This window comes from Peromyscus eremicus, chromosome 13 (genome assembly GCF_949786415.1).
Source record: "Peromyscus eremicus chromosome 13, PerEre_H2_v1, whole genome shotgun sequence".
Classification (NCBI taxonomy): domain Eukaryota; kingdom Metazoa; phylum Chordata; class Mammalia; order Rodentia; family Cricetidae; genus Peromyscus; species Peromyscus eremicus.
Window position 1 is genome coordinate 26,478,866 of NC_081429.1, and position 272,447 is coordinate 26,751,312.

Genomic DNA, 272,447 nt, shown 5'->3' on the forward strand with positions numbered 1-272,447 from the left:
TACTTATGTGTAAGTGTGTTTGTTCAGATTTGTGCACATGAGTGTGGTAACTGAGGAAGCAAGTCATGAGGGTGTCAGGCCCCTGGAGCTGGAGTTACAGGCCACTGGGAGCCTCGAGATGTGGGTGCTAGGAGCCATGCTCAGGTTCTCTGCTCTTAATCATGGGGCCAACTCTCCAGCCCCAACTTTTTTAAGTGTGTGTGTGTGTGTGTGTGTGTGTGTGTGTGTGTGTGTGTGTAGAGCTACTCAGGTTATATGCCATTTTACGCCAGGGTCTTGAGCACTCAAAGATTTTAGCAACCACAAGGGTAGCGGAAGCAACCCCCAAGACCACAAGAGACAACTATATTTAATCAGCAACAAATGATGCTTCTCAGTAGATACACTTTATTCTGAGCACCAGTTGTATGCTAGTCTTTTTGTTTGGTTGGTTTGGTTTGGGGGATTGAGTCTGACTCTGAAGCTCAGGTCGTCTTTGAACTCACAACTTCAGCTTCTACCACTGGAGTTATAGGTTCGTGGCGCCACACCTGGCTATCATGCGGTCATGGTAAGTATTGTGAAAAACCTACTGGTTTCCATGAGGAAGCCCAAACTGCCATGGTCTTGTCTTCACGAGGGCTTCCAGGCAGTCCCTGTGCTCTGAAGGGAGTGAGTACCCTGTGCACACAGTCAACTAGCAAGCCAGTGTTTACCACTCAAGCTTCTCCAGACAGACGCCCTGAACACTTGGCATAGGACTTCTCCAAGAAGACTCAGCACTCAACAGGTTACCAAGGGCCAGCTTCCTTTCTCTTTCAGTCAGACAAGAGGATGATGCCACAAACTCGGGAGCCAAAGGACCTTCACAGGAAACAGCTTTGTATGGAGGGAGGGTTTAAGCACAGTAAGAAACAAAGCAATTAGGCAGGTCATCGGCAGAGGCAATAACATAATATAGTGGGCAGAATACTGCAAGTTTGGATTCTGGCACTCTCTGTCAATGACCCTGAGCACTCCAAGCCGTTTGCTGTAACAGCATGATGGAATTCGAATTTCTCTTGAGTTTAACATGCAAGTACCCCATAGTCACCTGCACCTTTGATTGGTGTGATCAGTTTACCCAAAGCAAAAAGCTAGAATGAGTTTTCTTTTGTAGTAGTGAGTGAGGTTGGGCCTCATACATGGGAAGCAAGCACGCCACCAGTTGTATCCCCAGCCCTAAAAAATCAAACATGAAACAGCTTTACAAAACCCATTCTTGCCTGAGAGTTCCACTCAGTGGCAGAACACTTCCATGGCAGGCCCAAGGCCCTGGGTTCCACCCATAGCACCCCCCCAAAAAATTCTTTTAAATCAATTTCTTCATCTACTTATCATCTACGGTCATGACACAAGATGCTTGTCATTTATCTCAGAAGAGGGGACAGGACCACTGCATTCATGAACTCCCAACAGCAGCTGTGGTTGCCTGCACAAGATCTGCCCAAGTTCAAGCCAGTCAACATTCCAGCATTGAGTAGGAAGAGGTGGATGAACCCCACCCCTAGCTGAGGAACTATTGACAGCTGGTGGCTTCTGGGAGGAGAGTCAGTTTTCTCTAAGGGTGTGGTCCCTGTAGGATGAAAGATCCAAGAATATATGGGCAGCCCAAACTGGACTTGGTGGGTCATTTTTTAAAAAGAGGGTATCAAGCAGTGGTGTGCATGCCTTTAATCCCAGCATTCAGGAAGGAGAGGCAGGCAGATTTCTGAGTTTGAGGCCAGCCTAGTCTACAGAGTGATTTCTGGGACAGCCAGGGATACATGGAGAAACCCTGTCTCAAAATAAGTAAGGAGAGAGAGAGAGAGAGAGAGAGAGAGAGAGAGAGAGAGAGAGAGAGAGAGAGAGAGAGAGGAAGGAAGGAAGGAAGGAAGGAAGGAAGGAAGGAAGGAAGGAAGGAAGGAAGGAGCCAGGTGGTGGTGTTGCACGCTGTTAATCCCAGCACTTGGCAGAGGCAGGTGGATCTCAGCGAGTTCCAGGCCAGCCTGTTCTACAAAGTGTGTTCCAGGACAACTAGGGCTATTAGACAGAGAAAATTGTCTCAAAAGAAGAAAAATCCCTAAATAAATAAAAGGAAATGAGGTACTCATCGGGTTGTGGTTGGGAACACTTCTGTGGAAGCAGAGAGCCTGCCAGACCTCTTCCGGAAAGCCCAGACATTCAGTGGAAGAGGATTACTCCGGCAACAACAGGCTGGTACATCCCATCCCATCTCATCCCATCCCAGTCATCAGAACCTGGGACATTTAACAAGATGGGATTGATTTGTATGTAGGATGTGGTTAAGAGTCACATGCTCCTGGGCTCCCAGATCTCGTTCTTTGTGCTTACTAGAACTCAGTATTTTTTTTTTTTTTTTTTTTTTGGCCTGAGTTTCTTGGTCTCCATGAAGGTGTCGTTTCTGATTCTTTGCTCTGCTTGTCTGACGATGGGAAGACAAGCCCTTGAAGACTGCACAGCAAAGAAGAAACTTTAAAAGATGTATTGGGGTGTGTGCCCTCATGTGATTTACACTGTCACCTGGGAAATGCAAGCCACGAGAAGTTACAAAGAGGAAAAAGTATGTGTCGCTCATGCAGTGGGGTCAGCATCCTGCTCAAGTACGTCGTCGTCACTGACTCTGCAGAGTGACTTGGGAAAAACAAGTGTTTCCTTCCTCAGTGTTCCTCCTCTCTATGTGGGGATTCACGACCATGCGCCAACCCAGAGTGAACGGCAATGCAGGGTCACCACATCAGACACTGGAGCATATTGCTGACAAGGTCTGGGGACTTTAACATTCTTTGTGTGGGTGTGTCAGCCAAGGCTGCCGCCAGCCATCTCTCCAAACAAGAGGTGTGAAGAGCGTGTACATACTCATCATCCGCCCCAGTGTGAGAGTCGTGAACAGGATGCTGGCAGTAGAGGGTTAGCCCGGCCAGTACAGTGTTTACTGTGCAAGCACAAGGACCTGAGTTCAGGTCCCCGGGACCCGCACAAAAACCGGGGCCCAGTGGCACGTGCCTATAGTGTCAGCTTTGGGGCTTACTGGCCAGCCAGGCTAGCTGACTCCCTGAGCTTAAGGTTCACTGAGAGACTCTGCCTCAAAAACTAAGGAGACTACACGTGTGCACACGCCTTTAAACCCAGCACTCAGGAGGCAGAGGCAGGCAAATTTCTGTAAGTTCAAGTCTAACCTGGTCTACATAGGGTTATATAATGAGACCCTGTCTCAAATAAATAAGATGGGGAATAATTGATTGAGAAAGACACCTAATAATGACCTCTGGCCACCATGCACACATGTATACTCAAGAACACACACACACACACACACACACACACACACACACACACACACACGGGAGTGAGGGGAGAAAGAGAGAAAGGCTAGGCTCTTGACGCTTTCCCCAAGGAATGCTCAACTTATGGAGACTTTAAACTCCATATTGCAAAGGAATTTGATTTGAGTGATTTAATGAGCTGTTTGGGAGGATTAATAATAACTCTTTGTAAATAAACTCAGAACACTGTGCTATTCAATAGTAAATATCTTTTTTTCCTCAAAAAAGGAAATTAGTTATTAATTTCACGGCCTCCCTCCACCCCATGTTTCCTTGGCCTAGGAAAGCTACCTGTATATACCACATGTTACACGTGAGATTCCGTTTCTGGTTTCGTTCAGTTTGGTGTTTGGGTGTTTCGAGACAGGGCTACGTAGCTCATGCTGGCCTCAAACTTGAGCATTCTTCTGCCTTCTGGTTCTGGTTCTGGCCCTGTGGCTTTTTGAGTTGTTTCCGAGAGCCGATGGATCATTGTATTGAGAGCTTGGGCAGTAACATCATCATACATGTGAGGCACATCAAACTATGTTGGAGTCATCATCGCTTATTTATAGAATGGCCTTGACTGTTCTAGAAGAAACAAAGTGTTCTAAGTAGCCATAATGTGTTCAGTGACTATGGAATAAATCATTATATTTTAGCAGAGTCTTGTCACTGCTCAGAATAGCATGTCATGTTCATGTGCAAATTAACTCTTTCTAGTGTTTCAGACTGTGCAATGCTAAACAGTGTGTTTTGTGTTACTTATCTATGAAGTTTCTGGCCACCCTGAATTGGCAAATATTGGACATCTGTGCCTAGAAGACGTGCAGGCTTAGGTTCTGATATGGGTATTTCATCCACGACATACAGCACAGTCTTCTTGTGCTTGACACAGAATTGATGGAGAAAAATAAAGTCAAGTGTAATAGAAAATAATTTTACATGCTTCATTTTGTTGCCAAAGCCCAAATAAATTTTATGCAAAAAAATGCACAAAAGTGAAAAAAAAAAGTGACTCCAAATTTACTAAGGAGAGCACTTACTCTGTGCAAGACCCCCCACCACCACCCCTACCACCCCCACCCCCATCCCCTGCTCTGCACATACCTCCCAGCAGAGGACCTAGGATGCAGTGAGTGTTCTTCTTAAGCTACAAATAAATTTTACTGAGTAATGAAGTTCACAAGTAGAAAACCTGTAAGTAATAAGGAATAATCATACTTCAATGAAAGAGAGGGAACACACGAAAATGTAACAGTTTGTGACTGTGGAAACGTTTGCTTAGGGGCTGGATGCAGCTCAGGGGTAGAGTGCTTGCCTAGCGTGCAGGGGACCCTGGGTTCTATTGGTGCCCCACTTGAAAATATCCGTTTAGACAGAATGTGAAGGATGTTTTGTGCATTGGATGTTGCACCAGGCAACATGATGCTGGAAAACAAAACAAACAAACAAACAAACAAACAGATCTGGTTCCCTCTTCCCTTGATCGACATGGTCCCCTAACCAGAAGATGATAGAACAGTAAAAACCAAACTACACAGGTTCTGTTGGAGAAATGGAGAGCAAGGCACTGAGAAAAGTGGAGTGTTGATTAGGAAAGACTAGAGTGGGGCAAAGTTGAGTTATTTGCTCTTCCGTTTGGTCCTGTTTTTAATCAGTCATAATGTCCAGAGTGAATGCAGAAGAAGAAACAATGAATGGGACCATATACATCTAATAAGTGTATTAGGGCTTTGCCCATATTGGGTCAACTCTCCCACTGATACCCAGAGCCCAAACACGTGTGTTTTGTTTCTGTTCATTTGTTTTGAGATAGGATCTTGCTATGTATCCCATGCTGGACTATAAAACATTTTTTTTAAAGATTTATTTTTTTGTTTACAATGTATATGCTTGTGTCTGAAGAGTATATGCCACACGTGTACAAGAGCCCAAAGAAGCCGGAAAAGGTGTCAGATGCCGTGGGGCAGGAGTTACAGTCAAGTGTAAGTGGCTGAGCCCTCTGGAGTGACAGACAGAAAGCACTCTTAACCACTGAGTCATCGTTCCAGCTCCCATGCCGTCTTGACTTTTCAATCTTCCTGCTTTCACCTCCTGAATGCTGGAATTACAGGCTCATGCCACCGTGCAAGCTCCCACATTTTTAGTGCACTAGACCAGCTATGTTGAAATGCATGGTCTTTAAGGAGCCAGGAAGAACAAAAGGACGCAAGCCGGCTAGGTAGGATTGAATAGCTCATGAGCCTGAGAAAAGTGTGCACCAATGACAGTATTAAATGTCTTCACAAAGGGGTGTAGCTAGCTCCCTGGCAAGCACTTATCCAGAACTGATCTGGGTTTGCTCCCTACCACTGTGAGGTCGGTTGGAAAGGTGGGGGCTGAGGTCACTGGCAAGGTTGTCAGGGACAACACTCTGTTTTACCCCCTTAAGACAGATAGGATAACCAGAGACCTGATTTGCCTGTGTGAGTCTGAGGCTGCTTCTGCTGCATATCAGTTAACACTGTTAATTATTTGTAGTGTCTCTTTTGATCTTTAAAAGTGCCTGGGCTCTGAGAATAAATTATATGGTCATTCGAAGAGAACTGAAATGAACTGAAAGTCACATGATGTTTGTTCAACACTTGTCTCTTTAAAGGTTAAAACATCCTTACATGTCAGTGCAAACAGTGAAATCAGAAATCAGGAGAGAGTTGGATTTGACGTCATCTCTGTTTTCAAGAGTTCTCCTGTGCTCTTACTGCCTGGTTCATCTTGAGAACTTTTGGTATTTATATTATTTAAAAAAAAGAGTAGAATAGGTATGGTGGCACTCACTTGTGACTGCAGTCCTTAGAAAACCGAGGCACGATGGTGGGTTCAAGGCCAGCCTGGCCTTCATTGTAAGAAAGACCTTATCTCAAACAAACATATACAAGACATCAACTCAGACGGGCTTGTTTACTCGATTCTTCGTGGTGCTGGATATTTGCATGGGTTTTCCTTGGCTGCTTTTTCAGACTGAATCAGATTACAAATAAATACTCAGAGACATCTCATTCTACCACACTTTAAACTCCTCAGAAAATATACCCGGCAATGGGGCACTGTGCTCCTCTTCGGTGTCTGGGCTGGCTGTGGCGCCACTGGCCTCTCAGGACACTTTGTGTCACAAGAAGACTAAGTCAACAAAAGCATTTCTCTAAGCACATAAGAGTCTCTAATTGCTATTGACGGGTGGGAAACAGGAGGTGAGACCGTCATTTCATATTCAGGCACCATGGAGGGTCAAGGAAGAAAGCACCCTGGTTTACTATTACACCCTCACATCTCCCTCTAACTTTGCAAAACATAAAAACAGAGTGTTTGATTTCTCAACTATTCTGAGGTCACACTCTCTAAAGGGCTGTTTGGGGGCACAGTGGTGCCTCAGTTCTTGGGAGAAATAGGGGGAGCATTAGAGCAGGGGGTTCAGAACATGGCCCAGATGGTCCGATCCTGAAAGAACTGTTCAGTCTGCTATTGGGAATTTGAACAGATAAAACGGGCTGGAACATGGCTCAGTGGTTAAGAGCACTTACTGCTCCTGCCGAGGACCCAGGGTTTGGTTTCTCAGCACCTACATGGTAGCTTACAACTGCCTCCAGTTGCAGGAGATCCAGTGCCCTATTCTTGCCTTGAAGGCTCCTACATACTTGATGCACATAAACTTATGTAAGAAAACACACAGATAAATAAATAAAAAGGATTTTTTAAAGTAGATAAAATAGATATTTATGGACAGTGTCCTCTCTTTCTGATCCCCTAAATAGCTTGGATCTTAGTATGTAGGTCAGGTTGGGCTCTGACTTACCATTCTCCTGTCTGTCTCTCAAGTGTGCTGGGATGACAGAGGTGTGCCATCACAGCTGAACTGTGTCCTCCTCCCTCCTGCTTACCACAGAGGATCAAGTCCACAGCTCTGCACAGCTAAACAAGCAGTCTTACACTGAGTTGCATCTATGGTGTCCCAGATTATGCTTTTCCTAAGTGTAATTAATGTTCTCAATAAAAAAAAAAAAAAAGGTATAAATCAAGCCCAGTTGTGGTGGTGTCACACACCTTTAATCTCAGCACTCGAGAGGCAAAGGCTGGCAGATCTCTGTGAGTTCAAGGCCAGCCTGGTCTACAGAGCAAGCTCCAGAACAACCAAGGCTATACAGACAAACCCTGTCTCGAATTAATTAAGTAACTGATAAAAAATAAGTACAAATCCACCTGGACCTAGATCAGAGGTACAGCCTTTGCAAGAACCTGCGTTGCATCCCCAGCCACACACACACACACACACACACACACACACACACACACACACACATAGTGCATATTCACAAACATTCAGTTTGACAAATCCTCAGAAAGAGGACTGAGCCCTATAAACATCAATGACCAAGAGACAGAGCATGAGCACCTCCAGGGTGTTGTGGCTCCTCCTGCTGTCATTACCCATAAAGTCATAGCTATGCCAGGCATGGTGGCCCACACCTTTAGTCCCAGTTCTTGGGAGGCGAAGGCAGGCAGATCTATGAGTTTGAGGGCAGCCTGGTCTATAGAGTGAGTTCCAGGACCGCCAGAGATGTTATAGAGAAACCTTGTCTCAAAACAAACAAACAAACAAACAAAAAGTCATATCTGTCCTGACCTCCAACATACTGATTACTTCTTTTTCTTTTCCCTATTCATGTGTGTGTGTGTGCGCACACCTGTGGTATGTGTGTGTGTATATGTAGGCATGTTTGCATGTGTATAGGTGTGCATGGAGGTAGATCTGTTTATGTGTAGTGCCCCAAGGTTGATGTTGGGAATCATTCTGAACATCTTCTACCTTGTTCACTGAGGCAGGGTCCTGAAATTCAACCTAGAGCTCTCATGGCACCAGTTTATATGACCTTGCAAGCAGTAACTCTCACAACACAATGCAAGGCTTCCAAGGTCCCCACAAGAGAAGTGATAGCCAGCTTCATTGGCAACCCAAAAGGGGAGTGAATAGAGGAGATGGGGTCAGATAAGGCCTGGAATAAGTCAGAAAGGGAATTTATGTGCTCAAAATATTTTCTTTTAAGTGGTTAGGTTAAAAGTTACAAGTTTATCATAAATGTGCTCAAACTACAATCTTACAGGTAAAGAGTATATAAGTCACTAAAATGCAACTGACTCTCTATTCCTATGTTTGTTAGTTAAGCAGTGGTGCTCGTGGCTGCGGCCATGCTGATGGAGGAGAGTGCTGGAGGAGTCATGAGCCATGGTTACCTTTCTAGAGCTTTATTGGAGAGAAAGGGAGGGAAGGAGGGAGAGAGGGAGGGAGGGAGGGAGGGAGGGAGAGAGAGAGAGAGAGAGAGATGGACCACACGGAGGGGGGAGAATATGGAAGGAGAGAGTGAGGAAAGAGAGAGAGGGCACAGAGAGCATGCCGGCTTTTTAGGCTGGGATGTCATCACAGGCTAGTGACGTAATTAAGGACATAATCCTTACAATGTTGGCATATATTGGTGGGGAGGGGGTAACTCTGCTCAGAGCTAGGAAACCTGCCTCATGGCTACACTGCACCTGGTATGCAAAAAAACCTTTTGTTCTGAGTCAATTGCTCTGGAATGCTGTTTGGACTGTAAGACAAAGGAGGGTCTGAACTTCATTTGCAAAAGAAACAAAGCTATGCACCTAAGTTTCCCTGTCTCCTTAAGGGTGTTTACCTTAATTCAGGAGACTTAATTCAGGTCTGAAATGCTTTGTCTTGTCTGCCTTTAGGCTTTGGATGCTAGAGAACTATATCAGATAAAACATATTGTTAGAAGTTCTTTGGGGAAGGTATGAGAGCACACAAGAAATTCATAGCAGGAAACAGCTGATATATTAAAAGCCGAATAATACCAAATATTCCTTGAGGTTTGGGTTCCTCTGGAAGAATTCCTTGATTTTTTTCCAGGGATAGCTTTATCATATTCAGCTAAATTCCTAACACATATTCCTGCAGATCTGAGCAGGCCTAGCCCATTCCATGTCACACATCGTCTTAGCTGCTGTTTTACTGCTGTGAAGAGATGTTCACCAAGGGAACTCTACAAATGGGAGCACTTAATTGGGGGCTTGCTTACATTTTAGAGGGCTAGTCCATGACTCTCATGGTGGGAAGCAGATAGGCCTGGTGCTGGAGCCATAGCTTAGATTTATATCCTGACCCCCAGGAAACAGACAGACAGAGAGAGATACTGGGCCTGGCATGGGCTTTTAAAACCTCAAAGCCTACTCCCAATGACACATCTCCTCCAACAAGGCCACACCCACTAAACCTTCCCAAACAATTCCACTAAGTGGGTATCAAGCCTTCAAACATACGAGACTACGGGGACTATTCTCATCCAAACCAGTACACATATGGGGCCAAAGTCAGCAAAGTGCAAGAGAAACAGACTGGCACCCTGACCCCTCACTGGGACTGGGCTGGCCCTGACAAGCTCTGGCTTCCATGTAGTGGGTAGCCATTCCAGCTTTGATCTGGAAGTTCCAACCCCCATTGAGACTTCAGCAACTGTCATGCCTACAAGGCGTGGCCAAGGGAGGCGCCTGGGGACCCGAGATCTGGATCAGCGAGTGCTCTCTCCATTCCAGGACCCTGGATGGTGGAGGTGGACCAAGCAGAGCTCCAGAGAACACCGCTGGACTGCGATACACCTTCCCCAGACCCCGCGACCTACCTATCCCTTAATTTGTAAGTTACGCCATTAAATAAATCTCCTTTTAACTACGTGGAGTGGCCTTAATAACTTCACCAATACTTCCAGGACTACCTCTCCAGGTCCTAGTGATGGGCCAATAGCCCCTTCCCTTACTGTGAGAAACTGTGTGCCCTATATTCATGTACTGGCATCCCCTCCTCAGTGAGGAGGCCCTTCAAAGAGCTGAATCCAGAGGCCTCACCCTAGAGGTGAGGGAGATGGTTCTGAGTGTATGTAACTTCTCACTGGAAGCAGTTAGGGATGAGGTAGGCCTGAAAAGCCCTCCAAAACTGAATCTTCTGAGACAGCGTCTTAAAACACAAGAATTGATCAGTGGCAAAGATTTTGAAGGATGAGGAGTTAGCTAGGTGAATTAGGCACAATTATGGGACAGGAGAAAAGAGGTTTTGCTGATTGGTTCTGAGAGGCAAGCTCCCTCAACACCTCTCTAGCTTCCGCCCTAGTCCAGGTTCCCTACAATATCCTCTGAGAATCAGGCCCACCAATATGCCCCCAATACACAATACACTCCAAGGATTAAGGTCTCAGGAAGCAGATGGACAGCTACAGAGGTCAGAAAAATTCAGACAAAGGGGAAGTCAAGTACATTTTTAAATGAGTGAAATTCAGGATGAACAGTGTGAGCTGTAGATATGTCTCCGTCGTAAGAGTGCTTGCCCAGAATGTGTAAGGGCTTGATTCAATTCCCAGTACTGAAAAAAAAAAGAATCAAACAACCTACAAACTAACAACAACAACAACAACAACAACAAAACCAAGAATCAGCAAGGCACTAGCAAGAGCCACCTGCCAGTGGTTAGTGTTAACAAACAAAAGGAAAACTCCCGTTTCCCAGAGACGTATTCGCCAGTAGTCTCTCTTTAAGGACAGACTCACTATTAATAATCTCACTAGTTTAAATGATACTTTAAAATTTTAGAGGACTAGCATGGTTGCTTACTTCTATAGCTCTCACACGCAGGAAGTGGAAGCAGGAGGATTTCTTCGAGTTTGCACTAGCCCGAACTACAAAGTAAGACCCTAACTCAACAACCAAACAAAAATTAAAAATGGCCAGGTATGGTGGCACTCACCTTGAATCCCTTGAGTCCCTCCTTGAATCCCAGCACTCGGGAGGCACAGGCAAGCAGATCACTGTGTTTGAAGCCAGGCTGGTCCACAAAGCAAGTTCCAGGCTGGCCAGAGCTACACAGTGAGACCCTGGAGAGAGAGAGAGAGAGAGAGAGAGAGAGAGAGAGAGAGAGAGAGAGAGAGAGAGAGAGAGAGACAGAGAGAGAGACAGAGAGAGAAAGACAGAGACAGAGAGACAGAGACAGACAGAGAGACAGAGAGAGAGAAAGAGACAGAGACAGACATTCATTAATAGGAGGTCTTCACAAGAACTGTTCTCAATAAGAGTGGTGTCCCCCAATTTATTCTCTACTCCCTTCCCCAGAGGTCCCAGAAGTGGGAAGATAGAAAATGTATTCTTAGACCAGGCATAGTGGTGCATGCCTTTAGTCCCAGAATTTGGGAGACAGAAGCAGGTCGATCTCTGACTTCAAGCCCAGACTAATCTACAGAGCAAGCCCCAGGACAGCCAAGCTACACAGAGAAACCCTGTGAAAGAAAAGAAAGAAAGAAAGAAAAAGAAAGGAAGGAGAGGAAAGGAAGAAAGAAGAGAAGAAAAAGGAAATGTATTCTCTCCTCCCTTAATTCTTTCTTGGTAAATAATGTTAACCTCCTAAGAAGTGAAAGAGAATGTGCACAGCTGGGCGTGTTGGAGTATGGCTTTAGTTCTAGAACTCCGGAGATGGGGCAGGACTGAGACCCTGGGTCCTAGTTTGGGTTCTGTTGCTGTGATGAACACCACGACAAAAGCTATTGGGGAGAAGAGGATTTAATTCGATGGAGCTAGGTCAGGAACCTGGAGGCCGGCAGTGAGGAGGCAGAGACCATAGTGCTGTTTAACAGCTTGTTCCCTGTCTTAGTTAGGGTTGTGTGAAGAGACACCATGACCACAGCAACTCTTAGACAGGAAAACACTTAACTGGGGCTGGCTTACAGTTTCAGAGGTTTAGTCCATGATCATCGTGGTAGGAAACATGGTGGCATGCAGGCAGGCATGGTGCTGGAGGAGCTGAGAATTCTACATCTTGATCTTCAGGCAACAAGTGGTCTGAGACACTGGGCATGGCTTAAGCACATGAGACCTCAAAGCTCACCCCAACAGCAACACACTTCCTCCAATGAGGCCACACCTCCTAATATGCCACTCCCTTTGGGGGCCATTTTTGTTCATATTACCACATTCCCTATGGTTTACTCAACTACCTTTCTTATATAGCCCAGGGCCAAATGCCCCACCCCCTGGGGAGCACTGCACAGTGAACTGGGTCCTTCTACAATTGGCAATCAAGAAAATACCCTGCAGACATATCCATAGGCCTGTCTGATGGAGGAAATTGCTCAATTGAGGTTCCTTCTTCTTAAGTGTCTCTAATTAGAACACCATGCCCATTAAAAAAAAGGGGGGGGGAGAGTGCAATCATCTAAACACTATTTATCTAGTCTTCTTACTAAGAACATGGTGGAGCCATCTAATACACTTAAGCTGGAGGACACTGGCTCTCTAAAACAATGTACTTCTACACGTGTGAAGAATTCATTTGAGTGTGAATTGCCTTATAACGAGAAGCTAAAGGTGTATCCGAATGCAGATGACCACGGTCAGTCTATACTGAATGTATTTCATCCTGCAAGAGTAGCACAGGCATAAACACCTGACCCAGCAGGTTGAATTTTTCAAAACACTGTTTGCTATTAACTCTTAAGAAACACACACTGGGACTACACAAGCAACCATTTGGCAAAGGATGGAGGAAGGCACAGAACCAAGCTATTAATTTCCTGGGCTACCGGTACCCCACAGGCTGCTACATTCCCTTAAGTAAGGCCACTGCTATCACTTTTAGCCAGGCATGGTGGTATATGCTGGTAATTCCGGCACAAGGGGCAGAGTGGGGGTGAGCACACCAAGTCTGAGGCCAGCCTGGCCTACATAAAATTACAGTGCAGGCAGGACTACACAGGACTATATACTCAGTACACACACACACACACACACACACACACACACACACACACACAAAACTATATACTCAGTACACACACACACACACACACACACACGACTATATACTCAGTACACACACACACACACACACACACAGGATTATATACTCAGTACACACACACATACACACACACAGGACTATATACTCAGTACACACACAAAACACACACACACACAGGACTATATACTCAGTACACACACACACACACACACACACACAGAGGACTATATACTCAGTACACACACACACACAGGACTATATACTCAGTACACACACACACACACGCACACACACAGGACTATATACTCAGTACACACACACACACAGGACTATATACTCAGTACACACACACACACACACACACACACACACACAGGACTATATACTCAGTACACACACACACACACACACACTCACACACACTTTAGGGCAATGGAATGGAATGACAACACACATGCTTAGCATATGTGGGATTCTAGGTAGGTTCAATCTTCAACATGAAAAAATGAACAAGACAGGACTGATTAGCTAACAAACTGATTTTTATCATATAGCATACAGACAACATATTCACATAAAATGCAATAGATTCATTTTTAGAAATATTTTGGCTTTTAGAGATAGCTCAGCAGTTAAGAGCATGGGCTGCTCTTCCAGAGGATCCAGGTTTGATTCCCAACATCTACAAGGCAGCTCACAACCATCTGTAACTCCACTTCCAGGGGATTCCAACACCCTCCACAGGCAGTGTATGCCCATGGTGCATGTGGGAGACCTGCTCCCACTTTTACCCCAGGGTACTCTTGAGGAGGGAGAAGTGAGAGACATTTAGATAGAAATATAGAGGGAAGAGAGGCAGATAGAAACACAAGATAGCTCAGGAGGGCCTGGATCCTTATCCACCGGCCCCTTCTGTCTCTTCTAAAGGGCTTTTTAAAGGAATGCCAAGGGGCAGGGCAAAAGATCTCCCCTTGCTAAATCAAAGCATACCGCACATCCAAGTGCAGACCCACGCACGTGGTCAAGCAATCCTCTAATGCGGCTCTTCTGGGCAAAGCAAGCTCAGATCTCACTAGGAAACTTTTGTGGGCCTCCACAGGTGCACAGATACGCATGCAGACAAAAACATCCACACATAAAATTAAAATTTTAAAAATATTTTCACTTATGTATGGATGCTGTATGTACCCATTTGTGTGGGTGCCCGGGGAGGCCAGAGAATATTTCTGGAGCTGGAGTTACAGGTACTTGTGAAAGGCTGAGGGAGCCAAACTCTAACCTCTCAGCCATCTGCCCAGCCCCTTGAATTACTCTTTCTGTTACAGCTTTGGGAGAAACAGCCTCCCTGCCTCCGCTAGTTCCTCAGTCTCACAGGATGATGGCCTCTCTTCCCCAGCTGTTCCCTCCTTCTGCCTCTGTGGTGGCTCCGTCTTTTGCACAGCTGTGTCCGATCATTACAGCAGTCTCCTGGAATCACTCGGCACAGGCTGCCTCACTCACCCAGAAATAGGGTCTTTGTGAACATTCATAGAGGCACGGCTTGCATGTGTGCATCCCTGATGTAAAATCACTGCCCATTCGTTGATTCCATTTCACTGTGACAAACAAGATTAAAGATGGCGACTTGCAGTTCCTGCCTTGGCACAGGAAGTATAACGCCCTGACTTCATAGTGCCAGTGTATCCAACAACTCCACACAAAAATACAGGACTCTCCTGCTTTCTTCAGCAACATTACTTTCAAGGATACAAACGTTAGAGCCAAATCTAAGACTTCCTGAAATTTTAACTTTGCGTAGGTTAAAACCAGCTGCTGAAATCTCTGTAACCGAACAAGAGCAAGAGAAATCAGCATCTGCATTTTGGCATTCAGGGTAACACACTTCCTCTGTCCACTGTACTGCTGTCTTGTGCACACATCACCAAGCACTTCATTCCTATCTTGAAGTTTCTCACGATGGGTGAACGAATGTAAACAACATTGAACACTCTTGGGTATTGAAAGCTTCTCTGTTTACAAGAATATGGAGAGCAGTTTCTGGGTCTTCATTTACCACCTCAGAATCTATTTCATCAGGATGGAGTACAGCATTCAAACTGTTTTGTGTTTTTGTTTTGAGACAGTCTATGTAGTTCTGGCTGTACCGGACCTCACTTCATAGACTAGGCTGGCCTTGAACTCACAAGTGCTGGGATCCAAGATGTGCACCACCACACCCAGCCTCTGCGCTGTCTTCACTTGTGGTCAGTGGTCCAGCTAGCACTGTGAAGAACTTTCTCTTGAAAGTTGCTTGTTGGCTTGCTCCTTCGCTTCCTCCTGCGAGCCTTGTTCTCGAAGGATTATCATTTCGTGTGCTTTTATCTGTCATCCCTTCCTCCACTGCAGTGTTCAGATTCTTAACATTTACACTTGTCTTACCACTCTGATTATCTACAACTGGGAGAGACAAATCAAGGGAAGGATTCACAAACCCAGGAGACAGTCCTGTATTCACCACACCATTTACAGGTTTGCCACCCAAAACCATATTGGGTCTTCTTTACTTCATTTAATTGTTCAGTACAATCACCAAATGCTTTAATAATTCCTTTATTCACTCTTTTTGTGTTCTGCTCTCATCCCATCCAGTAAGCAGTGAGTTAGCTTCTGGCTGGTTACTAGCCTTTAAGCCCTGCCACTTTTTTACAGACCCAAGAGCTCTCTAGGCATCAGTTTCCCTTCTGGTCTCTTGGATCTCATTAAGAAACCGAATCAGGACTAAAGTAAGTGGGCCTGGAGGCTCAAGGTTTACTTCTGAAGGTTCTGTGAGTGCCAAATCAGGTCGGCTGTATTTTCACAATCATTCCAGACACTTTCAAGTCTTTTAGTAGTTCTTAATCACTGGTATTTGTGACAAATTCTGCACAACTTCGTTGAGGACACATGTATTTCCCAAATGACTGAGTCCTCACAGTTACCTGGGATTTTCATGGAGGATTTTCTTTAACCATGCTTTCCTTTTTTCTCCTGCTCCTTTTTCCTCCTTTCCTAATTCTTTATTTTCAAGTTCTATGTGTCTATTACTTTTCTCTTCTGCTTCCTCCTCATATTTCTCTCTCTCTTTTGCTGTCCATCTTCTAGTCTTGGCAAATATTCCATTCCACATTCACCAAAGCTTTTTTTCAAATTCCTTTGCTCCAACCCCTTTCTAAGAGTCTAAAGAGTCAGAGAATCCTCTACTAGAGGATTGCTGTGTGGGGACTTTACAGATTGCTTACCAATACAAAATGACAATTTGCAGAAAGGGTGCAAGTAACTGCCTCCTTTGGTTGGCCTGAAGCTGGCCATCAGCTCTCATTCCTCCTCATGGCAGAGAGCAACGCCAAGGTTAATTTTTAAAACATTTCCAGATCTTCTAAGACAGGGTCTCACATAGCCTTGAACTTGGCTGTGTATCCAAGGATGGCCTTGGATCTTGATCTTCTGGCTTTCAACTCCCAAGTATTAGGATTATAGGTAGGAGTGCTCCTCCACAGCCAGGAAGCCAGTCTTCACTGTAACTACTTCTACTATTGTTATCTTGTTTCTTTTTTCAACAATGCAAATATTGAGCCAACAATACAGAAGAGTTGTGTCAATACTTCTAAGATAGCTTATACAGAACTTTGAATTTCAATTAAGGATAACACTAATTTGGGAGGAGAAATGATTGTTTATTAACCTTGCTGCATAATCAGAAAGGATTAAAAACACACACATTTCCTGGGACTGAAAACTGTACCAAAAGTATTCCTTACAAAATAACGTCACAGATCAAAAGTCTTGCACTTACAGAGACATACATAGTGTATGTTAATAGACAGTTGAAATGTTTATACAACAGCTTCCTAACAAACTCTTATTGCATTCTCGTATGTTTTTAACTTCTTAAAAATAGTAGTAAAAAATTAGAAAATAATGTAAATGTAGAATTAAAGCTGAGGCTATAGTTCTAGTTATTAATAAATTCAGACAATACTTATAAAAATCAATGCCGCTGCATATCTTACTTATGTACAGGATACACTCTTTAGGCTATCCTATCATCATCAATTTATTTTTCCATGTATTTGAACATTCAAATTTCCAGACACCTGTGCTTTCTCCATTTTAATGCAAAATTCAACTTTCCACACATATTTACAATTAAATATCTAGCTCTAGAACTTTCCATACACAAAAGACAAAACGTGTTTGTTAAATAAGTTCACAAAAGAGCAATAAAAAAGGTTGCTTTGAAGAAACAGTTCTGACATAGTCATGATTATGCTGAGAAACAGGAGGTTTATCTGTCTTCAGTGCCAGCTTGACCATCACAGGTTAAGAGTGTACATCTGTAAGCCAACCAACAAAAGACACAATGACTGGAATCATTCCAGTAAATCTGTATTGCCCAATGAGATTCTGCAACTGAACAGCTGCTTCCAGGCCCATCTGGAGAAACAGTAAATTCTTGCCAGGATTCTTGCACTGTCTTCAGTTTGGTACGTCACCTTTTGGTCTTCTGAAAGAGATAAAGAAGAAGGCACTCTTAGTGAGCCCGGTGGTCTTTATTCCCTACCGCCTCTCATACATTGCTTCAGTTACAATCCTGATTGAAGCAGAAAAACAAAACCATGATTTATATACCTGTGACTTCCTTTCCTAAATTCCCCGATCACTTCAGAATAATTAAATATCACACGGAACTATGCTCTAACTCTGATCCTTAGTATAAACAATACAATCTTTAATTATTTAGTAATCATACATATCTCATATGCACACAAAAATCAGTAATTAGTGTATGTCATGTCTGTAGTATGCATGAACAACTTGAATTAATTCTCGGAGCACTCTAACCTGAGATAAAAACTACAGACTGTTTACTCCCTCACTGCTGCTCAGAGAGCTGGCTGGGGATGCAGGTGAGTACAGAAGGCTTGCCTAGTGTGTGAGGCCACGGCCTCGGTGCCCAACAGCCTCAGCTGTTCTCGGACTGCCCCATCTCTCACTCTCCTTCCCTTCACGTTAATGCAGCAATGAATGCCGTGAATGCCTTGGTACAGATGTGTTGTTATGCAATACAACTAAATACCAAATTTTCCAATGACAGTACCTCCAAACAAAGAGAAACATTTTAAAGAAACTGCTAACTTATGATTACAAAAGCATCTACATTTCTGTATTTTATTTAGTGTGTGTGGATGTACATGCCTGAGTCACATGTGTGTATCACATGCACACAGGATTGCAGAGATCAGGAGAAGTGTCTAATCCCTTGTAACTGGAGTTACAGACAATGGTGAGCTATCATGTTGTGTTGGGAACTGAACCCAGATCCTCTGCAAGAGCAACTGCTCTTGACCACCAAGCCATTTGCTGAATGAAACCCTATCTCTTAAGTATAAACTAAGACTCATGCTCTTTCACATTAATACCCCTGAAACCCAGACAGCCCTCAAATACCATGGTTAAGGTACAGTTGTGTAATGTTTCACAGAATAAACAGTGTTTCTTCTAGCCAGTGACACACTGGGGCTGATGAAACATGATATGGGATTTCTGTTAAGAGCTAGCTTAAGCCGGGCGGTGGTGGCGCATGCCTTTAATCGCAGCACTCGGGAGGCAGAGCCAGGTGGATCTCTGTGAGTTCGAGGCCAGCCTGGTCTACAGAGTGAGTTCCAGAAAAGGCGCAAAGCTACACAGAGAAACCCTGTCTCGAAAAAAACCAAAAAAAAAAAAAAAAAAAAAGCTAGCTTAACAAGTAAACAAGTAAAAAATTACAAGCACATAGATATGTATTTATTATTGTTCATTTTATGGATGAAATCTGACATTTCAATACTGTTAAGGATACTTTGGGCCAGCAGGTAACATGACAAGTAACTTGAGTGTCATCCCCAGGGCACACACACTGGAAGATGGCTGAGCCTCTGCAAACTAGCCTCCGACTTCCCCAAGCAGACCATGGAGTCCAAGCTAAAACTAATTTAAAATACACAGCTTCAAACACTCTCACACTGACAAAAACTGAGAGGAGGGCAGGCTGAGAGTGGGATGAGGAGTCCCTAAGGAGTCATTCAAACAAATTTTCCTTTTGTCTAACACAAAGGCTGCAAAGGGAGGAGCTTCCACCCACACCTTTTACTCTGACACCACCAAGTCAGACAAGGACGGCTACTTTTTACATGTGTTTATGGATTAAAGACCACACTGACATTTACATTCCTCCCTTGATATTACGTAAGAGCATCACGATGCCTCTTTGCATCTTCCATCAGACACTGTGCTGGGTGCTCAACAGATCTGTGCTCTTTCATTCATTCCAGGAAATTACTTTATCCATGATACATTTTCTTCCTTCAGGGTTCCTAGTTGTCTGAATTAGTTTTCAGTGTCTCCCAACTCTTCATGGTTTCCCTGCTTGTCACTGGAGTTCTTAGACGCAATTCCTGTCTCCTAATTTGTCATCTTTTTTTTTTTCCTTCTTCTTCTTGGTTTTTTAAGACAGGGTTTCTCTGTGTACTCTGTGAACTCACTCTGTAGACCAGGCTGGCCTAGAACTCATGGAGATCCACCTGCCTCTGCCTCCAGAGTGCTGAGATTAAAGCCACGCTCCACCACCACCCAGCGTGTTCCTGAGTTTTAATAACGGCTGTGCTGCTAGTTCTTTTTCCTCTCCTGTTGCTGACTCCTCTCACATGACGACTCTGGATTGTATTGTTACATTTAAGAAAGGGATTGTTGCTGGCTTAGATTTCTTCTGCTGGTATAGAAACAGGACTGTTTCCCCACTGAGTGTCTTCGGAGTGAGAACTGGAAGCGACATAGGGCCAAGCAGGGTCATGAGGCTGCAGGCTTTGCTTCCATTCTGGCTGAAGAGTCAGTTCCCAACAGATGGTTTCTAGGAGAAACACCAGACAGGGTTCTCTGTGCTCACACAGCAACCGCACCAAGGCTTCCCCATCATTATCTAACTGTGGTGGCACGGCAGTGCCTAGGCATGGAGCCAGAACCAAGTACTCCTTATCTAACTGTGGTGGCACGGCAGTGCCTAGGCATGGAGCCAGAACCAACTACTCCTTATCTAACTGTGGTGGCACGGCAGTGCCTAGGCATGGAGCCAGAACCAAGTACTCCGGTGTCACTAGTGCACAGCTGCTGCCCCCTCTCTTCTCAGCCTGCTCCCATTACCCCTTGTGGCTGGGATGACCTTTAGAGGGCTCTCTCTATTAGGCTGTTTCCCATTTCTAAAATATTTCCTGACCCCTTGGCCTCTAGAATATTCCACCCTTGCCTCTCATCGTATTAGTCAGGAAACTTTACTTGAATTTAGGCAGTATAAAGACAGTTTCAGGCATAGAAAGGCTCCATTATTTTTTGGCACATTTTTTTTTTTTTTTTTTTTGGTTTTTCGAGACAGGGTTTCTCTGTGTAGCTTTGTGCCTTTCCTGGAACTCACTTGGTAGCCCAGGCTGGCCTCGAACTCACAGAGATCCGCCCGGCTCTGCCTCCCGAGTGCTGGGATTAAAGGCATGCGCCACCACCTCCCGGCTATTGGCACATTTTTTCCCTAAGGAAGTTATGACAGAAAGACTCAGAACCAAGGCATTCAACCTAAGAGCAGTCTGCCCAAGATACAGCCAAGGAAGCCCACAAGTACCAGCACTAGCTTGGAAGGAGGAGGATGCGATCAAGACGTAATGGTAAAAGAAACAAGAAATGCAACTAAAAGCCAGAAAAATTAGCAGCAGGAAGCAGTCCAAATAACTAATAGAATAAAATTTAGGAAGATTTTCAGAATGACAGAATACAGAAGACATTTCCATCTGATGTTTGGAACATTGACTAGTAACCTATGTATAGGTCATGACATTAGGATCATGTAGCTGACAAATTTGCCTAGTTCTATCTAAAGCTGTTAAAAGAGTCCATGTTATTTTATTTTTTAGATTTAGTTATTTTATGTGTATGAGTGTCTTGCCTGCATGGATGTATGTGTCCCTACATGCATGTACGGTGTCTGTGGAGGTCAGAAGACATCGGATCTCCTGGAACTGGGGTTACAGAATGCTGTGAGCTGCCATGTGAGTGCTGGGAACCAAACATGGGTCCTTTATAAGAACAACAAGTGCTTTTAACTGCTGGGCCATCTCTTCAGCCCCAGAAGTCCATTAAAAAGAAAAAAGAGGGAGGGACTGGAGAGTTGGCGCCATGGTTAAAAGCATGTGTTGTTATTTGCAGAGGACCTGGGTTTGGTTCCCAGTACCCCATGGTGGCTCACAACCATCTGTAACTCTAATTCCAAGGAATCTGATTTCCTCTCTGGTTATCTGAGGGTGACCAGGCAAACCTGGTGCACATACATGTGTGCAGGCAAAACACGTATACACACAAAAAAATAAATAAAACTTTAAAAAATGGAGGCAACAATAGGATGATACTTAGAGGCCACCTCTCAGGGATGAAAAAGATGCACAAGCTTATTACTGTAAGCTCTTTGGATACCTTTACTGTCCAACGCAGAAGCTATACTTGCAATGTTAATAGTTCTAATTGAGATTAAGTATCGTGTGAATTTCAAAGACCTTGCATGAAAACAAAATGTAAATAACTCATTAATAATTTTAACACTGAATCCAGGCATGGTGGTGCATGTCTTTAATCCCAGCACTTATGGGGCAGAGGCGGGCAGATCTCTGTGAGTTTGAAGACAGAATGGTCTACAGAGTGAGTTACACGACAGCCTGTTCTACATAGTGAGACCCTATCTCAAAAATTAAACTTTTTCCACATTGTTTACATGTGTAAACAATATTTTGGATATTTACGTGGCTTATGCTACATAGTACACTGTGAGTCTAAACCTTTAACTTTTATGCATGCATGACTTTGAAGGTAATACACTACCATCATAACTACAACCACTAACAACAACTAAAATAATTTTAAACCTTATCTCTTCCAGATTACTATAAAATCTTTCTGTGGGGGGCGGGGACTGAGATAGGGGTGTTTCACTTAGTAGTATTCCAGACTGGCCTCAATCTTCAGATTCTCCCACCTCATCCTCCTGAATACTAAGACTGAAGACAAATACCATTAACGTAAGCTTCCAGGATGGTGCCAACTTGGCTGTACCCTAGGGAAAACGATGGAAGCAGTCACTCAGCTTTCATCACATTCAGTTCATCCAAAAGATAGATCCCTCAGCTGAGAAAAGATGACTCCAAGTATCATTAGAACCAAACACTGTGTCTGAGGAAGAGTTAATATAATAGCACGTGTCTTACTACTTTCTGGGTTGCTAAGACTGAACAGTGAATTCAGGTGTGGCAATGTGATCTTTTCATTGTGAATCTTCCCAGTTAACTTTTTACCTTGTCATCTAGTACCACCGACTATTACTTCCCATATCCATTACTTTCTTAAGAGTGGTGAAGTCACTTTGTCTTTATGAAATTTGTATACCTTATCCTTAGGAAAGAACTTTGGCCAAGTATCTTTTCTTCCAATGCAGTATCACGTGCTCTTTCCTCTGTAATCATACCAACCCTGCGTGGATGACTCCTTCCCCTGCTCACTTTCTGCTTTAGTGCCTTTTCCTGACCACTGTCTTGTTTTATCTCTATGTTCTACCAGCTTACCATTTTCTCTCCTTTTACACAGCAAAGCTGACTTTGCAAATGATCCTTCTTTTGCAGAGGACTGAGGAACATGACAGGGGTAGGAGCCTGGTCAGTTTACTTACGGAGCAGCAACAGCACAACTAAATAGTCAAAGATTTGCTGAATATGCAGCAGGTAGAGAGCATAGGACACCAATTCCAAAGACCACAAGTCTCAGGGAATTTAGGGTTGATATGAGAATGTTACTCAAATCTTTATATAAAAATTCACTGCCACCCTATTCTTCGGTGGGGCAGTGTCCTGGCTAGTTTTCTGTCAACTTGACACAAGCCAGTCATCTGATAGGAAAGAACCTCAATTGAGAACATGCCTCCATAATATCCAGGTGTAGGTCATTTTCTTAACTAGTTATTGATGCGGGAGGGCCCGGCCCATTGTGGGTGGGGCCAACTCTGGGCTGGTAGTCCTGGGTTCGATAAGAAAGCATGCTGAGTAAGTTGAGGAGCAAGTGAGCAATCAGCACTCCTCCTTGGTCTCTGCATCAGCTCCTGCTTCCAGGTTCCTTCCTGCTTGAGCTCCCGCCCTCACTGATTTTGATGATGAACTGTTATTATGGAACTGTGAGTGAAATAAACCCTTTCCTCTCCAATTTGCTTTTGGTCATGGTATTTCACCACAGCAACATTAACCCAAAGACAGGCAGCTTTCTAAATCTAATTAAAAGAGGATAGCTCTTACTACCAAGTAAGGTTGCCAAAGGCTCTGTTGGGTTTTTGATGAATTACTAAGTATTTGATTGACCAAATCAAACATAAAACTTTAAAAGTAACTTAATTTACAAATGATTATGCATATTACTATTTAGAAAACTGGTGATTTCATTATTAGAGTTCAGTATGCTGAAACTTATGCCAAAACATAAAAGCAACTTCATTCTATAGTGACTTTTAATAGCAGAAAAACAATTAACACTTCCAAGCAGTAAATTACCACTAAGAAAATTAGATTTCCTAAGAGAACATAATGATTCTGTGACTTCATAATACAGAAGCACCACATGTTCTGCCCTACCGATACTGGATCAAAACCAGGAGGGAGCTCACACACACCAGGCAAGCAGTCTACTACTCAGTTATCATCCCACACATGCTTTTGTTTTAAAAATGCTCATTCTACCTCAGGAGATTTAGAAATAAAGCTATAATGACTTTAAAGTACAATGACACAGATCTTTCGCAAACTAACCAATGATAATTGGGTCACAATATGCTCACCTATTTTGTCTAGTAGATTCTCTTCTCATTCTTTTAGCAGGAATTGGACACTCTGTCAACTCAATCTTTGCTGAGTGACAAAATGAGTCATTGCACTTCCGTGTAGGAGTCATACCTGTGAAGAAAATGTAAAAGAATGGAACAAAAAGCAAATATAAACTTGTGAAAAGGAACTAACAATACCAAGAATCCTGACTACTTGGGCTGATTAGTTTTTGTCAACAGACATCAACTAGAGCCATCTGGGATGAGGGAACCATAACTGGGGAATTGCCTCCATCAGAATGGCCTGCAGATATGTCTGTGGGGCACTGTCTTCATGTGGGAGGGCCCAGCCCACTGTGGGTGGTGTCACCTCTAGGCAGGCAGTCCTATGTTATATAAGGAAGTAAGCTAAACTTGCCATGGGAAACAAGATGGTAGGTGGTGTTTCTCCATGGCCTCTCCTGCCCTGGCTCCCTGGATAACCGACTGTAAGTTGACACAAACCCTTTTCTTCTCAATTTGCCCTTGGTCAGGTGTTTATCACAGCAATAGAAACCTTAACTAAGACACTAGTCTCCTGGAAAGAGAACAGTTTTAAGCACTTATCAGACAGCCTGGCAGTTAAGAAATCAGTTCATTTGCATTCTCTTTTTACAGTTCGACTCCTCATTTATTGTCAAACAAAAAGTTAACAGAAAGTAAATATATACCGAGTTTTTGCTCTATTAGTTTCAGACTTTTTTCCTGTTCATCAAGTTCTTGCTTTTTCTTCTTCATGTCAGGAGTGTGAAGGTACTGTAACTGACTAGTCAAGTCCTTGTTCACAGAACTCAGCTTGCACACAGCAGTGCGGTACTGTTGAATAAGATCTGCAAAGAAGTCAATGTCAAAGAAGCTAAGGTCATACCAAATCCAAGTTTTAGAAAAAAGAATTACCATCACTGAGTAACCTATGAGGAATGCCTTTTAAAGTCATGAATCACTCAATGAAAACGAACAAGTACAGTTGAGACAATACATGACAGTTACATTTTAATTTTCTTTGACTGAATTTATTTCTGTCAGGAAGGAATTTTCAATTACCACCTTTCACTCTTTCTTTTATTTTCATTCTTTGCAGTTCTAGGGATAGAACTCAGGGCCTCGCACACATTAGACAAATGTCACACCTAGTATTTTCTATCTGAAAGTGCTTGGACATTCTCACATCCTCTGACAAAGTGTTCCACATTACTCAACACAGATAGTCAGAGAAGAGGTGAAACACAAGAGCACTAAAGACTGTACCGTCAGAAAAGCACTATTTCCCTGATTTGTAATAAAACATCGAATCAACTCTAACTGCAGAGACGCCACTCCTCACGCACTTTCTTAGTACATAAGAGTTCTTTTTGTATGTGTAACTTTCGCCAGGCAGTGGTAGCACACGCTTTTAATCTCATCCCACACTCTGAAGGCAGAGAGAGGCAGGTAGATCTCTGTGAGTTCCAGGACAGCCAGGGTTACACAGTGAAAGCCTGTCTTGAAAAATAAAAAATAAAAAAATAAAAATTACCCCCCCCCCCACAGCCCCAAGTGAAAGACACCCACAGGCAGCCTGATACCTTGAGGCACCAGAAGGGCACCATTACAATGAGCAAATCTATGGTGGAGAAATGGGAGAGAAGCGGAGTGGTTCATGTTCTGTGGAGACAGGTGGAACTGAAGGAGTGGAGGTGCTGAGGAACGGTGACATTCAGGCCTGGGCTGTTGCCAAGGGCCATGTCGGGTCCATGGCCCAGGTCTGTGTTGATGTCCATGGCTTCTGTTTCCACAGAAGGCTGTGCAGATGCTCAGGGTCTGAACAGCCACCTGAGACCATGTTGGTGTCTGAGAGCCATGCTGCTACCAGGGCCATACTCATCTGGGTAGCCTGCACTGCCACGGTGACATCTAGGCCCAAGCTGCTGCTGAGGGCCATGTCTGGACTTGTGGTAATGCCTCAGCTGGGGTCTGTGTTGATATTTGTGACCCCTTTACCATTAGGGGCCATGTGAAATCCGAGGGCCATGCTGAGCTGGCGCTGCCTTTTGTTGGCCCTGGGAGATCTGGCCCTGGCTCTCACTGGCTGCTGCAATGGGAGATCTGGCCCCACCCCTCACATGGGAGGTCTGATCCTGATGGCATAGGCACAGGAGAGCTGGCTCTGACCAATCAGCTACTGCCCAGGCCCACATCCAGTGCTTTGAATTGGCCTACCCCAATATCTACCTATGACCTGCTGGCTGGAATGTGCATGAAAGAACTGGTCCCATGGAACCATAGCTGCAAGATCTCCATGACTTGAAGCAACAGCAGCGTATCTGAGTTTTGGTGAGGGTCCAGTATTGATGGTGTACCAGAAACCAGAGGCCTTGAACCAAACCAATGACTCATTATAATGAACATTTACAAGTAAAGCCGTTTGGACAAAAGCGTATAATGTGTGACACACCACAGTTCCCAATGACACTAAGATGAGTGATATGATGGAGAGATAGCAAAGTCAGAGGACTGTTTAATTTTTTGCTTTGTTTTTCTTTGGGGGAGGGGCACCGAAAGAGTGAAAGGCAGATGTGAATGGACTGGGAGGTAGGAGGGACTGGGGTACCTGGTGTGGGATTCACAGGGAATCACTAAAAAAATGTTTAAAAAATGAGACACATGTTACAATAAAACACCAATTAAAGCCTTTAAAAACATGATTGGTACTTGTCCTTTCATATGTTCTGCATGCATATAAATATATACATACACACAGTTAAAGAATTTTTAAATCAACGCAGTATGTTATTAACCTTACATATATGAGTAGAGCACATCTTTAATAAATATAATTTTTTCTTCTCAAAGGTCCACAGAGATGGCCATACTATGAGAGTGATCTCCATATAGTAAATTTCTAAGAATTCCGTAAATAGAGCACCTCTGTGTTTTTAAAGTTTTGTAAGTCATTCTGTATGCTGACGCCACTGCCATAAAATGCAGTCTCACAGATTGAGGTTAGTTAATAAAGCTGTTTTGTTAATCCACTGTCTCTGATTGTTTTCTATCAGTTTCCTCAGATGTTCACTTATTTTTTAAATTGCAGATTTTAAATTTTAATTTAATTGTATTATCCTGGGTTACAGAAAGTTGTTTTCATACAAATATAGACTACATTGGAAATATCCTGCTCTATCCCCTGCTATACTTTTTTCCACCTGTCTCCCTCCCTTAAGTTCCTTTGGTTCCTCATGGACTCTTTCGTTTCTACTTTCTCGTTATCTATACCCATATGATCTATGTGGCTGTATCTAAGTCTACAACTCACAAAAGAGAGGAAACAGTATTATTTTCTATGACAGACTGATTCGCTTCATTGTCTCCAGTTGACTCTATTTTCCTGCAAATGACATGACCCATTCTTCTCCACTGTGCGAGTGAACCACATTTCATCCATTTATTTCTTTGGTCAATGGACACGTAGTTTGGCTCCATAACTTGGCTACTGTGAAAAGTGCTACAATGGCAGGCAACTGTCTTTTATATGCTAATGAAGTCTTTCGAATAAATCTCCAGGAGGAGTGTTGGGTCATATGGTAAGTCTATTTTTCCTTTTTTCATTTTTCCTGACTGAGATGGATCTTAATGTAATTTTTAGTTACATTTCAGAATAATTTTTGTATATATCATTGACATAATAAGCAGATGTATAACTCTTCTATGATTTTTTTCAACTGCTGTTTTTAAAACTGTCAAGGCTAAAGTAGTATCTCAAAACTGGATGCTATCCCAGTTTAATAGCTGAATAAATAATGGTCTATTTGCACAATGAAATACTATTCTGAAATGAAAATAAATCACAGCTACTGACATACACAACACAGAATGAATAAAAGCAGATACAAGGTGTGTATTCTAAGATTCTATTTACATATAAAGTACAAAAACAGGCAAAAGTAACCTATGCTAAGTAAAGAAAGTCATGTCATGTGGGGACTTGAAGAGAAAATGAGCAGTTTTCTGTAGAGCTGATAATAGTCTACTCATTTTAATTGTGTGTGGTGATTCAGATTAAACACATCAGTCAGGTGCTCTACCACTGAATCACATCCCCAAGCCTTATTTTTCATTCTTATAAGTATGCTGTTCTTTTACTAAAACTTACCATTTCCATGTTTGCAAAATGTGTATTTTTCTATGTTTGGATTATACATTACTACAAGAACAAAAATGTAGCCTGGGGTAGTGCCTCATCCTGTAATCCCAACACTTGGGAGATTAAGGCAGAAGAATTACCATAAAATCTAGGCAAGCCTGGGCTACATGATGAGTGTCAAGCCAGCTGAGGGCAACAGAATAAAAATGGCCTCAACCAAACCAAACCAAACCAAACCAAACCAAACCAAACCAAACCAAACCAGCAAAATACACAATGGAGTATCAATCAATGTTACCAGGAAAGGAAACTCAACCATTTCCTATAGTGGATAAGCCCTGCCCTCATGTTAAGTGAACAGACATTAAAAGGTTATCTAGAACAGTCAATTTCACAGAGAATTCCAAGTAGAATGATGACAGCCAGGGGAAGGGATGGGAAGATGCTAAATTTCGGTCCTGCAAACTTGTAGTTTGAGAGACAGATTGTATAGCATGTTAAAGTATTTAATGCTATAAATTGTGCAGTGAAAACAGTTAAGATGGGAAATGTTATGATACCTGTAAAAAAGGCTAAAAGTCAGAAATTACTGTGTCGTAAAATTAGATAGTCAAGCACATTATAACTTCATAAAATAAAAGCAGGACTACATAGGGTGATGACATGCAGGGACTTCCTGCTGAGTATATATGCACTTCAGAGCAGACACAGATGATAATACATTGGCTGACTTGAAGGAGGGGCAACTGGGAGACAAGAGAATAGAAGTGGCGGAAGGGTCCATATCATATACTTTAAGAAAAAAATATGTTTTGGGATAGGGTTTTGTTATTTGACCCAAGCTAGTCTCAAATTCATAGGCTCAAGTGAGCTTTCCTGCCTCAGCCTCCTAAGTAGTCAGCGCAGGCACATGCTACCACGGCTGGCTCAAAAACTCTTCACTATGGACTGAGACAAAAACAAATGGTTATCTGATAAATGTAATTCAATGAGGCAGAATATTCTTGAATACACAGTAAAAAAGACACAAGTAAGTACTCTAGTTACTCCCTAGACTATTGCTCTCTTGTAATAAATAATTCAATAAAGGAAGGAAGAAGGGAGCACATTTCAACTACTTGACATAAGGTAGATTGTTTTCTAAGAACAAACAAGTTTTATATTGGTTACTGGTTAATTTGTGACATTACACTCTGACAACATAAGCCCTTAAAGAGAATGTTAAAATCAAATTAAAAATTGCATTTAGATAAACATTCAGCTGGGACTGTAGCTCAGTGGTAGAATATGGTGAAATTTTATTTGTGCTGAAATGTGATTTTATTTGTATGTTAATAAATAAAGCTGCCTGGGGATCAGAGCTAATAGCAAGCCATTTAGCAGAAGTCTGGCAGTGGTAGCACACGCCCTTGATCCGATCACATGGCAGGCAGAGTCTGTGTGTTCAAGGACATAGCCAGTTTGGAGACACACGCCTTTAATCTCAATACCAGGTCATGTGGTTGGGTTTACAACCAATGAGAAGGCAGAACAGAAAGTCAATAAAAATACAAACACACAGGAAGTAGGTCTCTTTCTCAGGGGAAGGATGGCAGCGGGTGGTAAGAAGATGGTCTCAGCTTTTGGCTACTGCTCTGTGATCTCTGGGCTTTTAACTCTGCATTTGGCTCTGTGTTTCTTATTTAATAAGACTGTTTACAATTACAGCTACAGTAGAATGCTTGCTCAGCATACCTATGACCCCCCCCCCCCAGGTTCAACCCTCCTGCACTGAAACAAAACAAAACAAAAAGACAAATAACAAGGACTCCTCAAGAGATAATTTTATCATCGAAAAAAAAAAAAAAAAGAAAAAAGAAAAAAAAAAGGTATCTTCTGGAGCTGGGGTTGTGACCTGGTGGGCAGAGTGCTTGCCTAGCATGCAGGAGTCCTCAGTTCAGTCCCCAACACCACAGATACTGGGTGTACAGTGATAAATGCCGACAATCTCAGGACTGAGGGGTGGAGGCAAGAGGGTCAACACACTCAAGGCCATGCTCGAGTATATGGTGAATTCCTGCCAGCCTGAGATACATAGACTGTCTTGAAACAATGACAAATACACAAACTAGACCAAACCAGTCCACATTTAGCTTACCTATTTCTTTCCCCAAGATCACACACTGCTTTGGTACTGGAGCTCCGAAGACCATTCCCCGAAGTTTGTCCATTGGAGGAGCTTTATTCTGAAGCCCCCCAAACTTTCCATTACTTCTGATACGATCTCCATCTCTAGTCAGTAATGTGGGACAGTGTGTGATTTTAACAACCTATTGAAGGTAAACAGAGGAAGAAACTGACTCCGTGGTAATGCATGCCTTTGATTCCAGTACTCAGGAGGCAGAGGTACATAGGTCTCAATAAGTTTGAGGCCAGCCTGGTCTACATAGTGAGTTCCAGGACAGTAGGGCTCTGTAGAGAGACAATGCCTCCAAAACAAACAAACAAAAACCCAATAAATAAGCAAGCAAGTAAAGAAGTAAGTGACACAACTGGGGTAGTGTCTTCACAAAAATAATAAGCTAATGGTGTCTAATAAATAAAAAATAAATAATAAATACACCGGGGGAAAGTCCACAGACAAGTAGAGAATCCGATTAGTTTTCAAATACTAGCTTAAACTACAATGGTGAGAAAGGGGTCAAGGATTAAATTCCCCCAATTAGTGAGAATAAAAATATCTCACTGGATGCGGCATTTCCTGATCTCTAAGAGTGTCTTCAGTAATTCTTCTTATAAACATTTAACCTCGCAAAATGATCACAAGTATGTACACTCAAATAGTCTTATGAAATACTAACATGTCTCAGTAAGTTACATAAATTGCAGCACATCCACACAATGAAATAGAATACACACATTAAAAAGTGATGGGGGGGCTGGGGAGATGCAGCAGCGGGTAAGAACTTTTTACCATACGAGCATAACATCCACATAAAACAGCTAATGGGGTTGTACTCACAACCCCTGCTGCTGAGGTGGGAGGCTGTGGAAACAGGATAATCAATGGGATTTGCTGATCAGCCAGCCTACCCCCTGGTCCCACCCCCCAAAAACAAGTTCCAGGTCCAATGAGACCCTGTCTCTAGAGAAAAGCTGAACAGTAATTACAGCACTATATCTAATATCTTCCTCTGGCCTGTGCACTGGAATGTACACACCCCACCCTCAAGTGTGACTGAATAGTACTGTAATTTACCACATTACAAATATCTAACATTAAAGCTTAAGTAGTATTTGGATTATATAAATAAAATATTTACATAAATTATATAGAATTTATAGAAGTAAAATTACATCTTAAAAAAAAATATAATTCCAGAGGCACTTCATATACGCCTTTCCAGAAAACTGGCAGTTTTATTTATTTTTGTCTCTATTAATTAATTAATTGAACATGGTATTAAAAAAAGCCTAAAATGCAACAAAATGACTAAAGTAATCACTTATTTCTGTTTTGTTTTGGTGTGTAGTTTTACCATGCGTCCAAACTGGTCTTAAGTTCACACTCCTCTGCTGAGGGCTAGGACTACAGACATATGCTATCATGCTTGGTTTAGTTGAAAAAAATCTTGTACTAATGAAGAATTTGCAGATTTAAAATTACTTGCTGTGGTTGTTTAAAAGAAAATGTCCCCCAAAGGGAGTGGCACTATTAGGAGGTGTAGCGTTGTTAGAGTAGGTGTGGTCTTGTTGGAGGAAGTGTGTCACTGTGGGAGTGGGCTTTGAGGGCTCATATATGCTCAAGCCACTCCCAGTGTCAGAGACCATTTCCTGTTGCCTGCAAGATGTAGGACTCTCAGCTACCTCTCAAGCATCATGCCTGCCTGCATGCTGCCATGTTCTGCCATGATGGTAATGGACTAAACCTCTGAACCGTAAGCCAGCTCCAATTAAATGTTTTCCACTTGCAGTGGTCATGGTGTCTCTTCACAGCAATAGAAACTCTAACTAAGACAATTGGTTTTGTAAAAGAAATAATTATCATTTATTCTTGTTTTTTATTTGGATTTATATGCTTTCTAAAGGTAAAATATAAAAGGTAGAAACTGGAGTGGGGGGCTGTAGAGATGGCTAAGCTTTGTGAAGAGCACTGGCTGTTCTTCCATAGAATCCAGGTTCAATTCTCAGGACCCACATGGCAGCTCTAGTCCCACGGGATCTAATACCCCATTCTGGACTACTCTGGGATCGGGCATGAAAGTGGTGCACAGAGAAACATGCAGGCAAAACATCCATCACACAAAACAGACAGACAGACAATAATGGGGGCTGGGGAGATGGCTCAGTCAGCAAAGTATGGCTACAATGGAACTCAAGTTGGGGTTCCCAAGACTAGTCTAAGAGGCCAGGCACAGAGGCACACATCTGTAATGACAGCATGAGGACGGCAGAGGTGGGCTGTTGGGACTTTCTGGTCAGCTCTGAAACAACTGAGGAAGATATCTGTCAACATCTGTCCTCCATATACACATGCACACATGTGCACATACATAGAAATACCACCCATTTATCAATGCTCAGGCAGTTTTAAGGATTTATCATCACATTCAGTAACAAACACCTAGCTTATTATGCCCCTCTTAGAGGATTAACAATATGGGAGGGGACAGTTATAAGCTTATCGGGCTTTCTTTTGTAACAATTGGAAAATACCACTGTCTTTTTTTTATTCAATTTTCATGATCCTACCTCACTGTACTATTAGCAACAAACATACAGTCAGGAGCTCAAGTTCTAAGAGTGAACAAGTTTACTGAACAAAAATGGAGATTACTTATAACTGCTGGAGAGACAGAAAAGGAGTAAAATCAATAACGAGTTGAAATGTTAGTATAAATACCACGAAAAATTTTAAAAAAGAAAAATAACAAAGCTACTGAAATTTAACAGTTACTAAGATATTGATAAATTACATATAATATAAATATAATAATACATTATAAATTATAAATGACTTAGTCAAATAAAATTTGGTAGAGCCAGGAAATGGTGGCGCATGTCTTTATTCCCAGCACTTCGGAGCAGGGGGAGGCAGATCTCTGAGTTCGAGGCCAGCCTGGTCTACAAAGTGAATTCCAGGACAGCCAGGGCTACACAGAAAAACGCTGTCTCAAAAAACAAACAAACAAAAAACCCTAATTAAGACAAAAGCCTAGGAACCCCAAAAGATGTTTGTTAGGTAACAATTCAAAACACATCCAACTCCCTCCTCCAGAGATGTGAAGTGCTTTGTGAGCACAGCTGCCTACAAAGGTGCTGCTAAGTGTGTTTTCTCAAAGTCATTAGGCTAAAGCCCATCATGCACTTGGCTCTATAATCTAGTGGTTCCTAACTTGTGGGTCATGATCCCCACTGGTCACATATCAGATATTTATATTATGATTCATAACAGTAGCAAAATTGCAGCTATAAAGAGGCAACTAAATAATTTTATGGTTGGGGTCCCCACAACCTGAGGAACTGTATGTATTACAGAGCTGCAGAATTAGGAAGGTTGGGAGCCACTGCTCTAACTTGATGATGTGGTCTTTAGATAAGAAACACTATTTTTGAGCTAGGTTTGTTTCACGGTACATCCTTGGCTGGCCTAGAACTCACTATGTTGCCCAAAAGATGAATGAATAAAAAAATCTGGTACATACATAAGATGGCATGCTATTTAGCTCTTAAAAAAAAAAAAAGGAAAGCACAAAATTTGCAGAAAAATGAGTATGCTTAAAAAGAATGCAAAATATTAAGCAAGGTCATCCAATCAAAGAAAAAAAAAAAAAACAAAACACTCACATGTTCTCCCTTATATGTGTATCCTTAGCCTACAATGTATAAACAAATGAACATATGGGTCTAAGAACAGCATGTATAAGGGAAAAGAAAGGGTAATGTGCATAAAAATGAAACTAATCGTGAAAGTATAAAATCCAAAACTAAGCTCCAAAGCTTGGGAGCGCTGTTCTGCGAGTTCACTGAGATGCACAGACTTGAGTCTGGGCAAAGGCTTGCTTAAGTGGCTATGTTAATCTAGTTGTGTGATTTTTTTTTTTTTAAATTTCCCAATTCTTTACAATAAAATGATTAAAAAAAATAAATGAAGTACATACCTCTCTTCTATAATGATTGGCTGCATCTAGATTATCCAAAATAATGGTGTCTCCTAACAGCATACCAAAAACTAAAAACATCAAAATATATAGAATTAAATATTGATGAAAGTAGTATTTATAAGAATGTAATTTTTCATAGTTAACATTTTATAAATTTATATCACAAATGTAACAGTTGAACAAAATGAAGTCATTACAATGTCTTTTACCTGTTTCACAATGTTCAATATTGTCTGGGAATGTTAACAAATCTCGGGCAAAGACTGGATCTCCAAAAGGTTTAAAATGTAATTTACCATTTCGGTAATGAGGTAGAGGTCTAAATTAAAAAAAACAAAACAACAAGAAAGTACTAAACAAAGCATACATAACTATTTAAATTCAAAAAATACACTAAGAAAAACATAATGAATACATGTACATTATGTGACACATGTGACCCACCTACCCCAAATAATATTCCTAAACGACCATGTATTCTCTTTAGAAATGAAGATTTGCCATATAAAGTATCTGCTTCAGTGTCTCTCTTGAGAATCCAGCAAACAGCACGTGCTATGTACTATAGTCCTATTCTTACATGTTTCTCTCACTCTCTTATACTTGTGTTGAAATCTATGTGCACACTTTTAATCTCAGCACTTGGGAGCCAGAGACAGAAGGATTTATAGAAAGTTCCAGGACAGCCTGGGATACACAGAGAGACTCTATCTCAAACAAACAAAACAACAACAAAAAGAAGTGAAATAAGAAAAAGAAGTGAACTACATCTTCTCCAGAGGGAATGTAGGGTTACTAAACAGAAATAGAGCCAACATTCTAGAGTAAACTTTAATCCTGCACATCAATTCATGCTTGCCTATATCAGGTTTTAATATTTTTATAATTTTAAGAATTTAATACATGCAACATATTTTTATCACATTCACCTCTTACCACTTCCTCTAACTCCTCCCAGATCCATCTCCCTGCCTACCTCCTCTTTTTTAAATAATTCACCAAGTCTGATCTGCGCTGCCCATATACTCATGAGTGTGGGACTATCCACTGAGCATGGTCAACTTACCAGGGGCCATACCCTTAAAGAAAACTGACTGTTCCTTCTCAGGTGCCATTAATAGTCAATAGGTCCTCAGCTAGGGGTGGATGCTCGCGAGCCCCTTCCTCCTCCATGCTAGAATGCTGACTGGCTTGATCTTGATCTTGTGTAGTTCTTGCGTATAAGCACAATGGTCCTCAGGTGTGTGTGTGTAGACCAGAGGAAAAGGTCGAGCAGCTTCCTCAATTATTCTTCATTTTATTTTTTGAGCAGATCTATTTATTGAACCTGGAACTCAATGATTTGGCTAGACTATCTAACCAACGAACTACAGGGATCCTCCTGCCTCTGTCTCCTGAGCAATGGGATCATAGATGTGGGTGCCACACCTGGTTTCCAGGGGGTGCTGGGAGTCGGAACTCCGTTCTTTAGGGTAGTGCGATGAGCATTTTATTGACTGAGCTATTGTCTCTCCAGCATTTGCCCCACTGGGTCTTCAGCAATTACTAAGACAGAGGAGGCTTTCCTCAACAGAAAAGTTTTCTCATAACAAGTATCACCTTTAGGGTTGGAGAGAGAACTCAGTCAGTAAAGTATATGCAGTTTAAGTATGACAACCTTGGTATGGCGCCATGAATTAATAATCCCAGTATTGTGGGGTGTGGCAACAGTTGGATCTCTGGAGCTCACTGGTTAGCCAATCTAGCAGAATCTTTGAGCCCCAAAGCCAGTGAAACTGTCTCACAAACAAGGTGAATGATTCCTGGTCCACCTCTGGCCTACATACATATACATGCACACACATGTGCATGTGTACTTGCATACACCTGAAAACACCAAGTATTACCCTTATCAACACAGTTCTTTTGATGTGTTGATTTCCTATGCTGTCTAAAATGAGTATCAATTTAACAGGAGTGTGGTAGGTAATGGCTTGTAATGGGTGTGAGTTAGGATGGGAAGGGAAAGTAGAAACTCAAAATAAAAGTCTGTTATGTCAATAAAATCACATCATTTAAATCCACAGTCTTACTGAGAAGGTAGTTTAACTTGTATTCAGCATGTGTGAGGCCCTAGGTTTGACCCCAAGCACTGCAAAACAACAAAGTAGACAATGAATATTACTTTCTTTTTTTTTTCCTAACCTTTTCCAATCTGGAAGAGTTTTCCTATAAATAGAATCAAGAGGCAACACCTGCTGACGACCTTGAGTTTCATCATAGATAGAGCGTGCAGCATCAGTGGTCAGGGTGACCACACAATCCATGTCACTTGCCAGATGCCAAGAGATAACCATTGCAGCTCGATCATCTTCAATTTGTGCGAGATGTGCGATCTGAAGCCATTTTAATAAAAACATACAGAAATTAAAAAACAAAAACAAAAAACATAGTTTTTGAAAGTCTTACCATTAGAGAGCAACAACAAAAAAGAACCCCATCTGAAGCATGACTAAAAGAAACATCAGCCAAGTGTGTTGGCATCCACCGTAATCCCAGCAACTGGCAGGCTGAGACAGGAGGATTCTAAAGGTTAAGACTAATTCAAGCTACACAGAAAGAAAAACAAAACAAATACAAACATAAATAGAAAGAAAAACAAAGCTGTAGACATTTACACTGACTAGAATCCATTAAACTGTCTATTCTGTTAAAATTTTAGAAAAATTTTCTATATATTAACCAACAGTAAATTTGCAAAATAAGCAAATAATGACGCAAAATTTGTCAGCTAATTAAATATACACTTATTTCACATTTCAATGTCTATAATAGGGAAGATCTTGGTAATCACAAAGTACACTTAAAGATATGCAATACAAAGTTTCAAGATTCATTAAGCATATTATTTAAAATACCTTTCTAAGAATTGTTGCTTTATTAGGAATTAGAATAAATCATTTTCTTACTTACAAATACTTGCCTGTGGTCACAAGCATTCCTGCTACTATTGGGATACTACGGCCACTTCTAAAACCTCTGCATTGTGTTGGTATAAATCAGGCCTACCATTTATTCTCATAGAAACAAGGCTTTTATTTCACTACAGACACATCATAGTATCTACCCTAGTTTTCTAATTTACAAGGTATTAATGGGAAAAAAGTAAGAAAATAGACATGCTGCCTGGGGGTAGCTCAGTAGCAGAGTGCTGTCTAGTGCATGAACAGCCCCAATTCAGTCCTCAGAATTGGGTTCAGAGGGAGGACAGACATATTTTAAACAAAGTAAGGTAACAAGAATGTACTATTTCTTAAAAAGCTTAAATCACAAACCTTTCCCAAAACATCTCCACTGCGTTTAGTGTAGTTTGGAAGAGTACATGATCTTCTGGGCTTTTTTTTAAGTTCATTTTGTTCTGTTATCTTTTTTTCCAAAAGTGCTTCAATGTGAGGTATCTGTAATTAAAGAAAATTTATCTACAAGGTCAATTGTTTTTTATAACAGGCAGCCCAGGATAGAGAAAAACCAGTAATTTGGAGTACTTGAGAAAGTCGTTTTTTTTCTTCTTTGTGTGTGTGTGTGTGTGTGTTTGAGTGTTTGAGACGGGGTTTCTCTATGTATCTCTGGCTGTCCAGAAATTCGCTCTACAGGCCAGGCTGGCCTCAAACTCACAGAGATCTGCCTGCTTCTGTTTCCCAAGTGCTAGGATTAAAGGTGTGAGCCACCACTGCCCAGCTAAAAAGTTATTAAAATAGGCACTATTTTATAAGCAACAAAACTATAGTTAATAGTGATGGAAAACTCCTATCATACGCCCATTAAATATTTATCAGGGATACTGGGTCACAAACTGAAGACCATGTCATGGTAGGAAAGTACTCGATCACTAAGCTATCCTCTCAAGGATAGAAAGCTTTTTTTGAGGAGGAAAAGGGGCAATGTTGACATTTATGTTAGACTCTTACACATCCTAACCTCACACTCACACCTAGCTGTCCATTCAATGATGTTCTATAATCTTAACTATGAAATATACTGCCTAGCCAGATCTAGTGGTTTCCACATGTAACCCCAGCATTCACAAGATTGGGGGGAGAAAGAGTTTGAACCTAGTGTGAACCACATAGAAAGACTGACTACCAAAAAGAAAAAAAAAAAAAAAAATAAAAAAAAAAATAAAAATAAACAGACTATGTAGTTGTCTTCTCTCTCAAACTGAATCACACACAGAAGACAATAAGCTAAGAAGTCCTCTATACTATTTTGCATTACCTAGTAACACTGTGGGGCTGAAGAGATGCCTCAGCAGTTAAGAGCATTTACTATTCCTGCAGAGGATCAGGGTTCAATTTACAGAACCCATATGGTGGCTCACAACCAGTTCAAGGCCCCAGTTCCAGGTGATCCAGTCTACATGCAGGCAAAACAGTCATATGCATGACATAATAAATCAATCAATCAAACATATGGAGTGTATGTATTATGTATATGCACCATGGTACACATGTAGAGGTTAGAGGACAAACGTTTGCTCCCAAGTCTTAAGTCTGATTCGCCAAATCCACATGAAGATGGAAGGAGAGAACATATTCCACCAAGTTGTCCTCTAACTTCCATGTGTAAAACATGGTGGTACAAGTACGGACTGAACAAGCATGACAGATGTATGCACTGCACAACACACACACACACACCCCATAAAGTTAAAGACAACAGTGTCTATAGAATTCCTAACAAAACAAGTAGTTAAATTTAATGAAAAAATTTAATGTACACTTGGAAGTTTTACCTGTTGTGTTGTAGGAATATCAATATTGTGTGATTTTAGTTCATTTCTCAGCTGGACTTCTTTTAATTTTGCTTCTTCAACTTGGCCTAAAATTTAAAAGAAAAATTCTTTTTTTTTTTAAAAGATTTAATTTAATTTTATTTTATGTACATTGGTGTTTCATCCACACTCATGTCTCTGTGAGTGTCAGATCCCCTGGAACTATAGTTACAGAGAGTTGTGAGCAGGCATGTGGGAGCTGGGAATTGAAACCAGGTCATTTGGAAAAGCAGCCAGTGAGTGCTCTTAACTGCTAAGCCATTGGTCCAGTGTCTCTGTCTCTCTCTCTCCCCCCCCTTTATTAAATAAGTCCTTAAAATATAGCTTTTGAAAAAAAAAGTTTACAACTACTTTTTCCTTTTAAAGTTTAATATTAAAATGAAAACTGACAACTGATCCCTGCCAAGTTAAGCTATAAATCTCAAGATTCAATGACACATAAAAAGAGAAAGAAAATTAATGCATTGGGAGATACTATGGTATCATACTGCAAACTCCTATGACTTTGGTTGTTATTTAATCTTGATCCCACACATGGATACATGAGCTACATAACCGAAGATATGCCTTCGGAGTCAATTTAAGAATCTATAAACACTCTATACAAATGACACAAGTGGTTATGAGCACTGGGTTCAATTCCCAGCACTCACATGGCAGCTCACAACTGCCTGTAACCCCAGTTCCATGGGATCTGTACACCCTCTGCGGGCAAGAGGCACAGACATATACGGAGGCCAAACACCTATACACGTAAAAATAAAAACCTTTGGCCAGGTAGGTGGTGGCGCACGTCTTTAATCCCAGCACTCGGGAGGCAGAGGCAGGCAGATCTCTGTGAGTTTTAAGGCTAGCCTACTCTACAAAGTGAGTTCCAGGACTTCCTGGGCTACATAGAGAAACCCTGTCTCAGGGAGGGGGGTGGGCATAAAACAAAACAAAACAAAAAGTATAAAACTAACACAAGTTAAAACCCACAGTAAAAACATCTGACAAATGAAAAAAGGTAACAGTGCACAATTCAAAAAATGGCTTATTATATAAAAATCATTGTAAAAGACAGCAAACATTTTCTGGACTAACTCATGAATAAATTCGGTATTTCATTTTTAGTGCTTGTGAACCCATGATTAAAACTAAAAATTAAATTACTTATCATTCCTCCAGTGACATCTTTTGCCAGAAGCTAGAGCTAGATAAGTTAGTTATCAATGTTGTCAAAAAAGCCTTAAATTTTCCACAGGTCCACATTTCTAGAGGAAAACTTGCAATTTTTATAATCTGTCAGCCTGCCACAAGCTTAATTAAAATAAGGACACTTTGTGTTAAAAACTGCCAAGTGACAATGAACCAGCTGTCCTTACCACCCTTCTGTAGTACTTACCATTTTACTTCTGTTTGAAGGAAAGACAAATGGTCTCTACCCCCGCCTCACCTGCTCAAAGCCTAATGTTTCATTATCTTTGAATACAGGGTGACTTACATTTCATTTCATCAACAAGCTGCTTGTTGGCATCAAAGAGACTTCTATACATAATGATGGACTTCGATAACTGGTCCTTTTCCTTCGTAAGTGCTGCCATTTGTTGCTGCTTTTTAACATCTAAGGAAAAAATTTCAGATAATTTAAACAGCATAGAAACTGACTTTACCAATGTCATATGCCATAATATTATGCATATGGAAAGCAAAACAAGGTTATCTGAAGAACTATTAACAACAGAGTTTAATAACCTATTTCCCTAAGACTTACCATCATAAAACATAAATGGCAGGCTATATGGCTCTAATGTTCTTGATAAAGTTGACAGCCGAGGCTCAAAGATAATAAAATATTCAGTACTATCCCTTCCAGGACTGTTTTCTGCCAGCACTAGAGTCTGTAAGGGAAAAGGGAATGAGAAAAACAAGATTTAAAAAAAGAGACATTCCAATGTTACATATGTTGTCATGTGGCTACCAAACAAGCAGGAAAATCTGAACACGAACAACACTGGCTGATTCTTCAGATTTACCAAACCATCAACAACACCACCCAAGATATAAACACTTTTTACCACTGATATTACTGGAGAGCCAAATGATGTAATGAGTACAACTAAGCAAAAAATCACATGTAACGGGAAATTCTAAGAAAAAGCTCTATTTCCCATCACTCTGTCTATATCAGTGGCCACTTCTATCTTGACCTGCAGAATTATTTTCATCCAAACCTTTAGGCTGAAGCAGGGTAAAATAGTTAATGGAGTGACAGATATAAAAACAATCACAAAGAAATACTCAAAGCACAAAGCTGAGTTTAGGTTACAGTGGTTACCATGGGAGACCAGTCCCAGGTGACAGAACAAGAGGCCCCTGAAAATGCTTCAAGACTTGTTTTTACACTTTTCTATTTCTTCTTCAATTCACAAAAAGTATATCTGAGCTTAAGATCAAAACATAATTAGCGACTGATGCAATTATAAACATTTTAATTCAACTGTATTTTCAGTTCTGTAGAAAAAGACCTTAAGTTCTTTGTTCTTCAGAATATACTACAATTTAAAAAAAAAACAACCCTAAACTGATAGAATACTATAGAGCATAAAACATAAAATTATAAACAACACTTAGAATTCTTTTTCTTAAAAATTAGAGAACATTAAGTTATGAATAAGTCAATTCTCAGTTCCACTCAGATTTTAAAACTATCAGCAATATATAAACAGGAATGTAAGTACATATAAAAATAGTTTCTAAAAGTAACATAAACCTTAACTTGTCTGCTTAAACTTGATTTGTTAATAGCAACTCATAAAATGTTACTGATGTAAAATGTTTATGAATAATACAGATAAACCATACTATAGCACTCAGTCTTTGGGTGGTGAACACTTGGCTTGAAATTTTAACAATTACTAGGAAATAGGAAGAAAGTATATCACTGATTGTTTCCTTGCAAATTTGTTTTCTAGGGTAAGAAATATAGCTAGTTAAAAATTTATTTACTAGATATCAAATATTCCTTAAAAAGGGGAAAGAGGCTGTATCAGATAGTTACCTTTTCATTAGCAATGTATAAAAACACCAATCCCCCTGGTGAGGGTGAGCATTTCACTCTATTTTTGCTTTAACTAGCTTCTTGAGCATTACCAAGATCATCTTTTTTTGTTTTTAATGGCCATTTATTCAAAATTATCAAAAAATTATTCATTTCCTTTACTCATTTATTTTTATCCTAGAACGCCTTTTAAAATAGATTTTGCAGTTTGTCAGGTTTCAAAAACATGTTCAATGAATTAATCTAACATATGTATAGCCATATATAGGATAAAACACTTTTATTAACCATTAAACTTTTTCTATTGTAGAATTAGTTAGCGAAGTATTTTGATACCCATGATCTAGTGCCAAAAATTATCAACATACTGCTACTTTTTAATTCTGTTTTTATCAACACAATGTTACTTCTTTTAACTGTTTATGATATGCTTCAAAGCTTAATTTTTAATGTAGTTAAATATATTATATGAATGGGAATTTGACATATGAGATGGACACATACATACAGGAATGAAAATGAGACTGTTTCAGAAGATTTCAGATCACACAGGCTAATAATGTAGACTATACAAATGATACAACTAGTGAACTTGATAAATTACAATGTCAGATTATCATTTAAAACAAAGCATATGTGAAACATTTACAAACAAATATTAGCTGTATTCTGGTCAGTATATATTCTTGAAAATGATGGCCTGGGAATATATAGCTCAGAAGGAAAGGATGGAGACATGATGTTCAATTCCTTAGCACCTAGCCACCAAAATAAGTCTGAAACAAATATAAACTAACAGTCTTCCTCTCATCCACTCAGCACTGGACATGTGGAAGCCAAGGAAGACAAGACTTTTCTATTCATTCAGAGGAACAGGAAGGACCTCTGGTGGCGAGGAAAAATCCAGACCCATGAAGTTTAGATTTTAAATGCAGCTTTGGGAAATAGCTAAGTCTCTGTCCTAACCAGGCAGAACAATTTCAAATGCACATGGGGGAGGAAGAGGGAGGCACAAGGAAAACGAGGCTTGGTGTGCTGTTCCAACTCCAGCTCACTCTGCATGTTAAACAAGCTTACCTTCTTTAAAAAAAAAAAGTGTGTGTGACTTTCCTAACTTAATTTTATTGCGGTGCAGGAGAAATGCACCTATTCTCCTTTATAACAAGAACAACTATGAAGAGCTGACAACAGTGACAACGGACCCTGGTCCTCAATAGACAGAGATGAAAAGAAGCAGCATGGTACAAAACAGACCGAGAACAGCAGCCACTGTCCAGGCCTCCTACACGGTGATGCCAACTCTGTAGACTTCCATATTACAAGTGCAGATCTTTACATAAAAAATATACACTTTTAAATGTTAGTAACATTTCAATTAATGAAAATGTTTTGGTCAGTCACTGCCTAACAGACCAACAAGTCTTTAGGATAGATACAGCTGGAAGACTCCCAATTTACAAGCCTAAAGTACTGAAACAATTTAATATTTGAAATGGGTTATATACAAGGGTAGGCAACAAAAAATAAAAGGCACTATTGGCACTTATTGGTATACACTGAACTACTTAATAAAAACCCTAAAAAAATTAATGAATTGGAAAAAGGATCAAAATAAAAGATTTTTTTGTCTGCTTAAAGATTTAAGAAAAAATTTAAAATGATTTTTGATTATATGTAGGTAGGTGTGTGTGCCTGCATGTGGGTATGTGCACTTGAGTGCAGATGCCTACAGAGGATAGAGGCACTGGATCCTTTGGAGCTAGAGTTTAGGTATTGTGACCTGGGAACATAACTCCAGTCCTCTGGAAGACCAGTAAGCACTCTTAACTGCTGGGCCATCTCTCCATGCCTAAATCAAAGATTAAAAAAAAAAAAAAAGAAAAGAAAAGAAAAAGATATAAAAAAATAATACTGGAGCATTGTGATTGTATGGGCCACCAACACACACACACACACACACACACACACACACACACACACACACACACACACACCTAGAAATACTAAAAACTAACACTGTCCAATATTTAAAAAAGAATATTGCTGGGAACCAAAGCCAGGGCCTTGTACTTGAGTACTCTAACAAAGAGCTACAACCCCAGCCATCCGCAGCCCACTTTAAATTTAATTTTGATAAAGAATGTCAATACATTGCTCGAGGATGGCCTTAACCTCAGTCTGTATCACAAGCAAACCTAACCCTCCTGCTTCAGCAGCCTGACCTCTGCCAGGGTTACAAGCCTACATCACCATGTCCACAAAAATAAATTGTAAATGTGATTAGAATTTTAAAAGAACTTTTCATATCCAATGTTGCAAGTAAGAAGTACTTGGTGTGGTGGCACATTCTTGTAATCCCAGTACTCAGCAGGAAGACATGAAGTTAAGGCCATCCTGGAAAACACTCCTTCCCTGCCCCCCATAGTACATATAGTTTTGGTAGAAATCTAAATAAAAATACTTGCAATCACAATAAAATATTTAAAACATGTATTATTTTATGGCCAGTCACTTAAATCAATAAATAAATCAGTATCTATTTATGTCTACCTACCAACCAACCATTCTAAATCAACACACAGAAGAAAGCTGATAGAAACATTTCTCATAAGAAAATAAACCTTGGAAAGAAAATAAATTTGTACCTAGGACTGATGAAAATACGTGTAGTCACTTCATTAATGACATAGGCTTTTATTTAACAAAGGAGAAATATATCAAAAATAAGCTAAACAAGATAGAAGATTCTTGCAAAAGCTTGGTCCTATTATATTTGCAAAATTCAGTACCCTCAAAAAATGAATATCCTCCATCACATACTGAAAGCTCTATACCACACTAATGTGCATAATGTAACTAGATGATTTTGCACTATAGGGCCAATCACTGTTATTTCTGTAGGTTAACAATATAACAATTACTTATAGAGGTTTTTTTTTTTAAAAAAAAAATCTTTATTAATTAATTAGTTTGTTTGTTTGTTTATTATGTGTGGTGTTCTGCCTGTGTATATGTCTGCAGGCCACAAGAGAGCACCATATCTCATTACAGATGGTTGTGAGCCACCATGTGGTTGCTGGGAATTGAACTCAGGACCTCTGGAAGAGCAGCCAGTGCTCCTAACCTCTCAGCCATCTCTCCAGCTCCTTATAGAGGTTTTTTTTATATTGCATTTTTTTCCCCCCGAGACAGGGTTTCTCTGTGTAGCTTTGTGCCTTTTTCCTGGAACTCACTTGGTAGCCCAGGCTGGCCTCGAACTCACAGAGATCCGCCTGGCTCTGCCTCCCAAGTGCTGGGATTAAAGGTGTGCGCCACCACAGCCCGGCTTTTATATTGCATTTTTAAAGATATAAAACAAACTATTTTCATTTTAGAAAAATAACAATGATAGGCTAGTAATTTATTAAACTTTTATCTCACCTTTATTTTATTGTTTCTGTCTGTATAATAGTAGTTACTTTACAACATAATACAAACATTATATTGTCACTAAAGTTGAAAAATCAGCACAATAAGAAAAAGCTATCTGTCACCCTACATGGAAGAAGATCTGAGTAATGATGGTTCTGGGTCCAATTTGTAATAGCAAAATCACAAATATCTCACTGATTTTTAGATTTACTGCACCAAACATAAAACATGAGGACATCTTCCTTGGTATATATACAAAATACAGGTGGCATGGATGTTGGAAAAAATCTAAGAAACTTACTGTGATTTCAGCAGAACCATTCACAAAGGGAAATTCAAGTGTCCTAACTTTCCCGATGAAGAGTGGAGTATCAGTGTCCTCCTCATTAAAACCTTTAATGGTAGCTACTACAGTGCCAACCAAATTCATTCCAGTATGATTACCATAATTATCCTTAAAATACACAATGAAAAATAACTAATTAGAAGACAGACAACTTAGAGAAGAGCATGTATAAATCAGAAACAAGACATATTCTCTATTCATTGATAGCTCAATACAAAAAATGTTTATAAATATTTAACTCTTTTATTCAAGGTTTTCTTGTAGGTTTAAACTGAATTATTGATATTACTCTATAATAGCCATTCTGAGCCTGAATATAAAAGCCAATTACTCTTGTTAAACTCTGTAGTTTGAAGAAGACATAGACATTACCGTAATACTGAGATGTAGGTCTTTGACCAAGGTCCTGCTGGCAATTAAGCGAACGTTAGAAACAGCTGGAGTAGCTGGTTGGATGTCAGGAACCAACTTCATAGGTTCATCTGGCAGAACATCAATTATAACCTTAAAAACAAAAGCAACATTCATATTAACAATGCATTCTTAGGAATACTATTTCAGAGGAAGAGAAAAGGACAATATATATTAAATAAAAAGTTATCCTCAAAAATTTCCATTAATTTCTTAAAAATAAGTTTATTTTATCCTAATTATTCTGAAAAGAAAAATCTTATTATAAAAATCCTTGCTTAACCAGTTTCACTTGCAATGGTTTCAGTTAACTGTCATCAACCATTGCTCTGAAAATATTAAATGGAAAATTTTAGAAATAATTATTTTATAAGATATCATAGCTTACTTTGGTATATTATTAATAATTTGATTTTATTATTGTTGCTAATCTCTCAGTGTGTCTACTTTAGCAAACTTGATCATAAGAAAGCATAAACGGGAGAAAACAGAGTTTAGTAGCTTGTGGTTTCAGAGACACACTGGGGTCTTGAAATGCCTCCCCTGAATAGGGAAGTGACTTTTGCATTTATATTTTGCGTCCAATAATTAATTCACTTTAAAACCAAATACTTCATTTATAAAGTGAGTAAATACCATGGTACATAAAAAACAAAGAATACAAACCTGTTCGCTGTTGAGCATATTTGTTTTATCGATCATAAAATCAAACTGGATACAGTATGTCCCAACTTTGTTAGGGATTGTTTTTTCCCTAAAAATAAAGAGGTAAGAACAATAATTTTTTAACAAAGAGTAAATGAGTTCAAAGCACTAACATTTGTTTCCTTTCATAACAAGCAAATGAATAAGAGAATTTCTAATACTGTACATGCTTTCATTCACTTAATATTTATTTTAGGTTTAATTATTATACCTATATGAGTGTTTTCCATCATGTTTGTATATACACCGTGTGTGCCGGAAGAAGTCAATAAAGTGTCAGATCCCCTGGACCTTGGGATCTGGAGTTACAGATGGTTGAGGGCTAGGAACCGAACTCATGTCCTCCAGAAGAGCAACAAGCACTCTCAACTGCTGGGTCATCACACCAAGCCAGTATTTCCTGTACACATGCTTAATCCTAGGACCTCCTACCTGTGCATTTGTTCACGAGATCCAGAACAAAGGTTCTAGATACAGTGAAAGTAAAAATAACAGGAATATAAAGATATGAGAGAGGGCTGGAGAGGTGGCTCAGTGGTTAAGAGCACTGACTGCTCTTCCAGAGGACCCCAGTTCAATTCCCAGCACCTACATGGCAGCTAACAACTGTCTGTAACTCCATCTGACCTCCTCATACAGACATATATGCAGGCAAAACACCAATGTACATAAAATGAGAATAAATAAATTATTAAAAAAAAGATATGAGAGTAAACACAAAAACCATGATGGATTATGTGTCCTTTGGATTTTGCTTCATTTCTACATTATCAATTCCCAACTAACAGTTTTATAATTTTAAAGTTATATGCCACCTTACTAACCTTCCATGTGACTTTCTTTTCAGGCAGTATTTTTAATGCCTAACTTTACATATTCAATCCACTTATTGTGACTTATTATCAATAAGAAATTCAGTGCCTGTTTAGATATACTTAGTCTATCTGAACCATATTCAACCATAATGAAAATAGGGAAGTTACAGTAAAAATCAAACAGCATTGCCAACAAAAGGCCGAAAACCAAAAACAACCAACAAACAAAACCAAAAACCCTCCAAAGGGCCAAAAAACCCAAACCAAAACCAAAAAAGAAAACCAAAAACTTTCCCTGAAGAAAACAGCTATGTCAACAAGTTGCTTACAGATGTTTACAAGCGAACAGCTAAAAGGATAAAGTAGGATGTGTGGTGGTATTGTGTTCCCCAAAATATTGTGTACCCTAATAAACTTATCTGGGGTCAGAGAACAGAAAAGCCACTAGATACTTAGGATAGGCAGTGGTAGCACATGCCTTTAATCCTAGCATTCCAGAGGCAGAAATCCATGTGTTCAAGGATACAGCCAAGCATAGTGACTCATGCCTTTAATCCCAGAAAGTGAGCCTTTAATCCCAGGGAGTGGTGGTAGAAAGCAGAAAGGTATATAAGGCGTGAGGATCAGAAACTAGAAGCTTTTAGCTGGTTAAGCTTCAGGCTCTCGAGCAGCAGTTCGGCTGAGAGCCATTGGGATGAGAACACAGAAGCTTCCAGTCTGAGGAAACAAGACCAGCTGAGAAGTTGGCCAGGTGAGGTTAGCTGTGGCTTGTTCTGTCTCTCTGATCTTCCAGTGTTCACCCCAATACCTGGTCCGGGTTCGATCTTATTAATAAGAACTTTAAGATCCATGCTACAAGGATGGGATTCCTAAGCACCGAGTTTCACTCTTAAGACTGCATTCCTCCTGGGAGCCAGTTCTAGAGCACAGGTAAACCTAAGGCAGATGGATTCCCAAGGGATGTACAACCCAGCTTGAAATCCTCTTCATCTCTGACAAGAGAAGCAAATGTAAACCTTCTCTGGGCAAAGACTGTTATTCTTAACAGACTACCATCTCCATAGATATTAATGTCTAAAAATTAAACAAAATAACAAAAAAAAAACCCTAAAAATAATCCGAGTACGTGAGAAACAAAGGAACTAGATTGAAAATGAACAAAAACCAAAGACACCCAAGGAACCTAAGGGAACTCTAGACAGAGTTCTGTTTTTCATGCTGAAAACAGAAAAAAGATTTAAAAAACTGACACAGTAGACCTTTAAAAATGACTAAATACACAGAAGAGGTGACACACACCTGTAATCCTAGCCTGACAGAGAATGAACAAGAACTGGAGGCCAGAGTCAGGCAGTGGTGGCGCACGCCTTTAATCCCAGCACTTGGGAGGCAGAGGCAGGAGGATCTCTGAGTTGAGTCTAGCCTGGTCTACAGAGAAACCCTGTCTCAAAAAGCAATAAACAAACAAATAAAATAAATAGAAACACACACACACACACACACACACACACACACACACACACACACACACACACAGAGGAAATGTCAGTTGACCATGACTGTAGTCCCAGCGACTGAGGGGGTGGAAACAGGTGGATCACTTGAGTCAAGAAGCTTGAGCCCAACCTGGACAAAATAGACCTTTCAAATATCAAGCGCTGAAGAGTGAAATTTAAGTACTAGAACTAAAAATGCTGATCAGAAATTGTTAATCCAAAGACAGTCTTCACAGCAAATTAAGCTCTACCAGAGAATTAGCTAACTGAAAATAGCTGAAAGTGCTGGGCGTAGTGGCATATACCTTTAATTCCAGCACTCAGGAGGGCAGAGGCAGGCAGATCTCTGTAAATTCCAGGACAGGTCTACAAAGCAAGTTCCAGGACAGCCAGGACTACACAGTGAAACCTGTTTCAAACAAAACAAAACAAAACAAAAAAACCAAACACCAAAAACCAGAAAACAAACCAAACACCTAAAAGTATGTAGCTAGCATTAGAAGAGAGACAAGAATGGCGGACAGATAAAAGAAGGCACTATATGTGAGGAATGCCAACAAAGCTGGGCCCGGGCTCCATGTCTCCAAGGGAAGACTTTGGAGGCCGAGGCCAATCTGGGTAACACAGACTGTTACATTCCAATAAACTGCCAGAACAGAAACTAGTTACTGAAATATCCTTCAAGTATGAAGGTAAGTAAAGACATAGATTATTAAAAATGACAAGATAATGTATCACCACTAGAAAAATCATCAGAATTTTCTACTGTCAAAGAGTTGAGTTCAAGACTAACAGGAGATACCTGGGCATAGTGGCTCACACCTGTAATCTCAGCACTTGAGAGGTGGAAACAGGAGGTTTGCTCTGAGGATAAGGCCAGCTCAGTCTCCATAGTTTCCGTTAACAACTGTCTTCCCAATAAAAAGATACATTCATGGTGCTACAATTTTTAACTGACAAAATCATTTATATACTTACAATGTAAAACATTATAAAAAAGATTAATAGGAAAGATAAATCTAAATGGTCATTGCTGGTATACAAATTAATAGTAACAGTGCCTTAAATGCACAACAAAAAGGAATGTAAACTGGAAGAAGAAAATTATAATACATATCCTGGAATCTGCATTTCTCAGGAAGACAGAAAATACGAACACTATACACATTAGAATAGGAAGCATGTATATTGTAATCTCTTAGGAAATCACTCAGAAAAGAACAAGAATCTGTAACTACAAATTCACATGTATGAGTTTTTGTTTGTTTTTTAAGACAGAGTCTCACTGTGTAGCCCTGACAAGTCTGGGAACTCACTATGTAGCACAGGCTGTCCTTGAACTCACTAAGATCTGCCTCTACCTCCCAACAGCTGGGATTAAAATCAAGTATCACACCTGGTTTTATAACTACTAACAGAATGACAATTACAGACAACACATCGAAGTGATAAAGCAAGAAATGAGAAAGGAGCAAAAAACAATAGGATTGGGCCAGCGAGATGGCTTAGCAGGTAAAGATGCTTCTATGAGGGCTAAAAGCTGCGACAAAGAAGTAAAAATATGAAAAGATTAGTGAAAAGAAGATGTCCCCTTCTGTTGAAGTTTTGAGTAAGGGGCTTTCTGCAGAATTTACCATGAACTTAAATGACTGTTGTGGGCTGCACTTTGAGGAAGTTCCAGATTACATGTATGAGGCAGCTATTCCACATCTTTTTCAGGACCCTGAACCATCAATACGACTACACTTTTTGATTGGACCCTGTTAAAGCACAGCAGGCAGCCTCTTCCAGTGAGGAGGGTGAGCAGGCCCAGCTCCCACGGGTTTCTAGGCATGAACTGGGGAAGAGAAGCAGCAGAGCAGATGACTGGAACATTTGTTTCTCCCCAAACCAGACATTTTAGTTCATATGCACTAGCCAGTGGTTGTCAACAGCCATTTACTTGGTGTAAAGAACTGAATTTCAGTGTAAACTGGCCCTGGGCAGCATTGCTGATGCTGGCCCCGAGCTGTAGCCTCTGTAATTGTGAATATTAAAATGAAGTAGTGAAACATGGTGTCCGGCTTTCTATTGCATTTTTTTTCAAGTGGAAAAGTTAACTAAATGGTTGATACACGAATTGTGCATATGCCAATTTTTTGTTAAAACCTTTTATTTTGAACTATACTCCTTTGAGATGTCATTTCAGAAGAACGACATGAACAGTCTTTAGTCACATTTGTGATGGCTGTAATAAATGTTCAATAAATGAAATAAATAGGGTTTTTCACCCTGGACTTTGCAAGTTGTTAACTTAAAAAATTCTTTAAGAAGCTGGCTTCTTGCTTGAAAGCCAGATGATATGGTAGCAACCAAAGATTCTAGTGTTTGAGTATTTCAAAGACTCTACCTGTTTACCTGTGCTAGAAATAACAGCATCTAAAGCGAAGGCTTAAGAAAAAAAACATAGCGACTACTAGATTATCCTTAGGACTCTGCAATAACTTTATAATGTTCTTGTTATTAGAAAAGCATATTTGTCACAGAAATTTAGTTATTGTCTTACAACTGAACGTGTGTTACTTATATAAATGCAACCACTGAAAGCATCTACATGAAATGGGAGCTTTTTGCCTTTTATTTACAAGTTCATTAAAAACTAAAAACTGTTTCTGGAAAAAAGAAAAAATGATACTATGTAAACCTGGCAACCAGAGTTCAATTCCAGAAACCCAGGAAAAGGTGGAAGCAGAGAATCAACTCTACAAATTGAAACACAAAACTAAAACAGCATAGGATCAAATAAAAAAAAAAAAATCAAGGGACTGGAAAGATGGCTCAGTGGTTAACAGCACTTGTTCCTGCAGAGGGCCTGTGTTCAATCCAGTAACCATACAGTGGCTCACAACCATCAATCTGTAACTCCAGTTCAGGGGATCCCATGCTTTCTTCTGACCCACAGGCACCAGGTACACACGTGATGCACATACATATGAGTAAAACACTCATACACATAATTTTAAAAAAATACATTTTGGCATAAAATGTCATATTTTAAAAAATTAAAAATCAGCAATGTAGTACATATTGAATTAAGTGTATTGGTTATATGAGATCTAAACTTTTCAATCAGAGGATAAATTACCAAAAACCGAAACAACAACAACAACAAAACCTCAAACCCCAAACCACCACCTATATGCCACTATAAAAGGTATAATTAAGAAAATGTCATAAGGGGTGGTCTTTGGACCACAGTGGAATTAAGAAACAACAAAAGCCAGGCCTGTGGGCCCCAGGTACCAAGCATCCACAGGCACATCACAGCCCAGAAGGTAAGGCACAATTCAGGCAGACAAGCTTGAGGGGCTCTGGGCACTAAGTGCAGCCACTCAATGGGGAGGGTTTTCAGGCAGGGTTTAAATGGACAGGGCTTCAGAGCCTCTGGTACCCAGTAGCAGTGGACTGGAGAAGCAGCGAGGGAATGAGGCAGGACTTTAGAGCACCTAGGTATTCAGAACTGAACTTCAGGGTAACACAGCAGAGGGTATGTAGAAGAGGGTGAGCCAGAATTTGGGTATATACAGGCCTGTGAGGCTCCAGGTGTTCGGCAGTGAGGAAAAGATTGGGCACTCAGAGGCCCATGGAGCCCCATCTAACAAATAGCAAAGGGTGTGCTAACCTAAAGTCTCAGGGTGACACAGGTTGGGACAGACAGGCCAGGAGAGGCAGAGCCCCATGCTGTAAGCCAGGGCGTGGAGATGCTGGGGTCGGCTCACAAGGCACCCCAGACCCTCAGAAGTAGAAGGCAGACCCAAAGAGGTTCAAATGAGAAGGAGTGCAGGGTGAAACACAGCATTCCGATAGCATATAAGGAAAACACAGGGTTAATCTGATCGACCTAATGAATCTAACAGTTCTCCATTTTCTGAACAGACTGATAGGAAGGGAAGTCCAGGAGGGACAGAAACCACAGCATCCCACGGGGAAGAAAGCTCGACTAACCTCCACTGAAAAAGAAAGGTGACTCGAACAACAAAATCCAAACTCAGCCAACTCCAGATGTGCAAGTCCCAGTGAAAAAACAAAAGTAACACAAAACACCAAGACAACACACATTCTCTAAAAATGACCAATTCCATAGCAAGTGGTCTTAATGAGAGTGATGGAGAAGAAATTCCACACAAAGGATTTAAGGGGATAATTACAACTCTGTTCAAACAGTTAAAAGAGGACTTGAATGTATTCCAGAAGACCACAAACAAACAGCTGAATGAAATAAGGAGCTCAATTCAAAACACAATTAAAAACAAACTAAAATGATGCTGGAAATGAAAAACTCAGTAAGTCATACAAAAAGTCCACCAATAGATTGATCATATACGGGACAGAATATCAGGACTTGAAGACAAGAACAGAGAGGAGCTGGATCACTCAGGTCAACATCAACGATAAATTAAAGTGAAAACGTGTGAAGAGAATACAGCAGAGCTTTGGGACACAACGAAAAGACCAAATTATGAATGACAAACTTAAGAGAAAAATCCTACGTCAAAGGCATAGAATTTTTTTAGTCAAAGAAGAAAAATTTCCAAATCCAGCAAAAGAGATACCCATTCAGGCAAAAGAGATATACAGAACACTAAAAACACAAGACCAAACCCCAAATCCTCACATCATGTTATAACCAACAGTGTGACAATGAAGAAAGGCACTGAAGCTACCCAAGGAGAGGGACAGGTCACATGTGATGGTAGGCCAAGCAAACTAACAGCTGATAATTCAACAGAAACTTGAAAAGCCAGAAAAGCTTGCAAAGATGTATTTCAAATTCTGAAAGACCACAGCCGCCATCCCAGATCATTACAACAGACAGACCGTACGCCATAACTGAAGGAGAAACAAAATCTTTCTGTGATAGAAGCAGACCAAAAGATCTGTGGCCACTAAGCCACATCTACAAAAGATACTGGAAAGAATTACTTCAGAATGAAAAGAAGGATAAATACAACCAGAGAAAATAAGTAATTCTAAGACAGGTAAGCAAGGGAGGAATGTGACACCACCACAAAACCATGAAGTGACAGGAAGTAATATACATCTTTCAGTAATAATTCTGAATACTAATGGATCCAATCATCCAATAAAAGACAACAGATGACCCGCACAAGACCAAACCAATGAGATCATTCCAGCACACAGCACTCATCTGACTAAGTGGGTTGAGGGGTAGAGGCTGGGAAAGCACAGTGCATGAAGGTGGGAAGGGTATGTATAGTAGAAAATGGAAATGGGTGGATATGATCAAGACATATTGAACAAGGGCTGGAGAGATGGCTAGGTAGTTAAGAGCAGCTGTTGAAGACACGGGCTCAGTTCCCAGCATCCATGTAATGGTTTCTCAACTGTCTTACTTTTCTATAGCTTCAACAGCACCCCATGACCAATACAACTCATAGAAGAAAGTATTTAACTGGGTGAACATCACGGCAGGGAGCAAGGCAGCAGGTGGGGATGGCATTGGAGCAGCAGCTGAGAGCTCACATCTTGAGACACACTCAACAGGTAGAGAGGGCTAACTGGAAATGGTGCCAATCTTTTGAAATCTCCAAGTGTACCCCAAGTGACACACCTCCCACAACAAGGCCACACCTCCTAATCCTCTTCAAAAGGTTCCACCAACCAGAGACTAAGTCTTCGAATATGTGAACCTATGGGGCCATTCTCATTCAAACTACCAGAGCAACCGTCCCTCCAGTTCTGGGGATTCTGATGCCCTCTTCTGACCTCCAGAGGCACTGCATGGACACAGTGCACAGACATGCCTGCAGGCAGAACACTCACAGAAAATACATAAGTCTAAGACAATATATATTTGCACATTAAGTTGTTAAAGAATAAATATTTAGTTTACTTATGTGTATCATGTCTGTGCCCAGTACCCATAAAGTTCAGAAAAAGTGGTCAAAGCCTCTGAAACGCAAGTTATGAATGGTTGTAAGTCATGTGTGGGTGCTAGGGAAATGAACCCAGACCTAGGCTGTAAGAACAGTAAATGATTTTAATTACTAAGCTATATGTCCAGCCTGAAGATATCTTATTTTTTATATAAAAAATACACAGATTAGGAGGTCATGTTACAAAATGATACATCTTTTTGCTGCCTCTGTGAAGTATCTCATCACAGACATCACCTTAGATTTGTAAAAGTATGGAAAAAGATAATTCAAGAAAATGGAACGAGAAAACAAGTGGGAGTATCTATTCTAACACCAGACAAAACCAAACCAAAACTAGTCAGATGACACAAACAAGGTCATAGGTTAAAGGAATAACTTTTCATAACATTACAATTGTACAAGTATATACACCAACAGGTGTGGACCCAATTTCATAAAACAAATACTATTAGATATAGTCACACTTTAATCCCAACACAAAAGTAATGGGTGACTTCAACGAAGAGAAACACTGAATTAAATAATGTCATAAAGCAAATGGACAGACATCTATGGACCAGTCTATCCAAACACTAAGAAATATCGTCTTCTTGGAAGCCCATAGAATTTTCTCTAAAATAGATCACATGCTAAGACACAAGCAGCTCTCAAAATATGTAATAATTCCTGGAAAAGCAGGCTATCAACAGACACAAAAACCAGACAAAGTACATAAACTCACAGAGATTAAGCAATGCAATAAGAATGGTTCACTGGGGTTGGAGAGATGGTTTAGCAGTTAGGAGTGTGCCCTGCTTTTTCAGAGGACCTTGTTAAGTTCCCAGCATTCATACTGGTTAGCTCAAAATCACCTGCAGTTCCAGTTTCAGGAGAACCAATGCCCTCTTCTGGTCTATGGGCACCTGCACACATGTAACACACACACACACACACACACACACACACACACACACACACAATTAAAAACAACAAAATTAAAAATATATTATTTTATATAAAGACTAGCACACCAACAAAATCAAGAAGGGGAAAATTTTTCTTGAACTAGAAGAATATGAAAGCACAACACAGCAAAACCCCTGGGACACAATGAAGGCAGTCCTTTATTACTCTATATATTTGACAGAATTCAAATAGATGACTGAAGGATGCACGTTAAGGACATCTAAAAGTAAGACAACCAAACCCACAGCAGGGACACACGGATCAATAGACTATAATAGAGGCTCCAGACAGAAGTCCACAAAATATATTTACATGATTATTTTAAATAAAAGAATTTTTTTCTGGGCTAATTGCTCTTAAGATTCCTTTTTTAAAAAAAACAAACAAAATAAAACAGTGTCTCTCTGTGTAACCCTGGCTGGCCTGGAGCTTTCTATGGAGATCAGACTGGCCTCAACTCAAGAGATCTACCTCCCTGTGCTGGGATTAAAGTTGTGAGGCACCATGCCCACCCAAGATTATCATTTTTATTTTATACATGAGACTCTGACCTACATGTATGTAAGTGCACTATATGTATGTAGTGCCTATGGAGACCAGAGGAGGAACTGGAATTACAGATCTCTCACATTACATACAATCAACTCCAAATGGATAAAGGACCTCAACACAAGACCCAGAGCTCCAAAAATGCTAGAGGAAAAAAAGTATACTTCAACATAGAGACATGGGCACAGACTTTCTCCCACTTAAGCATGGAACAGGTCCTACCCTACTTAGCTTCCAAGATTTCACAATATTGGGCACATTCAGAGTGGTATATGGGATCTCATCTTAGTGACTTTTCTGTTGCTGTGATAAAACACCATGACAAAGACAATTCATAAAAGAAAGCATTTAACTGGCTTTTGGTTTCAGAGGGTTAGTGCCCATGATGGCAGACTGGACCAAGGAACAGCTGAGAGCTCACATCTTGTTTCACAACCACACAAACACTGAGAATGGCATGAGTTTTTGGAAACCTCAAAGCCTGCCCCTAGTGACACATCTTCTCAAACAAGGTCACACCTCCTAATCTTTCCCAAACAGTTCCACCAACTGTGGGGGTGGTGGGGGTTGGGAGAGAAGGGCAGGGTCAGAGACCAAGTCTTCAAATACATGAGTCTATAGGAGCCTAAGAGCACCCCTCCCTTTATTCCATTTTCAATCAGGTCTCTCTTTAATCTTCTCATTTTTTGCAGCACAAGCCTTGGCTCCAACATTAAATTTCTTGGTGCTTTTTTTTTTCTCTTTAAACTGCATATTTTGTATTTCTTTTTGCCTACTTTCTCTTTTTCATTATAGATTTACCTAAGACTGATTACTAATACACATGACAGAGTCAACATTAGGCTGTCTTGAAATATTCTTTGCCAATTACTTTTCAATTTAGCCTCAGGCAGTTTCTTAGGACAGGGGCAGAAAGCAGCTATAATCTTTGTCAAAATATCACAAGAATCTTCTCTAGCCTAGTTGCTAATATTATTCCCCTCTGAAACTTCTTGAGCTGGGCCTTTATAGTCTACATTACTCTTAGCACTACTGAATTCCAAGCTCTTACTAGGAAGTCCCAAAGTCTCCCACATTGTTCCATAAAAATAGCATGGTCAAGCCTGTCACAGTAATAGCCCTTATATACTGTTTGTAGACTGTAAACTGCTGGAACCTCTTTGAAAATCAGTCTGGAGGTTTCTTAAAAATAAACAAACAAAAGCCAAACCAACAGAACTACCATATGACCCAGATATACCTGAGCACATATCTAAAGGATTCCATATCCTACTACAAAGATAACTGTACAACCATGTTTACTGCTGCTGTAACCATAATGGCTATAGAAAACTGAACCAGTCTAGATGTCCAACAAAGGATTACTGGGTTGCTGAGCAGTGGTGGTACACGCTTTAATCCTAGCACTCAGGAGGCAGAGGCAAGCAGATCTCTGAGTTTGAAGTTAGCCTGGTCTAGTTCTAGGACAGCCAGGGCTCCACAGAAAAACCCTGTCTTGCCCCCCACCCCCCCCCCCAAAAAGATTACTGGATAACAAAAATGTTGTACAGATAGACAGTGGGATAAATTTTATTCAGTTATAAAAATTAAATGTGCTAGAAAATGGATATGGCTGGAAGATATATTAAATGAAGCTAACCCAGACCCAAAAAGATGAATGTCCCATGTTATCTCTCATGAGGATCACAGCTCTGAATTTTTAGATCTATGTGTTTAACTTGGAATATATTATGCATAGAGAGGGCATGAATCTAGAAAGGGGCCATGTGGGTAAGGGAGGCCTGAGGGTAGGCAATAGTAGAACACATGTGAATGGTTTAAGTGAGGAGGAGGGTATGCAGACAGGGATGAGGAACAGTGGAAGGAGGGGTAAACAAAACGAAAAGTGTAGGGAAACTTACTGGTCTGAATGAGAGTATTCATCATAGGCTCAGATATTTGAACACTTGATCCCAACTGAAGGTGCTGTTCAGGGTAGTTTAGAAGGTGCAGCCTTGTTGGAAGAGTACCACTGGTGGAGGACTTGGAGAGTTTAAAGACCCACACCACTTCCAGTTCCCTCTCAGTTTGCCATGCTTGTGTTGGAAGATGTTTTCTTTCAATTCCTTCTCCTGCCTAACTGCTTGCCACTATGCATTTGCTGCCATAACTCCCAACCAAGGACTCATCCCTCTGGAACTTTAAATCCAAATAAACTATTTGGTAAGTTCTCTCGGACATATTTAATCAAAGCAAAAGAAAAGTAATGAGCTTACTATTTTATAAGGTAATTTTAAACACACACAAGTATGAACATTTTTTAATACCATTTTATATCATACACTAAGGAAAAAGCAATGTGGATAATGTCAATCCAAGAAGCCATGGGTAATCAAACAAAAATCCCAGTGCTAGGTACGAGATAGTAACATGAATTGTTAGCTAGGAACCCCAAAACAAGCCAGGCCACCATGCTTGCATGGCAAATATCTTACCAACTAAGCTATCTCCCTAGCCTCCAGAAGTGAAGAGTTAGATGAAAGATACATACCCAAAGAAAATAATTAAAAGTTCTCTTCTAGGTTGAGAATGACATTAGATGTCTACTATCACCATAAAAACTTAGAACTCCTAGCAGAAAACAAAACAAACAAAAAAGCTCAATAACAAAACCAACCAACAAACCAACCAACCAAAAACAACCAAAAAAACAGTACCCATAAGAAGAGAAGGCAAACAAACCTACCATAATTTATAGACATTTGAAAAAAATTCTAAACAAAACTAGAAATTACAAAGCTAGGAAAAGATACTTCCTACAAGGTCGACAGACACAAACCAACTGTATTTCTATTGCCTCAATAAACAGAACATAAAAATGCTTAATAATATTGTTAAAAAAAAAAAAACCAAAATAAAACAAAACAAAAAACTACACATGAACAAACAAAACCCCAAACCCAACTACTTAGGAATTTAGGGAAAGATGTGCAAGACTTTGAAAACGACTATAAAACACTATAAGAAAAATTCAAGAAACCACTATCAATGTATACCATATTTAGAGACTGAAAGATGCTTCCAGATTTCTGCCCTCACAAAATCCCAGTTTTACCATAGGTGTTTTGTTATTGGAACCTTCTGCATCATTTCCAAAATTTATATAGTAAAACAAAAGGCCAAGAACTGTAGGGAGCACAATAGGGTAGGAACTTTTTTCAGGGGATAATAGACTTATAAAATATTGTAGTATTGGCAAAATGCAGGCAAATGAGCCATTAAATCAATGTGTAGTCTAGAAACAGACACATGAATGGATTCATGATTTATTATTATTTTTCAAAGACATTTATTTTATATACACGGGTGTTTTGTCTGCATGTATTTTTTTTATGCACACCAGAGAGGCTATCAGATCCTATGGGACCACAGTTATACACAGTTGTAAGCCAATATGTAGGTGCTGGGACTTGAACGCAGATCCTCTAGAAGAGCAGCCAGTACTCTTAACCCCTGAGCCATCTCTCCAGCCCCTGAATTTATGATTTATAACAGAACTATTACTAAAGAATATCTATCATTTCAACAAACAATCCTGCACACATATTTTGGAAAAAAAATCATGATCACTAAATTTATACCATGTTCTAAGGAAATAATCATGACTAGGCATAGTTTAGGAAGAATGTATTAACAAATGTAAGACTCTAGGCTCAATATCTAGTCAGATTTGCTTTTTCTATCATCACTACCCCAGTGCCCCTCCCCAAGAAAATCAACCCAAAATACCAAAGCAGAATCAATTCCAGGTATAAGTATAACACAGCAGATCTGAAGTGTTCTTAGAAAGACCTGTTCACAGCCGGGCGGTGGTGGCGCACGCCTTTAATCCCAGCACTCGGGAGGCAGAGCCAGGCGGATCTCTGTGAGTTCGAGGCCAGACTGGACTACCAAGTGAGTCCCAGGAAAGGCGCAAAGCTACACAGAGAAACCCTGTCTCGAAAAACCAAAAAAAAAAAAAAAAAGAAAGACCTGTTCACAATATTTGCTCTTGTCTGGCACCTGTGAGGTTAGATTCATGTATTTGTCAGTGTGGCTTATACTGATCAAACATTCGTGTTACCACAGTTCCTGCTAAATGCTTGTTTTTCTCCTGGAAGCCTGCAAGTATGGTATGTGCATTCAGGGACTGGCTATATCAGCACCTCTCAATAAAAATCTAATCAGCTGGGCAGTGGTGGTGTATGCCTTTAATCTCAACACTTGGGAGGCAGAGGCAGGTGGATCTCTGTGAGTTTGAGGCAAGCCTGGTCTAGAGTGAGTTTTCCAGGACAGACTCCAAAGCTATCTGTCTGGGGGGCGGGAATCTAATCACCTCCCCTGCATAACTTGATATTGGAGAATTAAAGCACACCTTATGAGATCCACCAGGAGAGGACACTTTAAAGTCTCTAACTGCTTCCTCTTTGATATTATCACAAGTCTTCTCTCTGTAGATGTTGCTCTGTGACCTTTGCCACAATAATTCACAGCAGTGAGTGAAATTGTACTAAGTTTGATGGGTCCTCCTACTAGTGAATCACCAAATCAATTGGTCATGGAATTGCCAACACCATAATATAGAAGAATGTTTTTATAATCTAAAGACTTTTTAAAGAGGATTAATTGTAAAAGAAAGTCTCAACACATCTGAGTACATAAAAATCTAGAACTTTTGTTCAAAAGACCACAGAGTGCAAACACTAGCCTTACTATGAACAAAGATATCTAACAGAAGTCACGGTGTTACATGACTGAAACCCCAGAACTAAGGAGGCCAAAAGCAGAAGGCCTGAAAATTCAAGCCTAGCCTGAGTTGGATCAGTGGGTAAAGTGTCCACCGCATAAGCATGAGGACCTGCGTTCAGATCCCCAGCACCCACAAATATGCAACCCCAGCACTGTTCACTGGCTGCGTTCAGATCCCCAGCACCCACATATCTGCAACCCCGGCACTGTTCACTGGCTGGCAAGCCTAGCCAAAAATGACAACCTGCAGAATCATTGAGGTCCTGTCTCAAAAATAAAAACAGTGGAGTACGATACAGGAAAGCAGCTGACGTCCACCTCTGGCCTTCATGAACACCTGCACACACACACTTAGACAACACATGCTAAAATAAATGATTATACAAAAGTGCTCTGATATCATAAAGAAATTCTTGTCATGGATTTTCTAGGTTCTAATGTTAATACTTCACAAGAATTTTCCTCAAAAACATTTTTACAGAGCAATATTTAAAAAACAAAACAAAACAAAACCCAAGCAAACATACCTTTCTCCAAATAGCTTCTGAACATTTTCTTCTTGATCATAAACTACTTTTCCTTAGGTAAGGACTACAAAAACCACTAACCTGAATTATTCATTTTTTAAATGTTATTTATTTTTATTTTATGTGCACTGGTGTTTTGTCATGGGTCTTGGGTTCCCAGGAACTGGATTTACAGACTCCAGTTGTGAGCTGCCACGTGGGTGCTGGGAATTGAACTCAGGTCCTCTGGAAGATCAGTCAGTGCTCTTAACTGCTGAGCCATCTTTGCAGCCCTAACCTGAATTATTGTATACTGAGCACACATAAAAATAGGAAATGATTTAAGTAGTACCTGAAATAGAAGCAGCCATCTTCTTTGTCATTATCTTTTATTTTATTACAACTAAATGTTTCTGCCTAGAAAGGGGAACAGAAGAGGGAGAAAACAAATGTTAACAGAGTATACTCAGTATGAAAATTTACACATGTGAAAAACTGAACAGGCTCCATTTGGATTTATATATGGATTTATATATTTATAGGTACCACTGGACTCTAGTCCTAAATTAGTAAAGACTCAGATTGCCCAGCTGGTAACTTTAAGGCTTTTAAACAAGCTAGCTTTTAAAACAGATTTTTGTTTGTTTGTTTTTTGAGACGGGGTTTTTCTGTGTAGCTTTGGAGCCTATCCTGGAATCACTCCGCAGCCCAGGCTGGCCTCGAACTCACAGAGTTCTGCCCGGCTCTGCCTCCTGAGTGCTAGGATTAAAGGCGTATGCCACCACTGCACAGCTAAAACAGATTATTTCAATGAACTATCAACACTGAAGCAGGTTATTAAGTTGGGTGCTCTAACAAGTTTTGGGATTTGGTTTCTCATATTTAAGAGTTATCGCCAATGGCTGCAAGTGACTACTGAGTACTTGAAATGTGGTTTTCTGAAAATGGGATATGCAGCTAGATACACTCTCATTATTGAATGATTTTGAAAATACAAGGCTAGGAACATGCCTCAGTGCCTAAGAGAGCTTACTGTGTAAGCATGAAGACCTGAGTACAAATCCCAGAACTAACATAAAAAGCTGGGCATGGCTGTATGTCGCAGTAGTCCCAGCATTTGTAGGGTAAATGGAGAGAGGATTCCAAGATCTCACTGGGTGGCTAGAGCAGCGAGTGAGCTTTTGTTTGTTAGAGACCCTATCTCAGGGAAATGAAGAAATAATGGAGCAACCAAGGTAGACACCTGACATCCTCCTCCATCACCTGCATGTGCAAGCATGAGTGTGCATGGAATCATATCTGTGCACTCACATATATGTAGCACATACCCACTTCTCTGCACAAATTAACTAGTCAAATAATGTATATACTCAAGTACTGAGGACATGCTGAGATGGTAACTTTTTATATATTAGATGAACAATATTTAAATTATTTTACTTCTTTTTTTTTTTGGTCACTTTTTTGTTTACTTGTTGTTATTGTGAGACAGAGTCTCTCTACATATGCCTGGCTGTTCTGGAACTCACTATGTAGACAGGGCTAGCCTCAAAAATCACAGAGCCCTGCCTCCCAGATACTGGGATTGAAGACGTGTACCACCATGCCTTGAGGACCAAATAGATGGTACTATTTTTAGTTTCTGAACCCGATCGCTATTACTCACATTTGTTGGTGGCCGGCTCACGCCACTGGACAGCTTCCACATTTTCATGGAAATGCGTGTTGGGTTGATATTTTTGATGACATTACCACCTTCAGAGATCACACTAACCATAAAATCTGTCATGTAAACATAAAATTTACTTATTCATCTAATAGTAATATTCTCGTAAAGTCAATAAGGCTATTCAAAGACACAAAACAAAAAGTAATGGGACCATTACTTAACCAGGAATCTCCAAAAATGATTCTAGGAAACTGTTAATTATGACAGACAACTTTCTAGCGCTGAGTCTGACCATCAAGTTTTCCAAAATAAATCTTAACAAACTGATCCTTGCTAATAATATTTCCTTGTCATAGCTTCAGTTTGCCATGATGTAAATCTAGCATGGAAAACCAAAATAGTGTGACCATATGTGTTTAGTACCTAAGAATTAGTCTGACTGGTCACAACACTGTATGCCATATGTATTTAGAGAATAAAAATATTTTACTTTTGCCGGGCATTTGTGGTGCACACCTTTAACCCCAGCACTCAGGAGGCAGAGGCAGGCAGATTTCTGAGTTCGAGGCCAACCTGGTCTACAAAGTGAGTTCCAGGACACGCAGGGCTACACAGAGAAACCCTGTCTTGAAAACAAAACAAAACAATTTTTTTTCAACTTTCTTTTACCCTTTAACTAGGTAAAGTACCTAATGTACTGTATGTAACATTCCCATTATATTTACCATATATATCCAACATTTTGTTTGAACCTGTTAATCTTTATAAATTCAAAGAAAAAGTTGCCCAAATTGAGTACAAAATTTATGAAGTACAAAACCTATGGATATGTATATTTTAAAAATTACAGTTAAATGATTTTAACCCTAACCTTTTGGTATGCTTCTTTCACACACAGGCATTCACCTCTTCAAGAAAAGAGAAGATTTGTAGAAAATTCTTAAATAAAGGACATACTAATTTCCCATTGACGGCAATAGCCAGAGTATATGATTACTGAGTCATGTCCTACATTAGTCTGTATTTACTGAACACTGTAATATTTATGAATAAAACAAAGACTCTAAGTGAGCAGTTACTTAGTGAATGGTTATTGCTTTGAAATACTTTAATACATCCTGATGCAATTTATTTCTACACAATTTAAGCTAATGGTCCTGGTTTCAATGGCTTTAAGATGATATCCCAGCACACATAACACAGCTGAGCTACATACTAGTTACCACTTAGTTCTTTGGTTTTTTTGTTTCTGTCAGATGGTCTCACTCTGCAGCCAAAGTTGGCCCCAAATTTGCTGCAATCCTTCTGCCTCAGCTTCCAAAGTGCTACACCAGTCTTTGGCTCCCATTTAAAGTACTAACCTCAGACTCCTGGTTTATATATGAACTTTCAGTCATTCTTATAAATTAAAGGACTACAAAACAACAGGATGAGAGGAAGAACTGCTCAGTCTTATGTATTTTCTTTATCATTTAAAGGCAATGACATGTATTTTTTTTATCATACTGAACACCAAACATAATTTATCCCATTAATATTATTATAAGGGCTATTATCACTAAAGATTTATTTGAATACTTTCTAGTACTTACCAGTGAATATGCCACCTGCTATGAAAGAGGCATCTTTGTCATATTTAACATTGAGACGAATAGGCTTTTCAGGGTCCGGAAGAATCATGAACTTAATTGTAGGTCCTTCTATGGTACTCTTATTATAGACACCTTTAACCTGCACAGTATGTACTCCCCTAACAACAATGGACAAAAAGAAAGGCAAGGTTCAAATTACATTGTTATAACTGAATCCTTCGGAGATAATTAATACAAAGACTAATTTTTTTTTAGAGAACATCATTATTTCTACTCTTGTTACAATTCTTGTCTAACACTAAAGAGTTATTAATCTTAAATTCAGAAACTATAAGAAAAAAATCAATCTCTGTAAAACTATAAAATTTTCAGTTCTTACCTTGGAGCAAAAACAGTGAATACCCCCAAATTGGCTCTGCCTTTATCATCTGTTTTATGTTGTTGGTTTGAAGGTAATAGCTACAAATAAAACAAAATAAAAAAGTTGATTAAAAAATTCTTGAAATCAGTTGGGTGGTGGTGGTGTACATCTTTATTCACAGCACTTGGGAGACAGAGGCACGTGGAACTCAAAAAAGCCAAAAAAGAAAAAAAGAAGAAAAGAAAATTCTAGAAATCTATCAAGTTCTTTTCTATTACCATGTTTCTAGAATGTTCTTATTTTAAGTTATATTTGCAAATAACTATTAAAAAAAAAGATCAACTGATTTTTATTTTATGTGTATGGGTGCTTTCGTCTGCATGTATGTCTATGTTCCATTTTTGTGCCTGGGGAGGCCGGAAAAGGGCATCGGATCATCTGGAACTGGAGTTACAAAAGGTTGTTAAGTTGCTAGGAACTGAAACTGTGTCCACTGCAAGAGCAGCAACTGTTCTTAACCACTGAGCCGTCTCTCTAGCCCTGAAATATAAACTTTTCAATGAAAAATATCCAAGGAAGTTTGAAACTTACCCTTAAACTGTTAACTTTTATGAGACTTATTTTAACATTTGAGACTAATGCGTGATTATCCCACTGGTCACAAAGTTGAACAATGAGAGGGTTCTGTAATTGTCTTCCATTGATCACTGGAATGGGCTGAAATAGAGACAAACATTTTAATAAATACAAACAAGTATGTGCCAAACAATATAATTACTTTTATAGTAAGGTTATATTTATAAATTGCTTCTTTCATCAATGAAAATAAACTCTGGAAAGCCAATTTAAGTATATGATCATCTTATAAAAAAGATTAACAATCTGTTTAAAAGAAAAACAGCATTTGACGTTATTTGCTTGTAGCATCAATCTGTAGTTTAACACTTCTGTCAGTTTTCAAGCTTATGTACAGTGGCATTTAGCAATAACATTTAGCCCCTGACTAAAGATGATGTTAAGAACAATCCATACCGTAAGTTCAAATGCTTCTTGTTTTCTCTTTAGCAAGTATGGAAAGCTTGTGCAACTCCAGAAATCCATGTAATGGTGTATTAATGGATACCTTCCAAGGGACACATTGTTAAGTAAGATACCACATCAAGCATCAATCTCATGGAAGATGTTAAAAGTTAAATGGGAGAGTAAAAAAATGGAAGCTGACTGATTACCTCACTCCTATCCACGTTTCTTTTACTTCCTCTACCCTCCTGCCTTATTTGAGTTAACTAGTTAATCAAACTAGGTTGCAGGCTGCCAAAAATGGAAGAAAATGTAATGCTTTGCTACAGACAAGAACAAGTAAGAATCTCACCAGTGGTTATATACAATGCTTGGTTTACAAAGCTAAAGACGACAAACAGCTTGGATTTATACATCAATGATAGTTCCACATACTGTCTGCTCTGCTGCTGGTGTCTCACTATGTAGTCTAATCCACCTCCTAAGGTGGGTACAGGCAAGCCCTGCCAGTCTCAGTGACCCCCAAACGTGAGTACTAGCACACCATACTAGTCCCAGTTCACTCTGCTCCCTAAATGTGGTACAGATGGGGCTCACAAGTTCCAGCCCCACCCTGTTTCTAAAGGATGTTTCTCAGTAATTAAGACTTTAAGTTATGGTAGTTTTTCAGGGGAAAAGTGGAAAATGCCAAATTACAGCATCAAATGTCTCTGAACATAAATGTATTCTGTCACTTTTATGTTTTAGAAAGTTATTATTTCAGTTTCTTCATCATAAAATGAATAACGCATGCATATACGTGGTGGTTTGAATGAGAATACCCCCCATAGGCTCACAGATTTGAAGGCTGGTCACCAGGGAGTGACTATTTGAAAGGTTAAGAGGTGTGGGCCTTATTGAAAGAAGTGTGTCACCAGAGGTGGACTTTGAGGTTTCAAAAAGCCCATTCCAAGCCCAGAGTCTTTCTTTTCCTGTTGCATGCAGACCCAGATGCAGAACTCTCAGCTACTTCTCCAGCAATATGTCTGCCTACAGGCTGCTATGCTCCCTCAATTAAATGCTTTCTTTGATAGTGTGGCTGTGGTCACGGTGTCTCTTTACAGAAGTAGAACACTGACTAATAATACAGTAACACAATTTTTCCTAATGACCACACTAGCCATCTTTCAGTTAGCATCTATGAGAGAGAGCAACAATTAAGTTAGGAACTGCTAGGATGACCAGATGTTAAATGATTACTTTTCCAGACTCATTTACTTAAAAAACATTGATAACCAATAAGTAATTTAGTTCCAGGTTTCATTTCAAAGTTTCTGTTGATAATTTATAGTATCTACAAATAAATTTACAATAATTTTTAATAAGCTGTCACTATTGTTTACATTCTACCCAGTAGTATGGACTTCTTTTTCTGCCTCAAAAGTACACTATTTATTTCAGAACACATCAATAAATTCTTTATTTGGCATCAAGAGGTATAAAAATATGTTAATATGTATATAATGTTCCCAGATAAAAATAAATGCACTACCTTTTCCATGAAGCCCTTATTCAACACATTATATAAAGAAGAAAAAGGGAACCACCAATTTTTATAACAAATTATTATAACCAATTTCTGTTTTCTCATAAATCAAAGGGGTACTATCAAACTAGAGCACCGGTGTGAGCTCTTCTTAGCTGACTTGGTTCTTCCTCAGAATCATTACGCCCACTACTCAGTTATACAAATTCGTTGTCCTTCACTGAAAAGTGAAAGTTATGTTGGGCATGGTGGTTCATGTCTACAACCCCAGTACTCAGGAGGTAGAGACAGAAGATTGCTGTGAACTGCAGGCCAAAGGATATAAAACTTTAGAAAAGAGGACTAAGTAAATAGATTTTTGTAAGGCACGGTTCTACAGTTAATGATGTGATCTATTCTGGAAAAACTGGTTAATAGTACAGTGATTTGTTGTTCTTTCATTTTGTTGCTGAGATAGGTCTAACTACACAGCTTTGGTTGGTCTAGAACTGTAATGCAGAGACCCAAGTGCTGGAATTAATAGCAAGCCACACTACCACAGTCAGCCATTTTCCTTTTCTTAAATATAGACCCTGGCTATATAGCATAGGATGGATCAGACTTGTGATCCTATGGTTTCTAACTCCTGGGTGCTGGATTGTGGAAAAATGCCACCACACACAGTGGTGTTAAGAAAATCTATTTTAAAATGTCTTCATCACTTCTCCTGAAGCTGTTAAGTCAGGGGTGTTCAGGAGTCTCTCAAAGCAATACAGGCTACTGCCACTGATTCTGGTTGTCTAACAGAACTTGATGTAAGACACCAAACACTCTGGCCACCGGGACATAGAGAAATCAAGCTGATGCTGACCTGGAAGCTTCTACCTGGCAGCCTGGCTTTCACAGTACCAGAAAAGTGCTACGCAGGCTGCTGGGGGAGAAAAACCATCAACAGTCTTGCCCAGCTGTGAATGGTACAAATACAGTAACAACCGGCATGCAAAGATGGGCTTGTTGGTGAAATACTGGAATGAATGCTATGGGACTAATCAACTGGTTTTCACAGATTAAAAAAACACTTGGCCAAGAACCATGGCTGTCTGATCTCCTCCCCACTTGGTGTGTGCACGTTTGTAATCCTCTCCCTAATAAACATTACAACCCGCCCCCCAAAAACCCAACCAACCAACCAAAGAACTACAGAAAAGTTGAGAGTATAGATATTTTGTTTTGGAGCTGGAGGGCTTACTGCTCTTTCAGAAGATGAAAGTTTGGTTCTTAACACCTATGTAATCGTATAACTGCAGCTTCAGGGGATCTGACCTATGGCCTCCAAGACTACCTAAACTTATATGCACATACCTGCACACAGTACTGTTCATCACCATTGAGCTATCTCTCTAGCTCCTTACTCTGTTTTTTTGTTTTTTCTTTTCTTTTGTTTTTTTTTTGAGACAGGTGCTGTGGAACAATCTTTGAACACTGTGAATATGTATCACTCTCATTGGTTAATAAAGAGCTGACTGGCCTATAGCTGGGCAGGAAGAGACTGGGCGGGAGAGCCAGACTAGGAGGACACTTAGGAAGAGTGGAGTCTTGAAAATCACCAGTGATGCAGAAGCAGCAGGACATGTACAAAATAAGGTAATAAGCCATGAGCCATGTGGTAGCAAGTAAAGGAATAGAAATGGGTTAATTTAAAATGTAAGAGATAGTTAGTAACAAGTCTAAGCTATCGGCCTAGCACTTATAATTAATATAAAGTCCCTGTGTGGTTATTTGGGGAGCTGGCTGGTGGGACTGAGAAAGTCCATCTACAGACAGGGTCTCACAACACAGTTCAGTCTAGATTTGATCTCAGGATCCTCCTCCCTTAGCCTCCCAAGTGCTGACTACAGGCACTCTGTAGAAATATCTAAACATTAGACACAACTTCTCAATAATAAAAAAGAAAGCTGTGCCAAACTAAAAGTACTTACACAGAAATGCATTATGGGAAAGGGGAAGTGTCAGAAAGATAGGGAGACTGGAAGGCACTGATGGACAAGAATCTGAGTTCAAGAGAATGTGTGTCTTTGTTCTCTCACAGCCAACATCTCCACTCTACTAGAGTCTACACTACTGTTGAGATGGGTTTGGAGGATTCTTAATGTTTACCACCTAATTCACTGGCTCAAGTCTGTTTAAATCATATGCTTGTTTTTGTTATAACATTATTATTCTCATTAATTCAAACCCTAAAATTATTGTAGCATTTTTATACGGCTCTTTTTTCAAATTGTTTTTTCTTTTATAAAACTATAATGTTAAGTAGCTGTTTAAAAAAAAAATTCATGGCTGGTGAGCTCATGGGCCACAGGGGTGAGACTACTATCCTTATTCTGCTAAATGGACATAGCATCAAACTGGCTTCTACATTCCTATCTCCATACCCATTTCTTAATGCAAAAACTCACAAATGGTTGAAGTACAGAGAATAAGTGTGTGTGGAGTGTTCAGCCATGAATGTGGCATCTATATTACATACTCCCTCCCCACCAAAGTTCAGGAACCATTATGGGGAAGAGGGCAGAAAGGCCGTAAAAACCAGAGGCTGGGAAGGACTTGACAGGGCTGCTACACTCATGGGTCCACAGCAGCTGTGGATGCCAGCATGAAAGCTGTATAAGACCAACCCAATCAACATTCTAGTATGGAGATTAGAGGGGCTCATGAGCCTCCATTACTGAAGGAGGAGCTACTGACAGTTGGGAGCTTCTGGGAGAGGTAAAGTAAGTTTCCTTTAAGGATGAGGCCCCTGGAAAGTCGACCACACTCTGGGGTGGCTTCAAATACACAAGTATATGGGAAGCACAAAATGAACTTGGTGGTAGGCTATTTTTTTTTTTTTTTAAAGGACATTAAGGGCTGGAGAGATGGCTCAGAGGTTAAGAGCACTGCTTGCTCTTCCAGAGGTCCTGAGTTCAATTCCCAGCAACCACATGGTGGCTCACAACCATCTGTAATGAGATCTGGTACCCTCTTCTGGCCTGCAGTCATATATGCTGTATACGTAATAAATAAATCTTTAAAAAAAAAAAAAAAAAAAGACATTAAGCTGGAGGTGGCTGTTGATCTGGGAAGAGTTAAGTCAGTTGCTCTCAACTCTCCTAATGCTTCAACCCTTTAATACAGTTCTTCATGTTGTGGTGACCCCCAACCATAAAATTATTTTGTAACTGTAATTTTGCTACTCTTATGAATTGTAATATAAATATCTGTGTTTTCCAATCCCTTAGGCAACGCTTGTGAAAGGGTTCTTCAAATCCAGGGGTGTGGGGTGTGGGGCTGTGACCCACAGGCTAAGAACTGCTGAGTTAAGGGGAGGAATGATAAATTATGATTAAAATACAATGCATCTGTAAAGGAAATTCTCAATAAAAACATTGTATTTTAAAAATGTCATCACTATAAAACAGTAAGTATGTAAGATGATACATATGGGATTTAATGGATCATTAAATCTATATTGTCATTTAACATACATTTTAAGTATATACAATTTTAATTTCTCAACAAAATGTTTAAATTTTTTTTTTTTTTTTTTTACTGGATTCTATGTAGAGCAGGCTGGCCTTGAACTCAGAGAAATCCCCATCTCGGAGCTGGAGAGATGGCTCAGAGGTTAAAAGCGCTGTCTGTTTTTCTAGAAATCCAATTGAACTTTTCCAGAGTTCAATTCCTAGCAACCACATAGTGGCTCACAATCATCTGTAGGGAGATCTGGTGCCCTCTTCTGGCATTCAGGCATATATGCAGGCAAAACAGTGTCTACATAATAAATAAATCTTAAAAATCTAACTCTGAGTGCTGGAATTGGATGTCTGTTCCAACCATGCCACCACACTAAATTCACTAGATTCTAAAATTATCAGTAAATGAAGTCAGCAGAAGTAGGATTTGCCAGATGTTTGCAAAATGAATATTTAAGACTTAAGTATTTTCACAGAAAGTCCATTTGTATTGGTACTGAAATACACTTTACAAAAACTTCAACAAGACTGGAGAGATGGTTAACTGTTAAGAACACTTGCTATGTAATTTGACCACAGTTCAAATCCCAGCACTCGTGAAGTAGGCTGGGTATTGAACACAAGCCTGTAACCTCAGCTCTGAAGAACGAAGAGCAGGATGGTTCCGGGGCTTGCTGGCTCCCAGCCTAGCCAACCAACACAAGTCCCAGGTTCAGGTAAATACCCTACCTCAAAGGACAGTAGGAAGACCTCTTCTGGCCCCCATATGCACACCCTGGCACATGTGCATACCAGTGCACATCCACTTAGACACACAAATAGACTAATCTTCAAAGAAAAAAAAAACTGCAATAAAGTTTTTATATTACTATAAAAGAATAAAAAACAAATTTAGCAAAAATCAGTTGACTGATAAAATGGGTGCTAGTAAAATCAGTTTCATTATTGCTCTAATTTTTATATATGTCTAGAACAGTTTTAAAGATCTAAATTATTACATTCATAATTTCAGACTCTAGAACTCAGTGAATAACTAAAGTGTTAAGACTCACCTCATGTTGGAAAACAGTGGCGCATGCCTTTATTCCCAGCACTCTGGAAACAGAGGCAGGCATATCTCTATGAGTTGGAGGCCAGCCTGGTCTATTGAACTAGTTCCAGGATAGCCAGGACTGTTACACAGAGAAACCCTCCCTGTCTCAAAAAAACAAAATAAAAAAAAAAAAATCTTACCTTCTTTTGTTACTATTAGTTACAATTATTATTATTATTATTATTATTATTATTATTATTATTATTATTATATTGGTTTTTCGAGACAAGGTTTCTCTGTGTAGTTCTGGTGCCTGTCCTGGATCTTGCTCTGGAGACCAGGCTGGCCTCCAACTCACAGAGATCGGCCTGGCTCTGCCTCCCGGGTGCTGGGATTAAAGGCATGCACCACCATCACCCGACTAGTTACAATTATTATTTCTTCTAAAACAAAATCTATCTCTTCTAATCCACTAAGGCTCTGAAAGCAATGAGCCTGCACTATTAATTATTACCATGAAGACACGAAGTTGTATACCTCTTTTAGCTCTGGCCAGTCGATAAGCAGCAGCTTGGTTGGAGGTCCAGAAACTAGGTTCACTCGAATAAAGTCAGAAAATTCTCGCCAAGTAAAACAAAGATCCTTATGTCCAGGAGGACCTGGAGTAAATCTGATGCCTCGTACACTTATGCTCTGTGTGTTAGCCTAGTGAAGAGAAGCACATTGAGAAAACACAGGTTGTTGTTGCTTAGTCTTTAAAAAAAAAAAAAAAAAAGTTGCATAATTCACCTACTGCTATTTCTGGGTAAGAGACCAAATCCATGCCAATACTGGCATACTCCATTCTATTTTCAGGAGAGAAAAATGGTATCTTTCTTCTGTCAGTGGCAAAGAATCTAAAAAACTGTGAATAGATCTCTTTTTACCTTATCTTCTCATAATTTCCCCTTTTCTTCTATAGGTTATCTTTTGATCAAAATGCTTAAGACCAAGTTTTTCAATTCTTGGAGTTCTCTAAATTTGTTTGTTTGTTTGTTTGTCTGTTTGGGATAAAGTCTATGTAGCTTTGGCTGGTCTGGAACTGCACTATGTGACCAAGCTAACCTTGAACACAAAGAGATTCCCAGGTCAGCCTCAAACTTACACAGATTTGCCTATCTCTGCTCCCTACTTTTGGGACTAAAGGCATGTGCCACTGTGCTACACCCTGCCTGGCCTGAGCTCACTGAATTTCATAATATTTGTATGGATTGGTTAAGATTCCAAATCTAGCCAGGCGCTGCTGGTGCATGCCTTCAGTATCAGCACTGGGAGGCAGAAGGAGACAGACCTCTGTGAGTTCAAGGCCAGGCTGGTCTGCAGAGTGAATTCCAGGGCAGCCAGGTCTACACAGAGAAACCCTGTCTCAATCCAGGTCCCCCACACCAGAAGATTTCTAATCTATAAGTATGAGATACTCTAAAAACCAGCAACTTTGAGCATCATGCTAGTAGTCAAAATTCTCTGGATTTCAGAACATTTCAAATTTTCTGTCTGGGATGCTCAATCTGTATTTGTGCTTTTCTTTAACCCCCAAAGCAAGCACACCTGGCTGAGAAACTTGGCTCTTGTGTTTTTCCCTCAGTTTGTAACTCTTTTTCACTGTGGCTTTGCTTTAGGTATTTCCATAGATGGTACCTTAATTTAACAACAAGGTCTTTCCTGAACATCCTACATAGTAAAATACTATATCTCCACTATTTTTCTCCCCGTTATTTTTTGCATGCCCTCCCCTTTGTCGAGGTGATATTCACTGTGATTAGGGCTTTTGTTGCTGCTTATCAATTATTCAGAATAATGGTTACCATACCCTACTAATGAAACTAGCTATTAATCTTTGCAATAAGACTAAACTGATTCTAGACCAGAAAGAGCACAAAGGTACTCACATTTTAATAATGGCTGTTAATGATCCCATGTCCTATATGTGTAGATACATTCATGTATACATCTAAATCTATTTTATTTTTATGTATGTGGGTGCTCTGTCTGTATGTATGACTATGCACAATTTGTGTGTCAAAGTAAACTTTTTAAAGAACCCAAGCACATGGTGTGCACAGGGTGACAAGAAGCAGACTGTCTACACACAGCTATAACAGTTGTGAATTCATCCTCTCATGTCATCAACACAGAGTCGAAGAGAGATAGTAAAGTACAGACTTTGTAAAGGCAGAAACTAGTGAGGAAATTCTCATGGTTATCCTGTCAAAGAAAAAGCATAATGCAATCAATGAATCAAATTCTGTAGACCTGGGGAACTCCTTTTTCTAATCTACACTGCTGGCAGGTTTTGTCAAGACCCAATTCCAGAACATCCTTTCACCTAATGCTGGCTTTGACCTTTTCAACAAGAGTGCTTCATGCTTGTTTCAAGGTCCAAGAATTCTATCAGGGCCTTTACTTCTCAAGCTACAGTGAATTAACCATACAGTAGCAAAGTTAAACAGTGAGTTTTCTCCTCAGTATCCTGTTTTAGTGCAGGGGGTAAGCACTAAGTTTTATTTAAATACCTAACTGAAAATTTACATATTGTGTACACGTAAGCTGACATATGTGTATTTAAATACTTAGAGTGAAATATTCTAACAACTACAATTTGCTCCAAAGGGATATGGTTAGTGGAAATGCAATGACGGCTGCAAGTGAATGATGGGACCGGAGGAAACATCTGCAATTCTGGTTACTGTTGTTTTCAAATGTGCAAATTCATTGTATTTTGAAAGCTTGAGACCTCACATATGCTATCCCCACAATGTTTTAAATACAAGTTTTATTTAAAGAAGAATTTTAGACATAAGGTCAAGGCTGGCAAGATGACCCATCTGGTAACAAAGAAGCCTGCCACCACGTCTGAGTTCAGTATCTGAGACACTAGGGCAAGCATTTAGCCATGTGTAGTACATACAAACATACACAAATAAAACATGGTTTCGAAAAATTAAAAATAATGTATGTAAAGTTAAACTTTCATTATTTTCATTTTTCCCCCAACTTCTGTCAAACACAAAATCAATTTTATAAGGTAGTTTTACCTCAAAAGTGATTTTCAAGTTAGAGTTATCAAGTCCAACTCCAGCAATTGACAATGTAGATAAAGAATCTGGTGAAAATGCTGGAATCTGATTTCCATACTGATCTGCAACTATAACAACTTAAAAGAGAAAAAAGCTTTAAGATAAAATCCTTTTAAAGATCTATCTTACACATAAAATATACTTTGAAGCTTTACTCTCATACATAGGTAATTTACAATTATACTTATTTCTCTTAAAATCATTAAAACTGTATCAAGAACCTGTGCAAGAATGTTTAAATACTGCTAATAACCAAGTGACTTTTAATTTCTGAGGTACACCAATGTTAATACTATTTTCAGTTGTGAGGTGTTAAGGACTGAACATAGGCCCGCATACATGGTATGCTCCACCACTGAGCTATATCCCAATGCCTAAGTCAGCTTTTTTAATAATTAAAACTTAAAATAAACATTTTAATGGTATTTAATTTTATAGCTATAAGGAAAAACATAAAGGCTATATAGGAATCAATTCAATTCATTCATAACTATTTCTTCTAACAAAGGCAAGATTTTCTAAACAAACTATCATAAAGCTGAGTTTCAATGTATGCTAAAAAGTATCTTTCAGAGCATACATTTTAAAACACTAATGAAAGCCAGCATTATTTAAAAAAAAAAAAAGTGGGTATACGAACCTATTTCTCCTTGAAGCTCTTGGCCCATCTGCACCGTTTTTCCTCCTTTTAACTCACATTTTAAATGTTTGGGATCATCAGGAAGTGGTCTAAAATTGGTTTGGTTAAAAGGCTTTAATGAACCATTAATTGCAGAAAAAAAGTGAAGAGCAACACATATTTGATACCCTAAATTTAAATACAACAGCACTCCTCCAAATCTTTCATTTTAAATAGCTATTGACTGCAAAAAAATTACATTATACTCTTTATATTACATTAAGAGGAAATTGTAATAAGGAAATACTGTCAAGAGACAGGTAAGAATAAATCACAACAATGAGTTATGGTCAGAGCAGTAGAACTGCTCTTGGTGCAGAGAACAGCCCAGGAAAAGGCAGAGGGTCACAATGCTGGAGTCACTGGAAAGGGTGGCCAACGGGCTGTGCAACAGGAAGAGTCTTTTGCTCCTTTACACTAAGCTCTACTCTTTTCTATGAGGTGTGTAGATTAATTCTGATTGAACTAAGTTTCACCACTAACCAATGTGAACATTTTTCCCTCTAAAAACCACACTGTACCTTTCGTATATTTTGGGCCTCTGTTGTTTTCAGTTGAAGAACCTTCCTTTGGTGCATTTTTACAGTTACTAAATGAAGTGCAAGCTTATAATCATGATAAGAGTAATCACTATCAGTCATACACAGTGCCACCACTTGTAATCCCAGCACTCGGGAAGCTGAGGCAGGAGGACTGTGAGCTGTTGTGGGATATTCGATTGCACTGTGAACTCTGAGTCTGTATTTGCATTATTTAAATAAAATCCACCTTGGGTCAGGAGGCTGAGTTAACAACTAGTTGACAGAAAGCAATAATCACAGAGAGTCAGAGGGTGTCTGGAAGATGACAGAGACACGCACAGGAATTAGTAGGTAAAAGCTTGGAGTGGCATGGGGTTTTGGTTTGGTGGAGATATGGAGGGGATCTTTCCAAGACCGCAGCAAAGAGAGGTCAGCTGGTTGCTACTCAACCTCTCTGAGATAGCAGCTTTTCATCCCAGCCTCTGACTCCTGAATCATACTGATAAATACAAGGATAGAGAATTAATTAAAAGCTATATTTGGCTGCAGCTACTGAGCCGATTTCTGTGGGAACAGAATTCCCGCCAGGCCGAGGCTGCCAGCGAAGCAGGCCAGCAACTGTGGAGCAGCAATTATTGCCTGAAACAGCAGTAGATAGATGAAAGCAAAGCCTCTGTGCCAACAGAAAAACAACAGTGAGTTAGTTTGAAGATAGCCTGGGCTACATAGCAGGACTCTGTCTCTAACAAAACCCCAACAATCAACCTACGTACAATGAAGCCTTTCTGTAAAGACAATCTCCCATATTTTATAGAAACTAAAAGGTGTAGTTCTTTTCATCTTAAAAGGAACTTTTATTCGTGTGTGTGTGTGTGTGTGTGTGTGTGTGTGTGTGTGTGTGCTGCAGACTATCTTGCTATGGCACTCCAAATAACTCAAAATACCACAGGTTCACAAACCTTATTGTAAAAGCACTTTCCAGAGAGACGTGGTCATCTTGGAAAGAAACCTGGCAGTAGCGCACATCTTTCACAGATGTTGGTACTTGCACATCAGGAAGCAGACCTTGTAGCAAATGTTCTTTGTTAACCTCAGGAGTCCAGTTAACCTAGGAGAGAATACACATAACACAAAGCTGAGAGGCTTCGCTCAAAGACTTCCAATAACCACTTATTTTCTAAAGACTGAAACAGGGTTCCAGGTAGAACAGGCTGCTCCCAAACTCAGGTTGTTTAGGATGGACATGAACTCATGATCCTCCACCTCCCAACTGCTAGGATTATAGGAATGTGCCACCATACCCCACCTAGTTACTCAAGAAGCTTAAAACTAAATTATAATCTGCGCCCCCCTCCACACACACCAAAGTTGTTTTTTCCTGTTTTGTTTTGTTTTTGTATTTTCTTGGAGACAGAGTCCATGTAACCTTGGCTGTACTGGAATACTCTATGTAGAACAGGTTGGCCTCAAAATCGGAGAGCTACATGCCTCTATCTCCCACGTCCTGGATTAAGGTGTACACTACCATGCCCAGCTAGAAAGGCACTTTATGATCAGAAATAATAGTATATAATATAACAAACAAGCATCTTTGGTTTTGTGGCAAATATTTCCCAATCTTCAGAGTAAAAATTGAAAACCATTAGGACAAATATCTTCAGAGTTTTGCTACAGGGTTGTCACTGTGGCCATTATAGTTTCTAGTGGAGACCAGCTAGACATGATGGCACTTCCGGAGTCTGAGGCAGATGATTCCAGGTTGGAAGCCTGAATGGGCTAAATATAAGACCTTGTTCTTTGAAGAAACAAAACCAAAAAACCCCACAAAGACCCATGCTACAGTGCACGAAGGCAATCCTAGTGGCTGGGAGATGGAGGCAAGAGTATTAGCAGTTAAAGGCCAGCTTGGCCTACAGGAGACACTTATCTCAAAACTAGACACAACCAAGTGTGAAGTCCCCAAAAAGAAAACAAGAATGTGTACATGTCATCACTGAGAGGTCTGAGTGGAGGCTCTGAATGTGATCCCTGGGGACTTCTACTCTGCAAGAAAAGGGTGTGTCACTGCTGTTTTACCTTTCTGGTCACCTTCTGGGTTAAATCCTTTCTCCAGTATTTCTAGCTTAAATTTTTTATCCCTTAAATTACGTGTTTTAATGTGACATTTAATCCATTCTTTTAAATTACCACACTATATCCTACTTTAAACTTTTGATTTGTATTTAAGAACTTTTAGCTCAACTTGCTCTTTCAGTCTTTGATTGTGAGTTCAAAAATCACTGATACTGTTTATTAGTTTATGTTCCTCGAATGACAGAAGATAAGAAATAGGCATAAAAGACAAAGGCTGTATCCTGCTCACCCTAATGCTACAACTTGGGAGGCCTGACTTCCTTCAACCATTACTAAGCTTCTGAAGATGCACAACCACCTCAGATACTGTAGTTTTGATTTGAGAAAGACAAGAAAAAAGTCAGCAGTACATTTTTCTTAACATTGATTAAAAAAAAAAAAAATCTTGATAAGGAAAAAAAAAGGTTGGCCCAGCCCACCTCCCCTTCTCCAGTGATGAGCAAACATGCCTCGCTGCAGAAGGGGGGGGCAGCTCAGAAGCAGGGCCTCGGTACAACTGTTCAACTGACCCTCAAATCTAAGTGTGACAGAAGGTGACGGTGTGCTCCTCTTGCAAGCAGCATGAGGCCTACTTCTCTTTCAGTTCTTCCTCCCTCTGCAATGGAGGAAAGAAATCAGGGGCCAGAGCAAGGACTGGAACCAGGGCCCCAGACCCAATAAAGGCTCACAGCCATAATGCGATCACTGATGAACACCCAAAGTAGTTGCTAGCCAGCTAATAAAGATTTTCTTTTGGCTTAAACCTGGAGTTGTCTTCTCTAGTGGATACTCCACATTTCTGGATGCCCCAGGGAGATCCCTAGATACCAGAGTGTCAGAAGCCCTCCGAGTGGGGAAGAGTTCGGTGGTCAAGGAGCTCCTGGGGGTGTGCAATCTGATCCATTCCAGGGCCCCAGGACTCCCTTTGATCAATCGCTGCCTAATGCTTCTGAGGAGTCTGATACCTCCAGAGGTAAGTCTGGTTAAAGCATCTTCTGTCGGAGATGTCAGACTCCTCAGAGGCATTAGGATCACAGAGAAGACAGAGGCAGCCACTGGTCCAGTGTTCAGGATCCATGTACGACCTCACTGCACTCTGCTGGTCTTTTCACGTATATGAATGTGTGGTGGCCAACCCTAGTTGTCTTTACTGTGTGACTGTGTTTCTGTCAGTTCTCTTGGTTGAAGAAAGAGGTATAAAATGGAAGCAGGAATGAACTGTCCTAGAACCCCAGCCACCCAATGCTGCCCCTAGTACAAATTCTCACAGGCTCAAAGGAACTGCACCATGCTCTCTCCCACCTGCTTCCAGCAGACTGGGGGAAGGAAAAAAAAAAAATGTCCCATCCTATGAAGGGGGATCTTTAAAGAAGCCAGTGGCCTATCTGTCCAAAAGACTTGATCCTGTTTTGGCCAGTTGGCTGACTTATTTGTGGGCAGTTGCCACTACAGCCATGCTTTAATTTAAAAAAAAAAAAAAAAAAAAAAAAAAAAAAAAGATGATGAATAGACTTTGGCCCAGAAACTGTTACTAACCTCCCCTCCCAAGGAGGACCTCAGAGAAGTGGATGTCCAACATCCAAAAAAATCACCAGGACTTCTGGAGCAGGCCTATATTGGACCTTGTAAAATTTCAGCCATCAGCCCAATCGGCCTGCTGCCAGATGATAACCCAACAGAGCCTCCACAAGACAGAAGCCAAGTTAAGGTTGTCAGATTCTACCGAACAGACATGGGACACAGCAAGGGATGACTCTGTAATGATGCAGTGGATATGGATGAGATCCCCGGCACCAACCTCACAAGGGGAAATGGCCCTAACCCTTCTGTCTCCAGCTAGAGGAGCCTGAAGTTCAGCTGCGGGCGGCAGGAATATATCATAAGAACTCAGCTGGTTATGGCAAAGTCACTACCTGGAGGGATCAAGGATTTCCTCCAGAGGAAGCCAAATTCCAAGGAGCTTTTGGTGTTATTTGGCTTGTTATATATCAGCTGTCTTCTGTTATGAAAATCATGTGTGCCTTCATAGTTTTCCCAATTGATTTTTTCCTAAGAAGGGTTAACAGTGATCACTCTCTGGACATACACATTCCAGGTATTTGGAGAATAGTCTGAGGAAAGGCTTTCTCTGGAATCTTGAAAGCCACTTTCAAGGACAGGTATTTGGAGAATAGCCTGAGGAAAGGCTTTCTCTGGAATCTTGAAAGCCACTTTCAAGGACAGGAACAGTCCACATGCAAGTCTCCTGATTTAAGGTAAATTCCACAAGGAGACACCGCCTAGGTCAGGTGGATGTTAAGTAATAGCTTTATACAATTTAGCTCGGACCCTCCTTTCTTACAGCCTTACTAACTTTATAGACCTTTAACTCCTTATCTAACCACTTCTAGGAATAGTTAGATAACCTTCTGCACTGACAGCTATGCTCAGCCAGAACCCCAGTTCAAGCCTCCCTGTAATTATCATCATTAGCAGCATCCGGCCACGTCCATCCCCAGATGGAGGAAAGTACCTTATCAGAGACACCTCTGTACTCTCTAAGAACAGACTTAAGCAACCAGGTTACCTGTTTGAGAAGGCCTGGCGGATGTGCCAATTAAGCTTTACTTCCTCCTTTCCCAAATCTTACCTCCAGTTCCAGATCTCCCTTTAACTATCACCAGAGGTATCTAGCTGTACACAGGCTGCCTAGCAACCGAGCACACTTTCCCCCACCCTGCAGATAAACGGCAGATAGCTTGGACAGATAGGAGCCACAGGAAAAAAAGAATGCAGTTTTATTTTCTCCCACTGACCTAGTAACTTATAGATTCTTAACATTTTCTACCAATCATGTTTAAGACTATAATTGAGCACATAAGATCCCTCTTCTTAGATATTACCCAAATTTAGCCTTTAGTTAATTAATTCATTTCCCCATTGGTCACTTCCCTTTGGGGTTGCAAATGATGATTAATGGTTATTGCCCCTCTGTGATTCTTATCACCCCTCCATTTGACCCTGGAAGCCTGGCTTTGCACTGCCAAGGGATTTACTGCTTGTAAGTGTATATATACCAGGACTCCCAGGGTACGAGGGGACAGAGAAGAGAAAAGAGAATGGAAGAACTAGATGGGTAAGAACTTGAGAGGAACAAACTGAGATGGGGAAGAACTAGACTGAAGAGCCAGAAGAGAGTACTAGAGGAATGAGATGGAAGATGAGGAAGAGCCAGATGGGGAAAAACAAGACGAGGAAGAACAAGATGAGAGAGGAGGAGATGGGAGAGGAGCTGATACGGCAAAGAACTAGATGGATGAGAACCTAGAAGGGGCAGAACTAGATGAAGGAATTAAGATAAAACGTAGAGGGGACAACAGATAAATGTAAAGAGAAACTGGGCATGAAAGGAGCTAAAAATGAGAGCAGAGCATAAGCTTGTAGAGAGAGAACTGACAGAATAATAAAGTGTATGGACTAAGGAGTTTCGTGTACATAGATTCATTTTCTTTCTTCAAAGATTAATTATCAGCTGGTTGTAGATTCTTCCCGGACCCTGGGAGGGGACTATCGAGGGGCTGGACCCCCCCTAGTCCCCGATAAAGTTCACTTGTCCAGACAGGTTCTGGAAATGCAGAAGCACTCATAGCTATGATATAAGATGGACTCAGCTTCTGCCTCAGGCACAGCCCAGGCTCCAGCTGATGCTGCCCCTGCCAGTATGCTCTGCTCTGTTTTGGGCTGTTTGCACTCAGTCATAAAGGAGATCAGAGGAGAACCCCTGAAGCTCAGAGAACAACAAGGCAGACTTAGCCACCTGGAGGAGGCCCTAGAACCAGTGGGGCCTCTCCAGATTTTTGGCTACCCTGCCTGAACCAGAATTGCTCTGAAGCCCAATGTTCACAAGAAACCAAGTGGACAAAAAAATAACAAAAATAAAAAGGACAAAACTGGGTGGTGGTACTGGCCAGGCAAGAGATTCATACTCCCTGTCATTACATCACTCTCAATGGCTACTCAGCATCTAAACTAACTGGAAAGGAAGCTCAGTAAGGCAGCCCAGTGAGCTTCCTGAGAATAAGCTGACCAGCTCAACTGCTGTCCTCTCTTATGCTGTCCATGAGTTCACAGAATTTCTATTTTTATTTTATAGAAACATACAAGCTTATTTCCCATTGGCAAAAATGTGTTGGAGTCTAATTATGATTTAAATCAAACTTATAGTCCAATACCACAATTCCTTTAGGACCAACCTAATAACAGTATTTTTTTTGCTAAACAATCTTATAGGTTATCCATAAAATTTCAATTTTCTAAACATAAGAGTTTTTACAAGTAAATAATCTGTATAAAATACTTACTTTAATTTTTTCTGCCAAGGATGGTGTAATATTGATTTCTCTTTCTCCTTCATCATACATTTGAAAAATTAGATTTTGCATTACATCACCTGCTATCCAATTAACCTCATCCTGATGTTTGATCTGGATAGCCTTTTGTCCCTCTACACTAAATATCTGTAGGCGAGCAACGTGACTACTGGGAAGTAACTTGATAGTCTTTTCCACAGGTGACACATCTTTACAACTCTAGAAGAGAAAACATGAATATACATTGAGTGACCTACGTATTCATTTCTTCTTTTACCTAATGGCAAATCCATGGCACTGTTTAATAACTTATTTTCAATATTAGGAAAGATCATCTTATCATAGTTACACTTGTAACAAGGTTTATCATTAAAATGGTATTATAAGCCAGATGTGGTGGCACCCACCTGTAATCTCATCACTTGGGAGGTGTGGGCAGGAGGTCAGTAAGTTCAAGGTCAGCCTGGAATATACAGGAGACCTTGCCTTTAAAACAAACAAACAAAAAAGGTATTATACTTTTAACAGTAAAAACTTTACACCATCAGGCATAAATGGCATTGGGTACATTCTGAAAACTACTAACAACAATGCCTTCTTTCTTATTTTTAAATTCACTTTAAAATTATTATAAATTCACAAGATTTAAATTAAGTTACAGATTCAATAAAGAAGAAACCAAGAACTTTCCATAAAATTGAAGACAAATTGCTGCAAGAGAAGATACTACTTTTTAGTATTAAGCTGTATTGAAATTTTATGGGTTTTTTTCCCCAATTAATAGCACACTGGGATAAATGAAAAAACTTGTTTATAGCCAGAAGAGCTTTAGATGCCTTGAAAGCTGAGCTTATCAACATACTGAGAAATTTATATTGATTACCAGTATACTACGATTGTACAGATCCATCGTAAAGAAGTTACAATTAGTCATACAAAATTAAACTATTAAACCATCACTTCTTTAACAAATTATAATACCTTCAACAACAAGAAGTTATTTATTAATCCTAAAATAACTTTAAACTTTGTCTATTTATAGCTATTCCTATAGAAACCCATTTACGTGAGTTATTTAAATTTTATTTAAAATTCCTACATTATAAAATATCAAGCAATTTATTTTAAAGGCATACACATTTATTTGACTCCTTACTCTCAAGGCTGCACCCTTTGGATAAGACACTAAAAGCTGCCTAAAAGCAGACACAACTTGCTATTTATTTTAAGTAAACTGAATTCCTGGTCTTCTAATACTGCTGTATAATTACATAAGTCTTTTTTGCCTCAAAGGCCAGATTCCCCCCATCCCCAGATAACTGTGAGTCCTATACTTTTTGACAGTTTGCAAGATATTATGTGCACGCACATGTTTGCACGTGCACACACACATTGTCTACATTATTGCAAAAAGGAAATGAATCCTAAATATTTTAAGATTATCAAGGGCTGAGATGTAGCTCAGGGGAAAAGTACTTGGTTTGACTGAGAAGGATGAAAAAGACTATAAAAACATAATTAGCCTTAAAAGAATTAGAATGTGCCAGGTGGTGGTGGTGCATGCCTTTAACCCCAGCACTTAGGAGGCAGAGGCAGGTGGATCTCTGTGAGTTTGAGGCCAGCCTGGTCTACAAAGCGAGATCCAGGACAGACACCAAAACTACACAAAGAAACCCTGTCTCGGAAAAACCAAAAAGAAAAAAAAAAAAAAGGAAATACAATCACTAGTAGTTATAAACCTTGTAAGAGATCTGATCAAGAAAATTATTAATATGTGATACATAATGTTAAAATATTGTTATAGTTCACATTGTTTTTCTTAAGAGAACCAAAGTACTATACATTTTAGCATCAAACAACTTTGCATAAATACTCTACATCCGCTAAAGACCTTAAAGACTCCAAGTAAAACCAAAGAGAGAGGTAGCTTACAGGTATTTCAATCCTGGCAGTCAGTGTCTGGTCTTTCTTAATGTTCTGAACTTGAATTGCTGACCCTGTTAGGATGCTGGTCCCAGAGCTACTGCAATCCACAGTGTAGACTGGTAGGCTTGGAGCACCTAGAAACTAGAGGGAGGACAGAAAGATCATTAACTACCTAATCCATAACTACTGAGTATCTGGTTCAAATTCTTGAGTAATTTACCACAGCTAGTATTTCTGGCTCTACACTGGAAAATTCTAAATAAAACTCAAAACACTAGAATTTTTTAATAAAAAGAGTGACTTTCTATTTTACATAAAATTTATCCTTTTAGAAAACCTTCCTCAACATTATTCTTTTTTTTAACCTAAAAAAAGATCCCGTGCATGTATGAGTGTGTGTGTGTCTGTCTCAGGCATTAAGAGGGTGTGGATCTCCTGGAACTGGGATTATAGACATTACAGCCATCTCTTCAGCCCTCTTTTTTACCGTCTTGAGTTTCTTTTGTTGTAGATCTTACCCACCACCTTTGTTTGTGCACTCTCTTTATAAACGAAACACTTCATCTAAAGTTAGGGAGGGACACGGGGAGATAGCGCAGTAGCTGATGAAGCACCTCCATGCGAGCAGGAAGACCAAGTTTGAATCCCCAGAAACCACATAAAGCTAGCTAGTCACTACAGTGCACCTCTCCAACCCCAGTGCTCCTAAGGCAAGGTAGGAATCACAGACAGGAACCTCCCGAAGCAAGCTGGATAGCTCCTCTGACACATAAAAACAGACATATGTAGAGACATATATATGAGGGGTAAAGAAAAGAAAGGGGAGCAAAGTTATGACACTGCTTGGCTGGGCCTGGTAGTGAAGGCCGTTTATCCCAAATACTCAAGAGACTAAGGCAGTAGAAAGAATCATAAATTCAAGCCTTTTGGGGCTACACGGTGAGTTTAAGGCCAGCTTGAACTATTTTATGAAATCCTGTCTCAAAATAAAAAAATCAAGAGGTCTGAGGCTATAGCTTAATGATAAAACATTCGATTAGTATAAATAAGGCCTTAAAATTCAGTTCCCAAAAAGAAAAGAAAAGAAAATGAAAAAAAGAAATGAAGGAAAGAAACACAACTGGGAAGAGCTGGTGTCTTCACTGAGCTTTGTGTTATTGAAAGACTTTTGATAAGGAAAGGGTCTAAGAAATTTTCCATGGAATAATCATTAAGAATTTATTTAAGCCGGGCGGTGGTGATACAAGCATTTAATCCCAGCACTTGGGGGGTGGGGTGGGAAGAGACATGAAGGTATCTGTCAACCTGGTCTACAGAACAAGTAAGTTCCAGCATAGCTAGGGCTACGTAGAGAAACCCAGTGTTGTAAACAAAACAAAACAAACAAACAAAAAACAAACCAAAACAAAAAATGATTAAAAAAAAAAAGAGGGCAAAAAGACAGTCTGATTTACTTCCTTTGGTTTCATTAAATGTTGTAACCTGCAGAATTTAAAAACAAAACAATACAAAAACTTACTATTTAAGGCTTAACTTTGAAACAGCAAAAAGACAGTCATTGCCATTCACTAACAACAGAAGTGTCCTAGCTGCACATCACAATGCATCACAGTGAGCTTACCTTACAGTGGACAATTAGCTTTGGTTGTGCTGTTATGTTGTCTGACTCATCCACAACTTCCACCTGAAATGGGAAGGCTGTTCCATTCTCTATAACCAGAATTTCCGAGTCAGGTTTCACTTTTAGTCGATGAGGAGGACCTATCAGGAAATTCATAATAAAGTATATATTCAATAGATTAAATAGACTAAAATTATCATTTTGTATTTAATATTTATGAGTGATGCAAGAAAGAAAAGAAAAAAAAGAATACAGAACTTGATAAATTCTATCTTCCAAATGTAGTTTGTGTACATGATGGAGTTGTCTCAGTAACACAGCTAAATGTTTGACGTTGTGGGGCACTGGTGGTGCACACCTTTAATCCCAGCACTCAGGAGGCAAAGGCAGGCAGATATCTGAGTTTGAGACCAGTCTGGTCTGGTCTACAGAGTTCAAGAATAGCTAGGGCTACACAGAGAAAGCCTATCTTGAAAAACAAAACAAAAACAAAAACAGTTTAATGTCTAGATTTAGTCTTATATAAGCTAGAGCACACTGATTAATTCATGCTAGAAATGACCTAAACAGTCCTGAAAAACCTTAAAAACATCTGGGAGGCAAAGTATTCAGGAAGCAAAAGAAGCTTATTAAAATACTGTTTATTTATCATCTTTAGCTTTACACAATGAATGACTGCTGGATCCAGCACAAGTAATAACATGCTGAGTTCAGGCCAAGCTTAGTAGTACAATCCTGTAATCCCAGCATCTGAGAGCTGCAGACCAGCATGGGCTATGAAATAAACAAATTAACCCCTGGTGATTGTGTAACTACATAAGCAGGTAAGTATACTGCTCACTGTCTTTGATATCACAAGCAAGTTATATCATACATTTCCTATAAGATTGAAAAAATGAATCTATACTTCTAGCCGGGCGGTGATGGCACACGCCTGTAATCCCAGCACTCGGGAGGCAGAGCCAGGTGGATCTCTGTGAGTTCGAGGCCAGCCTGGGCTACCAAGTGAGTCCCAGGAAAGGCGCAAAGCTACACAGAGAAACCCTGTCTCGAAAAAAACAAAAAAACCAAAACAAAACAAAACAAAAAATGAATCTATACTTCTAGAAAAAACTAACTATATGCCCCACAATCCTTAATACTTTAAAATTCAATTTATGCTAAATACTGATAATGAAAGTATATAAAACAATTATTAGACACACTTACTTCAATGGTTAATATGAAGATTTAGTATCTGCCAACTACTATGTTATGTTTTAAGTAAGCACTACTATGCGCATCATACAGAACACAAGGTCCTAACACCTCCATTTTATAAGAATGGAAGCATCTACAAACACCGGAAAATATTTAATCAAGGGACTACATAAAGAAAATATTTAATACAAAGAGATGGACCCAAGGTCAGTAAGTGGCGAAGTCAAGTTTAAGTCCTGGTTTCTTGCCTTCTACCACAAGGTTGTGCTATTTCCTACTTTGTCATTTCTATCAAAATAAAAACCACCAAAAAAATGTACCTAAGTAATAAGCTTTCTATAAGTCATTTCTATTTGGCTTAGCTTACTTCTAAAAGCATACATATTTATTACTATAAATGAACATTTTTTTCCTCATTAGTACCAATTTTCACTTATCAGTGTATGCCTGGGTAAAATCACCAAGAACTACAATTTGTGAATGCAAATAAGCTATTGTTTCCTTCTGCTGAAATCTAGTACAAATGATCGCTTATGGACCAAGTGTTATAATTAAGGTTTCTAAGTTTGCATGCCAATTGTTCCTTGGCATTAAGTCTAGGATCAAGTGTAAAACACTCAATAAGCATAACCTTACTGGCAGATCTCACTTTGCAAAGGACAGTGTTAAAGAAAGCTCATGTGCAACTGGTACTTTGTTCTCTATTCAACAACTGCACAATCATGCAGAGTGAAGACTACATATTAACTCATTTTACTGCTATAATCCTGTGAGAGCAGAAAACATTCTCATGATTCTTTGCAAAAGCAGCCAGACTATACTATACTGAAACCCAAACGGTCTGATTCTAAAATATACTTCTTAGATCCTTACAACAGGCTATCCCTTAAATTAAAAAGCACATTCCACCCTATGTAACTTGAATACAGTTTCATTTTCCCAAAATAAATCCTTATCAAATCAATAAGAACCTATAATTCTTAAAATATGAAAGTAAAACCAGTAAGACTAATACAGCAGTTTTTCCCTAAGTCTAATAAGCTTATCTCTAGATGTTTCCTAATACATAGTACTTAAAACATTTCCCCAAGATTGAGCTACATTAAGCAACTCTAAATGTATTTTTAAGATTTATACTGGAGCTGGGGATGGAGCTCCACTGATAAGTCTACTTGCCTAGAATGCAGTCCTGAGTTCAATCCCCGCACCACAGCACATAAACCAGCTATGGTGTTACATGCCTGTAACTTATCACTTGGGAGGTTAAGGCAGGAGGTCTGTGAGCAATCCTTTAGGGCTGGAGAAATGGTTTAGTGGTTAAGAATATTTACAACTGTTCCTGGGGGATCTGTCATCCCTGACTGCTGCAGGCACAGCATCCAAGTGCATATGCCACCCCCATGTATGTAATTGTTGTCTTTACTGCCTCAACGTCCTATATTCTGGCCATTCACCACTACAGTAACCTAAGAATATTTAAAAAGTAACTATTCCAAATAGTTAAAAATAGTATTACCAGGCAGCAATCTAATTTTCAAAATCTGTGAATCTTCTTTTAAACCCGGAAGAACAACCTTCAGATTAAAATTCTGTTGAAAAAAGACAGCAAAAATTAAACCCAGGTTTTAAATAAGTAGCTTACCATTTCAATTCTGATTTGTGTTTGATTTTTATCTTCCTTATCATTATATAAATGTACTCATAATTTTAGTTAGAAAAATTATTACAAATATTTAAGAATCCCAGGAGAAAAAAAAGAACAAAACTTTCCTCAAACTCAAATCTGTGTTTATCTGAATAATTATCAGGTAATTATCAGAATAAGGATATTTTTTAAAAGGTAAAACAGACGTATAAAGACAGCTCAGTGGTGTAGAGCACTTTCTCCTCTTGCAAGGGACCCAAGTTCAGTTCTCAGCATCCATAGGGTGGCTACAATCACCTATAACTCCAGTTCCAGGGGATCCAATTAGGTCTTCTGGACTCCAGGCACCAGGAACCCATGGGGTACACATACATACATGTAAACAAAACAGTCATAACACGAAAAACTAAAAATATATTTTAAGTGAAACAATCAAGGAGTACGAGGGGAAAAAAAACCGGATTGAACCCTGAACAGAAAGGTAACAGTAACTAAAGAGATCTAAGTAAAAGATCCATTTAAAAGATGGGAGAGGATCTGAACAGAGCTCTCAAAAGAAGAAATTAAATTAGCTAAGAATTATTAGATAATGTTCACTATCCCTAGCAATGAGGAAAATGTAAATCAAAACAACCCTGAGATTTCATTTTATCTCAGTCAAAATCACAAAGATCAATGGAACAACCTATAACAACAAATGCTGGAAGGGATGTGAGAAAAGGAAACTTTCATTTACTGTTGGGATTGCAGTTGGTCCATCTACCCTGGAAATCAGTGTGAAGAATCTTCAAAAAGCTAAAAATAAATCTTCCCTATGACCCAGGTATACTGCTCCTGGGCATACGCCCAAAGGACTCAACATCATACTCCACAAATATTTACTCAGTCATGTACATTGCTGTTCTATTTACAAGAGTTAGGAAACAGAAACAGCCTAAATGTTCACCTGATGAATGGATAATAAAAGTGTGGTATATATACAATATGGAACACTATGCAGATATAAAGAAAAATGAAATCATGAAATTTTCAGGTAAATGAATGTAATTAAAAAGGATTATGTTGAGTATAGTAACCCAGACTCAGAAAAACAAAGTCATGTTTTCTCTCATCTGAGACTCCTAGTTCCCAATCTTTAGATGTGAGTACATAGCTAAGAATAACGACAGAAACCAGTAAAATAATGGGGAGCATGCAATAGAGAGGAATAGCAGGGTACCGGTGACTTGGAAGGGTGAAATTGAAAAAAATTGTGGAGGAGGGATGTAACTAAGGAGGGTCAATAAAGAAGGAGAGAAGGGACGAAGGTACAGTAACAGTAAGAATGTCTGAAAAGAGTTCTCATTATCATCTTTTTATTTAAAATTACATATAATACATATAAATACGTGTGTAAATATACATACATAGTTTAAATCGTTCACACCTGGGCTGACAAAGTCTCCTCCAAGAGCATACATAGATTAACAAAAAAAACATCAATACCAGGCATTAGACACTTCCTTTCAAGATGTTGGTCAGGGCAGTCCAAGAGACTTCCAAAGCATTATAGGCTATTGCTGTTGCCCTTGGTTGCATCACTAGAAGTTAAAGGTAAATCCATGAAGACATCATGTACTTACAACATAGAGCTGGATCTGATCTGAAAGCTTCCTCCCTAGAAGACTAGATTTCATGGTATCAGAAAGTGCTGTGCAGGTTTCTGGGAGAGGGAAGCAGCCATGATGCCTATGATCCACAACAATGATCATCCCGGCACAGTGACCCTAAAGGTCCAATAGTGGCATGCATATATTGGTGGTAACCAACAGCTTTCTAACTGGACTTATGTCTTATTCAACAAAACAGAAATCATGCCTGGTATTGGAAACCTAGTCAACTATTCAAAGCTAGTGAGCCCATGGATCTTGGAAAACCTACAACCACCACTTTCCCTAGCCAGCACTAATTCCTAACAACATTCAAAATATGTATCCTTATACCTATAGCTAAGTGTAGGCCCTCACCCCCACATCAAAAAAAAATCTCTTTGCATCAGAGAGATGATTACAGAAAACCAAAACCAACTGAAATGCACAGAACAAGAGATCCTTGGGGACCAGCCCCAACAGCTACATCATCTAGATAATTCCTGCACCCAAGGCTTAGGGCATACCAAGGAAGAGGGACATAAAGACTCTAAGAGTGGGAGGAACAGGAAGTCTTCTGTGAGACTACATCTCCTAGAAATGTCAGAGAAGCTATACCAACTAAGTCTCAAATAACAAGGCTGCCTAAATAAGACTTGAATCAGGACAAAAACAACAGACAAGCGAGCATGGAAGGAGGCAATGTCATAGAACTGCAAACCCAGACAAAGAACTGGAGGCAACCAAGGAGTTGAGAGCAGGAGAAATAGTCTTCCCCAGGGAAAAAAATGCCCCGATTTGGTTATCCAACACCAAATGGTCAGCCTGAAAACATATACATACAAGTAACAATATAGAGACTAAGCAGAACGAACACACACGAACACACACACACACACACACACACACACACACAGCCAAGAATCTGAGAGAGCAGGAAGTGGATACATGGGAAGGACTGAAAGGAGAAAAGGGAAGGAGGAAAATGATGTAATTACATTTTCAATTTTTAAAATTAATTTAAAAACTCAATCTAGAAACTTCTGAATGGAATGCAATATTCTGGACTGGATTTTGAACAGAAAGGTACGGGTAACTGGAGACATCTAAATAAAGTCTGGTTTTCTTACTAGTCCTGTCTTAATGTTTATTAGTGTGTATAAATATATGTATGTGGTTCTGAGATATTAACACAGAAACTCTGTAAGCTCTTATTATCTCTGAACTCCTCTATAAATTTAAAGTTATTTTAAAAATCTAGAAATAATTTTAAGTCCACTTAACATTTAAAATTTGATACAAATCTCAAATTATTTCAGGAAGTCTCAATTGAGAAACGTGTATAAAACCTGATGCTAAACATCATTTGATAATATGAAGCAGTAGTATGTAAGTTAAGTAACACCTATTAAAATGTTTGCTATTACAGGGCTAGAGAGATGGTTAAGAGCACTGGCTGCTCTTCTAGAGGACCTGGGCTTGATTCCCAGCACCCACATGGTAGCTCACAACTGTGAACTCCAGTTTTCAGGGGACCCGATATCTTCTTATGGATACCTCAGGCACCAGGCATGCACATGGTACACAGACTTACATTCAGATAAAACATCCACACACACAATAAAATAAAAATACTTTGAACTAGAAGTATTTTGAATTTTAGAATATCTGTAAAAACAAAGCTATCTGAGGAATGAAGCAAGTCTAAACATGAAATTCATCTACTTTTCAGCTTAAAATACATCACCTTCAATATATTTTGTACAGTAATTCTGGTGTGTACCCACTTTGACTGACATTTATCAAATAAGGTCAGGTGTAGAATTTTTTACCAGTGGCATCATATCAACACTCAAAACATTTCAGATCAGGGCTATTCCACCTGAAATATCTGAAGAAAGTACATGTTCATTCTCTCTTCTTTGGGCTGATACTGGGAGGTTAAACCCAGGGCCTTCCAAGCACTCTAACATAGACCCAGGCCCCAGGAAGCTCAATCTTAAACATAATATTGATAGGGAAATATTTGTATCTTTTTTAACCATATATATCTCTTACTGAATACTTCCCTTTACTAATTCTCAAAACATTAAACTAGTCAGCTACAGTTTCACTGATTTGAAATTGTGGTTTCTGGTCTGAGAAAAATAAAAGAAGAGGAGGAAAAAGTGGAATACTACCAGAGAAATGTTGAATAAATGTTTCTGAATTAAGATAAAGACAGCTAGAAAACATTTAACTCAAGGATGTTGAAATCACTACAGTAATAAACGTGCAAGATTTTCATACCACTCTAACTTGTGAGTCAGGTAACATAGCACTGATGAATCCCTAACAAGTCAGAATTAATGTGATCTTGGTTATAAAATACAAAACAAAGGAAAATAAACCCAGGTCATTTAACATTAAATTTCCAATTTAATATAATAGGAAACAAATAATAAATATTATAAAATTTATGTATAATGCTTACCTTGCCTTGACAAGAGTTAACTGGACCCTTAGCTACAACACCTTGAATTACACAATTTGGGCCTTTGGTTATTTCTTCATAATGTAAAGACAGACCACTAGAAAAAAACAGATTATTTTTAAATTTCCCTGCATTATCTACAAATAAGATTGCAAATGATACTGGCATGTTTAATTCATCTTTCTAATAAAATTTCTAATTTAATTTAAATAAGAAATAAAGAGAAAGCCAGGCGGTGGTGATACACACCTTTAATCCCAGCACTCAACAGGCAGAGCCAGGCTGATCTCTGTGAGTTCGAGGCCAGCCTGGTCTACAGAGTGAGTTCCAGGACAGGCACCAAAACTACACAGAGAAACCCTGTCTCGAAAAACCAAAAAAGAAATAAAGAAAATTCCTAAAAAATTGTCTTTTTTCCCCTTGAGTCAGGGATTCCCTATATAGCCAAGTTTGCTTCAAATTCATAATCCCCCCTCCCTCAGTCTCCCTAGTACTGAGATTACAGAAATGTGCTACTCTATAGAGCTCCAAAAAATTCTATGGTGGAAAAAAATATGACCATGCAAGTATAAGTGATACTAATGAGGCAAACACTGAAAATAATATGACAGGTTGTCATAAAATAAAGAAACCACACATGATGAGTTGATCAAGACACAAGGAATAAGGCAAGCTATATGCCCAACATATGTCTGACGTAACAGCACACCTGCCACTGTACAACCACTGGGCTAACTGCTGATAATTCCATAGCACTAGTCTTGGAGGACTGGCTTTTCCGTTATGCATCTGTAAATACCTTGACAGTATTTAAGAACAACAATGACCAAAAAAAAAAAAAACAAACAAAAAAAAAAAAACAAAAAAAACAAACAAAAAAAAAAAACAAAAAAAACACCCAAAAAACAAAACTATAAAAGGGGCAGATACAAGCAAGAAATGTACCCTATACTAGAAACCCTACGCACAACCACCCCTGGAATCTGCCTTAGCTTCCTTTCATTAGGCTTGTTCATAAAAGTGTGACTTGGTGAAAATATCAACATGCACACCTTGACTATTTTATCACTCCAGACTCTCACTGCTGATACAATACGAAAGAAAGAATACAAAGGTAGACCACAATACATCCCTAACAAAAGAAATACTCAAGTACACCAGGTTCACATGGTAAACTCATGGTTTCCTCAGTCTTTTCTATGGATCCCTTAAAATCTTGCACTCAGTAAAAGTTTAGGCAGCTTCTGCTACCTAGTCAGCAGAATGGCATCAGAGAAGTCTAAATAACCAAGTGGCTTTCATGTCGCTGTAAGCTTGGTAGAGTATATGCTGAGTACCTTTCCTACTGCTATGTGCAAGTGATACCTAGGTTAGCTATGAAAGAGAAAATGGTACAAAGAACATCGTAAGGTAAGAAAAAGCCCATTTTTCTCAAGCATAGAATTGTTTACAGGTATTTTCTGAATAGACAGATTTAAAATGATAACATAAAGATCTTAACAGTCTTTGATTTTACAATCAAGTAGCACTATTTCATTTCAACTCATCCCAACAAAGTGTTCTAATGAACAAAACACCTAGGCTCATTCTACACAGAGAAAGAGATGAAGATGGGGGAAAAAAAGCACAATTTAAAATTTATTTATAGTGTGTATGTGTGTACACTTGTAGTCCATGGTGTGTATGCAAATCATGATGTGTATGCAAATCATGGTGTGTATGTGTGAAGGTCAGAATCTATCTCCTTCTACCATGTGCATCCCAGTCATTAACGTACACCTTTAGGCTTGGTGGCAAGAATCCTTATCCACTGAGCCACCTTGAAGGTCCACACTGATCATTTTAAGTTACCCTGAGAGATAACTCAGTAATGAAGCAGATTTCAGGTGCAGCACCCAAAAAGGGCCAGCTCACAACCACTAGATCCAGCTCAACAGGGATCTGAAGCACCTGCACTCACGTGCACACGTACCCATGCACACAAAATTACAAGTAAAATAAAAGCTTTTTTAAAAAAGTATTTTTCTTATAAAGTAAGGGCAGAGAAACAGGACTGATAAGTAAATACCAAGTTATTTCATGGTACCTCTGTGGTTTAAAAGTTAAGACAGCAAGTACTTCAATAATATGCCAACTGAACCTCCCATTTAGGACATCTGTCTATTATGTAATTCTGAGTTGTTAGATGTTCAGGTCAACAATTTAGTTTCACCTTGGTTACTAGAATTCTAGCATAAAGTGACTTTTTTTTAAAATTCTATCCTAGTCTGTTGGGGCTACTGCAGAAGCCTAGTCTAAAACAATGGCATCCTGCAACACATTTAACAAAATCAACATTAAAGATGTAAAGTGGCACACAAAATAGCTCTCAGCAAGATGCCATGTATTCTATGCTTTTGTTGGCTCTTGAAATCCCCCTAGCATTGCCGGGCAGTGGTGGCACACGCCTTTAACCCCAGCACTCGGGAGGCAGAGGCAGGTGGATCTCTGTGAATTTGAGGCCAGCCTGGGCTACAGAGTGAGTTCCAGGAAAGGCGCAAAGCTACACAGAGAAACCCTGTCTCGAGGGGGGGAAAAAAAAATCCCCCTAACATGAACTTAAAAACAACAGCAACTAACAGAATTGTCACGGGACAACACACCATACTTGTAAAAGGAAAATGGAGTACATCTCCAATGACTTCAGCAGTAAATTTAGTAAATAAGCTTCTGTGAAGTAATTTACACATGATATTGTAGCCACAGAGGATGGCCTGAAGCCAAATACATCAGGAATTATAAAATTCATTTAAAACATTAATACAAATGCTAACCTTATATAATTTACACAAAAAAGAGTAAAGACTTAGCAAATACAAAAAGACAAATACAAATAAGTCCTTCAATTACCTTGCTTCAAGAACTGGTTGAATATCAGATAATAGTTGGGTAGTGTGACCGAATTCATCCTGTAACTCCAAAGGAATATTGAATGGAACTCCAACACGAAAAGGGGAATCAAGAAGACCGAATGAAAACTTCTCTGGCTTGCCCTCTTTAACAAAAACAAAAGAGAAAAGAAATTATGAAGAAAACTTACTGGAGGTCAGAAGTAGACCCATACATATCCTGGCAATTACAACTACAATGTAGATGGTATTTGAAATCTGTACAAGGACTGGGAAGATGGCTCTCGCAGAAGACTGAGTCTGGTTCCCAGCGCTCTTGTCAAGTGACTCACAGTGCCTGGAACTACAGCCCCAGGATATTGGAGGCCTTCCTCTGGCCTCTGAGGGCACTTGTACACATACCCACACACTGAATATAATTAAAAATAAAACAAAAACTTACAAAAAGAATCTGTGCAAAGATTTAACTATTGCCAACAACCAGCAAGTGCAAATAAGTATAGAATTTTATCTCACACCACATGTAAAAGAAAATCCAAGGGGTAGACATCAAAGTGTTTCTTTTACTTCCTTTTACTCTTATTACAATTACTGAAACAGTCTCACTACGTAGGTCGGGCACACCATGCCGTCATTAGACTTGTGACGATCCTCCAATCTTTTTATTTTTTTATTTTTCAAGACAGGGCTTCTCTGTGTAGCTTTGCGCCTTTCCTGGAACTCGCTTTGTAGCCCAGGCTGGCCAGAGATCCGCCTGCCTCTGCCTCCCAAGTGCTGGGATTAAAGGCTTGCGCCACCACCGCCCAGCCGATCCTGCAATTTAACTTCCAAGTGGGAGATTATAGGTGTATACCATCACGCCAAACTTCAAATTGTTTCTAAGCTCTCAAATTATTAGAATATAATGAAGAATGATTATGCCCTTAATTAAGAACTTCTAAGTTCTCAAAAACTAAAAATGGATTTGATGAGCTTACAACAAGGGATATATGTGAAACTAACTGTAACACATGCAATAAGGAACTAAAAGCCAAGGAAAGAATGATCTATTCTCATTATCTCATTTATTTACACATGTTCCTGTGTACTCATGTGCACACAGAGTCAGGAACTAATTCGGCCTTGTATATGCTCTAGCTGAGCTTACATTCTATCCATGAACCATCTTTTCTCAAAGTGTGATCTCTAATCTACTAATTTTGACTATCCCTTGGAATTTACTGGAAATGAAACTCAAGAGTCCACCCTTAAATATGCCCAATCAGAAACTCTGTGAATAGCCATGCCACTGACAGAGATATTCAGGAAGTTGCCTGAGCTACAGAGAAAGTTCTAGGCTAGCCTAGGTGCCTTATTGAGATCCTGTCTAAAAATGAAAATGACGGGGATATTGCTCTGGTGAGGGCTTGTCTACCATACATGAGGCCCTAGGTCCAATCCCTAGTACAAACAAACATGCATGAAGATATTCTCAGAGTGACACTCAGCAGACTGTGCTTTAACAAGTCCTTCAAGGTAGTTGAGTTACAAACTTAAGTAAAGCACAACTTCAAACTAATAAAACAAGCACTGAAATGAACAAGCTTTCAGATGACACTCATGGACTAGAAGCAGCACACACTTTAAAAGTTTGAGAAAATGCTTAACCACTCATTTTACTATGTAAATGTTGAGGTTAGATGGAATAGGCTTGTAGGAAATGAATTCTCAGTCTACTGCTGAGTGTTCTGCACATAGTTTTTGAGATTTCTTGGTATCAATCCTAGAGAAACTAGCATATTTAAACAACAACAACAACAAAAAACAGCTTATGTTTTTTAGTAAAAAAAAAAAACTGGAACAACATAAATGTTTCAACAGAAAACTAAAATATAACAAATTTACACCATGAAGTAGATTTGTAGAACAAAAAATAATTTTAAGAAATAAAACCTTGGGGATGGAAAGAAAGCTCAGTGGTTAAAAGCACTGGTGGAGGACCCAGATTTAATTCCCAGCACCCACATGGCAGCTCACATCCATCTGGAACTCCAGATCTAGGGATTCAGGTTTCTTCTGGCTTATATGGGCACTAGACACAAATATAGTGTACAGATATATGAAATCTTCTAGAGGTCCTTCTGATTAAAAAAGGCATGCAGCTCCAACTTCTCCAAAAAACAAAAAGAACCCCCAAAAGACCATTATAATGATACTACAGATATTGAGGAGACTCTAACTCTACAAAACAACCAACCAACCAACAAACAAAAAAAGGAGACTAATACGTTACATGGGTAAATGTAGGAAGCTAAGATTATCAAATCCTTAAATGCCCAAAGTAAATCATACTACAGTATATTCAAGCTGTTATGAAACTGGAACACAACTAGAAAAATTGTTGAAATTGGCTTCAGTTCCCAAAATTACCATTCCTCAACACAGAGAACAGTCATGTCTCCTCATCCTCAACACAGAGAACAGTCATGTCTCCTCATCCTCAACACAGAGAACAGTCATGTCTCCTCATCCTCAACACAGAGAACAGTCATGTCTTCCTCATCCTCAACACAGAGAACAGTCATGTCTCCTCATCCTCAACACAGAGAACAGTCATGTCTCCTCATCCTCAACACAGAGAACAGTCATGTCTCCTCATCCTCAACACAGAGAACAGTCATGTCTTCCTCATCCTCAACACAGAGAACAGTCATGTCTTCCTCAGCCTCAACACAGAGAACAGTCATGTCTTCCTCATCCTCAACACAGAGAACAGTCATGTCTCCTCATCCTCAACACAGAGAACAGTCATGTCTTCCTCATCCTCAACACAGAGAACAGTCATGTCTTCCTCAGCCTCAACACAGAGAACAGTCATGTCTTCCTCATCCTCAACACAGAGAACAGTCATGTCTCCTCATCCTCAACACAGAGAACAGTCATGTCTCCTCATCCTCAACACAGAGAACAGTCATGTATCCTCATCCTCAACACAGAGAACAGTCATATGTCTTCCTCATCCTCAACACAGAGAACAGTCATGTCTTCCTCATCCTCAACACAGAGAACAGTCATGTCTCCTCATCCTCAACACAGAGAACAGTCATGTCTTCCTCATCCTCAACACAGAGAACAGTCATGTCTTCCTCAGCCTCAAAGAAAAGAGGTAGGTCTAAGGAATGAGAGACACGGCACTAGGAAAGGATGAAGAGTTTATAGAAAACTGGAAAACCAACTGAAGGATTATATATATAAAAAGTCAGACCTCTCCCCTTTCAGCTGTCATCCCCAGCCTGACTTTCTGTACAATGGGTGCAGTCTGGAGACTCTCAATAGCCAAAACTCAAAAACCTGAAAATTCTCATAATTAAAATAAAGCATGTTTTTATGTATTTTATTTTGTAATGTAAGCAAATATGTCATGTAAGATAAACACAGCAAACAAGCAAGCACACAACCCAGCAAGTGTGAGACATACTATGAATAAGGAAAAGCACTATCGAGAAAAAGCCCTAGAGAGTGGAGCTATCTAATCCATGAAGTGGGAATACAATGCTTTAAAAAGGGAATAACATGGAATGATATCGCAAGATGGGAAAATTTAATATTTTAGAATAGTTTAGAATGTTAAACTAATCTCAAGTAAAATAAATAAAAGCAGAAGATATAAAGGAGAAAAAAATTAATTAGTGTACATGTCTGGGGACATAGTACTTTCATATTAGATATTATTAAAAAAAAACACAAAAAAACTAAAAAAAATCAAGTATTTCAAGAAAAATGCCTAGAAAATAGAATGTTTCAAAACTAAAAACGGCTGACTACACAGAAGCTGATGACAATGATTCTATAATTATAAAACTGAGGGAGAAAATCCTCCAACATCTGAAATCACCCAAAGGGTTAAGAATCAGAATAGCTGTAGACTATGCAAAGTATAAAACTACCTAAATAAATTTTTTAAATGACATCTTCAGAATTAAGAACGAACACGAATGATTAAGTACTTTTACAGTCATTTAAAAGTCAAGATGTTTACTCAATTATGTATCTTTTATTGAATTATACAAATTCCCAATTTAAAATGGCACTACCAGCAGATGGAATTATACAATAGTGTTTTGCTTACCTTTAACAGAAAATTTTATTGCTTTAGATGGTAGTGATCTTCCTGCATAGGTATCTGCATTACTTTCATTCAATACCACTTGTAATTTCAATGTATAATTACCCAGTTTCTGGATATTTTCTGGATAAATTAAGAAGAGATTAAACACCATGTCAACAGAAATTGATTTATATGTGCTTTTCTTTTCAGGGGAAATGGGGATCTCACAAGACTGCCCAGTCTGTTCTTAAACCAGTACACTCCAGTGGTTCCCCCTGCTGAGCTAGCTGATAGCTACAACAGATGTGAACCACCATGCATGGCTGTGGGTTGTTTACAGTGGGGATGAAGATCAATCCTAGGGGTCAACCCTGGTAGGTAAGCATAGTAAAGACTGGGGGGATGGCTCAGCAGTTAACATCACTTGTTGCTCTTGCAGAAGGACCAGGTTTGTTCATAGCCATCCATAACTTCAGTCTTGGGGAATTTGGTGCTACCTTCTGGTTTCCACAGGCACTAGGCAAGCACATTGTATACATGTATACATACATACATACATACATACATACATACATACATGCAGGCAAAACACTCCTACACATAAAATAAAAATTTGAAACCTAAAAAAATAAACAAAAATAAGAGTAACTCACCCATTTTTTTAAACCAGTAAGGCCATTTTCCTCCATGTTGACTGATATGTGAAATGATTTCTTTATTTCCACTTGAAGCTTAATAAAAAGAAAAACTGCCTTAAGAAACTGAGTATAGATAGAGCTGGGGTGGGGGGGGGGGGTGGCACACGTCTTTAATTCCAGCACTCGGGAGGCAGAGCCAGGCAGATCTCTGTGAGTTCGAGGCCAGCCTGGTCTACAGAGCGAGATCCAAGACAGGCACCAAAACTACACAGAGAAACCCTGTCTCGAAAAAAACAAACAAAAAAACAAAACAACAAAACAAAGAAACTGAGTGTAAAATAAAATGAGGTGTCAGAAGTAGCATCAAGTACAGTTATCTTTATTTGCTATACACTTTATAATACTGCTTTGAAGCTTCAAACTATATATTATTATCTTATACAAATGAGCAAAAACAATGAAAGTTTATTTAGCTCATTACAATGCTTTCACTTGGAGGGTAAAGTGATGGACTAGAAGGCAGTACCTCCAAAGTAAGACATTCTTCCTAATATATTATTTAAATGTCATGTGAAAGGCAGTATTCAGGCTAGGCTTGATTCATTTTTTTTTTTTAATTTCTAAATTTCAAGTTACAGTTGATTAGTGCTCTGTAATAATGCTCAGTGAGGGGGAAGGAAGGAATATGGAATTTGATCTTTTTAACACAATTGGTTTTTGTTTTTATTTTCCTTTGGCAAGCACCTTCATGTTTATCCCATATTGATGGATATCTTTTATTATTAGATGCAAATTTTCTAATAGGGGATACCCTAGAATCTCACACATTCTTGATCCTTGGCCTGATTCAGTCTCCTGGTTCCTTTTCTTATTGGCAGTGAGATACATAACTTGCTGTAGCTGGTTGTGTAGTCCAAGAAGCTCTCTTTGGAGATTTCTACTCAGGTATAGCTTGGATCTTTTGTTGTCGTTTGAGCCAGTCTTAACTATAGCCCTTTCTGGCCAGATGTCCTTACCTCACAGAAGTCCATCTGCCTCAAAGGCATGTGTTACCATGCCTGACCCTGTAACTTGAATCTTGACTTTAAAGGGTAGAAAAGAATTTCAGATTGATAATTCCAGGCTCAGATAGATTCAGCGATGAATTCTACCATACTTTGAAAGAAGAACTAACATCAGTGCTTCTCAAATTACTCTATATGTCAAGAAAGAAAGGCAAACTACCAAACTGTTTATAAAGCCAGTATTTCTCTGATTCCAAAATTGGGAAAAGACAAAGCAGAAAAATAGTATAGACCAATCTCCCTAAAGGACATAGATGTAAAAATTATCAGCAAAATATCTGTTGACTAAATTTAAGAATTAAAAAAAATAAATTTGCAATAACTCAAGCAAGCAAAGATCATAATGAACCTGTTACAAGGTTTTCCATATAAGTTTTATTCTTTTGGGTGGCTTTGTTTTGTTTTTAGACAGGTATCAAAATGTAGCTCAGGGCTATAGAAATGGCTCAGCAGTTAAGAGCACTGGCTGTTCTTCCAGAGGTCCGCAGTTCAATTCCCAGCAACCACATGGTGGCTCACAACCATCTGTAATGAGATCTGGCACCCTCTTCTGGCATGCAGGCAGAACACTGTATACATAATAAATAAATAAACCTTTAAAAAAAAATGTAGCCCAGGCTGGCCTGGGACTCACTATATAGGCCAGGGTGGTCTCAAACCTGCAATAATTCATCTGCCTCAGCCTCCCCAATGCTGAGATGACCAGAATAAACAACCATAAGGGGCTCGTCTATGTACTTTGAATTATGCCTAGTATACCTGTAAGGCCTCATATAACACAGATGTACTGACCTTAGAAATGACCCAACAGTGCTGTGGTAGTTAGCCATTCACTATAGCAGAGTTAGCTGTGCTCTGCAGGGCAGCTACCCACAAGCTGCACACTAGTTGTGGTTTCATGCACCCACCTCCCTCCAAATACGACTTTGATTCTAAAAGTCCTAGGTTTTTTAGTTTTTTTGTTTTGGTTTTTGGTTTTGTTTTTGGTTTCTCTGTGTAGCCCTGGCTGTCTTGGAACTTGCTCTGTAGAGCTGGCTGGCCTCACACTCAGAGATCTGTCGGCCCTGCCAAAGTCCTAGGTATGATTTGATCAAATCATTTCTCCTTTCCCAATTCCTGGAAATGTCCTCCAAATTCCTAGAACAACTCATAGGCATTTGCAGATTAGATTCCTCTTCTCAAGCCACAAAAAACTCCTATTCCCTGAATTTTGGACACTCAACTATTCCTCAGTTGAGTTGCCCAACATGACCTTTTGGAAGAATGCACCTTAATTTCTATTTTCTAACTTTAACCAAATCTGCTGTATTAACCAGATTCAAGTCATCAAAAATTAGAGACATTCAATCTTTCTCATCCAGTCACTCAAGGCCCAGACTGATCTATGCTCTTACTGTGCAGTATAACTTTAAGTTCCACCAGCAGCTTCTTTGATCCTCCGTGACTTGTCCCTGGGAGCTTCTGCATAGCTTCCCCCTTCTTGTTTAGTATTTCGATCCTTAGTGCACCTGTGGGAATGACCAAAGTGAAAAGAAAGACTATCACAATTACCCATCAACAGTCCGGAAGATCTTCATGTTACATTTCAATATTCTATAGTTTTCTATATATTAGAAGTAGACAAAAATTTTTTATAAGAAAGACAAAACCAACAGAGGGAACATTAGAAAACGTACCAATTGGGGTTCCGGCAGGCCTAACTTCATTTGGCAATAATTCATCTCCTTCAGGCCAAGTTACAGACAATCTATCAGGGAGCCTATTATAAAACCAGCATATTAATGTTTTGTGAATTTAGTTAATTAGAAATATGAAAATTAGTAGATAGGTACTATTGATACATTTTGAAAAGCTAAACCTAATCCCGCTATGTCTAATAAAAAGCCAAGATAAAAATCTATCTTGGGCCGGGCGGTGGTGGCGCACGCCTTTAATCCCAGCACTCGGGAGGCAGAGCCAGGCGGATCTCTGTGAGTTCGAGGCCAGCCTGGGCTACCAAGTGAGTTCCAGGAAAGGCGCAAAGCTACACAGAGAAACCCTGTCTCGAAAAATTAAAAAAAAAAAAAAAAAAAAAAAAAAAAAAAATCTATCTTGATATTAACACTTAGATATGATTTTTCTATTTATAGTACAAGTATACCCTTTAAAGACAAAATAAAATAATAAAATAACATCATTAGCTTGATCCAAAAATAGAAATTTCATCTTCTTTCCTTTTTTGTTTGATTTTCAAGTGATGGTGGTAGGACCCTCTCTACATTAATACATGCTGTCCTAGAACAAACAGCATAGCTCAGACTCGTCCTCAATGGCCCCACTTCAGTGTCCTGGGGACAGGAGGACAGCTGCTTCTTCCTTATTGGCTATTTCTTTTTTAGTGCTCTTTATTTCTTAGAAAGTGCTAGTTTCCTCTAGCTGTAAGCCACGCCAATTGATTTCCTTTAAATGCCCATGTTAAGGTATAAATAAATGTGACACTTTAGATAAAATTTCTTTTTCTAATGTTCCTATCTAACTACAACTCTCAATATTTAATGTCAAAGAGTTCACCTCAGGGCACATAACACATGTGAGAATACTGAATAGCACTACAATTCTTGGATTAAAACACATTATTTGAATCCAAAACTGTACTTTATATATTCAAAAATTATACTATATATTATATATTGCACTATATAGTATATATTCAAGTATATATCCCCCCTTTGAGACAGGGTATCATTATGTAGGTCTGGCCGGCCTGGAACTGGCCATGTAGGCTAGGCTACCCTTTAACTACAGAGATCCGCCTGCCTCCGTCCCCCACAGGTGCCACTGTGCCCAACCCCAATTCTTAATTTTGTTTAGCCTTATTTCTTGAAATTTGACTTACTTTGCCATTTCATCTTCTACATATTTTTTAATTGTTTTCTCAGCAACTGTCCTATCCAGCTTTGCAATGGGTACAGTTTTTATTTCATCATACAGCGCCTGGGGTTCCTGAATAAGAATTTATACCAACATTACAAAGATAACAATTTAAATTAAGTTGCTTAGTTAATAAACAAACCAATCCATGTATTTCCTTCAAAGACATCAATTTTATCCTAATTAAGTATACAAATGCGAGTAACTATTCTTACACTTAACTATTTTCACTCTTAAGAATCTAACTTTAAAAATTATTATTACTGCGTATGTGTATCGAGTATGTACATGGGCACACGTTTGAGGTCGGAGGACAACTCTTAGACCTTAGAATCAGTTCTCCAATTTTACCTCTAGTAACTATTTTCATTTTTTTAAATTTAATCTACATAATCCTAATAAAACCCAAATAACAAGAAACAAGCTAAGGGGAAAAAAACTTATTTTAATCTCGGATACTTATTCTTAGAACAGAATTCTGTCCAGTGATATTACTCGTCTGTGAACATAGTGAAAATTTGCCTTTTATAAAAGGCACTATTATACTAATAAAATATATAAATATATGTAAAACATACAAACATTAAACATGGAACAGAAAACTAAGCTGACATCACTTCATTCAACAGGAAAAAATGCAAGCCAATTTCCAAATACCATTATCTTTATTGCCATATTTACATAAAGGTGGTGCCAAGAGACTTTATCAGTCACTTGCTTTCTTACCATTGCGATCTGAACTTCACCTCCTGTAGCATATACTTCGCCATCATGATCACCATAAAGGAAAAATCTTACTATGCTTCCATAAAAGAGAGGAAGTGTCTTGATTGTCTTGACCTAATATTTAGCATAAATACTCAGGTTAATATTTTCTAAGAGAAAACAGGTTTAATAATAACTACTTTATGTAACTGTTATGCATGTGAAAAATATTCATTAACAATGACTTCAAACCAATGACGCAAGTAAGATGTGTGAGGCTTAGCACTTATTGCTGGCAAATCTGTGTTAAGACAGGAGCTTCTCCATTCAGATATGTCATAGTTAAGCATGTGTTTCTAGACTTTGACAAGTTAACATTCCCATCAAATACATTAGCTCAAGACTTGTTTATGAGTCAGGTGTGATGGGCCTATTTATAATTCCTGGCACTTGGAGTTGAGCACTGGATTGCTCAGTCCAACACAGTGACATTGTGTCATTCAAAATCCATGTCTTTCCTTGAAAAGGTAGTATCAATAGCTTCAGAAATTTAAAATAATCAAAAACCACTATCAATTATTTTGATTCATATGTACATGTCGTAGCAGGAAAAACCAACCAACTTAATGTTTTCTATTTTTCAGAACTGATTATTTATGTATGTCCATGCTCAGATAATCTATAAAGCATTTACTCAAGTCCATGGAGCAGTTGACAAACTGACTTGTAACTCCTCATTTGGCTTCCTGACACTCTAGTTCTCCTAGTTCCCTTCATCGCACTAGATAGCCTTCCTGTCTAGACATCAGCTCCCTTCTGTCCTGGTATAAATGTCATAAACGCCCCAGGCCTCAGATTCCTTAGCAATCCTTGTTCCTTCTAGGGCTTTAATTATATGATGGCACCCCTCAGAGTCATGGAGGGAAGGCATGTCTTTCTAATTTGCAACTGTTGAGTATATCCAAGCTTCGTCTGCTTGAGGTTAATTTGAATGCTACTTTTTTGCGTTTTTTTGTTTGTTTGTTTTTGGTTTTGGTTTTTTTTTTTGGTTTTTCGAGACAGGGTTTCTCTGTAGCTTTGGAGCCTGTCCTGGACTAGCTCTGTAGACCAGGCTGGCCTCAAACTCACAGAGATCCGCCTGCCTCTGCCTCCAGAGTGCTGGGATTACAGGCGTGCGCCACCACCGCCCGGCTTACTTTTTTTTTTTTTTTTTAAGGTTTGTTTGTTTGTTTATTATGTGTACAGTATGCCTGTGTGCCAGAAGAGGGTACCAGATCTCACTATTGATGGTTGTGAGCCACCGTGTGGTTGCTGGGAATTGAACTCAGGACCTCTGGAAGAGCAGCCAGTGCTCTTAACCTCTGAGCCACCTCTCCAGCTCCAAATGCTACTTTTTAACCCAAAGTATGTTAAGGTTTGCTCTCTTCTTCCAAATCCTAACATCATCCAACTTCAGAAAATTCTCTCCTCTCCTTACGATTCTCTTCTCGTTCAAATTATCATTTTACTTATGCTTTTATTGTTTCCATTTTTAGGTTAGAATATTCTAAGATCAAAGCACTTTCAATCTCTGCTATGTTTACATTTAAAATCAGAAAATATTGTTCAACAACAAAAATCAACTAAAAAACTAACATCAAAAATTACTTTACAACACATTAATACAACATTGTCACTCCGAGTGAGTAAAGTTAATTCAAGAAGAAATAATACTTTGCTCATGGAGCCTTTGGCAATAAACAAGATTAAGACATCATAAATTGTATATTAAAATTGGTTTCTTGTTCATTCTTTACAGGTTCCATAGAAACTAACATAAGCATTTTTGTAGTTGACAAACTCTAATACACCTAAACTAGTTGGCAATTCTACTAAGAACTTAATTTGAACATAAGCCGAACTTACCAGCTGACCTGCTTTGTATATTTTTCCATCCCACTCTATTGCTGAGTATGTTGCCCAGGGGCCTTGCTTTTTAGAGGGAAGATCTGGACGGGTAATTACTCCTTTAAAAAGTGTAAATTTTATTTGTTTGTCATACTTTTCATGACAGTCCTTCAGCCATAAAGCAAATTCTCTGTCAATTTTCATTCTCTGCTCCTGTAAAACATTAAAATGTTCTATGAAATAGTTATTGATAAACAAAAATAGCCTTAGAAATGTCACTTATTTCCTTTTCCTTTCACACGTCACATGTCAGAAACCTAGATGAACATTAAAATATCTTGCCAGATCTTTTCCTATACAAATTTAGGGGATTTCATAAAATTAAGGCATGTTTTCCTTATGACATTCTTTATGCCATAGTTATACAGAAAAATGGAGCAAAATTTAAAATAACTTACAAGAATGAAAGACTGTAAAACTGTTATGTGATGTACTTTTGGCAGCTAAGCATTACTTTATTGCAAGAGTAGTGCAAAGGAAATGATTCTGAGGTGTGTAGTTATGAAAGTACACAATTAGTCCTACTGAACTTTCAAAATTTTCTACCCAATGGAATCATTTTATTTCATTACCAGTGCATCCATTTTAATACTGATCAATCTCAAATCACCTTTGAGCCAAAAGTATTCCATAATTATACCCCCCCCCTTTGGTACCTTACAAAGCAAGACAAAATTGCATAGTTAAGGGGTAGGGAGGTGGCTCAACCGGTACAGACACTTGCCACCAAGCCTGAAAACCCAAGTTCCGTCTCTAAAATTCACATAATGGAAGGAGATAACGGACTCTAGCAAGTTGTCCTCTGACCTCTACATGCATGCCCTGCCTGGTACATGCATGCACATGAACATGTGCAAGAACAAACAAAAAATTATTAAAGCCTAATAGAGTAGTTAATGTTCAGTTCCCATGAAACACAATTTTACATATTCGTATTAAGTGGAGATGATACTAAAGTCTCGATACTAAGATCTAATAAAGTGGGCATGGCGGCATATGCATGTAATTCCAGCACTTGGGAGTTAAGAGGCAGGAGAACCAGAGAGGATCAAGAGTTCAAGGCCAGGTTAGGCTATAAAAGGTTTGAGGTAGGCCTGCCATACATGGGATTTTCTCTTTGGGGAGGTTGGGGGGTGTTAATAAAGGCAGGCAGGTAAATTTTATACAAACACAGTTTAACCAACTTAAAATTTTTTTAGTGTGATGAACAATTAACCCCCCCAAAAAAAAATTAAATCACCAAAGTCTTAGAAAAAAAACTTAACTGATGTATCAAAGCATAAAGGTTACACACACTGATGGAGTACTATGTAATATTGCACATATATATTATATAATATTCAAATCTGGTTAAACTGGCTGGAGAGAAAAACATAGCTATTAAGTACACTTGCTGCTCTTTGGGTGGGTCATTGCTTATAAGTCTAGCTCTATGGGAGTTGATTCCTTCCTTCAGCCTTCATGCACATGTGTACTTGCATACACACACAAACACAAAATATTTAAATGTTATTTCAACAAACATTGAGTATTTAAACAAACACAGAAGTCTTTTGAGTAAATGAATCTAAATATTAAATATTAGTAAAATATATTAGTAAATATATAAAATATTAGTAAAAACCTACTTAACGTATACATTTGGTTTAATTTAAGAGAGATCATTGGCTAATATTTAAAGCTTGAAACTTAAAAGGCATACCTGTCCATTTAAAATTCGTGTAAAAAGGGTGTTCTTATCTTTCAATTTCAGCTCAAGATCCATAAATGTCAGTTTATTTGTGCTGACCTGAAATCTGTCATTAGTGAATAATGCACCAGATATTCTATTAAAGCACTCAATTGGGGCAAGCCCTCTCTTCTTAGGAGGAGCACACCAGTCAAAGCTGGAACAGAACAACATTATTGGTCAGTAAAAAGAGTAGGTTAAAGATGCCAGCCCAGACTACTATATCCAGCAAAACGTTCAAACACAACAAATAGAGAAAGGAACACACTGCATTATAAAACCAAATTTAATGAGTATTTACAGATACAACTCTATAGAAGGCTCTAGAAAGAAAATCTCAGCCTGAAGAGGTTACTACACCCAAGAAATAAATAATCCCAGACCAACAAATCAAAGAGAGGGAAAAACCCCACAACATAACAACAAATAACAGGAATCAATAAACACTGATCACTGATCCCTCTCAACATCAATGTCTCATTTCCCAATAAGAAGACACAAACTAAAAGAATGGATACAAAGATCCATCCTTCTGCTGCATCCAAGAAACTTACCTTAAAAAAAAGAAACAAACAAACAAACACACCTTAACATCAAGGATAGACATCACCTCAGGGTAAAAGGATAGAAAAAGATATTCCAAGAAAAAGGACCTAAGAAACAAGCTGGTATAGCCATATTAATATCTGACAAAAATAGATTTCAAATCAAAACTAACGAGAAGAGGTAGGGAAGGGCACTACATACTCAATGGAAAAATTCACCAAGAGGACATTTCAATTCTTAACATCTATGCACCAAACATGAAGGCACCCAAGTTCATAAAAGAAGCACTGCTACAGCTAAAGTCACATACTGACCTCACACACTGATAGTGGGAGACTTCACCCTTACCAAGAGTCAGGTTATCCAGACAAAAACTATACAGAGAAAGGCTGGAACTAACTGATATCATAAACCAAATGGACCTAAGAGATATTTGCAAAACATTTCACCCAAACACAAAAGAATATACCTTCTTCTCTGCACCTCATGGAACTTTGTCCAAAACTGACCACATACTTGGAAACAAACAAGTCCCAAAAGATACAAGAAAATGGAAAAATCAGGAATCCTATAAGACCACCATAGATTAAAGCTGGATATCAACAACAAGAGAAACACAAAGTTTACAAACTCATGGAAATTGAACAACTCACTATTGAATGAAAAATGGGCCAAGACAGACACTCAGGAAATTCACAAAATTGTAAGAGCGTATTTAAAAACCCGTACTCCCATCAAATTGGAAAAAAATCTAAAAGAAATGGATCATTTTCTCAATAGGTACTACTTACCAAAGTTAAATGAAGATCAGATAAACAATTTAAATAGCTAGTGAAACAGAAACAGTAATTATAAGTCTCCCAACCAAAGAAAGTCCAGGGCCAGAAAGTTTTAGCGCAGAATTCTACCAGACTTTCAAAGAAGAGTCAATGTCAATACTCCTAAAAGTATTCCACAAAATGGAAGCAGAAGGAACACTTCCCAATTCATTTTATGAGGTCACAGTTATCCTGATACCCAAATGACATATTCAACAATGAAAGAGAATTACGGACAAATTTCCCTTATGAACATAGATGCAAAAATACTCAACAAAATACTTTCAAACCAAATCCAAGAACATTCAAAAAGATAATCCACCATGATCAAGTAGGCTTCATCCCAAAGATGCAGGGATGGCTTAACATATGAAAATGAGTAAATGTAATCTACCACATGAATAAATTAAAAGAAAACAACAATGATTATCTCACTGGATACCAAAAAAGCCTTTGACAAAAATCTATCACCCTTCATGATGAAATTCCTGGAGAGATTGGGATACAAGGGACATAACTAAACATAATAAAGGCAAGTTACTGCAAGCCATAGCCAACATCAACTTAAATGGAGAGAAACTAAAAGTAATTCTACTAAAATCAGGAACAAAAAAGAAAAGTACTATAGTCAATATAGTACTTAAAGTAATCTTAGCTAGAGCAATTAAGACACTGAAGGAGATCAAGGAAGAAGTCAAAGTATCTTTATTTGCAGATGATATGATAGTTTATGCAAGTGACTTGAAATATTCCACTGGGGAGGGGTGAGGTTGGAGAGATAGCTCAGCAGTTAAGAACACTGGCTGCTCTTCCAGAGAACCTGGGTTCAATTCCTAGCACCCACATAATGGCTTATAACTGTCTGCAACTCCAGTTCCAGGGGATCTGACACTCTCATATAGTCAGTCATACATGTGGGCAAAACACCAATGCACACAAAATAAAAATAAATCATTTTTTACAATTCCACTGGGGAATTCCCACAACTGATAAACATTTTCAGCAAAGTAGCTGAATAAAAAATTAACTCTCAAAAATGAGTAGACCTCCTATATACAAATCACAAATGGACCAAGAAAGCAATCGGAGAAACAAAACCTTTTACAATAGCTTCAAAAAATATAAAATATATTGGGGTATCTCTAAGCAAGTAAAAGACTTGTATGATAAAAACTTGAAGACATTAAAGACAGAAATTGATGAAGCTATCAGAAGACTGGAAAGATTGTCCATGGTCATGGATCAGTAGATTAATATAGAAAACAAACAAACAAACAAAAACAAAAAAGGCCATTCAAGAGCAATCTACAGATGCATTTCCCATCAAAACTCCAACACAATTCTTCACAGATCTTGAAAGGGCAATTTTCAACTTCATATGGAAACACCAAAAAATCAGGACAGCTAAAACAATCCTTAGATTTCAGAGTGGAATGATAAAAATAATTGATGGGTGTATCACCACCCCTTATTTAAAACTGTACTACAGAGGGTGGTGGTGGCAAATTCTTCAATAACCAGCTATAATCTGGATAACCACAGAGGTTAGGTATAGATTAAGTGAGTAGAGGCAGGGAATCTCCCTAGGAAGGGGAAACAAAATAGACAGTTGGGGATGGATGGGGTGGTGAGACCTAGAGCAGGAGGATTAAATGGAGAGGGGAAAGAAAGAGGGAGATAAGGGAGGAAATACAGGGAGAGACAGTTAAAACTAAGAGCCATTTGAGGGGCCATATGGAAACTTATTATAGTAAAAGCATCTTAAAATATATACATATACAAAAGAAATCTAAATGGAATCACCAAACAGGGAGAGAGAGTACCAACTAGATATCTCTAGCCATGAAATAAACCTCCAGTGCCAGGAATAGGTTACATGAAATTAAGTTAGCTAAAGGGGTCCAACGGAAACCCCCAAAGTACCTAGGCTATTGCCAAGGCTATTGGTTGCTTTCCAGAAACTGATGGTAAGGCCCTACTGCTGGAGATAACATCTACATAACTCACTGAACACAGAGAAGTCAAGCTGGTGCACACCTAGAGCCTTCACCTCCACTGAGGAGTGCTCTGGTACCAGAAGGTACTCTGCACACTGCCAGAGGAGAAAGGTCCACACCGACCCTGTTACAAACCCTCTAATCTACAAGGGTGACTTGCCCAGAAGACATGCCGGTGCAACAGGAGCACACCAGTTGCAGCAGCAGCAGCCAACCACTCTCTGGTGGATTTAAGGCCCACTCCATGAGATGGAATCCATGCTTTATGCAGCTCATGTGGCCTAGAACCTGAGACTAGACAGGTCATGGATCTAAGCAAAGACCAAACACTACTGTTCTGCTAAAGGAACACAGCAATAAAATGACTCCTAAGTACATTCTGCTGAACTCTTAGATCAGTGCCATGCTCAGCCAGCAGAGCTGCTTTCCTCCTACAGTAGATGGAAACAAATACCGAGATCTACAACTGGACAGTTTGCAAAGAGGAAAGGACCCTGGGACGCTCAGTCCTAAATGGGATGTCTCCAACAAATCCCTCCCCTCAGTGTAGTAGAATATTTTAAGGTGTGGTATTTTTGTTTGTGTTGCACTTTTTTAACTCTGTGAGACTGTGTTACTGTGCCTGTCTAAAACACCTGATGATCTAATAAGGAACTGGCCAATAGCAAGGCAGGAGAAAGGATAGGTGGGTCTGGCAGGCAGAGAGAATATATATAGAGAGAAATCTGGAAAGAGAGAAGATCGAGCAGCCAGAGGAGGAGGACTCCAGGGGCCAGCCACCCAGCTACACAGCAAGCCACAGAGTAAGAGTAAGATTTACAGAAGTTAAAGAACAGGAAAAGCCCAGAGGCAAAAGATAGACTGGTTAATTTAAAGAAAGCTGGCTAGAAACTAAGCCAAGCTAAGGCTGGGCATTCATAAGTAAGAATAAGCCTCTGTGTGTGATTTATTTGAGCTGGGTGGTGGACCCCCCAAAAGAGCCAAACAACAACCTACAACACCTCAGGGCTCAGGGAACTCTTCAAAAGAGGGTGTGGAAGGAGTTAAGAGCCAGAAGGAATGGAAGACACCAATGCCTTCTAGACACAGTAGGACTGACACACACCTGAACTCACAGAGACCATGGCAGCATGCATCCTCAGGTGAAAGCTAGATGGGGTCCCGGTGCTGAGAGGGGGAAGTGGACACACGCCCTCATCTTAACCCAGAAGTTATCTCTAATTAATAACCATTTGTAAAGAAAAAATCAGCTTTCCCCAACAGAGTCTCACTGGGTATACAAACCATACTTAAGAGCAGGCCCCAAGCCAAGCAGCAGATGGCCAACACAGAATGAACTCAATGGTATTTTTGGAGTTCAGAGGTTTTTTGGTTTTGTTTTGTCTCATTATGCTTTGTGTAGGCATTTACAAAAATGTTTGTTGACCTTACAGGTCTTCTGCATATAAATATGCATATATATGTATATGTGTGTGTGTATATATATATACATATATATACATATATATATACATATATATAATTATGGTTTCTGGCTTTGTTTTTTATGTGATTTCTGTGTGTGTGTGTGTGTGTGTGTGTGTGTGTGTGTGTGTGTGTGTGAATATGTGTGTCTATGTGCCTATATGTGTTTTTTGTGTCTTTTCTTTGGTTATCTCTTTTCCTACTCATTGTTTTGCTCTGTTCAGGTTTGTTTTTAATTTTACCTGATTTTTTTTTTCTTTCTTTCTTTTTTTTTTTTTAGATGCCTGCTTGTTTTCTAATAAGAGAAAGAGCAAGAAAGGATGTGGATTCAGGCAGGTGGGAGGATCTGGGAGGAATTGGGGAAGAAGTAACTGTAATCAGAATACAATATATTAAAAAAAATATTTTCAATTAAAAAAGGTTAGGTTAAAAAATGTAATCCACAACAATGAAAACTTACTCTTCAACTGATGTATATGGTATTAACCGTCCATTCCAAAAGCACTCAAAAATAGGTCTCTTCCCTCTCGCTGCTTTATCAAGAATGAAGCAATCATCATCATCTTCTTCATCTCTTAATTCTATAGCAAAAGGGTAAGACAACATTTTCATGTCCATAAAGCAGGACCATTTTTTACTACTGTGACATCAATTTCTATAAGGGCATATTAAAGTTGCTTCAGAGAAATACCACATACAGTCATTCGAATCGCAACAGAAAATTTTTAGTTAAAAAGATTTAGGAGTTCATAGTTAATATAAATGATTACCTACATACTATCTATTATGAAGTAGGAGTATCACACTAGCTGACAAGACTATGATCTTTAAAGCTATTTCTTTCTTTTCTTTTCTTTACTGTTGTTAATTGTTTGTTTGTTTCAGTTTATTTTGACAGGGATTTTCTATGTAGCCCTGGCTGTCCTGAAATTCACTACGGAGACGAGGCCAGCATCAACTCAGAAACCCACCTGCCTCTGGCACCTAAATGCTGGGATTAAAAGCATGTGCCACTGTGGGCTGGAGAGATAGCTCAGAGGTTAAGAACACTGGCTGCTCTTCCAGAGGTCCTGAGTTTAATTCCCAGCAACCACATGGTGGCTCACAACCATCTATAATGAGATCTGGTGCCCTCTTCTGGCCTGCAGGCATACATGCAGGCAGAACATTGTATACATAATAAATAAATAAATAAATAAGTAAATAAATAAATCTTAAAAAAAAAAAAAGACATGCTTACATGGAAAGGGTATCTCATAGGATCTGAGCTGGGCGGCGGTGGCACACACTTTTAATCCCAGCACTCAGGAGACAGAGCCAGGCGGATCTCTGAGTTTAAGGCCAGCCTGGTCTACAGAGTAAAATCCAGGACAGGCACCAAAACTACACAGAGAAACTTGTCTCGAACAAACAAACAAAAACAAAACAAAAAGCATGTGCCACCATGCTGGCTTTTAAAGTTAGTTCTCATTTTTTTTTTTTTAAATTAAACATCAAAAAAAGGTTTTTTTTCCTACAGAGACTTCCTCTTCTCCACAAACAGGCTCTTGAAATCTGCACCTGAACCACAACTGCGGCAATTTTTTTGGTTTTTTTTTTTTTTTTTTGGTTTTTCGAGACAGGGTTTCTCTGTGTAGCTTTGCGCCTTTACTGGAACTCACTTGGTAGTCCAGGCTGGCCTCGAACTCACAGAGATCCGCCTGGCTCTGCCTCCCGAGTGCTGGGATTAAAGGCGTGCGCCACCACCGCCCGGCAACTGCGGCGATTTTATAAAGCTAGCACCACACGGTGCGGCGCGGCGGCGGCGGCGGCGGCGGCGGCGGCGGTGGCGGCAGAGCACGCCTTTAACCCCAGCACTCGGGAGGCAGAGGTGGGCAGGCCTTCTCTCTCCTCTCTGAATTTGAGGCCAGCATGGTCTACAGAGGGAGTTCCAAGACAGCCAAGGCTGTTAGACAGAGAAACCTTGTCTTGGAAAACCAAAACAAAACAAAACAGCTAGCAATGCTTACGTGAAACTCTACAGTGTCAAATAGCAGCAAGTTCATCTATTTTACACAAATTAGTCAAGAGTACTCAATTTAACTTTATATAAACTATGATGTTTCCAAAGGCTGGATTCAGACAAACAGGAAATGACACTCTACCATACATCAAGAATAAATTAGTACAATCATCAACAGTATTGTGCTTTTTATGAATACATTCTTAAATACCCAGATAAATTAAGCACTATGTTTCTGATATATTAGCACATACTGGCATTAAGTAATCTACCTAAATTAATAAAGCCTTCACCTCCCAAAATGCCCTTGTAAGAAAGTTTCAATCAAGCCAAGCCACTTTGGTCTTAAAAGAATTTCCCTGATCATCATCATCACTTGAAGAACTGTATTACTCTGTCTAGAAGATTACAAAATAAAAACAAAACAAAACCTCAGACATAGCAAGTTTGGTGGGGATCAGAGACTCACAGGAGATAAAACCACTGAGTAACAGGCACTGCTTGCAGAGGTACTACATCATGGCTGAGCACTATTCTTTATTTTTTTCTTCATTTTATTTATGTATTTTGTTAATGTATGAGTGCTGTCTGCATGTATGTCTGCATTCCAGAAGAGGGAATCAGATCCCATAACAGATGGTTGTGAGCCACCATGTGGTTGCTTGGAATTGAACTCAGGACCTCTGGAAGAGCAGCCAGTGCTGTTAACCTCTCAGCCATCTCTCCAGCCCCTTATAGAGCACTATTCTAAGGACTGACCGTAATTTCCCTGCTTTCTCTCTATCCCTCCCTCCCTCCCTCCCTCTCTTTTCAAAACAGTCTTGTCATGTAGTCCATGCTGGCTATGAACATTCCTTCTAGTTCAGCCTCACAAGTGTTGGATTATAGACTACACCACCACACCCAGCCTCAGTTTCTCATTTAACCCTCATAATCACTGAAACAAACAAACTCATTTTACGTATGTCAACACAAAATAGGGAGTGGTTTGTCTAAAATAACAAAATAGAAGAATGACAAAGATAGGATGTGGGTCAGAAAACTAAGGATAATTAAAGTATTATATTATTTCAACACAAGCTCAGCATGGTGGTACATGCTGTAATTTCAACAGAGAAGGTAACACAATTGTTTCCTAGTTATAGGTCAGACCCTGTATCAAATATAAATTTTTTCAACTCAATTGCCAATAAACTCACTGGATATTGTTTTTGTTGCTTTAAGTAAATGAACATTATATGGAAAATATTAAGTTAAATACCTATCTTAGCGCACACATACACACACACACACACACACACACACAAAGACATATTACATAGATATAGTACATATAAAATAACAACCAAAAAAAGGCCAAACCCTACAGGATCATTAAAAAAACAACAAAAACAAAAACTTAAGGTATAAAAAGCTTTATAAAAGTAAGACAAGGCTAGAGAAATGGTTCAGTGGTTAAGAGCATTGGCTGCTCTTCCAGAGGACTTAAGTTCAATTCCCAGCACCCACAGGGTGGCTCACAACCATCTGTTATGGGATCTGATTCCCTCTTCTGGTGTGCATGAAGACAGGTCACTTGCATACATAAAATAAATAAATTTAAAATAAAACAAAACAAAAGACAAAAAGTACAATAGAAAACAGGAGTAAATGTGATTGTACGAATATAAAAATTTAATAACTACACATAAAAGATAGATACTGTGGGGAACACATTCAGGAATACCATGCATACACATAAAAATTGAACTCTCTCAGAAATTAAAAGTTTCTGAAAGTCAAGTGCTTTTTTCTAACCTGGAATTAAAGATACACAAAAATTAAGTATTTGTATAAATGTATGAAACTGTGAAAAAAAAAAAAGTAAAACAGGTATATGAGGTAAATGCTGATAGTTCATAAATATATTTTTAAAACAAAAGACTACCAGGAGTTATAAAAATTATAAACACTAACAATACATAAAGAAAAACTGTTAGAACTTTTATCTAGTCTTACTAGCCCAACTAGAAATCATTTAGAGAATACTATCATAAATCACAACGTTCTATTTTCAGATAACAGATCAGATTCACATACTTGATGGAAAGCATGGATCATCAGGGTAAGTTTCTCTATCATATAAGAAGGGGTGATACCGGATAACCCCTTCAACCACACCATCTCCTTCAACATGAGCCTTGAACTCAAAACTATCAGATGCTGTGTTTATATACAATGTCTGCATGTCATCTTTTATTTCCCTTAGGTTGACAATCTTAGGTGTCTTTCCTTTTTCAAACAAAGAAATCTAAAATAAAAATAAAATAGAAATAATTAAATTCTATGGTAACTTTACTTTTCACAGCCAAGCTCCAACCACAGAATAGGCAAGACTATATTCATTTGTAAAGTAATCATCCAGTTAACAAATTATATATATTTATGCATGGATCAAAACTCAGTAAAGACTACACAATAATAAAATAGAAAGGAGTAAATCAGCACTGAAGGACAGATAAGTCATAAGCATATTACATTTAAGGACATTTTACATGAGATTCCTCAGTGTTTAGACAAGGAAATGCAGAACCCAGTATTAAAATGTTCTGTGCACCACAAGACTTTCAAGAACAAATAAGATGCCATGAACAGATATATCCCTCTCTCTCCTTGCTTTCAAAAGTATTATATCAACCACAATTCTCATATCCACAGAAAAGTGAATAAAAAGGAAACCAAGGGCCATATCCAAGGCTACAAAAATACATCTAAGAACCATCTCTTCATTAGGTATTCAAACAACCAAAAAAATTTGATGAAAAAACAAGGAGAGCAAATTTGTCTAATTACTGACTAACTTTTGTTATTCAGTATCATTTGGGATATCCTAAGGTGGAATTTTGGCTTACTTCAATATCAATATTATTGGAAGGTCCAACTTCTTTAGCTGTATTTATTTCATTTCCTTTTGGTCCATGAATATAGTAATGATAAATATGCCTAAAGTGAAGAATAACATTATAATTTATTAACACAGAACCATAGTTCACATCTTCAAAAGAAATATTTTCCCACAATTGAATACACTTCCTAGCTAAGCACTTGATCATTGGAGATGAAATGCTAAAGTCTCACACATGCTTAAGGGACCATCTACCATTAAGCTACGCTATCTAGCCATGCACTCCAGCATTTTTTAAAACAATATTCCAATGGTAAAATAATCTCTGAAATCAAAGCATTACATTTCCATTTACAGATTCAGATACACAATTGATCTATAACAACATTTTAAGAAGTTAATAAATTCAACAAAACTCCATCAAAAGTCACTAGAAATCTTTGCTGCCTTATTTTTTAAATAAAGGCTAAACAAAATTAAAATATTTCTCTGATTATTCCTCAAGTAGAAATTTACAGAATTTCTTCTCATAAATTAAAAAAAAAAAAATTAGGTTTGCCAGGCATGGTAGTACACACCTGTAATCCCAGGACTGACAGGCAGAGGTATGAGGATTGCAAGTTCCAGGCCAGCTGAGATACACAGTGAGAATCTAACTCTAACGAAAGAGAAGGTGGGAAAGAGGAAGGGAGAAAGGCAGAGGGAACACTTATCACCCTAGCTACTCTTCAAAATAATATTAACATAAAAGAAACCACTAAAACATTGTATTTTTCTTCAAAATCGTCAATGCTTAAGACCATACTTTAATGATTGTCTATTCTGAATAAAATAAATTAAAGAACAAAAAAGGATATATTATTCTTTATTTTGTATACACAATTTCTTCAGTAGGAAGAAATCATAAAGGGTAGCTACTATATACTTAGAAAAGAAAATCCAATTTCCTTTTTTTTTTCTTGTTTTTTTGTTTGTTTGTTTGTCTTTTTGAGACAGGGTTTTCTCTGTGTAGTTTTGGTGCCTATCCTGGATCTCGCTCTAGACCAGGCTGGCCTCGAACTCACAGAGATCCGCCTGGCTCTGCCTCCTGAGTGCTGGGATTAAAGGTGTACGCCACTGCCGCCCGGTGAAAATCCAAATTTCTTATATAAATATGTCAGGCAATAAACAGAAATTTCAAGAAAAAAATGGTATTCCTAAGAGTCAATTTTATTTCCTATAAAAAACAAAAATGTACACTCTGTTAATATGTACGTGTATATAATAAAGACTTAAGTACAAAAGTCTTTGGAGTAAATATTGGATGATTTTTAATTATTAATTTTGTGAAGATATACCCATTTAAAAAGAGTCAGTATTCCAGACTAAATGAAAACTGTGTAAATAATCTACTAAGAGTAAATATTTAGAGATACAGGAAAAACTTAAGTAAATCTTCTGATTTCGTGAATGAGATATATACAATCAGGATTTATTGGAATAATACAATGATATTTTAGTATTTATTATTAATTATTAACATGGAACATTTTAAGGAATGCTTGTGCATTTCTTATTTCACTGGGCTAAATGTGTTAATCTGTCAAGCATTTATTACTATGTAGTAGATATTCTTGTAGACACTGAAGATATAGACATAGGCATGAATCAAAAGATTACAGTGGGGAAACAAGAATCCAGAACTATAGTATGGAAGTTTACATTACACCTGTGGGAAGAAGCAAACAGTGTGACTGAAAACCGCACTGGAGCATGATTAACTCTCCAGTTGTTCTTCACTCTGCAGCACGTGTCAAAAAACCTGTGCTTCAAAATTAATGTTCAATATACGAAGCAATCTATTTCATTTTTGAATGAGTGAATGAATAACCCTTTAAAAATCAACATCAGAACAGTGCACAATGTACCAATGTGAAGAAAACTGGACCAAAGAGACTTCAATACATCTCTAATTATTTTCTGTCTTTAAGTAGGAGACAATGGGTAAATTGTAAGTCAGGCGTGGAGTCCCATGCCTATAATGCTAATACTTGGAAGTCAGGAAGGAAGAAAATGGGAAGGGTTCCAGGTCAGCTGGGGTACATAGCAAGATCCTGTTTCAAAAACAAAACAAAACAACAACAAAAAAAGTAAGCAGGAACATTTCTTGAACCAAATTACTTACGTTAACTGTCGTGTCCAAAGATGGAAATAATTTTTCAAGTACTGTATATGTTCTGGTTGCACTCCTGTAATAACCACAGTAGTAAAGCTGTCTTTCTCTTTCTCCTCTACAATAAGATTGTGTAGGAATCTTTCATCATCATTTGTAATGTGAACAGAATCAGCTGGCTAAAAAGGTGAATACATACACAACAGATTAATTCATCTATAATTATAATCATATTTAAGTTTTAAGGTGATTCAGAAATTTTATTTTTAATGTTTCAAAAACAATCTTTAATGCTGAGTATGGTATGGGTATGGTAGTACATGCATCTAATCTCAACCCTTGGGAGGCAAAGGCAGGCTGATCTCTGAATCTGAATCTAGCCTAGGCTTACAGACAGCTCCAGACCGGTCAAGGCTGGGAATGAAAAAGGGATAAACACACAGACACACAGAGAAGCTGAGATCAGTACACTGGGCTGAGGGAAAAGCAACAGTACCCCAGAAGCTTATTATATACAGTTAGTTGAACAGGGGGTATTATAAAGTTGAACCGAAAGGGGGTATTATAATATACAGTTGAACAGGGAGGGGGTGTTATTAGATACACTTGAACAAGGAAACAGACAATTGGTAGGAGCATTTTCTGCAAAGGAACTATCTCTGTAGGGGAGCAGTCTTCAAGCCACTATCATTGGAGGGAGGAAGCTACAATGGAGATTTTCTGCACATACTCAGATCAAGAAGGGATGCTGCCATTTCCATGAACCTAACCTTTAGGGAAAGCACTGCCATTTTCCCACAGGTCTGAGGCTCATGTCAACCCCACACATCTACTTAGGACTTCATCTGCTCCCTACAAAGAGCCTCAAATCCACCCACATTCTGAAAATCACTAGCAAGTCAAGAAGAGTTCAACTGAAATACCTGCAAAGAACTGTTCAAAGGGAGCACAAGGGATGATATGGCAGAAAGAGAGCAATCTGTTCAGTTCCCAGCACCTACATCAGGTGACTTATGGTTACCATTGACAACTCGAGTTCCAGGGGATCAGATGCTTCCTCTGGTCTATGTGTGTAACTGCATGCCCATGCACAAACACAGCCCCCGCACAATAAAATTATAAGTAAAAAATAAATCTTTTTAGAAAAGAATTATTAAAAAAGAAAGAAAGAAAGGAAGGAAGGAAGGAAGGAAGGAAAGAAGGAAGGAAGGAAGGTAAGCAAGTACCACTGGTACCCATGAAATGTTTGCTCAGATGAAAGAGCTCTGGGTTTGATCCTTAGCACTGGAGGAAAAAGAGCAAAAAGCAGTGATGTTGTAAACTTGAAAGCATCTAGACTCCCTAGAGGCAAGCTAGCCAAGCACACCTATGAGGAATTATCTTGATTAAGGTTAGCCTATGGGAATATCTGTGAGGGATTCTCTTGATTGGGTTAATTAGTGTTAGAAGACCCATCTTAAGGCAAGGATCCTAAACTGTATATATAAAGAGAGCTGAGGCTAGCATTCCTCTGCCTCTATATCTGGACCAAGAATGCTCTTGCCTCCCAATGACCTCCCTAGTTGGATGAACTTTAGTCTAGAATGGTGAGTCAAAATAAACTCAGTCTTGATTAAATTGCTTTTGTCAGCATATTGTCTCACAGCAATAGAAAAGACATTCAACAAAACAGCAGACAATACATGCAGCATGTCTGCAATCCTGACACTCTTGGAGACTGAGTTCAAGCGTAGCTTGGACTATATAATGAGTACCAGACCAACCTAAACTAACATGTGAGGAGGCCCTGGCTCAGCCAAGCAAGCAAAAAACAAATACAGGAGCAAACTGTCTTGTTTACTCTCTATTGCTGTAAAGGGACAACATGACCACAACAACTTAGAAAAGAAAGCATTTAGTTTGGGGTGGGGGGTTAAGGTTCCAGAGATTACTTAGTAGAGTCCATGAACATCATGGTGGGGAGCATGGCAGCACATAGGCAGGTACAGCACTGAGAAGTAGCTGAGAGCTTACACCTGTTCCACAAGCATGATGCAAAGAGAGAGCTAACTGGAAATGCCTTGGGCTTTTAAAATCTCAAAGCCCACCCTCCATGACACACCTCCTCCAACAAGGCTACACCTCCTTATCCTTCCCCAACAGTTCTACCAACTGGGGATCAAGCATTCAAATATATGAACCTAGGAGGGCACTCCCATTCAAACCAGTGCATTTTATTCCCAGGCCCCCACAGCTTGTAGCCACATCATAATGTAAAATGAATTTTAATCCCATTTCAAGTCTCTAAGGTCTTTCACAAAATGCTGGATTAGTTGTTAGAGTCTCATCCTGAGGGTAGGACTCCCTTTATTCCATTTCTCCTATCTATTTCAGTACAAACCAAGGGTCCAGCATTAAATTTCCTAGTGCTATTTCTCCCCTCAAACTGTTACATTCTGTATTTCTTGCTCTGTTTTACTCTAGATCAGCATAAGAGTGATAACTAATACATACAAGACAGAGCAAATATTAGGCTCTCTTGGAATCTCTGTAAGGAAACTATTCCAAATATTTCAATTTAGCCTCAGGCAGATTCTTAGAACAGGGGCATAAAGCAGCCACAATCCTTGCCAAAATGTCACAAGAATGGTCTCTATCTAGCCCAGTTGCTAATAGTGTTCCCCTATAAAATCTCTTGAGCTGGGCTTTCTCTAAGCAATACTGATTTCCAAGCTCAAACAAGGATGGTCCTTTAAGCCCTGCTTACAGCATTCAACTGCTTTTTTAGTCCAATGTCCTAAAAATCTTCCACATTTTTCAAACAGACAAACAAATGTAGCCGGAAGATTTCTCCAGTCCTGCCTGGGCCCACGGTACCACAGCCGCTTATAAAATAATCACTAAGAGGCTTAATATTATTTATAAACTGTATGGCTTATGGCAGGCTTCTTGCTAGGTAGCTCTTTCATCTTAAATTAACCCATTTCTATTCATCTATGTTTTGCCACATGGCCACGGCGTTAACTATCTGCTGGTGTCTTGCTTGGGCAGCAGCTAGGCATCTCCCCCCTCCTCTCCTTTCCTCTCTCCATATATCTGCTTGGATTTCCCACCTGCCTCTAAGCCACCTTGCCATAGGCCAATGCAGCTTTATCAGCTAATCAGAGCAATACATATTCACAGCATACAAAGACATCCCACAGTACTTCCCCTTTTATGTCTAATCAAAAAGGAAGGTTTTAACTTTAACATAGTAAAATTACATACAATAAAACAGTTATCAAGCAGGAATTACAGTTATAATATCTAGTCTATTTGTATTTGGCAAAATTAAAGAAAATATTCTATCATATATTTGTGAGTCTAAGGTTTTATATCTAATTTATCTTTTATCATAACCAAGAAAATTTATATTACATTTAGTCTTCAACTACATCAAAGACCCCAGAAGGATATAATATTACCTAAGTAAACAGGAAGTACATTGTAAGCAACTTCCAAAAATCTAAAATGACAGAGACAGCTGGCTCCCTGGACAGTCACCCAAAGTTCCTTTGCAACGTTGGGGCATCCTTCTTCAGCCCATAGGCCTAGAGTTTTTTAGTCGCATCTCCCTGTGTCCTGTAGAATATTTGGCAGTCTCCTCTGCGAAGCAGGAACCTGAAGGACAATCTCACCTTGTTTTGGCAAAATTTAGTGGTCATTTTTCTATGGGTCCTGCATGTCCAGTTTATATAACACAGTGTTAAGCAGTCCATGCAAGAGCAGTTCTTTGCCCAGCAGGCCATTTTGCGCCAGGAAGAAGACAAACCTCCAAACGGAGTGTCTTAAAAGCCCAACATTCTCTTGGGCTCAGAGCAACTGTGTCTCCTGTCAGCAGAATTCTAAGTTATTTAAATGCCATATTCTCTAGGTCTGTGAACTGTTTAAAGATTACCTATCCATCTGACCTATGTATCTGTAAATCTAGACAAGCTAAGTAACATTAACTCTAGAGATGACAAGTATGGGTGACTATGAATCTGTAAGTCTTATCTACCTAAATAACCTAAGGACAAAGGCTTCATATAAACAAGGTAAACAGTCTGTAAACAAATGTGCAGCAAAAGGACAATGATCTCAAAATTGTGACAATAAACAAAACTTAAACAGAGGTAGAAATATATAGTGCAATATGCAATATGACAACAATCCTAAATATGTATCAATATATAAAATATCCAAAACAGAGGTAGAACATATATACAGTATGACAGATATAATATTACATTTGTATCAATATACAAAATATTTCAAATAGAAGTCGAAATATATGTACATTACAACAAATACAGTTCTGTATTTGTATCAAAAACAAACAAACCACAGCGTAGTCAGGTCTGTCATAGCAATACCATAATCATAGGTACCAACTTCTGTCTCAGTTTTTTTTTTGGGGGTGGGGGTGGTTGAGACAGGGTTTCTCTCTGTAACCTTGGCTGTCCTGGAACTTACTCTGTAGACCAGGCTGGCCTCTGCCTCCCAAGTTCTAGGATTAAAAGTGTGCACCACCACTCCCTGCTTGGTTATTATTGCTATGATAAAACACCATGGCCATGGCAACTTATGAAAGAAAGCATTTATTGGAGCCCATGGTTTCAGAAGGTGGTAGGGTCCATGACCATCATCGTGGGGAACATGGCATCAAGCAAGCAGGCATGGTGCTGGTACAGTAGCTTAGAGCTTACATCTTGATCTACAAGTAGCAGGCAGAAACAGCTAACCAGAAATTGGCATGGGCTTTTGAAACCCCATACCTAACCCTCAGTGACACACCTCCTCCAACAAGACCCCTACCCTTTTCCAAACAGTTCTACCAATTGAGTACCAAATATTCAGTATGAGCCTAAGGAGGGCACAAACAACAACAACAAAATAAGGAACTGATCAGGTAGGTATTCCAATGCAAAATTATTGAAAATATATATAATTTCTGAGTCTCATTTCTCAGACCAAAAAAATTGTAACATATCATGAAAAGATTAAAAATTCAAATTCATCACAGCTATTCAAATTCTAACAATCTGTAGAGAAAAAATATGTGCAATTTGGAAAAAATGTTACACAAAGATAACCAAACACTGTACGTATAATTATAGGGAAACTTTTCAAATATACTAAATGCTCAAATAAAATAACAGTATAACCAGCAATAGAAATATTATAAAGCTATTTACACACCCCCTTCTGGTCTCAGTTACCAGACACACATGTAGTATATATACATACATGTAGACAACTCATATTCTTTTTAAAATGTATTGTATACAAAAACACTTTCCAAATGAGGAATACTCAAGAGGTTGATGTAGGAAATGTGGTATCAAAGCTCTAAGTATACATATTTTTAAACAGCGGACTGTAAAGAAACTTACCAAAATGTTATCAGTACCTTTCTCTGATACTTGGGAGTATTTTATTTGCTTTCCCATAACATTATGCACATCTTCAAATAAGAAAGACATTTTTAAATAGTTATTTGTGTCTTAGAGGTTTATTTTTATCATGTGTAGATGTATATATGGAGGGGATATACACAAGTGTGAGGGCATAGTTGTAACAAAATCTCAATTTCCTCAAATTACATTATCTCAAACACTATTTTCCTACTTGGTTTCTATTATATTACTTCATAGCAAAGATTTTAAAATTTATATTCTAGGCCAGAGAGATAGCTCAGTCTACCAAGGCACTTGACACCAACCTGATGATGTGAATTGGATCCCTGGGACACACTCCTTCATGCTGTCCTCTGACCGTGTGCACTATGGCACATACACGCACTCACGCACACGAGCGCCCCCCCACGCACACGCGCGTCCCCCCCCCCACCCTACACACACAAAATAAATTAATAAAACGTCAAAAAAAATTTTAGCGTAAATTCCAACCAAGGTCTGAAACTTTTTAAGTAATTTACAGAAAGTTGCTTAAGTTAGTTTATGAGAAAAGTTTTAGCTTAAAAAAAAAACCCACATAAATGATAAGTTTGCTACTTTCTAAACGAAAATATGAAAATAACTCATTTTGAAAATCTCTTACTACTTTCAAGTTTTTAAAACATTGACATCTCAGTAATAACTCAGAAAATGTTCTGTCCCATCATGTGGTCAAAGCAATAAATGTGTAATTTTGAGCTGTAAAATGTACTGTACCTTTCTGTTTCTAATGTATCCACTATATATTGCCTCTTTATTTTTTTCCTTTTTCTCAAAATCTTCTTTAGAAAGCACAAGCTCATGAACATCCTGGGAGTCTGCAGGTTTGCTTATCATCTGTCAAACAATTTAAAAGATACAGTAACTCCTACTAGTTAAGTTTGTCAATCCCAAAATACTTTTATCAGTTTTCACTTACAGGAAAAATTTTCACTTACTCTGGCTGATTGCCCAACAAAGAAAACAGCCTGTTTGCCTCCAACACCAAAATAGGAAATATCACTGTTCAAACTGCGTGGTACTGGTACTGGCCGAACATAGCCTGAATGATCACTAAAAGAAAACACTGTATTAATCAGACCTTTAGAACAATCTACTTGAGAAATAGAGGGAAAAGCATCCTAAGTTAGAGAACAGCATGGGACATATAATAAAATCCTGTCTTAGAACCTACCACTCACCAAAACCCCTACCAAAACCACAAAGTGCATTCTAGGCTAGGAATGTAATTCAGGATTACAGCATTTGCCTAGCATCTGCAAAGCCCTGAGACTGATCTCTGGGGCAGGGGTTTCCATTATACCCACAGAAACCCTCAGCAAAGGAAGACTTATGGTTTCTTTTCAGGAAATGTAAAATAAGCTGATCACCAAACTTAAGTGAGCAGACTTCAGTGGTAACACAGAATGACAAGCTATTTAAATTTTCTAGTTCTCAAAAAAAAAAAAAAAAAATTATAAGACAAACAAATTTTAAAATATGGTCCCTGACAGAAAAAAGAGCAGTTAATAAATCCATCATTAGAGCTGAAAAGATGGCTCAGTGGTTAAAAGCATTGGCTACTCTTTCAGGATTGGGGTTCAGTTTCCAGCACCCACATAGTGGCTCACAATTATCTGTAACTCCAGTTCCAGGAGACTTAATGTTCTCTTCTGTTCTTCATGGCCATCAGGCATGCAAACGGTACAAGAACATACATGCATATAAATACACATAAATAAATCTTTTAAAAAATCATAATACTGTCACAGAAGTTACTTACTAGATAAAAATTTAAACAACCTATATTTCATGTTCAAATAACAGAAACCATAACCATTAAGTATAAAAGTGTTCCACTAAGCAGGCTCAAGAGATGGCTCAGAAGTTAAGAGTACTGACTGCTCTTTTAGAGGTCCTTGAGTTTAATTTCCCGCAACCACATGGTGGCTCACAACTATGTATGATGAGATCTGGCACCCTCTTCTGGCATGCAGGCATATATGTAGGCAGGACACTGTATACATAATAAATAAAAATCTTTAAAAAAAGAAGTGTTCTACCAAATATATCAATAAAAAAATTTTTAAATCCACAATTTGCATTTGGACAGAATAACTAAAATGAAAAATTCACGTAAGTGGCTGAATCATGAACAGATTTGAATTGGTAGCAGAATAAATCTATAAACTTGTAGACAAGTTGAACTTATATAGTTTGAAAAACAAAGCAGCTTAGTGGTACAGAATCTGCTTAGTATGTGTACAGGATTACTCTTCAGTGCTTAAAAAAAAAAGAAAAAAGTAAAGGAAAATGAACACTGACATTTGAGGTCTATAGGATCATCACTATACCTAAAATGTAAGGCACTGGAAAAGCACAGAGAAAAAAAAAAGTACTTGGAGAAATGATGGGCTACACTTTCTAAATATAAGGAAACTTACTGCAAAAATAAAAGAACTTGAATTAATTGCAAAGAGAATGAAATGATGAAGAGTCATAGCTAGACACATCAGAGTTCAACCACTGAAAGTCAGAGAAAGAAACTGAGCTGGTGGTATACACATGGAATCCCACAACTTAGGAGGTAGAGACTGGTGGACTTCTGTTAGTGCAAAGTCATCCTGGTCTATGTATCGACTTCCAGGACAGCTAGGGTTACAAAGTGAGACCCTTCCTCAAAAACAAGAAAGAACAGAAGAGAATAAAACATTTCTGTGCACTAGAGACAAGCTGGCATTAAGCCAAATTAGATTATAATAAATCAAAGTGCTGATGATAATACCAAGAAAAATTTAAAACTGAAACGAACCATTGGCACCTGTTAAAAATATATTAGTGGGACTGGAAAGATGGTTCAGCAGTTAAGAGTACTAGCTGCTCTTCCAGAGAGGACCTGAGTTTGATTCCCAGAACCCACATAGTGGATCATAATCATCTGTAGCTCTAATTCCAGGGGATCCAATGCCCTCTTCTGGCTTCTGAGGGCAATGGACAAATGTGATGAACAGATATACCTACAGACAAAACACATAAAACAACATATATGTGTACATATGTATGTGTATGTATATGTGTATATATGCGTGTATATGTGTGTATGTATGTATATATATATATATATAGCTAATGTTCTTATATAAGGCACATATATACACATAAAATGAAATAAAATAAAATAAATAACAGATGGTAGAACTCACATGCAGGTATATTCACTATAGAATTTTAACTTTTTCCATGTTTGAAAATATTCCTATAAAATATTAAGGATACGAACAGTGCTAAGGAAGACTGTCAATCATTCTACCAAAAACTGAATCTACCAAAAAAAACCCACAAAAAAACAAGAAAACACACAAACACCTATCAGAATGAAGGTGCATGGACAGATATGAAAAGAGAGGGGGGAAAAATCTAAATAAAACACTACGGAAATTTCTCTAGCCCTGCCTTGCCCAGCAGTCTGGACGAATCTCTCCATAACTTAGAATTCTGTTGACTGAGACATGATTGCTCCTGGCAGCACCCATCTATCTGATCCTGAGAAGATGTTGGGCTTCTAACACATTTCTGTTTGGAAGTTTGTATTCTTGGCACAAACTGGCCTACTGGGCAAAGAACTGCCCTTGCCTTGACTGCTGCCAATATGGACACTGTCCTTTCCGGACAAGCAGGACACAAGGAAAAGCAACTACTGAACTCTGCCAAGACAGGGTAAGATGGTCTTTCAAAATTCCTGCTTCTGAAAATGGTCTGTCAGACATTCTAGGCCTGTAGCCAAATTGGATGCCCCAATGATGCTGAGAAACTTTAGGCGAGTGTCCAGGCTGCCAGCTGTCATTGTCTATTCTCACAAGAATTTCAGAAATTGCTTGCCTGCATTTTCCATTTTCTTAGGTATTATGATGTTCCTTCTCAGGTCTTTGATTGAGTTGAAGACGAGATAGTTACAGTTACAATCTTCTTGTATCTTAGCTAGAGCATATTAATACTACAATTAGAATCTTCAAGATAGGACAGCTATTGGAGTAATCTTGGTAATTTGCCATTTACCTATATTCTGGACATTTCTGGACACTTAGCATGTCTTTCTTGTTTGATGCTATTCTTGTTGGTTGTAGTTCTATTTTTATGTTATTTCTCTTTGTTTTTCCTGGACAATACTTGATAATCATTCTTACTGTATATAGTTTGCATTAAGTTTAGAACTTTCTTATTTAGATAAAAAGAGGAAATATAGTGGTATTTGCTCCACCCATGACCTTGGGCTATAGGGCACAAAGGAGGTGGTGCTTCCTGCTATTATACTTGACCTCTTAGAAGGAGAGGGAGAAGGGTCACATGCCCCTTCTCCCTGCTCCTGCCTGCAAGGTGGATTCACTCTCAATCAGATCAGAGGACAACTTTAGCTGTCTGCTCTGTTCTGTATTCATGACTGTATTTCCTCAATTTACCTTAATAAATTTCCCTAATACTTCTTAAATAGACTCCTGTGGATTTATCAATTTACACTAGAATCTATGTAGGTGGGTGGGTGGATGGATGGATGATAGATGTAAAGATGACAGACAGATAGATAAATGATAGATAGGTATATCTCTCACACTAAAGTTCTTACTTTTACAGGTATCACTAAAAATAGGAAAAAACATGATTTTGCTAACCTTTCATCAAAGTCACCTTGTCTTGTAAATTTTGACAACCTATACACAGCCCAGTTGTTAAGCTGTTTAGAGGTCATTCCTCTTCCATTATCTACCACTGCGACAGCAGGTTTTCCTTGTGTTTCATCAAAAAGCTACAAAATAAAGAGTCAGGAAAACGCCAATTAATACTTAAACCATGAAGTATGAAATTCAATACGCTTACTCATTTCACTGGTATAAGTATAAACAAATACAACTTTCTTAAAGGCACTGAATTATACCTATCAAAAACCTTAAAATTCTTAATGTTTTTTAACCTAGGAATACCATTTCTCAGAATTTAACTTAAGGAAATAATCAAGGCATACATAAATATACACTATTCCCACATTGCTTCTCATGGCAAAAATACAGGAGGGGAAAAAAATCTATTTAAAACGATGAACTCTAGAACTTACACTGTAGCTAACAAAACCCTCTGCATTAATATCATAAAATATTCATTTCCTGTTTACAATTGCATTGTTAAAAAAAGAAATTATAAAACTTAAGTACAGAAAGAGATGTATAAATAAGAGATGTGTGAATAAGCACATACATATATAAAAGAAACTATAAAAATCAGTTAACTATTTCTAGTTTTTCTTTATTTCTAATTTTTCCAATGTACTACTAAAAAATTTACATTTCTTTACGCATTATTTTCTTACCAATTTGATCTGTATTCTCCTAACACCATCATTACGAGCAGTAGCTGACAATGAATTGTCAATTAATTCTGCAAGAGCAAATGCTGAAAGAGATTAAGAAAACAATGCTTAACCTTTCCATCCCAAATACTTCAAACAAAAGTTCAAGGAGAAGGAACTCTGAAGCAAACCACTTTTATTTTCCAAAGACCTACAAGTATTATTACCCTGAGTCTAATGATGTTATGCATAATGAAGTTTCATCACCAACCACTACCAGAATAAAAAAGATTAGGCACCAATCTGAGCCACACAGTAAGGCCCTGTATCAAAACAGAAGCCATGAAAAAGGGCTAGTTTGGGAAGCCAGTGTGGTGGCCAAAGGCCTGTAGTCTCAACTGGGAGGCTGAGGCAAGAAGATTCTAAGTTAAAGGCCTGCCTGGGTTACAAAGCATGTTCAAGACCAACCTGTACTCAGTAAGAACATGCCCTAGATTCAATCCTCTGGACAAAATACACACACACACACACACACACACACACACACACACACAGAGAGCTAGCTTGGATATAGAATTCTAAAGACTAACAATATCATGTTAAATGGTGGCCAGCTGTGGCAGTTTCAATGGCACCCACAGACTCATGTGTCTGAATGCTTGGTCTCCAGTTGGTGGAACTGTTTGGGAAGGATGAAGAGGTGTGGCCTTGTGGAGAAGATGTCACTGGAGGTAGGGTATGAGGTTTCAAAAGAAAGAGTCCTGCCATTCCCAGTGTGCCCTCTGTCTCATGTTTGTAGATCAAGGTATGAGCTTCTAAGCTGCTACTTCAGCTGCCCACCTCTGTGCCCTCACACCACCATCAAAAACTAACCCTCTGAAATCATAAGCCAATTAAATGCTTTCTTCTCTAAGTTGCCTTGGTCATGGTGTTTTGTCACAGCAATAGAAAAGTAACTAAGGCACCTGTGATCTGAGCACTCCAGAGGCTGAGGCAGGAGGATTGCTAGGAGTTCAAAGAGAACTTGCACTCTCAAACAGTTTAAATCATCAGCTTGGCAGAATCTAGAAGCAGTTTGGAGACTAGGAATATCTGTGAGCACGCTTTTTGTTTGGTTTGGTTTGGTTTTTAGAGACAGGGTTTCTCTTTGTAGCTTTGGTGCCTGTCCTGGATCTCGCTCTGTAGCCCAGGCTGGCCTTGAACTCACAGAGATCCGCCTGCCTCTGCCTCCCGAGTGCTGGGATTAAAGGCGTGCGCCACCACCGCCCGACTCTGTGAGTGCTTTTTCAGATTAAGTTAATTAAGTAGGAAGACCCATCACAGCTACCAGGCTGAAGAAAATGGGTAAAGCCGGGTATGCTAGTTTTTATTGTCAACCAGACACAATCTAAAGCTGCCTGCGAAGAGGGAGCCTTGCTTGATGAACTGCCCAAATGAAACTGACTGACAGGGAGACCCCAGCCCACTCTGATGATTCCATCTCTAGGTAGATAACAGCAGAAGGAGCCAGTGAACAAGCTCGAGAGTCAGTCGGTTAGTGCTGTAGTTCCTACATGGTTTCTGCTTGAGTTCCTACTTGAATTCCTGTCCTGACTTCCTTCAATGGATTGTGACCTGGAAGTTTAAGACAAATAAATTCTTTTCTCCCTCAAGTTGCTTCAGGTAATGGTGTTTATCAGAACAACTGAAAGCAAACTAGGGCACCAGATGAGTGTAAACACTCATCCTTCTCTACTTTCTGACTGGGTGGATGGAATGTGACTAGCTTACTCCTGTTCCTGCTATGTCTTTTTGTCTATGATGAAACATAGAACTGAAAAGCAGAATAAACACACCCTTCCTTAAATTGCTTTTTGTCAGGTATTTCATCATAGTAACAGAAAGAATGTTATATTCTCACTATATAAACCAAACCAAAAAAATGTGTTAAATAACATTTTCACGATTTTCTCCAAAACATTTTCTCCTACAAACTCTTAAGACCCAGGAAGTAGACAAAATTGACAAGGCTCTGGACTCAAAAAACAGGCCCAAGCCAGGCATGGTGGCACACATCTTTAATCCCAGGACTCGTTGCAGAAACAGGGAGATCTGTGAGAGTGTGAGGTCATCCTGGTCTACACATTGAGTTTTAAGCCAGCCAGGGCTACAAAGTGATACTCTGTCTCAAAAAACAACAAACAAACAAACTAGGCCCAGAAAGCTCTTGACTCTTAAGATTCTCAAGAGTCCTCTCCAAAGTTATAAAAGCAATAGGCAACTACTGGCTGAGTGCCTGAAGTTGCATAGGGAGCTCCAAGACACAGCCATGTGGGCTTCTTAGTGACACAGCTGTTTTTCATTTAAATGAGCCATGCTCCTGTAAGCAACCTCAAAAGTCACTGGGGCTTGCTATGCAAACTGGCTGGGCTAGTGTCTTTGGTTGTCACTGGAGCCGTATCTGTTCCCATCTCTTCCAGAAAATCAATACAACAAATGGCAAGACCTAGACAGCTCCATGCTACTGATTCCCAGCACACTACCAACCACCTTTGCACTCAATTCACTATTGGCAGCACTATTTTATAGTCTCCTCCCTGAAAAGCAACCATTCAACTATTTCTCTAATTAAAAAGAAACAATACACAGGGTAGTGGTGGAACACACACCTTTAATCCCAGCACTCAGCAGATCTCTGAGTTCAAGGACAGCCAGGGAGATACATAAGAAACTCAGACTTGAAAACAACAAAAAGAAGTGAAGAAGAAGGAAAAGGAGAAGAAAAAGAAACAGCATATGTCTGTTATTTGAGCAAGTTCGGAAAGCAGCCTGGGCTACCCAGTGAAACTGTCTCCAAAGACAGAACAAAGAGAGAAAAGAAGGACAGTTCTACCAAATTCTATCTTCACTTCACAGAAACTTAACCCACTTAGCAAGCACTCTAAACATTAAAGTGATAACTAGATTGATACACTAATTATATAAAGTTAACACAAATTAGGTATGCATATGAATCAGGCTATGGACAACAATAACTAGAAAGAAAAAAAATGTATAGAATTTAAATTTAAAAAGGAAAAGGATCCAGGTGGTGACACACACCTTTAATCCCAGCACTTGGAAGGCAAAGGCAGGTGGATCTCTGTGAGTCTGAGGGCAGCCTGGTCTACAGAGCTAATTCCAGGACAGCCAAAGCTATACAAAAGAAACCCTGTCTCAAAACACCATGTCTCTTCCCCCCACTCCCCCCTCCAAAAGAAAAGAGGAATGGAACAGAGACAAGTTTGAATTTCTGCCTCTAGAAATATATACAATTTAAATACAATGCTTACTACATCAAATTCAACTAGTAGAAGTATTACATAAGAAGCTGGAACAGATACTCTCCTTAACAAAGAGACTAGAGAGCCAGAGGTAAAGCTTTTGTTTCACTGACATACATATATACAATAAAACTCAGATCTGTCTGCTAAAAGAAAACATAAAAGAAATGATGAACATGACTTGAAGGCATGGCCACAACAAGCAAGGAAGAGCCAGAAGGAAAGAAATGAGAGAAAAGATCTTGGGATATATTGCAAAGTTAATGGAAGTCAAAGGCGAAGTTTGAGCAGAGATTCACCACATATTTATGTAACGACGGCACAGCTGAAAACCGATACAGTGAATCTGTACAGTAATTAAGCTACACTGAAAGTCTTTACAAGGAAAGTCTTTACACTGAATACACAATATATATTCAGAAATTTATCTCCAAGGAAGTTATTTAAAATTAACTCAAACATTCAAGCACCTATTCTCTGCCAGGTACTATTCTAGGGAATGCACAATGCAAAGATTCTATTTCTGTGAGTTCAACATTTTACTGGAAGATGGGAAATAAAATGTAATCATGGACAGGTGAATAGTTCATCGGGTAAAGGTGCCTGTCATCAAGCCTGACAACCTGACTTCCATCCCTAGGACTCACATGGCAGGAGAGAAGCAGCTCCTTACAAGCTATCCTCTGACCTCCACATGCACACATGCACACCTTAGTACATATGCCCTCATGCACACAAATAAATAAATGTAAACTTTAAAAACTATAATTATACCTTCATTCCCAGTACTCAGGAGGCAGAGGCAGGTGGATCTCTGTGAGTTCAAGCCTAGCCTGATCTACAGAGTGAGTTCCAGGACAGCCTGGCTACATATAGAGACACTAAATAACTAAATATATAAAATTTAAAAATAAATAAAAATAACATAATCACAGTCAGGTGTGGTGGTACATGTTTTTAATCCCAGCACTCAGGAGACAGAAGCAGGCCGATCTCAGTGAGTCTGAGGCCAAATTGGTCTACACAGCAGGAGAGCTCCAGGACAGCCAGGGCTGCAAAGTGAGACCTGCCTCAAAAACAAAGAGTGGGGGGGGAGGGGGGAGTGGAAAAAAACAGAAAAAAAGAAAAAGAAAATAAACGATTATACTAAGTGTGGTGGTTTGAAAAATAATGGCCCCCACAGACTCAAATGTTTAAATGCTTGGTCCCTCCCCAGTTAGTGGAATTATTTGAAAAAAGATTAGGAGGTGTGACTCTGTTGGAGGAGGTGTGTCATTAGGGGTGGGTTTTGAGGTTTCAGAAGCCTATATATACCATTCCATTTAGCTCTTTCCAGCTCCAACTTGTAGACTGGATATAATCTCTCTGCTACTGCTCCAGTACCATGCCATCCTGTTGCCATCTCCCTGCCATGATGACCAACAACTCTATGCCCTCTTAATTAGCCCCAACTTAAATGCTTTCTTTTTATAAGTTTATAAGTGGCCATAGTGTCTCTTCACAGCAATAGAAAAGTCACTAAGACAGTAACTAAGCCAGGCAGTGGTGGTACATGCCTTTAATCCCAGCACTCGGGAGGCAGAGGCAGGCGGATCTCTGTGAGTTCGAGGCCAGCCTGGGCTACCAAGTGAGTTCCAGGAAAGGCGCAAAGCTACACAGAGAAACCCTGTCTCAAAAAACCAAAAAAAAAAAAAAAAAAAAAGGACAGTAACTAAGTAAATTCTATAGCATATTACAAAGTAGTATGTGCTATAGAGTAAAATGAGCAAAGAGATCAAATAACAAAGGCACAGGTATACACATCATTTAAAATAAAATCTTTTTTAAAGCCGGGCGGTGGTGGCGCATGCCTTTAATCCCAGCACTCGGGAGGCAGAGCTAGGCGGATCTCTGTGAGTTCGAGGCCAGCCTGGACTACCAAGTGAGTCCCAGGAAAGGCGCAAAGCTACACAGAGAAACCTTGTTTCGAAAAACCAAAAAAAAAAAAAAAAATCTTTTTAAAAAATTTAAGCTGGGTGTGTGGTGTATGACTTTAATCCTAGCACCCAGGGCACAGTCTACAAAGCAAGTTCCAGGACAGCCAAGGCTGTTTGTTACACAGAGAAACCCTGTATCAAAAAGCAAAAACAAAAACAAAAACAAAAACAAACAAAATTTTAAAAGCTTATTTCCAGGGTTGGGGTGGAGGGTAGGGATGTAACAGCAGTCAAAGGCACTGGTTGCTCCTCCAGAGGTTCAATTCCCAGAACACACACACAAGCTCACAACCATCTGTACACCAGGCACAGGAGCTCTAACACTCCCTTCTGGCATCTGTGGATACTGCACGCACATGGTGTACAGACAGTTATCAAGCAAATACTCATATACATAAAATATAAATAAACAAACAAATAAGTAAATAAAAATACTTTTTAAAAAAGTTTATTTCCACTCCAACCTTTCTGGTCAATGGTAACTTCTACAGACATTTGGAGATAAATGAAGGAGGTGAAGAAAGTAGAGATGCCAGAAGCCTTGAAAGCAGACAGGCTCATCAGTGGAGAGAAGAAACTAAGGTGAATGGTAGATAAAAACAGGAGAGGTACTGCCTAATACAGCAAGCCAAAGAGGGAGATTAGCTAGGAAAGAACTTTTGACTTGTCTATTTATACCACTTCTGTACTTAACATACATAAAATACATTTAAAAAAATCAACTAATAGAAAGTCTATCTATACCACTTCTATACTTAACATATATAAAACAATGTTTAAAAAAATCAACTAATAGAAAAAGTTCTGAAATGATGAACACCAAAGTATTGGTGATTATTACATTCAGGTAGTAGTAATATGATAATTTTCACATTCTACTCACTTATCTGTTTTTCCAATTTCTAACAGTAAAACACATTTTTAAAAAAAAAAGGATTTGGGGGCTGGAGAGATGGCTCACTGGTTAAGAGCACAGGCTGCTCTTCCAAAGGACCTGGGTTCAATTCCCAGCACCCACATGGCAGCTCAAAACTGCTGTGGGATATCTTTCTATAGGCTGTGAATATGTGTTGCTCTGATTGGTTGATAAATAAAGCTGCATTGGCCTATGGCAAGGCAGCTTACAGATAGGTGGAAATCCAAGCAGATAAACAGAAGAGAAAGGAGAGGCAGGAGAGGTGCCAGCCTGCCGCCCAAAGAACAACATGCCAGCAGACCGGTAAGCCACAGAACACATGGCAAAACACAGATTAATAGCAATGGGTTAATTTAAGTTATAAGAGCCAGCTAGCAAGAAGCCTGCAATATGCCATTAATTGGTAATTAATATAAGCCTCTGAGTAATTATTTTATAAGCGGCTGTGGGACTGTGGGGCCAGTCAGGACCAGAGACACCTTCCAACTATACACAACTGTCTGTAACTCCAGTTCAAGAGGATCTGGCATCCTCACAGAGACATACATGCAGGCAAAACACCAATGAGAGAGAGAGAGAGAGAGAGAGAGAGAGAGAGAGAGAGAGAGAGAGAGAGAGAGAGAGAGAAAACAAAATGAAAGAATATGGTTTATAATAAACACGTTAATAGCATAAAGTACTTTGATAGCATCTAGAAAGAAGATCTGGTAAACCATATGAAACAGTCTATAAGGATAAACCAGTCAAGCTATGAAGGTTTTTAAAAAAAGTATTAAAGACATGGCAATAGGCACATCAATTTATCTATGTAAATTTACAGAGTACAGACTGATGGAACTCAGCAGTAGAATGCTTACCTTGTATGTGCAAGGCTCTGGGTTTAATCCGGAGTAAATAAATAAAAATAAATAAAAGGTAAAGGGTCTTTTCATAACTAGAAGTGGTTTACAGCAAGACAGGAAGATGTCTAACTACAAGGTAAAGCGCAACTAGCTCTATTACTGGGTTAAAGGTGACTTTTTTACTTTAAAGTTGACTTCTGGGCACAGACAAGAGACTCTTTGGAAGCTTAGTCCAGTTAACCTGGCAGCCACAGCAGTGAACGAAGACACCGAGCCGCAAACACAGTAGAAGGTGAGATGTCTTCTGACTTTCACATGTATGCTAGCTGTGGCACGCGTATGCATACACACACCCCCACCCCCCCACACCCCCACCCCCCCACACAGAAGCAGGACTGGGCTGGAGAGACAGTTCAGCAGTTAAGAGTAGTTGCTGCTTTTGAGGAGAGCCCTGTTTTGGTTTCCAGCACTCCCTGGGAAACCACACTCATGTGGCATACAAACAAATACACATATACATGAATAAACTTAAAATTTTTAAAAACAAACAAAAATTCCAATTTCAGTTGGATATATACAAAGAAACTAAGGCAGCAGATCAAAATGAGTTTCCCATGGCCTTATAATAAAGTAAAATGAAAAGATCTACAAAATGTGAAGGAATGGCATATGTGGTGAAAGGATAAAAGAGATTAACAACTTCCCAAAATTATACAGGGGCTGGAGAGATGGCTCAGTGGTTAAGAGCACTGACTGCTCTTCCAGAGGACTTGGGTTCAATTACCAGCATCCACAGGGCAGCTCACAACTGTCTGTAACTCCAGTTCTAGAGGATCCAACACCCATGCCAAAATACCAATGTACATAAAGTAAAAATAAATAAATTTTAAAAAAAATCAAAAATTGTACAAACAGATTACTTACGCAAAGGATTCTGTCCTTCACTTGCATAATATTCATACATGCCACTTTTAACCAGAGTGTCATAGTGAGGTAAGAAGTCAATTCTTTCTTTTGTCGCTGTTAAAAGTGACTGGTCAGCTGATCGTAGCAGGTATAGAGTGACTCCATCTTTAACAATTTCATCTGTAATTGAGAGTTAAAATCATAAGTGCTAGGGTACCATCAGAAACTCAGCGAACTTATTCTGAATATATAACTTGATCTATAAAATGCACTTAACAGTATAGGTAAACTGTCAATGGCTCTATTTACAAATTCCAGTTGTGAATATAAAGAGCATTAATGGAACAGCATAAATATTTCTACAACTCTAAAATACTCAATTAAATATTTAAATTTATTTCATTTACTGTTATTAAGTGTGTTTGTGTGTACATGCCAGCACACACGTGAGCAAGTGCATGTCACAGTACACATGTAGAAGTCGGAGGACATCTTTCTGAAGTCAGTTCTCTCCTTCCACTGCGGGATCCAGAGATCAACCTCAAGTCATCAGGCTTTCCAGGCAAGTGTTTTTACCCACGGATCCATCATGGTGGCCCTTGGGGGTTTTTTGTTTTTGTTTTGTTTTTTAAAAAACCAGGGTCTCATAATATATCTCCAGCTGGCCTGAAACTTACCTTCCTGCTTCAGCCTCCTAAATGCTATGATGACAAGTGTACCAATGTGTGGAGCTTTGAAATGTTTATTCTTCACTGGAGATTGGAAGCCCTGGCTGGCCTGGAATTCACTATGTAGATAGGCCTTGAACTGGGGGAGTCTCCTGCTTCTGTCACCCAAGTGCAGGTGTTACAAGTGGACATCACCATGCCCACCATGGTCTGTTTGTTGAAAGAGGATCTCACTACAGCCTAAGCTCGCCTCAGACTCACTATATAGCCCAGAATGGCTTCCAACTCTGGGCAAGTGTCCTGCCTTAGCTTCCTGAGTGCTGGGATTATAGGTGTAAGCTACCAATGGCAGGTAAAACACATTTATTTTTTATTTTTATTTTTATTTTTTAAAAAACCATTACAGGTTGAGCCAGCTAGACTGCTCAATGGTAAAGGTACCAGCTAGCCAAATCTGACAACCTGAGCTCAGTCCCTGGGACCTACACTGTAGAAAGAGAAAACCTATTCCCAAAGTTATCCTCTGACCTCTGCACTAATACAAACATATACAAATAAAGAACTAAGAAAACATTTAAAAATACAGTAACACAAGTTTACATCTCATAATTTTGTTAAATTTTGGAAAGTCCAAGACTGGTGCCTAGTGAAGGCCTGTTTTCTCATAAATGGAGTCTTCTGTGTCCTCACATGATGAAAAGTTGGAAAACTCAGTATTTTTTGAGATAGGGAGTTTCATATAGCCCAAACTGGCCTTGAATTCCTTATTTTCCTGCCTCCACATCCCAATTGCTCAGATTATAAGCATGTACCACATATCCAGGGTGTTTTGTTTCTTTTTGTTTTTGAGACAGGGTTTCCTTGTGTACACCTGGCTGTCCTGGACTAGCTAGCTCTGTAGAGCAGGCTGGCCTCGAACTCATAGTTATCTGCCTGCTTCTGCCTCGCAAGGGCAGGGATTAAAGGCATGCGCCACTACTGTCTGCACACCCAGGTTTTAAACAAACAATTTCTTTTCTTTTCTTTCTTTTTTTTCTTTCTTTCAGATTCATTTTATAGCTGGGTGTGGTGGCACAAACCTTTAATCCCAGCACTCAGAGTAAAGGGAAGCAGAGGCAGAGGCAGGTGGATCTAAGCAAGTTTGTGGCCAGCCTGGTCTGGTCTACTAAGTGAGTTCCAGGACAGCTAGGGCTGTACAGAGAGAAACCCTGTCTCAAAAACACAATTTTAAAAAGAAAAAAGGATTTATGTGCATGAGTTTTTGCCTGTATGCATGTTTGTGCATGTGGAGATCAGAAGGTAGCAAACCCCTAGAAGTAGAGTAAGGGATGGTTGTGAACTACCACATGAGTGCTAAGAACTGAACCTGTGTCCTCCGAAAGAACAAGTGCTCTTAACCACTGAGTCATCTCGTCAGTCCCAACACTCAATTCCTAGTAAGTTAAATTATCACATGACCATCAGATGAAGATTTGCATTAGAGTGATATCAACAGGAATGGAGACTTCTTCATTGTTTCATTTCAGGAGAGAGAAAACAGGACGGGAGAGATGGCTCAGCAATTAAAGAGCACTTGCTGCTCTTCTAGAGGACCTAAGACGAGTTCTTAGTACCCATGTTGGGAGACTGACTCACAACTACCTGCAACTCCAGCTCCAACAAACCTAATACCCTCTTCTAGACTCTGTAGATACCTGTACTCACGTGCATATATCCATACACAGACACAAATACTTACACAAAATGTAAAAATGATAAGAGTACACCTTTCCAAAAAGAATAGCAATCAACCTAAGCATGGTGGAGCACACCTGTAAGGCTAGTACTCAAAGAGTACTCCAGGTCCAGGGCTCTCTGGGTTACATATGGAAATCCTTCCATAGAGGGGAAAGAGCATAAAATCTGGCAGGTTATGGAAACTTTAAAAAAAAAAAAAAAAGGTTAAAAAAAACGAAAGAATTCAAGTTTGCTAATAGCTCAGTTTTGTGGGTGCCCAAATAAAGCTAAGTAGTAAGGCTTCATTTTCTATGGACCCAACTGACAGCAGGAAAAATGTGGTCTTTGCGAATACAGAAGTACTCCAGATTATCAATGCTTTGGACAGATAGGGATGTACAGCTATTGCTCTATCCGACACAGTAAATAAATGCAAGAGGACATTGCTTACTTACCAAAATTATCACAGGTAATTTCTTTCCTGCTTGTAGTTGTAATAACAAACTTTTCTTCAGATGAAATGCCAATTGTCTATCAAAATTAAAAAAATATATATTACTTAAAGGAAATAAATTCATTACTCATGTTTGCAAGAGTATGAACATACTGATATTACAATTTTGAAACAGCTATTACACTTACTTGTCTAGGAAATAAAGAATTAAGCATTCTTAAATTTTGACTTTGCAAAATTAATCACGATAAGCCAAAAAATTTGCCTTTTTTTTTTGAGACAGGGTTTCTCTGTGTAACAGTCCTGGCTGTCCTGAAACGTGCTTTCTAGACCAGGCTGGCTTCGAACTCACTGAGATCCGCCTTTCTCTGGCTCTCGAGTGCTAGGATTAAAGGTGTGTGCTACCACCGCCCAGCCTAAACTGCTTACTTAACAAGATTCTTTTTTTTCCTGCTATTTGCTACCCAGGACACATGTGACAATCCTCAGATGATGAAAATGTGATATATACAGAGTGGAATTTTATTCAACTATAAAGAAAAATGAATTTATTAAATTTCCAGGAAAAATGGATAGAATCAGAAAATATATTAGTGGGTTAATTCAAGCCCAGGAAAACAACACATGTTTTCTTTCACACATGGATCCTAGCTTCAGATTTTTAAGATTTCTATAATTAATCTTGAGTGTCTATAGAGGTCAGGAAGCCAAAAAGGGTCCCTAAGAGGGAGGAGGGGACATGGTCTTGAAAGGGAAGAGGGGAGTATAGAACATACATGATAGGGAACCCTGGAGTTAAAGGTTTATGTGGGGATGGGCAATGGAATGAGGTGGAGGAAGGGGTGGAAGGTTGCTAACCAACACTAAGGATGTATTAAAAAAGCCTCACAGAACCCCACTATCCTATACACTAACGACAAATATATAATGTCCTAGAGGTGGTGGCACACACCTCTAATCCCGGCACTTGGAAAGCAGAGGCATGCAGATCTCCGAGTTCCAGGCCAGCCAGGGCTATTTAGTGAGATGAGAATGAAACACTTTCTGTGTTTAAGCCTCACTCCACAAAGTGGAACCCTTATCAGGGTAAAGAACTTGTGGCTAAAATATGTCATAGTCCCTAGAGGAGGACCTACTACTCTTCTGCTAAACTGACATAGTATTAAACCGTCTTTTAAGCGTTGGTGATGGCACACGCCTTTAATCCCAGCACTCAGGAGGCAGAGGCAGGCGGATCTGTGAGTTCGAGGCCAGCCTGGTCTACAAAGCGAGATCCAGGAAATGCGCAAAGCTACACAGAGAAACCCTGTCTCAAAAAAAAACAAAACAAAACAAAACAAAAAAAAAACCTTTCAATGACTTTTCACTATACCCATGGATTAGTTTCTCTCGCAACCCTCATCAGAGATGCTGCTTCTTGTAATAAACAATGATTAACACAAACCCACAAGTAATCAAGATACAGAGGATAAGAGACCATGGGATGCTCAGCCCTAAATGGTACATCTACCCCACACCTAGTCTTCCCAAGGCTTGGGGATCGTTGTGGAAAGAGGTGGGGTGACTACAGGGAAATAGTAACTTGCGGATACAACACAGCAGCCGCACACATGAACTCACAGCAGCTGTGAAAGAATGCGCAGGCCTGCACAAGCCAAGCCAGACCAAACTCAGCACAGAGGGAAGCTGGGCATTAAGTCCTCCCCCAGCTGAAGTGATAATAATGATTGACAGCTGCTAGGAGAGGGAGACTCGGATTTAAAGTTACAGCCCCTGTGCTCCAGCAGATAGATAGCCCCAACCCAAGAGTTTACGGGGAGCAAAAGTGGACTTGATGGGTTAAAAAAAAAAGGGACACAAAGGTAGGTGAGTAGGGGAAAAAAGTGGATGTCATCAAAATATCCTATCTAAATTATCAAAAAATGAGAGTGTGTGTGTGTGTGAGTAATATGTAACTTTTAAGAATTTTAAAGGCACTTGAACAGAGGTACCCTGAATAGGCGGGCAGTGCTTCCTCTTAGAAGACATGGGTTATTAAAAATGCTAGGCACAGGTTACCCTCCTACAAGCTATAATCAGGGAAGGCCCAACGCCTTCCAAAAACAACACAGGCTATTGGTATTGCTTATTTGCTCACCATAACTGGATGTTAAGACCCTATTACTGAAGATGCAACATGCTTTGTTTGCAGGACAGAGATCAAATAGGAAGTGACCAGGAAACTTCCTTTCTGATGGCTAGCTTTCACAGTGCCCGTGGGATAGGAAAGTCACAATGGACTCACCCAGAAGTTGACCCCACATGCAACAATACAGACCTGCTAAACAATACATGCCTTCTGATACAATAGTGGCTTTGCTGCTTCTGACTGGACCTGAAGCCCTCTCCACAGGAGGGAATTCATGCCTGGTACTATAAACCTGGTTAAAAGCCCATGATTTAGGGGGAGCTAACTTGTTGTGGTAAATGGATATGTTGTCAAATGGCCTTCTAAATACTCATGGTCAGGGAAGCTTGCTTTTGCAGTAGGCAGCAGTCAATTCAGACTCATAACTGGCCAAAATGCTGGGAAAAGTGACTATGCTCAGCCCTAAATGGGACATTTATATCAAGACTCCACACCCTCTTGAGGAAACATATTGGAGGAGGTAGCAAAATGGAGAACTGGAAGAGGAAGAGGAAGAGTGCCGTGAAATGCTATTTACTAAGCAAGACATAGGCATTGCACACAGCAGCTAACTTTACCTGCCAAAGACAAAATCAAGCCGGTGAACATTCCAGTGTGGATAAAAGAGGAGCTGAAGAGGTTCCATCCCTAACTAAGGAGCTATTGGCAACTGGTAACAACTGGGAAGGAAGTGTCATTTTTCTTTGAGCTGTGGCTGCTGGTAGGTTACCCATGCTCTGATGGATGGCCCCACACTCGAGCATGTAAGCAGCATAACTGGATTCAGTAAGGTATACTCAAGCATGGGAGTGGGGAGGTATGTGGTAGAGGGAAGGAAGATTTAGGTTTAGTATGATCAGAATACATTTTGTGTACACAAATAAAACTGTTAAAGAACAAATCAAAAGATCTTATGAGAAAACCCACTAGTGACTAGGTGAGACATTTTGAAAGGATTAACCTTTTTATATTTATTTATTCATTCATTTATGGGGGACATGGCACATGTAGGGGGTCAGAGGACAACCTGAGAAAGTCATTCTCTCCTTCTACCATGTGGATCCTGAACATGGAACTCAGGTTCTTAGGCTCGGTGGCAAGCACCCTTACCCACCAAGTCATCTCAAAAGCCCTTGGTTCAAGAGGAACCAAAGACATGCTCATTCATTCCATTACATAAGGAATCATTTTATTTGAAACAGCATTAATACAACACTTACTTTATACAAATTAGATATGTAAATGTTAGAAGAAAATAGGTGAGTATTTCATAGCAGTAAGGTATGAGTACATGTGCTACAGAGTATCTAAAGAAGCCTGACATCTTTCTAAAAACATCACTAAATAACTAAGTGAATAAACGTAATAACTTTTTTAAAAAGTGACAATGATGATATGAACTGTAAAAGATTAAAACTACCAAAAAATAATTAGAAAGGTAAATTAACACTGTCATTTAAATTATAAAGAAGACATGTATTTCTGAAATGAAACACAGTAATGAGCAGGTGAGACAGGATTCTGCCTTAGGTAGTGACAGTGACAGACTATTTTCTAGACCAACCTTTCTACCTAAAGGTGTCTAAGAAATTTTAAAATTATGGATGTGCAAATCTTTCAGTAATACAAAATAATTATTTTCTCAAATATTTGTGTGTGTGTGTGTGTGTGTGTGTGTGTGTGTGTGTGTGTGTGTGTTTAACCTCAAAGGCCAGAAGATGGCATCAGGTCCTGAGGCTGGCGTTGCAGGTGGTTGTGAGCCAATCATGGATATTGGGAACCAACCTCAGGTCCTCTGGAAGAGCAGCAAGTGCTCTCTTAACTGCTAAACCATCTCTCCAGTCCCTCAAAATTCTTAGGGTTATTTATAGAAATAACTGGGATGCCAATCCCTAAACCACTTTTTTTCCCTTAGGACTAATTATGTTTCAGGATAAGCAATGTGGTTTTTTTCCCCCCTTGGGGAGGGGATGTGGTTTTATTTGCTTATTTTTTTAAACAAGGTTCTCATTATTTGGCCCAAACTTGCAGCAATCCTCCTGCCTCAATCTCCAATTACACTGATTAAAGGTGTATACCACCATGGTCTCAGCTTAAAAGTTGTTCATTAAAGAATCCTAGCTAGGACTAGAGATAACAGCTCTGTAGCTAAACACCATTTACCTGCATGAGACCCTAGGTTTAAATCCTCATGTGGTGAGGTTGGAGATCCCCTAGCAAATAAGCAGAGGAGGGCAATCAAAATACACCATCAACAGATGAACCACTCAGTAAGACATGGTGGCTCACACTTGTAATCCCAACACTAAGGAGGAGACAAGCGGACTACTTTAAATTGGACGCCACCTGGGCTACAGAGTGATTCCAGGCAGGGCTGAGTTATAGAGTAAGACACTGTCTCAAAGATAGATAGGTAGGTAGGTAGATAGGCAGGTAGGTAGGTAGATAGATAGATAGATGGGTCTGTTGGCTGTAGGTAGGTAGGTAGGTAGGTAGGTAGATAGATAGACAGACAGACAGACAGATAGATAGATAGATAGATGGGTCTGTTGGCTGATACATAAAATAGAATTTAGGAGTCAGAGGCAGATGGACTGCCAGAAGTCCCAGGCCAGACCAGCCAGGATTATATAGCAAGACCCTGTCTAAAACAAAAGAAAACAGAACAAAAACAGGTAACCATTAAATCAGAATTAGAAGAATCCAGCCAAAACCACCCAAATCCCAATTCTAAATTAAATTTAATGAAGACTTTCAGCTAAAATCTAATTTACAAGATACATATGGAAATAGATAAGTCATATAATACTGTTAGACCACGGTACACCTCATGTAGTCCTACAAAATCAGGAAATGGTATCCCACTCATATAATCCCAGTATTAAGGATGCAGAGAAAGGTCATCCTCACAGATACACAAAGGCTACCCAGGAATACATGAAACTGTCTCAAAATACAAACCGAGGGACAGTGAGATGTCTCAGCTTCTAAAGATGCTTGCTGCCAAGTCCAACAACCTGAGTTTAATCCCCAGGATCCTCAGAGTAAAAGAAGCCAGCCTCACCTACTTGGCAACTGTAGGTCAATGGGAACTTCTGTGTGGTGGTTTAAATAGGTATGCCCCCCACAGACTCGTGTGTTTGAATGTTTGGCCTATAGAGAGTTGGCACTATTAGGAGGTGTGGCCTTGTTGGAAGTGTGTCACTGTGGGGGGTGGACTCTGAGGTCTCATATGCTCAAGCTACACCCATTGTAAGACATAGTTCACTTCCTGTTGCCTGCAGATCAAGATGTAGAACTCTCAACTACCTCTCCAGTACCATGTCTGCCTGCATGCGGCCACGCTTCCCACCATGATAATGAACTAAACTCCTGAACTGTAAGCCAGCCCCAATGAAATGTTTTCCTTTATAAGAGTTGCCATGAGCTGGGTGATGGTGGCGGTGGCGCACGCCTGTAATCCCAGCGCTCGGGAGGCAGAGGCAGGTAGATCTCTGTGAGTTCGAGGCCAGCCTGGTCTACAGAGCTAGTCCAGGACAGGCTCCAAAGCTACAGAGAAACCCTGTCTCGAAGAAAAAAAAAAAAAAAAAAAAAGAGTTGCCATGGTCATGGTGTGTCTCTTCACAACAGAAATCCCAACTAAAATAATGTACAACTACAAAGTATATATATATATATATATATATATATATATATATATAAAATTATTTCATGCAATATCCCCATAAATCTATTATTTTAAAGTTTTCTTAAGGATTCTTCTAGAATAATGGCTCAGCATACTTGATCTAGCTTATAACTAACTTCATAGATAGGTTCTGCCTATCTGTCAATATACCTACCTATGTATTATAGATAAGAATGCTAGCACCTTTGTTACCTGAATTACTTTTTACTCATCTAAGACTATATAGATATTCCTTTATAAGAGGATTACATTGCAATTAAAAATGTGTTTCATAGACCCAACCCTTCCAAATATCATAGCTTGGGCTAGCCTATCTCTAATTGCTCATAAGACTTGTATTTGTCTACAGTTGAGCAAAATTGTCAGCAATGTTGAATACTGGACATGAAAATCAGATCGGTATCGTGCAACATATAGGTAACCCAGGAAAAGATCAGAATTTACACCCACTCCAGGGACCATTGTGGAATAAGGGAGTGGTAAGATTTTAAGAGCCAGAGGGAATAGATATCTCTAAGCAAAACAGTATTTGCCAGACATGACAGAGCTGCACATAAACGCACAGCACTGAGACTGGCTGTGTGCACAAGATCACATCAGCCTCAATCCCAGCATGGATGGGAGGGGTTCATGACCTCTCCTCCATATCTGAGGAGCTATTGGCAACTGATGACTACCACTCAGGTAGTACTAAATGGGCTCAGTGTGTATTTTTAAAAAAGAAAAGAAGCATCTTAAATGGTAAAGGGCATGGGGGACTGGAGGAGAAAGAATGGGGGTAGATCTGACTCAAATCCATTATAGGCATGTATGAATACTACATAAAATATTTTCTTTTTATAAATATTGTTTATGTATATGAGTGTTTTGCCTACATCTATGTCGACAGGGCTGGAGTGATGGCTCAGTGGTTAAGACCACTGGCTGCTCCTCCAGAGGACCCAGGTTTAATTCCCAGTACTCTTAGAACGGCTCACAACTGTCTAACACTCGAGTCCCAAGGGATCTGGCATCTTCTGGCCTCTGTGAATACCACAGTACCAGGAAATGAAACATGCACATTATAATTTATATTAAATATTTTTCTTAAAGACAAGAGTTCGAGCCAGGCATAGGGGGTGAATGTCTTTAATCCCAGCACTCAGCTAACAGACGCAGGCAGATCTTTGTAAGTTTGAGGCCAGTCTGGTATACATGGTGAGTTCCAGGCCAGTCAGGACTACATAGAGAGACCCTGTCTCAAAAAACAAAAAAACAAAACAAAAAATCAGAATTCAAAATTCAAAGCAAACTTTCTGCTGAATGTCTCTTTTTGTACCACCACAATGTTGAAAAATCCTAAGTCAAACATTCACATTCTAAATTGAAGGTTGCCTATACTCTCCTCCACTGAAGACAGGTTTTTTGAGACAGGGTTTCTCTATATAGTTTTGGTGCCTGTCTGATCTCACTCTGTAGACCAGGCTGGCCTCGAACTCAGAGATCCGCCTGGCTCTGCCTCCTGGGTGCTGGGATTAAAGGCATGTACCACTGCCATCTGGCTGAAGACAGTTTTTATCTACATTGAAAAAAAAAATCACAGCAAGCAGTGGTGGCACACACCTTTAGTCACAGCACTCAGGAAACAGGCAAATCTCTGAGTTTGAGGCCAGCCTGGTCTACAGAGTGAGATCAGGACAGGCACCAAAACTATACACACACACACACACACAATTTTAAAAATCATATATGGTACATGTCTATGACCCCACCACTAAGACACTTAAGGCAGAAGGATCAGAAGTTGGAGGCCAGCAAGGACTATATAGTGAGACCATGTCTTTAAACAAAAATGAAACCAGGCCTAGTCAGATGGCTAATAAGGTAATGGTACTTCTGTACCACTAAGCCTTACAACCTGAGTTCAGTCCCCAGCACCCACACAGGGGAAGGGAACTCACTCCTACAAGCTGTCCTCTGATCTCCATACATGTTCCCAGTGGTGTGTGCATAAACATATATACACTCACACAAATAAATTTAAATCTAATAGGTTAAAAAAAAGCAGTATCTTGCATATTTGAAAATTGTTAAGAGTAAATTTTTGTTTGTTTGTTTTTTGTTTTTTTTTGAGACAGGGTTTCTCTGTGTAGCTTTGCACCTTTCCTGGAACTCGCTTTGGAGACCAGGCTGGCCTCGAACTCACAGAGATCCACCTGCCTCTGCCTCCCGAGTGCTGGGATTAAAGGCGTGCGCCACCACCGCCCAGCAAGAGTAAATTTTAAGTGTTCTTGTCCTCAAAAGTAAAAACACGTGAATGGTAAATGATATGATTTAAGACGGAGACAGTAGCTATGTCTGTAATCCTGACACTCGGGAGGCTAAGCAGAAGGTCTGTTCACAGTTTAGGCTAGCCTAGAGTACAAAGTGCATACTAAACCAGAGCTAAATACCAGGATACTCTGTCAGAAAGAGGAAAAAGCAGAAGTAGCAGCAGGAAAAAGAAATATAAAAATACAGCAGTGTAGCAAAGTTTTTGTTTGTAATCAAAATGATCTAAAGCTGGGTATGGAGGGTGAGATGGGAAGAGTTCAAAGCCAGCCTAGACTACACCGTGTTCCAGGCCAATTGTGTTACATGTGTCACAAACAAGACAACAAGTGATTAAGTCTACTGACTTCACTTCTTGTTAACCTCTGTCCTAGTTTGTCAACTTGACCCAAGCTAGAGTCATCTAGAAAGAAAAAGGCTCAACAGAGAAAATGCTTCCATCATATTGTCCTGCTGGCAAGTCTGTGGGGCATTTTATTGATATGGCAGGCCCCAGCCCACTGTGGGTAGCACCACTGGAGGAGCAGGTGGTCCTGGGCGCGCACGCGCGCGCGTGTAAGCTGAAAAAGTCAGGGAGAGCGAGCAGTAAGCAGCATTCTTCATAGTCTCTGTTTCAGCCCCTGCTAACTTTAGCTCCTGCCCTGGCTCCCTCAATGATGGCTGGGACTGGATGTATAAGCCAATACACCCTTTCCTCCCCACGCTGCTTTTGGTCAGAATGTTTTGTCACATCTATAGAGGAGCACACTGGGACAACTCTGCAAACTTGATTCAGCCCTTCATCTGTGTAACGGAAACAATGCCACAGGATCTGTGATGCACAAAAGGGGATCCAGAGGCTGGAGACGGCTCAGTGGTTAAGAGCACCTGCTACTCTTACAGAGGACCTGTTTGGTTCCCAGCACCCACAAGATGGCTCACAACTGTCTGTAACTCAGTTGCAGGGGATCTCATGCCCTGTTCTGGCCTCCACAGGCACCGGGCATTCGTGTGGTGCACAGACATGCATGCAGGCAACACGTAGACACATAAAAGTTTTTTTAAGGTAGACTGATTTTAAAAGGTTAGTCTTCCTAACTTTATACCTAGCTTTTCCTTTTCTTATAGTTCTCCCCCTCACTTCTATTCAAATTTAACCTTCATCAGCTCTAGAATAAACAAACAACATAAAAAAAAAAGCTTGGTGTTAAGCTGGAAAATGAAAGGGTTATAAAAAATACATGTTTCCTTTAGTAAAAGGGAAGCAGCAGAAAGATACAACACAAAGTACAGGGGTTGGGGCTTGGATACTAACTTACCTTTTAATATCCAATTTATCTGTCTAAGAGTTAGACATTTACTTCACAGAGGTTAGGAAGAAACAGTATGTTTCCAGAAGGAAAGGAAATCCTTTTTTTTTTTTTTTTTTTGGTTTTTCGAGACAGGGTTTCTCTGTGTAGCTTTGCTCCTTTCCTGGAACTCACTTGGTAGCCCAGGCCGGCCTCGAACTCACAGAGATCCGCCTGTCTCTGCCTCCCGAGTGCTGGGATTAAAGGCGTGCGCCACCACCACCCGGCTGGAAATGCTTTTTGAAAAGCAATTTAAAAATACGTTTCATAAAAACCACGGTGCCTAACACTTATAATCCCAGACATAAACAAAAAGATCCTTGAGTTTTCTAAATAAAACAAACAATAAAAAGTTAATACATACACACATAAACACACACATATACATACTACTGGCCTTTTTGGCTAAAATCAAAGGTTAAAAAAAAAAAAAACTGGACAAGATGGAGACACCTGTAACTTTAACTCTCTGAAGTCTGAGGTATGAGGAATGCCACAAATCTGGGGTCAACCTGGGTTACCAAGAGGAGAGACCTTGTCTCTAAAGATTGTTAAGAAAGGGGGGTGGTGGTGGCCTGTTGATAGAGCACTGTGGAGTCTGATGACCTGAGCAGGAAAGAACCAACTTGCTCAAGTTGTTCTCTGCCCTCCACCTGTGCCACAGCACATGCAAGTGAGTGCATGTGTATGCACACATACACAAAAATGTGTAAAAAAGGAAAAAGACCTTTAAAGGCATTTCTGAAACAATAAACAAAAAAGTTATGAATTCAAAAATGTTTATCGTAGCAGTACTAAAAATTACAGTTCTGAAAGTAAATTTCAATTGTGATAGTAAAGAGAGCACACCCGATTCTATGAATCCTGCATTAAGACATTTCTGGGGCTAGAGAGCTGGCTCAGCAATTAAGAGCACTTGTTCGCTGGGCTGTGGTGGCACACACCTTTAATCCCAGCACTCGGGAGGCAGAGACAGGCGGATCTCTGTGAGTTCGAGGCCAGCCTGGACTACCAAGTGAGTTCCAGGAAAGGCACAAAGCTACACAGAGAAACCCTGTCTCGAAAAACCGAAAAAGAAGAGCACTTGTTCTTGCAGAGGACCTGGTTCAATTCCCTGCACCCATATGCTAGCTCACAAGACACCTCTTCTGGTCTCTGAAGGCACCAGGCATGAGTCGGTGCACAGACATACAGGCAGGCAAACACCCATACACATAAAATAATAAATGACATTTTTTAAAAAGTAAAATAGACTTTGCTGGCAATATTAACTTAAAAAAAAGAGAGAGAAACAAAATGTAAAACTGTATTACAGTGACATAAAAGGAAGCGGGACCCACAGGAGTAATGCTGAGGCTCCCCAATTTTTCAATTGCTGGCACTGGGAAACATGCAGGGCTCCTGACCAGCCTTGGCTACAGTATGAGAATCAGTCTTAAAACAAGACACTGTGCCCGGCAGTGATGTCGCACGCCTTTAATACCAGCACTCGGGAGGCAGAGCCTGGAGGATCTCTGTGAGTTAGAGGCCAGCCTGGTCTACAGAGCGAGATCCAGGACAGGCACCAAAACTACACAGAGAAACTCTGTCTCGAAAAACAAAACAAAACAAAAAAAAACAAGACACTGAGAATCTACCACATATACACAGGCATAGATAGAATGAACTTCAGAGTTTCAGAGTCTACCTAGTTTTCCCCTAATTCATGTATCCATTCCAAATTGTGTGGGCAGTTACCATGTGTCAAGACACTGGGAATAGAGCTACAAACAAAAGAAAGTCCACCTTGACAAAGTAAATCTCAATTTGAACTGTTTCAACAACTGTACAAAATTATGTCCTAGGCCAGTGTTTTTTTGACATGTAAGCTGCCACTGGTCGAATGACCCTTTCACAGGGGTCGCCTAAAACCATCTGAAAACAAGATATTTACATTACGATCCATACAGTAGCAAAATTATACTACAAAGTAGCAAGGAAAATAATTTTATGGTTAGGAATCACCACAACATGAAGAACTGTATTAAAGTCGCAGCATTAGAAAGGCTGCGAACCACTGTCCTAGACAAATGCTAAACTTATTAAGTCTTCTGGAGGCAAAACACCACTTCCAATTTCTTTCCTTTGAAGCTGTTTCTGTGGTTAATTCAGGCATTACCATATTCCTTCTTTTAAAAGTTCAGAACCCAGAAAGGTGGCAGTTGTGACCGTGACTACCAACACTAGACCGCAAAGGCAGGATGATCCAAAGTTCGAGGACAACCTGGTCAACGCCGAGACTTCGAGGTTAGCCAGAGGTACACATCGAGACCTTGTCTCAAAACAAAACCCCACGACACCCCTCCCCGAAACGTACTCACAAGCTCAGGCAACAGTAACACCACCAATCCATAAAGCACCTCACAGTTTAAAGCAGATTTTGATACAAAGTCATTCATTTTTTAAGTCGGTATACACGTTCTTTGTTGTCCCCAGGGACACTTGAGGGTAGTTCAGGAACTCCCAAGAAGGTTGGCGCTCAGAAAACCAGGAGGAAGGACAGCTACGCATACTAACCTAACTCGAGAGTTACAAGGTGGAAGAATCCTTCTGGGACCGGACCAGGCAAACCTTTCTGACAAGACAACCTGGGAAAAGACTAAACCCTCTCCTGGAACCTGAGGTTCCGGGACTCCCGGAATTTCAGCACTTCTAACCATCGCAAGCCTCGCAACGCTGACTATACAGTGGGTAATAATACAACTCTGCAGTCTACTTTGAAAGTTACAAACTAAAAGACCAAGACAGGTGCTTCTCCTACAGGATGATGAACTAACTGCTCGGCAGCGATCAAGCAGTTGCTAACCCCGATAAGCGCCCTCTAACTTCGAGATCTCTAACCCTAGGCCAGCAGAGGCCCACGGAGGGGCGGGACCACATGCTCCCTGGCCGAAGCCAGGCCCGTCGGAACATCCAGTCGGGGGGATCATCCGCAACGCGGGCACCCGGCAGAGGCCGAGGCCGAGGCCGAGGCCGAGGCCGCGGGACCAGGGCCGACTGACAAGTTTATGGCGGTTTACCCAGCCAGGCTTCGGGCCACCTACCCACCCCCCACCCCCACCTCTTCGCAAGCATCCCTCCTGTGCCCTGGGGCGTACCTGAGACACCGAAGCGCGGAACCCCGCATAGTCCGCGCGCTCCGAGACCTGCAGCGAGCGTTCCCCGAGCTCCGAGTCCTTCCCGCGCCGGTCAAACAAGTACACCGTCCGACAGCCGTCGACGCCGCCGTCCCTCCCAGACCCCGCCGAGAGGCCGCCGGCCTCGCTGGCGTCCGTCGCTGCCATACTGGGGTGGGTGGGGGTGGGGGGAGGGAGGAAGGAAAGCGAACACCCTGCACGGGCCTCGGTCGCGCTTCGTGGCGATGCCGCCTCCCCGCGCGCGCGCGCGCGTCCCCCTCGGCTCCCGCCGCCGCCGCCGCGGCTCAGGGCCTCGGCCGGACGCGCAGCACCCTCCGCGGCTGCGGCTGCGGCTGCGGCTGCGGCCGGGAAAGCAACCCGGGAACCGATTCAAACGCTCTCTTGCCGGGGTGCCAGACGTCACTTCCGCGGCCCGCGCGCGGAGGCAGGGACGCGCTGCGCACGCCTGGAAGCCGGCTAGCTGCGCCCGCCGCCGCCGCCGCCGCCCACGCGAGCCTGGGGTGCCGTGGGACCCGAGCGAGAGCAGGCCGCCGCCGCCGCGGCTGGCTGCGCAGGAGGAAGAGAGCGGTGGGCGGAGACCCGGCCAGTCCGGCAGGCCGCGGGGCGGGGCGGGGCTTCGCGCGCCTTTCTCCCCTCCCCCCCTCCCGCAGGCCACGCCCCCCCGGGCCTCACGCGGACTGCTGCGAGGGGGTGGGGTGGGGAAGGACGGACGGGCGAGCGGCGGGAAAGACAGTTCCCAGCGCCTCCGGGGCGCTTCGCGGGAAGATGGCTCGTCGCCCCCGGGGTGTCTGTGTTGGGACACTCAGGCTCGGGCGTCCTGGTTCCTCCTCCTCGCCTCGCTCGCCATGCGGTCTCTGCAGGGGCGCGATGGACGCGGTGGCGGGAAGCGTGGGTCACGCGGGTCCCCACGCGGCCGACACGGTCGCCAGGACTCTTCACCCGGCGCCCCGCCGGGCGCGTCCGCTTCCCTCGCGGTCGTGGGTGGGTTCTAGTGTGGAACAAGGAGACAAAGCTGGGCCTGGAGGAAGAACCGGGTCTCTGACGTCACCGCGGCCGCCTGGCTCGCCCCCGGGGGTTTGCTGGGCGCTGAGGCTCTCACTCTGTGCCTGCGGGTCCCCCTCTTCACGGGATCGGTGCATGTTGACCAAATGACCTCTAACCCGTTCGCCGAGGTTAAGTTAGGTTCTCCTAAGTGCATAATGTGTGGGACACCCTCCACGAAAACTTCAGCACCGGTGTTGGGGGGATGCGCTTTGTAACTATACTGATAGCACTAAACAAAAGTAACCTTGCGGAGGACCAGACTTGCTCTCTGGTTCTTAAACCTGGGTCTTTTGTACCTGAGAGCAACATGTAAATTAATGAAAACCCAAGGTAATAATGGTTTAGGGAGTCCTTTTAGGTTTCCACAAGTTGGATCACATTTAAGTGTGCTGTTTTACGAGGTTTGCTGAAGCCTTTATGGTTAATGATACAGCCAGCTTCACAAACTCCGTGCACCCTAGGAACAGACCTGGTTGGGGCACCAAGGACAGAACTGAAGGATTGTTGGTTCGACATACTTTACAGGTAGAACATGATACTGAACAAAAGTGTGAAGGCGTGTATCGGGCGGCATAAATAGCATGACTGGGTGAAGAGAGAATGGGGCAGTAGGTCGTACATGAAACTGTGGCCAAAAGCCGTGCTTGTTTCTGAAAGGGAGCATGGGGAGACTGGAGACACAAAATTAGCCCCCAGCCATCAAGGGATTTCTGTCAAGTCTCACTGTAATTTGGTTTTTTGTCAGCCTTCCTGTGCTGCACAGGCTAACCTCGAACTTTGATCCTCCTGCCTTAACCTCAGGAATGCTGGGAAGGTGTGCGTCACTACTACTAGCTGACATTTCACATTTTTATCTTAAAATCTCACAGAACCATTTCCTTCCATCCCTTTCTGTACTGTGTTAGACTTAAATGACTCAAGAAAAACAAATATTCCTGGCCAGCACCCCGGGGCAGAGGCAGGCAGTTCTCTGAGTTCGAGGCCAACCTGGTCTACAGAGAGAATTCCAGGACAGCCAGAGCTACACAGAGAAACTCTGTCTTAGAAAGAAAAAAAAACAAGAAAGGAAGGAATGAAAGAAAGAAGGAAGGAAAAGAAAAACCGTTTCTCTAAATCTTAATGAGCAAGATGAATTGCCTTTGTGGTTCAGCAAATCGGGAGGATCAACAGGGCAGTTTCTCTGTAATACCAAATTATAAACCTCATGAATACAAATAGAAGCACTGTGTGTGTGTGTGTGTGTGTGTGTGTGTGTGTGTGTGTGTGTGTGTGTACACATAAGTGCAGCTGCCCCTTGAAGGTCAGAGGACTCAGATTCTCTGGAGTTGGAGTTGCAGGTGGTTGTGAATCACTAGATGTGAGTGCAGAGAATTGAACTCTCAACATCGATCCTGATGTGGATCTTTTGTGTGTTTGTTTTCATTATTTAGAGAACACTTTATTAGGTTCTGTAATCAAGCCCTCATGCATAAGACCTTACATATTTAACACAGTGTGTAATTCCTGTACTAATAGAAAAGAAAGAAGCTTAATGTTTCTAGACCAATATGGCTATTATTATGATACCACAATTACATGGTAAATTAGGATACTTTTTCCCAAAGTTGACAGCATAGCTAATATTTCCAAAGATTCAAATCATATATATATATATATATATATATATATATATATATATATATATATATACTTATATTAAAACAACAGGAATATTGTGTTATGCATCAATAGTAGCAACAGCTTTCCCAGGTTCAGCTGACGTGCCTTTAATCCCATCAACTTGAGGCAGGTAGTTCTCTGAGTTCAAGGTCAGACTCTTCTACAGATCAAGTTACAGGACAGCCAGGGCTACGCAGAGAAACCTTGTCTTAAAAAAAAACAAAACAAAACAAAACCCTAGTTAAAAGTGGGTGTGGTGATAAACATTTTAGTCCCAGAACTTGGGAGGCAGAAGTCTCTAAGTTCAAAGGCAGCCAAATCTACAAAGTAAAGAGACCCTCCCTCAAACCTGTTGAGCTGGGCTCAGTGATGTACCTACCATTTGACTGGGCTGCTGGGGTGCCTAATATAGGAATGTGGCTTGAGCCCAAGAGTTCAAACCAAAGGAGACTTATCTAAAAATTTAAATTAGCCAGGCGGTGGTGGTGCACCCCTTTAATCCCAGCACTTGGAATGCAGGCAGACCTCTGTGAGTTTGAGGCCAGCCTGGTCTACAGAGTGAGTTCCAGGACAGCCGGGGCTGTTACACAGAGAAACCCTGTTTCAAAAAACTAGGGGAATGTTAAATTTGAGTGATCTCTAATAAATATTTCACAAAAAAGAAAAGAGAAGCAACAGAGAATTGGCCCAGGCAAGCTTCACCAGCAACACGCATGTTATTTGCAGGGCCTGGTGGTACGTGCCAGTAATTTTATCACCTGGAGTAAAGCAAGGAGGATCACCACAAGACCAGCCTAGTGCACATATTGAGTTCCAGACCATTCAGGGATCCATACAAAGACTGTCAAAAGAAAGTTAAAAATAAAACTCATAATGTCTTTGGCCATTCGTTTGATTGTTATTTTGTATACATGAACCTGTTCATGCATACTCTACTGTGTTTTGTTTACCTAACCACAAGTTGGGCCTCGTTTCAATACTATAGTCTAAACTACCCAGAAGACTGGGACAGGAGAATCTCAAATTCAGGAACTGCCTGGGCAACTTATTGAGAACCCTGCCTCAAAAGTTAAAAAAAAAAAAAAAAAAAAAAGACTTGAGGATGTAGGGTTCATACATTCGGCATGTATGAACATGTGTGCCATGTGCATGCAGTGCCCCGTGGAGGCCAGAGAGGGCATCAGATGCCCTAGGACTAGAGTGACAGATGTTGTGAGCTGCCACTTGGATGCTGGGAATCAAGCCCAGGTCCTCCAGAAGAGCAACCATGGCTCTTAGCCATCTCTCCAGGTCCACAAACAGAATTCTTGTCCACAGCGGAAGCTGTGGGCATATAAACTCATCAGTTTATTTGCAATGCTGATAGGAAACGTTGCGTCACGATCAGCAACAGCACTCAGAGGAGGAACGTTGACAAATTAGCTGAGGCAAGAGTGGAATGGCAAAGGTTCCTCTGAGAAAGCTAATGACTCATGGAATGTCTTGGCTTATGAAATGAACTAGGTGCTGCTCTTTAAGACCTGCTGGTGCACATAGAAGACTGTTACTATCCGTACTATTGACCTGCATTTTTTTCTTCTTTACCGCAATCCATTGCCTAATTTTTAGTGTTTATATTAGTGGTTTAGAAGAAGCTAGAAAAAAAAAACAATAACATAGTCTGAGTGTCTGTTGATTGTTACAAATACTCAGACTCAGATTATGTGAGTTGTGTGTTTGTGTGTGTCTCTGTGTCTGTCTGTCTGGTGTTTGTTTTGAGACAGGTTCTTGCTAATGTAATCAAGCTGGCTTTTCTATCTCAGGACTTCAGATTCTACTTCCTGAGAGCTGAACTTTCACACTTGCATCGCCACACCCGATGTTCATGGTTGCATGAGTTCATGCATTTAAATGTAGTGCCTGTGATGTGGTAAATAAAACCACACCCATGCACGTGCATGCAAGCAACCCTCACTCAGTAGATGATGAAAAGGAAAAAAAACCATGGAAGTAGGAGAGGACATGATGGAAAGAAGGTTCTGGAGTGAGAAGTGGGTAAGAGAGGGGAGTGAGGGTGAATATGAACAAAAATGAACATTAAAATTATCAAGATTAAATTAGTTTTGAATTTTTCTTTTGTTGTTTTTATTTTCAGGCAGGGTTTCCCTATGCAGCCCTGACCATCCTGTAGCTCACTATGTAGACCAGGCTGGCCTTGACTCAGAGATCTGCCTACCCCTGCCTCCAGAGTGCTGGGATTAAAGGTGGGTGCCACCATGCCTGGCTGTATTTTTTAATTTTTCTAAAACTGTAATGTAGTGGCTTAAGACAGGAACCATTTGTTAGCATTTAGGCTGCCCTTAGGGTCCTGACAGGATATACCCCAGCTGTAGTCACTAAGACCACCCTCCCTGTGCACATTTGCTATAATTCCTTATAAAAGGTGGGCCTTGTACACCTCCCGTGTCTGTCTGTCTCTCTCTCTCTCTTTCTTTCTCTCTTTCTCTTTCTCTCTTTCTCTCTCTTTCTCTTCCTTTGCTCTCATCCCCAGGGACCAGTCCCTGTCCCCTTCTTTGCCCCTCCTCTGTCCCCTTCTCAATAAACCTCCTGCGTGGGCCCTGTTGTAGGGTGTGACTCCTTCCCGCCGTTTTTAAAATACAACATCATTTATGGCTCATGGCTCTGTAATTTGTGCTGAGCTAGGCTGTGCCGCTCTGCTGGCCTCCTGTGAGATTGCTTACTTAGAATAGTCACCAGCGGCTTAAATAAGGTGAGTGGCACATGACGACTCACTTCCATGGCTGCCAGTCAGTTAGCTGAGGCTTGGCTTAATTACACTAGTTCTCCTCTAATTAGATAGCTCTACCAGGATGGCCTAGTTTCTTACCGGATCATCACACGCTGCAAAAACAAGAGCGTCAGTGTGTATAAGTGTTCATCAAGGCCCTGCCTGCCTCATGTTTACTAATGCCGGAGTAGCCACAGATAGCCACATAGCTAACCCCCTGTGTGATCCCCTCCCACAGCACAAACAGGTTCACAAAAATCCCTAGTGATTCTGTCCATCAGGTTTGAGCCGGTGGTATATAATTCAGTGGTAGCAATTCATATGACATATGGAGGTGGAGAGCTCAGGTTCCTAGCATTCCCAAATAAAAGAAAGAGAGAAGGGAGAGATCATGTTAGAGTAGGAAAACAAAAGCTAGTTCCTTGGTAACAGTAACACTGTAAGTCTGCAGTTTCTTGTTAATAAACCGTAGCACAGAGTCCCTAAATCAAAGATTTTTTTTTGTGTAGCTGGTTTAGGGGTCCAAGGGGCCACACCTGGTGATCTCTTCTTGCTGGCAGAGTCCCTAGGCAGTTCAGGGCATCACGTGGTAAGGGGCTAGGAATGTGCATCTGTCTCCTGCTTACTCACTAGACACACACACTCCCCCCCCCCCAACCTTAATGACTTTATCACCTCCCTGTGGCCCAGTCTCTAAATGCCTTAATTGGATTAAATTTCCACCCTCTTAATAACTCAAAATAGTGATTAAACTCCAGCGGGAATTTCCCAGAAGACAAACACATTCAAACATACCTGGCAAATCCTCCAAATTAAAAAAAAGTGCTTTAAAAAAGGGCAAGAAGAATGTCTCTTCAATGTCCTTATCTTCTCAAACGTTATTTTGATTTTGTTCTGGAAAGTAAAGGGCAATCTCAATGGCATCAATTCAGGCTTTGCCAGTTAAAATGCTATGTGACTCTGAGCCCCAGACCTACCAACCTGGTAAAGAACATTTTCGGATCCCTTCTCATTCCAATTTCAACAATTGCCATGTTTTGGGTGGAGAGGTTGTATGTCTAGGTAGAGAGTCATTGACAAGTACATGATCTCTAGAACATGTGAGTTGCCTGTTGATTTTGTACTGTTTGGGACAGGAGAATAATTTACGAGGTTTCTTTTGAGCCCATCTGCCTATACACTTATATATCTATTTGATGGAGGAGGATTATTTCTTTTTCTTCATATTTTACTTTATATATTACATTATATATATATATATATATATATATATATATAAAACATTTCATGTATTATATCCCCACTTCATTTTCCCCTCCTTCCTCTCCTCCCAGCGCCTCCTCCCCACCTCCCATCTCCCCAAGGTCCACTCCTCCTCCCTTTCCCTGCAGAAAAGGGCAGGCCTCCAAGGGATATCAAACATGATATATCAAATTGCAATACAACTAGGCACATTCCCTCATACTAAGGCTGGATGAGACAACCCAGTAGGAGGAAGGGTCCCAAAGGCAGGCAACAGAGACAGCCCCTAATACCTCTATTAGGAGTCCCACAAAAACACCAAGCTACACAACAATATATATATATATATATATATATATATATATATATATATATATATATATATGACCGAGGTCAGACCCATGCAGGCTCCCTGATTGTCGATTTAGTCTCTGTGAGCCTCCTATGAACCCTGGTTAGTTGATTCTGTGGGTCATTTTCTTGGGGTGTCCTCGCCCCCTCTGGCTCCTACAATCCTTCCTCCCTCTCTTTTGCAAGATTCCCTGATCTCCACCTCACGTTGGGCTGTGGGTCTCTGAGTCTGCTGCCATCAGTTGCTGGGTGAAGCCTCTCTGATGACAATTATGCTAGGTTCCAGTCTATGAGTATAACAGAGTACCATTTGGAATCATGTCATTGGCCTTTTTTTTTTTTTTCCCAGTTGTGTTTGGTTCTCTCCTAGGCCTCTGGTTCCTGGCCTCTCAGGTAGTGTCAAGCTTGGGCTCCCTCTCTTGGCATGGGTCTCAAGCTGGACCAGTCGTTGGTTGGCCACTCCCACAAGTTCTGTGCCACCTTTACCCCAGCACGTCTTGCAGGCAGGACAAATTGTAGGTCAAAAGTTTTGTGGCTAGGTTGTTGCCCCAATCAATCCCTCCACTGGAAGTCTTGCCTTGATACAGAAGATAGCCAGTTCAATTACTAGGAGTCTTAGCTAGGGTCACCCTAGTAAATTCCTGGGAGTTTCCATTACACTAGGTTTCTACCTCACCCTAATACATTCCCCTTGAACTCTCCTTGTTACTTAGCCTCTCTGAGTCTGTGGATTGTGGCATGATTATCCTTTACTTTACAGCTAATATCCACTTATACATGATTACATACCAGGCTTGGAGGACCATTATTTTAACCTACAGGGAATCATTTCAAATCTGTACATACTCTACCCTCCCCCACTCCTGGGATTAAATGCAAGGCTTCATACATGCTAAGTATAGGGTCAATCATTGAGCAACACCCTCAGCTCCTCATTTCAGTCCATCGCTGCACAGAAATCCTTGCTCTTTTTCTGTCTCTAAAGCCTGCAGGCATAGGCTTTCGGAAATACGTCCTCAACAAGAAGCATCTTTCCAACTCTCCACTGTTCTAGCTATCAATTGCTGAGTGACAAACTGCCTGAAAACCTAGTTCTTTTCTTAAAAGTGGCGTAGGTAGAGGGTGTCATGAGACCATCTCAGGACTGTCTGTCTACCTGTGGGCAACAATACCATAATTCTTTGGGGACCACCAAAGTAGCATGTGCCCTTCCCTATATGTGCACTGAAATATCACATGAGTGTGAAAAGTCAAAGAACAACTTGTGTGAATATCAAATTCAAGCTGCCAAAGCATGGTGGCAAGTGCTTTTACCCACTGAGCAATCTCGGAAGCAGTGCTTTTTTTCTTCTAGGTCTGATCAATTATTTACTGCTTTTAAAGACTCTGATTATTGCCTGGACTCAGACTTAGTAATAGAAGCTCTCAGCCAGGGCAAGCTTATGTTTCTCAGCAATCGGTTCCTGGTGTTTTCTTTTCTTTTCTCTTCTTTCTTTCTTTCTTTCTTTCTTTCTTTCTTTCTTTCTTTCTTTCTTTCTTTTTTTTTGGTTTTTTGTTTGTTTGTTTGTTTGTTTTTATTGTTGTTGTAGTTGTTTTTTGGTTTTTCAAGACAAGGTTTCTCTGTGTAGCTTTGTGCCTTTCCTAGAACTCACTCTGTAGCCCAGGCTGGCCTTGAACTCACAGAGATCCGCCTGGCTCTGCCTCCCGAGTGCTGGGATTAAAGGCGTGCGCCGCCAGCCAGGTTCCTGGTGTTTTCTTTGGCTTCATTCTGCTGGCCAAAAGTTTAGCATACTTTGCAGTCTCTTCATTTTTCTTAGTTTGTTGTTCCTTACATCAGGGTTTGTATTGCAGGACATATGGAGTAACAGGACACTGAATCTTGAGTGGTTTGGTCCTAGGCTTCTTACCTTCTTTGTTTAAAGGCTTTGTGACAGCATATTGGTAGATGTGATGGCTATTCTTGGTTGTCAACATGACCATAACTGGAGTGATGTATAATCCAGAAATGGAGGGCACATTTGTGATCCAGATCTAGAGACAGGATGACACATGCCTTTAATCCAAACCTTGAGTCTGGAAGGCACATCTTTAATCTGGACCCCACCTTCTGCTGGAAGCCTATATAAGGACAATGGAAGAAGGAAGGGTTTGTTCTTTGCCTGCTTGCCCTCTCCTAGTCAGCACATCCATTCCTTCTTCAGGATCCCAGTAGACCAGCTGAGACACCCAGCCTTGTGGGACTGAGCAGCTACTAGATTCTTGGACTTTCCATTCATAACTAGCCATTGTTGGATTGCAGCCTGTAAGCCATTCCAATAAATTTATATATATATATATATATATATATATATATATATATATATATATATGAGAGAGAGAGAAATTCATTCCAAAAGTTCTATGACTCTAGAGAACCCTGACTAATACAGAGCACATCATCATCTTTAGAGAGACTGAAAAGTTTTCAGATTCTGCCAGCTCTTTTGGACCCCAAACACTGGGTATATCTGTCAGTCCAGGACCACCCCCCTCCAATAACAAAGACGAGAACTCTTAGATTGGCATCTACAATGTATTCCCAAATATCCTGTGCTTCCTTTCTCCAGTTCTCGGTCCACAACAAAAATGGCCACTACGCATCGGGTGCACTCTGCTATGGGGTCAAAACTCCTTGTTTCACGGGAAAACCTTGCTTGTGGTTCCACCACTGATTTCAACCACATAACCCTCTCACTCTTCATGTGCTGATCCACATTACAGGCATATGTCACCACTCTGGGATTCCTTCTCTTATTTCTCATGTTTTCTCACTCGGTATTGTGGCCATCTTTGTTTCCACAGTGGTTCTAACCATAGCTTAATAAAGAATGAAGTACTGCTAGGTTTGCTCAGGTCCATAATCCCAGTACTCAAAAAGCTGAGGCAAGAGGACTGTGAGTTTGAGGTCAGCCTGGGCTATTAGTTGCTGTCTCAAGTCGGGTGGGGGAAGATTACATCCTAAGCTTTTTTTTTTTTTTTTTTTTTTTTTTTTTTTTTGGTTTTTCGAGACAGGGTTTCTCTGTGTAGCTTTGCGCCTTTCCTGGGGCTCACTTGGTAGCCCAGGCTGGCCTCGAACTCACAGAGATCCGCCTGGCTCTGCCTCCCGAGTGCTGGGATTAAAGGCGTGCGCCACCACCGCCCGGTACATCCTAAGCTTTTAAAACCTACTTGTGCCACTACTTGTATTGGAAACACTTAGTTGTGAACGAAAAGCTGCTATTTGCACCTCAAGCTCATAACCTTTCCCCACAACCCTTGATACTTTCATAGTGTTCCCATACTGTAGCCTGTACATTCTGATTCAACAGTGGTGCTCTGAGTCAGGTTCCCTAATGACACAGGAGGACCAAATCTTTAACTCATGCATTATTTTATACCATTTTCTCCCTGACAGGGCATGGTGGTACACACCTATAATTTCAGCACTCTCAAGGCTGAGGCAGTTGACTCTCAAATTTAAAGCCAGCTTGGACTGCATAGCATGGCCTTACTTTGATTGAAAAATTTTTTTGAGATAGGGTTTCTTTGTGTAGCCCTGGCTGTCCTGGAACTGGTTCTGTAGACCAGGCTGGACTTGAACTCAGAGACCTGAGTTCTGGGTGCCTGGGCCCCTCTGACCTTCACATATACAAAATGGCACTAGCATGCCCTTCCCCTATGACTCTCTACATTCAAAATAAATAAAACACAATTTTAAAAAAGCTTAAGCTTTCAGAAAAAAGTAACAAAGTAATTTTGCCCAAATTTCAAATAATATTGACAATTATTAGAATTATTTGGCAGGCAGTATTGGCACACACCTTTATTCCTAGCACTTAGGAGGCAGAGAGAGGCAGATCTCTGTGAGTTCTAGGACAGCCTGGGCTACAGAGCGAGATCCAGGACAGGCACCAAAACTACACAGAGAAACCCTGTCTCGAAAAACAAAAAACAAAACAAACGCCGGGCAGTGGTGGCGCACGCCTTTAATCCCAGCACTCGGGAGGCAGAGGCAGGTGGATCTTTGTGAGTTCGAGGCCAGCCTGGTCTACAGAGTGAGATCCAGGAAAAGGCGCAAAGCTACACAGAGAAACCCTGTCTCAAAAAACCAAAAAAAAAAAAAAAACCCTGAAGTGTCATGGTAGATTGGACACCTTTCATGCCATTTAAAATAAAGCAACGACAGTTAGTGAAACAAGAATGATAGGTAACAGGTGGGGTGTGTCCATCCTGCAGCTCATGAACCACACACATATAATCCAGGATATTTATGAATGCTGCTCAACACATTTGAAGACAACAACATCATATTGCAAGGTCAAAGACTATATATCACTAGTGGGTACAAATTCTTGAAACTTATTGCGATAACTGAAACTTGCCTGTAAGAACTGCTCCTAAGCCTTGTTTACATGGGCAGTTTTAGGTGACCCAGGGCTGCATAGTGAGATGCTGTCTCAAGAAAAGAGATGTGGCTAAGAGAAATGAAACTGATTATCAGAAAAAAAAAAAAAAAGCTGTGGTTTGTGAGCCTAGAGAAGTATATGGGGGAGGAGCATGCTATAGTGTGATCTTTTGTTTTTGAGCAGAGAGAACATAGATTTATTAAGGAAAAATGAGAAAGAATTCTGGAGATGGGAGGAGTTCCAAGAGGGCTACCCCATGTTGTAGTATTTTATTTGCATGATATTAAAGAGCCAGTGTGGTGCCAGAGACAAGAAAACTGAGCTTGGAGTAAAGATTTATGCTCCCAAGGGCTAGACTAACCCCAGCTTAGCTGTGCAAACCCAAGATGAAAGAAGGTAAAACCAGCATAGAAACAAAATATTATAGTGATGCTTTAGAAGTATTAATTTATCCGGGCGGTGGTGGCGCACGCCTTTAATCCCAGCACTCGGGAGGCAGAGCCAGGCGGATCTCTGTGAGTTCGAGGCCAGCCTGGGCTACCAAGTGAGTTCCAGGAAAGGCACAAAGCTACACAGAGAAACTCTGTCTCTGGGGGTGAGGGGGTGGGTGGAACAAAAGAAGAAGTACTAATTTATTCATTAAATCCATTAAGCACTTGTTCCCAAACATAAATATATAATGGGTTGGGCACTGGGACTTTAAAGATAAAGTCCTACCCAAGAGCAAGTGGCATAGGAAGACTGTGTCTAGATTTCACTTTCTTTTCCTTGGCCCTTCCCCAGCTCTTTCTCTCCTTTACCAACTGCCTGCCTACATCCTTTGTTTAGCCAATCAGCTCAATTTAGAGATTCTCCCCACAAATAAGAAGGTTTTGTGCTGCTGCCTCTTCCCATTCCATTTCAATCCTGCCCTTGGGGACACAATTAGATTTAGAAACCTCCCCCTCCCCCCTAGAAGATGGTTGTCCTTTTTGCTTGACAAATTAAAAAAAATGCAACCAACACAGAACTATATAATAAGGAAAGCCATATCCAATTAGCTAAGGGTGGTGGTGTGCATCTGTAATCCCAGCACTGAGGCTGAGGCAGGAGAATTGAGAATTCAAGGCCAGACTGTAAGTAAATTTGTTGCAACTCCGTGGGTTTGGTCCCAGGTTTTGGCACCAAAATGTGAGTTTTGTAACTCTGGGGAGAGGTGTCCTGACTACCTGGGAGTCAGGCAACACCTGGAGCTGCTTAGGACAGCTCTGGTGGCTGGAGCTGTAAAGAGGCAGCCCAACCCTGGAGGGTGAGGTAGGTATCCCAGACACACACACCTCAAGCTGTTTAGCACAGCTCTGAAGGCTGGAGCTGCAAAGAGACAGTTTCAGCCCTGGAGGGCGAGCAAAGAGACAGTTTCAGCCCTGGAGGGCGAGGTATCCCGGACTTGCTCTGTCCACTGAGGGATGTCTCAGCAAGGATCTTCTCTATTCCAGTGAATGAAGATCTTCACACCCAAAACTCTTTTGAGAAAGAGATTTATTTGGGAAGGAGGAGTCCAGGAGAGTAGCCGCCTCTACCAGGGTGGAGAGAACAGCTCTTTTTTCTTAACTGACCAGGCAGGGCAGTTTACATAGGATGTCTTGTGGGTGGAGTCAACCAGGGGTTGACTTGGGGTCCAGGGTTCTACTGTCCTGCTCTGTGATTGGTTGGTTTCACAAGTCAGTTGGCCAGGGGCAGAGGTGGCTCTGATTTGAACCAAACTGTGTTTCTTTCACTGACCTTTCTTGGCTTTTTAACACTACCTCTAAGGCACATTTCTTTCACTGACTCTGATTCTAGGGACCAAGAGTCAGTCTTTGGCACTAGTTTCAGAGTCAGGGCATGTTTCCTTGGTTCATTTCTCTGGTTCAGGTCCCAAACCCAGGCTGTGTTTCTTTCCCTGGTCCTGGGCCCCAGGGCCAGGATTCTACTGTCCTGCTCTGTGATTGGTTGTTTTCAAAAGTCACTTGGCCCCGGGCAGAGATGGCTCTGATTTTCTTTCACTGGGCTTATCTGAGTCATCTTTCCCTAGTTCTGGGCTCTAGGTTAAGGGCGGATTCCTTTAGCCAGCCCCTTTTCCCTACACAGGCTGTCATACATAGCAAGTTCCAGGCCACTTGAGCTACAGAAAGACCCTGTCTCAAAAATCAAGCCTGAGTGCAGTGGCAGCTATGAAGAGAATTTTTATAGGGTTTCTATTCTAAGGTTCACAGAAATGGTATCTGCAAAGCAGTGTCCATCATGTTCTTTCAACATACTCAGTCACTCAGTCCTCACAGTCTTCCACATGCCACACAGCACCACCCCTTCTCTCTGTCCTCGATAGCAGGGCCTGATGACAGGTCAGTCCTTGTTCAGTTCAGCTGACTGAGGATCTGGACCCCAGACACACCTATGATGTAGGAAGGCTCCTTGCTGTTGAAGACATTTACTACTTACCCCAACTGGATGATGCTGAACGTGCTGTTGTTGTGGTTAGGTGGAGAATATCAACTTACAGCTGGCCTTATATTCCAAATTCCAGCCTCAGGGCCTAGCCTTCCTGGATTTTATCAAACCCAAAGCAGTATTAGAAAATACGTTGAGAGAAACTTTGCCTATGTGACAATCTGGGATATGACTGCCATCAGCTGCAGTAAGAGTTATGAGCTGTGGGTGATGGAGACCAAACCTATTAAGTCTGTGTCCACTATGGAGTATAATTTGAACATGGACTTGACACTCCCGGGTGCTATAAAAAACAAACAAAAATATGAAGACAAGTAGAGCATGAGGGGTCAACAGAGGGCAAAGCTGACCACTTTCTTTAAAGGCATGCACCACCACCTCCTGGCCCAACTAGATTATTAAATGGCTTTTAATGCCTACAAACAAATCTATTGTTTGTTTGGTTGGCTGGGATTAAAGGCATGCGCCGCCGCCGCCGCCGCCGCCGCCGCCGCCACCACCACCACCACCGCCACCACCACCACCCGGCTTAGGTGACCACTTTCTGATAGAGAGCTCAGCTCCCTCATTGCTGAAAAGCTGGGCTTCCTTGCCTTCTCTGCCTGTGGAAATAGATTGGATGGGAAGAGGAAAGGCTCGAACTCCATCCCTTCCCCAGTCAAGCATGTAAATCCTACAAGAGGAATTCTCAGTGACCCGTTTACACTTGGTAAGATGACTTTCATCATCACTTTGTCCTTTTCTGTGTCTGGACATGAGGTGGCCATTGAATTCATGAACTTACTTCAGTCTTGTGTTACCTGCACAAGACACAAGGTCAAGTCAACAAGAGCAGTCAACATTCCCACAGGCAGCGCTAATTTGACTGGTGAGTTACATTACACACACACACACACACACACACACACAAAAAAAAAAAAAAAAAAAGGAAGAAAGAAAGAAAGAAAATAAAAAGGACATGAGGTTGGAAGGGGATGTTTGAGGTGGGTATGACCAAGATATGTTATGTTATTTACATATATGAAATTGTTAAAGAAAAAAAGATATTCCTAATTTTAAAAAAAAATCCCCGTTCTTTTGATGCCATAGTTGAAGAGAATGAAGCTGGAGGAAATGAGAATACTCAGGATACCGTATTGGTGGGTACACTTCATTAGACATTGGTCCAAACCTATAAAAAAACCACAAAGGACAGGAGGATGGCTTGGTGGGTAAAAGCACTTACTACACAAGTCTGAGAACCTGAGTCTGAATCCTCAGAACCCACATAAACCTGGACCAAGAGCCCCTGTAATCCCAGTGCTCCTGTGCGGAGCATGGGGGTCAGCTGGTTTGGTGTACTCAGCAGAAAAACAGCAAAGATGGAAAGTAAGGACAACATTTGAGGTGGTCCTCTGACCTCCACATGCGCTCTGTGACACACAGCTGCAGTCACATAGATGAATGCACACACACACACAAACCATCTGCACACAAAGGCTAATGGAAATTATGAAAGGATGAATGGCGCTGGTGGGTCGGCGGCGGAAGAGTCACGGCCATGGCAGAACCCAATATTAGTTTTTAGAGCTTTGAAGGAGGGAAAGGGGGTGGAGGAGCCAGGCCTGGCGGGGGAGGGAAGCGGGGCAGAGCAGCCAGCAGAGAGGAAACAGAAAGAGAGGTTGGGGGTCCGAGTCTGGCTTTTTTTTTTTTTTTTTTTGGTTTTTCGAGACAGGGTTTCTCTGTGTAGCTTTGCGCCTTTTCCTGGAACTTGCTTTGGAGACCAGGCTGGCCTCGAACTCACAGAGATCCGCCTGGCTCTGCCTCCCGAGTGCTGGGATTAAAGGCACCACCACCGCCCGGCGAGTCTGGCTTTTTAAGGCTGGTTCATAGTCGCCCGCTGATGATGTAAGACATTAAACCCGGAAGAGTGAGAGCAGGATCCTAACATATTATGCTTTGGAGATAATGATATGCAGGTGATGGTTCAATTGTAACAAATGTACCGTTCTGGTGGAGGATATCAGCTATGGGGAGGCTGTACATATGTGGAGGAAGAGTCTGTGAGAATGGAAGAAGTATCTAAGTCCCTTTCAATTTTGCTGTAAATCAGAAACTTCTTTAGAAAAATGAAATATTGTTTGATTGATTGAAATAGATTTTCCTGTAGCCCAAACTGGATTCACTTCAATATGTAGACGAGGGTAGTCTTCAACTTCTGAGCCTGCTGTCTTCATCTCCAGGTTTATAAGATTACAGGTGTGAGCCGTCATGCCCCTTTTTCTTTGTAAAAGTATACATGGGTGAGTATTCAGGTACGAGGGAATGTTCATGTACTGTCTCCATGTCAGCATTAATACTGGCCTGAGTTAGAATTGCCTAGGTTCTGTGTGATGAGAGAGCGTATAAAGTAATATGAAACAGCTCTCATTTTGTTTTAAATTAGACTGAAGTTGATTTTCCAACTTCCGAACTGGGTCTCTTTTTAGTTCTAACAGTTTTACTTTGGGGTTTAATAAACATTGCTAGCAGAAGCCAGTCTGACAATATATGAGAGCTGTTGAGAGCGAGGGAAGGTGTATAGCCCGATTTAAACCCTTTTTAAAGAACATTTGACATGAGTGAAAGTGTCTGTTACAAAATATGTCTGATTTGTAGCTTATACTCCTTATCTGACAGGGGTAAACTCACATACTTACATTATTTCAGACACTGCCTCAAGACAGCAGAAAGAAAGCGGTATCCCTCTGCAGACTGAGTTCTGTTTCTCATCTAGGTTTCGGTTTCCTAAAAGGGAGCTCTTCTGTTCTGAGAAGACTGGCTGTTTCTCACACTCCTCTTGCAGGACCATTAGCTTGTTACTTACTGACTGCATGCAGCATCCCCGGAAGCCAAGCCAACAACACAAATGGACATCGTTTAGTTCTGTGCGGCTATGGGAAACATGAGAGGTGAACACACTTTTCCTGTCTTCCTCAAACCGTGTAACTTTGAGTTAAATGCCCCACCAAGAAAAATTTGCCAAGCCCAGGCTCATTCCTCCTCTCAGCCATCTTCTGGCTTGAAGTGACTGCGGCTCTTCTAACCGCCCCTCTGCTGTCCCTGGGGACTTAGCTTCCAAGCACTTCTGAAAGTTGATCTGGGTTAGAAATGCTTTTCTAGAAGAAACAGTAGATTTGCAAGGATAGTGTTACACAAATCACCCTGGATATGCTACACACAGAGAGCCAAACATCTCCATCCTTAGACACACACACACACACACACACACACACACACACACACACACGCACGCACGCACGCACGCGCACACACACACACACACACACACAGAGCCCACTTTGAAAGGCAAGCTACTCAGGACAAAACAGCAGAGATAGTCTGAGTTTGTGTGTGTGTGTGTGTGTGTGTGTGTGTGTGTGTGTGTGTGTTTTCTTCTTGGTTTTAGAATAGCTGTTTCCTGCTTCTACAGCTGCTGGGTGTGTCCCTCCTCCTGTTCCTGTGATCTAAACCTACAAAAAAGGAATCTCGAAAAAGAATAAAGAAGTTAAAGTCAAGTTATAAGTTCACACATTTCACACACCCACTGTTTATTTACAGGGTCCCATCTTAGATCCACAGGGTCTCAGCCCTTTCCATTTTGGAGAACGTTTTTGCCTTCCTGCAGAGCTAAATCTTCCCAACCATGTTGCTTTTTCAGAACAACAACAAAAAAAGTTGACATTAATTAGTATATTGTTTCAGCTTTGCATGTCTAAAACCTAAATACTACTTCCGACTCAAAGCCACATTCCTTAAGATTCACTCTTCACAACCACAAGGAAGAGACAATAGAGGGCATTTTTAAATATTTATTTATTTGTTATGTATACAGTATTCTTTCTGCATGCATGCCTGCACTCCAGAAGAGGGCACCAGATCTCATTACAGATGGTTGTGAGCCACCATGTGGTTGCTGGGAATTGAGCTCAGGACCTCTGGAAGAACAAGCAGTGCTCTTAACCTCTGAGCCATCTCTCCAGCCCAGTAGAGGACATTTAATGGTATAATTGTGTTCTCCCCTCTTTGTCTCCCAAGCCTGTAAACTCTCTCCCAGAGGAGAACTGTGATGTATGGGAAACAGCCAGTAGGGATGGGAGGGAAAAATGACCCCAGATATTTAACAGCTCTGAGCATCTTCAGGCTCTACACAGATCAGAGCTCCCGTTTTCCTCTGTCCTACCTGTGTTTTTCTTTTCTTTTCTTTTTTTTTTTTTTTTTTTTTGGTTTTTCGAGACAGGGTTTCTCTGTGTAGCTTTGCGCCTTTTCCTGGAACTCACTTGGTAGCCCAGTCTGGCCTCGAACTCACAGAGATCCGCCTGGCTCTGTCTCCCGAGTGCTGGGATTAAAGGCGTGCGCCACCACCGCCCGGCTGCTACCTGTGTTTTTCACGGAGTGCCCTTCTTGGAGCTCCCTTCCTCCTAGGCTTTTCGGTAGCTCTTTAGCCAGCAAAATCGCTTCTCCAACCTGTACTCTAATCAGGACTGGGGAGACTTTGATAACGGAGATAAATGATGTTTCCCTCTGGACATGGAAACATGATTCTAACCAAACATAATAAACACTGTACTGCATTTATATAAAACAAAGATGACTGATAATTCCTTAGTGGGTCAACCCACAGCAAACCTTATGATAAGGTCCTCTTCACTTGATCTGATTGAAATATCCCTCCACGGGTTATTCACAAGTTCAGTGACAGGTATGGTTTGGTATATGGTCTTTCCTATGGCTATTGAGGTTTACTTATGTTTAGTTAATTTTTATGTGTGTGTGTGTGTGTGTGTGTGTGTGTGTGTTTCCCAGTCTGTGTGTATATGCACACATGCATGCGGGTGTCCATAGAGGCCAGAAGGGGGATGGGATCTACTGGAGTTGGAGTTACAGGTGAGTATCCATCCATCGTTTGTTTGTTTGAGACAGGGTTTCACTCTGTAGCCCTGGCTATCCTGGAACTCACTCTGTAGGCCAGGCTGGCCTTGAATTCACAGAGATTTTCTTTGCCTCTGACTCCTGAGTGCTGGGGTTAAGGGCATGGGCCACCACCACCCTGTTGTTTTTCATTAAATACAGTGGCTGCCCCCTTAAGCAACTGCTGCTGTCCTAATCAGCTACCAGCAGCTGCACTGGCCCCAGCCAGGCGGGGATTCTGTTCCCTCAGGCACTGGCTCTATTACAGCCCCTGAAGGAACTTTATCTAGATCTCTGTCCTTCTGTAGAACTCAGGATTCAAAGGCTGAGGTGAAATTCTGCTCTCCCAGAAAGACTGAATAGCAAGTAGCTAACCTTCTTTCCTTGCTCATGTCTTCTGGGGGAAAAAAAAAGATGTCCTTCTGCTCAGCCCCCACTTAAGAACCCCAGCTACACTTAGTTCCTCCCTACCACTTCCTGTCAGCTAGTGGCTGGTTCAGCCTCCTGACCCCAGGTTAATTTTTTTTAATCCAACAAATGTACGTCTTTGCATTGTTAACAGAAGCAGCAGAAAAAAATGTAACACACTTTTACACAGTTAAAATATTCCACAACACTACCGACATTTATTTTTTTGACGTGAAGTGTTACTGTGTTGCTCTTGTTCCCTAGAATAAGAAAACCCCTGAATTTAAACTCACGACATCCTGTGCTTCCCAAGTTTGGACTACAGATAGGCTTGGCTTCAAAGCTTTATTGTTCCTTAGTTGTCTTCTTAATTCTCAGTGACTCTCCCATAGAATTGGAGTCCCCTGACTCTTCATTTTCTTTCTCTTTACTTGATTGACGCCGCCCCCGCCCCCCCCCCCCCCCCCCCCCCCGTCCTCCTCCTCCCCCTTTTTGTCCTTCTTGAGGCAGTCTCGTTTATTCCAGGCTCGCCTCAAATTCACCACATCGCCCAGCATGTCGTTGAATTCATGCCCCGTGCTGAGATTTTAGGTGGGTACCACCACACCCAATAGCTTAGTTATCTTTCTATTATTGTGACAAGGCATCGTGGACAATGCATTTGACAGAAGGAAATGTTTAATTTGGGGATTCAAGTTTCAGATGGTGAGTTCTATCGTGGAAGGGAGCATGGCAGCAAGCAGGCAGGAACGGCACTGGAGCAGTAGCTGAGAGCTCACATCTTTTTTTTTTTTTTTTTGTATTTATTTACTATGTATATAGTATGCCTGCAGGCCAGAAGAGGGCACCAGATCTCATTATTGATGGTTGTGAGCCACCATGTGGTCGCTGGGAATTGAACTCAGGACCTCTGGAAGAGCAGCCAGTGCTCTTAACCTCGGAGCCATCTTTCCAGCCCAGAGAGAGCTCATATCTTGAGACACAACTGGGAATCATGTGGGCTTTTGAAATCTCAAAGCTCATGTTCAGTAACACTTCTCCCAATCCTTCCCAAACAGTTTCACCAATTGTGGGGGAACTAAGCATTCAAATATATGAGCTTGGGGGTGGGGAGTTTATGGGTTTCAAGCATGCTAGGTAAGTCCTCTACCAACTGAGGTACATCCCTAGCCCCCAGTTCCTTTTCTTTGTCATGGGATAGAAATTTTCTTTTTTTTTTAAAAAAAATATTTATTTTATGTGTGTGTGTGTGTGTGTGTGTGTGTGTGTGTGTGTGTGTGTGTATGCTCTATCTGCATGTACATCTTTATTCCAGAAGAAAGCATCAGATCCCACTATAGATGGTTCTGTGCCACCATGTGGTTGCAGGGAATTGAACTCAGGACCTCTAGAAGAGCAGTCAGTGTTCTTAACTGCTGAGCCATCTCACCAGGCCTGGATAGAAATTTTCCTATGGGTATGCCATCTGTAGCTTTCAGCCTGTGGCTCACCTTCCAATCCCCTGCAGGTTGAGAGCACCTGGACTTGTTTTATCTACGTCACTCACCCACCACCTTCCATCCCTGTGTCTTTGGTATGCCAAGGCTAATTAGCCATTTCCCCTTCTCTACAGTCAACTCGAGCCTAACAATTCAACATCTTTCCCTTCTCTCCTGAAAATGGAACATTCAAGAGCCTAAGTCTTGTACTTCTCCACATCTCTTCCATGATGGGAAGAATGAAGGTGTTGGGGAGAGCAGATCTGGAATTCTTTTCCAGTCTTCTAAGCTTGAACTTTGCCCAGAACACCATATGGCAGAAGGTAACTCACCTCGTGATGGCCAGGAAGCAGAAGGAGGGCACTAGGTATAGCCCACCCAGCTACTCCCACCCTAGTGACCTACTTCCTCCAGCTAGCTTCCTCACCTAAAGCTTCTATCACTTCCCAAAACAGTGTCACCAGCTAGGGACCAGACATTCCATGCATGAACCTGCAAAGGGACATTTCACATTCAAAGCACAATATATATTTACTTCAAAGATGGTGAATGAACCAGGTCTGCTACTATATGCCTGACATCCCAGCAGTCTGGAGGCTGAAGCAGGATAACTATGAGTTCAAGGCCTGTAACTAATTTACCACCTAATTTCTGGAGAGAAGACATTTTTCTATTTGTGATGTTGAAAGTTGAAAAAGTTTTCCCATTGGTCCATCCCTCTGATAGCACACTGTTCAGTTTGCATTTTTTTATTAATGTGCATGCACGTGTGTGTGCGTGCACGTGTGTGTGCGTGCACGTATGTGTGCATGCACGTGTGTGTGTGCATGCACGTGTGTGTGCATGCACGTGTGTGTGCATGCACGTGTGTGTGCGTGCACGTGGAAGCCAGAGGTCCATTATAGGTGTCTTCCTTTCTCTCTCTCTCCCTTATTTTCTGAGACAAGTTTTCTACTGATTAGAAACTCACAGATTAATCTGAAAGAAATGGACGATTTTCTGGATAGGTATCCCACACCAAAATTAAATCAAGACCAGATAAACTATTTAAATAGACCAATAACCCCTAAGGGAACAGAAACAGTCATTAAAAGTCTCCTAAAAAAACAAACAAACAAAAAGCCCAGGACCAGATGGTTTCAGCACAGAATTCTACCAGATTTTCAAAGAAGAGCTAATACCAATACTCTTCAAATTGTTCCACACAGTAGAAACAGAAGGAAAATTGCCAAACTCTTTTTATGAGGCTACAGTTACCCTGATACCCAAACCATAAAAGGTGCAACAAAGAAAGAGAATTACAGACCAATTTCCCTCATGAACATTGATGCAAAAATACTCAATAAAATACTGGCTAACCAAATCCAGGAACACATCAAAAAAATTATCCACCATGACCAAGTAGGCTTCATCCCAGAGATGCAAGGATGGTTTAACATACGAGAATCTGTCAATGTAATACACCATATAAGCAAACTGAAAGAAAAAAACCACATGATCATCTCATTAGATGCTGAAAAAGCCTTTAACAAAATCCAACACCCCTTTATGATCAAGGTCTTGGAGAGATCAGCAACACAAGGAACATACCTAAACATAATAAAGGCCATTTATAGCAAGCCAACAGCTACCATCAAACTAAACAGAGAGAAACTCAAAGCGATTCCACTAAAATCAGGAACAAGACAAGGCTGTCCACTTTCCCCATATTTATTCAACATAGTACTTGAAGTTCTAGCCAGAGCAATAAGACAACAAAAGGATATCAAAGGGATAGAAATTGGAAAGGAAGAAGTCAAACTTTCACTATTTGCAGACGGTATGATAGTATAAATAAGTGACCCCAAAAACTCTACCAGGGAACTCTACAGCTGATAAACTCCTTCAGTAATGTGGCAGGATACAAGATGAACTAAAAAAAATCAGTAGCCCTCCTATACACAAATGATAAAAGGGCTGAGAAAGCAATCAGAGAAACATCACCCTTTACAATAGCCACAAATAATATAAAATACCTTGGGGTAACACTAACTAAACAAGTGAAAGATAAGAACTTTAAGTCTCTGAAGAAAGAAACTGAAGAAGATATCTGAAAATGGAAGGATCTCCCATGCTCATGGATAGGTAGGATTAACATAGTAAAAATGGCAATCTTACCAAAAGCAATCTACAGATTCAATGCAATCCCCATCAAAATCCCAACACAATTCTTCACAGACTTGGAAAAAACAATACTGAACTTCAAATAGAAAAACAAAAAACCCAGGATAGCTAAAAGAATCCTGTACAATAAAGCAACCTCTGGAAGCATCACTATCCCTGACCTCAAGCTCTACTATAGAGCTACAGTAATAAAAACAGCTTGGTACTGGCATAAAAATTGAATTAAAAACTACAGATTTTCCTCTGGGTTCTACTTTAGTAACAACTCGGTTTTTAAATTTTATTTTATTATTTTTTAAATATACTTTATTTACTTTAATGTGCACATTTATCTGTGAGGGTGTTGGATCCTCTGGAACTGGAGTTATAAACAGTTGTAAGCTGCCATGTGGGTGCTGGGAATTGAACCTGTGTCCTCTGGAAGAGTAGCCAGTGCTCCTAAGAACAGAGTCATCTCTCCAGCCCAGTTTTTTAATTTTAACTACCATACTTTACGTATAGCAATAGTTCACATATTAAGTAACTGTGAATATAATGATTCAACATCTCACGTCTTTACAGACTGTTTTTACTGTTTCTCTTGAATGAAGTCCTGGCTTCACTGGGATGGAAGACATCTCATGGAGTCAGTTTGCTACCGAGTGCCCAGTTGGTCTCAGGTGAGTGCTGCTCTGCTGCTCAGTGAGCCCTCCGTCTGGGTGCATAGTCCTTGCACAGGACTTGTCTCTGACTCTGTGGCCACCTTGGTGTCCTGTCAGTGTTAGAACTACTTCCAGAGTGTGTCCACTTAGCTCTGTCTGAAGATACTGTCTTTTACTCGTTCATTCTTGGGTGCCGGGGATTGAACCCATGGCTTTGCACACGCTAGGCAAGCTCTCTACCTGGGCTACATCTCCAGCTCAAAAACTTTTTTTTTTTTCAATTTGTCAGATCCCCTGGAACTGTAGTTAGTTGTGAGCTGACATGTGGGTGCTGGGAATTGAATCTGGGTCCTCTGGAAGAGCAGCCTGTGCTCTTAACCGCTGAGCCATCCCTCCAGAGCCCCCAGCTCAAGAACTTTTATTAGGCAGTAATTAAACAAATGATCTGAAAAATTTAAAGTAAAGGACCATGTGTGTTTCCCCTAGGCTAGAAAGGGCTCCTCTTGTCTTAATGAGAACAGCTCAGGCTGAGTGACAGTCCCTCATGGATGGAGGAGGGGCTTATGGGGCTCCGGAGTCCCTGCCCTGAGGTTCTATAAAAGGTGAGTAATTGACTGGAGTGTGGGAACTTTGGGGTTGTGTAGCCTCCCTTAAGTTGCCTATAGAGCTCTTCAGTGGTGTAGCTGTTTGTGATCTGCCCATGCCATGGGTGGGACTCTTCATGATAAAACTGCCTGCATGTTGTCCAGATTTCCTGGTGGTGTAGCTGCCTTGAGTCATTTGCCATCCTGTAAGTAACCCCAATGAACTCACTGATTCACCATCTGGATTTGAATGGAATCCTTTCTTTGGTTTGTTGTTACCTTTTCCATCCAGCTGAATAGATGCTGTCCCCCTTCCTTACCCTACCCCGCACCCCCAAAAGTCACATGACAAGGACCTGAGAGTCAATATATCTAGCTCTGCAGGCCAAGTGGTCCCTTCTTTATATTGCTTCACTGCCATCACAGTGGGAAAGCACTTGCAGAAAGTCAGTGAATGGGTGTGTCTTACTTGGTTCACACTGTAGTTTACCAACTCCTGGTTTAGCCCATACCAGGTACTTTCACATCAGAATGAGTCACAGAAATGGGAGGCAAAACCTACAATTTACTAATGTACTTTATTAACTGGTCTGTGTTACACCTAAAAAGTTAATCTACCAAGTTATCATAATTATGGGATATATTTTAAGCTAATGTTATGTCTATGAAAGATAAAAGATAGCCACCATTAATTTATCTTCACTCATCAGGAGCCTTAAATAGAGCAGCGTTACTCTTAAACTTCTCTGCAATCTCTTTGATATTTTCCAAGAGATCTTCAGACATGCATTCTTCATACTCTCTGTCAGCTTTAGCAATCTGTTCTTCAAGATGTTTCTAGGGGAAACAATTCACAATTCTTAATGTACAAACATTAATTTTGTTTCAAGACATTTACATACAAGAATGACACTTATAAATTAGGGAAAGAACTAGTTAGGTGTAATAATAGTAGATGACTGTAAACTCAGCACTTGAAAGACTGAGGTAGGAGGATCACAGTTTAATGCCAGTCTGGGCTGCCAAGAAAGACCATCTCAAAAGAAAAATAGTCTTATATTTACATGCATTCTATTTTCTTTCTCTTCCTTCCTTCCTTTCTTTTTTTTCCTTTTTTTTTTTTCAAGACAGGGTTTCATTGTGTAGTTCTGGCTGTCCTGGAACACACTCTGTAGACCAGGCTGGCCTCGAACTCACAGATCCACATGCCTCTGCCTCCCGAGTGCTGGGATTAAAGGCGTGTGCCATCACCACCTGGCTAATATGCTTTTTAATATCTCTAATCCTCTCAGAGCTATGTGTGTTAATGATATGCAGTCATTTGTACAGATGTTTTAGTGACTAGACAGCACATACAAAGAATGGTCTCATGAGAATACAATCTCTAACAAAACCTGGAGGTTTTTGTATAAGGACATTATAATGATTACAACCAGCCCAGCTGCCTCGTGACATATCTCTGAATGTAACACCATCATTATGCAACATTTGATTAATACTGTACTCAGATTTGGTTTTAAATTTTGTATTTATTACATGTAATATATGAACTTTTTATGCATGCATTTTTTTGTTTGTTTTTTATTGTTTTAAGATAAGTCATCACTAGCAGGGTAGTGGTGGCGCATGCCTTTAATCCCAGCATTCGGGAGGCAGAGCCAGGCAGATCTCTGTGAGTTCGAGGCCAGCCTGGTCTACAGAGTGAGATCCAGGACGAGCGTCAAAACTACACAGAGAAACTCTGTCTCGAAAAACCAAAAGAAGAAAAGTCATCCCTCTGTAGCTTGGGAGGGCCTGGAAACCATGGTGATCTTGCTGCCTCAGTCTCCAGTCCTCTTGCTTCTGGAGCATTAAGATTAAAGATATGTGCCACCATCATGCCCAGTGCTTGCTTGGTATTTGACAGTTCACTCATGTTGATGCATAGAGCTATAGTTCTATTCCTACGTTGCTGGACTGTAGTTATCTTTTTTCCACAGAGATCTACCTGCCTCTGCCTCCTGAGTGCTGGGATTGAAGTTGTGCCCCTTTCTCCCTTTTTTTTTTTCTTTTTTCCCCAGAGCTCAGGACCGAACCCAGGGCGGACCGAACCCAGGGCTTTGCGCTTGCTCGGCAAGCGCTCTACCACTGAGCTAAATCCCCAATCCCGCCCCTCTCTTCCTAAGTGCAGGGACTGAAGGCATACACCTCTCTTCTCCTGAGTGCATGATTAAAGGAGTGCACCACACCACTACTGCCCAGCTTACTTTTGAACTCTTGGAGACAGGCCAGGTATGAACTAATAGCAATTCTATTGCCTCAGCTTCCTAAATGCTGGGATTACAGGCGTGAATACTGTGCCTGACCTACTTCTGCACAACCCCCACTTTGAGGGTGGTGTATGTGTGGGTGTATGCACATGAACAAAACACTACTTTATAAAGTATACAAGTGGTCTCCTGTAACCTCGCCACACCAGTAGACAAGATTCTTTTAATAAATCACAAGTTTCCATAAAAATAAAATTTGTCATTTAATTTCTATAGCTGTTAGAATTCAGTGAAGACCTTCATACTTACTTCCAAAGACCCTACATGTGTAGCAACCATCTCTAAAAGACGCTGTAAGTTATTTCCCACTTTTCTCCTTTCTTCAGTTACGGTTTGTACAACTAGTTGGTATCTACGGAATTAAAAATAAAAAAGACAACTCGTTTAATGTCTAAAAAAATAAATGTATAAATCAGCATAGTGCAGTAACCTGAGAAAAATGCAAATTTTGCACTTATTTATGTGACTATTCCCCTGAGAAATGGTTGGTGACTATAGAAAACCATACCTGGTAGAATCCATCTAAATACCACATGTAAGCACACACCTCAGATCTCCACCAGCTGCTTTAGTTTGCTGCATGTGTGGTCAGCTACCCTGGTGCTATGACCTTCCATTCTATTTCAGATGAACCTTCCACCTCTTAGCCCAAGTGTTAGGTTACAATGCCTGGCTCTGTAGGTCTTCTTAAATTGAAGAGTTCCATTTTCATTGAATAATTTATGTATTTCTTAACTATTTAATATGTGTCCAGCCAGGTGTGGTGGAGCATGCCTTCCCAGCAAAGACAGGAAGCCTGATCTATATAGTGAGTTCTAGAACAGCCAGGGCTATGTATTGTATAAAGACCCTGTCTCAAAAAAAAAAACCCAAACAACAACAACAAAATCTCAAACCAAACCAACCAACCAACCAACCAACCAACCAACCAACCAAACAATAGATTTGTTTGCAAGCATTAAAAGCCATTTAATAATCTAGTTGGGCTGGGAGGTGGTGGTGCACGCCTTTAATCCTAGCACTTGGGAGGTAGACGCAGGCAGATCCCTGTGAGTTCGAGGCCAGCCTGGTCTATAGAGTGAGTTCCAGGACAGGCTCCAAAGCTATAGAGAAACCCTGTCATGAAAAATGGAAAAAAAAAAAAAAAAAAAAGAAAGAAAGAAAAGAAAAAAAGAATCAGATGTTGGTGAGGTGAACTTACTCCCGCTGGACAGCATCTAACTCATCCATGGCTTCACTGAGGCCCTCGTTCACAGCACTCTCCAGCAGATGCTTGTGTTTCTCCAGGGATTCAAGCTCACTGGCACACTTTTCATCTTCTTCCTCAGCTTCCTACAGGAGAAAATAATTTTTCTTGATACTTATATTCCATTTGCTCATGGTGTATTTAAATAAAGTGTGTAAAGCATTTAAAAAACATCATGTTGCATCATTTATATTCCCAAGATGTTGACTGCCTTCTTTAACTGTTCCATTGGGGATTCCATATGATAAACACAAATGTGCCCTTTGCAGGAGGCTTCTAGGTAGCAGTCTATTCAACAGTGTTGCAAGTCTAATTTATAGGAAACCCAGCACTTTGATTTTTCACACACATACTAACTATGTATAGCAAAAGTCGTTCCAATCATTGTCAGATTTCTAGGTTTGTGAAGATGAAGTATGGACTTACAAAGTCTTTCACATAAGTGCTTCCAAGAATAAACTTAAATTTTCATGGAAGAAATATGATAAAAGTAACAACGATTGCCACATATTTCACATTACATGTGCAGGTCAGATTTTGTGTTATAATTTCCAAAAATTTCACACTGCACAGAAAACAATATATATATAATACAGGGTAATACAAATGTTTCCATTAGTGATACTCCATTGGTATAACTAATAATGGCACAGCTGGAAAGTTTAATTAAGTTGTTTGAGTGCCAATAAACGGGCCTCTTAATACCTGTGTGGTAAAATACAGGGTTGGGTAGAATAGTGGCTGTAGTGGTATTTGCTCTGCCTATGACCTTGGACTATACGCAAAAGGAGGTGGTGCTTCCTGCCATTGTATGCAACCTCTGATAAGGAGTTGAACAAGGGTTACATGATCCTTCTCCCTACATCTGCCTGCGAGGTGGATTCACTCCCGGTCAGATCAGAGGACAACTTCAGCTATCTACTTTATTCTGTATTTGTAAGTGTATTTCCTCAATTTATATCTTAATAAATTCTGTAACCCATTTGAAAAAAAAAAAAAAAGGACCACGTGACCCTTCTCCCTTTCATTTATTTATTTTGGTTTTTTTGAGACAGGGTTTCTCTGTGTAGTTTTGGTGCCTGTCCTGGATCTCACTCTGTAGACCATGCTGGCCTCAAACTCACAGAGATCCGCCTGACTCTGCTTCCTGAGTGCTGGGATTAAAGGCGTGCACCACCACTGCCTGGCTCCTTTTATTTATTTTTTTATCTTGGTGTGATCGGACTCCAGATGACCTGGGAATTGAACCCCGTTCCTCTGGAACATCAGTCAGTGCTCTTACACCTTATCCACCTTCTGGAGCTCTTATGAATAGTCTGGAATTTAGTTCGGATAATCAGTTTGCAATGATTCTTTTTTTTTTTTTTTTTTTTTTTCAAATCTTTTTCTTTCTTTTTTTTTTTTGTTTTTAATTTATTATATATGCATTGTTCTTCCTGCATGTGTCCCTGCATGTCAGAAGAGGGCGCCAGATCTCATTACAGATGGTTGTGAGCCACCATGTGGGTGCTGGGAATTGAACTCAGGACCTCTGGAAGAACAGCCAGTGTTCTTAACCTCTGAGCCATCTCTCCAGCCCCAGTTTGCAATGATTCTTAATAGACAATTACTTATATAAAATACCTTACTGGGGTTCATTCTTGGGAATACGTAACACTAACTCAATAAAAACATACAAGAGTGCTCGCTTCGGCAGCACATATACTAAAATTGGAATGATACAGAGAAGATTAGCATGGCCCCTGCGCAAGGATGACACACAAATTCGTGAAGCGTTCCATATTTTAAAAAAAAAAAAACATACAAGAGATTATGGCTTTATTACTTATTGAGACATGGTCTTGCTATGTATTCCAGGTAGGTCTCGAACCTGTGCCAACCCTCCCACCAGGGTCTTCCAAATGTTGAGATCACAGGGATGATGATATCGCACCTGGCTTTTCTGGCTGAGTTTTAAGGCTGTCTCTCAGCTTTTGTGTGCCACCACATCCAGCTAAGATTTCAGATGGGAGTCAAATGAACACACTGGTCAAGTTCTTACCTTAACTTTTTGTTGGTAAAGATCGTCCAGCTTTTGAACCTCTTCCTTCAGCATCCTCACAATTTTCCTGCTTTCTGTCTTCATGGTGCTCAGCTTGGGGACAAAACTTTGGTTGAGAAATCATAACTGAACATCAAAATTTCTTTAACATTATGAGACTTTTATATCTTCTTTTATGCATAATGTTTATTTACTGTGACTATTAGCATTTTGTTAGCATGGATGTCTGTGCACCACATGTATGCCTGGTGCCCAATGAGGTAAAAGGGAGTCAGATCCTTTGAGACCAAGTTAACAGATGTTTGTAAGCTGCCATGTGGATACTGGGAATCAAACCTGGCTCTTTTCAAGAGCAACAAGTACTCTTAACTGATGAACCAACTCTCCAGCCCTTGTTGGTCTTTTAAAAAAGTACAATTTTTTTTTTCAAGATTCTACTTTCTGTATATGAGTGTTTTGCCTATATGTATGTATGCCTGAACGTATGTATGTATTTATACCATGTGCATATCTGGTGCCTATGGAGTCCAGAAGAGGACATCAGATACCCTAGAACTGGAGCTACAAGTGGTGTGAGCTGCTATATGTATGGGTGCTGGCAAGTGCTCTTAATCACTAAGCCATCTTTCTAGCCCCAGCAGCTACTTAGTCTTTTTTTAAAAACACAGATGTCAAAAACACACATTAGGGCCGGGCGGTGGTGGCACACGCCTTTAATCCCAGCACTCGGGAGGGAGAGCCAGGTGGATCTCTTGTGAGTTCAAGGCCAGCCTGGGCTACAGAGTGAGTTCCATGAAAGGCGCAAACTACACCGAGAAACCCTGTCTCGAAAAACAAAACAAAACAAAACAAAACACACATTAGGAAAAAGACAGCCTCTTTGACAGATGGTGCTGAGAAAACTGGGTATGTACCTGTAGAAAAATGAAACCAAGTCCTGAACCTCACCCTACATGAAACACTGAAAACAGATCAAAGCCTTCATGTTAAGATAGGAAATGTTGAACCTGCTAGGGAAGACATATCAACTATGCCCTATGTGGAGGACTGTAAGAGCACAGGAAACAACCCCCAGGACTGACCAATGGGATTCTAGGAAATTAAAACCTGCATAACAATGGAAACAATCTCACAACTGGAGAGACAGCCTACAGAATGAGAAATCATTGCCCACTATGTATCAGATAGGCTCTACTATGTAAGAACAGCAAGAACTAAACACCGAGTCTAATTGATAGGAGGCAATGATGTGAACAGACAGTCCTAAAGGAAGAAACATAATTGGCCAATGACATTTGATGAAGGGTTCAACATCCTTAGCCTTCAGGGAAAGGCAAACTACCAATGATCTGTGATTCCACCTTCCTTGCTCAGAACGACTTTCATCCAGAAAACAAATGACAACAAGTGTTGGCAGGGATCTGGGGAACGAGAAATCCTCCTGCATTGCCAGTGAAAATACAAACTGCAGCTGCTGTGGAAACCAGTATGAAGGTTTGTCAGAATTAGAAAGGGGTAGGAAAGATGGCTGAGAAGTTAAGAGCACTGGCTGTTCTTACAGAGGAAATCTTACATCCTCTTCTGGCTTCCACAGGCAGCATTCTTATACATATATACATGCAGGACAAATACTCACATACATAAAAATAAAAATGGACAAATCTTTGAAAACTACAACCAAAACTATCATATGATCTGGCTATCTCACTTCACTTCTGAGTGCACACCCTGAAGATTCTAAGTCCCACCAGGTACACTTGAACACTCTCGTTTATTGATGCACTGTTCACAATAGTTTAGAAATGGAATCATCTTAGATGTCCATACACAAACCAAAAGACAAAATGTTCTATATTACACTATATAACTTTATTCATCTGCATTAAAAAAAAAATTAGTCAGGTGGTGGTGGTGCACACCTTTAATCCCAGCATTTGAGAGGCAGAGGCAGGTGGATCTCTGTGAGTTTGAGGCTAGCCTGGTCTAAAGAGTGAGTTCCAGGACAGCCAGGGCTGTTATAGAGAGAAATCCTATCTTGAAAAAACAAAAAACAAACAAAAAACAAAAAAACAAAACAAACAACCCCCCCCCAAAAAAAAGCCAAACCAAACAAAAAACCCCCTAAACCCAAACCCAAAAAACATGCTGCTGGAGAGATGCCTCAGTGGTTAAGAGCACTTCTTGTTCTTCTAGAGGTCCAGTATTTGATCCCCAAAACTCACACCAGGTGGTTCACAACCACCTGTAACACCAGTGGTCCACACCCATTTATAACACTAGTTCTAGGAGTGTCTGACATCTCTGACCTCTGTGGGCCCCTGCATCCACATGCATATATATACTTAAAAGTAATAAAAAAACATGACATTTGCGGGAAAATGGGTCAAATTGCAAATCATTATGTAAATTGAAATAAGTTATATTCAGAAAGATAAATACTGTATGTTTCCTCTCACATGTAAGTCTCTTGATGTAAGTCTCTGTGTGAGTAGGATTGTGTATACTTGTGGATGGTTCATGAAACTAGAGAGAACTGTGAGACGGAAGAAGAGATCTTAAGAGGTTCAGGTATGGGGCATTGAAAGAAGGGAATGGAATATTGTGCTGGGAAAGCAGAAAGGAGGCTGTTATGGGCAAGGGAAGAGCAAGAGTGGGACACAGGAAGGGAGGGCAGAGGGCAGAGGGCAGGGTGCGGGAGAAGAAAGCATGTATAAAAACGTCATTATGGCCGGGCGGTGGTGGCGCACGCCTTTAATCCCAGCACTCGGGAGGCAGAGCCAGGCGGATCTCTGTGAGTTCGAGGCCAGCCTGGACTACCAAGTGAGTTCCAGGAAAGGCGCAAAGCTACACAGAGAAACCTTGTCTCGAAAAACTAAAAAAAAAAAAAAAAAAAAAAAAAAAAAAAGTCATTATGAAATCTACTACTTCATAGCTGACTTTATTCTCCTAATGGAAATATTTGTTCTTGCAGCCATCTTCCTATGTGGAACGGAGTCCCCAGGGCAGGTGCTGTGCTATCTTCGTCCTGGAGACATCTATTACATTCCAGGCACAGGGTCACACAGAAGCATCTGCTGACCAGCTGTTGCTGTGCATGCATCTGATTCCAGCACTTAGAAGGCTAAGGAAGGCCTGAAGACTGTAGTTAGAGACTTGCCTATGCTGAGCAAGACCTTGTCTTAAATAAGACAAACATATTTGCCAAATATGTTTCCATGGCCATTCTTATTGAGCTTTGCATTTTATGTCTGTCAGCGACTGGTTTGATTTTCCTTATTGTGATGCCTGTAAGTTGTTGTATGGGCCTATAGTTATGTTTATGTTCTACAGAAATTTTCATGTCCTAAAATCATCTGACCTTTAATATTTGAAAGTACTCATCTATAAAATAATTTGTTAAAGGAGTTGTTTTTTGAGAGCTAATTACTTTTCTTTTTTTTCTGGTTATTTTGACTCTTCATTTTGAGATTTTTATTGTTTATACTGTAATCCATCTTATTATCCATTTTCTAATTTCTTGAGACAGGTTTTTGCTGTACATACCAGGCTAATCTTAAACTTGCTTATGCAGCTCAGGCTAACTTTGAACTTAAGATTTTCCTGCCTCAGCTTCCAGAGTGCTGGGATTACTAGTATGCACCACCATGTCTAGATCATCAACTATGTTTTAAATAATTTATGTATACAGGTGTTTGGTAAGGCCAGAAGAGGGTGTCAGATCTGCTGGGACTGGAGTTACCGATGGTTGTGATCTACCATGTGGGTGGTGGGAATGAACACAGGCCCTTTGAAAGAACAAGTGCTCTTAACTGCAAAGCTATCCCTCCAATTATTATGTACATATAATTATTTTAGGGATATAAATGTTTTGCCTGCATGTAGGTATGTGTGTCATGTGCCCCTAGAAGTCAGAAGAACTGGAGTTACAGATGGTTGTGAGTTACCATGTTAGTGCTGGGAATTGAATTCAGGTCTTCTACAAGAGCAACCAGTGTTCTTAACCATTGAACGAACTCTCCAGCCCCACATACACATATGGTGTTTTGCTTTTATTGTTTGTTTGTTTGTTTTGAGTCATGGGCTCATGTAGCCTAGAACACTGGATTCTCCTGCTTTCCAAAGCTGGGATTATAGGTATGCACTACTATACTCAGGTTTAGCTCATCAACTCTTTTCTTTTTGGTTTTTCTAGACAGGGTTTCTCTGTGTAGACCTGGGTGTCCTGGAACTCACTCTGTAGACCAGGCTGGCCTCCAACTCATAGAGATCCTCCTGACTCTGCATCCTGAGTGCTGAGATTAAAGGCATGTGCCACCACCACTACCACCTTCATCAACTACTGCATCACCTGGCTTCATCAACTCTTTCTTTCCTTCCTTTTCTTTCTTTCTTTCTGTCTTTCTTTCTTTCTTTCTTTCTTTCTTTCTTTCTTTCTTTCTTTCTTTCTTTTCTTCCTCCCTCCCTTCCTTCCAGATTTACTTATTAATTTATTTATTTTAAAGATTTATTTATTTATTATGTATACAGTGTTCTGCCTGTGTCCCTTCAGAGGGCACCAGATCTCATTACAGGTGGTTGTGAGCCACCATGTGGTTGCTGGGAATTGAACTCAGGACCTCTGGAAGAGCAAGCAGTGCTCTTACCCGATGAGCCATCTCTCCAGCCCCTCATCAACTTTTTCTTAAAATTGTTTTTTTGTTTATATTTCTTCATAATTTAAACTAGCTTTCACTATTTCTAAACACAGTCCATTTTTCACTTTAAAATTTCTTGGCACTGGGCGGTGGTGGCGCACGCCTTTGATCCCAGCCCTTGGGAGGCAGAGACAGGCAGATCTCTGTGAGTTCGAGGCCAGCCTGGGCTACAGAGTGAGTTCCAGGAATGGCGCAAAGCTACACAGGGAAACCCTGTCTCGAAAAACGAAATAAAAATAAATAAATAAATAAATAAATAAATACAATTTCTTGGCTTTTGTATTTTTAAGGTAGGGTCTTGCTATGTGACCCAGCCTGGCCTGGAACTTGCAATCCTCCCAGCTTCTGGAAGCAAAGTGCTGGGATTGCAGGCATAAGGCAATACTCCTGGCCTCTATTTAACTGGGGAGAGGAAAAGGTCTCCCTAATAAAAAGTAATTTTTTTGTTTTTGTTTTTTGTTTTGGTGGTACTAGAGATTGAATCCAGGGCTCCAGGCACACGTTAAGAAGTACTTTACCACAGGGCCATGTCTGCAGTTCACAAAGTCAGATTCCACAGAATTTGTTAACGCTTAAAACGTCTTTCTGTGGATTACTTGAATAGCTATTTATGAAATGCCAAGTTTAATTTATAGTTTAAAAAATAAAAGAACAAAACTGGGCGGCGGTGGCTCATGCCTCTAATCTTAGCACTTTAATCCCAGCAGAGGCAGGTGGATCTCTGTGAGTTCCAGGCCAGCCTGGTCTATAGAGCGAGTTCCAGGACAGTCAGGACTAAACAGAGAAACCCTGTCTCAAAAAAAAACAAAAATTTAAGGCATTGTTGCTCAGAAACCACAAGTCACACTCAACATTAGGCTTCAGTTACCGTGTGCCACACTTACCTGTTCTGAAGAATCCTCTAGACCAATCTTTTTATTTAGAGCTTTGTTAACTTCTTCTTCGTTCTCATTTAAGAGTTCTTTGAGAGGTACCTAGAAAATACATGATATATGGGAGTCAAGATATCTAATTATAAAACTTCTCCCATGAGGCGTGAATATATTATGATGTAAGACAGTTTCGGAGGAATAAAATAAAGCCATGACATTTTAAATATAATATACCATTGATGAGAAAACATCTTTTACTTTTTTGAAGACAAGGTTTAGGAAAGAGAAAAAAGCTGGTTTCAATTTTCAACCTCCCAAGTGCTAGGATTATAGGTATACGTTACAATGCCTGACAATCCATTTCTATGTGTTTGTATGTATGTACATGTGAGTGCAGGTACTTCCTAAGGCCAGAGGTGTTGGTTATCTCTGGAGCTGGAGCTACAGGAGGTTGTAAGGTATGCTGTGGGATGTCGTTCTGTATGCTGTGAATATGTGTTTCTCTGATTGGTTGATAAATAAAACGCTGATTGGCCAGTAGCTAGGCAGGAAGTCTAGGCAGGGTGAGCAGATGAGAGTTCTGGGAAGAAGAAGGGCTGAGTCAGGAGTCGCCAGCCAGACACAGAGGAGGCAAGATAACAAGGCAGAGAACTGAAAAAAGGTTCCAAGCCACATGGCTAAACAGAGATAAGAATTATGGGTTAATTCAAGTGTAAGAGCTAGTCAGTAATAAGCCTGAGCTAATGGCCCAGCAATTATAATTAATATAAGCCCCTGTGTGTTTACCTGGGGGACACGAGTGGGAGAGATTTGTCCCAACCACCAGCAGGCCGGGACACAGGAAAACTTCCAACTACAGAGATGACTGATGTGGGTGCTGGGAATCGAACCTGGGTCCTCTCCAAGAGCATTACACATTCTTTCCCATAAGCCATCTCTCCATCCCCCCATTTCTCTTAATACCTTGTTTAAGACTTAGTCTCATAATTCTGGTTGCATTTCTATTTGTCTTCTAACCTACTGATTTAATTTCAACACTATATTGCATTTTTTCTCATTGTCTGGAGAAAATTGAGGTAACACCTACTTTAAAATGTTTAAATAGAAATAGTTATGCTAAAATAAATTTAACTTGAAACTAAACGTTCTATACAATTAGTGTATATAAAATGTATACAATTCAGTGGACGTAGTATACTTACAATGTCATGTAAATGCCATTTGTACTTTAAAAAAAATGTTTCGCTACTCCAAAAAACAAAATGCCATAGGCCATTATGTATCAAGTAAGTCTTTTTTGTTTCTGTTTTTAGGAGACAGGGTTTCACAATGTAACCCTGGCTGTCCTGGAACTCACTATGTAGATCAGGCTGGCCTCAAACTCACAATGATCTACCTGCCCCTACCTTATAAGTGCTCAGATTAAAGCCTTGAGCCATCACACCTGGCTCTCAACTAAGTCTTTTAAAGTTATTGACTTCTAATTTTGACCAGTTCCTTTTTGGTACTGTTCATCAAACCCAAGATCTTCTGCAACAAACCACTGAACATAAACCCAACTCCTGCTGGGTGGTGGTGGCACATGCCTTTAATCCCAGCACTCGGGAGGCAGAGGCAGGCGGATCTTTGTGAGTTCGAGGCCAGCCTGGGCTACAGAGTGAGTTCCAGAAAAGGTGCAAAGATACACAGAGAAACCCTGTCTCAAAAAAAAAAAAAAAAACAACCAAAAAAACAAAAAGAAAAAACAAAACATAAACCCAACTCCTGGTGATGGATGTGGTTGCACAAGCCTGTAATCCCAGGAATTACAAAAACAGGATGTGCAAGATGGCTCAGTGGGTAAAGAGCTTGCTGTTCAAGCCTAGAGACCTGAGTTTGATCTCCAGAAACCACTCAAAGGTGGGAGGGAGAGAACTGACCTCCACACGTGTGTCATTGCATGTACTATCCCATACGTATTTCCACATTCTAATAAAAGACAAAACAAATGAAAACCCTTGCCAAACCCGAAATAGTACAATACAACAAAACAAAAAAAACCAATCCAGGCCTGTTTTTTGAAAGATTCAACGCTTTTTTACAACTCTCTTCCAAGCAGCTGGGATGAAAGATGCTCTCCATCATTCCTAACTATTTCTACTTTCTCTTTTTTGATTTACATTAATTTTGTGGATACACGTGCATGATGAATGCAGATGCCTGTAAAGGCCAGAGGCACAGGATTCCCCCGGAGTTGGAGTAACAATTAGGTGTAAATTAGTTGCTGCGGGTACTGGATTTCGAATTTGGGATCTCTGTAAAGGCAATGCACGTTCTTAACCACTGAGCTCTCTCTCCAGCAGCCTGTTTCTACTTCCATTGTTTTATTATTGTGTAAAAATATTTCTAGAGATGAAAGTAAATCTTCTCCCTTTCTGAACATATTCTTTGTACCTGAATAATCTCTTACAAGATTATTTAACCTAGGTAATTATTTTCTTGCTGCAGTAATATGAAACCATTCAAAGCAGTGATTCACAAACTCAGCCTGGTACCCTGGTTACTGTCAGAAATCAATGTACCTAGTTTGACAACTAATGGCTTGCAAAACCAGTAAGCAATGATTTACTGTGTGCACTTTCTTTTCTTAATTGAGAGTAAATCTAAACTGAGTGTAGTGTTGTACCCCTCTAATCCCAGCCCCTGGAAGAGACTGAGGCCAGTCTGATGTCAACAGGCAGTTCCAGGAAGTAAATGTAGAAGCTGAGTGTTGTGGCACACACCTGCAGTCCCAGCACTCAGGCGGCTGAAACAGTAGCACTGTCACAGTTGAGACCCAGCCAGGCTACATGGTGAGCTGTAGACCAGGATTCACAGTAAGATCTTATCTCACTGAACAAGCGGGTGTGTATGTGTGAATGTAGCTAACTTGATTTAAGCAATGTCTGTTCACCAATAAGCTGCTATCTCTGAGAAAACAAGGTTCTACGTGGGTATTTTATCTCTAGCACACAGCTCATTTGGAACACAGCCTGTACACAGTAGACACATGGTAGGTGAATTAATTCTCTCATCCAAGTACTAACCAGACCTGACCCTGCATAGCTTTCAATTAGATGAAATCAGGCAGGTTCAGGGTGGTTTGGCCATAAACTAGCTAAATAATTCTCAAGGGAAAAACGCATAGCTTTTGACTCACATTTTTGAATCCAAAAGCTAAGTATTTCAAAGGTGGCATGTTAGTACTGACAATAAATCCGTTACACTTGTGAATAATCTAAAAATTTTAATATGGCAATAAAGTGTTTGCTTCTCAAATCTCTTTGATCATTTCAAAATCAGGCACAGGTTTTTTGTTTTTTGTTTTTTTTGTGGTTGTTGTTATTACTGACATTTCTTTTTTTCCTGCTTTGAAAAATAATCCATTATACTTTAATGCCTTCATGTGTGTGGTTGTACTGAAACTTTCCCCACAGACATACCACAGATACTTCATCTTTCAAGATTTCACTGCTATCCCTCTTCAGTCTTCTGGCTAGAAGAACTGATCTGGTTACCAACCTTGTAAGGACCACCAGTAAAGTGTGCGCTTGACATTTGCTGATGTTGCTCTCCCCAGAGGGGCTGAAGGGAACTAGAGAACAAAGCTTACCCCAGACTGTTCACATAGTCTTCATATATGTTACTTGGAATCGACTTTTGTTGTGGATAGTTGGATGAGGTAAAGTAGGCAGAGAGGAAAAGGCTTTTAAAGTTCAAAAGTTAGGTGTGAACTAAGATTTCTACCACTGAGAAGAAAGAGTCAGTGCTTTCCTTCTTAGTCTAGCCCGAGGTCAAGGATAAACTCAAGTTTGAACAGACACTTACATACACTTGAGCCCTGTATTTGACAAGGCACTTGGCACCAGCTTCAGGATTAAACTTAATTTCGAAGTCATAACCTTTGGAATTCTCGGCACCTTTGGGAATGAGCTTTAGTTTTCTAGCCAGCTTGTGGTACTCTGCTAACTGTGCTTCAATCTGGAAAAGAGAACACAGAAAGAAATGTTAAAAGTGAAATGATCCTACACTGTGTGGTTTTCAATGGGCATTTCTGCAATTCAAAACAAGCTGTTACACCAGTTTTTGGTAGTTTGATAATTAAAGGATAGCAATGTAAAAGTATACAAATGAAAGTTTGTACAATAATTCTAAGGGTGTAACTGGTTGGTGAGCAGTATACAACTGATCGTCCATTTACTCCATATAATTTAGAGTAAGTCCATGTTTCATTATCAACTAAAATTTACTTTCTCAAACCTACATAAAGATATGAAATAAAACCAAAACTTAGAGCTGGGTAGTGGTGGTGCACACCTTTAATTCCAGTACTTGGGAGGAAGAGGCAGGCGGATCTCAGTGAGTTCAAGGCCAGCCTGGTCTACAGATTGAGTTCCAGGACAGTCAGGGCCACACAGAGAAACCCTGTCTGAAAAAAACCAAAAATAAAAACAAACAAACAAAAAACAAAACCCTAAACTTATATTTGACAATATATAAATTGAAACATTTTAATTATCCCAAATAAAAGAAATAGGTAATTTACATTTCAAAGTGTTATCTTAATTATACTGAAAAAAATTTCAGTGGTTCATATTTCTCCCTGTCCTTCAAGGCTACATCTGAATGTTACCAGAAAGTTCTCCTTTCCCTCTGATGGAGTCCGTAGGTTTCCCAAACTCTTCCTTTTACATTACAATGTGACCCATCTGTTGACATTTTCTAGCTGAATGTAAGCTCTCTAGACCCAGATGTGTCTCCTCCCTTACCCTAGAACACAGCCGGGCAGGTTCCCCTCCTTTGTTACTCTACTGCAATACAGTGAAGACTCTCCAGGACCAAGCGGTGTCTGTTCGACTGCTTCCTGCGCCTCCTTTTAGTAATGAAAAAGCTTCCAGTTCATTACCTGTGTCTCTGTTCTTTCTCCCATAATCAATTCCCACAGTAAACACTTCTGGTGATCTAGATGGAGCTGCAGCTGTTATACTTTACAAGAGTGCTGGAAGACTACACTACCAGACTTACATACAGGGCAAAAATATAGTACAGAAAAGAAGGTTACAGACGAATTGCTTAATGTTTTATATCCTAGTGAGATCCTTTGACACTGCTCTCAGCCAGTTCTCTGGTTTACAAGGCCCGAGTTGGGCCCCTCCCTAGGTTACTGCTTACCTACCTCCTAGATTATTTTCTTCTTCCAGCTTGTTCATCCAAATGCATGTTAATTCTTTTTAGTTTCATAGACCTAATATTTACGCAGTCCAGAGATTTACAACCTTCCCTTTCTCACACAGCCTTTGAGAGGTAAGGTACCCTGAAGTAACTCACTTCAGATTCACTGATGTAGTCTACACTTCATTTTCTAAAGAAGCAAGTGGAGGCTATGAAAGGTTAGAAAATGCAGACTATGCATGCAGATAATAGCACATTATGGGCTAAAGCTAAATCAAGTCTGACCACATTCTAGGTTCAGACACTGGGTGCTGTGTCCTTTTCTTTGGTATTATGTATTGAACTTGATACCTTGAGCATGCTAGGCTTGTGCTCTATCACTGAGGTAGACCCCTAACTGCTAGTTCTTATAAATGTGTATATATATTTCCTTTATACATGGGGATGGAGCTTACCTACAAGGTATATGAAGATAAGAAAATATAGATGACTACTTACACTGACCTGCTTGCTCACTCTGTATTAGAATCACATACATCCCCCCCATTTCTTAGTTCATTATCAGAAAACCAAGTTTATCTTAAATTTGACTGATAAACATTGGGGGTGTTAATGAATTGGCATAAGGATATGAGTGTTTTAGTTGTGTCAGTGTTAGAAAATTTTGTCACTCTACCTACTGAACTCCTCTTGGTTACACAGACCTTTACTAAGGTCTTCGGTGATGAGTGGTTACTCAGAATATGGCATGACTTACCGCCTCTTTACCTCTGGCGTATTTTAACTCCTCATTCCACATCTGTTGTTGTTCAGCCTCTAGGTCTTTCGTTAATTTATTAATGGTCTGCTGCAATTCATTTTTTTCATGATTTATTCTCTCAATGTCTGCACCTGAGTACTTCTGGTTATTAACAATATTCTGTAGCCGAGTGGTCTCCTGTCTTACCGTTTCACATTCTAGCTCTGCATTGGAAGAAACAACATTTGTCAACTTTTTTTTTTTTAAATTTATACAAAGAAACTGATGACATCATTTAAGATTGCTGATGTTTAAATATCCATGTTATAGACATACATCCTTTCTTTTGGATAGCTGATCCTACTTCATTAATGATATAAGCCAACAACTAACGTTTTATGTTAACATCTTCCACACTGGCTTACTGCAGTCTCAGAAAGAACTATATGACAAAAATGTGGCCCCATTCAAAGTTCCATTTAAAACTTGTAAACTGGCATAGTTTGACTTTGTTAATGTTCATTTTAAATGCTTCTAGTACTCTTGTATAAATCCTTTGAATTACTCAGAAATGTGGTTTTTACAGCATAATAAGTTGGTAAGCTCTACCTCTGAGCTAGTGTAAGTAACTTTATGCACGTATTATGTATCTGCACAAAAGCATGATAGATCTAAGGAATTTAAATATGTCCTATTCATTTGTAGCCACAAATGGCTTTAAGTAATCAAGGAAGTTAAAATATTCAGAGATTTAAACCAAATGACAGATGAAGTATTACTCTCTCTTCTACTCAGTTTGTGATGTTTGGACATTATATTCTCATAAGAATAAGGAGGTGCTAAAATGGTATGGTTGGTAAAGTACCCATGGTGCAAGAACAAGGACCTAAGTTTAGATCCAGCACCCACATAAAAGTTGGTCATGGGACATGCATCTGTGACCCTCATGTTATGGGTAGAAGGTAGACAGAAGCAGATCCCTAGAGGTCAGTGGCAGCCAGTCTAGCTGACGAGATGAGCACCAAGTTCAGAGAGAGGCCATATCTCAAAGTAAGGTGCAGAGTGATCAAGGAAGACCTTGATGTTGATCTCCGGCTTCTACATGCACGCACAAGCATACTGTACATGTGCAGAAACCCACACATAGATGTACACATACCACATACATACACAAACACACTCACAAAAAGAACAAGTGTACTAGTTCTTTTTATTATGTGCTAATGAAAAGGTAATATTAGTATTGGTTTAGTTACATTGGGAGTGAGAGAATAGTCTATGATACAGAATAGCAAAGGACATTGATGGGGGGCCCAGAAAATAGTAAAGAGTTCATTTAGAGCAAATCCAATATGCACAATTGGAGTATTTTGTAAAATCTTGATTTTAGCATATACTATGTGACAATTACAAGCTTTGGTTTTGTAGATGATCAAAACTAACAGACTAAGAATTAAATCTAAAACTCTAAAGATCATCTACACAATCTACTCAGAATAGACACAAACTGGGAAATCCTAAAGGAAGAAACTGCACAATTCTAGGAAAACTGCAGCTGTCCATAGATTTAAACTGTAGTTTAATGGCTCTGTGATTTCAGGTAAGTTCTGCTCCGCTTCTGGTGCCACAGAAGTTAGCAAGCGGTAGGTGTTGTAGTATTTTCCAAAGCTTAACTAGGGTTGGTCTGTGTTCCTGAGTACAATGTTAGAAAGACACAGGACACACCCAAGCTTCCTTAGCTCTGCTTCCATTTTATCTGGAATCAATTCCAGCTGCTGACTTGCTCACAGGGGACTGACAGGATAAGACAGCTACAGGCAACTGAGGGAGGCAGAGACCGAGAGTTAGCTGATGTGGTCAGTAAGACAGCTCAGCAGGTAGAGCCTTGCTGTGCAAGTCTGACCAACTGAGTTTGGTACCCAGAACTATGTAAAGACGCAAGGAGAGAATAGACTCTACAGGAGTTGTCCTTTTATCTCCACACGTATCCTGTGATATGTTCTCACACATACAGCATACACGCTAAATAAAAATGTAAAAATTACAAAAAAAGGAATCTAGCTTATAATGTAAAATGGAATATATTTACATAGGATATGTTATAATGTACCATACATAAACATTTATATAGTTTATATTATATATATATATTTATAAATTTATATATAGAAACACATACAGGTTCACACTCAGAGGACTTCTGTTCTCAGAATAGCTTGTCTGTGGGCTTCAAAAAGCGATGTGTTTAGGCCAGGCAGGTCAGTAGTGCACACCTATAATCCTAGCACTTGAGAGGCTAAGGTAGGTGGCCTGCCAAGAGTTGAGACCAACCTGGGTTGTTCAGTAAGACCCTGTCCCAAACTGAGAATGTTGGAAGTTACAGAGGGTTGAGAAAGGGCTGTCCATCTCTCAAACATGTAAATTTACCTTATCTGGAAAATGGTCTTTGCAGACATGACTGAGAATGCTGATGTGAGCTAACCCTGGATTATGCAGGTGTGCCTTAAATATCGCCATAGGTGTCACTGTAAGATAGAGGCAAAGGGAGAGTTCATGCAGGCAGACAGAAAGAAGAGACATAGGGACCAGAGAGATGCTCAGGTGTGCAGCACTTGTTGCTCTTGCAGAGGGCCCAGGTTCAGTTCCCAGCCCCTCCATGGGTGGTTTACAACCATCCACAACTCCAGTTCCAGCAGATCTGACACCCTCTTCTGACCTGAGGGTACCAGGCACACATGTGGTACACTTACATACACGAAGGCAAAATGCACATACACATAAATTTAACATATACATTAAAAAGAAAAAAAAACTTAAAAGAAAAAGAAAGAGGAGGATAGAAGGGTGTGGTGGCAATTTATAATGCCAGTTTTTGGGAAGCTGAGGAGGCAAGATTTTGAGTTTGAGGCAAGCTTGGGCTATGTATCTGGAGGCTGAAGCAGGAGGATCATCAATTCAAAGACAGTGTGGGATACAAACATAGTCTTAAAAAGGAGGAAAAAAGAAGAGGACACAGAGTAAAGGCAACGGAGAAATGGAAGTAGAGATTAAAGTGATGTGGACATAAACCCAGAAATGTTGTTAGCCACAGAAGCTGGAAGAACAGATTCTTCCTGAGTCCCTTGGCAAGCACAAATTTATTGAATCTTAGATTACATATGTAGCCATGAGAGAACAAATTATTATTATTATTATTATTATTATTATTATTATTATTATTATTACAGGTCTCACTATATAGCCCTGGCTGTCCTGGAATTCACTATGTAGACCAGGCTGGCCTCGAACTCAAGAGATCTGCCTGCCTCTGCCTCCCAAGTGCTGTCATTAAAGGTGCACACAACTATGCCCAGCTGACAGAACAAATTCAGAAAGTTATCACAGAAGGAAAGGATGACACAGCTGTTTGGGTATCAGACAAGTCCACAAAGGCCCATGGCCAATCTTCACGACCTCTTTCTCCATTAGCTCTGCTTACCTACTCTACCAATTTCTTCATCAAGATCACTCAATTTCTGGTCTAGAACGGATGAATGCGACTCCAAATTGCTCAAGTATGCCTTATACTTCTGAACATCTGCTTGCAAGGAAGTTCTCAGTTTCTTCAATGACATCAGACGATTCTTGAAGAAAAAAGCATATTAAATTATTTTCACCAAGAAGCATTCTGTATTTTAAAGAAAGCAATATTATTTACACTTATCTTAGAGGAAGTCAAAAGAACTAAAAAAAGAACTTTGGAATTATTATTATAACTTAATAATTTAAGGAGAGACTTCAAAGAGTTTGGGATAGGGAAAAACCAAGGAGAATGTAAAAACACAAATATTTAATATCTGATTACTTTGCAGAACAATCTGGGTGCTCCATTAATAAAATACAAGATAAAGTTAAGATTCTGATATCAGGGCTGGAGAGATAGCTCAGGGTTACGGGCACTGGCTGCTCTTTCACAGGACTTGGATTCAAGTCCCAGTACCTACATGGTGGCTCACAACCATCTGTATCTTGAGTTCAGGGGATTCAACATCCTCTTCTGTTCTTCATGGGCACTGTGAGCATGTGGTACAAAGATACGCAAGCAGGCAAAATACCCATACATATTAAAATAAATACCCATATTATCATCGTGCTTTTATAAAAACATGTAGGCTACCCTATACTCTATAAGCCAGTTTGTTTCCATTCTGTTTTCACTAACTAAACTCAGGGCCTCTTGAGAACAGTGCTCCTTGCAAGTATAGACTCCAGGGACCTTGTTCAAAGGGTAGTTTGGGTCTTATGTAAACAAGCAGGAATCTTTCATCATGTTCTGAGCACCATTAGTCTACCACTGATAGACCACAAGGGAAAACAAAGCACCACAGACACCACACATGGTTGCATTGAAAGTCTGTCCTATCTAACCTTTAAGAAGCTTATTTAAAAACACCTGCCAGAAGAGAGTCTTCTCAAATATGCTCGAGAGTCTAAGGAGCTGTCAAGTGAGTTCAGAAACACATTTACTAACCGGTTCTTTTTCTCTTTCTTGCTCCAATCTTGCAATCTCTTCATTCAGTGCTTTGATTTCTGCTGCTAATGACTCCAGCTTGGACGCATCGACCTTATATAAATCCTCTGGAGAAAAGCCCAAACACTTGATCAGAATCAATCTACAGCACTCCTCAGGTTTTCAGATCTTATCTCCTCACTTCCCAAAACCACCAATGCAGCAGAGACTACCTTCTAGTATAGCAAGCCTTTATTTTGACTTCATGGAATATCCTATTGCCCTTAACCTGCTTAAGCTTTCTTCCTTAGCACTTGTTGTCATGTGCCTTATGGCTCCTTATTTAATTATCATTCCTTTCTATCTAACAGAATAAAAGCTCATAAGGCCAAGATTTTCTGTTCGTCATTACTGCATTTTTGGTACCTGTCACATAGTAGGTATATAAAAATTATTTGTTTGAGTGGATTAATTTATGTTTAATTATATACAGAAGTATTAAGTAAGTCACTGAATGCTTTCCATATTAGATCACAATGAGTTTTCCTTTGTGTGTGTTATATATGTTTATGTGGTCATGAGTATGCATGGGTGCATACAGAAGCCAAAGGTTGACAATGTGTGCCTTACTCAGTTGTTTTCTTTCTTTCTTTCCTTCTTTTTTTGGTTTTTCGAGACAGGGTTTCTCCGTGTAGCTTCGAGCCTTTCCTGGATCTTGCTCTGTAGCCCAGGCCGGCTCGAACTCACAGAGATCCGCCTGGCTCTGCCTCCTGAGTGCTGGGATTAAAGGAGTGTACCACCACCACCTGGCTCAGCTGTTTTCAGATAAAAGTCTCTCACCAAACCTAGAGCTCCCTGATTTGGTCAGATTGGCTGGCCAACAAGCTCTAGGGACCTTAAGCCTCCACCTTCCCACCTGCTACATTTGGTGTTTTATGGGTGTGGGAATCAGACTCAGGTCCTCATGCTTGTTGAGGACCTACTCTACAGACTGAACCATTCATTTCTCTAGTACTGAATTTTTGCCTTTTAAATGTATGTATCTGCTCCCTGGACAGCTGAAGGAAAGCTGGACTGTCCTCTTTACTCTTCAGGATGACACATCCCTGGAGCATCCGAAGGGAATGCTTCTGTCTTTCCCTCTCCTTTTGTGTCATGGGTGTCAGAGTGATATTTTGGTATATCATCAGATAGCACTAAGTGAAAAATAATTGATTTGGAAATGTAATACCCTGTTAACTTCCTCCAAGTTTTAATAGAGAGAGTTTACATATTTTCCCTAGGTAGTGCTGTAACTTCTTACATATTAGAGCATGGACAATTATCTTTTGTGTTCCTGTCAGAGAGTTTTTTATACTTTATTTTATTTTGTTTGGTTTTGCAAGACAGGGCTTCTCTGTGTAACCCTGGCTGTACTCAAACTCACTTTGAAGACCAGGCTCGAATTCAGAGATCCACCTGCCTCTACCTCCTGAGTGCTGGGATTAAAGGCGTGTGCCACCACTGCCCGGCTCATTTGGTATTCTATTACATTGCTTTCTAGTTTGCAGAGTTTCAAAGAGGTCAAACATTTGTTGAATTCACACAGCCAGAAAGGGTTATGACTCAAGTCTGATTATAACAGTATTTTTTGCTTAACTATTACTTCTTCCTATTAAAGAGCCAACAAAGAACAGGTCAGAGGTACCCACCTGTTATAAAGTAGCTCATGAGAAATGGGCATGGCAAGACAAGCAACCACCCACAGCTTAGTGGCAGCAGAGCAGGGAAGACACTTACTCAGCTTCGACTGCAGCTCCATGTTCATGTCGTCAAAGCTGTCAGCGCCCGTCATGAAACTCTCATAGCATTTTATGGTGTAGTCCAAAAACAACTGATGTGTTAGGCAGATTTTAAAAACAAAGACATGATTCTCTATTTAGTTTGTTTCATTTTTGTTCAGACTGGAAATTCAAATTTGAATAAAAATGAAGTCAAAAATAGTAGGCAGTTATATAAATTCCTTAGAATAAGAGATTACAAACCTGTTATTAACCGTGCTATAAAGATGTACGCAATCTATTACTTCTAAATATGAATGTGGATGAAAATACCAAATTTGGACAGATATTTTGAAGCCAACCCAGGAAGCTTACTCATGAGTATAATCCAACATAAAATGAACAGACTTAGTCTTCTTTAAGAATGCTGGGGCTGGAGAGGCTCAGCAGCTGAGAGCAATTGTCTCTCTTGCAGAGGACCTGGGTTTGGTTCCCAGCACCCACATGGTGCCTCCCAACTATTCACAGCCCCAGTCCCAGGGGATCTGATACCCTCTCTGACTCCCTTGGGCACTAGGCACACGTGTGGCACACACATATATGCAGGACAAAATATGCATAAACATAAGAAAAACAAAACAAAACAACAACAATAACAACAATGCTGGGGCTCAAGAGATGGCTCAGTGGTTAAGAACAATTGTTGCTAATGTAGAGGACCTGGTTTTGGTTCCCAGCACCCACACAGTGATGCACAACTGTTCATAATTCTAGTCCAGAGGATCTGACACCCTCTTTTAGCCTTCATGGGCACTGCACACATGTGGTACACAGACATACATGCAGGCAAACCATCCATACACACGAAATAAAAATAATATTTTTTTAAACAAGCCAAAACAAAAGCTCTTTGAGTCACTACTATGCATCTATAAGACTGGCAAAACAAAACAAGAAGAATGCACTTTATGAAAAATTGAAATGGACTATGATTATCTAAGTTCAATTAAATAGACAGGGACTAATTATGAAAGTCAGAACACGACTAATAAAAGCTATAACTACATCGAAACTTCAGGTGAGTAATGACGTGGTAAATAGAGACCTAAGAAGACTATTAGAGCTGTGACTATTTATCTAAGAGAAAGCAACTCTGTTTTCCAACATGAAACATTGTGACCAATGTAGTTCAGGCTGTCTTGGAACTCACTATGTAGCCCAGGATGGCCTCTACTTGTGATTCTCCTTCCTCAGCATCCTTGAATGTTGGAATCATAGTGTCACAGCACCTGACTCTGAGAATGGCTAATCAGAATGTTCCACAGCCTAGATGAAGAACTTTATTCCCAAGGCAGACACATTCCCTTTGCACCAATCCTGTGCTCACTAAGAAACCCTCTCATTACCCTAGACAGGCGGTAAATATTCCTGTAACCAGAAAGGTAGGCCACTGGTGGGAAATTAATATATTTTCATGCCGCTTCAGTTTACTTTCTTGAGAATTTGTTAAGTGAATTAGTTTCCTCAGTGTGCTACGTCTGTAGTCCGCCAAAGCTGACGACCAGAAGCTGAAGTTGCCTGTGATAAACTGTGCTGTAAATAATATAGTCAGTCCCCCGTACATGTGCCCTGTGGCCTCTCTCTAGGAGCTGTGCTGTTACTGCTGAGGTGCTGAGAGAGCCTAGGGCTCTGGATGCTTCGGGCGAGCACTCTGAAGGAGCTCTGGCTCCAGCCTGAGAACTCTCGAGAGGAAAGGATCAAAGTCTCCCCAGAAGCCTCTGCAGCTTGATCATTGCTTAATGTGGCATGTTCCTTCTTGTTCAAAACAAAGGGGCGGACTAGGGGAGAGCTCGGTGGTGACAGTGCTTCCTGTACAAGTCTGACCACTTGAGTTCCAGCCTCAGAGTCTACAGTGCTCGAAGGAGTCAAGTCCTGAAAGTTGTCCTCGGATCTCATGTGTGCATGTGACACACATGGATGTACACACACACACACACACTGTAAAAAAAAATGGTCACTGATACTATGCTAGTCAGTTAATGTAGCTCTGAACTATTTCTCAGGCATTAACAAAAGATGAGACAGGAATGATTATCACTTTCAGTTTGTGAGAATGGCTTTAACAAGATAGAGCTAAAACTAGTGCACACAGCAATTGTTCCTCTGAGAGACCTGTGTAATAACTGGTCTTTAGTATATATCAGGCAGCACACATAATCTAAAGTTTATTTGTGAGCCGATGTTTGTATTTTAGAATACGGTGGGGTTTGCTATGCATTTTAGGCTCTAATAAAGCATATGGAACCAACTTATATCACCTGCCAATAACTGCTTTTCTCTTTGGCACTTATGATCTTCCTTTTGTTAGCCTTCCGCGTGCTGAGGTTATGGGAGCGTACCACCACACCCAGCTGTTGATTACATTTGGCACAACTACTTTTGGAAGTGGTAACTGAGCTAAGTGACAATACAGAAGTCAAAACAAAATAAACCAGAACCTACATTTTAAGAGCCAATATGCCAATTCTGAATATAAGACTTCAGCTACTGTGAAGCCAAAGCGGAAGGATTGTGAGTTCAAGGCTTGCCTTGAGTACAGAGTAAGTTTAAGGGCAGCCTCAACAATTTAAGAGGACTTTTTGGCATGACAGATACCCACATAGCTATGTTTTGTATCGCCCATGAATCACATTAAAGTAAGATACAGGAGGGAAAAAAAATCTTACCTATAACATGTATATTAGTTCCAGTACATCCCTTCTTTCTTTCTTTTCTTTTTGAGACAGGGTCTCACTATGTAGCCCAGGCTGGCCTTGAACTCAGAGATCACCTGCCTCTGCCTCCTGAGTGCTGGGATTAAAGGTGTGCACCTGGTTATATCTGCATTTTTTAGTTAACATTTTTAAGTTTCTGTGGTTAGTAATTTTAGGAAGTTATAGTGTCATTTCAATAGTAGGCACACTAATAAGTATTTTTTTAAAGATCAATTTTATTTTACTAAGAACATTTTCTTTAGATTGATTTATTTTATGCGTGTTTTGCTTGGGAATGGTTGTCCATGTTGTCAATCCCAGCATTTGGAAGACAGAAGCAGGGAGCTCTCCTTGAGTCAGGAGTCAGCCTGCTTTACACAGAAAGTTCTAGGATAGTCAGGAATACATACTAAGAATTTGGGCAACTTTGCCAAGGCCACCTTTGCTGCCCTCCCCATGACCTTCAGCTTCCTGAGCCCCCGGACCTCCAGAAAGAGACTGTACTCATTCACTAAGTCTCCCAATCAGGAATTTACTGACCATCTTGTGAAACCTCACACCAGTGTCTCTGTTTAGAGGACCCAGGATTCAGCTGTGGCCACCACATAAGGGTTTTTACACAAGAAAAATTAATGAATTAAGTCTGATTAAAAAAAAAAAATCGACCTCAGAAAAAAAATCAACCTTAGAAAGTAAAAGACAAGTTCTATAAAAGAATACTTTTTAGTGAAGACTATCAAAGCAACCTCTTTATATATGTTTATGGTAATGTATAGTACCTTATTATGTATAATTCCATCTTCAGTTTCTTCTCCCCAAGACTGTCCATCATCAAATAAAGGTAGGCTTTCCTTCATGGCAGTATGAACCTAATTAACACACAAACAACACATTAAGTTGGCTGAGTTGATGAATTCATTTTTTAAAGAATTATTTACTTTATTTGCATTGGTGCTTTTGTCTGCCCATATGTTTATGTGAGGGTGTCAGATCTCAGAGTTACAGACAGTTGTGAGCTGCCATGTGGGTGCTGAGAATTGAACCCTGGTCCTCTGGAAGAGCACTGCTCTTAACTGCTGAGCCATCTCTCCAGCCCCAGAAAACACCATTCTTGTAAATTGATAAGAAAAAAGGAAAATAAGGCTAGAGAGAAGGAGGTAACAGCATGATCTACAGTCCTGGCAACCTGGGTTTGATCCCACATATATGCTGTAGCATGTATACGTGTGCACATGCACATACACATGCAAACACACAGTCATAATAATAATGATGATGGTGATGTAAAAGGAAATAGGAAATGATAGGCAATTACTCTTGTGCCTTTTATAAGTTACTCTTGTAACTTTTATGTCCAACTTTAAAAACAAAAATATGAAAAAATTAGCAATATTCTTTTTGCTGGTCATGCTGTCAATTATTGAAAACATGAACAAGGGACCTGGCTCAGTAAGCAACTCCAAAAAGTTTTCCTCTGACTTTCACATGTGTGCCATGGCATGTCTGTAGTAGGTAGCTGTTCCAGCTTTGACTTCGGAGCACTGCCCCTAGTGAGGCAGCTGGTAACTGCCATGCCCACCTATGACCTGCCCCTGGGGCGTGGCCAAGACGGGAGCCCTTAAGCCCCAGATCTGTATGTGCCACGCTGGTGCGCTTGGCTCCTCGTCATCCTGGATGCTGGATTGCAGACTAAGTCAGAGTTCTCCAGAGAACCATGCTGGACTGCACCTCACCTCTCCTGGATCCTGTGACCAACCCCTTTATGGTTGTAAGTTACCCCAAAATAAACCTTTTAACTACCAGATAAACTACATGGAGTTGCCTTATTAAATCCCCCATTTACATGTCTACACATAGCTTACGCACACAGAAATAACAAACTAAAAAGCCCTTTAAAGGCATTATCAGGACTGGGAAGTATAGTTCAGCTTATGCACAGTACATAAGAGGCTCAGACTCTAACATGAATCTAGGGAACCAGAAGTCAAGTGAAAACCTGGATATGATGCCAAGCACTCGTGGTGCCAGTTACTTGGGAGTTCAAGGTGGGAAGATTTTAAGACTACCCATGAAACACAAATAGTTTCTGTTCCAAAGAGGTGAACCAAAATAACCACTCATCATATCCTAGCCACTCCTTTCTCAAATCCAAAGCAATCTGACAACAGAACAAAACACAACACGCCCCCCACCCCATCACTGGCTCAGTTTGAGATGAAGAAATGTCATACAAAAAGGTTTAAATTAAAAGCTGGATGCAGTGGCACACACCCGTGGTTCCAGCTATTTACCAGACTGCAGTAGGAAGATTATTCGACCCCAGAGTAGCCTAGTACAAAAGCACATGGTGGGATGTAAAACTATGAAAACAAGCTGTTTTAAAATTTCCAAATAGGTAAAGAGTTTAAAACAGTAGGCACACGATGCTCTCACATGGCTGAGCAGAGACGGGGTTTCTCTGTATAGACCAGGCTGTCCCTAAACTCAGAGATCCGCCTGCCTCTGTCTCCTGAGTGCTGGGATTAAAGGTGTGTGCCATCACATCTGGTGGCTGAGTCGTTTTAATTGCTACAAGTTTTCTTGGAGGAAGAGTTTTTCGTAGGTTGCAAAAGCTTAAGAAACATACAGTCATGTGCTGTGGGATGTTCTGTATGGCAAATGTGTTGCTAATTAGTCAATAAATAAAACACTGATTGGCCGTTGGCTAGGCAGGAAGTATAGGCGGGACAAGGAGGAGAATAAAGCTGGGAAGTGGAAGGCTGAGTCAGAGAGACACTGCCAGCCGCCACGATGACAAACAGCATGTGAAGATGCTGGTAAGCCACGAGCCATGTGGCAAGGTATAGATTAATGGAAATGGATTAATTTAAGCTGTAAGAACAGTTAGCAAGAAGCCTGCCACAGCCATACAGTTTGTAACCAATATAAGTCTCTGTGTTTGCTTGGTTGGGTCTGAGAGGCTGTGGGACTGGCAGGTGAGAGAGATTTGCCCTGACTGTGGGCCAGGCAGGAAAACTCAAGTTACAGTCATGCATTGCTTAATGATGGTGACACACTCTGAGGAATGATCAGGTGATTTTGTTGTGTGAACACCATGGTGTACGTACAAAAACCTAGGCGGTATAGGTCACTTATTCCACGTGCCCCTTGAGCTAGTCAAGAGACACGATACATGAAGCTGCTGAGAAAATAACATGGCACTGCTTTATAGTAAAAATTATTTGTTTTAAAAGTGTAGGACGCCCTAGGGGCTGGAGAGATGGCTCAGGGATTAAGAGCACTGACTGCTCTTCCAAAGGTCCTGAGTTCAGTTCCCAGCAACCACATAGTGGCTCACAACCATCATAATGAGATCTGGTGCCTTTTTCTGGCTTAGCAGCGATACATGCAGGCAGAATAGTGTATGTATAATAAATAAAAAATATCTAAAAAAAAAATGTAGTGCACCCTAACATGAGTCTAGGAAACATGTTAGGCAGCACTAACCCCATGTGCTGTACTTTCCTATGGCCGCAGCACAGGTTTATATCAGCATTGCCACAGACGAGCAAATGTTGCAATGGCTCCATCACTAAGTGACAGAAATAGTTCATATTCGTGATACTTTTATAGGACCACCGTGTCATCCATCGGTGACTGAAACAACAGGCTGTGACACATGACTGTACACATTTTCAGAGGAAACAGGACTTTGAAACCTATACCCAGGGCTGAAGTATACCTCAGTGGTAGAGCCGCCCTGGGTTCAACTCCTAATACCACAAAACCAAATAAAACTACCTCCAAAGAAAATGACTGAAGTTATTTCTTAGTTGGGAGAATATTCATTCTATATTTCCCCCCAATTTTTAATGATAATACTGATTTCATTTATAAAGGAGAGAATGAATTTCATAAAGACAGACTATAGACTCATTTTTATCTAAGCTGTAGCACCTAAGACAACGATTTCTAGGTCAAGCAGAACTTCTCCCTGCTCGCCTTTCTTATGCTAACAGCTTGAAGCACTTCAAATCAAATGGGCTTTGAACACTGAAGGAGGTTTGAGACAAGTGGCAAAAGTCAGATTGGAGAGAAATAGAAAATCTTTGTGAGGAAAAAACAAAACAAAACCCAAACTTTTAAAGGTAACATTTAAACTATCAATCCAGTACCTTGATGCTGTCTATGAGCCACAGCAAGGCGGACACAATGTGAGGCCAGGTATGAGGGGCTCCCACAGTATACATGGAGCTCTTGGACAGTGCAAAGGGATACCTATGGAAACCAGCAAACAAGGAGCCATCACAGTAGGAAACACAGAGGCTACACTAAAGTTACGTTTTAAAGCTCTGCATACACCTGCCTAGTCTGCTTGTTGTGAAGATATTTGAGTCTACCCTGGTGATCTTACTCATCAATGATTTCTGTGTATTATTCACATTTCAGATTACTTTGCATAGTGTTTAACAGGCGAGTATATAGACTTTTCCTAAAAAACCTTTTTATTTTCTTACATTCAGTGTACTTCTATTACATATTAGTGATTATCTGTCACTAAACCTACTTCCCTGTGTCTACAAACAAACAAGCAAGCAAACAGCTCTCCTTCCTCAGTTTCCCCACATTTGTTCTGTGCTTTATTATAAATAAAGATTTATGCTTTTTAACTTTATCTCTGTGCTGGTTAGTTTTGTCAACCAGACACAAACTAGAGTTATTTAGAAAGATGGAACCTCCATAAAGGAATTGCCACCATTAGGTTGGCCCGTGGGCATAGCACTTTCTTAATTCATGACTGATGGAAGAGGGCTTAGTCCACTGTGGGCGGTGCAACCCTGAGTAGGTGGTACTGGATTGTAGAAGAAAGCAAACTGAGCAAGCCATGGAGAACATGCCAGTAAAGAGCTCGCCTTCATAGTTCCCGCCTCTGTTCCTGGATGAGATTCTGCCCTTACTTCCCTCAATGATTAATGTAATAAACTCTTCCGTCAGTTGGTTTCATTCTGTGTTTTATCCATGTACCAGGAAACCAAACTAATCTCATTGTTTTCATCAGACCTTAATGTTATGGTTTTGCCACTACAAACTGTGGTAACCAGGTTGCACTTTATGTTTTTTTGAGACAGGGTCTAACTGGGTAGCCTGGTATTCATCATGTAGACCAGGGTAGCCTTGAATTCAGAGATCTACTTGCCTTGGCCTTCAGAGTTCTGGGATTAAGGCTGCCACCGAAGCAGGCTGTACTTTATATTCCTCATTGTTGAGCTTTATGCTCTTATCACCTTCTATAATAATGGACTGCTATGGTTTGAATGTTTATTCTGCAGAATTCTGTCCCCAGAGTCATATACTAATGATACAAAGAGATGAGACTTCTGTCAGGTGAGAGCCCCATGAATGAATCTATTCCTATATTAATGGGCTTTTGAAGGCATGGCATTATTATCAATGTAATCTTTTTCTGACAAACATGCTCTTCCTTGCAATGTAATACCTTCTAGCAAGTCATGACCCACCAAGAAGGACCTTCCTTATTAGAGGCTGAGTAGATGCTGACACCATGCTTTTGGGTTTTCCATCTTTCATAACCAAGTTTTGCCAGTCACACACGTGTGTGTGTGTGAATAAATATATATATGGTGTGTTTTAAGCCCGCAGATCTTCTGTACCGAGTAGTCTAAAACAGCTATATTACATAAAAATGTATTTATATATCTTTAATTTTATGTGTATAGATGCATATAGGTATAACATGTGTGTGTCTGGTGGCTGTGGAGGCCAGAAGAGGAATTGTTATATATGATTGTGAGCCACCATGTGGGTGCTGAGAACCTAACCTAAGTCCTTTGGAAGGGCAGTCAGTACTCTTAACTACTGAGCTATCTCTTTAGCTCAATAACTCCTGTATTTTACAAATTACTAAGCACTGGTATTTTGTTATAGCAACAAAAAAAGCTGAATACTCCACAATTTATCAATTTTCTTTCTCTTCTGTTTATCCTACCCATACATCTCACAGTGCTCGTCCTAAAACTGAATTCACTTATTCAAAGTATTCACGAACTTATTACATGTGTTTCTTTTCTGTATTCTGATAAGATCTCTAGACTAATAAAAAATATTACATACCCAAGGTCTTTAAAAATTCTTGGGACCTCTTCTTCAAATTTTGTATCAGGAAGTACATATGACGGGCTCAGGAAGCCATGAAGAAAGGCAAAGATCCTTAGGAAATCTTTGGTTGATGGGGCTTGCAGAGACTTCATGGAAACACCATGCACATTACCATTTTCTATAAGAAACTACAATCATTTTTATGAAGCATCGGAAGTTTTGGATTAGAAAAAAAATAACAGAAACAAAAACACACAATTCAGACAATTTAAATTATAGAATACCTCATAGAGCTGTCTAGTACACTGCTGAATGAATGCTTTATCATTAAGTGGTCTTGGATCCTTGATTTTTTCAGAACTGGAAAATATACCAAGTTGACTATTCCTGGATCCATGTCCGCTAGTCCTAGAAGAATATTTTAAGAAGGCAATGAAAAGTATTTCCTTCTGTGTTCAAAACTGCATTATTTCAAGGCTATTCATAACACACACACACACCCTTGTAACAACAGCATCAAACACGAATCTTTAATTTTTAAATAGCTAAACACAATGTATTACTTAAAGCAGGAGGAGAGCGTAATGTGAGGCTACAGCAGTTTTAGGCATAAAGTGACGTGGGAATAAAATGTACTTCTGGGACGGGAGATGTGTCTCAGTGAGTGTTTTGTTTAGTGTGTGCAGGGCTCTGTGCTCAGTCCACAGCACCACAATTACCAAAGCAAACCAAAATGAATTTGAAGGTGTGTTTCAGGCCCACAGATCTTCTGTACCAAGCAGCCTACAAATCTGTTCCATTGCCTGAGCACTTTCATTTCTATTTCCCCTATAACTGCTCCCTTACTTCTATCCCTGGCCTGCCGCTACTCCTTATGGGAAAACTGTCTTTGAGTATCAAGAGTTAACATACACGAAGAACTGAAAAACAACATTTAGACTAAATGAACACTCAATAAATATTGGTTTGTAAATATTCATTTCTATCAGTAAATTCTCAGAACTGCTCTAAAAGGAGAGTCTGCCATTATCTCCATTAAAAAAATAGAAAGATCTATTTTTATTTATGTGTAGTGTGTCTGTATAAGGACATTCCACATGGGTGGGTAAGTGCCTATGGAGGCCACAAGAGGGGTATCGGATCTCCTGGAGCTGGAGTTTCAGGTGGTTGTGAACTGCTCAGTGTGGGTACTGAGAACTCAATTTGGGTCCTTGGGTAGAGCAGCAAGCACTCTAAACCACTGAGCCACCTCCCATTATCTCCACTCTTCCTATCTCCACTCTGATACACAGGGAATTCAAAGCACAAAAAGGGGAGGTCATACCCCAGCTTAGACAAATAACAGAATGTGTCCTGTCAATCAAACTTTCTCCATCTCCAATCCAGACAACTGCTGATCTAGTCCAGAAAAAGGCCTCCAAGGTGCATCTAGGTATCACTACGACAAAACTCAGATGCTATTTGTTCTTTTCACCCTTTCATTCTTTCACAAGTACAGTTTTCTAGAGACTGAATTCCTCAACAGTCTGAATGCAGCAGCAGACATGGATTCTAACCATCTTCCATTAGTCAGATATTAACGGTATCTGACTTTAAAAGTGGGAGACCATGAGACCATGTTCTGCTTCTCAATTAAACTGTTTTGCATTGGAAATGTTTGAATTCTAGTACATTGTGTGTGTGTGTGTGTGTGTGTGTGTGTGTGTGTGTGTGTGTGTGGTCAGAGGATAACCTGCAGTAGTAGGTTCGATCCTTGTACCATGTGGGTCTGGGGACTGAAAGCAGGTCTTTGGGCTTGGTGATAAGTGCCTTTACCTGCTGAGCCATCTTGCTCGACCAGAAATGTGGTGATAGTTTATGCTCTAACAAATAAAGCTTGCCTGGAGATCAGAGTTTGGAGCTAGCTACTCGCTAACTATAGAGGCTAGGTAGTGGTGGCATACATCTTTACTCTCAGCACTCGGGAGGAGGAAGCAAGAAGATCAGGAGTTCTAGGACACCCTGGGCTATACCAGATTGATCCAGTTTAAAAGAAAAAACAGAGACAGGCAGTGAATGCTCACGCCTTTAATCCTAGCACTAGGGAGGTGGAGACAGTAATATAAGGTGGGAGGAGATGGGAGCTAAGCCCCCACTTTTGGTCTGAGGATTTGGTAGAGGTAAGAAGTCTCTCTAGTGGCTGGCTCCTTCACTTCCCTGATCTTTCAGCTTTTACCCTGATAGCTCACTCTGGGTTTTTATTACAGATTTATTAATTTATAAGACCAATTAGAATTCACGTTACACAGAAACATTTTTAAAAATTAAAAGCATTGCTGGTGGAGGTGGTGCACTCCTTTAATCGGAGCACTTGGGAGGCAGAGGCAGGTGGATCTCTAAATTTGATGCTAGCCTGGTCTACAGAGTGAGTTCCAGGCTAGCTAGAGTTACATAGAGAAATCCTGTCTCAAAAAACAAAACAAAACAAAACAAACAAGCAGAAAAAAATTAAAAGCATTTTATTTTTGAAACCATGTAATGGGAATATTGTTATTTTAAATTTTTATATTGACAGTTTAATTTAATTTCTAATATAATTAATAGTGACAGATCTAGACAATAAAACAAAAGCTCTGTGAAGTCATCATTAACTTTCAGAGAGTAAAAGACTCAAATGTTGCACTAGAGGATGGTTGCCCTTTTACCATCTGACTCTACAGTTTCTGAGAACCAGGTATAGAACATGGCACAGACTTGACCATCACCTTATAGTGATAGAACAGTAGTCTGAATCTGTTCATCTCTAGCATCAGCAAAGCAGATACCACCTAGAATTTTAATCATCTAAAACAGGAAAATTGGATAACTTTTGTCTTGAAAGTACCTTTATGATATAATTTTTTTTTTTTTTTGTCTCTAAGGGAATCAATGAATGGCTAGAAGAATCTATTCATTAAACATAATGAAAAACTTCGTTACCTTTTACCAAATATTGAGACTTTTCTTTCAGATGTGGGTTTGTTTGTACTCGGCTTTCCAAAGGTTGTTCTCTCTTTGCTTTAAAGAAAAATAGAAAACAAGTCTTTAAAGTAATTGTCAAAATATCAGTTCAAGTAATCTTGGAAATATGTTAGAGTAAACACCTCTTTTCCACTCTCTATAGCAAGTTTCCAAAACCACACAAGTTTTTGGCAGCTGTTTTCACTGGAATGAGCTAAAAGGTGGTATAATTTTAAAACGTTAAAAATTTTAATCTAGGGCTGGAGAGATGGCTCAGAGGTTAAGAGCACTGACTGCTCTTCCCGAGGTCCTGAGTTCAATTCCCAGCAACCACGTGGTGGCTCACAACCATTTGTAAAGAGATCTGGCGCCCTCTTCTGTATACATAATAAATAAATAAATCTTAAAAAAAAAAAAAAAAAAAAAAATTTTAATCTAAAGCTGGGCGATGGTGGCACACGCCTTTAATCCCAGCACTCAGGAGGCAGAGTCAGGCCGATCTCTGTGAGTTCGAGGCCAGCCTGGTCTGCAGAGCGAGATCCAGAACAGGCACCAAAGCTACACAGAGAAACCCTGTCTCGGGGAGGGAAAAAAAAAATTTAAATTTAATCTATGGTCCCCCCCCCCCCCAACCCAGGGCCTTGTGCTTGCTAGGCAAGCGCTCTAACACTGAGATAAATCCCCAACCCCTTAATCTATGTTTTTTTAATCTTAAAATTTATTTACGTATGGATAAGAATTTTAAGAAAAATATAAAAAATAATTAAAGGTTGACAGCTATGTTTGAATTTTTTTTCTTTTAAAGCCTACTTTTTAAATGTTGAGATAGAGTCTTACTCTGTATTCTAGGCTGTCCTAGGACTCACTATGTAGTTTAGGTTGGCCTCAAACTCAAAATTTTTCTCTCAGCCCCTGTACTAGGTACAGCTACTTAAAGTCATATTTTCTGAACTCTGAAAAAAAAATGGCAGTGGTGAAGTTTTTCTTCTAATATGATTCAATGCACAAAATCTTCTGGTGTCAGCAATGTGTAATGATTAAAAAAAAAATGTGCTTCAAGAATCCGGAAGGAACATATGTAAATTGTTCAAATTTCTAAAAGCAGGAGAGGCTCATACTACATAATTCCAAGTAATTTAAGAATGGCTGATTAAGTAGCTCATATGTAGACGTTATAGGATATGGGTACACAGTGGGTTAGAAACAGCCTTCTGTGAACTGGAAGAAGAGCAACACTCAGAGTGAAAGGCTAATGCTTATGATAACGATTTCTTTGGTTGGTTGCTTTGTGAACTATGTCTTGCTCTGTAGGTTGGGGAACTACTGTATGGCCCACACTGGCCTTGAACTGACATCGAGGCATCTTCTTCCTGGAGCCTTTTGAACACTAGGCTTACAGGTGTGTGTGACCACACTCAGCTATGATAGCAAGCTCATTTGGAAACTCTTCTCCCTCCATACTTGAGGAAATAATTTTATAGCTTATCATCAAAATCGCTTTGATTTTATTACTACTTTTTTTTTTTTTTTTTTTTTTTGGTTTTTCAAGACAAGACAGGGTTTCTCTGTGTAGTCCTGGCTGTCCTGGAACTCACTTTGTAGACCAGGCTGCCAACACTACCCGGCCCGATTTTATGACTATTTTTAGTAGTTGGAAACATCTTAGCACCTGCTTGCTTAAACAGTTAATTACAAAGGAGGAGAGGAAGACAAGGAGTGTTGAAAGGGCTCAACCATCCTTTGATAGAATGCTGGTAGAGTATCTGACTTGGGAATTAGAGAAATAACGTGGCAAGCCAATCCACCTAGCATCATGTCCACTTTTAGGTTTCACTGACCCCCATCCAGTACTACCCGGAAGAGACAAGATTCACTAAGACATCACTTACACTTTTGCATTAACCATTTCTTACATTTTCTCCGCCTTAGATAGTACAGTATGCAGGTGAGAACCATAGGTGGAGGTACTTACGTTTGAGGGGTATGAAGGCCTGGTTTATTGAGGTCCAGGGATCTCAACTCCTGTATAGAGAGGCGGCCAGCACCCCCGGTGGAAACTGAACTGCGCTTCATGCTTATAACCTAATTCATGATTTCAATATTAGAAAAGTGTTCCAGATGCAAGCGGTTCATTAAGCAACAATCATCATTTTTATCCTGGAGTAGAAAAGCAACTAAGTTTGTTTCTTTATGATAGTCTTTTCCCTGGGTGCTATATTTGTTTTTCATGTATACTTAAGTCCTCACTACAAAGAACACCTATGCAACTTCAAGTATTTAATACACTCAAACAACGCAATACAAAAATGAACAATATGATTCCTGCATCACAAGGCAATCCATGATTACAAAATTCCTATATGTTATTCCTGACCACATCACTGCTATCGCTTATGTCTATTTCAATGCTAACTCACAGGCTTCCTGGCAAGAAATCTCAGGCTCCTTTACTTCCCTCAAAATGTTTCCTTTGGTTTCAAAACCAATGTTTCTCAGTTAATACTCACTACTGTCTTTCTAGTTCTAATCTCCCTTTCAACAAAGAGAAACAATCTGGTCCACAACATGATGTACATACAAGCTGCTTCCATTTCCAAAACACATTAGTATCATAAGCATGTCTGTGTCGGATCCTGCCTGTCTCCATCCCTGCAGTGTTAGAGACTATCCACTCAGCCTTTGCAGGTCCTGCCCTGGCTTCCTTTCAGGGTTTGACAGATCTCATTTTACTATTTGTTTTGTCTGGCTGGGGATGGAAAGCCAGGACCTTTAGCCAGGACAGGCTGTGTACTGAGACACACCCCTCCTTGTTTGGCTGCTTACATTCCTCTTAGATTTTATTCTCAAAGACTTCAGTTTCTCAGGCTTTTCTCCGGACAGGGCTTTTAAGCTGCAGCATTAGCATGCGAACTCAGCGCTCCAATCAGCTCCTCCCTGTCACTCCCCACCCGGTCAGTACCCTCTTCTCTCTCTACAAGCCTTGCCGGGCACAAACTCACTGAAATGTGAAAGCAGAGCCTGGCAGATTCCACCCCGGGCTCTAACGCCGCAGAGCATTTTCGCACGGACAGAGTTAACCCCACGTCAGCAGTTACCTTCCTCTCGGCTTCTCGACGAGACCCAGCGCCCAACTTGAAGTAAACTGCACACAACTGCACACGAAAACAGCCGCCAAAACCAAAGCTTCCGTCTCCGCCAACCAAGGGCCGTTTGAATTTTGAAAAAAATTCCGCCTCCGTGACGTCAGACGCCTGCGGCGAGTACGCAGACGCGTTTCCTCCGCGCCAATCGCAGTCGCCGGAAGTGTGCGAGGCGGTCGCTCCTCAGCGCACCCGGGGCCCCTGGCGTTTTGTAGCCGGTGTCCTTGTCCCGAGAGGAGTCTGGTCCTATCCTCGAAACTGGCATTTAGGACACAAGCGACGTCAGGATGGAGCGGCCCAGGCGCTCCCGGGGTCCTGTTCCGTACAGCAACATGGCTGCGCCCATGGACTAAGGAAGCGAGGGTTTCCTTTGGCTTTGTAAGGAGGACCAGGTTTACATGAGGGCTGTTTCCATGGGGAGAGTCTAGGAGGCAGCGTGACCTTTTCTGACGGTAGGAGAGGCTATTGAGTGTGGTGGTGCTCTGCTGGGCAGAGGCCAGGAAGAGTCTGAAGGATAAATAGCTGCAGGGTGCTCCAAGTGCTGTGGATTGTCCCCTCCCAGAGTGGAGAACTACAAGCAGGCATTGCAGTTCCCAGACAGTGGTGGGAGGTCCTTGGGCGAAAGTTTAGATTCCTGAATCTCGGAGCTGTTGAGCATTAGCTAGAATTGTAGTTTTGGGTCTAGCAGCCTTTTTGAGTCTCAATTTTTCCTAGCCATCACGTTGTCTCCTCAGCTCACGTCATGATGGGGGTGGGTGAGGGGGGGTTGGGGGAACCAAAATCGCAGGTGTCACCAGGAACCCCGTCACTAGTAAGTCATCAGATGTGTTAGCCGTCGTTATGTTTCAGATCCTGTGAGCAGCAGTTTCATGGGGATTATCTCATTTAGTTCTCCAAACTAATGACGATAGAACATAAAAATGATGCCTTTGGTCGGGCGTTGTGGCGAACGCCTTTAATTCCAGCACTTGGGAGGCAGAGGCAGGGGGAACCAGGTCAGCCTGGTTTACATAGTTCGGGGACAGCCAGAGCAACATAGTAAGACACTATCTCAAAAACAAAAACAAACAAACAAACAAAAAAACGACCTAGCCATACAAAAAGAACTTTGAAGCTCAGTGAAATCAAGTAACTTAGCCTGAAAGTGGGGCACACCTTTAATACCAGCACTGTAGGCAGAGAGAGGTGTCTCTCTGTGAGTCTCTTGAATTTAAGGCCAGCCTGGTCTACATGGCGAAGCCCAGGCCAACCAGGGATTCATCATAAGACCCCATCTTTTTTTTTTTTTTTTTTAGAAAGATTTATTATTTATTATATACAGTGTTCTGTCTGCATATATACCTGTAAGCCAGAAGAGGGCACCAGATCTCATTATGGATGGTTGTGAGCCACCATGTGGTTGCTGGGAATTGAACTCAGGACCTCTGGAAGAACAGCCAGTGCTCTTAACCTCTGAGCCATCTCTCCAGCCTAAGACCTCATCTTTAAAAACTGACAAAAACTAGTTCTCGGTCAATTTCATAAGAAATCTGACTATAAATGCTATTATTATTAGCTGTGCCTTTCACTTATTTCTTCTCTGATGCCTTCTTAAAGTTTCCACTACATCATAATTAAATAAGCTATATCCAGAACTGCAAAACATAGTTTAAATGAAGATAAAGTAGTTCTGAAAAACTAATTTACTGGAGTGTGGCGCAAACAGATTGCAGGTCTAGACCTTTAATCTTGAAGTTCTGACCTAGAAAATTAGTTAGGTATGCGCTTCTGATGTGTGATTCATATTGCAGTTCCTTTAGCTGGAGCAGTCTTTTTTTTTTTTTTTTTTCTGGTTTTTCGAGGCAGGGTTTCTCTGTGTAGCTTTGCGCCTTTCTTGGAACTCGCTTTGTAGACCAGGCTGGCCTCGAACTCACAGACATCCGCCTGCTTCTGCCTCCCGAGTGCTGGGATTAAAGGTGTGCGCCACCACTGCCCAGCTGGAACAGTCTTTTGTTCTTACTGTTCTTCCATTGATGGCTATTAAACAGGGCAGGGATCAGAGTAGTAGAATGACATCCTGTGGCAAATATAGTTTGAAAACACAAAGGCTAACTCTTCTTGAAATTCTGTGGCCCTCTCTAGACAGGTTTATGTAATTTAAGAAGGTGTATTCTTGTAGGTAATTACTATTCTTTGACTTGACAGGACACTCACCTTTTAAGGACTTATTGAACACTTGGATAATGTGGACTAGTGCCTCAATCCGAGGACCAAAACAGGACCATGGAGGGCAATGGAAGAAAGGAGGATCAAACTGGGAATCCAGATCCATCACTCTAAAAGCATCTTTGGCCAAGTTGGCTGAAAAATTTGAATGACCAACTCTAAAATTAAAAGACATTTAAAGTATTGCATTTTTCCTTAGAGGTGCTATGTATGTTTGCATATCAAACATACTGGTGTGTATGAAGTACATCATTGAAATATAAGACATTAAAAACCTGATTTTAAAAGTTTTTTTTTGTTTGTTTGTTTCAGCACTGGGTGTCAAACCCAGCACCCCCACACTGAGCTACGCTCCAAGCCCTGCTTCTGACTCTTGATTCTCAGTTCTTTTTTTCCTTTTTAAGTATGTCTGTGGTACACCATTTGCCACCTGGGTGGTTACTGGATCATCTTTCTTTCATTAACAAGGTCAACTACCAACTTCACCAGCATCCAGAGCCTTCCTGCAGTAAAAAGAAGCCCACTTCTGTATGCCTGGATTCTCGTCCGATGGAAGCCATGTCTCCTTTTGGGGCTCCTGCTGCGGGCTTTGCTCTTGACTCCACTACTGTGCCAGGCCATGAGGATGGAGGAAGCTGTGAAATGATCACCCAGAAATACGTTTTCCGACCTGAGCTGTTTAATATCACCAAACCTCACATAACTTCAGCTGTTCGCAAAGAATGCCAACAAAATAACAACCACGAGAATTTAGTGTCTGGTAATAAACAAGAAGTCTCCATTTCTATTGGGAAGGTAGGAAGTTTTAAGATTTTTTTTTTTTTAATATGAAGTAAAATTTTAATTCCAGTATCTCAAATAACTTTCTATTTCCTAAGTATAAAGAAGAATTAATAGTGGAGAAGATGTTAGCATACCCAAGAGCAATATTTATTTTATCTATCTATCTATCTATCTATCTATCTATCTATCTATCTATCTAATTTATTTATCTATCTATCTACCGTTCTGAACAACACATTGCATGTCTCAAAAAGTAAGCAGAAAAAAAAAAAAAAAAAGTAAGCAGAAGCCTGGAGAGGTAGCTCAGCAGGTAAAGGTGCTTGCTGTCAAACTTCATGGTCTGAGTTTGGTCACCAGGGCCCATGTAATAGAAGGAGAGAGCTGACGCCCACCGATTGTCCTCTAAGTTCCACATGGGTGACATTGCTATGTACCCTTCCTCTCAATGTACAATGGATGAATAAATAGATAAATGTAAAAAAAATAAAACACAATGTAAACAGTGGGCTCAGAAGTCAATTGTCTATAAAAGAAACAAAACTCTTTTTGTGTAGTCCAAGAATGGACTCCGTCATGTGAGGAGGATTCTAAGTAGTTCAGGTTGTCTTGGAACTCAGTGTGTAGACCACGCTGTTTTCAACTCATGGCCCTGCCTCTGCCTCCAGAGTGCTGTGATCACAGGCACATGCCCTCACTGCCTGACGGATTTCTCATTTTAATGTGGGAAATACAGATGAGCACATGCAGTGAATTCTATCATGATGGCATTTATGTTATTTCTGACAGGCTGATGCAAATTACATAACTAGCCTAATCTTAAATCCTCTTCTGTGTTTAGCCAACCATAAGTATTTTAGCCTGTTTAGAATTTGACACTATGTTAATAGCAGGTCAGCAATGAAAAGGAGGAAGGTACAGCTGTGTTCCTGATCTCATATGCTCTGTTGTATGTCATAGTCAGGCACGAAATGCTGCTAGTATTGGTTTGTCTGTAACCCCCAGACCAGTCCTGAAGGTCTTTAAACATTTTATTTGTTTATTTTTCTATTTATTTATTTATTTTGTGCGTGTATATGCACATGTGCCATGGTATACATCTGGAGGTCAGAGGACAGTTTTCAGGAACTAGCTCTGTCCTTACTCAATGGTGGGTCCTGGAGATTGAACTGAGGTTGTTGGGTTTGGTGATGAGTATCATCTTGCCAGGCTTCTAAACACCTTTTAAAAATATTAAAATTCCTCTTTTTTTTTTTTTTTTTTTTGAGAGGTAGTCTTTCTATTCTGCATCATACCTGGCACTTCTTTCTTTCTTCCTTTTCTTTTTTTTTCTTTTTTGGAACAGAGTCCAGGTAGCCTCGGCTGTTCTGAAAAGCACTGTGTAGCAGAGGATGACCTTGAACTCCTACCCTGTCTGCCCCTACCTTTCATTTCTTGGTATTGCAGACCTGAGATGTCATACCTGGCTTTGTGATTTTTTTTCTTTTTCTAAAAAAAAATTATTGATTTAATGTGTATGAGTGTCATGACTGTGCGTATTTCTGTGCACCATCTGTATATCTGCAGAGACCAGGAGAGGGCGTCAGATGTAGTGCAACTGGAGTTACAGCTGGTTTTGAGCAACCATGTGGGTGCTGGGAACCGAACCTGGGTCTTTTTAAGAGCAGCCAGTGCTCTTGACTACTGGCCCTTCACTTCAGCCCCAGATTTTCTTTGATAGCCTATAGATGGTTCATGCTCGGGAATGAAGAAAGTTGAGAGTAAAGATACCTTACTCGTATAAACTGATAGGTAACTATGGCAACTAGCTGCTTATGAAAAATCACAGTTCCTTCATATTCCATGGGCCCTTGTACCCTTTGCACTGATTTTGATCTCAGTGGACCTTCTTACCTTTAAAAAAATAGATACAATATTAAAAAATGTAGTAAAAAAAAAATCTAACAGTTTTCAAAATGTCAACTTTTCGAGAGACAGCAACATTATTTTTTTTCTTGTCACCCTCTCTTTAGAAACGTAAAAGATGTCTGGTTTTCAATCAAGGTGAATTGGATGCCATAGAATTTCATACAAAGGTAAGTATAAAATGTTTATTGATTTTGTAGGAAGATTAATATGAAGTAGCATAAAAATGAACAAAATATATTTTAGGAATAAAGCAATTGTTTTAGAATTGGTCAGAATTAGAATTCAGGTGGTTTATTTCTTCTCAGTAATAAACAGTGGAAGCCAATTTTTATTAACACCACATATGCTTCTGTCAGTCTGAGTAGTTGATGAATTAATCTTGTGCTATTGGTTAAGTTCATTGAGGCTGTTCAGTGTTTTTACTCTTGCATGTTTCCTCTCATGCGTTCAATTTAGATTCAACAGTAAACAGCTGAACATGGATTGTTATTTAACTTTCTGTATGTAGCTATGACGTGAAACAGAGGGATTATTTGAGGGTAGAATGGTGACCAGTGATGGCTGGAAGAAGGATGAGGAGAGTAGAAGGAGGCTGTCTTATATATGAAATCAGCATGATAATGTATTTTTGCAGAGTCAAACTGGCAAAAAAAAAAAAAATGCATAGAATGAATTAGAACTTTTAAAAAGTCCGCACAATTTGTATTTGCAAATTGGAAATGATGTGGGGATGAAATATATAACATGGCAAATTATGAAAATAATGCTGACAATTTATAGTGGAAAACCCCCCTGAAAACAAGAAACCTTCCAAAAGATTCAACATGAGAATAAATAACTATAGCAGTAGATGATGGACTGCTGCATGGAGGTAGCCTTCAGAGGGCCAGCTCCCATGATCACATTTTGATGTCGTGGTTTGTTGTGGCACGGGTGTGTGGGTTCACGTGGATCCGTGGAAAGAAGATTCAGAGGCATCTTAATTAAAAAAAAGAATGAATCTAGCCTTTCATGGCTGCAGGGGGCTCCAGCCTTGAAGGACTGAAGCACTTTTCCTTTGCCCAGGGCATTTTTTTTCTCTGTTTACAGTTTAGCCAGTTAATTTCTTATCTTCAAAGCAACCCGAAAGGAGCTTCCAAAGATAAATGCCAAGTGCAAATCCCTCGATTTCTCAGGGACCACGGTCTTCCGGGTTTCCTGAACCAAGTTTTGCATAGGCCTTTGATCCTTGGGGGACTCTCAGACAAGATTCACAAAGGAGAAACAAAAGGCATTGGTTAAACAAAGGATGGATTAGGGCTAGATGCTACTCTCTGGAGCCAGGCCAGGAGTAGCTCAGCAGGAATACAGCCACAATCTTGTATTATGATGAATTGCTGATTTTTTGTTAATTGTTTTATTTAGCCTATAAATAATGAGGTTGATCATGACATTTTCATACATATGTATCATTGTACTTTGCTCATATTCCACCTCCAGTACTTTTCTCTCTCTTTTTAACCCTTTTTGCTAGTCCCTCCTCCCTCCAAGTAGTCCCCCTTCTCCCTTCATGATGCATACATACACACAGAGTTAAATAATGATATACATGCATGTATCATCAAATGTACATTCTGCATGAGAGAAAACATTCATCTTTTTGCTCCTCTTCCCCCCAGTTATCTTGGTTTGAACATTTGGTAGATCTTTTCATATTGCTGCTATAGAGGTTGTGGAGTAGGTAGATTATATACATTGAATTCTTTTTCCCCCAGAAACTCCCATCCTGTTTTTCATAGCTGCTGTACAATTTTTGTGTTTCCAACAACAGTACATTCCAACTTTTCCACGTTTTCATCAAAACCTATTTTGTTTTGTAATTGCCATCCTAATGGGTATAGAATGGACTCTCGTTGTGATTTATGTATTTTAATATTTTATATTTTCACTTCTATTGTGAAAAAAATTTTCTAATCTCTCTTGTGATTTCATCTTTGACTTGTGTGAATTCTTTAGAACAGAACTATTTCATTTGCATTTGGGGTTAGTTTTAGTATCATTTTGTTCTTGATTTCTAACTTAAATCCTTTGGGGTATAAGAATAAATTTTAGTTTCTTTTAAGTTTGTTGAGCTTTGTTTCATTGCCCAGCGTGTGAATTATCTTTGAGATTGTACTGTGTGGGGTTGAAGATTATGTTCTGTAACTGTTGGATATAGTGCTCCTATGTGTAGGATCGAGAACTTCACTGTCTGCAGAATTTGTGTTTCTTGTTTTACACTTTCTGGTGGATTTGTTTTTGTTTTTGTTTTTTGTTTTTTGGGTTTCTTTTTTTTTCGAGACAGGGTTTCTCTATGTAGTTTTGGTGCCTGTCCTGGATCTCGCTCTGTAGACCAGGCTGGCTTCGAACTCACAGAGATCCACCTGCCTCTGCCTCCTGAGTGCTGGGATTAAAGGCGTGCACCACCACCACTGCCTACCCTCTGGTTGGTTTTAAGAGGTGGGTTTAGAGCAGTGTCTAAGGTCAGTATTTCTCCCCTACTGAGTGACATGATTACCCAACGCTCCAGTGAGGACTGTGAAGACTGAGATTTAGGAAGTGAACAAGTTAGCCTACCGTGAAGTTTCATAGATGCTGGCAGAAGATGTGGAATGTCTGGACCAGATGTGGAATGTTCCTGGCACAAGGAAAAGCATGTGCTTTATGTTGATATGCCCTTTGTACCCCGTGTCCTATAAGAATGTTGCGAGCATAGACAGTGGTTATTTTTCTCATCACTACATACAGATGTCTGACAGAAACAACCCAAGCAAGAAAAAGTTATTTTTGGCTGGAAGCTTCAGCATTTTCTATACATATGTCGTCACATTATTTCATAGGGGGTTTATGACGTGTGTTTCATTCTGTAGAGTTCAAAAGTATGCTCTTAACACTCTTATAATCTTATTATACTATAAAATTACTCTAAGCTGAATAAGAGTAGATTTTAGCATATTAAATAAAATAGTCAAAGCACAGTAGAATTAGTTATTTGGAAAATTATTTTAATTGTAATCTAATTTTATTTTATGTGTAGAGATGTTTTGCCTGCGTACATGTCTGTGTACTGTGTGTATGCCTGGTGCCCTCTGAGACCAGAAGAGGGTGATAGATCTCCTGGAACTGTATTGACAGCTAGTTGTGAGCAACCGTGTGGGAGTTGGGAATTGAATCCAGATTCTTTTTAAGAACAGCCAGTGCTCCAACTGCAGAACCATCTTTCCAGCCCCTGTAAAATGATTTTAAAACCAGTATTGTTTTAATGTACTTTAAACAATTTTTTTTTTTTTAACAGATCAGAGAGCTGATTTTGGATGGATCTTCACAGTTAATCCAAGAAGGTCTCAAAAGTGGTTTTCTTTATCCACTTGTTGAAAAACAGGATGGCAATAGTGGCCGCATCGCTTTTCCACTTGATGCTTGCAATTTGTCAGAATTCTGTGAGATGGCAAAGCAGTGGCCTGCCTTGAATGAAATGGAGCTTCAGACGCTACGGTTGCCGGAAGATGATATGTCTGTTATAGAGCTGGATTTATCTTCACAGGTCATTGAAAACGGCTCTAGCTTTTCCAAAATGATTACTTTAATGGGGCAGAAATACCTGCTACCACCAAAAAGCAGCTTTCTTTTATCTGACATTTCTTGTATGCAGCCGCTTCTGAACTGTAAGTAGTGTTTATGTTTGTTTTAGAAAAAGATAACTTTTCTGTCGTCTCAGAAGTTAACAGTATGAACTTTGAGTGTAAGCTCACTTTTAAAATGCTGACTTTTACTCTGTTATTTATTTTTGAGACCGAGTCTTGTTAAGTAGCCCAGGCTGGCATTGAACTTACTATGCAACCCAGATGGTCTTGATATCTCAATTCTGCTCGATTCTGCCTTAGCTAGGATGCTAGGATTATAGGTATATGTCACCACACTTACCTCCTGGTTTTTAAAAATAAATAAATTTTTATGACAAATAAAGGGTTAAAAACTGATACTTAAGAAAACAAATATAATCCTTACTTATGCTCAGGAATTTAGAACACACTTGTGTTTAACCAGGAATTTATCTATCAAAATGAAAATATTTCAGTTGTGAATGTTAATTTCCAAATCATTCCTAGCCTTTAAGATTTTTTTTCATTCCTAGCCTTTTATGTTACATTTTAAGTCTTTAACATCTTTTTTTTTTTGGTTTTTTTTTCTTGAGACGGGGTTTCTCTGTGTAGTTTTGGTGCCTGTTCTGGATCTCGCTCTGTAGACCAGGCTGGCCTCGAACTCACAGAGATCCGCCTGGCTTTGCCTCCCACGCCACCTGGCTCAACATCATTCTTTTAAGGAAAAGAAATGTTAAATACAAACATCACACCAAAGCACATGTTTTCCTACCGGGAGATGGATTAACACATCTGTGTTTTATACAACCAAGTACTTTTGCAGCAGTGTCCAGTAGTTTTCCATAGAGGTTTTGTTGTTGTTGTTTTTAATATTCCTGGGGCTGGAGAGATGGCTTGTCATGAATAAAAATGCTCAAAACCCTTTTCAACTACCATGGATTTACATCTTAATTTCAAGATGCCTTAAAAAATATAAAATTACCTTAGCTAAGAACTTTGAATTGGAAGTATTATCTCTTATTGGCCAAGATCTCCCTTATTTTGGCAGTACAAAGTCCAATTAGTACTATTATAATAGCTTTGCTTAAGCATTAACTATTGCTGAATTCCTTTTATAGAAGACCATAGTGAGAAAGGATCAGTGTTCTACAGGTACTAAAGAAAAACAAGTTTTCAGATACTGGTCTTACCTCTAAATCATTTGTTACCTAAAAATTCCATGACACATTTTTTTTGTACAAAGTTTAAAAAAGTTGTTGAAGTCTACAATCACCCAGGTTGGTAGTCATGTACACACAAAAACTTAACAAGCTTGATTTCTATGACTACTTCTGAAGTCCCCTGAGGATTAAGTGCTATAAGTGTATCAGGCTTCTAACTCAGTGTTACATGTTGTTAATAAATTATAACTTATCCTAAGGAATGTGGTATGTAAGAGGTGGTAATGTAATCAAGTTGAATTTAATCTGTTATTTGGATATTTTATAGCAGCATTTTAAGTTATAAGCAACTGCAATATACTTTGCTATTGAAAAGCTTTTGATTACTGGCAAGCCACCTTATGCCTGGGTGGTTATCCATTGATAGTGTCTGTCATAAATTCTTCAGAGTAGGTGGATAGGGATGAGTTACTGAGAATGTCGTTGTTTCCATTCTCTTTTAATCTTTTACATTAATGCTTTAAAAACAACCGCTTCCTTATTTTATTTATTTTATTATATGTAGTTAGAATTTTGGGCTGCCAACCAGCTCCCAATTAAACATATGGAGACTTATTATTAATTATGAATGCTTGACCTTAGCTTAGGCTTGTCCCACTAGCTCTTATGACTTAATTTAACCTGTTTCTCTTCATCTACATTTTGCCTCAGGGCTTTTTACCTTTCTTTCATTCCATTTGTCCTACTTTACTGTTTCCTCTGTGTCTGTCTGTCTAACCCCTGGTGTTTCCCTGGCATCTCTTTCTCTTTCTTCCTTTCCAGGCCTAAGTTCCTCTTCCTGCTTACTCTCCCTGCCAGGAAGTCCTGCCTGTACCTGCTCCCTTGCTATCGGTCATTCAGCTTTTTATTAGACCAATCAGGTGCCTTAGGCAGGCAAGTTAAAACAGCAACACATTTTTTTTTTTTTTTTTTTTTTTTTGGTTTTTCGAGACACGGTTTCTCTGTGTAGTTTTGTACCTTCCCTGGAACTCACTTTGTAGACCAGGCTAGCCTTGAACTCACAGAGATCCACCTGCCTCTGCCTCCCGAGTGCTGGGATTAAAGGCATGTGCCACCACTGCCCTGGGCTGCAACACATCTTTATATAATTAAACAAATGCAACACATCTTTACATAAACAAATGCAACACAGCTTTACATAGTTAAACAAATATTTTGCAACAATTATGTGTTTTTTTTTATTATAATATAATGACATCATTTCTCCTTTCCCTTTCCTCCCTCCAAACCCTCTCATATATGCTACTTTGTTCTCTTTCAAATTCATGGATTTTTCATTAACTGTTGTTACATGCATATATGTATGTAACCTGCTCAGTCTGTATAATGTTACTTGTATGTATGTTTTCAGGGTTATAATTAGGTTCAAGGGAGATAAATATACAGGGAGAAAGGAGGCTAAAATAATAGCAAGGGTATCTGAAAAAGTCATAAGGAATCATACTGTTAACTATCTACCTAAACACACACACACACACACACACACACACACACACACACACACACACTTTAACTTAGTATAATGTTATTTGTATACATATTTTCAGGGCTAACCATTTGGTATTGGATAAGCAATTGGTGTGTTCTTCCCTCAGTAAGACTGTTCCTCCCACTCACAGCATTCATGCGTTGCCTATAGGTTTTTGTATAGAGCTGACTGGCCCCTTGTCCCCTTTAGCATGCCTGTTGTCCTTGTTCAGCTCATATTTAAGCAGTCATGTTAATGAGACTTTATAGGTGTAGCATCTGGCATTCCTAGGATACACAGTTTCACAGCAAACTCCACGATCCTCTGGCTCTTACAATCTATGTGTTCCCTCTTCTACAACGTTTCCTGAGCTTTAGGTATGGGAGTTGTTTTGTAGACGTATCCCATTGGACCTAGGCTCCATCACTCTGCATTTTGCTTGGTTGTAGTTTTCTGTAGTGGTCTCTATCTGTTGCAAAGAGAAGTTTCCTTGATGAGGAATGAGGACTATACCTATATATGGGTATAAGGGCAACTATTTAGGGTATAGTTAGGGATTATGCTGATCTAGTAAAGTGACAGTTATAGGTTCTCCTCCAAGATCCATCACTTCACTAGTCCTGGGTAGTTGGCTGGGTTTCCAGTATGATTTCCTCTTGAGTGAGTCTGAAGTCCAATTAGAGAGCTGTTGGGTCCCACCAAGGTCTGCATACCACTGCTGCACCCTTAGGGTTATTGTGCCATGCTGGTCATTGTTGTGGTTCCTAGGCATCATAGCTGGATGGGACTGTTGGTTGCTTCCTGACTTTGGACGCTTGCACGGCCCCTTCTGGTTCCATGAAGGCTAATCCTCAAGGAGGAAGCTTTCAGATCACTTCCAGCTTAGGGGCCTCTGATCCCTGTGTCTGAAGTGAACGGGGTCTTCAGCAATAGGGGCTTACCTTCCATCTCTGGGAGACAACCAAGGTCAAAAGTAATAGTCTAATGTTTTGAGACAGCCTCATCAACAACCCAGAAGAGGGCTGCTTCTCACGACTGGTGTGGGGGTTTTGTTAGATGGTCTTTGGGTATTGGAGGAAGCATTATCAGCCTAGATGGGAAAATTTCATTTAAGCTGTATATGTATATTTATATATATTTATGTGTATTATACTTTTTTTAGGTAGATAATAGTATGATTCTTTATGACTTTTCAAACATCCTTACTGTTATTTTATTCCCCCCTGCCTGTTTCCTTGTGTATTTATCTCCCTCCAACCACCTAATTAGAGCACCCCCATTTCTCCCTTTCCTCCACCAGATCACTTGTACCCTGCTATTCCCCTCTTTACGGCTCCCCCAACCACCGACGCCAGCAATGGTCCCATTTTGCTTTCCTGGTTTCTGCAGTTATTCCAAGATATTTATTTGCATCTGAATTTTTGGAGCTAGATGCCTCTGATGAAAGAGAATATGTTCATTTTTCTAGGTTTGTGAGCCACTATATAGTTGCTGGGAACTGAACCATGGGTCCTCTGTAATATCAGCCAATACTCTTAACCGCGGAACCATCTTTCCAGACTCACATCCTTATTTTTTTCCTTTCATTGAAAATAGATTTTTTTTTTTTCCTTCTCACATGTGTGTCCTGGGGCTGGAGAGATGACTCAGAGGTTAAGAGTTCTGAGTTCAATTCCCAGCAACCAGATGGTGGTTCACAACCATCTGTAATGAGATCTGGCGCCCTCTTCTGGCCTGCAAGCATACATGCAGGCAGAACACTGTACATAATAAATAAATAAATCTTAAAAAAAAATTACCCTGATTATGGTTTTCCCCTCCCTCTACTCCTTCCAGTTCCTCCCCACTTTCCCTCCCATCCGGATCAGCCCTTTTTCTATCTTTCATTAGAAAATAAAAAGGATTATAAAGGATAACAATAAAATAAAATATGATATACTAAGATAAAACAAAAATAACACATCAGAATAGGACAAAACAAACAGAAGGAAAAGAGCCCGAGAAAAGACATAAGAAACAGATACAGACATGGAAGCTCATTTATATGCACACTCAGGAATCCCATTAAAATACTAAACTGGAAGCCATAATACCTACACAAAGGATCTGTAGGGTAAATAGAGAGAAAAATATAAATAAAATAAAATTAATTAAAAATAGAATATAAGATGAAATTCAAACAAAACAAAACAAACAAAAAACCCTGACACAACATTATGGGACAAGGATCCTCCAAAGATGCTATTGAATTTGTTTTCTGTTGGCCATCTACTGCTGGATATGCAGTCTACCCTTAAGAGTAGTTTGTTTTCCTAGTGAGACTCCCTTGGAGGAACTAACTCTTTATTTCCAAGTGATTTTCAGTTGGAGATTGCTGTGGGTTAGGGATGGGGGAGTGTGACCATCAGCTGAAGGACCCCATCTGGTGCAGACTGTGCAGACTGCGTGCATGCTGCCTCAATCTCTTGTGAGTTGGTATGTGGGTCGATCTGTTGATTTAGAGGGCCTTCTTTTATTGGCATCCTTCATCCCCTCTGGCTCTTACACTCTTTCCTCCTCCTTTTCCACAGTGTTCCCTGAGTCCTAAGGGGAGGGATTTCATGGAGACATCCTGTTTAGGGCTGAGTGTTCCAGGGTCTCTCACTCTCTGCATGTTATCTGGCTGAGTCTTGCCTTCAGTTTGTGGAGAGCAACCTACAGTCTGGGCAACAGCCTGGGTTGTTTGAGGGTTGCCATGGTAACCCTTTGGCCAACAACTCAATTAGGTATAAACCCATTCCTGGTACTGGAAATTTCATTTGGTGACAAAAGATGTCCATTTGGGGCTCTGCCCCCTTCCCCTTTATTTGGTGATTTCAGTTAGATTGCCTTCGTATATGTATATATTTTAGGAAGCTTCTACTGTATTATTTCCCATACTGCTGCTCAAATGGCCTTTAATTTTAGCTGTTTCTTCCTGTATTCTCTCCCTTGTCCCCTTCTTTTCTCTCCTTGCTTACCTGATCCTCTCATTCCAGCTCCCCACCCCCACCCCAATCTATAACTTTATCTTCTATTTCCCCTTCTAGGGGAAGGACTCCTCCCTAGTCCTTTACTCTATGCTTAACATCTGTGATTCTAAAGATTGAAGCTTGGTTACCATTGACTTAACTGCTTATATCCACATGTAAGCTAGTATATACCATAGGCTTTCTGGGTCTGGGTTAACTCACTCAGGATGATTTTTTTTTTTACTAGTTCTATCCATTTACCTGTGAATTTCATTCTTTTTAATGGCTGAGTAATAATCATTTGTGTAAATGTACCACATTTTCATTATCCATTCATCTCTTGAATATTAATTATTATTCAATTTCTGGATACTAGAGCAGCAACGAATTTGTTTGAGCAAGTGTCTCTGTAGTAGAATAAGGCATCCTTTGGGTATATGCCCAAGAGTGGTATAGCTGGATCTTGAGGTAGATTAATTCTCATCTTTCTGAGGAACCACCACACTCATTTCCATAGTGGTTGTACAGGTTTTCACTCCCACCAGCAATGGATGAGTGTTCCCCCCTTATTCTATATCCTTGCCAGCATGAGCTGTCACTTGTGTTATTGATTCTAGGCATTCTGACAGGTGTTAGACAGACTCTCAAAGCTGGTTTGATTTGCATTTCTCTAATGACTAAGAATATTGAACATTTCTTTTTTTCTCAGCCATTTAAGATTCCTCTATTGAGAATTCTTTGTTTAGATCTGTACCCCATTTTTTAATTGAGTCATTTGTTTTCTTGATATCTAGCCTTTTGAGTCCTTTATATATTTTGTTTGTCCTATATATAGTTTTTAATACATATTTTGGATATTAGCCCTCTATTGGATGTGTAGTTGGTAAAAATCTTTTTCCGTTCAGTAAGTTGCCACTTTGTCTGAATGATGGGGTCCGTTGCCTTGCAGAAGCTTTTCATGAGACCCCATTTATGAATTGTTGATCTTAGCGTCTGTGTTCATGCTGTTTTGTTCAGAAAGTCTTTTCCTGTACCAGTGAGTTCAAAGCTGTTCCCTACTTTCTCTTCTGTTAGATTCAAAGATATCTCTTTTTAGGTTGAGGTCTTTGATCAATTTGGAGTTGAGTTTTGTGCAAGATGATAAGTGTGGATCTATTTGGGATCCTCTACATACAACCATCCAGTTTAACCACTACCATTTGTTGAAGATGTTGGAGATGTTGTCTTTTTTCCAGTGTGTATTTCTGTTTTTTTTTTTGTTTTTTTTTTTTGGTCAAAAATCAGATGTCCCAGGTGTGTGGATTTATGTCTGGATCTTCAGTTTGATTCAATTGATCAATTTGTGTGTGTGTGTGTGTGTGTGTGTGTGTGTGTGTGTGTGTGTGTGTTTCCATATGAAGCTATGAAGCTGAAAATTTTCCTTTCAAGATCCATAAAAATTGTGTTGGAATTTTAATGGGGATTGCATTGAATCTGTGGATTGCTTTTTGGTAGGATAGCCATTTTTACTATGTTATTCTTACCGATCCACGAACATGGAAGATCTTTCCATCTTCTGATATCTTCACCAATTTCTTTCTTCAGTGTCTTAAATTTGTTTTTTATTTTTAATTATTTTTATTTTTTCAGAACCAGATGTCTCAGTAGCTATGGAGCCAGTCCTGGAACTTGCTCTGTAGATCAGGCTGGCCTTGAAGTCACAGAGATCCACCTGCCTTAGCCTCCCAAGTGCTGGGACTAAAGGCGTGTGCCAACATCGCCCGGCAGTGTGTTAAAATTTTTATCTTACAAGTCGTTCTCTTGCTTGGTTAGTTATCCCAAGATACTTTCTATTATTTGAGGCTATTGTGAAAGGTGTTGCTTCCCTGAATTCTTTCTCAGACCATTTGTCATTTGTATACAGATAGGCTATTGATTTTTGTCAATTAATTATGTATCTAGTTACTTTGCTGAAAGTGTTTATCATCTGTAGGTGTTTCCCAGAAGAATTTTTAGGGTCAGTTATGTATACTATCATATCATCTGCAAATAAAGATACTTAGACTTCTTCTTTTTCAATTTTTATCCCCTTGTTAGTTGTCTCATTATGCCAGCTAGAACTTCAAGTACTATATTGAATAGGTATAGAGTGGACAACCTTGTCTTGTTCCTGAGTTTGGTGGAACTGCTTTGAGTTTCTCTTCATTGAAGTTGATGTTAGCTATGGGCTTGCTGTTAACTGCCCTTAATCAGGTTGAGGTATGTCCCTTGTATCCTTAATCTCCCCAGAATTTTTATCATGATGAGTGTTGGATTTTGTCAAAGGTCTCTTCTGTATCTAATGAGATGATCATGAAATTTTTGTCTTTCAGGGTTTTTTTATTTTTGTTTTGTTTTGTTTTTTTGGTAGATACATTTTCTCATTTTTGTATGTTGAACCATCCCTGCATCACTGGGGTGAAGCTTACTTGGTCATGGTGGATGATCTTTTTAATTTGTGTTTGGATTCAGTTTGCAAGTATTTAATTGAGAATTTTTACATCTGTGTTCATAAGGGAAATTGGTCTGTAATTCTTCCTTCCTTCCTTTCTTTCTTTTTCTTTTTTTTTTTGGTTTTCGAGACAGGGTCTTTGTATAGTTTTGATACCTATACTGGATCTCGCTCTGTAGACTAGGCTGGCCTTGAACTCACAGAGATCCACCTGGCTCTGCTTCCCGAGTGCTGGGATTAAAGGTGTGTGCCACTGCTGCCTGGCGTGGTCTGTAATTCTTTGTTGAGTCTTTATGTGGTTTAGGTATCAGGATAACTGTGTCCTCTTAAAGTGAATCAGGCAACTTCCTTCTATTTTTATTTTGTGGAATAATTTGAGAAATATTGGCTTTAACTTTTCTCTGTAAGTTTGGTAGATTTTTGTGTTAAAACAAATAAAAAATAAAAACCTTGGGTTTTAAAAAAATTTTTTATTGATAGACTTTTAATGACTGCTTTTATTTCACTAGAGGTTACAGGTCTATTTAAATTGTTTATCTGATCTTGATTTAACTCTGGTAAGTGGTATATATAGAGAAAATTATCCATTTCTTTTAGACTTTCTAATTTGATGGAGCACAGAATTCTAAAGTATGTCCTTATTCTCTGGATTGTAGCCTGAAGGTTTCTTGGGTCCTGTCAAACCCCTTCAGTCGTGGCTCGCTTATAAAATAATCACCTGGAAGCTTATATTAATTATAACTGCTCAGCCATTTGCGCAGGCTTATTACTGACTAGCTCTTACACTTAAATTAACTCATAATTCTTATCTGTGTTTAGCCATTGTGGCTTGGTACCTTTTCTCAGTTCCGCCTTGTCATCTTGCTTCCTTGGTGTCTGGCTGGTGACTCCTGACTCAGCCCTTCCTCTTCCCAGAATTCTCCTTGTCTGCTTGCCCTGCCTATACTTCCTGTCTGGCTACTGGCCAATCAGCATTTTATTTATCAACCAATCAGAGCAACGTACAGAAAGACATCCCACAGCACTGGATTCCCTCAATATCTGTTGTTATATCCTTCTTTTCATTTCTAATTTTGTTTATTTGGATATCTCGCTCCACCTTTTAGTTAATTTAGATAAAGGTTTGTCAATCTTACTGATTTTCTCAAAACCCTAACTCTTTGTTTCATTGATTTTTTTTTTGTAATTTTGTTTTTTTTTTATTTCATCCTTGAGTTTGATTATTTCTTACTATCTAATTCATTTTGAGTGTGATTTTTCCTTTTTGTTATGAGCCTTCAGGTGTGCTGTTAAATTACTAGGATAAGACCTCTTAAATTTTTTTTTTTTTTTTTTAAATGTAGGCACTTAGTACTGTGAACTTGCCTCTTAGAACTGTCTTCTTTGTGTCCCATAAGTCTGGGTATGTTGTGTTTCATTTTCTTTCAATTCTAAAATGTTTTTAATTTCCTTCTTGTTTCTGTCTTGACCCATTTTTTTTTTATTCAGTAGTGAGTTCAGTTTCCATGAGTCTATAAACTTTGTGTTGTTTCTATCATTGATATCCAACTTTAATCCATGGTTGTCAGATAGGATGCATGATGTTGTTTCAATTTTCTTGTATCTGTGGAGACTTGCTTTGTGTCTGATTATTTGGTCAATTTTAGAGAATGTTCCATGAGGTGCTGAGAAGAGGGTGTATCCTTTCGTGTTTGGTGAAATGTTCTGTAAATATCTGTTAGGTCCATTTTGTTTATGATATCAGTTAGCTCCACCATTTCTCTGTTTAGTTTTTGTCTGTGTGACCTATCTATTGGTGAGAGTGGGGTAGTGAAGTCACTAACAAAAATGTGTGAGGGTCAGTATGTGATTTAAGCTATAGTAGTGTTTCTTTTATGAACTTGGGTGCCATTGTATACATGCATAGATGTTTAGAATTGCAATGTCCTCTTGGTGAATTTTTCCTTTGATGAATATGTAATATCCTTCATCTCTTCTAATTAGTCTTGGTTTGAAGGCTATTTTGTCAGATACTAAAATGGCTACACCTGCTTATTTCTTGGGTCCATTTGCTTGGAATATCTTTTTCCATTCTTTTAACTTGAGGTGATGTCTATCCTTGCTGTTAAGGTGTGTTTCTTGGATGCAGCAGCAGTATGGATCCTGTTTTTGCATCCATCTATTCTGTGTCTTTTTATTGGGAAATTGAGACCACTAATGTTGAGAGATATCAATGAACAGTGTTTGTGATTCTGTTATTTTGTTGTAGTGGTGGTAGTGGTGGTGGTGGTGGTGGTGGTGGTGTGTGTTTTCCCTGTTTTGATTTGCTAGTTTGGGATTATTTATTTTTTGTGTTTTCTTTGGTGTGGTGGGCCTCTTTAGGTTGAATTTTTCCTTCTAGCATCTTCTGTAGGGCTAGATTTATAGATAGATATTGCTTAAATTTGCTTTTATAATGAGATGTCTTATTTTGTCCATCTAACATTATTGAAAGTTTTTCTGGGTATAGTAGTATGGGGATGGCATATGTGGTCTCTTAAGCGTCTGTAGAACATCTGTCCAGCCCTTTCTGGCTTTTAGAGTCTCCATTGAAAAGTTGAGTATCATTTTAATAGGTCTGCATTTATATGTTACTTGGTCTTATTTCCTTGAAGCTTTTAATATTCTTTGTTCTATACATTTAGTGTTTTGACTAGTTTGTGGCTAGGGGACTTTCTTTAGTGTTAGGTTTTAAATGGTTTTATTTATTTCCTTCTACTGTGTTTTCATATATTTCTTTAAGGGATTTATTTGTTTCTTCTTTAAGGACCTCTAGCATCTTCATTAAGGGTGTTTTAGTGTCTTTTACATGTGCTTCATCTATGTTGGAAGATTCAGGACCTGCTGTGGTAGAATTGCTGGGCTCTAGTGGAGATATACTGTCCTGATTGTTATTGATTGTGTTTTTGCTCTGGAGTCTAGGCATCTGGGATTGGGAAGATTCTAATTCTAGGTGCTGATACCTTGTCTTGTTTTTATTGGGTGGATGTATTGTTCCTTGGTTTCTGTCCCCTCCCCCTTTTCTTAGGAGACTCTGGTGTCTGTGTGTTGCCTGGTAGGGAATTCTTCTCAGATTGGATTCTAGAATTGCAATGGATAGGATCCCAATATTGGGAGCTGACACTTAGGAATGGGGATGGGCTTGGAGAGTCCTGAAGGGGTCCACAGGAGGGAGAAAAGTGTGGTGTTTCATCAGGATCTGCTTAGTCCCCAAGAATGGTAGCAAAGAGTGGGGAGAGGCCACGACAGGTAGTCTGCTACAGAGCTGGGGGTTGTATTTGGAGGAGAGGTGGGAGAGTGTGACAGACTTACTTTGGTAATACTCTTGCCAGAAATAGATGATCTAAATTTAGTGATGAGGAAATACCAAACCCAAGTTAGGGACATCTGAAATAATCTGAAATAGGAGCAAAATGTGATTCTGATTTTGGCCTGCATTAAAAAAAAGAAAGAAAGAAAGAAAGAAAGAAAGAAAGAAAGAAAAATGAAGAAAAGATTTTGGGATAACTGGAGAAGTTTTCTTTTTCTTATGGTTACTATATCAGCTGTAAAACTGAAATTTCAAAATAAAAAGTTAAAAAAAAGAGAGAGTTAAAAAGTACATAGGGTCAGGAGGACCATAAATGAGACTGCCAGACTTGTAAGTGATAAGTTTAGGCCTCCTGAAGGCCTCTCGGCCATCACAACAAATCGAATCAGGAAAAGCCCAGGTTTAATGGGTAAAGCGCTCCCGGGTGACTCCCTGGCCCTGCAGAGAGAGTCTGTTTTTTGGGATGCCGCTTATATTATATCCTGTGGGAGTCGTCCTGGGCCTCTCTAGGGGAGGGGCTGTGTCCAGCAGGCTTTGAAGGGGTGGGTTTGGGGAAAGAGATGGGGAAGGGAGCCTAGGTGAATCTTCCACCAGACTCCTTCCAAACAATAAGGGCATTTTCAAGTTCTTAGTACACAGCTCAGTGGACTGTAACCATCCGTAGATGGCTCTGCAAAAGTCAGTGTGCACAATTACAATCGCTATTGTCTCAAAGGTCCAGAGTGACAGTAACTGAATAAATGCCATAAACTCTTTTGTTGTATTCCATTGTATTTGTGTCTATAATGAAAGTCCTTGGGCTGGGGCTATAACTCAGTTATACAGCTTGCTGAACATGTCCAAGGTCCTAGGTTCAAAAAACAGTACTTTACTTTTGAAATGTATTGATTTCTTATTATCATTGTGTATATCTGTGACATGTGTAGAGGTCAGAGGACAGTTTTGTGGACTCTCTCTTCCACCCTTATGTGGGTTTGAGATCCAGCGCAGATCAGCGGGTTTGGTGGCCTTTACCTGCAGAGCACTTGCTGGTCCCTCTTTAAAATTTTTTGTCTTAATTTCATTTTTAGTCATGTGTGTTTGTGTATGTATGTGTGTATGTGTGTGTGTGTGTGTGTGTGTGTGTGTGTGTGTGTTTTACTTGTTTAGTTTTTATCTTTGAAGGATTCTGGGGATTCAGTTCAGAGCTCGCTTATGAGAGTTGTGGGCTCCATGGCTTCCCCTCAGTCCCCAGTGTTTAGCTCTTAAACTCATCACATACAGAAGATGTTTTTTGAAATTGTGCCTTTGATTTCAGGCGGTAAGACATTTGATGTCATTGTGATTGATCCACCGTGGGAGAACAAATCGGTTAAAAGAAGTAACAGGTGAGTGGGAACGACTTACCTGCTAGATTGCATTCTGGAAACCTCAGTCCTTTGTGAATTTTAGTTTAGTATACTATAAACACGATAGCAGTTATCTGAAGCTACTAACAATGCTTTCATCAAAAAAATTAACTTCCTTAATTCTAGATACTTGAACTGGAGCTAATATATCTGTGAAACAGTGTCTACAGCTGTCACTGAGGCCTGAACCATTCAAGGTTTTCTCAGCAACACTAAGGCCATCCTTTTGCCTTCTTCCCCATCCTGGTTGGAAACTCAGCCATGTGCCATTCTTGTAGTTTAGAGTAATGTGCAGGGAGTGAATCCTCTAGTTCACAGATGGTTTGTATGTTTAGTTCCTGTCATCTCATAGGATAAGCTCAGTTAGTGACAGGGATGGTGTTTACTTTTACTAACATCTTTATCACTTGAAGAAACTTTCCCTGGTACTTTCGATGAATGCTTTTAGTTTCTTCTCACCCTTCAGTGTTCCAGATATAACAATTCTTGTTTTGTTATAAACTTAGATTGAAGTTCTTCCTCTCAACACTTATCTTTAGCTTTCTTTGGATTTTCTTTATAAGGTGTGTAATAATTTTCTTTTTAAGTTGTAAGAGTTGTGCGAAGAATCATGTATCTATTCCGGAGTGTATAGATATCTGTTTGTCAGTGTATCTATATCTGTATCTCTATATATGTCTATATATTTTTTGGAACCACTTGAAAATGAAATAAGAGAAAGTTACTCTTAAAAATTTGAAGTGTATTTGAAAAAAAACAGAGGTGCTCTTATATCATCATAATGCAGTTATCAAGTAGATAACTAATGTTAATATAAAATTTCTGTGGACACATTGGTGTCATCTGTGACTTTATTCAGACTTTACCAGTTGTCCCAAAAGCCTTTGTAGCACACCGAAACTGTAGATCATGCTCTACACTGAGATGTGTGCCTTCAGTTTCCTGTGACTCCTCATAACAATGACTGTAACAACATTTAGTAAGTTTTGTGAAATTTTCTGACAGATTGTTGAGTCTGAGGTTGTTTTAGAGAATTATAATTGATTTTGAAAGTGAGGTCAGTTATGAAGACTGTGCCTTCAAACTCTATAGTTTGACTAGCTCTTGGACACTTACCTAGGTATAAAGTTGCTGTGCCTTGTGATGAGTCCATCCTTAAAAATTTGAGGCACCACCAAACAATTTTCCATGGTAGCTGTATCACTTTACATCTCTACCAATAATGTGTATGACATTTCATCTTTACCAATATTTGTTATTTATAATTCAAATTATAACTATGTTACTATGAAGTATTACATTGTGGTTTTGATCTGTACTTCTCTAAAGACGAACCATACCTAACAGTTTTTCATGTTCTTATCAGTTCTTTTATGTTCTATAGAAAAGCTTCTATGTATATTTTAAGGTTGCATCTTTAAATTTGTTGATTTGTAAGAGGTCTTTTTATATTTTAGATATTGGATTCTTATCAGATACATGATTAGCAAATATTTTTTTTCAACCTTTTTTTTGTTTGCTTTCTTCAGAATTATATAAAGCATGAAGTTTGATTTTTGTTGTTGTCATTTTGTTTTGTTTTTCGAGACAGGGAGACAGGGTTTCTTTGAGTAGCCTTGGCTGTCCTAGAACTCACTCTGTAGACCAAGCTGACCTTGAACTCACAGAGATCTACCTCTCCAGTGCTGAGATTAAGGCATGCACCATCACTGCCCAGCACTTTTTTTTTTTTTTTTTTCCGAGACAGGGTTTCTCTCTGTAGCTTTGGAGACCAGGCTGGCCTCGAACTCAGAGATCCACCTGCCTCTCTGCCTCCCAAGTGCTGGGATTAAAGGCGTGTGCCACCACTGCCTGGCAACTTTGTTAATTTTTCAATGTTGCTTAAGCTTTTAGTGTTTTATTTAGGAAATTTTTTTTTTTTTTTGGCCAGGCTAGGCATGGTGGTGCATACTTTTAATCCTAGCACTTGGGAGGCAGAGGTAGGCAGATCTCTATGACTTTGAGGCCAGCCTGGTAAGTGAGACCCTGTCTTAGAAAAATAAAAAAATATTTTTCTTTTGACATAACACAGAGTCATAAGCTACTTTAAGGGAGGAGGGTAGAGGAGGTAATAGAATACCTATGATATGAAAGTTGGAAAAAGGAGAAGACTAGGGGTGGAAGGGTACGAGTAGGGGGCAGGGAGATGAGGGGGAGGAGTACAGAACATGGATCAACTAAAACTTAGCCTGTGTGAAAGTTCTATAAGAAATCCTGTTTGTATTTTTTTTTTTTTTTTTTTTTTTTTTTTTTTTTTTTTTGGTTTTTCGAGACAGGGTTTCTCTCTGTAGCTTTGGAGACCAGGCTGGCCTCGAACTCACAGAGATCCACCTGCCTCTTCCTCCCAAGTGCCGGAATCAAAGGTGTGCGCCACCACCGCCCGGCTCCTGTTTGTATTCTAATTCAAAAGATGTATGAAGATGTACCTTACCTTTGAAAAGTAGGTGCTTTTGCATAGTTAGCCTCGTAAGGCATAAGGATGCATCCTTTGGAATTTGCTCAGTGATTTCTGTGAGTTTAGAGGTACCAGAGAGAGTGAGTATTTCCTCGCCTCCAAACATTCCAGTAAGTTAAGGCAGTCGGGAATCCATAGCGACTGAAAAATGTCAGTGCAGAGGTTTCACCTAATACTTCTTCTACCGTGACAAAATACTCTGAAAACTGTCCCTGTGAGAACGGGGAAGCCAGTGTTCTGGGAGTGTGACGGTCCGGATAGCATGAGCCCAGGGTGCTTGCGATCTGAGTCCTTTTCCCTGTTTAAGTTCTTCCACCAAGTTTATCTGCTTAAGAAAAGTTTGCCAGCTATTCCCGACCCCTTCAATGTAATGTTGCTTTATGTCAGAACCGGATGCGGGTGCCTGCCCCTGGGGAGACTCCGTATCTTTTTCTGAGTGAGTAGAGTTGTAGAAGTTTCTTTGGCATTGACAGAGGACTGAAACGAAGGAGAGGAAGTAGGGAGACTTAGGTCCATGGCAACCCTAGCCTAGTTAGCCCTGGGAGGAAACTGGCAAAACCCTCGACAGAAGCATCTTAAGGAAGGAAAGGTATGCTTTTGGCTCACGCTTTTCGAAATCTCGGTCCATCACATTAGGAAAAGCATGGCCCCTGTTCACAGGTACAGGAGCACATAGCGGCAGACAGGAAGTAGAGAGCACTAGATGGCAACCAGTGGTGGGCGTAACCTTCGAAGATCTCCACCCCTCCTAGTGATCTACTGCAGCCAGCCCTCTGCACCCCTAAGGCTAGCTAGTCTCCAGAACAGCACCACAATCCAGACTGAACTCTCCACACATGAGCCAATGGGAGACATTCCAGGCTAAAATAATGAGACTTGGTTGGGCCTGCAAGATGGCTCACTGGGAAAACACACCCACTGTCAAGCCTGATGACCCGAGTTTAGTCCCTGGAATTCACATGATGGAAGGAAAGAGCTGACTCCCTCAATTGTTCTCTGACCTCCACACACACGCTACAACAGATACACGCCAATACAAACAAACAAAAATAAATAAATATCTGAAAAACCTCTCCTTCCTCCTTTCTCTCTTTCATTTCCCTTGTCCCCATCTCTCCTCATTCTCTCCGTTTCTTTTCAAATTGCATAATCCAAGTATGATGATAAACTACCAGAGAGGATGGAAATGCAGAAGTAATAATTGATACTACAGGGTATTGGAATATAGGAATGAGGAGACAGTTGGAAGGATAAACTTCAGTAGACACTGTCATACATTTCCCCAAGGAGAACATGTGTTGAAGTAGATGAGTAAAGTGTGTTAAGGAGGAAGGAGATAGTGTGGTAGTTGAAGAGACTTGGTGGCTTTATTTTAACTAAAGTATGAGATAACTTCATATGCCAAGGGAAATAATGAACAAAAGGAGCTGAGAAGTGGTAACCCTGAGGAAATAAAAGAATCCATGACTGGTTTGAGAACTTGAGAACAGACTGAAAGCTTCAGTGGTCTAATTCTTTTACTCTGCATTTTCCTTCACCTCATTTATCTGTGTGAAGTAATTGAATTGTATTGTGACATTGGCTATGTGTGCATGGGCATACTTCAGTGGTGGAGTGTGTGCTTTGCATGCACAGGGCCTAGGTTCAGTCCTTATTGTGTGTGTGTATATGCACATGCATACCTCCACATGTGTGCACAATGACAAGGCCTTAGTTATGTCATTGGAATGGGTTGTTGGAGGGTAAGTGCATATATTGTTTGTATAGGTGAATTAACACTTGTGTGCACATTATATGGGTTGTACTTTGAAGTTGCCCAGGATAGTGTCAAGGTTTTCCTTGTTGAGGTAGAGGTTTTGCAAATGTTGATAGCATCTAGAAGCAATAACGGGGATACTAGAATACCAACTCGGCATTTCCAGTTGTATGTGGAGTGTTGGAGAAAGAGTTGTATTTGTTTGAATATTTGTAGAGCAAGTAATGTTCTAGCAAAACAAGTTTCCTTTGTACTGTTAGTGGCCAGGAGGCAGAAGACACTGGGCCTTCAAAATGAGAGCATGCGGACTTGAGAGAAAACGGGAAGACAGGAGCAGGGTGGTAGATGGGCTTGAAACTGTACTGGGAAGGTGAGGTTGGGCAAGGTGATAGGAGGTCTCGGGGTCAGCAGTGTGTGCAAGACTTAGGCTTACAGTGGGGCACGGTACCTCCCTAAAGTCAGCTGGCTTTTGCATCACCGGGCTCACAGCCAATGCTTCCTGTACCAAGCGATGTCACCATTTGGGTTACTAATTTCAAGACTCACTCCAATGGGGCTCCTGTGAAACACATAATGATGGAATCCAGACAATATTTGTTTAAGTCTGAGAGAAAAAAGCATATTACGTGTGGGAAAATTACCAAAATGTAAGTCATTTGAAAGTAACTAAAAAAATAAAAAACATACAGCCTGGCAATGTAAAAAACGAATAAAACAGAAAAATTGGTGCATGTGTAAGTGCCAGCGAATCCACCAGGTGTCAGTGTGACTCCATACCTGCCACGCGTGAGTGGCTCCTGGAACTTTGTGTTTGTGGGGTTGGTGCCCTGCAGCTCTTTTCCTGCTCATATTTCTTTCTTGAAGTTAGTTTTCTCCTTTTTTTTTTTTCCTGTTCATTTTTAGGTACAGTTGCTTATCACCACAGCAGATAAAGCAAATGCCTGTTCCTAAGCTGGCTGCTGCCGACTGTCTGGTTGTTACGTGGGTGACCAACAGGCAGAAGCACCTGTGTTTTGTGAAGGAGGAACTCTATCCTTCGTGGTCTGTGGAAGTCGTTGCGGAATGGTACTGGGTAAAAGTGAGTTGAGAAGTTAGCTCCTTTGTGACGTACACAGTGTCACCTACTGCTCACGGGAAGACACCGGCTGTTCTCGCTGCGTCCGCATCCCTGGTGTCCTCATCGGGCTGATGAGAGCTTTCTGTGCTTTGTGCCTGAATCTTCCTGTTCTCAAGGTGTTCGTCTGTTTATCCTCTGTCTTTGCAGCAGGGCTCCAAACCGCTGGCCTTGGGAAATCAGGGAGAGATCAGAATGAAGTTATAAAAAGCTCTAGTTTATTAAAAAAATTTTTTGTGTGTGCCTGAGTGTGTGCACACACGTATGCACACATGTGTGTGCACCCATGTGGTATCTGTAGTTTAATGAACAAGCAGGAATTTTGGGACTGTCTTGCCTTTACTGTCTTCTCCACACACCAACAGTTTCGTTGCCCTTTGCATTACCCATCCCTAGCCCCTGTTCGTGGGGATGAGAGCAGAGAATAGCAAGGCCACTGTAGAGTGTATGAGAAGATTCAGGAACCAAGAACCTTTCTTTCTCTTTGTTGTTGTTGTTTTGTTGGTTTGCTTTTCCCCCCTTGAGGCAGGGTCTCCTGTAATCCACACTGCCTTGAACTTGCTTTGTAGCTGAGGCTGACCTCGAACCTATGTAACCATGCTTAGCTACCCTCTAGGCTCTGTTTTATTTTATTTTGTAGATAGGATCCTGTTAAGTTGCCAGCTTGGAATTTATAGTGCCAAGAGCCAGTCTCTGTACCAGGTCTTTTCTACCTCGTCACCTCCCCCACTCTCTGGCAGTCTGCCGTCTCAAGTGTAGAAGGCTTTATTTGTAACTGCTTAGTCACGTGGTTAGTGATCAGTGAATGTTATTTGAGTGAATTAATGACTGAATTAACAATGGCCTGGTTTCCAGGAACAAGTGATCATAAAAAGTAGAGATTGTTTATGTGTGAGATAATAATTCAATATATTTAAAATATCCACGTTATGTGAGTTTGAAACATTCTTTGTAGCTACATTGTCCAGTATGGTAGCCACTGTGACATGTAGCTCTCTAGAGCTTGACTGTGTCCTGCAAATGGAGAGGTACCGTTGAGTGTTAAATATATGTTGGACTTGAGAGACCCACTATGGAGGAAAGAATGTCATATATTATGGTACCTGTTCAAATTGATTGCATGTGAAAATACTGTTTTAGACATGCTAGATTAAATGCAATTAAGATTAATTACTTTGCATTTTTTTTAACTTCTTTCTACTGTCACCACTAGAGAATTTAAAATTATATATGTGGATTTTGGGCTCACACTATATTTTTTATTAGACAATCCTAGCCTGGAGGTTTAACAACTTCTCTTTTTTGCTGGAAACTATATAATGACAGGAAAAAAATTGCTTTCCTTGGATCCTTCCTTTTAGATCACACATTCAGGGGAGTTCGTGTTCCCATTGGATTCTCCACACAAAAAGCCTTATGAGTGTCTTGTACTGGGGAGAGTTCGAGAAAAAGCTGCTTTAGCATTAAGGTAAGAAAAGTGATAATAGGGCTGGAGAGATGGCTCAGAGGTTAAGAGCACTGACTGCTCTTCCAAAGGTCCTGAGTTCAATTCCCAGCAACCACATGGTGGCTCACAACCATCTGTAATGGGATCTGGTGCCCTCTTCTGGCCTGCAGGCGTACATGCTGTATACATAATAAATAAATCTAAAAAAAAAAAAAAAGAAAAGTGATAATAAATAAAAATTTATACTAACTTTTGTTTTATCAAGAGTATGGTAGTTAATACGAAAAATAACATTCTAAAAATGTTTGAATTTTAAAATTGATTTTCCTCATTGATTCTGTCTTTGAATTTATTTATTAATAGAATTAATTACTATTTAGAAGAGAAAAAAAATGATGCAACTGTAGCATATAATTAACAATGATCCTTTAAGTAATAGTTTGCTCTCTTGTTCTGTTTTAATTAGGAACACAGATGTAGAAGTGCCCCCTGTTCCAGATCAGAAACTGATTGTCAGTGTACCCTGCATTCTTCACTCACATAAGCCACCTCTGGCCGGTACGTGTCTGTGAAACAGAACTGTTAGAATTTGGGAAATATTCAAAGAAGGATTGAATTTAGTATTTAAGTGGTCTGTCGGTTTGTGAATGAGATGTTTTAATATTGTGAAATGCTGTAGAAAATTCATTGCAGAACTTATGAAACAGAGCACATTGGTTTATATTATCTCAGCCATCCTTTAGCATCAGTTCTCAGGTTTTCTTTATATCTTTGTCCCTCCAGTAGTAGCCTTGGCAGATAAAGGCTGTCAGGGCCTCAGAGGATGTAGTTCAGTGAGTGGCCTTGCTTTGCCCTCATGTTTAGGATTCAGAACAGGAAATCCCTTACTTGCCCTCCAACTAGGAACCCAGCAGAACAGATGTCTAGATCCCCTGAGCATGGTACTTTTATGTCTCCTGAAGGCAGGCTACTGTTTTGCAACATGGGAAGGCAGCAACTGAGGCTGCAGTTCCCTCAAGCTGGAGTGCTCAGTGTCGTGCTCCTCATTCAGTGTCACTGAGCAGCAAGGACTAGTGGCCCATGTTGGCCTTGGGCATTGGCTCACAGGCATGTGGATTCTGGCTCTGTTGCTTGGCAGATTACCCAGCTCTTTTCCTTGCCACCCTCATTTTCAGAGTGAGTAATGATACCTAATACTGCAAAGTGGTAAGGATTGCTCACACTGCTTACAATATATTTTAAAGTCAGTAAATGCTCAACTTTTTCAAGTGAGAGTTTAAAGACTTACTCATGGAAGTCTTTGAGAGCCGGAATTTGGTATTCCAAGTTTATTTGTTAGATAACTTCTTCAGGACGATATTTTACTAATTTGATCATTACTGTTTAAAAATTATGGGCCAATTATCAATTTTACTTTTGCAGAGTATAGTTTGTGGGCTAGGAAATGAAAACTTAAGAAAGTAAACTTAGGGGAGCTGGGGAGATGGTTCAGTGGGGAAGAGTGCTTGCTCAGGAAGTATGAGTTCAAGTCCCCAGTGTTCATGTAAAAAGCCGGGCATGGCTGTGTGTGCCTGCAGCCCCATCATTAGGGGCAGAGGCAGGCGCTTCACTGAGAACTCACTGGCCAGCCAGTCTAGCCAGATGGTGTGCTTCCAGTTCAATGAGAGAGTCTGTCTCAAGGGAATAAGGCAGAGAGCCATGAAGGAGGCACCTACTCTGACCTTGGCAAGTGCACTCTGGTATTTACATGCTCAGTGCTTGTACCACACCTGTATAACACAGATACACATACTGACATACAACAAACAAAAGAAAGTGAACTCAAGATTTCTGTTACCTTGAATAACTTTGCAAAGCAGTCCTTACAGTACCTTTAATTTGAGAAATCTTCAGATGTGTTTGACTATTCTGTGGCTTAGAAGGATCCTCTGCAACCTCACACTTGGGACTCTGTAAATGCTAGTGCATTAGTTTGTGACCTAGATGAAAGTGAACTCTATTGTTCCTTGAAAAAAAGATTATTTAACACCAGTTGTACTTTAATGAAATCTAGTTTGTTTACTTGAGTTTTGTTTATCATTTGGTGTGTACCAATGCTTAAGTTATAAGTAATTTGTTTTAGGGTTTATAGTTTGATATAAAAGATTTACCAAAAAATCTAAGACCCCAAACCTTTCAATTCTAAACTAATTTTTAATCTGCCATTTCATTTGAAATAGAATAAAAATACATTTAAAGATTATTCTTAAGAGAAAAGGTTTAAAGAGAGTGCCTTAAAATTAGTCTTGCCCTGAACAGTCTATGAAGTGTTTCTGCTGTACTGCCAGTAGAGGGCAGCACAAACACATTTTAGAATCGAAAACATTTCAACTCAAACTTGTATTTGTGAGGAAAATCTGAATGACTCAATTGAGTTAACCTTCAAGCTTTGGCTACATAGTAATATGCATGAAGTATTTGTAGTACTTTGTTTTTGAGTTCACATTAGTTTAGTGTATGTATTTTAGCTATAGAGAGGTACAAGTTAAAGCCATCAGGAAGTAACTAATTTTACAGTGAAATCATAACTCTGGGGGTTTGCATGATGTATGGTGTGTACATACTACTTAGAACTTTTCCTGTGAACCTTATTAAACTGTTTTATGTATGCTCAAAACATGAACTGTTCTCTCTTGCTTCAAAATCTCAAGATACATCTTTTTAATTAAAAATTATTTTATATGTATGGGTGTTTTGTTTGCATGTTTATCTGTGCACCATATGCATCCCAGATGCCTGCAGAGGCTAGCAGAGGTCATTGGATCCCCTGGAACTAGAGTTACAGATGGTTGTGAACCACCATGTGGGTGCTGGGAATCAAATCCTGCTCCTCTGTAAGAGCAGCAAGTGGTTTTTTTTTTTTTTCCTTTTTCTTTTATTGAAAATAGATTCCCTTTTCATACAACACATCTCGATCATAGTTTCCCCTCCCTCAACTCCTTCCTGTTCCTCTCTAGCTTCCCCCACCTCCAGATCCACTCCTCTTCAGTGTCTCATCAGAAAAGAACAGGCATCCAACAGATAACCCAACATGACAAAATAAAACTCAATGATATAAAGCAAAAACTATCACATCGAAGTTGGACATAGCGTCCCAACAGGAGGAAAAGAGCCCAAGAGCAGGCAAGAGTCAGAGACCCTCCTGTTCACGCAGTCGCAGCAAGAGTTCTTAACTGCTGAACTGTCTCCCCGGCCCCCTCATCAAGAGAACATCTTTGCCGAAAGACTGCAGAACCTGAGTAAACCCACAATCTTATATCACTGTACCTTAGTTTATGCTACCTTCTAGAAAATAGAAGGGGTGGTTTAGCACAATCTTATGTCACTGTAGCGTAGCCCATGGTAACTTCTAGAAAATAGAAGGGGAGTTAGGGTTTTCTCCTTTAGGTCTCCAGGGAAAGTTTTCTCTTTCAAGTTGTCCCATGTTTAATTCCATACTTTTGAAAGGAACAGAGTCTTTTATGTCAACATCTAGAAACTTACCAAAGCCTAAATTAGAGTTAGTTCAATTGCAGGCAGTAACAGCTTTTAATTTCTCTTTGACTTGTGATAAGTAAGAATATTACTCTTGGACAAAGAACAGTCTGACACTCAAAATGTTTTTAATAATAATGTAACAATTTAATTAATTATTTGAGTTTCATATGATGTATTCATATTCACTTCCTCTCTCTCCCCAACTCCTCCCCGATCCATCCCTGCTATATTGTGTTTCTAAGTTTACATTTGTTATCTCTTAAACCTTTCAGTTATTCCCAAAGAAGCCACGAGATTGGAGGTATAGCTCAGAGATGGAGTGCTTGCCTAGCATGTACGGGTCCTGGGCTGGATCCTTCCTTCCCAAGGAAAAAAGAAAAGTCCGGAAGAAGCCTTGTCATTCTTAGAATTTGATAGGCTTCTTCTAAGGCCAACCCAACATAGCAACTATGAACTGTATTCGGCTTGCTAAAGTACTTTCTTCTTGGAACTATTTTTATACACAATTCCTGTTATGTGGTTCGTAGAGCAACCAGAACATGATCAGGGTTAGAATGATTTAATTGTTTGTCCTCTAAGTGAACGAGCCCTTTTTAAGAACAAGTTGCCGTGGTTTTCCTTTCTCCCAGGCAGTGTGGACCACAGTTACTTAACTAGTCTAAATGAAGTGTCTTCTCTCCAAAAAAGATGGTTTTTCGGTGTTGTAGTTATGAACGTATAAATAAGGGATCCTAAACTGGAAATAGCATGGTGAAAGTTAGGCAAAGAACTATAGAATGGGAATAGTCTTAGAACCTCCATGTTTCAGCTATGGGGCTATAGTAACGACTTTTGAATACTTCTGTCTGTATACTCTTTGCTTAATTATTTCACTAAAGTATTTGCTAATACTAGACTCATAGTTTATCTTCAATTTCCAGGAAGATTGTCTTTATATTGTTTCTACAGTTTTTTTTTTTTAATGCATGGATTGCATTTATTAAAAAATCAAGTAAATTAGTTCTCAGGAGACGTGTGAGCCGTATTGGAAAACTGGAGAGTCACATATGTGGGCGTTAAAGCTCTCATTTCTCATCTGCAAATGGAAAGCAGTAAATCGGAACTAGTGCAGGTTGCAGTGGTCCCGCTCCCAAGCCCCGTGGGTGCGGCTCCCAAGCCCACGGGTACCCCTCCCGAGCCCGCAGGTGCCATTCCCAAGCCCGCAGGTGCCATTCCCAGGCCCGCAGGTGATGCTCCTTTGAGTTTCTGGCATGAATAGCAGAGCCGACCATGACATGCTTGACTCTGGTTTGCTGTCTGTCTTAAAAACTGAAATATCTGAAATATCATCTATGCTTCTCTACTTTATAAAAGGAAACTGATTTCTTTCTTAATATTGATTTTTTTTTCTTTTCTTTTTGGACAGAGGTACTGAAGGACTACATCAAGCCAGGTGGGCAGTGTTTGGAACTGTTTGCTCGAAATTTACAGCCAGGTTGGATGAGTTGGGGCAATGAGGTCCTCAAGTTTCAGCACGTGGATTACTTCATAGCTGTGGAGTCTGGACGCTGACGGTAAAAGTTGTGCTGCCCTTTACTCCAGCTCCTTCAGACTCATTTCTCCTTGTACCAGCCGGTGTGCTTAGACATGTGGACTTTATACCAATCAATGTGCATAGAAATGGACCTAGACTTTGGCTTTTCAACCAGTGATTGTCCTTCCTGTATTTTGAGATTAATTCTACTTCACTTGCACTAATATCCCACCATTAGTGGGATTCTGGATTCTCTACAATTAAAGAGGTAAGCAGTTAGTAGAACGACCTGCCTCTGCTGCTGAACTGATTCAGAAAGCATGTACTGTGGACTCCAGGTCACGAGCTTTGTCTATGGATATTGTTTATTTGGTGGTATTAAAAAATAAATGGAAGCCTCATTCCGGAAAGAATCAGAAAAGATTACCCGAGTCCAGATGTCTGCACGTGTTTAAACATCAGAAACTCCAGCTCCATTGGAGCCTCTGTCCTTGGGTGGCATCAGCTTGCAGTACCCGGTGTAGCAGCTCAACTGGGAAAGGCCATGTGCTCTCCAGTCTCCCAGTGTGCAGCTTCTGCCACGCTGCTTCCCTGTGTTAGCTCTGTGGCTCCTATTTGGCCTGAATTTGCAGCCTCCGCTATATAAGAAAAAGCGCTGGCCAGGTAGTTGGTGTCCGTATGTGCTGAACAGTTTGGACAGTTTGCAATGTTTCCATTGCATTTAGGGTCACTGTTTAAGCACTTCTTTATTTTTGCCTTTTTCTAGAAGACAACTTAAGATATTTCTTTCTTTCTTTTTTTTTTTTTTAAAGATTTATTTATTTGTTATGTATACAGAAGAGGGTGCCAGATCTCATTACAGATGGTTGTGAGCCACCACGTGGGTGCTGGGAATTGAACTCAGGACCTCTGGAAGAGCAGTCGGTGCTCTTAACCTCTGAGCCATCTCTTCAGCCCAAGATATTTGTTGTAGGATGTCAAGAAGTAAACACTGCTTATAGTTTGTGAAAAACTGTTTAGATTATAGATTTTACACAAATAAATATTTTTCTACCAAGGTTGTTTTTTCTTCTTCTTCTTCTTCTTCTTCTTCTTCTTCTTCTTCTTCTTCTTCTTCTTCTTCTCCTCCTCCTCCTCCTCCTCCTCCTCCTCCTCCTCCTCCTCCTCCTCCTCCTTCTTTTTTTCTTTAGTGCTGAGGACTGAATCCAGGGCTCCACATATGGTATGCAGATGTTTTTCCATGGAACTAAACCTCTAGACTTGAAAATGCCTCTATCTATCTATCTATTTATCTGTTTATCTATCTATCTATCTATCTATCTAGGTTTATCAAGATAGAGTTTCTCTGTGTAATAGCTCTGACTGTTCTAGAACTCACTCTGTAGACCAGGCTGGCCTCGAACTTACAGAGATCCACCTGCTTTGCCTCCCGAGTACTGGGATTAAAGGTATGTGCCACTACTGCCTGGCTTCTAAAATGTTTTAATTGAAAGGATTCTTTGAAAAGCATGTTGATAATAAGTACTCAAAAATTATACATTTTTTAATTGAAAAAAATTTTTATATAATATATTCTCATCATGGTTTCCTCTCCCCAACTCCTCTCATATCCTCCTTACCTCTCCATCTATCCAACTCCCAGCTCTTTTTTTCCCCTCTCTTTAAAAAAACACTAGTTTCCATTGTGGAGTGAGTTTTACATCATACACAGTTGTCCACGTTATGGTCCTTTGCAATGCGTCCCTTTCATCTCGATCCCTGGCAAACAGTGATTTGTTTTCTCACATTAGTTTTTAGGCATTCGTAGACATGGAATCATGTGCTGGAGAAACAGTGTGTCTGGTTTCTTTCGCTTAGCGTTTAGGAAAAGCATTGGCACTATTTATAAATTGCTCACTGTTTACTTAGGAAATGGTTAGACTGAAATTACTTTGACAAGCTTGCTTAGTTTACTCACCAATCTCATCAGAAATTATTTTTGAGGTTTGTTCATCTTTTGCGGGTGGAAGGCTAACATCAGAAACTTAATTTTGTGTTGTAAGCGTAGCCTGACTTGTTACTTAAATGGGAAAAGGCATTAAACTTGAAGCAAGCTTTTAAGGATTTCATTTGAAATTATTTGCAGCTTCATGTATTTATAGATTTTTTTTTGTGTAGTTTGTGGAAGCATTTTATTATTAGCATGATTTTGGAATTTCTTTTTCATCATGAATATTGGTACTGAAAGAGAACGATAATTTTCACTCAATGAGCCCTGTACTCAGCTGGCAGGGGTTAAAGTGTTAGCTCTAACTCTTAAGTTCTGTCACCCCTGGGTCTCATTCCTAAGCCTCCTTATTAGGGTCTTTGTGGATAGAAGGGTGACTGCAGAGTCTACAGTGGCATGCCTTCCATGCCCCATGAGAACAAGTGTGTAGCAAGGACACCGCTCTTGCCATTGTTATCACTCAGTTTTAGCTAGCTGACCTGATAAACTTATTTTGAGATTGTTTTTCATAAAGGGCTTTGTATATTACTTTGTAAATTCTCATTGGCAGTGGTGGTACATACCTGGATCACTAGCACTTGGGAGGTAATTGGAAATACAGTGTCATTTTCAGCTATACGGTGAGTTCAAAACTAGCCTGGACTGTGGAAAACTCTCTCTAAAAACAAAATAAAATATCAAACCCCAAAACATCAACAACAGTAAAACCGTCAACAAACCAACTAACCCAGCAACACAAACAAGAAGGCTTTGTAACTTCTAAGAATTCTTTGGGCTTTCAGTGACCTGTCATAGTTTGTTTATAGGTTCAAGATCCTTCGGGGCTTTGTAATAACACCTGTGTTGAAGGCTGGATGTCGTGGCGCACACCTTCAGTCCCAGCACTCAAGAAGCAGAGGCAGGAGGATCTCTGAGGTCAAGGCCAGCCTGGTCTACAAATGAGTTCCAGGACAGCCAGGGCTACACAGAGAAACACTGTCTTGAAATACCAACCAAGACAACCTGGGCTGAAGGGTGGAGCTAACATTAACTGAATAGTATGGTTTTTCTCTGCTTTTTCACATGTTTTACTGCGTCTGCTTCTTTCATAGCTCTGAGAGATAGCTACTGTCTGCATTTGTTGGTTGGCAGAAGTAAAGCTGAGGGGACCATTTTATCTGTAAACCCAGAATCAAGTAGAGAACAGATGGACCGCCCATGCCGTAGTCCATGTAAGAGCACTGAACACCAAGCAGATGACCAAGGGTGTCTGAAGCGGTTTCATTGCCCTCTGCACCTATGAAGTTTCGTTTGATTTTGGACTCAGAAGAGACTGTAGATTCACAGTTGATCATAAGCCACCCACGTGAAACCTCCCTGCTGACTCAAGAAACTCAGATCCTTGGATGTCCTGTTGATTCTTACACTCCCTGTAGGGTTCATTGGAGTAGTAACCACCTTTTGGGAAATCATCCAGCCCCTCCCTGCCCCCCTGTGTGTGTGCACGTGCGTGTGCGTCTGCACATGGAGGCCACACCAACCTTGGCTTTTGTCTCTTAGGTGCCGGCTTCCTCTTCCTGTGACAGGGTCTCTCACTGGCCTGGAAATCACCAAGTAGGCTAGGCTGACTGGCCAGCAAGCTCCAGGGATTTCCCTGCTCTGCCTCCCCAGTGCTGCGATTACAAACATGTGCCATTGTGCCCAGCATTGTTTTTAATGTGCGTGTGGGGGTATAGAACTTAGTCCCTCGTGCCTGTAAGGCAAGCATTTTACTTGCTTGGTTGTTGTTTTGGTCTTTTGGTTTTTTGAGACAGGGTTTCTCTGTGTAGCTTTGCGCCTTTCCTGGATCTTGCTCTGTAGCCCAGGAACTCACAGAGATCCACGTGCCTCTGCCTCCCAAGTACTGGGATTAAAGGCGTGCGCCACCACCGCCCGGCCCGTTTTGATCTTTTGAGACTGAGTCTCACTCTGTAGTCCAGGTTAGTTTCCAACTTCTGGCAAGCTCTCTGGCTCTGCCCTCTGAGTGCTGACATCAGAGGTGTGCACCACCACCACACCCCACTTAGATCTTCTTTACCACGATCCTTTATCTTACTCATTTTCCCTTCCCTTTTTTCCTGTCTTCACTTAGTTTTTAAAACTATTTTGGACACTGTTGTTAGTTGCACTTTGTATGTGAAATGGACATTTCAGCAAGTACATTTACATTCAGCTCAGTCGGAGGCTACCCTGACTAGATTTAAATCCCAATTGGTATTTAGTCATAACAAGTTAGGCCTGAGTCTCCCCATTCACAGACATGAACAATAGTATTACCTCAACTATAAGGGCTGACGTAAGAGCAGTACGTAAAAGGCACCGGCAATAGTGCTTGGAGTATTGTTGAGCACTCTGCACTCAGCGTCTCTTACCTGTTTCTCATCGTTAAGCCTAAAAAGCTGTTATAATCTGGATCAAAACTCCGGAACTTACTGTATCTCTTTAAGCTTTCTATGGAGTTTTCTCTCTAAATCTTTTGTTTGTGTGTTTGTTTTTATGCACTAGATATCCTGCATCAGACTTGACTTTCTATAGCGGAATCTTGGAAATCTCTGTTCCCACTGTGGTTCTGCCTTAAAAACAAAACAACGGTCACACATGGCTTGAGATTGGCTTAGCTGTTGCCCTGGCTTTGCCCTCACTGTGAGCTTTACCCACTCCGTCCCATCCCGGTTCTCAAACTCATCCTCCCTAGGCTCCAAGTCTTCCTTTTCAAGTTTCCCACTCTAGCGACCATCTTTTGAGACAGACTCTCACTGTGCAGTCCAGGTTGGCCTTGAACTTTCCTCCTACCTTGGGTTACAGGTGCTACCACACCCGGCTCTAGACACACACCCTGAAAGGATTTTTAGTTACAGGAACACATTAGGTTAGGTTTTTCTACTGATATGATTCAAAATATTGCAATCATTTCAAGGGGCCTTCTGTGTGTGTGTGTGTGTGTGTGTGTGTGTGTGTGTGTGTGTGTTTTCCCGGTTTTTAAAAAGTATTATTTCTGTGTGTATGGGTGTTTTGTCCGTATTACGTCTGTGCATCATGTGTGTGCCTGATGCCTGCAGAGACCCAAAGAATCACTGGATCCTGTGGAGTTACAGATGGATGTGAGCCACCATGTGGGTGTTAGAAATTGAACCCAGGTCCTTTAGAAGAGCAGCCAGCCGGTGCTCTAAGCTTCTGAGCCATCCTGAGCCCTGGGCCTCACATTCTTTGAAGATGCTGCTACTTCACCTCTTCCCCACCCCCACCCCCCAGTGTACCACTGGTCTGTCACATCCCGGAAGTACCAGAGCACTGTGTACCTATTACTTGCTTTATCCCCAGTACATGCTTGTGAAGATACAGCCAAAATGAGGGAGTAGGTCCTCAGGCTGATTTGTATGGCTAGAGACCTAAGACTTGAATTCTATTTGGGTTCCTTACTGAAGGTACTTGATGTGGTACCCATTTGCTTATTTGTGTTCATTTTCAACTTTTAAAATTCGTATTTGAGTGTCTTGCTTGCATGTGTGGATGTGTACCACACATGTGCTTGGTGTCAGCGAAGGCCAGAAGAAGATGTTGGATCCCCTGGAACTGGAGTTACAGGTGGTTGTGAGCTGCCACATGGGTGCTGGAAGTTGAACAGCAAGTATTCTTAACCACGGAACCTTCTCTCTATCCCTGAACCTGAGATTTTAAAAGTGACAGTCTCATTAGTTCCTGATCAGAGGGCTCATTGGGTAGCCTGGGGTGTGTTTAGAATGTTTCCTTTATTAACACAGAAACATACTTTTTTCAATATGCCATAGCATCAGTCTTCTTAGTTCCTGACATAATGTTAATGTTTCTTGTTAAATTTTACTGGTGAACTGATAACCTAAGAAAGATTTATAATCTAATGGGCTACTAAATGTGTTGACTAAGCCATTAACATTACCATAAGGTTGTACTTATCCACGCAGTCACATTTTAAGGACGTTCTAAATAACACTGAGTACAGATAGTTAAAGGGGGAGATTCCATAACCTAAGGATGCTAAAAATGACTGATGTTATCTGCTATCTTTGTCTGGATGTATGAACCAACTCAAAACTCCACATTCTGTTACCTGTCTGCTCCAGTTTGATAACAAGCCAGAACTATCATGGCATTGAACTCTACCACCCTGCCTTTTCTGCATAAATATTCTTACAGCTAATCCACATCTAATCCCAGTTTCTGTGACCTCTAGTAGAATCTATAGATTTTTTTCCAAGATCAGTTCAAACCCTTGGACCAGGTAAGAACAAATGGATCTCTAGGGGTGGAGAACACAAGAGCATTATTCACTGTTCTTTCAGGTTAGACATAGGCCTGAGTATCTAGTACTGACAATGGGACACCTTACAGTGATGGTTCAGGCAAGTGAGTGGTGATCTGCAGTGTGGGAAATGCTTTTCACCAGCATCATTAAGGACAATAGGGCATTCAGAACTTTTGTTTTTGTTGAGGCAGAGTCTCATTTAGCACGGACTGGTCTTGAACTTGCTCTGCAATCAAGCTGGTATTTTTTATCCAATAAGCCATCTCCCTGGCCTAAAAAACATTCTTACTAGACAAACAGACAAAAGTTTATGCAAAACAGCATACAAACACCGACACCTCAGCTGTATAATCCAAAAGTCAAAGGTCCCTGGGGTTCTATCCATCTTGAGCTTGGAAGGCATAGGTTTCAGAGGTTGCTTTTGGCACGTTTTGGTCTTTATCCTCTCCTGGGGAACACTTGCAAAGTGGCTTTATGAGACCTCCCTCACATTTGTTTCCATGAGTTTGCAGAACTTCTTCTGGCCAAGCTACATGTTGTTGAGTTGTAGTAAGTTTCTCACTTTCGTGTAGTTTTACAGAAGCCTGAAAGATACTTGAAGTGGCATCTAGAACAACCAGAATGTTCTTGGTGTCCTTAGCTGATAAGAGACTCATTGATAGTGACATTGTTCCACAATGAATGAGGTTTATAAATCTGCTCAACTGTCCCACCTCTTAACATACTTGGGCACAACCCAGATAGCTCACATGTATTTTAAAGTTTGATTTAGACTAGCCATGAGCAATAGGACTATCCATGGTTCAGAGCTTGCTGATCTGGTCCAGTTATAGTGTGGATTTCTTCTGAATGTTAGTTATGAGGTTAGTTAGCAGTCCAGGAAGGACATCAAGTGCTCCTCCATCTGCCACAATCTGAGTCTGTTCACCTGTTTCAGTAACAATGTTCTCTATGTCTCTTGAGTGCAAAGGCACCATGGTCAGTTTGGTAGCTCCTAGAATCTTCTCTCAACAAGGCACAGCTGTTTTTATAAGCGTCTCAGTGCATGCTGGGAACTGAACTTGGGTCCTCTGCAAGAGCAGCACATGCTTTTAACTGCTGAGGCTGTATCACCAGCCAGCCCTTTGATGGTTATTTTTGATGGTATGCTTCATCGGACTGAGAGTGTCTTAAGGGAGTAGTAAATCATACATCTGTTGTGCCTGAGAATGTTTCCAGGGAGCATTAACCTGGGGAGGAAACTTCCTGTGCATGTGGGTGGCTCTGTCTGATATGCTAGGGGCCCAAGTGAAATAATGGGAAAGAGGAAAAAGCCAGTTAGCACAACCACACTTCTGTTCTTTGGCTGTAACGATGTAAACTGCACAGCTTTGCCGTGCCCTCCCCACCCCACCACTTCTGAAAAACTGAACAAAATCGAGCATTCCTCCCCTTAAATTGTTTATGTCAGATGTGCTGTCATGGCGATGAGGAAGCTAAAATGGTCTCCTAGTACCTTCAGGGACTTGGAGCTGACTCTCCAGGTTGTTATTTGTGACTGTGACAGCAGCATCAACAGACCACTTCACAGGTGCACTTTTCCTGCAGTGGAGAAGTAGCAGCCTCGGGAAATGCTATTTCTCCTTTTAGAATCTGGTCTTCGCCTGCCTTTCCCAGCACCAGTTTGCTTTGATGTACTTGGTATTTTGCTTCTGGGTGATCTTTGCACTTGCTCTTGAGTTTGTTTATCTGCATTTGGCGAGTTGCTGTTTTCCTGGGTCATCACCACTTGTGAGACAAGGAGAGAGAGGAGCTCCCAGGGATGCCTTTGGAATAGACCAGGTCATTTTTCTCCCTCCCCAGTAGATAATGGGAGGCAGGACCAGTGTTCAGTGGCCTCTCATCCCGATGCATGGCAGCCCAATCTGCCGTGCCAAAGTATGCTTTGGATTGAGTTGATTTTCAGCCGGAGGCTGAGAAGCCGAAACAAGACAGGACTCCCCGTGCCTTGACCTCATCTGTTAAAAAGCAGGACACGAGTTCACAAAGAGAGTAGTCCCTTCTCTACAGGGAAAGACAGGATTGAAGTTCATCACCAACCTGAGGGTACTCTCTATCCTCATCAGCCAGGGGACCCCAGAGGAACCCCCAAACAACACTGGCATCACCTTCCTACCGTTAGCACCAGCTTCTTTACGTGTCCTGGGGTAGACGACATGGGTCCTTTTCCTTTGTTTTAGCTTTTCTCTGGTTTATTATTCTCTGTTGAAGTTACTGTTCTAAGCCAGATTGCTAAGCCACTGTGGGAATTTCTTATTCCCATGCGCATTTGAAATACACATGTTAATAAGCTTCTGTTTGTTTTTTGCTTGCTAATCTGTCTTTTATTACAGAGGCCCCAGCCAAGATTTTATACAGATAGAGGGAACATTTTTTTCCCCCCTCCATCATACCACATTGAAACTGCCAATATGTAATGACTGAATGAGCAGATTTTTGGCCTTACTGTATCTTTGGACTTAACTGAATAGACATGACTCATGCAAGGAATTAGTACAACGTCTCACTGTTGCAGAATATTTGTTTAACTATGCAAAGATGTGTTGCATTTGTTTAAAATTATGTAAAGATGTGTTGCTTTTGTTTATGTTGTGGAATATTTGTTTAACTATGTAAAGATGTGTTACATTTGTTTAACTATGTAAAGATGTGTTGCTGTTTTACCTTGCCTGATTAAGGCACCTGATTGATCTAATAAAAAGCTGAATGGCCAATAGTGGGGGAGGAGGTATAGGCGGGACTTCTGTGCAGGAAGAGTAAGTAGGAGAAGGAATTCAGGGTCAAGGGAGAAAGAAAAGGAGACAACAGGGAGACATCAGGGGCCAGCCAGCCAGCCAGCCAGCCAGGCAGCAGGAAAGTAGGACAAACAGAATGAAAGAAAGGTAAAAAGCCCTGGGGCAAAATGTAGATGAAGAGAAACAAGTTAAGTTAAAAGAGCTAGTAGGACAAGCCTAAGCTAAGTCTGAGCATTCATAATTAAAAGTCTCCATGTCTTTATTTGGGAGCTGGTTGGCGGCTCAAAGAGAATCCCAACTACATCTGACAGTGCAGCATAGTCAGACCCAGAGCTGTGGAGCCAAGTGTAGATACCACTAAGTAAGATGGGAGATGGAGGGCCAGAACTGCGCCTTGATTGACATCTGTTTATTTTCCAATCATGCTAGTGGTTGTGTTGTTGTTAAGGACACTAGGCAGCTAGAATGTGCTGGTTCCAAAGAGTTACAAAGTCACACCATCCTTTAGACTGTAAGCTTTAAAACAGAGATATGAATGCTTAAGATTTTGCCAATTTAATAAAACGATACTAAATTTACTGATGAATTAAAGTCTTGTTTTCTATATTATCCATTTAACATAAATAAATGTGTGGTTTTTGAGTTTTAATTTATGTGTATATCGATGAAGTCACTGTTTCATAAGAGATAATAAACAACTTAATTCAGTTATAGAGTACTCATTGCAACCTGAATTTTATAATGGACCTTTATAGCTCATCTCTCCTTAATCACTCCCATTCCATTCTCAGACCTGGGATCTGCTTCCTTTCCTTATGTACATTTTAAGAACTTTACAGAGATGAAGCCATGCATCACATACTTTTTTTTTTTTTTTTGGTCTTTTATCACTGAGTATAATTATCTGAGATTTTTCCATTGTGTGACTCTGGTGAACCATATTGGATTATATGGGTAAGCCAGATTTCATTCATTTATTGGTAGTTTTCTGTTGCTGATATAACAAATAACCACAACCACGATGGCTTAAACTAGCCCCCATTGTTCAGTTTTCTTAGGTCAGCTTCAAGCGGTCAGACTAGTTTATTGTTTGTGGTGGTAGCTGGGCTGGGCTTTTACCTGAAGGCTGTTGGGAGGAGTGCCCTTTTAAAAACCTCTCTTCGGTGGAGCAGAATTCAGGCCTGTTGCATGGGCAGTTGCCTGGGAGTCTCTCGTAGTACCTAAAAGCTCCTGTCTAGTCCTTGCACTTGGCCCTCCAGCTTCAAAGCCATAATAGCACACAGTCTCTTTTACTTTTTTTTTTTTTTTAAACTGGGGAGTGAACTTGTTAGGCAAGTGCTCTGCCACTGAATCACCCCCCCCCACCAAAAAAAAAAAAAAAAAAAAAAAAGAAAATTGAGACAGTTTCACTGAGTTGCCCAGGTGGGCCTTGATTTTGTAATCCTTCTGCCTCAGCCTCCTGAGCTGCTGAAATTAAAGGCTTGCATTAGCAGGCTTGCTCCTTTTTGTTCTTCGAATCTGATATTTATGCCACCTTAAAAAAAATTCTGCTTTTAGTGGGGTTGTGATTAGATTTGAGCCACCCAAATAATCTCTTTTTAAGTATATTCTTTTTTTTTTGTTTGTTTGTTTTTCTAGACAGGGTTTCTCTGTGTAGCTTTGCTCCTTTCCTAGAACTCACTCTGTAGTCCAGGCTGGCTTAAGTATATGCTTAAGTTTTATTTGTTGATATTTTGTTGAGAATTTTAAAATCTTTTTTTTTTGAGAATTTCATACATATATACAATGAAACATGATCATATGTACTCCCCATGTCCGCCACAACTCCTCATACCCCATCATACCTCCATTTTTTTTTTAAAGATTTATTTATTTATTATGTATACAGCATATATGACTGCAGGCCAGAAGAGGGCACCAGATCTCATTACAGGTGGTTGTGAGCCACCATGTAGTTGCTGGGAATTGAACTCAGGACCTCTGGAAGAGCAGTCAGTGCTCTTAACCTCTGAGCCATCTCTCCAGCCCCATACCTCCATTTCAACTTCATATCTTCTTTTGATAATCTACCGAATCCGGTTAGTGCTGCCCAGCTATATGTTCATGAGTGTGGGGCTATCCACTGGAACATGAGAAATCTACCAGTAGGAATGTCCCGCAAAAAGATTGTTCCTCTCCCAGCCAATAGCTACTCAGTAAGTGGTGGGCCTAGAGATCTACTTGATCTATGCTAGGAATTTGGCTGCTTTGGTCTCATGCAGTTCATCACAGCTATTGTGAATTCATGGGTGCAAGGGCCACGCCATGTTCAAAAAACAGCATTTCACAACACTTCTTCCATCCACCAGTTCTTACATTCTTTCCACTGTTTCTGAGTGTTGGTGGGGGTGGGGAGCTGAATTTATATGTCCCATTTAGGGCTGAGCACTCAGTATCTCACTCTCAACACACTGGCCAGTTTCAGGTCGCTTCATCGATGGCTGCCTACTGCAAAAAGAAGCTTCTCTGACCAAGGTTGTGAGCAGCCCTGCTCTATGACTATAAACACAAATACTTAGATGGCAGTTTGACAGTATAACCATTTGGGATGGCTAATCTTGGTTTCCAACCTGGCACATCAGGGAAGAGGGAGCCTAAGTTGAATTGCCTCTATTAGATTGGCCTGTGGGAATGTCTGTGGGACATTTGTCTTGATTAATAATTGATGTGGGAGGGTACTGCTGACTGTGGGCAGTGCCATCCCTGGGCAGATGGTCCTGGTTTGTGTAAGAAAACCAAGCAAGCTAGGGGAGAAAACTAGTAATGTTCCTCTGTGGCCACTGCTTCAATTCCTGCCTCCCGGTTACTGCTTTCAGATTTCAGTCTCTGCCTTGGCTTCACTTGATGGTGGACCACAATCTATTTGCCAAACAAACCAACACTCCCCCCCCCCCCCAAATTGCTTTTGGTCATGGTGTTTTATCACAGCAGCTGAAAGCAAACGAAGAGAACACCGTTTAACAACATAACAACAGTAGGTCCTATTCCTAGGACCTAGGACCTCCCTACCCAAGAGCTTTTGATCATGATTGCAGTGTGAGGCAGGAAGCAGGCCTCAGATCTGACCAGAATGAATTAGCTTTTCCATAATGCTTTGTACCAGGGGGCACACTCTGCCTGGCAGGTCAGTATTGCAGCATGTATGGATATCTTTTCTTAGTCTCCATAGCACCTTTCAGCACCACGGGAGCAAGCTAGCAGACAAGAGGTTTCCTTGTCGGCTCCAGGTTGATTTCTGTATGTCCTGCAGTAGGGTATAATGTGTCTTCAGCAGCAGGGTCCTAGGACATAGTCACAGCAGCCAACGAAGGGTAATGGCCATTGCCTGTGTTGCTTTGGAGATCTCCAGGACCTCTCTGACCAACGACTCCCAAGAAGGCATCCGATGCCTTGCACTGCCATTTTCCCTCAGTAACCCATATTCTAGGAATTCCACGTAAGCTCTGCTTTGTTTAGAGTTGTACTTTGAAATGATCTTACTAGCTGGTGGATTTCCGTAAGGCTTTTTCATGCATCCTTAGTTTTGGTGAACTCACCTCCTTTCACTTTCTCTTTCTGCTCCCACCCACTCCATCTCTGCCTGCTTAATCCTTTAATCCCCCAGTATTCTCTCTTCTTTTCTACTGTTCCCCCAGTTATTTATTTTTAGCTTGCATTGTGAAACAGTAGGCTTTTATACCTCCTTACTTGGGTTTGACCCCTTGTTTCATGGCTGATATCCTCCACATTCCCATGTCCCTCTTTGCTCTTTCCACTGCCAGTATTCCACACTCTACTGTTGATCTACCTATAATCTACTATTTCCTCTTCTTGAACAATGTTCCCCCCAAGGGCTGGAGAGATGACTCAGCCGTTAAGGCTAGGCTCACAACCAAAAATATAACAATGTTCCTCCCTCAAAAGGTCCATTTTTAGTTTCCTGGGTTCCCTTGTGCTCCAAGTTAAACACAAAAGAAAAGATTTAGAGCTGGGATCCACATGTGAGCGACTATTAAAGTATCAGTATTTGCCTTTCTGGGCCTGGGTTGTCTCACTCAATATAGCTTTGTTCAGTTCTATCCATTTACCTGCAAATTTCACGATTTCATTTTTCTTTACAGCTGAGGAATATTCCATTGTGTATATGTACCATATTTTTCTTCTCCATTCATCTGTTGATGGGCATCGGGTTGTTTCCATTTTCTAGCTCCTATGAATAGATCAGCAATGTGCATGGATGTGTAAGTATCTCTGTAGTAGTATGCTGACTAGTTCTATGTCAACTTGACACAAACTAGAGTTATCTGAGAGGAAGGCACCTCAATTAAGAAAATATCCCTGTAAGTTCGGGCTGTAAGCGAGCCTGTAGTACATTATCTTGATTAATGATTGAGGGGGGAAGGTCCAGTCCATCATGGTTGGTGCTGTCCCTAGGCTGGTGGTCCCGAGTCAGAAAGCAGGATGAGCAAGCCATGATGAGCAAGCCAGTAAGTGCTACTCCCTCATGGCCTCTGTATCAGCTCCTGGCTCCAGGTTCCTGCCCTGCTTGAGTTCCTGCCCTGACTGCTTTTGATGATGAACTGTTATATGGAACTGTGAGTGAAACAAATCCTTTCCTCTCTAAGCTGCTTTCGGTCACGGTGTTTCGTCACAGAAATTGTAACTCTTAACTAAGACAAGTAGGCTATAAAGTCTATTTGCTCTATGCCCAGTAGTGCTATAGCTGGGCCATGTGGCATTTCTATTTCTGGTTTTTGAGACACCTCCAGACTTATTTCCGAAGTGTCTGTTCTAGTTTACATTTCACCCATCAACGGTGTATAAGAATTTCCTCCCCGTTGAAGATTTTAGAAATTTTATTTATTTACTTGTTTATGTAGTGTGTATATATACCAGAATATGCATGTAGAGTTCAGAGGACAACTTGTCTCCTTCTACCATGTAGGTCCTGGGGATCAAACTCAGGTCATCCAACTCAGGTCATCAGGCTTGGTAGCAATCACCTTTACACATTTATTCTACTCCTGGTTTAGGATTTTTTAAGCCTCTGGATCTCTCTGGACTGCCTGTCCGTTTTTGGTCCCATGGTAATACCGCCTCATACCATGAGTTCAAAAATGTTTCTTTCTGTTCAGTTTCCTTCCTTCCTTCCTCCCTTCCTTCCCTCCCTCCCTTCCTCCCTCCCTCCTCCCTCCCTCCTTCCTTTAAGATTTATTTATTATGTGTACAGTGTTCTGCCTGCATATATGCCTGCACGCTAGAAGAGGGCACCAGATCTTATTATAGATGGTTGTGAGCCACCATGTGGTTGCTGGGAATTGAACTCAGGACCTCTGGAAGAGCAACCAGTGCCCTTAACCTCTGAGCCATCTCTCCAGCCCCCTGTTCAGGTTTCTTGAAGAGCTTGTATAATGTTGATGTCTATCAAGCCGGGAAGTATTTGGTGGAATTTGTTAGGGTAATCTGTGCTTGGACCATGAACTTTTTGGAAATTCTTAAACAACAAATTCAATTTAGTAGTTAATTGATTCTTTGAGTTTTCTGTTTTGTTTTGGAACATTTTGATAATTTGTGGTTTAGAAGAACAGACCTTTCTTTCTCCCCCTCTCCCCATGCTTCTCTTTCTTTTGTGGTTACCTGGGATGGAGCCCAGAGCCCAATGCATGTTAGATAAGCACTCTACTAGTGCATGATCTATTTCTTTAAAGTTGTACAGTAATGGGTTTTGAGCAAAAAAAGGTTTAAAATATTGAAGTCTAGTTGACAAAATCCAATTTGTTTTTTTCTGCTATAGTTTGTGATTTTTATGTCACTAAAAAAAATCTACAGTATATTTGTTTTGGAGTAGAGTGCTTGTCTAGCATGCAGGAGGCCCTGGGTTCCATTCCAGGTACTGAAAAAGAGAGAAAAGGAAAAAGAGAGAAGGGAGGGAATTTTGTTCTTCTAAACCACAAATTATCAGTGTTCCAAAACAAAACAGAAAACTCAGAGAATCACTTAACTACTAAATTGAATTTGTCATTTAAGAGCTTCTATAAAGTTCCATGTCCATGTGTAGACGATAATAAACTTAAGGTCATTATAATTTTTTTCTTATTCTAAAGTCTTGGTAGTTTGACTCTAAAATATGGTTTGTTATCCATTGCTAATCATTTTTTTGTATATGGTGTGATGTAAAGGCCTATGTTCATTTTTTCAAGTGCTAAACAGTTGATAATAACACTAATTATTGATAAATATTTTTTTCTGATATTGAGCTGCTTTGTTAAAAAAAAAAACCCACTACTGACAAAGATACACAAATCTGTTTGTGGATACTCAGTTTTGTTCTACTAAATTACACATCTTCATTTGTGCTGATTTCATAGTCTTGATTATTGTAGTTTTGTAGATCTTGAAATCATATCAAATCAGTCTGCAAATTTATTTATTTATTTTTTAAAAAACATAGTATTTATTTAGTGTGTATCTGTACGTATGTGTGTACACATGTGCCACAGTGGGCATCTGGAAGTCAGAGGCCAACTTGCAGGAGTTTGTTCTCTCTTTCCATTATGTGAGTTCCAGGTATTGAACTGAGGTTGGCACATTTGGTGACACAGGTCCTAGGCACTGTGAAGTATGCCGAGAGTTTGCCTAATGTAGCTCACCTCATTCATGTGTCACATCTGAGTGGCAGTAAGCATCCGAAGATGATTCACATGTCTCTTCCTCACCTCTAACTGCCTGCTGTAAATTCTTCCACCTTAGGAAGAGGGTACCAAGAAAGACAGGAGAAAAATAGGATGATGGGAAAGGGAATATGGGAAGAAAAAGAGGCTGAAATTTCTGAAGCCATGTAAAGAAGATGCTGAAGCCAAGCATTATGGTGCATACCTATGATCCTGCACTTGGAAGAGTGTGGTCAAAGATTTTTGAGTTCCAGGGTCAATCTGGACTCAACAGGGAGACTGTGAAGGAGAGAACAAATGTTAAACAAAGAGATTGTCAACTGTGTCCATTCTGCACAGACATGGAATAAGATGATTGCCCATCAGGTTTGGCAAAGGAGAACTTACTGATCGATTTGATGGGTGGTATAAAAGCCTAACAGGAGTGAGTTAAAGATTTGATGAAGGGGAAGAGGGTAACCAAATAATGTTTTAATGGAATATTTTGTAAAGAACAGCAGAGAAGTGAGGCCAGAAGCAGAGAGCTAATGAGTGAATGGGTCAGCTGCTCAGTCACCAGGCAAGCATACCTTTAACATGCTTTATTACAGGAGCTGTAGTAGGTGCTGTTGCATAACAGTAAGCCACCTCAGTATCCGTGCCTTGTACTAACAAGATTTACCTCTTACTTTATATGTTTGCAGCTGCGGCTTCCTAGTGATGCTTCTGCTTAAGATTGCATGTCAAATTCAGTCACCTTGTGTGTCATTTGATTCTGTGACTCTGGCTGAAGAAATAGCTACTCGTGCGATGTGCCCTTCTTGTGGCACAAGGTCATGGCAGAAAGAGATCAGGCTGAATCAAACAAATTTAATATTTTCACTTAGATATGAACTAGGTCGTATTTTTATACATGCGGTTGGCTAAATAATCAACATAGCCAAGTTCAGTGCCAGTGCAGTGGGAAGAATGCCCTGCTTGGCAAGGGAAGTCAAATGGGACCCTCTTACAAAGAGGGAATAAATGTTTGTGAACAGTGTTAAAATGAACCGTAGAACCTATCCATTCTGTTTTGTACAAATACGGTCATGCATGTCATCTAGAAGCCCTTTCTCCACACATCATTGATCCTGGCATGCAGCCTAGCTCTGGCTGGGAATCAGCTCCTGAAATATAATGATAAATGAAGAATGACCATACATAATTCATATCAGTGATTTTTTAAAAAAACAGTTTATCAGTTTCTAATGCCACTGAAAATACAAAGCTTAATTCAAGATATCTTTAAAACTTATATTATTGTAGAATGGAGAGGAACATGGGGACCATCTAGTTCAACTGGTATAGTTGGTTTATGGGTTGAAGGCATAGTCCTTAATATGGCAGTGTTTAGGGGTTGAACCTTTGGAAAGTGAATGATTTCTGAGGACTCTTGGCCTTATCAGTGGATAACATTATTGATAGGCTCATCATTTCTTCCTTCCCTCCCTTCCCTTTGCCATGATATGAGCATCTTTGGTTAATCTCTCACTTTCCACCATGATGCTTGGCCCCAGGCCCAAATTGATGGGACCAAGGGACCACATACTGAAATCTCTGAAACCTTGAGACAAAAATCCTTCCTCATTTCAGTTGATTTTATCAGTTATTTTATTTTCATAGCAATGGAAAGCTGACTAACAATCCAGTTCCCTTTATTTGACAGGTAACGAAACTTGAGGCCAAACAAGGCAGCTTGACTTATTCAAATCTCAAGGGTAGGAAATATTAGACTATGTGGCTCAGGGAACTCATATCTGTCCTTCTTCCAGAGAAAAGGAACTCAGTCTACAATGTCGTCCTCAGGGACACGTAACTAGACCTCAAGGCTAAACCCAGCATGAAGGCACACGTTTCAGAGGGCTGTAAAGAGATTAGAAGTGGTTATTTCACATTATGGTTTCTGAGGTGGTGATCTGTATTGGATGACTCCCTCTCCCACTCTGTTTCTTTCCCTTTTTTCCCATTCTCCTCTTTCTCCAACATGACTAGGAAAAAAGGACCAGCTCTATATACTCTTTCACTTGGGCAGGGGATCTTTGGTAAGCCCATCAGACAATATGGTGGAATACAGAGGATGCACAAAGAGTCTAACCCTAGTCTAGGCAAAGAAGCTTTGCTCTTACACACATTCACCACTGTAGGGAAATCTTAGGACTTTAGGATCAGGAACAGACTCTTGTGGGTAGGGAAGGAGCTGTGTAATTAAGGGAAGAATTAGAGTCTTGAGAATCTGTCAACTTTTCCATTTATAACTAAGAAATATAATTTGTTGTTATATCATGCTATAACTTTAAATGGACTGATAAGCAGGAAGAGTTTTTGTCTCTGAGGACATGATGTTCTCTGGCTATTTCAGTAATGGAGAACGTGTTTGCTCTCTTGGCATTCATGAAGTTCAGTAAGTTAAAGAATACAAGGAGAAAAAGAGAAGGAAAAACCTTAGACGATAAGAACGTCAGACATTACTGTGCATAACATGTCTCAAGGTTGTTCTATTCTGTTGTGTTCAATAGCACAGCTGAGCTCATGCAGTTCCAGCTCCTTCTCTTCAGGATCTTTAGCTCCTAGCACAGAGCTTCACATATAATAGGAACTCAGTCAGTCTGTGCTAATGTTAGATTGGAGACATCTGATGAAAGTTGAAGGTTAATGTAGGGAAGGGGGGGGTCTGTGATGGAGTCAATGGAAACTTTAGCCACCAAGTATAATGTTTTAATATTGATAAAGCTTTGTGGTTTATGGCTGTTGGCTACACTCACAATTCTATGATGCAAAGAAACTCTCAGTTCTTTCACTCATAAGTCCAGAGAGTCCAGGAGGCTTGTCTCTTGTCTTACCTGGTGTGGCGGTCAGGTCTCAAACCCAGTTCTTTTCCTCAAATGCAAAACAAGTTTCCTACAATGAGTATTCATAGCTGCTGGAAGATTTAAAAAGACAGAAGATAAATTCACTGCTTTCATTAGATTGAACCTGAACAATGGAAGAGAAAGACTAGAAGTCAGGGACAAATGGATAGGACCCAGAGCCAATGGGTACTCATACTTTCTTTTTTTTTTTTGTTTTTGTTTTTTGTTTTTTTTTTGAGACAGGGTTTCTCTGTGTAGCTTTGCGCCTTTCCTGGAACTCGCTTTGGAGACCAGGCTGGCCTCGAACTCACAGAAATCCGCCTGCCTCTACCTCCCGAGTGCTGGGATTAAAGGCGTGCGCCACCACACCCGGCTCATACTTTCTTTTTTATTTAAATTAAATTAATTAAAAATTAGCATACAAGGTATTAGGTATGATAATATTTGTAGGGATTTTCTAGATGAACAGAACTGATTATATATATTATATATATATGTGTATACTACATATACATATACAGAACTGATTATATATGTGTACATTATATACACATATATATTACACACACACTGTCTGGATATTCTAATAATGGCTGTCTCACACAGGCTGAGAATCCAGACTTGCTCAGTCCGTGAGACTGGATGTCTCGATGGTTCCAATCTCCTTTTGCCCTCCTCCCTTCCTCACTATCTCTTTTACCTCTTTTGATCTCTTTTCTAGTTTTTTGGGGTTTACCTACGTTTACACCCTTCTATATACACACATATACACATTACAATCCAGAATTCACATATGAGAGGAAACACATGTTTTTTCCCCCTTTTTAAAAATTTGGGTTACCTCCTGTCTTAGTTACTTTTCTATTGTTCTGATAAGACACCATGACCAAGGCAATATATAGAAGAAAGTGTTTATTTGGGGGCTTACAGTATCAAAGGGATAAGACCATGATGATCATGGTGGGGAGCATGACAGCAGGTAGGCAGGCAGAGTATGGAAACAGTAGCTGAGAGCTTACATCTTGATCCATAAGCATGAGGCAGAGAGAGAGCTAGCCTGGAATGGTGTAGACTATTGAAACCTCAAAGTCCACCCCCTGTGACACACCTCCTTCAACAGGGTCACATCTCCTAATTCTTCCCAAATAGTACCATCAACTTGGGACCAAGCGTTCAAACAGCTGAGCCTCTGTGGGCCATTCTCATTCAAACCACCACGCCACCTTTATTATATTTTCAAGAGTCATCCATTTCCCTGAAATTTTTATAATATCATTTTTTCTTTATAGTCCTGTTAAAAAAAATCCATTGTGCTGGGGAGAGGGATGCTGAGACAGTATCTGGTACTCATTAGTCAGAAAGCCTAGTCAAAGCACTGAGCACCAGGTGGGATAAAAGACTTTGTCTCAAAATAAATTGGAGAGCAAGTGAAGACACCACTGGGTCATATACACACTTACACACACATCAACACAATTGGGAGCAATTGAAGACACCTTTGGTTTACACATACTCGTACATGCATGCATATGCATGAACACATACATATACCACACACTCATACATACACATGTGCCTTATACAAAAAGTTACTGTTTGAGTTGCTGACTTGAGTTTCATAGATAAAAATTACTAAATGGGATTAGGACAGAATTTTCAACAATTTCTGAAGTTTTCCTACACATATTTTACAATTTTATAACCACATATTTACATAAAGTGGTTTTCTTGATATTAACAATTATAAAATCAGGTTATCAACCCTGAAAAGTATTTGAAGATGTTCTGGATACTATGGTATCAAATAGTCACCCTATTTAATTCTTTGTTAAAAAATCATATTATTATGCCAATTTTCTTTGATCTTTATTATATAGTAAAATTATATGTATACCAAAGAATTGTTTTAAAATAAATTTCTTTATGACTTATTACCAGTAGATGTTTGATTTGTGTGCCTATTTCAAAAACGTACATATGTAGGTCCACAAAGATTTTTGAGGGGACA

At 40.2% G+C, this 272,447-nt stretch overlaps 3 protein-coding genes, 1 non-coding gene and 1 pseudogene across 5 annotated transcripts; 2 read left to right on the forward strand and 3 right to left on the reverse strand.

The window, feature by feature from the left end:
- Positions 1-13,809: 13,809 nt before the first annotated feature.
- LOC131923652 (ubiquitin carboxyl-terminal hydrolase 16-like) lies at positions 13,810-16,759 on the reverse strand (annotated as a pseudogene).
- Positions 16,760-17,307: 548 nt separating this feature from the next.
- Smchd1 (structural maintenance of chromosomes flexible hinge domain containing 1) lies at positions 17,308-156,286 on the reverse strand. The gene is made up of 48 exons (XM_059278617.1): positions 156,100-156,286; positions 143,471-143,546; positions 140,650-140,811; positions 132,711-132,793; positions 132,019-132,152; positions 128,311-128,425; positions 128,090-128,209; positions 121,929-122,095; positions 119,772-119,862; positions 118,960-119,170; positions 115,339-115,459; positions 110,027-110,210; positions 108,283-108,477; positions 106,399-106,512; positions 105,638-105,744; positions 104,439-104,521; positions 104,157-104,270; positions 101,714-101,791; positions 101,082-101,201; positions 96,975-97,119; positions 94,086-94,182; positions 89,856-89,928; positions 87,140-87,279; positions 85,525-85,659; positions 83,584-83,811; positions 78,091-78,239; positions 76,572-76,660; positions 75,890-76,008; positions 73,353-73,520; positions 66,338-66,463; positions 65,765-65,844; positions 65,386-65,543; positions 63,791-63,906; positions 62,477-62,541; positions 47,069-47,156; positions 46,364-46,495; positions 45,947-46,099; positions 40,948-41,074; positions 40,678-40,797; positions 39,156-39,241; positions 37,699-37,821; positions 36,569-36,759; positions 34,594-34,703; positions 34,382-34,452; positions 30,379-30,550; positions 24,793-24,951; positions 24,098-24,212; positions 17,308-17,716 (listed from the first exon to the last, which is right to left on the reverse strand). The coding sequence occupies exons 1-48, from the start codon at positions 156,283-156,285 to the stop codon at positions 17,689-17,691; spliced, it is 6,024 nt and encodes a 2,007-aa protein (XP_059134600.1). The 5' UTR covers position 156,286; the 3' UTR covers positions 17,308-17,688.
- A 24,570-nt stretch (positions 156,287-180,856) lies between these two features.
- Ndc80 (NDC80 kinetochore complex component) lies at positions 180,857-218,727 on the reverse strand. Of its 2 annotated transcripts, XM_059278217.1 has the most exons (17): positions 218,561-218,727; positions 217,438-217,547; positions 215,445-215,522; positions 212,771-212,894; positions 212,502-212,674; positions 210,545-210,647; positions 207,170-207,259; positions 203,657-203,750; positions 201,899-202,005; positions 200,867-201,011; positions 197,407-197,612; positions 195,306-195,458; positions 191,472-191,561; positions 185,894-185,986; positions 183,808-183,938; positions 182,856-182,958; positions 180,857-181,134 (listed from the first exon to the last, which is right to left on the reverse strand). In XM_059278217.1, the coding sequence occupies exons 2-17, from the start codon at positions 217,536-217,538 to the stop codon at positions 180,997-180,999; spliced, it is 1,929 nt and encodes a 642-aa protein (XP_059134200.1). In that variant the 5' UTR covers positions 217,539-217,547; positions 218,561-218,727; the 3' UTR covers positions 180,857-180,996. The 2 variants fall into 2 exon arrangements, with proteins under 2 accessions (XP_059134200.1, XP_059134201.1); XM_059278218.1 differs by lacking the exons at positions 215,445-215,522; positions 217,438-217,547; positions 218,561-218,727 and having other exon boundaries at positions 212,502-212,664; positions 212,771-212,884.
- Positions 185,533-185,639, forward strand: LOC131923735 (U6 spliceosomal RNA). Its single transcript, XR_009382670.1, has one exon. It is a non-coding gene; the product is annotated as a U6 spliceosomal RNA (small nuclear RNA).
- Positions 218,728-219,005: 278 nt separating the features above from the next.
- Positions 219,006-252,590, forward strand: Mettl4 (methyltransferase 4, N6-adenosine). Its single transcript, XM_059278220.1, has 9 exons — positions 219,006-219,057; positions 220,790-221,605; positions 223,603-223,665; positions 226,812-227,181; positions 239,892-239,961; positions 245,136-245,310; positions 246,708-246,814; positions 247,260-247,351; positions 251,715-252,590. The coding sequence occupies exons 2-9, from the start codon at positions 221,216-221,218 to the stop codon at positions 251,858-251,860; spliced, it is 1,413 nt and encodes a 470-aa protein (XP_059134203.1). The 5' UTR covers positions 219,006-219,057; positions 220,790-221,215; the 3' UTR covers positions 251,861-252,590.
- The last annotated feature ends 19,857 nt before the right edge of the window (positions 252,591-272,447 follow it).

Excerpts from the sequence above, each read along its gene's own strand:
- Mettl4 (XM_059278220.1), top strand. The coding sequence starts at position 221,216 with ATGTCTGTGGTACACCATTTGCCACCTGGGTGGTTACTGGATCATCTT. Across the intron at positions 221,606-223,602 it reads TCTCCATTTCTATTGGGAAG|AAACGTAAAAGATGTCTGGT; the intron begins GTAGGAAGTTTT and ends CCCTCTCTTTAG. Across the intron at positions 247,352-251,714 it reads ACATAAGCCACCTCTGGCCG|AGGTACTGAAGGACTACATC; the intron begins GTACGTGTCTGT and ends CTTTTTGGACAG.
- Smchd1 (XM_059278617.1), bottom strand. The coding sequence starts at position 156,285 with ATGGCAGCGACGGACGCCAGCGAGGCCGGCGGCCTCTCGGCGGGGTCT. Across the intron at positions 73,521-75,889 it reads ACTTGAAAATCACTTTTGAG|GCTAACACACAGAGCATAAG; the intron begins GTAAAACTACCT and ends TCTCTTCACTAG. Across the intron at positions 37,822-39,155 it reads ATATTCCTACAACACAACAG|ATACCTCACATTGAAGCACT; the intron begins GTAAAACTTCCA and ends CTTTAATTACAG.
- Ndc80 (XM_059278217.1), bottom strand. The coding sequence starts at position 217,538 with ATGAAGCGCAGTTCAGTTTCCACCGGGGGTGCTGGCCGCCTCTCTATA. Across the intron at positions 215,523-217,437 it reads GGCCTTCATACCCCTCAAAC|CAAAGAGAGAACAACCTTTG; the intron begins GTAAGTACCTCC and ends TTTTCTTTAAAG. Across the intron at positions 203,751-207,169 it reads ATGGAATTATACATAATAAG|TTGTTTTTGGACTACACCAT; the intron begins GTACTATACATT and ends CTAACACATCAG.